This window comes from Eublepharis macularius, chromosome 7 (genome assembly GCF_028583425.1).
Source record: "Eublepharis macularius isolate TG4126 chromosome 7, MPM_Emac_v1.0, whole genome shotgun sequence".
NCBI classification, from domain to species: Eukaryota; Metazoa; Chordata; class Lepidosauria; order Squamata; family Eublepharidae; genus Eublepharis; species Eublepharis macularius.
In genome coordinates this window covers 105,678,685-105,967,042 of record NC_072796.1, presented here as the reverse complement: position 1 = coordinate 105,967,042, position 288,358 = coordinate 105,678,685, and the positions used below count along the sequence as shown (strand labels likewise).

The 288,358-nt window shown below is 41.2% G+C and overlaps 1 protein-coding gene across 1 annotated transcript; it reads left to right on the top strand.

Annotated features, from left to right (window-relative positions):
- The first annotated feature begins 58,013 nt into the window (after positions 1 to 58,013).
- MMP16 (matrix metallopeptidase 16) lies at positions 58,014 to 276,872 on the top strand. The gene is made up of 10 exons (XM_054984945.1): positions 58,014 to 58,180; positions 147,680 to 147,828; positions 168,091 to 168,213; positions 178,252 to 178,556; positions 197,344 to 197,505; positions 202,301 to 202,518; positions 235,782 to 235,920; positions 247,090 to 247,240; positions 258,544 to 258,659; positions 273,475 to 276,872. The coding sequence occupies exons 1-10, from the start codon at positions 58,049 to 58,051 to the stop codon at positions 273,807 to 273,809; spliced, it is 1,830 nt and encodes a 609-aa protein (XP_054840920.1). The 5' UTR covers positions 58,014 to 58,048; the 3' UTR covers positions 273,810 to 276,872.
- Positions 276,873 to 288,358: the final 11,486 nt, after the last annotated feature.

Here is a 288,358-nt window from a genome sequence, read left to right as displayed (position 1 = left end):
CTGCGAAGCCACTGGGCTTCCGTTTTATTGTGTTAACCACAGCTTCACAAAAAAGATCCTTGCACAATGGTGATTGTGCATGGGGGTTTTGTTGCTGCACAGAGACTTCCCCCTGGGCTGAGCAGTAGTCTAGTGACTGTTGCTGCTTGTACGAAGAGAAAGAGGTTTGCTCCCTTTGCTGGTGTAAAGAGACAGGGGAGAGGGTCCCTTCTTCTAGGCCCCTTCCTGGGAACCCAGGAGATAGATCAAGATGGGTAGCCATGTTAGTCACTCTGTAGCAATAAAAAAGAGCAAGAGTCCAGTAGCACCTATAAAATTAACAAAATTGGCGGTAAGGTATGAGCTTTCATGAGCCACAGCTCACTTCTTCAGATACCAGGACTTCACTGTTCACTCTGGGAACCCAGGACTTCACTCTGCACAGCTTGTGCTGTAAAGCTTTGAACTCCTATACTAATTGGTAGATCTCAACAGACTATGGGTAGGATCCAGACAGATTTTTTCACCCAATCTCACCTCATTCCCCCATTACTCCCACTACCATTGTACATGCCTTTTGTCCATACAACTCTCATGCATTCCAGCATAGACTTTTGATGGACTTCTTCCTTTCATTTCCACCAGCAGAAAGTCTGATTGGATGCAACCACATGAAATGGTCCTCTGTGCTAAGTATAGTACATGGCACACATCAACACCCCCCCAATCTTTGTATAACTTAAATTGCATAAACCTCATAATAAACCCCAATCTGCATAAATTAACCTATGTAAATTTCATTCGTTTGAGCTGCCAGGACTTTTAACTACCTCGCATCGTCAGAGCTGATTAATGAGGCCAGCCTATGCAGCGAAAGCCAAGGCTGTGTGTTGTCTTTCATAAATAATATAGAAATTATTGCTGTCTGCAATGAAGAAACATGCTGTCAGTGAAGAATTAGGAAAGTTCCTAACAGATGAGACGCTAATTGATCCCTAAATTATTCATCCCATTTCTCTCGGTACTCATTCTCCCGTGGTGTTTTTTTTCACCCTCTGAGTATAAACGCCTTTATCATGAAAATAATTTCTGGAGAAACGGCTGGGGTTTTTTGCATGTCTTATGAAAAAAAATGACTATGTTCATTAACATATAGATTTAATTTTTTGGTATATAAAAGATGCTTTGCATATGACTTATACAATGACGTAAAATAAACAAGCCTTCCCATGTAATTGTGATTTCGTAGCAATTGCCTGGGCTTTATCAAGAAAGGATGGATAAACCTAGCTTCATAATTATCTCTCTTGGTTAGCTTGTATTTCTGCTGCCCTCACTCCTTTAAAAAAATCCATGTAAGCTCTTTAAAACTCTATCTCATTACTCAAATCACCGCAGAATGCAGCAGAACTTTTGGGTCGCTGCCTGACAGTTGTAGTCAAATGGCTGAAAGCTAACATAATAAATTGAAATTAAACTCAGACAAGACAGAAGTGATCCTGGTTGGGAAAGCAGAGATCTTGAGGGACATAACAGTACAATCCTAAGAAGAGTTACTCTAGTCTATATCCATTGAAGTCAGTGGGCTTAGACTGGAGCAACTCTGCTTAAGATTGCAATGATAGTACTCTCAACTAGACATGGGCATGATCTGAATTACGATTTCAACCCCCCCCCCCCCGATTTTGGCGTTTGCACCATTGTGACTCAGCTAATCGGTTCCGTCCATGGCAACCGATCCAGCAGACGGGGGGGTTTACTTGTTCGGGACTTGATCAGATATATTGGTTTCTGTTCGGAATTGCAGACACTCTGGCGCCACTAATTTATTCCCGGGGCAATGGAGCCAGGGGAATGAGCTGTGTTTGTCCTCCTTCTGTTGCCCTCAAAACACGAATGGAAGCCCAGCTTTCCTTGATTAGCAGGCTTCCTTCCAACCACGGAGCAGCAACCCAGGGGAGGGAAGGGAAAGGGGGTGTTCTGAAGCCATGGGCACAAAGGAAAGGCAAAAGGCAGCGCGGGAGGCTGGGAGGCCGCCCGCGCCGTTCGTCTTTCCCCAGGACAAGGGGCACGTGGGCAAGCTGGCCACCCCTTGTCCTGGGGAAAGGCAAAAGGCAGCGCAGGAGGCTGGGAGGCTGCCCGCGCCGTTCATCTTTCCCCAGGACAAGGGGCGCACAGGCAAGCCAGCTGCCCCTTGTCCTGGGGAAAGGCAAAAGGCAGCGTGGGAGGCTGGGAGGCCACCTGCGCCGTTTGCCTTTCCCCAGGACAAGGGGCACACGGGCAAGCCAGCCACCCCTTGCCTTGCGGGGCAGGTGAATGGCACGGGCAGCAGCCGAGCCACTCGCGCTGCCACCAGCTCTGCAGCACACCGGGACAGCCGGCTTGCTGCATGGGCGGGGGGGGGGACCCAGGAGTGCATGCGCACGTGCAAGAGCCTGACTACGGTTGCCCTGGGTGTTGGCAACCGTAGATCCAGCCCTGGGAATGTCCCCTCCCTGAGGGGAGACGGCTCGTTGCCGGGTTAAAAACTCCCCCCCTACTCTAAGTGTGTGTGTGTGAATGTCCCCTCCCTCCCTGAACGGAGGGGATGCCTCCCCCTGCCCACTGGGCCTGGTGGCCGCTGCCACCAACCACCATTCCTATATCGCTGGAAACAGCGGGGCGCCCTCCTGCTTTGGCCTTCCTGATTCCGGATCCACGAGCAGCCCGGATCCACAAATGGCTTAATCAGTATTTTTTTTTTTGGATCGTGCCCATCTCTACTCTCAACATTCAATGGAGTTGCTCTGACCCTTACAGACTTAGTTAAGAGCCTATGGGTTATACTGGGTCCAGAGCTACTGCTAAGCAAGTTAAGACAGTCAGAAAAAATGCTTTCTACAACCTCAATCTAGCATACAAGATGGCCCCTACCTTGACACAGCTGATCTGGCCACCTGGATCTGGCCCCACCACAGCAGAACCACAAGTGACAAAAGGCACAGATTGGACACTTGTCTGCTTCCCTCAAGTTTTGATGGGAAATGTAGGCATCCTGGTCTCGCAGCTTCGCTCTCTGACTGCTGTCCAATGGACTTTTCAACTGTCATTTGTCCAACATTCCGCCAAGCTGCCTACATTTCCCATCAAAACTTGAGGGAAGCAGACAAGTGTCCAATCTGTGCCTTTTGTCACTTGTGGTTCTGCTGTAGACTTGACTACTGTAATGCATTCTATGCAGGCATCCCCTGTAAGTTAATTCGGAGACTCCAGTTGGTACAGAACACTGGATTTCTACTAGTTTTAACTCTTTGCAAATTTGTATATATATATACCCTATTACATTGTTTATTGAAATGTCTTTGAAATTGACTGTATTTACTCACACTGTCATAGATCCAGAGGAGTTAGCCGTGTTAGTCTGTAGGACATTCCACCAAAGACTTAAAGGTCACTTAAAGGTTTCAACAGAAACCTTTCAAAAACAAAATCCAACGGGAGGCTGCTGAATTGGAATTCATATGCAAATTTGACTCTGTCAAGATGGGACTGAATAGAAATTATGAATGGTTATCACATTATCACAGGTAACAGATTTCCTTTACAGAGGTGTGGTCTGGGGGAGCCCATTGTCGCCTGGTGTGGGCTTTCGGGGACCACAGTTCTCTTTGTCAGATGCATCTGGCAGGGAGAGCTGTGGTTATCGAAGGCTTATACTACATAGGAATTGGATACTTTCCAAACAAACACGGCAAACTGACTCCACACCAAAAGGAGATGTTTACATTTACTAGCAAAGGAATGTTTGGGTTGCCTCCACGCTAATTGCATCCTGTCCCCTTGTGATATATGTCCCCTTCTTTCCCTCTCTCCCCTCCTCTTCTGTATGTGGCCAGTTTGGATCAGGCATCTGACGAAGAGAACTTGATTCTCGAAAGCTTATGCTACAATAAAATTGGTTAGTCTTAAAGGTGCTACTGGACTCTTTTTTATTTTACTCACACTGTGTAATCTGCCTTGAATTTCAATGAGAAAGGCAGACTATAAACAATGTAAATAAATAAAATGAAAATACAACAAGTTATCTGATTCATTACCTTTGTTCATTTCAATTTATAGGAATTTTGCATGAATTTTCCCAACCTCAAATATTTATATTATATATTTGGGTGAAATTTTGTCTTTCATGACTTTCTATTTGCTGCATCCTGGAGTCAATAATGTTAGTAATATGTGTCAAACCTGTCACAGGAAATGTAGTATTTTCTACAGTAATTGGTCGAAGGTCCATTTGATCCAATTGTCTGGACTAAAGTAGTTTTCCATCTTCATCACTAAGATGTTACTTAACTGCAACTAGCTAGATTAGGTCGGTAGCCATGTCGGCCTGCTGTAAAACAGCAGAATTTGAGTCCAGTGGCACCTTAGAGACCAGCAAGGTTTCCAGGTTATGAGATTTCAAGTGTTAGAGCTCCCTACTTCAGATACAGGAAGGAGTGGAGATCCCTGTGCCTTTATATCCCAGCCAAATGTGGTTGGGGTGTTACAGTGGAGGCCATTAGGATGTAAAGATACAATGCAGGTTGATTAAATGCTACACTCCTCCCATCTAATCAAGCTGCATTGTAATACCCCACCCACCTTTGGCTGGGATATATAGGCTCAGGGATCTCCATTCCACTCGTGTCTGAAGAAGGGAGCTCTGACTCTCAAAAGCCTACACTCTGAAAATCTTGGTGGTCTCTAAGGTGCTTCTGATCTCAAAAACTTAGCAGCTAGACTACTATGTGCCAACTTGCTGAACATGTCATTATTGCAAAGTATGAATAGTCTGTGAACATATTAACAGAAGAAATCAGACCCAGATTTCTGGCATAATGTTTCAAGCATAACAGATAGCACGATCACAGAGACCTTGTCCTCTGGAGAAAGGACGATGTTGTAAAACAAAAGAAATTTCGTTGCAATGTCATTCATTTTAAAAAAGGATTTTGAACAACCCTCAATAGACATTTACAACATCTTGCAAATGAAATCCTTCATTAATTCAGCAATCCTTAGATTGCTGAGAAAGACCCAAAATGTCTCTTAGGAATATTCTGGGCCTGTTAGAAGAAGAAAATGCCACCAAGTCACAATCAACTCATGGTGATGACTCATTTCAGGCAAGAAAGGAGCAGAGGTGTCTTGCCATTACTTTCCTCCATGAAAACATCCGCAGTCTTCCTTGGTGGCCTTCCAACCATGTGCTGACTGTGCTAACCCTGCTTAGCACCCAAATTCTGAAGAGCTCAGGAAAAGCTGGGCTATTCGGGTTGCTCCAGGCCTGTTAATCACTAATGAATTTCTCCAAACAACCATACTGTCAGACTCTGGATGATAGACTATAGCAGACAGATCCCTGGTTCATTGTAGCCAGACACTTGTTCTTGGTTAAATGACTTTTATTCAGGAATCAGTTATTTCCATAATCAAATCCAAAGGTCTACTTAGGAGTAAGGAAAGACCTAAGCAGCTCTAGCAAGAAGTTGACCAGAATGGTTACCTAGGAAAATTACAAGCCTCTTCTACCCTTGCTCTATTCCCCCTCCCTTATTCCAAATAACTTGGTGCCGTTTGATACGTGTGAGAACAGCCTACATTATTGTGTTATCAGTTACAGAGAGAGAGAAGACATAACACCAGCCAGAACCCTCTAACTGGTAAAAACCCAGCCTCCTGGGAACGAGTAAGAACTCATAGGAATGTTAGTGACAAGATTATAGCTAGGCCTCCAAATGGAGTCACCACTGACAGCATAAAATATACAGTTGACCACCAACAATATTGGCATGTATGAATAGGGTACAGTTAGACATGACACATACACACACAGCACATGGGTTTGTAACAATATGTATGGTGAACTGGCAGCTCTTTAGGTGATTGTGCTAGTTTGGCAAAGCACAAGCCCAATCACAGAAATGGTTGCTGGCCTTACTGCATATACTATCCTGTTCACACTAATCTTTCTCAACATGGTGACATAGTTGCCTGCACAACTGTGAATAAATTTAATAATGTGAATGAGTCTTCATGGAAAGGTTTAATATATTTGGAGTGAACTAACGCCATATTTTAGGACAGAACACACTTTCTTTTCAGATATTCCAGATTATGCATCTGTGGATATCTCATTTTAATCCTCACCACAACCTTGTAAGGGAAATCAGGAAGAAAGAGACCATATAAGTTACAAGGCTGTGTAGAATTTTGAGCTGATTCTCAATGTAGTTTTCCTGAGACAAACAGAAAGCAAACCTACAGTGACTAGCGTATCATTTTTGTAAGGAAGGTAGCACTTTTAAAAAATCTTCACTAATTACATTTTCTCATTTTAAAAGTATAAAAGCTGTCTAGTATCAGTCGTGTATCATACACAGTTGTGAACAAGCTAACAGCTTGTGTTCCAAATTCCACAATGTAAAACTATCACATATTAAATTTTATGGGGATTTCTGCCAGTCTCCTCTGCCATCTCTTCTCTTTCTGACCCTTCTTGCCCACCTCCACAGCTGCCATTCCAGACCCTTATGACAGTCTGTGCTCTGCTGGCTCCTTAAAAAAAAGAAAGAAATCCAACACCTATAGTCTCCTAAATATAAAACAACTCTCTCTGTTGCTTCTTTATGTTAATATAAAGAAGCAAAGCTCATAATGTCCCTGATGCATACATTTGGTGCAATCCACCAAACTCAGCAAAAGTGCACTCCCCCTGAAATGAATGCGGATTGCACTCAAACAGTGTTGGTAAAAATCTGCATGCAGCTAAAGGTCCTCAGGGGCAGACGGATGGTACTGAATGAAGTGAACTCACCACTTTGCATTCTCAACTAGAATTTAATCTTGAATTCAACATAGGGATTCAACCCATCTATGTAGCCTTCCTTAGGGTTTGTTTCAATTGTTTGCCAGCAAATGGACAAGTTGACATAGCCTGAATAACGTGGCAGAGGACTTAACCACTGTCAGATAATAAGGCTTGACAACTGGTATTAACATTGAGCTATAATGATGAGGTATGTAGAATGCCAAGCATCTGTTTCTGTAAGCTACACAAACCAAACATTTCATCTGAATAATAAATTCATTTTAAATCCAACATACAATGCTTTGAGAAGCCGTTATCCTGGAATGTTACCTTGAATTTTCATTTAGGAACAAGTTCTGTTTTAACATTGCTACTGACTCAAGACATTCATTTGATTTAGATTCCACTTTCTTTGCATCTCTCTTTAGGCTTCAAGTCACTTTATTATTTCTCCTTCATGTTTGTACATTGAAATATAGAGTGTTGGTGATCTTGAGGGAGGAAACAGTAGTCACTGTTCTCTCTATATTTAACTCTGGCACTATGTAAATTTCCATTAACAATTCATTGGGAATGAAAGGCTCATAGGCAATTGCATAGCATCATGTCATCATTAAAATGCCACTTTTGATTGGAAGTTCTTACCATGCATTTGGGTGAGCAATATACATTCTCTACCCTGAGAACTGGTTGCCTGTTCGTTTCTAGGCACAATTCACTGGCACGTCCTTACAAGAATCATAGAATCATAGGGTTGGAAGTGATGTCCAGGGTCATCTAGTCCAACCCCCCTGCACAATGCAGGAAATTCACAACTACCCCCCCCCCACACACACACATACACACTCAGCAGTGATCCCCTGCTCCCTGCCCAGAAGATGGAAAAAACACCATCAGGATCCATAGCCAAACTGGCCTGGAAAGAATTGCTTCTGTTCCTACCCTAAGTGGCAATCAGCATTACCCTGGGCATGTAAGAAGGGGCCACAAGAACTAAGCCCTGGTGCAACCCTTCCTTCCCTTCCTTTCATGATCTGCCTAGGTTCACAGAATCAGCTTTGCTGTCAGATGGCCATCTAGCCTCTCCAAAGGAGAGATTGGCTGAGATCCAGGTCCCTCCTTCAATGCAGTTACCAGGTTGGAGCCAACCACGGTTTTTTTTTTGCAGTTGAAAACAGGAGAAAGCCTATATTGGGGATCATGGAATCTGCATGGACAAAAGGCATGTGTGATAGGGGCTTCCAGAGTAATGGGAATTAGGTGAGATTGAGTGGACCAACCATCCCTTCTGGCAAGACATTCAGGCTCTGATTTGGTCATATCTGAGCAATTACAACTGAATGTATCTCAGAGCAAATATCAAAGGTGTGTTTTTGTTATGTTCTGTCGAATTTTTCTTGAACCCCTCAAAGATGCATAAAGGTAGGTGACAAAGTAGATTTCTCCCCACTCCATCAATTAATTTGTCTGCAGAGCTCTAGAATTTATTGACATAGGACTCAAGTTTCTGGTTTTGTGTTTCCCTCCTTCTAATCTCCTGCTTATTTACTCAGTGTTTTTGTAATCTGCAAAATTGTCTGCCCTTTATATCCTATGCCATGCTTATCTCCTTGGTTATTACCCAACTTTTATCCTTTCTAAATCAAAGCTATTGAATATCTTCCTAACTAACTCTTGGCAATAAGTGTGGACTTCATCTTTGAAATGAGAGAGAAACAGAACGGGGTGGAGAACTATATGACTTCAGCTTTTTAGTCTGAACAGTTTTGCCTACCTGCCTCTCAAAACCAACTGCATGCATCTAGTGCTCCAAATTGGATTTCAAATACTTTGCACATTTTTCTACTGCTGGCTGGGAAATAGGATTGACTCCACTAAATTCAGAGTATGCACATAAGCAAAGCTGCCAAATGCACAAATGTGCAGACACAGAGCACACACTGATTTTAAATGATTAATGGCCTGCCCATGGAGCATATTTAATTCAAGCAAGCCAGTAAATTGTGAGCATATGTTAAGAGTGGCTACCTAGAGAGCCACCAGGCTGAATGCCCCAAAGCCATCTGAAATTCAGTTTGAAACGTTGCTTGTTTTATACTGTGAACAAATCATCGGTGTAAACAATGGGGTGCTCAATCTAAGGGAAAACGAGCATTTTTAGCAAGTTCCATTTTGGAATGTCTTATTTGTAAAAAAACAAATTATCACTTGTCCTGCTGCTTTTATACCTGCTGCAAGCAGGGGAGATATAATAGTCTTGTCCAGGTGCAGATGTCAAACAACTTCAGCAATAAGGGACAAACTACAAGTGACAACAACCGCAGGTCCATCCTGTGGCTGCTGCCGCCATTTTTAATGTCTTTGTAGTTCTTTTGAAAATGCCCCGAGGCCCTGATCTGGAGCATGCAAATGCAATGGCCCCAGGAGCTCTTCTTCCCCCCCTCTTTTTCAGACACCAAAACTGCAATGGGGTGCTGTTTTGGCACCTGAAAAGGCATGGAATATGAGCTCCCGAGGCTGTCGCACTATGCACACACTCTGGATCGGGATCTCACAGAAATTTTAAAAGAACTACAAATGCTTCTAAAATGGCACCCAAGGCCACATGATGGACCTATGGCTGCTGTCACTTGTTGTTTGGCCCTGAGTGTCAGTCAGCACTGGGAGCGAAAGGATTTCTTCTCATTTGAAATTAGTGCAATATCTCTTCTCCTCATTACGAAATTGAAATGGGGAGAGGCAGACGGATCATGGTATGGTTAAGGGAAAGCCACGGTACCGTACACAATTGTTCTAGAAAACAAAGCTGGATGAGTGCTTATAAAGTAGGATTTGTGCAGCCTGTATCCCAAATTAAAAATTGCAAAAAGCTACCTGGTCAGTGGGGAAGTATAATGTAGTGGTTAGAGCATCAGATTACAACCAAGGAGATCTGGGTTCAAATTTCCATTTCCAAAGTTCACTGGGTGAGCTTAGGCCAATAACCTTCTCTCAGCCTAAACTACTACTGAGATTTTATGAGGATAAAAAGGGGGAGGGGCCATGTATGCTGTGTTTTGCTCTTTGGAGGATGAGTGAGGTATAAATAAAAATAAATGAAACATGAGAAGAGATTTCCATCCACCTCCATCCCTCTTGGGAAGAAGGTGTCAGGGTTCACAGGCGTGGATGAGGCATTAGAAGCAGACAGAAGGATTGGTGTGGAATCAACATGCATATATAGATCAACCCTCCCTAGACTGCACCATCTGGGGGAAAATAGCTTATATGTGCATATGTATTATTCTAAAAGATAATAAATCAAGCCAATATTTTTGAAAGTGTGTACAATTTTTATCTTTCTTCCCTAGCTCATGTTATATTTGCCTACTGGATGCAAGAGAGTTGCCAACTGGGTTTCACTGGGGTATAATATCATAAAATCTGCCTGCCAAAGCAGCCATTTTATCCAGGGGAACTGATCTCTGTAGTCTGGACAGCAGCTATAATTCTAGAAGCTCTCCGAACCAGGACCCACTTGGAAGTCAGCATGCCAGATTTTATCCCAAGCTCCTTTTCAATTAGGCCTAGTCTACATATGCAGCAAAATGTGGTGATCGAATTTTGATGTGATAGAATGGGCTACATAGGGTTGCAGGCTCCAAGTTAGGAAGTTCCTGTAGGTTTGGGGAGTGGAGCTTGGAGAGGGCAAGGTTTGGGGAAGGGAGGCACTGCAGTGGGGTGTAATGTCACAGAGTCTACCATTCACCAGCCATTTTCTCCAAGAGAACTGAGCCCTGTAACCTGGAGATCAATTGTAATTCCAGGAGATCACCAGCCACCACCTAAAGGCTGGCAATCCCAGAGCTACACCACTTCACAATATGGGGGAGAAGGCCCATATTCTTAAATGCTCTACCAGGTAACAATTCCCCACAAATATAAATAAAAAGACTTCAGGGAGAAAGTGTCCATTGTAAACTTTTGCAAGCTCTGTATGGAATTATTAATTTGGAGGAATTTTAACAAATGTAACCCACCTCCTGTAGTCTTTGTGCTACATGTGTAGGCCAGGCCTTGGCTTTTGGAGACTTAGAACTTACCTTTTTCAATGTTGCTGAAAATAGATTATCATAACCTGATAGACAACATTTATTACCATTCTGACTGTTGTAGTAAGTGGTCTGAACAATCATGATGATCAACACAATATTCAACCATTTAGGGCCCATGTTTCCCTCACGATATCAGTGTTCCTGTACAGTTCAAATGCAAGGTGGAAGTAACTGAATCTTCTCTAGTTACCAGAAATCCTGCTTTCATTCTTGCTGATTTCACAGCATTCAAAACATCTGCAAATTTTGTAGATGGATCAAACAGTACTACCATCTGGTGGGATACTCAGATTACAACCCATGTTTTAGCTGACAGGTGTTTGTGTAACAAAATGTATTATTCTAATTAGCAACCGTTTGGTGAGGAGATTGATACTATTATAGTCAAGGAGATTAAATTACCCTTGTACCTTTTGCACACTGTAGGCTGGGGGCCCATGGGCAGAATGGTAAAGGGAAATACACAGTTTGCTATATCATGGAGTTTTTCCAATGCATGTGGAATTCAGAATCTTATGCTTCTGTTCTGTACATTCACTTCTATCAATTGTTTGATTTCATGTCATGAAGCATCCTATCCTGAAGTTCCTCATAGAGTTTCCGATATCTATTTCAAAATAGTGTAACCCCTCTCTCGCAGGGGCAGGGAACAGAGCTAGAGCAGGCATATCATAGCAAAACTGGACAGAATCCTGAAAGGACCTGGTATATTAGGACAAAGAGTCAAAATAGAATGTGGTAGAGGCAGGGCAGAATGTTTGGTGGGTTGTCAACAGTACCCGAAAAACCCTAGGCGGAACCTAAGAGGCGGCCCTAGTTCTGGTTACCAAACAGTGCTTCATTTCACTGCTCAAATCAGTAAAAGTGACCAATCGGCAATCATACTCCCAAATTCCCAATAACAGAGAATATTCTGGAGAAAATAATTTTATGACTGATTCCTTTAAAAACAGCTCAAACAATTAATTTTCATCCATAGCTGTCTCTGAGTGTAGCAGTTAATCCATGATGAATAGTCTGCGTACTTGGAAAGCCCACTGATGAGAGGCAAGCCATGAGCCTCTGTTACATATGGGTATAGGCCAAAAACAGGTAGAGGAAAAAGAGTACACTTTACTAGCATCCAAGGGGCCTGGGGCTGTGAGGTTAATACTATAATACAGTATTTTAAAGATCTTTCAGAAGTACAGTAGAACTTGTCCTTTCCTGAGATTGTCCCATGTTTGTTCTGGAATCAAGATGGGGGGGTGGGGCTGCGTTGCAAGTTTGTACTGAGCCCAGAGAAATGGTGCTTGAGCCCCATGTGGAAAATATCCGTTCCTAAAACTCCAAACACTAGAAAAGACAGAATCTTGTGGATCCTATGAACTATTGCTGCTACAAGAGTCTTTGATACTGTGATGATCATGGCTTGATACTGTTAGAGTAGTACAAACTGACAAATGTATATGAGTCCATGTAGGATGGATTGTTTACTTCTAATTTGTATAATATGCTTATTTACTCTTGTATCTCCACAGAACTCAGAATGGCTTATATGCGATTCCTGGACCACACCAATCCTGCTTCATTTCACTATTAGAACTGTGCTTTGAGATCACCCTCCGGACCTTCCACAGTATAGATTCCATCTGTTCTTCATGTAGAAGACCTGATCATATGCACCAATGGATGACTGATTTTAAAAGATTTTTTTAAACAATAGCGGGATAAAATTTTAATAAACCAAAAAAAGGGTTAACATTGGAAGGGTATTTTACTTCAACATTTTCAGGAATTAACTCTGAGAAGAATTTTTGGGGAAAATGTGGTTCAGTATTAGTTTAAATCAATCTGTTATTTTTTTTAAAAAAAAATCTGATATTTCATTTGGAGGAATTATTACAGCTGAGTGGAGGAGAGGGGGAGAGGAGGAGGAGGGAGAGAGGGACAGAATGTGGAAAATAGATGAGGAATAACAACAGGCAGTCACACCCATCTGCTTCCCATCTGCCATCATTCTAGTACAGCCATGGTCAGTAAAACTGTGGTTCTGAATCTATTGTTTGAGTCTGACTTCTGCACATTTTTGATAAAGGAGATCACATTTTTCATATTCTCAGAATTGCTCGTCCTATATAATAATTTTTGAAATCCACATTAACATTTACTTTGTCATACCATAAGTAGGCATGCCAACCAAATCTCAAGTCATGTCCTTCTAGTGTCAAGAAGAGTCATTTTTCAGAGTCGTCCATTCCTTCATTCACATGACAGGAGGCTGCAAAGTACAGCTTTAAATCCGGTAGTTCTAAGACACCCCTTTCCTTTGCATCTTGTAATATTTTGTAGTTGACTCTTGGTTTTTTCCCTTGCCAAATACATTTAGAAAAGTCTCTTTGCCACTATTTAAATGGTACATCTGATGTTAGGATTGGTATTGTCTGAAACAAGAACAACATTCTAGGAAGAACATTCATCTTAATAACCGATATCCTCCCCAAAAGAGACAATGGTAAGCTATCACATCTCAGCATATCCTTTTTAATTTCTTTCCAAACTTTCTCATAGTTATTTTGAAATAGTATAGAGTTCTTCCCCATCAGTGTAATACTTAACCCTTTTTTTCCACTTTAAACCCTGTTTTCTTCGATAGCTCTTCCTCTCCTTCTCCGATAGCTCTTCAAATGTTTTGTTAACATCTTTGTTTTTTGTTCATTAAATTTGAAACCTGTCAGATCACCAAATTCTTTCCGTTTTTGCATCAGTGTCTCAATTCCTTTTAAGGGATCTTCCAGAGTTATGACTAAGTCATCTGCAAAGGCTCTCAGTTTATATGTCTTTCTTAATTTTTATCTCTGAAATCCTTTCATCTTGTCTGATATCTCTATTCAAAATCTCCAAAACCAAAATGAATAAAAGTGGCGATAGTGGACACCCCTGACATGTTCCTTTTCGAATCTCACAGGATTTAGTTAGTTGACCATTGACCATAATTCTAGCTGTTTTTGAGGTATAAATTGATTCACCCTCTTCATGAAATTTTCTCCAAAATTCATCTCTTCCAAAACTCTGAACAAGAAAGTCCAATTGTAAAAATGCTTACGAAGAACTATTATGAAGCTGAATCCTTAGAAGAGAGAAGTCAGTATTACGAAAGACTGTTTTACCAAGAACTGTGTGTAGTAATTTATATTTAAATAAAAAGCTTTCATTGTACATTGGATGGTAAGACTGAGACATTTTTCAATTCAGATTTTTAAAAAAATGATTAATTTAATGTGAACAAGTTGTTCCTTTTTCATACGTAACCAACTCTTTGCAACGCTTTCAAAAATGAAAACCTTTTTATATTTTGGATTTTAATTTGTATATTTTCTGAGACATACACACACACAGTAGTTTAGACAGCGTAATGTAAGACCAGCACTATATGTAAGTTGGAGAGAGAGGAATTTAGTTTGTTTTCATTAATTCATACAGGAGCAGGTCTTGTCTGCTATGCTCAAGGCATCCCCAGTTCGTTCTAAATCACACAGAAGAAATACATTCCTTCATTATTGCTACAGTTGCTTTGCATTAAAGTACAATGTTATGTAACACAAAGCATCTTTTCTTGCACTTAAAGTTCCATGAACATACTGATATATTCTGTAAATATAATACATTTTATCTAGAAATCAGTAGGAGAGAAACTGCCTCAAGGCTAAAAGCTCTGATGTCTTTCTGAATTGATATTAATAAAGCCAAAGCAAAATGAAATTGAAAGTATGAAAACCTCTTTCAGATGTTATTTGTGCATGTGTGTTTAACAGGCTTCTTTTTGTATAAAAAGCACATTTTTTAAAAAGTACAATCTGAGGCCATAGCACATGGGATGCAGCTAGAAAAGATGCAGGCATCTCAATAGCTTTGTTTTTACTTAAAGTGGCAGTAATGAGGCCCCCAATTTGGATTTGGCCCATTGTGAATTTTAGAAGTTTTTTCCCAATACTGTTTCCAGATAGAACTAAACTTCTGTGGCAAATGGTGCTAATAACAGCTCAAAGAGGCATTTGCGATCAGGAATAAGGTTGCAAGTGACGAGGAGAAAAACACCCTGTCCCTTTAATATGTGGAAACAAGCAGTTTGAAGTTTCTCATGGCACGGAGCCAGCTAACCTCACCTGGTAATTTCTGCAGATCAAACTGATCATGCTGAGACAGCTAGAGGGACCAGTTGGCAACACTAATCACTGCTAGGGGCATCCGTGAGCAAAAATTATAACAAAAATAGTTGCTTGAAATTGGCTTGGAGACACCAGAAATGATGCAAAATTCTCTTGAAATTTCAAGAGTGAAGAAAACCAATTCCCTGGAATTGTGGGGATGTTGTGGGGTTTGGGGAAGGGACAGGAGTGGAGATGGAAAGAGAGATAACTGGACAACTAACAACTGACAGGTCAGGTAGACCTTGCCCCTCCCAGTCGGAATGAAGAGGCAGACACAAGTGTTGGGAATTAAAGGGCCGCTTTATTAATTTATAACAACATATTTGTCAACACAGCAAGGGCCTAACTAGTGGTACAGGTCAGGCCCTGGGGTCACTCTTCGACCTCTGCCCTGACCTGTTTGGGTGATCCACCGACTGCCCCGGGGGCAAGCCATCCATCATAAGGCTGTGACCCAGCCAGCCTAGTTAAGTGGTTCACCCCCTTAAAGCTCCCCCCTGGCTGTAAAGCCCCAGCGGGGACCGGCTTGTCCAGGGGTATCCCCACAAAGGCATCAGACCTCGCAACTGTGCCGTACAGCCACCAGCCGCTCCTGACAGACCCCAATTCCCCACCAATGGGAATATGCCAAGGGTGGTCACCAGCCTGATCATTTTCCCCAACTCCTAACCTGCCAAACGATAATAAACTCAACCCACCAAAGCCAATTACTCACTTTTCTAACAGTGCAAGGTAGGTGAAAAACTCCCCATCCAGTTGCCAATTAGGGTGAAAAGAAAAAATTCCTACCTGGTCCCAGAAATGGCAACCGGCTAATCCTGCACTGAAATAGGGTTAGGTGGGTGGGCCAAGCACGAGGTGCACTGAAGCGCCAAGGGTGGAGCATCCGAATAAGATCAGCTTGGCTCAGCTCCGCCCTCTGTGCGCATCCCTAAATTACAGGGGAGAATGCCGAGGCTGCCTCCTCAGCCTCTGGAAGGGGGAAAGCATGGCCCCCGGCCATTGCAGCTGTTGCCGCTGGCCGGGAGTGCCATGTTGTCTTCATTCATGGTCCTTTAAATTTTAAAAGAAAAGGGACCATACTGGCCCTAGACTTACAATGTCAGCATTGCCCCTACTGGAGGATTTTCCCCACTGCTGGCATCATAGGCAGCAGAGCCTGCCCCCTCTGTTGGAAAAAGGCAAATGGGCTGGTGAGCTCCTGGACTTTTGCAAGGCTTGGCTGTCGCAGCAGCTGTCTCCATGCCCCAGTGCTTTTTTTAAAAAAAATCAGCAATTGTATAATGCTGTATCTGTATAATATTAGAACAATAGTAGAACAATATGTGTGTACCAGTTCCTCTGAATTCCCAGATTTCATTTTTTAAAAAAATGCAAGTCTCTAACTCCTTCTGTTGTGCCTTTTCCTTTATACTTCTGCTACAGAAGGAGCTAGAGACTATCTTTTATTTTTAATGAAAGCTGGGAATTCAGAGAACTATGAAGATATTATATCAATTTAACACTATTAGATTGCTGATTAAAAAAATTAAAAGCCCCTGGTGGTGGGGACGAACAGGGCTGGATCTAGGGTTGCCGGCATCCAGGGCAACCCTAGTCCAACCTTGCGTGCGCACACAGCGTGCATGCTCCCAGCGTGGCGTGATGATGTCATTTTGGTGACGTCATCATGCAGGGCAGCAGAAGCAGCGTGTGGGGCTGGGAAGCCACCTGTGCCATTCACCTCCCCGTAGGCGAATGGCGTGGGTGGCCTCAAGCCCCCCATGCTGCCTTTTGCCTGCCCCGCAAGACAGGGGGTGGCAGGCTTGCCGTGCACACCCTGTCCTGCAGGGCAGGCAAAAGGCAGCGCGGGGGGCTGCGAGGCCACCCACGCAATGTGCCTGCCCCACAAGACAGGGGGCAGCCAGCTGCCCCCTCTCCTGCGGGGCAGGTGAATGGCATGGGTGGCCATACTGCCCTTTACCTGCCCTGCAGGACAGGGGGTGCGCAGCAAGCCGGCCGCCCCCTGTCCCACAGGGCAGGTGAAAGGCAGCACGGGGGGGGGGCTGTGAGGCTGCCCGTGCTGCTGCCCACGTGCTCTGGCAGCTGGCAGCTGCTCCCGGCACCCCCTCCCTGGCGCTGCCAGGGGCAAACTACCCCCCTGCCCCTCTTGATCTGGCCCTGGGGACAAAACAGCCATTGGGAAAGCCAAGTGTCCCAAAAGTTCAGGAGCCCATCAGCCTGTCCATCATTTTATGGCTGATGTCTCTGATGCTGGCAGCAAGGGATGGTCTCCCAATGACTATGCCTCCCTCTTTACCTCCCCTGTGTCTGGAAGGGGAGGGATTTTCTACAACACCCTGTTTCCTCCTGCCTCCTGGCTGAATGATGTTTTTGTCTCTGTCAACAGCCAGATCCTTCATCCTCAGCTCAAGGCTGCTGTGGTTTAGTTACATTCTGCCTGCTGCCTTTCTTCCAATCTCATGAGATGACCAAGTTGGCAAGAGCGACATCTATGGAGGCAAAATCCACAATGTTTGCAGAAGGTAAGCTTACTGAATCATTGCCATGACCCCCAGCTGGTCTTTTGGGTCAGGTAGGTGGTGCACATCTGTCTCTGCCAACTCGGACCTTCACCCTCCTTGTTGTCTAGGCAACTGGTTTGACCCCCACCCCACCCCTGGACACCAATTCAGTCAATAAAGCACCACAGTGTATGGTCACTGCAGAGGTTGCTGTGTTTTGTACTAATTAAAATTTCTAAACCACTTCACTGGAGTTAATGAAAACAGACAATTTTGTTTAGTGGATAAACAAATCTAGGAGACAGCTGATGTATTGTATGCCCATGCTTTTACTAAAACAGTTCTCCTTTATTTAAAAGTACATCTTTTAAAAGAGCACCATGAAAAAAGGGTGCAAATGTGAGCTATAGTTGCCGAGAGAATGCAGGTAATAGCAGGAATGATAAGGGGCTTTAAAAGTAGGCACTCGGCCACTGCATACACAAAATTAGCTGCCAGAGAAACATCTATTGGAAAATAACATTGCAGGCACCAAACCAGAAAGATCCACTTTGAGATGGTATATTAGGATGAAGTCCACCTTTACGATTTATAGAATATAAATGGATTTTCAGCTTGGTTGATTTTCAGCCCAGCTACCTCTTGCTAAGAGACTTAAAAGAGAAAATAGCCACCATACATTTTTAAAAAAATTATTCCATAGTTGGTTCACATGCACTCCATCGTCATTCAGTGTTGACTTGCAAATGTGAATTAAGGGGAGAGGCCATGGCTCAGTGGTAGAGCTTTTGCTTTCATGCAGAAGGTCCCAGGTTCAATCTTGGCATCTCCAATGAAAATGGCCAGGTAGAAGGTAATGTGCAAGAACTTTGCCTGAGATTATGGAGAGCTGCTACCAGTTAGAGTAGACAATATTGAACTTGATATACAAACTGTGCAATCCTAAACTCATTGAAATCAATGGGCTTAGAGTGGAGTAACTTTGCTTAGGATTGCACTGCAAGTGCTGAGGCAGCTTCATGTGTACATATGTTTAATTGTCTATCCAGAGTGTTTTTAAGATTAAGTGGTTTAGAAAGAATTATAGTGCAACCCTATGCAGAGTTATTCTAGTTCAGTCCCCATTGATTTCAATGGACTTAGACACAAGTAAGTCTGCATAGGATTGTACACATAATATATATTTAAGCCCTGAAATTGACATTATTTAAATGTGTTTAACTGTGGCTGGATCATATCTGCCATTTGTGTGCAGTTTGTACTTAGGAAATGGTTGCTAAGAATGAGAGCAACCTTATGGAATGGTGACTCTTCTCATCCATCTCTGAAGTCTATGATGCAAGAAATTTAGAAAGGTATGCCTACAGAGAGAGGCCAGTGGATGTCATGTCTATGCATCTTAAATCTTCTCATGTCTAATTCATAGGAAAGCCATTCACACTGTCAAGACCTGTGACTTGGGATTTCTAAGGATGAAATACAGTGCATTGAGTCTTGTCGCCGCTCATTATTGTCTCCGTTAATCAAGACACATCGAATTTGGTGACATAAAGTAAATGTCCTCAAGTGTGATATGTGGGAAATTCAGGTTTTTTCACTGTTCCCTGAATAATATAAATCATAAGATGGCATCATTTAGCCTATCATATAAATAGACAAACAAAATAGTCTTCAGATTCAGAAACTGGGAAAAAAATAAGCTAAAAATGTAAAATTAGTGGATGTTACTTCAGGCATTGTCCTATGATAAAGATAACTTGAGTTATACAGATAATTCTGTCATAAACATAGATGGTCACTAATAGTCATTGTTTTTAACTGAAGAAAACAAAAACTTCTAATTTTTGTTGAAACAAAATTGACTGTTGTTGCTCAAAAAACATGTTTCTGAACTCTGAATTCACTTTTCCATTATGTGTTGTGGGGATAATAATGACATACGTTTTAAACCGCTCTGAGCGGGCATTAAGTTGTCCTGAAGGGCAGTATATAAATCGAATGATATTATTATATTATTATAGTCCTCTCTCCAGATTGTTTTTGAATTTCATTACAATTAGGAATTATATTATCCAGCAAAGTCTTACTGAATTCTTTGTGTCTGTCTTCACTTATGAACATATTTGAGATATATCCATGCATAAACTGCTCTGTTTTCTGGGATGGTGAATGAAGAACTAACAGTTCAATCCTAAGAATGCTTTTCTGGGAATAAGCCCCATTTAATAGATGTGACTGCTTAGGATTTCTGTCCAAGTCAAATTGTGGCAATAGAGAAATGACATCCCAGAGCAAAAAATCAATAGATCTCAATATCCTACTTCTAAGACTTCTTAGACAATCAGTATTGAGGCAATTACTGATTCATCAGCCTTCTGTTCTAAGAAAATATGTGTAAAGTAGAGATGACCACGAACCAAAATACGAACCAAAATTCATGACGAGCGAGGCCGGTTCATGGTTTGTGAAACAGTGGTTTGTCAGATCCCATTTCTGACAAACCGCCATGAACTTTAGGCTGGTTCTTTTGGTTCATTTTTCAGTTCATCACTGCAGACAGTCTGGCACCAATCAATCAATTTCTTAGACAACAGGGGATGGACTTCCTGCAGACCTCTTGCTGACCTGGAAGTGACCTTCTGCTGATCTGGAAGTGACCATCTGCTGACCGGAAGTGGTGATTTGCTGGTCCAGAAGTGACATTTTCACAAACCAAAATGAACCAATTCGTGAACCAGGGCAGGTTCGTGAAAGTTCATGGTTCGTGAAACATGAGGAACCATGAACCGCATGGTTCATTTTTTTTCTGGTTCATGCCCATCTCTAATGTAAAGCATGGTAGAAAATAATATAGAAAATACTAATGGCAAAATATAGAATTGGGGCATAGTGATGGTTTTAAAAAGGTGAATTCCATGCTACAGGTTATTAGGAAAGAGACTGAAATTAGACTACCAGTATTGTAGTACCTTTGTATCACTCTACTGCATATCCACATTTGGAATATTGTGCACAGTTCTGTTGCTCCCCACATAGTACTTCTTTGCTCACTTTATGGAATTCATTGGTTTTGCAAGTGAAGTACACAGCTTTATTGAGGACAGATACTTCAGTTGCTATTGAATATAATAGTTAAGTGGAGCCTCTAGGCATAGAGGCATTAATTGCTAGGGCAAAAGTGATGTATGTGGAGAAAGGAAGCTAATGCCTTCATACCTTGTTTACAGGCTCCTTGTGGCAGTTTGCTACTATTGGAACCAGGATATTGAACTATATAGATCCTTGCTCTGGTTTTCATGTCTTTATATTTATCTATATACAAATCACAGATTTCTTCTGAAAGAAACATTTTTAATACTCTAATGGTTGTTGCTTGCTCTCTAAAAACTCAGAAACTTTTCCTTACAATGATCATAGGTTTTGGAGCATCAATTCTACCCACTAACCCAGTGGACTTGTAGTTGGTAATATTGTGCAATAGAAATATTGCAGTATATAGATTTAACACATTGAAGAGTAATGCTGCATAGTACTACCACCTTATGGGGCTGAGGGGGGGTGGAGAATACATAGCAAAACCTTTATTTTGTAACAGTAAATTTTCTTTGATCTTCAACTGATGAACAGCTCATTAGTAAATCCATCCAAATGCTCAGAGTGGTACATTTTGGTTCCCTCTTCATATGTTATACTGATAACAATTGGCCCAAGGCTCGGTCACCTACAGAGATCCATGACTGAGCAAGGATTTGAACCCAGGCCTCACCAACATTGACTCCTACAGTACATATACTCTCACTGTCATTCACAGAGTTTAAACTGTAAATAATAAATGTTCCTTTAGCAATAAGATTTAGACTCTATCACAATCACTCAGAATCCTCCTAGGGCAAAAGGTATCTATCAAACTCACAAAAGTAGTCCAGTCTAATGGCATGCTTGATATAATCCTACAAAATGGGATCGTATCATGTATAAGAAGTTCACACACCTCTGGGAGTATGTGTGGAGAGGCCCTTATTAATATAATACTACTTAGCATTTTTCAAGTATGTTTGGTTTTCAAAATGTTTACCCATATTATCTCACTGCATTTTTTTTAAAAAAAAGTTCCTTGTAACATAGCCAGTATGATTAACCCCGTATTACAGATGGAGATTCACGCTGAGAGAGAGTGGTTTACCTAAAGCCACTTAGGGAATATGTGAATGAAGCATAATTTGAACTGAGGATCTCTCATATTACATTGTCTTAGCCTTTATGTTTACCCTAGTCTTATGATACAATCGTAAGCAAAGTTATGCTCTTCTACATATTGGAATCCATGGGCTTAGAAAAGTATAATTCTGTTTAGGATTGCTCTGCTAGCTATTTTAAAAAATTGGGGTATTAAGCCAACAATTAATGTTGCTTTTTAAAAAAAGATTGGCAGATAATACTGCATCAGATACAATACAAATTCCCTCTTACAGCTCTAAGAGGAGCTAAACCATGAAATTTAGAAAATGAGACCCAAAATTACCCTGGTCGAAATGAAAAATGATTCTCCAAAGTCACACATGGATAGAGATAATCATGTCTGTTGGAGTGAATATTAATGCCTGAGTCATGGCAGCCCACATATCTTTCATAAAGCTTCTTAAGCCATAAGAAATAGAAGGAAACAAGACAACAGAAGAATGTGGCAGAAATATTTTCAAGTCACCAGGTTAAGAACAGCCTCCAGAAGAGCAGGCAGATAGTCAATAAAAAGATTATCATTACAGTGGTGGAGTTAAGAGATAATTTATTTTCAGCAGTCACAGATATATATTTCACAGACAGACAGACAGACGCTCTCATGAATGGCCTTTTTCTCAAGTTTCTCATGAAGAAGCTTGAGAAAAAGGATTTACCAGGACCAGGGCTTTTTTTCTGGGAAAAGAGGTGGTAGAACTCAGTGGTGGAACTCAGGACTGCACAATGACATCACTTTGGGTCAGCTGGAATGCAGTGGAATGGAGTTCTGGCACCTCTTGAAAATGGTCACATGGCTGGTCACATGGCACCCTGATCTCCAGTCAGAGATGAGTTTAGATTGCCCTCCATGCCGCTGGAGCGGCGCAGAGGGCAATCTAAACTCCCCTCTGTCTAGAGATCAGGGGGTGGGGCCACCGGCCATGTGACCATTTTCAAGAGGAGCTGGAACTCCATTCCACCACGTTCCAGCTGAAAAAAAGCCCTGACCAGGACCATCTTTGCCATAAATATCTAAATAGAAAAAATCATGGAAGGTTTCTGGCAATCTCTTACAAAATTTCCATCATTATTATTTCAAAACCCCTTTTCAAGGTACAACGTGCTTTTCAGTTCTCATTCTATTTACTATTATACTCATGCAGTAAGGATGGGTAAATTGAGACTTAACCCAAGACCATTGCAGCGAGTTTCATTTCTGACCAACACTGTGATGTATATATATTTCATTTATTTTTATCCTACTACTCAAGGGAGCTCAGTACTCAAATTTATCACCACAACAATCCTGTGAGGTAGGTTATGCTGAGAGAAAACTTGGGTCACCCCAGGCCTAGCCCAGCACTGAAAGAAATGGTGTCCAATATATAGCAATTTATTAACAGAAGGTGGCATAAAAATATTTATTTACCAACAAGCAAGCAGAATCAAACATAATTTTGACATGCTACTAAAAATCTACAAAATAGGTGCAAAAATGTATTTGAGGAGGTCATTTCATTAGTGGGGCACCGCAACCAAGAAGGTCCTGTCCCCACTCATGACAATATCAGTTTGACCCATTTTCACACGCTAAATTAATATTATGAGCCAATCCAGATCAAAAAAATTGGGAAGAAATCTTTTTTAGGGAAGACTCGGACAAATAAAAAGAGTTTTTGTCATTCTCTCAGCTGAGATCTATGTAAGACTTGACAACTTCAGATGAACAGTATTATTTACAACTCCAACTGCAGTATCTGTTGGTATCTAAACAGGGCTCTGTAGCATTATGTGACACAGAGTCCTCCTCACACCCAGAAACTCTCATTGAATCAATGCAGAAAATTGCAAAATTTGAGTTCACTAGCATTTTAAAGATCAACAAGATTTTCAGAGCATAAGCTTCCAAGAGTCAAAGCTTCCTTCATCAGATACAAGTAGGAAAGGAGATCTCTGAACCTTTATATCCCAGGAAGAAGGTAGGAGAGCTGTTGTAAGGAAGGGCATCAGCATTTAAAGGTACAACACAGCTTGATTAGGTAGGAGGAGTGTTGCAAAGAAGAGTATCAGAATGCTAAGGTACAATGTTACAGTGTGACCTGATTACAGCAGAAATTAGCATCCACAGTGAAATATGAATGCTATGTTTCTATTCAGCCCCAGGTGCTCCAAACAGGAGACTGCCAAACAGAGAAGCTTAAAGGGAAGATTGAGACATGAGACTTCTAAACCTGAGTTCATTCATAAACTCAGGACAATGGAGCCGCTCAGGCTGAATAGAGATATAGGATTCTTATCTCTCTACAGAGCTAATTTCTGCTTTGATCAAGCTGCATTATAACACTGTACCTTTACATCTTGACATTCTTCTTTGCTAGACCCCTCCCACCTAATCAAGTTGCATTGTACCTTTGCATTGTGACAATCTTCCTTATGGCACCCCTCCCACCTTCTGTCTGGGATATAAAGATTCAGGGATCTCCATTCCTACTTGTATCTTAGGGAGCTTTGAGTCTCAAAAGCTTATACCCTGAAAATCTTGTTGGTCTTAAGGTACTACTGGACTCTTGCTGTTCTGCTGCAGACCATCACGGCTACCACATGAAACAACGCATAAAATGAAACATTGAGCATTTGTTTAAAAATATTTGATATTCATTAATAAATATGATATGCAAGAGTATCGTGAATGAATGGAATAAGGAGCTAGATGGTCCAATTTTGCCAAATCAGCAGGATATAACCTTAAACTTTATACCTATTGATTCATTGGATCTTAAGGTGCAACTTATTCAACAAAAAATGTATTTAGGATATATTGGCCACCACCCCACATTGTTAGTAAAAGCTTAAATTAAGTTTCTAATTGAAGGCATTGTAATGTAACTTTATTGAAACACAACATTTTGATGATTTGCAAATAATCTAATTTTCTATTTAAACAATTACCTGCTGATTGGCACAGTTATGCAACAAAGATGGGGCAGGATATAGAACTAAACTGGGCTGTGAGAGAACCAGCATGCACAAAAAGCCTATTGTGCTGTACTGCATGGTTTAGTAAGGTATACAATGAAACAACCTGCGAAGCACCCATGAACAGATCAACTATTGAACTGATCATCAAAAAATCAGGTCTCTGTTTGCCACTGGTGAACAGGATGCAAAACCAGAGACTTTTTGAGCACTAGATTCTTTTGAGAAGAAAATGGAAGATAATTTTACAAAATTCAAAACAGACTTAATTGAGCAAATTAAAAATATTGAAGGTGTTGTCAAGAAAACCTCTGAGGAGGTAAAAGAGCTGAATAACCAGGTCAGACTTTGGACTGTAAAACAGCAGTGCTGGATAAAGAGATTGAGAAGCACCAAGACAACGTAGCTTTACTGGAATTAAAGGAGCGAGAATATGTGCTCCACTTGAGAGGTGTGGAGGAGACATGAGATGAAGATGTTCTATACAGGGTGGTAGAAGCCTTGGCAGAATTTATGCAGTGGGACATCCCAAAAGTAGAGATGGAACTAGATGAAGTATATGGAATTCCCACCAGATATGTGACACAGAATAAACTCCCAAAGGACATCATGGTGCATTTTGTCAGAAAGTCGATAAAAGACCAAACTTTACAACAACACTACAGGAAGAAACTGCCCATACAGGAAGTTCCAGTCATTGTGTTAAAGGATATACCAATCAGAATTCTGAGGAAACGCAAGGACTGAAAAGCTGAAACAGAAGAAAATCCAACTTAGATGGGACAAGTTAGAAGGAGTGATTTTTACCTTTAAACAACACAAATTTAGGCTGAATTTGATTCCAAGTTATTCAGGTGCAAAATCAGCCAGGGAGTTTCATGGAAATCAGGAATTTGAACCTGGTTCTTCCAGGCCTAACATTCTAAAAACAGTATGGTATTGTCTGCTGTTTAATATATTAACGGTAATTCTTAGCCACTTTTTAAAAACTGACAGAAATAGCTAGAAATATCCCAGAAAGGAAAATATTACAGCATTCAGTGTGTGCATTCCACCAAAAACTATCGCATGGGTTCCCATTTGAATACCTAGATGCTGTGAAGCAGCAGTGATAGTTCCCTAGATCTGAAATTCTTTTGTACTTCCATTCTCACTAGGCGGAATCCAAACAAATCCACTCAGCAAGACCAGGGATTCCCAGCTTGGTGCCCATGGACACCACGATGTCTGACAATGGCTTTCTTCGCACCAGTTTCCTGCGTTAACCAACTATTTCTTCCCCAAAGCAAAGAAGTAATGGCTTTTCTCTACCTCACTAGAGTAGGAAGTAGGGTTGCCAGGCCACCTCAATCTCCTGGTGGGGGGTTGGGGCCTGATGCTTACTAGTGGGGGTGGGAGGTGTGCACGCACCGCTCCCACATCACGTGGCCCCTGGGAGCGCCAAAATGGCCCTGATCCATGCCAAAACGGGCTCAAAATGAGCCCAATCTGTGCCAACATGAGTGCATTTTGGGCCACGGTGCAGGGCAGGAGTGCTCCTGTGCTCCACAGCAGCCCCACCCCTGGCGGAGGTCTGGCATCCCTAGTAGGAAAAGGTATCACCTTTGCATTTGTAGAGAGCAACAATTCAGAAATAGTTGTCTCTAGTGTAGGAGGATGCTTGTTTGCAACCTCACAACACTTTGATTGGCCCCATAGCCCCATGATAGCTATTTTATGGAGGCTGCCAAGGCCCATGACCCATACGTTCTGCTAAGCCCACTGCTCCTGACTCCATCATCACACATCTCTTCTGATGCCTACACTCACACCCTTCTACTGCCTTTGTGAGTGCTTCGTTGCCTCTGCTCCCAGCTGTGTATGCTGCCATGCACTGCTAGAGAAGAGCATGTGGGTGGTGCACAAGCATCAACACTCCTGGTGACCATGACAGTGGCACTCCTAGCTGCACCCACCACCTAGCACCATCAGGGAAAGGACATGCAGGCAGGGTGGGCAGCTGTGACTGTAGATTGTGGGAATGCTGTAAAGTGGGCAAAGGAAGCATGCACAGGCAGGTGGGGGCAGGGGCAGACCACCTTGTTGAGACTGGAAAGAGGTCAGAAGTAGATTGTGTGATTCTATTTTTGTCCTGTATTTTTAATGCATTCTGATAAGGTGATCACCAATTCCAATCAGACTGTGAGGGGAAAAGATTTCAAGCCCTCCCACCTGTGCCATTTTCCCATTCTAAAAAGGCCCTGAAGAGCTGCTGTTTGCCCCATTGGGTGATTATGCAGGTACGCATATATTTACCCAATGGAGCAATTAGCAGTTCCCCAGGGCTATTTTAGTTTGGAAACAGCATACACCAAGAGGCTGAAACTAGGGGAGCCTAATTGTAAGTAGAGATAGGCACGAACTGCATTACGAACTTAAAAAACCCACGAAATTGGCGATCGCGATCCAGCGGTTTGTGATTGTCCACGGCCAACGAACCAGCGTCCGGGAAAGGCCTGGTTTGGTGCGTTCGGCTGCAGTTCAGGAAGCCAGACACTCAGGCGCCAGCAACCAATTCCCCTGGCAACAGAGCTGGGGGAATGCCTGAACTCTGTCTGTGCTCCTTCTGTCACCCTGGAAATCCGAATGGAAGCCCAGCTTACCTTGATCGGCAGGTCTTCCTTCCAACCACGGAGCTGCAAAGCAGTCACCAGTTGGGAGAAGACACCCAGGGGAGAGAGGGGGAAGGGGGTGTTCTGTAGCCATGGGCACTCCAATCTCATCCCTGTAAACCCTGATAGGCAGCTCTGACGGCCAAACACAGACCTCCTGAGTTGCTCAATGGGACCTGTGCTTATAAATAGCCGTGGGCTCCCAGGCTGGGTTTCACTTTCAGCGAGCAGTGGAGTGGGACAGAGCTCTTGCTTGCCACTTGCTAGCCTTTGGGGAGACAGACTGAGAGTATAATTGAGCTTGGATTTTTGTGGGAGTTTCCTGTGGGCCTTGGATTGGAGAGGGTATATTTCCAAGATCCCTTTTGCAATCTTGTCCAAACTTGGGTGATGGCTGTAGGAGAGCTTGCAAAACACTCCCCAGGAATATGGGCTCTCTAAGTGCCATAGGGGCCGTTCTGCGCCCCACGAACCACGAACCATGAACCATTCTCTGCCCAGGGCCCTCAAAATCTGGAACTGGCCCTGTTGGCTGTTATTCCTCATTCTCAACATTCCAAAAGGGCCCTCAGAACTCACCAAGACTGGGGACTCCTGGATTAGACTGTGAGGTTCATAAAATGCAAGAAGACATGAAATGCTTAAGGTAACACCTGCCCTAACAATATGAATTACTAGAATCTGAGAAAATTTTGAATGCAAGTATGTATCTTTACAAACAAAAACTAGCACACGGGTCAGCCATCATAGATTCCTTTGTGTCTAGTTCCCTACAGAAACTAGCCTTTTTCTCCTTAACTCCTGCATCCTTGCTCCCAGGCATAAATCTACCTTCAGCCTGCATTGTGGAAGTCTTTCATTTCTAAGTACAGATGGTACAAAGCTCACTTTAATCAATCTCGTGCTGCGTTCCTGGAACTATCACTGGCCTGGCTCTAGTTTTGTAAGCCTATTATGTCAATGCTTAGGCTGTAGACAACATCACTTGCACAGAGCGCTAATCTGTTTATTTTTGTACAATGGGATGTAGACAATTTTCTCAATGTGGCTTTCAAAAAAGGGAAGTGTTTATTTATCGACCACTAATTCTTTGCTATTTCAAGAGCTACTAGACAGCCTTGTTGAGGGATTCTGGCATGTTTAGACTATTTCCTGTTTCCTAACAAATGAGCAGATGATGTGGGACACTGCGATTATCTTTCCTAAGCTTTACCAGCGCAATGTTATCTTTTATGCTTGCTGAGCAGGAATATGATAGCCTAAATCATTCTATCCTAATGAAACCAGTACATATAGCAACTAAGAGAATTTATGCTTGTATGAAGACACCATTGCATTAGCACAGAGGTGGACAAATTATAGTCTGTAAACCACATGAATCCTGTGGGACCTTTACATCTAGTCCTTGATGTGCTTAATTTGGGGGGGACAGTATTGACCCATCAACAGATTGCAACATTGGCCATAGTGGATTCCAGTGGGCTGATATTCCCCTAATATCTATTAAGCAGATGAGAGCTGAGTGTCATTAAGAGCCATTAAGAATGCCAGAGGGGAGGAGAGGCCTGCATCTGGGTCTCCACCTTCAGCAAGCAGCAGCCTGAGTTGGTAGGATCCCAGCACCAATGGCTCACCCAAATGTAAAAAGGGTGAACTGGAAGTCTGGCAACCAGCAGAAGCATAGAGGGGCAGGACATTGGGGGCATGTGATGTTAGCAATGTTGCTAATGTCTCTATGACACTTCCAGGTACAACCTAGAAGGGACAATGAGTAGCTCTAGGAATCACCATAGTGTTTCTGACAGTTCCTAAAGCAACCCATCGTGCCAGCGAATGAGCAGTGGATGAACCAGGAACTAGGCTGGAGCCTTTTCTCTCTCCCCCCACCTACCACTGATCAAAGTGGCAGCAGGCAACAAGAACTACCATGAGTTTGCTTGCTGTAAGCAGGTGGCTAGCTGGATGTTATGCAGGCTGCCAGTGCCAGAACATGTAGAATACAGTTTGGACCCTTAAAAGTTGGTGATGATCTAGATGTGATCCTCAGGCCAAAATAATTACTTTGTCCTGATGCAGAATACTGCCAGTACAATGAGTTGTGGGAGGAGTAGACAGAGCTGTGGCATGGACAGGAAGGATAGCTTAGGAGGACTATATGGTCCCTGTCCCCATAATATTGTATCATTATGAAAACAAAAGAAGTGGCTTAAGTTAAAACACTCCTTCTGAGTTCAATAGTTATCCTAGACTACTGGCCCTTCAAAGAATTTCCATCTTCACTCTCAATCATCACAATGGAGAAATGAGGAACACTGGAGGACAACACTCCTCTTAGTAAGATTTTCACACCCTTTAAACAACACCTAATTACAAGAAATATCCATTGGCTTTTTGAGGTAGGAAGCAGTAATTTAGTTATCTTAGAACAATCCACTCTTTGCAAGATCCATTTTGGTTTTGTTTCATTGCCTGCTGAAAAGAGTCCAGTGGCTTTCGCTTGGAGACCAATGAGTAATATATCAACAGAGCAGGAAAAACTCAATGGAACTTCATGTTCGATTCTGCTGCTCATTAGGTTTTGAAGTATATCTGGGACAAATTTATCTTGCCATGTGTTTGCCTCATGGCAATAAATGTCTGCATTTCATTTACTTCCTTTTATGCTTTAAGTTGTAGATTTACAGGTTGAATTTGGTAAGAAGTAGCAAGAAGCAGACAAAATCAAACTCGAAATGGAAGACAGCTCAGTTTTTTCAAAGAGACGCAATACTTACTTGTACTTTACAGCATGTGTTTGTAGGGCAATTACCAAGTATAAAATGAAAAAAAATGTCCTTTTTCTTTTAAAAAATGTAGTTTTACACATCATACCAATGAAGATAAAATCAAGATAGGCCCTTTTGATGCTAATATATTTCTTAGCTTCTCAAACAACAGTTAAAAGGTCCTGCTTTGCTAAGCCTATAATGTTTCCATATTAAAAAGTTAAAACATATATTAATATTGTAGTACTAGAAAAATTATAGAGGCTTACTATATATTTAGCTATCTACCATCTCCCAAGGCTGTTCTGTTGAGCAAAATGGTTTGTGGCTCTCCCTTCCAAACTTGTTAATTCCTTTCAGGGTTTTGGAAGGGCAGTAAAGATTTATTTTGCAGGGCATGTTTGGCATTTATCTGACAGCTTTTAATGTTGCTATTTTGACCTACTCTGCTGTTTTTGTTGGAGTGGATCATAGTATTTTTTTGCTACAGAAAACACTTTGGCCAGCAGATCTTCACAGATTTCCTTTACAGTTCAAATCCCCACTGCTCCCCACACTGTTCCAGAGAATCCACCAACCCGAGGGATACAGTTTTAGGAGGCGAAGTAGATGGCAGTGGAGTGGCGGTGAAGTGGGTGATTTGTGAGCACAGTTCTATTTGTGCTAAATAAGACCTATCCTGTTGTTTTTCTTGCCTTTATTAAATATACTTGAACTGTTCCTGACTAGACAGAAGAGTCCCTATTTTCTGGTCCCCATGTTTGATAAAATTACCTTTCTCTTTTGCCTTTTGAGGACATGATGAGAATACTTATTTTAAGTTTTTTAAAAAAAATATTTAAAAAGATAAGATGTTAAAATAGGAAGAGCATAATAAAAGATTATAGAAACACTACGTTGGATGAGTTGAGACATACAATCTTATATAAAAAGTACATTTGGAATTAATTTGAGACTTATACAAGCAAAATTAAAATTACATTGAACTAATAAAGGAATACATTCAAAATTTGCCATACCTAAACATAATTGTGTAATAGTTCTTCCTCCCCTTAGTTACTTTTACTAGTTATATGAACTATAATATCAGCTTTTTTCTTTTAATTCTTATCTCTATATTAAGTTACCTTAATGTTAATTTCCACCTAAGTAGTCAAAAAAACCCTTCCATTTGCCTCAAAATTTGTCTATTGGTCTATTATGTAGATAACTAGTTTAGCCATTGATGCATATTCATAAATTTTATCTCTCCACTCGGACACATCAGGACATATATCTGTTTTCCATTTTGCTGCATATAATACTCTTGCTGCTGTCACTGTGTAATGGAAAAAATCTCCCTGTTCTTTTCTAACATTAGTTGGTAGGATGTTTAGGAGCATATTTTTCTAATTTAATTCAAATCTAAATTTGAGAATCTTCTTCATTCCTGTAAATTTTATGTCCTTAGTCCATAAATATTCCCATGAGTTCATCTAAATAGTTTCTCCGAAGTTTTCCATCCATTTTATCATACAAGTTTTTACTTGTTCCATTTCTGTGTGATATTACAGTAAGATTTTATAGATCTTCCCCAAGAGATGCTTCAAATCTCCAGATATTAATAGTTCAAATTATGTTTTTCTCTCAACCTACCGTCTTCTTCTTCTTTTTATTTAACAAAAAGGGATACAGAAAAAAAAGGTAAGAAGGGGAGGAAAATCAAGACAAATATATGACTATGTGCTGCAAAAATTACTAAAATACAAAGTTCAAAAGCCAAAACCTTTACCAATATTAAAATAGAGATTAATGTAATTATTAATTAATTATTAAGCTTAACTAATATACATTTTCCATCTGTACTACACAAGCACAATTTAAGCCTATTCCTGTTTATTATTTAATATTAATAATAATTAAAAAGACCTCGTAATTTCATTATTCATGCTATCTTTTTCCTTTTTACCAATAACAATTATTGGCAGTATCACTACTTGTTTCTTGATGCGACTGATGAACATGACCTTTAATATAAATATAAGTTACTATAAGAGATTTTAACCTATTTCTATTACTTATCTTGTACAAAAAAATTCTTATATCCCTTCTGCATCTCTACCTTGTGCTTATATTTTACTTTCCAATAAACATGTTGACTTTATACCAATATTTCCAAATTGGACAATCTGTTTTACCAATTATTTACCTAAACTACCATTTATCTTTATATAATTGACAGTCTTAAAATCAAATTCTAAAATGTATCAATATACAATTTCTTTCCGATTTCCAGAGTTAAGACCACATAAGATTTTATCCACTATAAGCAAAATGCCAAACTAAACTGTAGTTGCCAAATTAAACTGTAAATAATTTTTTTTGTTACTTCTTGCAATCCAGTTGAGACAGTCTTTAAATTTTGTGTATCCTTCCTGATTTCAGAAAATGTTTCTTGTGATTTTTCATCTGTTTTCTGGTGCTGTGTTGATAGTTCCCAAACCTCTTTCTGGATCTCTCCAACTACATCTTTAGTGTTTTGTACCAGCTCCATCGTTAGGGCCTGAAGTTGCTGTGAAAGAGAGGATAAGACCTTTTCTGCTATTAATTATATTTCATCTTCAGAAGAGTTCAAGTTTGCCTTTCCTCGTACCTTTAGCCATTCTTTTGACTTCGGCCAACCTCTTTCATCTCCTGACAGCTACTAACAAACTTTCCATACAACAGTAACAATATACAATCCCACCAGCCCTCAATCCATCAGTTAAGCAGTAAAATACTCAACCCTTCAATATTTAATTAAGTCCCCAATTAATATCTTCTTATAAGCCGGTCTTATGTAATAAAGATACTAAATACATATAAAAGATCAGGATAAATAATAGAAAGAGCAAAAGACCCTATGTGAACAGATTAAATAATTAGTAGACACAGCCCAAAAGATATAAGATGACAGTGGAAGTTTCTATCTGGAAGGAAGGGAGCTGATTTAGAAATCAATTTAAAAGTTCTTCAACTGACTAGCAGATGGCAGCGCCTGACCAACAAATAGCAGTCAGAGTTTTTTTTTACTGTCTGATTGTTTACTTTACATCGGCCATGTTGTCTACGCAATTTCTATATTTCCCAAGAAGTATATTTCAAATTTCAGAAAGCAATTGTAAACTTTTTAAAGTTACCTTAAATCCATTCTCAGTATTAAATAATGCCAATTTTATAATCCAATATCTTCAGTAATCCAATATCCCAAGTAATCAGACAATGGTTATAATCCACTAACAAATTGCGGCACAAGGTAAGAAAGGAGGTTCTTTTTAATCCATCAGAGGTAAAAACACAGGTCCACCGACAAAGCCAAACAAAGATCCAGGGAAAACAAAAGAAATAGGAAACTTCCTCTTAACATACAAGGTGAATTGGCATGTTTTTAAACTGTCAGTAGTTAGCTATAATCCCAGACATTCCTCAGATTGTTCACTGAATAGGATGGTGTTTCTTTAATATCGATGTTTCTTCCAGTTAAGGCAAATTAATAATAAAACAAGTCTACAGTCACATAAGAAGTGCTCAAAGCTATATATGTAAGCAATTCTGTCCTCGGAGAAAATAATCTCTTTCTTCAAACAACCAAATGAAGCTGTGCTTATTACTTTCTGACTATTCCATTATTTTAAGTCTCTTGTACAAAGATGAAAGGTGAAGAAAACAAAGGTATCTAGCATATTCTACAAAAGTCTATTAGAAAAACATCTAAGTGATTTGGCAGTCTTAATTGCTTTCAGTGCTGCTCGATTCCCCTCTGCTGAGGTGTCATCGTGACTCTGGAATTCTGGGGGAGAAATTCGACCATCTTGATAAAAACAGCCAAATACCCAGGGCTTTTTTTCTGGGAAAAGAGGTGGTGGAACTCAGTGGTGGAACTCAGGACCACACAATGACGTCACTTTGGGTCAGCTGGAACAAGGGGGGAGTTTTTTAAAGTTTAAATTGCCCTTGTGAAAATGGTCATATGGCCGATGGCCCTGCCCCCTGATCTCCAGACAGAGGGGAGTTTAGATTGCCCTCCGTGCCACTCCAGCGGCGCAAAGGGCAATCTAAACTCCCCTCTGTCTGGAGATCAGGGGGCGGGGCCATTGGCCATGTGATCATTTTCAGGAGGTGCCGGAACTCCGTTCCACCGCATTCCCACTGAAAAAAAAGCCCTGCAAATACCACCCCCCAAGACTACACCGATGCACCAGTGTGAGTGCTTCTTATCAGTAAGAGGCAGGTAGGGGTTGTTTTTTCGCAATCATACCTGGCTAGAAGTCTGGAGGCAGAGTTGGCTGAAGAGCTCTTCAAAGAAGCTCCTATTCAAGTGCCATGTTGGATCCTTCCCTTGCTTCTTTTAAGTTTTGTTAGCATGCACATACATGCATTCGAGTCCTTCAGGTTTCTGCCACCTTCCTTGGCTCTCTAGAGCAGGGGTCCCCAACATTTCAACCCTGCATGAAGCTTTAGAATGCTCATACAGGGTGGTGGTTGCAATCACAAAATGGCTGCAACTAGAGGTGGAGCCAATCATGACATGTCAGGAGGTGAGGTAATGCATAAATATAATAGTAACTCTTCAACATTTCAGGCAGAAGCTCTGTTTAACAGGATGACTTTTAAAATGAATATATCATTTAAAAACATTTTCTTGCAAACACACAGTATATTTTCCTTGTACTGTGGTGGCATCTGCTGCTGAAGCGACTTTTTAAGAATCTGCACAGTCAATCAGATCTCCAATGGCCAGTCAGAATACCTGCAGGGCAAAATATCCACTTAGCCCTATTAACCTTCTAAAAACACTTGGTTTTTAGAAACCAGGGAAGGTGTCAGTAGGCACTGTGCTGTCTGGTTGGAGAAAAGAGTATGAGAAACTGACAAATATCCAACAGGCTAAAAATGGCTGCAGATGCCTTGAAAAGCATGTTTAGTACTATTGCAAACAATCTAGCACGCTCATATGGAGTTCAATGAAATACATCACCAGGGCTGCAATATTCAAATATTATGTCTTTTCATGGCAGGAAGCACAGTTCATGCTGTTTTGAGTAAAAAATACTGATAGACTATGAAATATGCACGGCCACAGTCACCCTTTACTGTAACCTCTTTTCAAGACTGTCAAGAAGGTTAAAAATGATATTGCCCTTCTAAATCCATGCTGTCTATTTCCCATTTAGTTTCTGCTTCTCTGTTTATCCTATTGAAGTTCTTCCTGGGAGCGAGAAGGTGGAGATAAGAGCAAAAGCCAGCTTAAATCCTCACCATATAAATTAAATTTAAAGTGAAACCTCCTAGCACTGCTGCTGAGTATGTTTTTCCACTATTATTGGGAAGTCAGAAATAGTACAGATCTCCTTGATGATCAAATTCCGGGCTGGGCTGGTCCTCGTCATGGATATTAGAGGCTTGATGGTCAGATTTTTGTTCATGGAAGACAGTCACTAGCTCTGATTTGCGGTCTATGCAGGTATCTGCAAGAAAATTAAAAGGTCAGGTTGGACTGTGCTGAGCAGTCGTCTTTGGAAAAGAAGATTAGGATCTGGATTTTCATTATCCCCAATGGTTAAAGCAGTGCTGTCAAAACAGAATGTGAAGGTCAGTTCAAATGCTGCAATTTTTTTAGGTATTTGCAAAGACATATTAAGTTAGCAGCTAAAAATGTAAAGTGTGAATAGGACAAATGGGTTTGCAAATCAGTGAATACTTCAGGCATACTCATAAGGAGGGATGATTGATTGCACCTTGCTGTTGAGATTACACTTGGAGTAATAGATCAAGAGTTAGCCGTGTTAGTTGCAAAATAGTAAAAAAATCCAGTAGCACCTTTAGGACTAACCAACTTTATTGAGGCATAAGCTTTCGAGAGCCACAGCTCTTTTCATCAGATGCATCTGATGAAGAGAGCTGTGGTTCTTGAAAGCTTATGCCTCGATAAAATTGGTTAGTCTTAAAGGTGCTACTGGACTTTTTACTACCTGGAGGAATAAACTTGGAAATAAAAAATCTGATTTGGAAAATGGAGTGATCAATAAAACTGGACATAAACTTTTAAAACTACAGCAGATGCTAAAGGGTGAATCAGAACAAATTAACCTACGTATAATTAAATGAGTACAAACATTAAATACTCCCTGTTCACTTTGTGATGTGGGACTTTTTGTGCTCTCAAAGTTATTTTTTGTTGTTGCTGTGTAAGAGGAAATGGCTATAAACCAATAATGCAGCAGTACATGGAACCTTAAAAATTAAACATAATTAACAACAATTATAGGCAGATGCATTGAAAATGCCATTCGCAAGTGGGTTCATTTATTCGTCCATGTCCATAAGAACAACAGTGCTGGAGAGCTATTTCAGTTCTAATGAGTAAAATACCAGAATATAAAATTTTGTTACCCCTGATCTTGTTTCTATTGAGCTATGCACGAAATATTGTTGCACTGCAGAGAATGAGTGGGGACAAAGCATCAGCTGTTAAGAAATGGCTATGTAACACATGGGATGATACAATAACGTCAAGAACAATTAATTATGTTTGCATAAAAGGAAGACAAAAATAGATGCCTATTTTTTATACATACATTGTGTTTATTGAATTTTGAGAAAGAGAATTAACATATTGATATTCACTTATTTGTCCCAAAGTACATTTTTTATAAAGGGACAAGGGCTGTAGTTTATGGCACAATTTCTTGTATCTTGTTTTCTGCCTTTTTTTATAATTACTGTACTCCAGTTTTTGCATTATGTCATGTTTTATACTGCTTTTTACTAACTTGGTGTTCTATGTGCCTTATATTGTTCCTAAAGTATTGCTACATTTTGTAATCTGCCTTGATTCTCAATGATAATACATTAAAATATTTTTTCTGAATTCTTACATTACTGTTATGTATGAACCACCACCCCTTCCCAAGTTGTGGAAAAGTGTATAATTGGGGAAAATATTGGGCTTGCCTTGTGCAGTATATGAAATGACCATGTTTCATCTTGAAACTTTTGAAATGACATAACAGATCTTTGCACATCCATATGTGTTAGCTGAGAAATGTTTTATTCTCCAGCCAACTTAACTCCAAATGATTTTTGTGTTTCAAGAACCACCTTATGCATGCCACTAAATGTATAATTTGTATCTAAGTGCTGCACCAATCCACGTGGTTTCTCTGATTTTTTTCCTTTTAAGTGTTGCCCCTCTTAGATATTTCCTCAATCTAGGATGTCATGAATATGCAAAATGTGGCTGGAGGTCAAATACACTTGTATATTCAGCATTCAGACAAAGAATCAAAGCCAGGAGAAGAACTACAGTCAGCAAGACAGAACAATTCAGTTCACTGCCATTCATTTGTTAACTTGATTTAGGCAATTTTAATCTCCAGAGAAGCAAATGATAGAGTGGAAAAGTGAATTCGGATGCTGATCATCATAAGATTTATAACTGAAAAAACAAAACTGAAACATTTTTCTTTGTTCAAAATACTATGTCTGAGTAGCTGTATGAAAGAAATATGGAAGTAAGGACTCATTACCTATATCTTTAAAGATAGGGGACATTGTGAAGAAATACACATTTCAAATAAGCTTGATGATTCACTGAGGGTTTGACAAATTGATGATTCAAATGTTGATTTTGCTTGGTTGGCTTATAATGTTACATGCATGATATGGCAACCAAGAACTGCCCATTCATCAATAATATTTAAAAGTGATCCCAAATTTTTGAACTTCATGAGACTTTCAGTTTCATTCTTTTCAGCCTGTGACAAAAGAAGCCTCTATGCTTATAAGTGGTATACCACTCAATGATGATTGCTGGGGCAGCGGAGCAGCAATGGTGTGGGGAGGCTTGGCTTCTGCGCCTCTGCTTTGGGCCCTCCAAGGCACCTGGTTTCTCACTCTGAGAAACAGGATGCTGGACAAAATGCATTATTAGTCCAACAGAGACCTTCTTATGTTCTCAAGAGACCTTCTTACCATGGATGAAAAAGCCTCAAGGCTTGCATAGACACTTCAACCAGCGGCAGATCTACTATGAAAACTAATGAAGCTTACGTTTCAAGGCCCCTAATCCTGGAGGGGCCCTGAAGCAACTTTTTTTTTAAGGAGTGATTTTTTCAACAAAATTGATGGAGTCTCTTAAAGTGTTCATTATTAAAATAAGGCTCTTTTAGTGACAGAATCATAAGCCAATGGGTTGAAGTACTTAATATTGACCTTAGAATATGCTCTAATATCCATTTCATATGCCCCCAAAACGTCCCTGGAATTGGTCAAATTTCAAAATGATCTTAGGGGCTTGCAGCACCTGAACCCACAGCTGTTGACCTATTGTTGCTGGTTCAGAAAGCGCCCCCGTAACAGTTCAAGCTTCCAGGTCCCAAAAATGTAGGTCCACCACTGACTTCAACAGGGTTTTGGACCAGTTCCAGTTCATTGTAATGAAGCTTCCTGGTGGAGAATTTCCTTTTCCTAGAACAAGAATCAATGTTTTTAGGACTGAAGTGAAACTTTAAAAGAAGAGATGATTAAAGCTAGCCTTGTATATCTGTGTTATTTATCTGCAGAATCTACAACTGTGCTGCTGTGTTTGCACTCTTGCCATAAACATTTATTAGTGCTTGTCTAAGCGACATATTGGCAGTTTGAATACACAATTACTGAAACATTAAAGGGTCTTGTTTTCACTTTAACGGCACTCTAATTGAAAGCACAGGACTCGAGTATCTGAAGCACTCGGCATAATGATTAAAATTGCACCTCGGGAGTTTGTAATGGGATCCAGAACCTTTAGACCCAAGGTCACTTCTCCTATGTGTCTCAAGTTTTAAGTGGCTTGTAGTATTACCCTTACCTTTGAATCCTAGGTCGGTGTGAAATGACTCACTAGGCTTGGCGCATACTTGACCTGACCGAACCCAGTTGTAAGTTGAGAGTTCAGCTAAAGTGGGGCAAGTTTACCATAACTTCAGAAACAAAAAATATGAATCAGGACTCAATATTGCACAATTCCAGCATGCTTACATTTTTTAAAGCAGCCCTATCATGCAGTATTGTTATTTCAGGATGGGAGGAAAGGGGGGCAGGTGGTTTATAATGCTACAATGTATGTATAAGCTTAACATTCTTAAAGACAATGCCAGCAGTCAAATGAATGGACTTTTCCCAGTTGCTGTTGACAAAGTTTAAAAAAAGACTTAGGGGAAAAGATATGAAAAACAGCCCCCCGTACCCATGTATTTCTGAATACCAGATGCTGGGGATGAATAATAAGGTAAGTATTTTCATACTCTTCCTTGTTAGCAGGATATGGCTGGCTGCCATGGGAAACAGAATGCTGGATAAAATGGGCCTTAGTCTTATCCAGGAAGGCAATCCTTGGATCAGCTATAGCTCATCCTCTCCTCTTTCACTAATAATCATGGTGCTTGATGGGTAGTTTTAGATGTAGATAAACTCAGCTTCAAATTCCTGCTTATAGATTAAGCTTGCAGCTGGGTAAGTTATAAACTCTCTGTCTAACCAACCTCAGAGGTCTTTTTGAGAACAGAATGAATAAACCCCATAAATGTTGTCTCAAGTTTCTTTGAAGTGGGCTACAGGAAAATAATGCTGAACTTCATATGATCTGTGGTACCCTTTCTCCAAACTTTATGTAATATAGCATGCATTTCTGGGAAGGAAGTAAAGGATAAGCATAAATCTTTGACATGGCTTATACAGTTAATAACTATGAACCATGAAGGGTTTTCACATTCAGAAGTTACAAACCCAGTGTGGCCCAAGAGTCCTCTGGGCTTCCTAAGGTACTTGCAAAACAACAACAACATTCGATTTATATACCACCCTTCAGGACAACTTAATGCCCACTCAGAGCGGTTTACAAAGTATGTTATTATTATCCCCACAACAAACACCCTGTGAGAAGAAAGCATTCTCATCATTGGCATGACTACAGAAATGTCAGTTAAAAGATCTACAGACCCTTGAGTTGGATCCAGCCAGCTTTTTTGCAGGAGAGAGAAGAGGGAGTTCTCATGTGACCGTAAAAAAAAAAGGTTATGCAGGGTATCATTAGGCCTGTGTAAACAAAATCCATTGGGGGCCATTAGTATAAGAAGAAGGGCAATTGTAGCAAGAAAGTTTAAACTGCAACACCTCTAAAAAAAATCAACAAACTCAATATTTTTATTCTACAGTTAGGGAAAATTTTGAAAATTAATTTTAAATATATGCTGATGGGGTCTGGACTGACAGATTGAAAGAGATCATGTGGTTGTAGTGGAAAACTTGATGAAAATGTTAACCCAGCAGTGTATGGCAGTGGTAAAAAAGACAAACTCCATGATAGGGATTATTTGGAAAGGGGCTGAAAATATAATAGCTAATGCTCTTGTATAATGCTACAGAGCAGCCTCATTAGGAATACTATGTGCAGTTCTGGTTGCTATATCTCAAAAGGACATTGCAGAATTGGAAAAAGTACAAAGGAAGGGCAACCAAGATTACTTTTTTCCAGTCTAGTAAAAAGACAACTATAGGGAGACCTGAGAGAGATCTATAAAATCATGCATGGGGTAGTAAAGGGGATAAAGGAAGCTTTTTGTCCCTTTCCCATAATGCTAGAGTTCAGGAACACTCAACGAAATGGTAGGGAAATAAGTTCAGGATAGAGTCCTTTACTTAATGAATAATTAAACTGTGGAATTCATTGCCAGGGAGGTAGTGATGGCATGGGCACAGAAGTGTGGAAGGAGTGGTGGGTTAGTCAGATTTCTAGAAGAGAAGTCCATCAATAACTACTAGCCACGGTGACTGAAGGGACTCTCCATCTACAGAGGAGGCAAACCTGTAAGAGTCTCTCTTCATGAGACACTGGGGTGCATGTCCATCAAGTGTTGAGAGATGCAATGTTTGCCAGAAAGCGTTGTTTTGAAGGACAGAGCCAGCGGAGATCGCACTGGAGGGGACACTCACAGACCTCTGCCTCCTCTGGTGTGCCAGGCTGTCTCCCTTTCTGGAGCTTTTACTTTGCCACTATCGCGGCTTAAAACTTTGAATTAACTGAGCCTTGGCTCCGGAAGAGGAGACGCCAGAGGTGGCGGAGAGTTGTGAGAGAATCCATCCCCTCTGGAGCGAACTCTGCCAGCTCTGTCATTTAAAACTACATTTCCTAGCTAACATTGTGTCTCTTGACATGTGAAGAACATCTCTCAAAAGTATTGTGTAGAGAGACTCTAAGATTCAAGCTACAAGAGACGAATTACATGAAGAGGAGAACGTGAAGGGGGAATGTTAGCTGGGAAGCTGAGTTTTAAAAGAGATCGGAAGGCTTTGTCAATTACCCGTCTCTACAGAGGCAGGGAGATTGCTGCTCAGAGGGTTTGTTAATTTCCTCTTTGCCTCCCCAAGGCTGTCAGTTTCACCTCTCCTTCTAAGAGGCAAAGAGGAAATAAATAAACCTTCTGAGCTGGGATCTCCCTGGCTCTGTAGAGTGGGGAAATGACAAAGCCTTCTGATCTCTTTTAAAACTCAATGTTCCTGGCTAACATTGTGACTCCCTTCACGTGCTCCTCCTCGTGTAATTTGTCTCTTGTAGCTTGGCTCTAAATATCAATGTTGAGAGGCAGCATCAGGGGAAAACCTTGACTTCTTTGCCCTGTTTGGCCATCAAGGGCAACTGTTTGGCTACTCTGTGAAACGGGCTGCTGGACTAGATGAACCACTGGTTTGATCCAGTGGAAAAGAGCAAGAGTCCAGTAGCACCTATAAGACTAACAACATTAGTGGTAGGGTATGAGTTTTCATGAGCCACAGCTCACTTCTTCAGATGCAAACTGGTTTGATCCAGTAGAACTTTTCTTAAATTCTTACATTAAAAATACTTCTCAAAAAGTGGGCACGGACTTTCATTGAAATTCTGAGCAGAGTTACTCCAGTCTAAGTCCACTGAAATCAAAGTACTTAGACTGGAGTAACTCTGCTTAGGAGTTCACTGTTTGGGACTTAGAATGTTTAAAAAGCTAGGTTGCCAACTCAAACAATACTAATCATGTTAAAGAGAACAAAATAAGCGAATACTGCAAAAACTGCAAAGAACCTTTATACGTATTCTATGTTTAATGCTCCTGATCAAACTTTTTAAACAAATGACAGTGTTAAAAATACTCCAGGGGTTCAGAGAAATAGAAATATTGAGCAAAACAGCTGACTCTTATGTCTATAGATTTAAAACTGTGTCTCAACAAACCAGTTGGTCAAAGCAAGACTCACCAATATTTTAGCCACATCACTTTTTTTACTTTCATTTACAAAAGGGGGGAGATCCGATGAAGTGGGCTGTTCTCCATGAAAGCTTATGCTCCATTAAATCTGTTAATCTTTGAGGTACCACAAGATACAAGGCCTTATAAAAGCTCCTGGTGGCATGTGGATTAATTTTTAAATATATTTATATTTAACAAACCCAGATTGACTATTGGATAAACAGTCCAGACCTCCAGGTATGTTTCCTGTATAAGTGATGCTGAAACGAATAACAGCTTTGTGTTATAAATGATCAACAAACGGTTCTTTTCAGGTGAATGGGAACATCATAAATAACTGGTGCTATTTTTTGAAATTTGATTTACTACAAATCTAGCACAAATTGTTTCCTAATTCATTGAAATGTTAACGTTTCCTTGATTGCAATGAGCTTTTGAACAGGCCCATTTATACGAGAATCTTCATTCCTAAGCTAATTGCTTTCCCCCCAGTGATTTCACAAATTATGGCTTGAACATTCTTTTAGATATCCATTTCAACTGTCTCATTCCTAGCACTCTGGTAAACTGATGGTGTTAGCAATGTAGTCTCTTCCTGTCCAGCTGTTCTGTTTGTTATGATACGTTGTTCATGATATGATTTGGGCACCATCCAAATTAGGACATCGTTTAACTTATCATCTTTCCAGCTCCTGAAGCCAGTTCTTGGGCCTGATGATGATAAATGTGACATCACCCTGATGCGGATTGCCCTACTTGTTTAAATCATGGAGAGAGATAATCCAGTCCCAACACAGTTTAGCATTGTGGTCAAAGTAAAGCCAGATGTAGAGAGTATAATTGCTTCAAGTTTGGAAAGATTTACTGTAAAGAAAATACAGTGTTTATAGATTATTTGGTAGAAAGCTGAGAATGTTATTTGCTTTTTTGCTTCAGGATACTGAGGGAATGAAATCCCCAAAAGGGGGAAGGGGATTTGGATATCAGATTCATGTAGTCCACCCCATTTTGGATCTGTCACAGTCTCTACTTTTCCAACATCTGGCCAATGTGGAATATATCTATTTCAGCCCATAAAAATCTGGAGCTTCTGGCACCAGGTTCTCTGGAGATTTCCCTCCTCCTCTTCCTCACTTTACAAACATCCGGAGGTTCATGACAGCATCCAAAGATTCTAGGAACCATGAAATCATTGTGACAGAATCCAAGGCCAGAAGCCTGAAGCTCCCAGTAGCCCTCCCTGCCATTTCACCTGTAGCGAGTTGGGGAAGGGACCACAGAGGTGGTCTTTGACTGGACGCTGGCTTCAAGAAGGCTTCTGGGCTGTGCTAAGCTGATGATGATACCACTGGGATGCAATGGGTCTTGGAGGCCTTGCTGCCTTGGAGATATTTGGTGAGCACATTCCAGTTCCAAGTTCCAGCCAGCTTTTCTGCAGCTGAAAAGGAGAGAAGAGGGTCCTTGGCAAACAAAAAAGCGATGATGAAGAGACCTGCATGGAGTAAAGCCATATAGTGACTGTATTAAGGAGGGGTGAGAATGAATGGAAAAGCTGGCGGCAACCAACCTAATTTAATTTAATATATCCATTATGAATCAGACAGATTGGGGCGGGAGGAGGGGCCGAGGACACCTGCACTTAAGGGCAATAAATGTTTACTGCCACAGGCTGTTCCCTACAAACTTAAAGGCTTGTAAGAAGTTAGTACAGCCAAGTAGCTCAAGCCCTGCCTATTTTTGTCAAGCCCTGTCTATTGTTTGATGTAGGTTCAAATGGCAGTTTTGCCATGCATTTATCAAAACTGATCCAAACCACTATTTGTAGCCATCGGGTTTATTATACTAAAGATAGAGTGGCTAGTTCCAATTTTGATGAAAACAACCAGGCATACTGACTGCCAGACCATTGTGTTTGGTGGCTATGGGAGCGTTGCCAGGCAAGCTGCAGAAGTGGCCATTAGTATTGCTATGTTTGCTTTTCTTTATATAGCTATTCTTGAGTTGCTGATGATTCTGCTGTATAGAATTGGGATCATATTAGGCTAGCATTAGCCATTATATAGCAGCCCCCCAATGTAATCAGACCATAAAATTGAGCAGCTCCAAAACTCTTTGTGTTAGAACTATCTCATAAAAGTGTATTTATAAACTGGGTACTTATTTTATCTACCTTGTAAGGATGGAAGGCTGAGTCAACTTTGAGCCAGCTACCTGAACCCAGCTTCCACCAGGATTGAACTTGGGTCATGTGAGCAGAGCTTAGGCTGCAGTACTGCAGCTTACCACTCTGTGCCACGGAGCTCAGATAGCTCAAGGCTCAAGGTTGACTCAGCCTTCCATCCTTCCGAGGTTGGTAAAATGAGTACCCAGTTTCCTGGGGGCAAAGTGTAGATGACTGGGGAAGGCAATGGCAAACCACCCCATAACAAAAGTCTGCCAAGAAAACGTTGTGATGTGACTCCCCCCCCCCCCCCGCTCCCATGGGTCAGTAATGACTCGGTGCTTGCACCTTTACCTTTTTTCTTCCAAAAATCTACAGTAAATGTCCATCATTTCCCCTTCCTCAATTTTATTTATTTATTTATTTATTCTTTTATTGATTTCATTTATATCCCCATTTCTCCTCAATAGGGACCCAAAAAGCTTACAAATGGCATTCTCCATTTTATCCTCCATTTTAACCTGTGAGGTAGGTTGGCTGAGAGAAAGTGACTGAACCAAGGTCGCCCAGTCAGCTTAATGGCAGAATGGAGATTTAAACCTGTGTCTCCCAAAGTCAACTCAAACACCCCTACCACTATACATCACTAGTTCTTGCTTCCTGGAAAGAATTAAAAACTTTGGTTCTTACTTTTAAAACCCCAAATTACTTGAGATAAAGGTATTTGTAGGACTGCCTTCTCCCATAGCATCCTGCCTGTTAGGTAAGATCTTTCCTGCAAGCCCTGCTTTGCCCCTAGAAGAGAGGTGGACAGCAACCAGAAGCAGCTTTTATGGGTAAGTCACCAGCCCCAAACTTACCAGGGCTGGAGTTTGCGGGTTGCAAGTGTGGGTGGGGGCCGGCTGGCTTCTAATTTCCCAGCCAGCTTCTTCACCATGGCTCCTACTGCTGTGGGGGGTGGGGGTGAGGTGGGGTTTGAAAACCCAGCCAATCAGAGTTACCTCTCAGGACTGCCTCTCCTCTATTTAAGGAATAGCCGGCCGGGACATGCAACAGTTGGGCTCCAAACAGTGATCCCTCCCACCCATCACTTCTTTTATAGTTTAGCTGCAGGTCTTGTTCATAAAGTTTTACATTTGGTATTAAACATTTTCACAAAAGGTTTGGGCTTGTGATAATTTTGTATTTATTATCACAACTGTGGGGTGATAGTGAATTTTCAACTTGTTAAGAACACAGGGTTTATATGTTAGGTTGAGTCTTTACTGTAATGTTAACTTTGGCTGGCAGTTTTGGCGTTGGGCACAGATCCCCTTTGGGGGAAAACAGGGCCTGTGTGCACAGTTTCCCCAGAGATGGGGATCCCCATAAGGGATCTTGGACTAGGCATGGGCAGTGGCAAGCCCAGCTTGGGGGATGCCAGAACATGCCTGCTTCCAGGTGACGGGGGAACTACGTAGAGCCTGCCCCCCATTGTTGATCCCACTAACTGTCATCCTGTAGTCCCCCTTTTCACCAAGTGGGCTGAAGGGGTGAGGGGTCATCAGCTGGCAGGCGAGTCAGCCAATGCTGGGATCCGTGCCCTATGCTGAGCCAATGCTCCTGTCACTGTAACCAATAATGTTGTGGCCTCCTTTTCTCCACGCAATGTCTCATGCATGTTTGGTGCATGACCAAGCATCCTTAGCCTTTGAGCTGGTCCCCAGATGCCTACACTTTTGGTTTATATGTGACAAAATCAAGATATTTTTATTGGCCCAGACTTTGATTGAGTTTTCAGTGTTTTATTCTTTGGCTGCTGTATCCAACCATCTATTTTATGGCTGTATTTTTGGATTTTTAAAAATTTCCCCTAGTGTTCTGCTCTTTGTTATGATCTCGGTTTGTTGTGTTCTTTGCAGCTGTGGTGTCTTTCATTGCTTATTATTTAATGCTGATCTGGATTGCATTATGATTTTTATTGGGTTTTAGATCAACTGCAGATTGCTTTGATGACCTTGTTCTGTTGGATATTATGCACTGCCTTCAGTAGCTTTGTCCTGGAGAGGTGGCAAAGAAATATATAAAACAAACAAGCACATAATAAAAACCACTGAGTGCACCCCTTGTGAAATATATACTGTATAATGTGTGAAATGATCTTTGGAGTCACCAATAACTATTTATTAAATTAGCACTGGCATAATAGCAATCAGCAGTTTAGCACTTTCTTTTGCACATTCAAAACAGTCAAAGAAGTGCAAACCTGTGATTGTCTCCAAACTTATTTATATTGCAAGTCCAGCTCACAGTTTCTTATATTTAAGTGACACTGACTTCCATTAGTGTTGTGCTGAATTTTCATGAGTTTTGATTTTCAGTACAAAAGCTGCCGTTGGAAGGGGCAGAAACAATATTCTACCTACTGTTATTCTGCACATTTTTTCATGCCTATGTGTCATTTCTTGTCCCAATCTGCTGTTCGTTGGACACCATTTTTAAAAAATGCTTTTTTACTATATAATTTGAGCCAGTCTTCAATAATGAAGACATTATTGGGAACAAAGGATGCCTTCCCATTGATTTTAGTCTGAATGGAGGGAAAAAGGTGAATAGATTCCAGTTTATTTATTTCATGTCACCTTTATATGGAATTTGGGCCCTCAAGGCAGTTAACAGTTAAGAAACATTAAAAACCAACTTTAAAACAATATATAAATATGCAAAACAACAATTAAAACATTAGCAGGAAGAAGGGTCAATAAAGGAATTCAGATGAAACAAAATGGTCTTCGCTCAATGGCAGAATATAACAATAGAAGGGGAACCAACAAATCTCCAGTGGGAGGGAATTTCACAACTTTAGTGCCAAAACCAAGAAGGCCACATATCTTACCTCAGATGACGGGGACACCTGAAACCCTCAAAAATGTCCATAATGAGAAGCTAGGTCTACTGTGAGACAGTGTTTGTATCCCCCTCACACATGTACTATCATGTTCTAGTTGAGTTAGACATTATTAGTTGAAGAATTACCATGCCAATCATCTCTCAGCACTAACTTGCATCGTACTAGGTTGTACTTTGTTATACTGGATCAAAATATAGATATTTCCAAATGGGCTATATTCAGTATAGTTTAACTGTGCACTCTAAGAGCCCAGAACGCTAGAAAACTTGGCATTTTCTTAGATGCCGTTCCTAAACTTCTTGTGAGAATTTATATGAAAGCCATGTTTTAATGTCATTGTAGCTTATATTAACATTAAGCTAGCTGGCTTTTACACTGTAAACCTCTTTGGATGCATGGGGGTGACTCACAATATTTAAAAACAAAAAAACAACCCTGCATTTTGCAATTGAAAGAGAAGCACATTTTACAGAGAATTTCACAGAGAAATAGTGATACAAAAGTGTCCATTAGATTAGCAATGTTATTGCCCTCTAGTGGGTTCACTGTTCTACTGAACCACAGGAGTTGGTTCACATAATCCATTACGTTTGGCTAAAAATTATAAAATGGAATGTATCCTTCTTTTTGACATTTCATTGTTTTCTCCCTTAATGGATCGTATTTGTGATCATAATATTGTGCAGAAATACCTTTTCTACAATATCAGACAATGATTGAGATCTGCAGTGTACAGGGGTCTAGAATCAACCCTATGGAGACACAGCAGCCAAGCAAACCTAATGAGATTTCCTAAGTATCAAACCATGCAATTAAACGGAGTTTGTGATTGTCACTTGAATGCTGCTATGTGTGGATTAATCAAACTCAATCATCCCCAGCCGTTATTCAAGTTTTACAGAGTCTTAAATGCTTGGTTAAGTTTTACAAATTAGTTAGCATGTCAAAGTTGCCGGGATTGTTTGGGGGATAGGAAATGAATGTTGCCTTTAAAACATAGCAGTTAGAAAGTAAAGAAATGTAATGTGAAAGGTGATACGTGAAATAAATAAGAGCCCCTAATCTGCAGTGCCCTTTTCTATGCATGATGGGGATATTACAGGGGCAGAACAGCTGTTCCACATGCTCAGTTGGCTACGGAATCCCAAAGTGCATTAAAAAACCAAGCTCCATTGCTATGCCTTCTAAACACAGAATGTCACATTCTGTGCACATGGGATCCTACTGCATGCAGGTTATGAAGAAATACTGTGTAGATCTGTGTAGCCTTTCCTGCATGCACAATGAGTTGAATGTGCAGAAACAATAAGCAGGACAACAGAACAAAGATAGCCACCCTTTCAAAACTGACTAATCATGGTAGACTGAATGTGCTTCAGTTGTTTCACCATACAATGCAACCGCAGATTTGCATTGGAGAACCACACATGCTACTCGAACATCACTATGTCCCATTACATGTAGAAGTTGAGTCCAGTGGCACCATAGAGACCAACAAGATTTTCAGGGTGTAAGCCTTTGAGAGTCAAAGTTCCCTTCTTCAGATACTTCTAGTTTCCTTTGCTTCTGGTATCTGAAAAAGGGAATTTTGACTCTTGAAAGTTTATCTTGTTGGTCTCAGCTCCTGCTACTGGACTCAGATCCTGCTGCTTTGCTGCAGACCAACATGGCTACCTACCTGAAACTATTACATGGAGGCATTTCTAGAGCAAGATGGAGATCAAATCCTTTAGAAAGTCTGCTGCTGATTCATTGTTTGCACATTTGGGTCCACCTGCATTAGGCACACCCAACAAATCATTCAGGTCTTCCTGAATGATTCCTCATCCCTAGATCCTTTCCAGTCTGGCTTCCGTCTGGGACATGGGACGGGGACATTGCTGGTCGCCCTGATGGACGATCTCCATAGACAGCTGGATCAAGGCAGGTTGGCGCTGCTGATATTGTTAGATCTATCAGCAGCATTCGATACGGTCAATCATGACCTGTTGGTCCACCACCTTGCTGAAGTGGGGATTCGAGGGACAGCTCTGCAGTGGTTTCTCCCTTTTCTCCACAGTCAGGGACAGAGGGTGGCACTCTAGGAGAAGTTGTCATCCTGCCACCCGTTGGTGTGCGGTGTCCCTCAAGGGGCAATACTCTCCCCCCTGGTATTTAACTTATATATGTGCCCCCTTGCCCTGCTGGTATGGAGTTTCGGACTTGGGTGCCATCAATATGCAGATGACACCCAATTGTATCTGATGATGGATGGCCAGCCTGGCTCTGCCCCAGATGTCCTGGAACATGCCTTCGGAGCTGTGACTGGATGGTTGAAGCAGAGTTGGCTGAGACAGAATCCCTTGAAGACGGAGGTCCTGCATGTGGGTCTAGGGTCCATGGGTACGGGACTCCGGCTCCCTGCTCTTGATGGAGCACCACTTACGCCGGTGTCGAGAGTGAGAAGCCTGGGGGTGGTCCTGGATGCTTCCTTGTCTATGGAGGCACAGGTCGCAGTGGTAGTTCGATCCTCTTTCTTCTATCTAAGACAGGCTCGACAACTTGTCCCCTACCTATATAGAGAGAGAATAGAAAAATAAGTTATAGAATAAGATATGGGTTGGAAAACTGTTGGAAGTCACCAGAAAAGGGGGGAGGGAAAGGGTGGGGGGAAAGTGATATTTAGGTTTAATAATTAAAATAATGTTTGTAAATTTGTACTCACCTAATAAAAATTTTTATTAAAAAATAACTTGTCCCCTACCTACCGACCCATGACCTTACGACAGTGATCCAGGCAACAGTCACCTCCAGATTAGACTACTGCAACTCACTCTATGCAGGGCTTCCCTTGGGCTTGATCCGGAAACTGCAGCTGGTTCAGAATGCAGCTGCATGGGTGGTTGCCAGAGCACCAATCATGGCTCATATAACACCTATCTTCTGTCAGCTGCACTGGTTACCGGTTGAGTACCGGGTCCGGTTCAAGGTTTTGATGTTCACCTATAAAGCCCTATGTGGACTGGGCCCAGCATACCTTCGGGACCGCCTCTCCCCATATGTTCCCCGGAGGTCGCTTTGGTCAGCCACTAAGAACTTGGTGATGGCCCCTGGCCCCAGGGAGGTCCACCTGGCCTCTACCAGAGCCAGGGCCTTTTCGGTTCTGGCTCCAACCTGGTGGAACTCTCTGTCTGAGGAAACTAGGGCCTGGCAGGATTTATCATCTTTCCGCCGGGCCTGCAAGACGGAGATGTTCCACCAGGCATTTGGTGGGGGCTAGGCTGTCCTCTCGCCGGCCATACCACTGAAGTCCTTCCACCACCCATGCAGGAAAATGCTGTATTTTAATATTTTATACCCGCCAATTTTAATTGTTTTGATATAATGTTTTAATGTTTTTATAATGTTTTTACTGTTTAAAACTGTTGTTAAACCGCCCTGAGCCCATCTGACAGGGAGGACGGTCTAGAAATGTGATTAAATAAATAAATACATACATACATACATACATACATACATACATACATACATACATACATACATACATAAGGAAAAGAAACAACATATTGCAAACCCAAAATGCAGAGAGCATGACTGATGGCATCATTCCTGTCACTTGCTCTTCCTGACTCACAGCTTTGAATTTATATCAACATTTTTCCTGGAAAACTCTCGTTGAATAATGTGACATTTCTCCAAATACATCTCATGACTCGTTTCATCCTGAAACGGCATCAGTCTGCCTGCCTTTCTTACCTCATCCCAGTTTCCTCAGAATAGCATCACCTTTTCTCTGTCCTCATAGAGTTTCTCTTCTGTCACCAGACATATGCAATCAGTGTTACTGTTTCCATATCAACAAGGCTACATGACCTTGCCTCTGACTCACCAGTCCATTTACATGTTTCTCCTGTGCAGTAAAAATCTCACCTTAAGGCCCCAGTAGCAACTTTGAATAGACTTATTCTTGACTGATTGTGGTAGAGAAAAGAAACTAATAGCCATGTGTGCTTCTGAGAGTTCGCAGCCCTGGCTCCATTCCTCAACTTCAAAATTCCATTCTTGTGCCTTATTCTTTTGCTTTTCTGGCTCTGTGCCTGTCTTGCCACATGGCAAATGCAAGCAACACATGCTCAATAGTCTGCATTAGAGATAGGCATGAACTGAAATACGAATCAAAATTCGGCATGAACTGGGCTGGTTCGTGTTTCGTGAACCAGCAGTTTGTCAGAGCCCATTTCTGACGAACCACCACAAAATTTAGGATGGTTCATTTGGTTCATTTTTTGGTTTGTCACTGCAGACAGCCTGGCACCGATCAATCAGTTTCCTAGGCAACAGGGGATGGACTTCCTGCAGACCTTCTGCTGACCTGGAAGTGGCCTTTTGCTGGCCCAGAAGTGACCTTCTGCTGACCCAAAAGTGATGATTTGCTGACCTGGATGTGACATTTTCACAAACCAAAATGAACCAGTTCATGAACTGGGGCTGGTTTGTGAAAATTCATGGTTCATGATTCATGAAATGCAACGAACTATGAACCGCATGGTTTGTTTTTTTCCTGGTTCATGTCCATCTCAAATCTGCATGGCGAAAGCAGTGCCAGATCATATCTTGCTTTTTTCTTACTTTTCAAGAAGATGCAGTTGGCTTCCTGAAAAGTCTTGTGCTATACAAATGCACCTGGGAGCATGTACAACATTCTACTTCATGGCTCCATTCTAGCTTCTGTTACATGCCATGAGAAGTCACCCCCTGTGGGAAATTAAAAATGTCACCTAAAAGCAGGGCAGGAAATCCATTCTTCCAACTCAAGCTTTGTCACAATGGCAGCAGAAGGTTCCATACTGGTCACTCCCTCTGTCTCTTTCCTCCTTTCCAAAATTACATGACCTTCTGTTATCCTGCATATTGTCCTCAATATTGTCTTCCTTCTCATTCTGTAGTTGCATTCCCACTAGAAGTAATCACCCTTGACATGATTTCCTAGACTATTTAACGTTGGTAAGGTCATAAACCATATGCAGTCAAGTTTTGGCTTTTCTGGTTGTTGATTTCAAACTGCACTGCTGCAAACAATTCTGCCAAAGTAGGCAATCTGCTTAGTGCTGACAAGCAAAGTTTTCAAGCTGGTGCATTTTGGACCATTTTATGAAAGAAAGTCTTGCGTTCCAACAGCGAAGAGCAAAACTGTACTTCATGTTGGGCATCCATGATCTGTCCCCCAATGTGAAGTTCAGTCTGATTGCGAAGTAACCACTAGGTGTGTACAGCAGAGACCATGACCCTGCAGCTAGGAAAAGAGGTTTTATATTTTCTTTCCTGAGTTGTTTCCCCAATTGAACATTACTTTTAGCCAAGGAAAGTAGACAGGTAATGGTATATTCCTGTCCTTTTGGCTGCTGGGACTAAAAGCTGTCAAGAAGGGATTTTTTTACTGGGAAAGCAGCCATGGGAAGAGGACTAAAACCACTCTTTGGCAGGGCCAGGAGCCTCATCTGTATCATTCCACTCCATAACTGTGGCTGGTGTTTGCTGCTAACAGTGACTTCATAAGTCAATTGAAGTCTAGGATGTAACTCTACATACGCTGTAGAATCTGGGAATCTGATGGTGGGCCTCAAAGTTGAGAGTGGTTTGACCCAACGATGTAATGTATTTGTTGTAAGCAAGTGAGGTGAAGGGAAAACTCAGTTTTCTCATTTTTGACTATGGTTGCAAGGGACCTGGAGTCCCTCGACAGGGGATCCCCAGGTCCCAGTAGTCTCCCAGCGGGGGATTGGGAGCCGGTACTTACCCCGGCTTCCTTTCTCCGCATGCAAGCATGCTCCCAGCTCACATGATGACATCACTTCCGTGAGTGACATCAACATGTGGGGTCAAAGGGCATCCCCAGGTCAAAGGGGCCCCTTGTTGCCACCGCCACCACCAGCTCTTGCTGCAAGTGCAGCTGCCACTGTCACCACTGCCACTTGCTCACTCTCATTTGGCGCACAGGGGCCATGGTGGCGAGAAGCAGTGGCAGCGGCGGTGAAATCGAGCAGCTGTGCTCGCAGCAAGAGCCTGCTCTTGCTGCTGCCACTGCTGCCTGCTCTCGTGGCGCAGGAGTGTGCCTCCTGCCTGGGAAGCATGTTGTGCCACGCTGCACCGTGCTGCCCATGAAGGGGGCTCCCCAGGGAGCGAACCCCCCTGCCAGCCACATAAGTGGGCATGGGGGGGAAAGAGTGGGATCTGGGGATCCTCCACCCCTGGCGGGAGAATGGCAACCCTAGTTTTGACTACATGGAAAAATCAACTACTTGATATGAAAAATCAACTACTTGATATGAATCCCAATCTAACTAGCCTTTTCTCCCCAAAGTGAAAGCAACAATCTAAACTTAGCTATAATTTGTAGTGAATAAACACAATTCTAAAACAAAAGAATGAAAATATAACCAAGGTATATCTCCCTCTAGTGTGGAAGAACCTAACAATCCTATAGCTTTATATATGTCTAATATTTTTTCCTTGAGTTGATGATGCCACTAAAGTCCTGGTTTGTTAAAACAAGAAATGAAAAATGTGCAAATGTGCAAATGTGATTAAAAATCTTTTTTGTATTTCCCTTTTCCTGTGGGATCTCCAGATCACCAACCTCCATTTTATCACCTTTGAAATAATAGGCACGACTGACTAGTGTGTGAACTGAGTGTAACAGAATTTTTTTTTTATTGCCATAGCAACAAAATATCTTGGTGGGGAAGAGTGCACTTGGCTAAACACATGTAAAGCAAAATGGTTACACACACTTTGGGCCTCAAGCATCAGAAAAAGTGATTCTTTTCTAAGATAGGTCAATAAAAGAGAAATACTTGGGCTTCTGACATATTGCTCTGTTGTTCATTGCCATGGGCATAGATAGTGTCAAGTCAAGTGGATGACTTACTACCAGGAAAACTGGAGTGTTGTGCTGTACTTTTTTTTGTTAAAAACTAGCACTTCTGATTTTAAAAAGTAGCACAATTTCCTTGGCAATTTCATGTATGTGTTGGCAAGCTGGACCACCTGTGCCCTTTTCCATTGAGACTGAAAATATTTATATGAAGCCAAGGAAATATATAATTTGTATAGGAAAAAAGTACACAAATTACCTTTATCCTTAAAAAGTTTTGTAAAATGCCCCATCAAATATATATGTAGAAGTATCCTGGGATAAGTGTGCAATCTTAAACAGAGTTTCACTCTTCTAAATCCATTGGGTCAATGGGTTTAGAAGGGTTTGATTAAGCAGAGTTGCAACCTCCAAGATCCATGGCAGTCTTTTGATTTATAAATGTATCGCCCTGTTTAGGATTACAGTTTCAGTATACCAGATTCCTGAAAAGTATTCTGCAAGATGAGCTGTTGCTCTGTGGTTCCTGGATGTAAATGAAACCAAAGTTTATTTCTCTGAATTATTACTGCCTTGGCCTTACCACTTCATTTTACCAAGTCATGTAGAATTCACCAAGAACAAAACTAGAGCTGGAATCTTACTGATCTCTTCAATGAGCAGGAGCATTTTGATACATGGAATGGGACATAATATTCCTGCCAATCATTTCTGAGACAAGCTTTGCCACATTTTGTGCTCATAAAATAACTGCTAGTGGAATACAATTCTCTAGAATGAATTATTCAACAAGATGATTGACAATTTACCTGGAAACAGAAGTTGGTCTTGAAACACTTTATGAACAATATATCAGAAACTAGGAAAATACTGAGATTTGGGTGGTTATTAGAAACTCCTCAACTATTCCACGTTATCCTGCAGTAAAGTTCGAAGCAGAATGACATCCATAAAAATAGATGGGTTTAGATGTGCCTGTCTTTGTTTAGGATTGCATTGCTGGTGCCCCTGGACCTTGCCTCTTTAAAAAATGAAATAATCCCCATTGTAAGGTTAACCACTCAGTGGACAGGGTCTCTTATTGACTATACTATCAAATGGATGTGTATGGTTGTATGTTTCAGTGCTCTTCCTTGTAAAAATCTCCTTCTAAATTCAAAGCTCAAAGTGAAGGCTAGATTAGAAGGTTTTTCCTTAACATGTGAACTTTGCTGTCTGCATAAATGTAGAAGAAACACATTCTTCTGTCAAAAACAATGAAAACTAGCATTCCAAGCAGAAGTCTAGATGAGAACCTTTATCCCAGATACTAGTTTTCTCTGCTGAGGGTTTGGTGGGGGGCGCAATGGTTGCTAGGCCTGGGGACATGAGGGGAGAGGTCCCATATATGCAAAGTGCCACCCTGAGCCCCTTTGAGGAAGGACAGAATAAAAATGTATGGATAGAGATCTGGGTTCAAATCCCTGTTCGGCCATGAAGCTCACTGGGTGATCATTGGACCAGTCGCTCTCCCCAAGCCTAACCTTGTTATTGGATTGTCCAATATGTAATCAATAAATACCTAGATGTGGAGAGGCTCATCCCAGAAACATTGTTTATTCCCCAATTATCTCTTTGCAAGAATTATGTCTTAGAATATTTGCAGGTTAAATAGTCCAGTCCAGATGTCATAGAGAATGCATCCGTGGAGGAGGAGGGGGAGAGAAAGGGCTTTGCAGGTGGGCATTGCCTGTCTCCAGCCTTCATACATTCATCTGAACCTTTGCCTTGAGCCTACACACATTCAGAAGCTCTATTTGTGGGAGGTTTAAGGTACACGTGGTGCAGCTTGCTGGGACATGACTGTCCAGCCTTTCCTGGCAAAGATCCAGGGGACAACATGCCTCAGCATCCAAAACACTTTCATTGTTACATAGGGACATTTTTGCCTAAAGTTTAACCAGTTGCTATTCTTTCTGTCTTCAGTGGGCAGTGTGAACCACTGTTCTTTTTTGTCCATAATACTCTCTTTAAACATCTTGGTATTTGGGTATTTTAGACTGTAAAGGCTCTTGGAGCAGACTGTTGTATTCTGTACAGTTACCATACACCTTGATTATTCTCTCTCTATATATATGAGAAAGATCACTGATAATTCAACCCAGTTTCTTCCCACTTGTTCTCAAGTTTGATTTTAGGCAGGAATCCTAAGTGAGGTTTATCTTTATATAAATGTGTATAAGGGTGGTGACTCAGGGCCAAGCTACAAGTGACGAATGACACTTGAACGGCAAGTGTATTCCTCCCTGTTCACTTGCCCTCCACTCAATCCACTTGTCATTCAAGTGTCATTCGTCACTTGTAGCTTGGCCCTCAGTTGCTTGCCAAAACTAAATCTAGTCCTAGGCATGTCTCCTACTGACTACAGGAGCAATCCTAAGCAGGTCAACTCAGAAGTAAGTTCCATCTTATTCAATGGGGCTTACTCCCAGGAAAGCAACCTTAGGATTGCACCCTACATTCAATAGGGTTTACTCGCAAATAAGCTGAGCATAGGGCTGAATTCTTAATCTTTTTCTTGTAGCATTTGCTGTCCTCCAGCCCAAGGGTGATCCATCCAGGTCTCACTTGTGTGGCAAAGGTCTAAGGGACAAGTGCAGCTGATTTGGTGCAGGGAAACAGAATAGTAATCACTTTTATTTTTCTAATTTCAGGAGGGTAGAAGTCTTGGCTTGCAGTAAAAGAGGAAGAGTCGGGTCCAGTAGCAACTAGATATCCAGGGTTTGTATTTTGAAAAGTCAAGGCTCCCTTGTTCAGGTCCCTTATCTTCTGTGTGGATTTGGTGGGGCTGTAAGTTATCAGGAGTCAGAAGTGGGCTCTTCAGCTTTAAGGTAATACTTGACCCGAGTCCCGATTCTTGCTCATTTATGTTTGCAATGGCTGGTGGGGACCGGTCATTCGCTTCACCTCCTCTGCCCTTGCATTTGGGGAAGGGGGCTTCCCAGGAGGTGGGCAGCCATCGGCTCCCCCCCCCGCCCTTAGTTTTGCCCGGCGACCCCGTCCGTCCCCCGCCAGCGATTGGCCCTCTTCCTCCTGCTGCCCGCCCCCTGGCGGGAGCGGGAGCAGACCAGGGCCGGGCAGGCGAGGCGCCCCCTCCCTCCGCGCCCGGTTTCCTTTAAGATGCAACGCGGAGGCTGAGGCGGGGGAGGAGTTATGTAGATCGCGGCTGAACCTTCTCGAGCGGAGGGGCCAGCGCGGAGAGCAGAAGCGCAGCCGGGGGAGCGGAAAGCAGAGCAGAGCGGCGGGGCGGCCGAGGCCTGGGCACGAGCGGGAGGACGGGCGGGCTGCGTGGACCAGGCGCCCTCGCCGGAGCGGCCGCGGGGCTCGGGCGCCACCTCTCTCCCGCCGGGACCAGGGATGAGGAGGAGGAAGAGCTGACCCGCCCGGTGCCGCCGCCGCCGCTGGGCGCTCGGGAGTGAAGGAGGCTCTCTTCCCCCTCCTCTCGCTCTCGCTGGAGGTGAACCTGCCTCCCGGCGCTTCCTGGCCAGCGCTAGGGACGGCCGTGCGGGCGGGAGATTTTTTTGCCGAAGGAGGGGGCGGAGAGGGGGGAGGGAATTAAAAGGACGGAGCGGCCGGAGGACGAGAGCTCTCCCTTCTCCCTTGGAAGCACAGTTCACTATGGTCGGACTCGCCTTCAGCTCTGCAAGCCGGGGGGAGTTCGTGCATCATTCCAGGGTCCTTTTCTTGCAAGCCTTGCTTTGGATTTTATGCGCGGCTGGCTGCAGAGCGGAGCAGTATTTCAATGTAGAGGTAAGACCCAGGCGCGGGAAAGGTCCGAACGCGCTTCCCTAAACTCGGTCGCTCCGGCCGGCAGCCCGGACGCTTGCCTTCCTGCAGCAGCCCCACATCCTCTCCGAGTTTCCCGTCTCCCCGGCCGGCGAGATCGCCTCCGAGCCCGGGCATCCCCTTCTCCCGGCGCCGCGGAAAGCCACGCTGCTGCCCGCCGGAGCTCCCCATTGTGTCCCGACGCTGCCCTTCGCCTCGGATTGGGTGGGAAGGGGAGAGCCCGGCGGGCGCAGCTTCCCAAGGGGAGCGGTGGGCATCGGGCTGGGCGCTTCGGCTGCAGTTGGACCCCCTCCTCCCGTCGGTGTGTAGGGCAGGGGCGTGAGAGGGGGGAAGAGGCGAGCGTCTGAGCGGAGCCCGGCTGCTTTTGTCATTCACACGTGCCTGAGGATGTTGCTGCTGCGGCCACGGCAGAAGGCATAAGCGGATGTCCCCTCCAGCAACTCCAAACGGGAAAGTTCGAGGTGGAGAGCAACTTCCTGCAGTTAGCTAAAATGCCCGAAGGTGAACGGCACCCGAGAGCATCTGCTCCTGCTGCGCTGTCACAGGCCGGTTACTAGACCCTCCTTTTGATCGGCATTTTCTGGTCTCAGCCCAGTTTTTCGGGAAGTGTTGGATGCTTTCCTGTTAGATCAGGATTTTAAGCTGCGGTCGGAGGTGCACATGCTTGGAAGTGGCTTCCTTTGCGGTCAGTGGCACTTCTTTGGAGGGAAGGTGCACAGGTGTGAGCTCTTAATCTCATGGCAGGCTTCACTCTGCTGTCAGTATATTGTTTTCCTTTCTGTTGTTTCAGGTAGGTAGCTGAACAGTAGAACAGCAAGATTAGAGTCTGTTGGTGGCACCTTAGAGATCAACAAGACTTTCCAGTTTAAGCTTCCCAGAGTCAGAGCTCCCTTAAGTTTATACCCTAAAAATCTTGTTGGTCTCTAAGGTACCACTAGACTCAAATCCTGCTGCTCCCTTCTGTTGTGCATTTGTGTTTAGGATGCAGTTCCCTCCTTTCCTCTCTGTCCTTTTCTGTTTGCAGTTGCATCTGAGTGTAATTTTCTCTCTCTCTCTCTGGTTCCTCTAGTTGGTTCTCTACTCTCCAAGACAGTTACCTTTCTTCTCCCTTGCCTGCCACTCTTTGAACTTCTGTACCAGGAGACCACACATAGATAACTCTCATTCCTGCATGAAACTCCACTTGTTTTTTCTTTAGTTCAGTACAGTATGTCTAGTTTAGTTTTTTTTCTGGCACCAACACACTTTCTGACCTTTTTTTTCCTTATGCACGTCTGTTCTTTTATTTCACATTGACTCCTGTTCTTTTAGCTTTCTGAATCTGGTTTGCGTCCCTCCTTTTTAGTAACAAGACCCTCTCCTTGGCTTCACCATACATGACCACCACATGAGCTTTGTTAAAAAAAGACACCTTTCATTACCAAATCATCTCCTCCTGTTATTTATTTATTGTCCGGCATTTATGGGCCACTCTTCTCAAGAAAACCCCAGTATGTATGTCTCTTGGGCTTTTCTTCATAAAATCTGTCTCATGCAACATACACACCCTCACACAGGAACCTTTCCTCTGTCTCCTTGAAGTGAGAACTCAGTTCTCTTTTTACATTGGTTCCTTTGCCATATGTCTATTATCTTAGCTTCTTCATACACTGAGTATCCATTTTCCCAGTGCACTTATCCACAGTTTGAAGCTAGAGCTCTTTGTAGTTGGAACAATAGAGTTTGTACAGGGCCTGGTGCATCTTGGCTCAACTCAGATTATGGTCCTTGGAGACCACAGAAATATGAATGGTCAGTCAGCCAGGATTATTTTTCTTGTCTCATCTCCTTTCCCCATTATTTTCAATAGGATGTAGAGCAACACTGAGAAAAGGCCAGTCTGCCGCTTCTTGCCTAGGTAGCGCTGCATGTAAAGAACAAGACATTCAGGCTCCTGGAGGCACTTCTTCCTACCATTGCCAACAGCCTGCTCTGCAGAAAACAGGCCAGCAGCAGATGGTGCTAGGACATGAGGAGTGAAAGGAGGGTCTGTTGGGACTCTAGGAAGAGGCCAGTGACAGCAAAAGAGAAAAGAGCATGTTACGTTGGACAAAGCACTGCAGCAGCAGGCCAGTCAATGGGGTAAAGCTAGAACTGGGGACCAGTGTTTCTTCCTTCTTATTTACTTATTCTATTTATTTACATAATTTATAGTCCGTCTTTCTCATGGAGACTTTTCCGTAATCTGTCTTTTTTAATGCCCGAGAAAGTCATGGGGTGATAGCAGAGCTTATTGTCAGGAGTGCAGGTGCTTTTGGTTAGTAAGTCCACGTGCTCCAGCATTGCTCTGTCATAGATACGGGCTTTGGCAAAGCCTAAGGGAGAATAATCCAGGCCTAGAAAACAATTTCAGATTCCTAGATGCCAGTGTTAAATGTAGAGTTGCCCAGGGACCAGTTGCCTGGGCTTTTTCCAGTCCTGGAATAACCTTCCCGTTGCTGTGTTAGACCACACAGTGGTGTGCCATCTTATCTTGCGCTGCCTTCTTGAAATCAGCATGGTCCCTGCTACTAGTCTGAAGGAAAATTAATTTCCATTTATCTTTGAACAAGGCTGAGAGCTTTTCAAGTGCCATTTGTTGTAAAAATGGAACAGCCATGGCCACAGTGCAGAGAGAACGTGAAGCTGAGGACTTGGCAGCAGGATGGTGACACTGTGCCATGCATTTCTCTGTGTCAGCATCAGACCCATAAAACACTTACACAAGACAATAAATCACTAAAACCCCATCCATCCTCGAGCACAGCAAATTCTGTTCCAAGAGCAATTTAAATAAACACAGAAATGAGAGGGCAGTTATATGCCAGAGTCTGTGGAGCTGGATTTATGACTGCCTGAACACACATCGGTGGTAGTTTTGAAAGCAGAATCTAATCTAGCTGTGGTCACTCTTTGATGTGAACATGAAAGATAACTCTTGCTCCTGACCATTTTTGCTGTGTTCTGAAAGCCCTAAAATAGTATACTTGTGATACCTATTGCATACTATGTAGACATGCTTTCTGGTGAGTAGCTGCTGCTGTAAACTTACATTCTTTTTACCAACGACTTATGGCGCCTCTGTCTGGAAATGTGCTGGTGTTGTGGTTTCTATTTCATACGTCTAATTTTGTAAGCCAGAAATGTATGCAGAAAATATTAGAGGTATGGCTTTCAAATATGCAAGGAGCTCAAATTTGCATTTTATATACACATTTCTGTATGCGTCACATTGACTCTTCATAAATCTTGCTGTAGTTTAGATGCAAATTTACCTTGGCACATGCATTTAAATGTCAGAATTAGCACTGTGTAAATGTTGAAACCAGGTAAGGGGGCTCTTTTCAGCAATGTGGTTTCAACCATATCTACTGATTGCTCATTGGTGTACTGATAACCTTATAAGAAGACTGTAGAGGGACCAGTGTGAAATCTGTTCAGTAGGGAAACCATGTGGAAATTTAGGACTGGAGAATCTTAGCCATAGTCTTGTGATCTCTCTTATGATGTAGACTACTGATTTGGATGGGAGCTCATCTGCTCGCAAATCCTACTGTAGATGTGAGGTCTCTGTTGAAACAACTACATGTGTAATTTGTTTATATATGCAAATACTTCTGAAATTAATGGGTCATCTGTAACAGTTCAACATATGGGGATCACAGGGCATGCAGTTTTTAAAGGGATATCTGTGTTGTGATCTGGTTGGATGAATGGTTGGCTAACCCATTCATAGGGGCCACGTCATCTTTGGATGTCTGTGTACTTGGATCTATTTTCCATTGGGTTTGAATCTAGTTGAGATGGACATGGCATATTTCACTGAGTCAAGTTTCTGTTGTTGTAGCTTTACTGTAGCAATAAAGAGTTGCTAGTTAATTTTTGTAGTGCATAGTTTTCATAAGCCAAGAGCTTACCTTGACAGATTGGAGTGAACGCTGAAGAAGTAGGGTTAAGATGGCCAAGCCAACTATGTTTAGAGGGGCTGGTTCTACCTCAGTCAGACTCTTAGGGAGTCTTATCAGTAACATTTCCAGGCTCAGAATTATAAGGAGGATATCACAAGGGCAGAACTGTTGCATGTTTGACTTACAGTCAGTTGTATTTTTTATTTTACTTCGTTTGTACCCTACCAAAGTGGCTTACATCATTCTCCTCTCCTCCCTCTCCTCCATTTTCCCTCACAAAGTTCCTCTGAGGTAGGTTAGGCTGACAGTATGTGATTGGCTCAAGGCCATTCAGCGAGCTTCCATGGCAGAGCAGGGAATTGACCCTGGGTTGGTCAGATCCTACTCGGTCACTTTAGCCACTACACCACGCTGGCCCTCTTTAGTGAGGATGGACCACGCCCATATAGTCAGCGCCATCTCTTTGTCACCTTTAGATCATTTTCTTCCTTCGAGGAGCTCATGGTAGCACATATCCCATTTTTTGTTCACAGCCCTGTGAGGTAAGTTAAGCTGAGAGAGAGAAACTGGCCATGGGTCAAACAGTGAGCTTCATGGCCCAAGTGGGAATTTAAATCTAGGTTTTCATCCAGCACTCCAACCATTACGCCACATATGTTTCTTCTATTGTCTTTTATCTGTTTTTATGCACTTTTAGTGTAGAGTACAATGTGAGGGTAAAAGAACAGGCCAAAGCATTTCCTCACTGAGGGAGAGAGAGAGAACTAAGATGATTCTCTTTCCATACCCTCTCTTAGAATCTGAGCCTGGTAGGGGAGTTGTGGTAGGAAAATTTAATCCTGTCGCAGGTCTGATGCTGTCTCTGAGCTGGCAGGTAGCCATCTCTACTGCAGACAACAGTTTTGGTAGTCCTTTTAGGAATATGAGTCTTCTTCCTAAGTTGCATGGAATAGTCTTGATAATGAATTACGATTGTTATAAATGTCCATGTTAACTTGAACGGTGTCATCATAGATCACCGTTCCTGATACTATGCAGCTTTTTAGATGCTGTGATCCCAAATACACTGCCTTGTAAGTCTTGTTCATGAATAAATGAGTTTAGAATCATTTGTTACGTTAAAAAGGGAGTGGTGGTTTTATTTCATAATTCTACAGATAAATTCACAAAATGTACTAGTTTGCCTGCCCACACTGCTTATTACTTACTGAGTGATCCAAATGTCATGATATTGATTGTACTGACTCACCCTATGTATTCCACCTTGAGTCTCAATGAGAAAGGCGGACTATAAATGATGTAAATAAATAAATAAAAATAATAACTGACATCTGTGCAAGGCAGGACTAACTTTTCACAGGTGGCCAGACAATAGTTATTTTCAAACCTGTTATTTGGTCAGCCAGAGGTTTTGAGTTCATTGGCTGCCCGCCATCAATACGAGATCCTGGTACTGTGCAAGTCAATGAGAATTCTGCTATTGAGCTTCATTAATCCATGCTATCGTTATCATCATCAGTCATACTGACACTGAATCCTTTTTTTAAACGAAAGAGCTATGAACCATAAATTGTTTCTTCAATCAGTTTTTGTACTTTACAGCTGGAATTCTAGAAACTCAAAAACACATTGTTCCTGTGAGTATCTTGTAGACACCAGGATATGTTTCTACCTTCGTACAACATTCCTTTTTCTAAGTGGATATCTTATAATCATCAGTTACTGAAAAAGCTACTTGGAGTATACCAGAGATGTAAAATGCAAATGATTAGATACTGCCCAGCAGCTGCTTAACAACAACAACAAAAGAGTAAGGTGCCAATCAGTGTGACCCATTTCTGTACTGATTAAACATGTGAAGCGTGCTCCTGCCAATTCACCCTGCTGTTCCATCAAATTCAGTATTGTCTTCTCTAGCCGCTGGTGGCTCTCCAGGGGCAGAAAGGTCCTTCCTAATGCTTACCATTTCCACCTTTAACATGGATTGAGCATGCGACTTTCTGCATGCAAGTTATGTGCTCTTCTACTGTGCTGCAGCCCTCAACCTGGTTAGGCTTGGACTATTTGTTTACCTTTCCTTTTCCAGTGCAGCTTCTGTATTGTTCTGCCTTGTCTATATATCCTTGATAAGGATAAATACTTGCTTGAGACCCATCCAGGGGGATTTGTTTTAGCATGTCCTATTGTAAGTGAGTTTAAGCTTCCCCTTTTTAATAAGTATGATGGCTAAATTGCTTATTATGGAACAAACAACAGCAGTCTCAAAACCTGGGAGAAATAAGTGTCAAATATGTAGAATTTTCTTCCCCATGGCAACCAGCAGCGGAAAACCTCTTTGTTTCTTAACTGCTAACAGACTTCACAATTAGTGGTCTGCCATTGCTGGATTGTTACACATGACCTTTCCATCTCTTGTGTGTTTATGTTCACATCCTGATCCTTAAGGACATTTACTTGGAAGTAAGTCTCTGTTTATTTTAAATGGAAGTTTCATATAAGCAAAGTGTGTTTAAGCATACAAATGGAAGTAAGCCTTACTGCAAAGAGATGTGTGTGTCTATTTCAACTGGTAGTAGGTTTGGGGATATGGGGTGGTATGGCTCCTCCCCCTCTATTGGATTTTCATTTAAATGTGCATTTTAATTGGAAGTTGTCTGCTGCAATGACCTAAAATAGCCTTGTGTTCTTTTTAAACTGTATCAGAGGTGTGGGATATACATTTGTGTGCATTTTAGAGCACACTGAGAAAGCTACATTTATTACTCATCACATATCCCACCTCGATACAGTGGTCATGCAAGCCGTGTTAATGTAATGAACAATGACTGTGATGGTCATGTACTCTTGAATATGATAGCTGATTGTGCTTGGTTTGCTGGCTTTTTTATCTTTAGTGGTGTCTTTGTAGATGGTAGCAGACTCAAATCTCACCATCCCCGATCCAGTGAGTACATTCTCATTGTCTTCCAATCTTTTGGCAACATGCAGGCATTCATACATTACTTGGACTTGCTTTAAAAACTGACCACAAGCTCTATCTAGTAAAATCCCAAACCCTACTATTTAAAGAGCCAGTTTGGTATAGTGGTTAAGAGCGTGGGACTCTAATCTGGAGAGCTGGGTTTGATTCCCCACTCCTCCACTCAAAGCCAGCTGGGTGACCTTGGGCTAGTCACAGTTCTCTGGAGCTCTGTTATCCCCACCCACCTCACAGGGTGTTTTGTTGTGGGGATAATAATAACATACTTTGTAAACCGCTCTCAGTGGGCATTAAGTTGGCCTGAAGGGCGGTATATAAATCAAATGTTGTTGTTGTTGTTAAAGAACTTGGTGGCAGTTGGTATGAAATACACAATAAGAGATTCTTTTGCAGTAGAATGCTGTGGATAATGTTGGTGCTTTCTAAAACTTGTACTTGTTTTCAATTTAACATACTAATGAATTACATCCTAAACAGCAGATAATCCCTCTGGAGTCCCTGTCATGAAGGGATTTATAATGATCATGTGGTAGGTTATGATGGATGGCCCTTAGATATGGAGGGCCACGTGATAGAATGTTCTTCTGGTCTTTTGTATTGTGATGCTAGTGGATTTTATTTCCCCCCGTGTAAGACTGTAAATGGGAGGGAAGGTGACATAGTATAGCCGAATCTTGTCAGATCTTGGAAGCTGAGTGGGGTCTGTCCTTGGATGGGTGACCACCAAGGAAGACTGCAGAGGAAGGCACTTGCAAACCACCCCTACTTTTTACTGGCCTTGACAGACTCTTGCTGGGGAGTTACCATAAGATGATTATGACTTGATGGCACACATGTGCACATGATTGTAAATATCATTGTAATGCTGCATGGGTTATGGCAGAAGGAGAAATGGTGAGTCTATGAGAAGGTTTTTTTCAAAGGCTCACTACCCTTCTGATCTCTATGCCTTCCTCATAGAATGTAGGCTGGAGAGCTCCTAGTGAAACCATACTTCACTCTTGATGTGCATTGTCAAAACAGTGTCAATCTCCTTGTGTCATGCTTTGATGGTTGAGGAGGGTATTGCTTGATACTGTGCTGTCACTGTTGATCTCAGTTGAGGTATGTAGTTCTCCATCAGCACTGAACTTGGGGATGGTGGAAGAGTTGCCACCATCTTCTTAAGAGTAGTTTCACAATTAACACTATTACTGTCACATAACCTGATCTTGTTAGATCTCAGAAGCTAAGCAAGATTGGCTCTGGTCAGTATTTAGATGGGAGACCACCAACAAAGGCCAGGGTTCCTCCATAGAGGCAGGCAATGGCAAACCACCTCTGAACATCTGTTTCCTTGAAAACCTTATGGGGCCACCATAAGTCAGCTATCACTTGATGGCACACACAAGAAAGGGTTTGCTAGTAGGTGTCCTGGTAGAGGTGGCTTTGGGGAACTTTATTATCCATGCAGAGGTCTTCTTGGCTGGTCAGGCTCTGGACTTTATGGCCTCTGTGATGTGTCTTTGGTTATGTTGGTGGCAAGGTAGATAGGCTTGGGATCCAGCTTGTGCCATAGTCAGAGAGCTTTCTATTGAAGATGTGCTTGAGCATGTATAGCAGACCACTTAGGGTGGTCTGCCCCAGAGGCTGATGAGAGTATGAGATGTCTTGGGGAACTGTAGAGTCTGAGCAGTGCTCCTTGTCATTGTTGGAGCTGAAATATTGGACTACAGAAGGCTATTAATAGAGCTGCTTCCCAGTATACTTTCTCCTCTTCTAGGAAGAGCCCCGTTTCAAGATTTTTACCAGATCTGAAGGAACTGAAGAGGGTGTGGGTCTGTACTGTTGTTAACAGACATCTGAGGCCGAAACTGATAGAACTTTCTATGAAAATCATTTGAAAGCCTATGAGGTGACTTTGATAATGATGAGGAATGCTTATTTCTGCTATTACTGCACTGGCTGATTTTCATCCAGCTGAATTGTTTAGGATGGTCGCTCAACTGAGGACTCCAAAAGAACAGTCACAAAAATGTTTTTGCATACTTATTTGTTGATAAAGTCTTTCATACTATGCTCTAATCTTTATGCTGATATGTTGTCATGTGAACGATATTGATGGGCTTATGAGTGTTCTGAAAGCCTTTCTCTGCAGTCCAAATCCTTGTTCTTGGTTATTAAATTCTTGCAAGGAGTTGTATATTTCACTATAGAGGATTGTTGTGTTCCTAGCTGGATCCAGGGAGGTCTCTCCTAAACCATTGAAGGAGGCAGTGATTGTCCTTTAAAAAAAACCAAAACCTTATTTGGAGAAGCTAGTATAGGCTAACTATAGGCTTGTCTAATTTACCATTTTTAGGCAAAACCAATGAGATGCTTGTGGGAAAGCAACTCCAGTGACACCTAGATGACATATCTCCACTTCTTATTGTGAACCCAGGCTTGTGAAAAAGATGGCTTGGAAGCTCTGGTGAATGATCTCTGTATTCCAGTGGATGAGGGAAATACATCCTTGTTAGTTTTTCTTGATTTCTGTGCTCTCTTTGATACAGTTGATCAATCACTGCTCCTAAGTCATTTAGAGTGTGATGGTATTGGAGTTTTAACCTTGAGGGGAGAAGGTGATTATAGGGGGATGAAGAATTGGCAGTTATGCTATTTGTTATGCCATAGGGCCTGGCGCTGTCTTCTGTGCTCGGTTATTATCAGGAGCTAAGCAGAGCATGAATATTACTCCCATTCTGCAATCTCTCCATAGGCTGCCCACCAATTACTGGACTCATTTCAAGGTACTGACTGTAGAAAGCCCTTCAAGGCCTTCGCCCCTCATATCTGCAGGACCACCTCTCTTCCCGTGCCCTGCCGTGACAGCTTCACTCATCTGAGCAGGCCCTTCTGCAGTTGCCACCCTGCAAATGGGCAGAATTAACAAAGGCCAATACGTGCATTTCTCTGTTGTGGACCCCGTCTTATGGAATGGCCTGCCTGATTAAGTTAGAAAGGATCCAACTCACCTGGTTTTCCACAAAATAAGCAAAACTAAAGTATTTAGGAGGGTTTTACACAGGTATTAGGACTGTACAATAAGGAAATGGTTCAGAAAGATGCTTCGGTAAAGAGATGTGGACTGTAGACCGTACTATCGTGTACTGTAAGCATTGTTGCTGTAAGTATTCTCCTATTAGGCAATTTATGCATCATTTAATATGTCATGTTTAAATGTTCTACTTTGTTTCAGCATTGTCTTAGCTCTGTATCAGATTTTGGTGTGTTTTCAAATTTCTGCAATCCAAACACTATTGCATTATTTATTGGATGTCGCAACCATTGATTGTATTGACTTTTGCTGTGTAATCTGCCTTGAGTCTCAGAGAGAATTCATAAATACATAAAATTTAATTCCTATATATGAATCCTCATGGAGATTGTCCATAGATTTGGAACTGGATGTCATTAATATATTGACAGTTTCACTGTTCACTAAATAAGCCTATGGATGTCCCTTAGTTGCTGTTGTGGTCAAGAGGCTGAAACACAGTAAGCTAAAATTGAGTTCTCTCTGTATTTGGGGATGGCTGTTTTGGCCATTCTGATCCCTACTGTAGTAGGGCTCAGCTTTTGTAACGTGATGTATATGGGACTGCCTCTGACAACTACTTGGAAACTTCATGGCTACAGCCTGTTTGATGTCTGGCATTAGCTTCTGGGAATATATTGCTCCCAGTATGCTGTCTCTTCATTGGTTGCCAGTTTGTTTCCAGGTCCAGTTCAAGGGGCTGGTTTTTGCCATTACAACCCTTCATTGTATAAGATCTAAAAACTGAAGGACCAGCTTGCCTGGTATGAGCCTGTGCAGTTACTCCACTTGATGCAGCAGTGCCTTTTGTCTAACCACCACACACCCACTTATGTATTATCAATTGCTGCCTGTTTATGGGATTTTAGGTAACTGCCCCTGCTTTGTGGAATCGCCTTCTGTTGGAGGTTGGAAAAGCACCTGTCAGTGATATTTTGAAGGGCTGAAAAACAAGAGTTCTTCGGGATGGAATTGGGGGTTGGTCAAAATAGGATATGAGAATGGAGGGCTCACAAGAATTTGAATCCTTGACCAAATATTGTTAGGGGGGTGCTGTTTGTATTTTTGTCTTGGTTGGCTAGCATGTTGGAATTGTGCTTTAGAAGTTAAGGTAGTTCTGTATTACTATTTTTTTGTGGTGATAGTTTAATTTTGTTACCCACCTCGGGTCCCATTTTTTTGAGAGAAAGGCGCATTTATAAATACATGAATAGTTTCTGGGAAGATCTTGAGAAACATTTTTTAAAAAGAAGAAGAAAACATTTTCCTCTCAGATTCTACAACAGGAGGTTGAATTTAATATCTTGTCAATTATTGCCTCTTCTTAGTGCAGCACTGCTATTTTCTTTTACCTAGTTTAAGATTTATGCTTCCCTTTGTCAGTTTGCCCTGACCTGGATAGCTCAGGCAAGCCTGATCTCGTAAGCTAAGCAGAGTTGCCCTTGGTTAGTAATTGGTTCGGAGAGCTCTAGTGAAGGGTCGCAGAGACAGGTACTGGCAAATCTGTTAGTCTCTTGCCATGAAAACCCCACCAGGGGTTGCCATAAGTCAGCTATGACTTGACGGCACTCTCCACCACCACTGCCAGTTTTATTTGATGCTTTCTGAAAGGTTGGTGCTTGTGCTGCGCAGGACACCTTGCCGGATGCTCTGTTTGGGATCCTGTTCAAGTTGATAAAGTTACAACAGGATGGCATATAGATTGATGCAGACTTCTGAAATAGGCTAAAGTTTAAAAGACAAGATCCTTTGATTTTGTTGTTAATTTAAGGACATGTGCATGAAGAATGTGGTAGCTGCCTTTATGAGGCATTCATGCACTCAGGGTTTTCAAAATGTAGTTGTTCACATTAAAACTCAGCACTGTTTCTTTTGATGTCCTGGTTCTGAGGGCATACAGTTTAGCTTGTGTATACAGTTGTCTTGATTTACTTTTCTGGATTGTGTTGTACTCTACAACATTAGCCTTCTTTGTAGGCAGAAGAATGGGGAGGTTGGGGGGGGGAGTTGGAATTCATTGGCCCCCCTCCCAGTCTCCAAGAACTGATGGTTGCTTTTATGAAGAAGAGGGGTACTCCATATGTATGTTGTATGGAAAATGTGCTACACTGCTTGTTATAAGGAATCTAATTGCAGAGAGACAGCCTATATATAGAGTTACCAACCTCCAAGTAAGACCTGGAGATCTCCTGTAATTGTAGTTCATCTCCAAACTACAAAGATTAGTTCCCTTGGAGAAAATGGCAGCTTTGGAGGGCAGGCTGTATGACATCACATCTCTGCTAAGCTCCCTCCCCTTCCCAAAATGCTGCCTTCCCTAGGTACCGCCACAAATCTCCAGGAATTTGCTAAGACAGAGTTGGCAACCCTACCTACATGTGTACAGCTAACTCCTATGTCATACAGTCCTGTTCACAAAAGAACAGTGCAACTGTGGAGCGTGGGAGTGGGTGAAGTTATGTTTGCCTTTTTGTATATTGATTGCATGCACAATTTGAATGTCTGAAAAGGGTTTTGTTTGTAGGTCAGGTGTGCACATTACACCAAGGGCAGGGAGAAGGGTGAGAGATTTGTCATTAACTTTGTGTCCCATTTATATTTTGCTATTAGCCATGCATTTACAGGCATGTGAACCTAAACTGCAGAACGAGATGCAATTTTATTTAGAGCTGAAATAGATTTTAAAATATAATTGTGCTTAGAACTTTATCTGTATAAAATAGGGAGATCATGTGCTATTTTGAAGCCTTTTACTTTACTCAGTTGCTTAGCAACCATTCACACCACCCTACTTGCCATTTCTTCCAAATATCTTTTAATGTGTGAGTAGGGGCATTTAAGGTCTCACAATTCCTGTCTCTGAAGAATTCCGATTAATATTAAATACTAGTAATAACATTTAGAGGTGTAGTAATTTCACTTGTTCTATGGTGCATATTTCCACTTATGCCAAAGTAGAGCTCCATTTCTTTACACTGGTGATTAGTTTGGGAACCAGTCTGCCGAGAAGTTATCCTGTATCAGTTTCACTGAACAGGATGGAAGCTGTGCAGTTCATTTTAGTGATGCTTGAACACAACTGCTGCCCAGCAGATGGCATTTTTGGTTATTTAGTGAGAAACAAATCCTTCTGCAAGACTTCTCTGTTTTTAGCCCAAGTCCTCCTATTGTTTGTCTCATCAGTGATTGTCATGTGATCATAACAAGCTGGAATTTAGAGAGCACGAGCTCAACACTTGTAGTGCTGAATCTTTCCCCAGAAGCTCCTTGGGAGATGGTCCCTCCCTCTTGCATGACGAGGCAGCTTGTTCCTTTGAGTTTCCTATCATAGTTCATTATATATATATATTTGTTACAGTTTTATCCCATCTTTCCTCCAAGGAGTTCAAGGCAGCATATGTCTTTTTCCCTATCCTCCATTTTATTGCCACAACAATCGTGTGAGGTAGACTAAACTGAGAGAATGACTGGTCCAAGGTAATCCAACAAGTATCATTGCTGAGTGGAGATTTGAATTGCCTGCTTGTCCTTCCTCTCTACAGCCCTGTATTTCAGTCCCCACACTCTGCTTTAGCTTTTTAGAGGTTACAGGGGGTTGCCAGGGGAAGGCAGAGAAGCTCTTTATCCACAAGCATCTCAAGTGTGCGGTTTGTAGGATCCAACCTAGAGCTTTTCAGTACTCCAGTGGAGTACCCCACAGTGTTCAGGCTACTGCAGGGATAGGATGGGGACATTTCAAGCACATGTTCCTATCTTTAGCCAATGTTTGTATTACCCACAGTGGATTTTGGAAAGTGGGAGAGTTGGCATGGGACTCCCTCTCTCTCTCAGCAAAACAATGATATACTTTAACGATCAACAGTTTTAATACAGATGCTAATTGCAAAAAGATATTAGTTCGCAGCTGTTGTGAAATGGTAATTTTTAAATCATTGTAATCCATTATGAATAACTTGCAACAATGTTAGATATCCTTTCTATAACTGTAAGTGGCTTTTTTAATTCCTGAAAATATAAATAATACATAGAAGCAGGTATGGGGAAACAAACCACTTTTTAAGGGCTGATGTGCTAAGTAGGCTGCAGGCCAATTTCTGTTCGAGATTTCGGCACTTATAGGCTAGGGAAAGATGCTTTGCTGTTCTTTTAGGCTTGCCTCTGTCCTTGTTAACAAATAATATATTAATAAAGGTCAGCAGCTGTCTACATAGTGGCATGCTTGGTTTCAAGGCCTTTTGGCGATATTTGTCAAGTGACAATATCTGATTGATCAGTTGACTAGCATGCTGTGCTGTACATTTGGGAACTTAAACTGGGATACGGTAACAATTTAGGATTCGCTCGAAACACTGTCAATGCTGCCATCATAAGTGGAGTTGTACCTACTGAAGACAGTGTAACTCTGTACAGAATGGCACTGACTATGCCAGATTTCAGCATTATACCCAAAGAAGGTACCAATGTGGTGAAATTTTCAATCTTACTCTCTAGAATTTCATTCAGCTGCAGATGTTTAAATAGAAGAAATGTAAATAATAAATTAAGGTTCGTAATCCTATTGCAGCACTTTCTCATTCCTGGCTTCTTCACAAGAGCTTAGTCTCTGCTCCAGTCTATTCTCCTCCTCAAATATATTTTGCTCTGTTCTCTCATGTACTTTTCCTGCTGCTATTAAAAGTTGCTGCTCCGGAAAGGTCAAAGGGTTTCCTTTGAGTGTTATCACATGCTGTTTTTCAAAAGGCTGACTTTTAAGGACTGCAATTATATCATTTGCAAGATTTCTTGAAAGTGTATGCCATCCTGCTGCCATGCAAGCTCATGCTCACCATCACTGTGCGAGGAATGCAGGCTTGACTCTAAAGACGAGTCTAACCCATAGCTCGCGTGGGCTGGAAGAGGTGGGATGAGGCAGTTCGTTGCTCTCACTAGGAAGACTGGTAGAATTAATGATGGTTTTGGTGCTCTTCATAATTTCTTTAGGAGGAGTATCTGAGATCTCCTCTCACAATCCAGCAGCACACATTATTATGGTCTGGAAGCAGAACTGGCATTCTCACTCCCCGGGAAGACTTGTCTGTTTTCTTCTATCCTTGTCATCAACCAGTGGTTGAAGACTTTTCTGTTTTGTCATTACTAGAGATGGGAACGAACAGAAAAAAAACCCTGAACATGATGTTCGTTGTTCATTGCCATCCATGAACAGGGACTCATGAACAACCATGAACATGGCCCTGTTCACGAACATGTTCGTGGCAGCAGGTTCGTGGGGGCCAGTGGGGGGAACTTCAGCCATCATCCAAGTTTGGTCAAGATTCCTACTGCACCACTCCCTGAAACCTGCAGGCACCAGGAAAGGTACCAATAATAAATAATAGCTTGGCCTAGAGCCTGACAGTAGCCCTGGAACTTGAAGGGGTAAATCGCTATCCCACCACACACAAAGAAAATTCAAGCTCCAATGCACTCTCTATCAAAATGCCAACAGCAGCTGTCTCTCCGCTGTCTGAAAAGGAAAAAGGAGGAACACTCCGGGAGGCATCCTTTTGTTGTTTGTCTCTCTGCTGTCTGCAAAGTCAGAGCTGGGAGCCCCCCCCCCCAACCTGGTCTTTGCTCCCTTGTTGTAACAAATTTGGAGCTCCACACTTGAAAGGAAGACCTGCCTTTCAGGCTAAATTGGGCTTAGATAGGGGTTTCCAGGGCAACAGCAGGAGTTCAGACAGAGTTCAGACAATCCCTGCCTAAGTTGCCAAGGGAATTGATTGCAGGTGCCAGACTGTCTGGCTTGACAAACAGCAACGAACAGCAACAAATGAGGCTTGCAGTGGCCACCTGTTCGTTTAGAATGGGACCTCACAAACATCTTGTTCGCAAACAGCAGATTGGGCTGTTCGTGGCTTTTTTTTGGTTCGTATTGCTGTTCGTGCCCATATCTAGTCATTACCTCACAGATGCCTCTCCCACTGTCACTCCTTCCCATTTGTGTGTTTTGTTTAATTTTTTTAATGTTTTTGATTGTTTCCAGCCTGGGGATTCTAATGTGAATGGAAAGATGGCATAAAACCTTCTAAATAAAGAAATTATTAAATCTTAACTGGGATAATTTATACTGGAGAAGGGTAATCTTCTCTCCACCATTCCCCTCCCCCGCTTTCTATTGAAGGCATTAAGAAGGCTTTCTCAGAGAGTTCTAAACAAAAGGCAACAAAGTAGAAGTCTTTCCAAGTATTCCTCCTAACAAAGTTGAGTAAAGTCAAATGCAACAAAGATCACAACAACCCTTAGGGCCTCCTTCAAAGGAGACTTATAGTCGCAAAGAGGTGTGGGATATGCCTCAGGGAAGGTTAGCTGGTCATGCTCCATGAATTTGGAGCAAATACTATTAAGAGATCAGTGCACATTAAAAATCTGCTTACGTTAGAAGTTTCTGAACTGGTACAAGTTTCTAAAATGAAATCCCACGTTTGTCTTGTGGGGCTATGTTGGCTTCTGGTTTCTTGGACATACTCTAGGAAATTCTTGATAGCTTCCTTTAATTCTACCTGTAGTGCTGTTTAGCTTTCCACTGTGTGTAGTTCCTATGGCAATTAAGCTGATATGGGGAGTTCTGAACACTGTGCATGTGCCAGGAAGCTTTAATTTTAATAGTTTCCAAATAATTTTTTTACAGTTGTTATATAAAATGTGTTATTTACATTTAAACAGTAGCATAAAGAGAGCAAGGCTTAGTTCAAACGTGATTTATTTTAACTATTGCAAAACCAGTGTTCAACTCAGATATTCTAGTTTTGACACACATATTTGCTCAAATGTGCTTTTATTGCCTTTGCTGTGGCCAAGTTGCTCTGTAGCTAGCCAAATGCTAGGGAACAGACTAGAATTAGGCCAGGATAGTCATACAACACACATCTATAACTGAGAATAACAGTGGTTAATAAACCAACTTCAAACCATGTTTTCAGATCCTGGTTTAATACTCCATAGCTAACCATAACTGGTATAGTGGCTGGCATGTAGACATCCCACTTACCACAGCTTCACTGACAACATTGTTGTACATTTTGTAAATATAAAGTGAGTTGATCAGAACCTGAACTAATAATGATTTGAAACTTCATATTGGGTACATACTCTTTCTACTAAATCAGAATTTCCTTTAGTAGCTAGATGTATTCATACATTTTGCCAAGCATTGGATGCTGTTTCGGTTGTAAAATGAAACGGTAAAATATAAACGTAGAATGTAAAAGTAAGTCCATGGAATTGTAAGTCCATGGAAAATAATTAGACTAATTTCTTACGAACTAGTCCCACGTGCAATCTATATTGATAGTGACAGTAGTCATATGCTGAAAAGGGATGTTTCTAGAAGCAAAGAGTGAATTCAGAAAGTCTTCCTGACATTGGGTAATATACTCTGAGATAATAGAAATGAGAAATCTTGTTTGGTTGGAAGCCAGTAATGTGCACAGGGCTATAGAGCAAGCATTCGTTTTAGCCTGTCTACAAAGCAATTTGTTGAAATAAAACTGAACAAAAATTAGCCGTAGCATAGAAGAGGCTAAAATCTTAAAATGTCATGGGAAACTGGTTCGAGTGGTATGATAGAATGAATAAGAAGTCTGCTGCATTTTTCGGAGGGAAAATATTTGACCGTGGATTGCCACCAGCTCTCTTTGTCACAGAACTGTTGGTGTTCTTCTTTTTAGAATGTTGGACATTCAGCAGATAGTTGACTTGCGAAACCTCTCAAAACCATTTAGATCAGTCATTTTTAAAGAGCCTGGAATTCCCTGATAAGTTTCCAAAGGTTCTTCAGTGACAAAATCAGTAAAATCCACTCTGAGCCTGGTTCTCAGGGTGAGCGGAATACAAACGTAATTAAAACAATAAAATAACAAAACCAAAATATTTCCTGAAAGCATTATCTCCCACAAATACTGATATTCCCCTCCATTGTAAACATATAGATATGTCTTGGGTGTGTATGAAGACACATGAAGATCTTGCCAAAGAGGAGTCCATGTAATCCAAGACATCATTTCACATAAACTGAAGGCATGTCCCTATACTACAGCCTCACTGTTGTGGGGTGTGTCCACGTGCTAAGGTTAGGAAGTTAGAAGCACTGGCCATAATAATGGCCATTAGTATACCAGTGGTGGTTTGTTCTGTCAGGCAAGTGGAAATAACCAGTTCTGGTGTGTTCTCAGACAGTTTAGTAAACTCATTCGTGGTCTATCAACACCTCTATAAACATGCGCCACTTCTCACTATAATGAAAGCTCATACCCTACCGCAAATTTTGTGAGTCTTATAGGTGCTACAGGACTCTTGCTGTATTCTATAAACATATGTCTCTGTGTGGAATGTAAAGGTAGATGCTTACTGTCCTGTCCATCAAGCAGGGAATCCCTCTTTTGGAAGGTGAAGTAATTGTATATGTGGCAACAAACCTTCCAGCCTCTAACGTCTGCTCAACACTGTTACAGTGTGATCAAAACTAGTGAATGGTGCTCAGTAAGGATATAGCTTAGTTAGCATTTTATTTTCTTGTAGAGAGCAGTTGGCTGTGCTCACAGACTGTTTTTCTTCAAGGACAGCATTGTTACTTAAGAGTTGTCTGAAAAACAATGTCATGTAAAAGATGCTTGAGGAGGAAAAGACTGCAGCATAAGAAGTTAAGTTTATGTTTAGTTTGCCATGCATACTTCAGAAGAGGCATTTCTAGCAATGATTGAAGAAGGTGGTATCCACTGCCAGTCTCTGGAGAAATAAAGGGTGAACAGGCACGTCTCAAAATAATTGCTGCTGTAGCTTCCTTTATCAGTGGTATAACATACCCCAAAAGTAAGCCTCAGGTTTAAAAAGAAGTCTTGTACAAGTTGCTTTGATGTAGGATGTATGTGGAGGGTTTTAAATGGTGTTAACAGTTAGCACTTTTTGGTCTTATGAGTAGACATGGGCACGAACAGAAAAAACACTGAACATGGTGTTTGTTGTTCGTTGCCATCCAGGAACAACGAACATTGACGAACATGACCTGATCACGAACAGGTTCCATTCCACTGAAGGAGAATTTAGTCTATCCAACCATTAGCTGTGCAAGCTCTGTGCCTTCAGTCTAGTTTGCAGCTAAAATTAACCAGGATTTGCTCTGGGGAATGACCCTACCTTCTCTTCTTTTTCATATGTAAACCCCATCTCACCCTCTTTGCAATTTCAGCACACTGTGTGATAGTCATGAATATGGGTTAAAATGAAATTCCATTTAATTAAGGCTGAACATTTGAATCTGAGTCAGACCAGTGGTCCAACTAGGTCAGTGTTTTCTACTTTGACTAGGATTACATCTTTGACAATATCTCCTATCCGAGATCCTTTAAAAGGAGATGCCAGAGATTGAACCTTGGACTTTCTCCACGCAAAGCAAACCCTCTGCCACAGAGCCAGAGTGAATATAAGAGCACATCCTTTATTTCAAGCACACTCTAATTGTACAGGAGAGACAGGTCAAATGCTTACAAGAAGAAGGAGAAAAGTTCTTCCGCTATGTTCCTATACAGTCTTTTTCTTTACCCCCAGACTTCAGCATTTGTGTGGAATGACCATTTGCTTCATCTTTAGGTATTTGAATCCTTTTTTAAAAAAAAAATTGAATGAAACTTATTTAATAAAAACCGTGCTTAGTTTGCATCTTTTAAAAAAATCATCCAGCTAAAAGTAAGCCATGCTTGGTTATTGGTAATTTAAACATCCAAAGTTTCTTAAGGGAGATGAAAACCTCTTTGCAGATAATATAACTTTTTCATTAAATTCCCAGGTATTAGCCATACATTTGGTCATGAAGATGGGGACCAAACTTGAATACTCGTCTTCACTAGAGCATCTAGACATAAGTATTGAGAACAAGATTCTGCATGTTATTTAACGTTCTGCGCAGCATGCTCTAACAAATGTCATGCTTATGAATCTGCAGTCTTTTCCTGGCTCCACTCCTATGTGGAATAGTTATTATGGCTGGTCCATTTATTTGCTATTCCTGTTCTGAAGAACTGGACCCAAAATTTTCCTCAGTGTGCCTTTAAGACTTTCTGCAAAGATGTTTCAGTTGTCAGTACAGATGTAGGTATTTAACTTGCTATATCTTGGTGGATATGACTTTCTTTGAAGGGGGGGGATGCAGTGGAGACTCTGATGTGAACACCTCCTGCCATACCCCAGCTAGTAACATGGACATGGCCTGTTCACTTGCATAGTACGGGCCTCATGTTAACAGGGCAGGAGGAGGAGGCTGCTGAGGCTTGCATGTCTCCATGGCAACGTTGGTGTTGGCCCGATGCCTACAATCTGGCCTATTCACAAAGCACCATACCCTGATGAATTATTTAGCTTTGTTGGAGAAAAATATAGCAACAGGCTCCCACTGTGACTGAGGGAGAGCAGTACGGTGACATCAGCTGCTTAGAGTGAACCACCTTGGAGTTTGCAACAGCGAGCCGGCAGATCACTTTGCTTTTGTTAGGCCTGCGCTGTTCGTTATCAGCATAGGAGTGTCTTGCATTTGCCTAGAAGGAAGAGCTGAAGGCAACCTGATTCTCATTCAGTGACTTGTCTGTCATGTTGCCTTCAGATCCCTATAATTATCTGGAAACGGTGTCAGTGATTTTTTTGTTTTTGTTTGCCGTCTTTTTATGTATTTCCTCAGGCAGTGATTATACTAAGTAATGGTGACAAGAATTGTTGTGGGTAGTATGACAACGGCTGGACGCCAGCAGTAGGCTGGTTATCACTGCATGCTGCAAGTATTATATTATGTGTTGAGCTCAACAGTTTTGCCAGAGACATGGATTGTATTCTTAGGTTCCTAAGGACTGGTTCATATGTTGGGTGAGCAATGGAGCAACTGCTTTAACAAAAGGAAGTGTGTGGGTGTCATTCCATGGGAGGAGTTGCTAGCTACCCATGAAGTTTAATGTGTGCACACTGGCAGAATGACTAGATTTACATATTTAAAATATAGTGCCATATTAAGCAGTTACACCACTCCATTGTCTTCATTGGACCTAGAATGGAGTAATACTGCTTAGAATGGAGCTGTAAATCAGCTGAACGGTCTCACACACTCAGCCGCCCATGGCTTACATAGCTCCCATGAATCTTCATATACATTTGACCTACAATGTAGAGTAGCTGTTCATGTGTCATACTAGCACCTGAGAGTTCAAATTCCTACCCACTGAGTGATCTCTTACATTCTCTCAGCTTAACCCACCTCACAGGGTTGTTGTGAGGATGTGAGGATCTCCAGTGTGTGATGCCTGAATTTTGACTGCAGTCTTAATACTAAGTTAAATGATTATGCTAGAAAACTGACTAAATATTAATTACGTTTACTGTGTTGTGTATACCATGTTTACATGCAATCCCGTAGCAGATTTCCAGTCATATCCTGATATCTCTCAGTCCCTAAACTCAAGATGATGAAGCTATGTTGGCTTTTTTCTAGTCAGCACAGGAGATTGTACCCATTCACAATCCAGAATGGACTATACAGGGGTGGGGGTGGTATAGGCAGAGCTGGCAAAATATTTTAAGTATTTAGGTAGTGTTCCCAAAGCTTTGGAGCCATCTTGGAGGCAGTCCTACCCATAACCAGTTTATAAAAACTCAGGCTTCTGGGATTTTTCCAGTTTGATCTCCTTCTAGGAGATGTGGTTGTGTGACAGAAGGGTGGAAGCAACTCCCCAATCATCATGAAGATCTGTTCTAGTATTCCTTCTGTGAACTTTTTAGTTCACAGGCTCCAACTCAGAATTTTAGACAGTTCATTGCATTGTTCTAAGTATGTTCTATACAGTGAACAGTGTGTTGTTCTTAACTTTGCAATCCAGTTTCATTGCACTGTTTGGATTATAGTGTTCTCATTTCATTGTTTTTAATTGTGTAATTGACCTTGAATCTCAGAGAGAAAGGCGGACTATAATGAAAGCACATGAATGCAACATGGGATGCGGCATGAGATGATACTCTAACCGTAATTCATACTATGATAATTCTGCTTATGCCCTTTATGTCTCATATTAAGATTATAGAAAAAATAGACTATTCAAGCTAAACTGCAAAATGAAATAAATTTGCCTGCAAATATCCCTTTCGGCCCTTTGAAAAGGCCATTTTTTGAATAAGTATAGTGAGAGGAAACGCTCTAGTCTTGTTATTGTTCATTTGCATATTGTAATTTATGTAAATATGTGGCGTTTTCAGAGGTGGCCAGAAGGCACCTTTGCTTCTGAAATGTTCATATATAATCCTTGTCTCCCTCTCCTACTGTGCATATAAGTATAAATTTAGAGTTGTAAATGATGACCTTGCAACTGAATTCTGTGAGATAACCATTTACCCTTTTTAGCTGTAAACTCCATGCTATACAGTTGTCTGTGATTCTGAAGAAAAAGCGGTGCCAATTATGCTACAGAGGAGAAGGGATCATCAGGTTCTCCCCACCAATTCTCTTCATCCTTCTCTCAACTGAGGAGACCTTGGCAATTTTGCTTATCACCCCCTGAGCCTAAAAGTGCTGCTGCTGAATGCCATGTTGGTTCAAAACAAAGTGTCCCTCATCTGGAATTTCATACCGACAGAATGGGGTGGGGTGGGGGGAGTGACATTCTCCTAGCTTTTGCCCCCCAGGCTTCCTGGTACAGCATCAGCTTAGGCTTGGTGAATGGGAAGGAAATGTGTTTCTGATCTGTAGGGCCAGGTGCTTTATTATTACTCAGAGTACCAATTTTGAATGTAAGTATGCTGGTGACTTGAGGTAGAATAGAGATTCTATTGGTGTACCATGGTGTTCCTGCCTGAGCTCACAGAGGTGGTTTCAGACCTGGCATTGAGAACCCTAAGGTTTGTTGTCCTTGGGTACTTCAGTGTTCATGCCAAGGCTGCCCTGATGGGAATTTCTCAGGACTTCTAGGCTGTCGTGACAAGCATAGGACTGTCCCAGGACATTGTGGTCCCTAGGCCTACAGCAGTCATGTGCCTGAACTGTTTTTTCCTGGGGACAAAGTACATAACTTGGTAATGACAGGATTTTTTACTCTGCACCTGCTATGGACTGACCATTACCTTGGTGAGGATGAGGTGGATTGGGAAGGCTTGAACCTGGGAAAAGGCCATGTCACCAACACAGGAAGGAGTGGCTGGTGGTGAGGGCGGTGGCTTCCACACAAGAGGTGACATACTTTTCATCTTGTTTGGGTCTGCTACCAGTGTGGCAGCCCCAGCAGAGGAGAGTACCTTTGCTAGGAAAGTGACAGGGGGTAGTGTTGATTCTCCTGAGCCTCTCAGTAGCTTTTGATTCCATCAACCATGTTATCTTTCTGAAGAGGCTGGCTGTGTTGCAAGAGGGGGGATTGTGATTTGGTCCTGTAGTGTCCAACTAAGCTGTTAAGATCTGCCTCCCAAACCCTGCTCACTGTGAGGGTAACTACATGAGATGCCCAGGTGCATGTCAGGCCCCACAAGGTTCCCTGGGTAGTGTAGTCTTACAAAGAACAGCTGCTCAATGTGATTCTCTGCTGGGGGAAAAGCAATGGGAGGGATTCTCTCTCTTGCAAAAAGCCTCAGCTTGGGTTTTCCTCCGGGAGCTCAGTGGTGGGATGTAACAGGAGGCAGGAAATCCAGGGTGGAGAGACAGAGAATCCCCCTCTGCCACTGTTCTTCCTGGTGGAGAATTGAATAGCAGATTCTCTCTCTCTCTCTTGCAAAAAGCTGCCCTGGATTTCCTGCCTCCTGTTACACCCCTGCCCTTGTCCCTGAGCTCCCAGAGCAAAACCCAAGCCAAGGCTTTTTTGGAAGAGGAAGAATCTCTCCTCATCGCTCTTCCCCCTGCAGAGAATGACATCAAGAAGCTGTTCTTTGTAAGACTACACTACCCAGGACCTGACACATGAAAAACATGTGTCTGGTGTCTCATGTAGCTTGACCCTGTGTTGAATCCAACCCCCATATCATCCTACTCCAGAAGTCAAACCACTGTGCATACTGGCTCTTACAGGTTTATATTTGTAGTATACCCCAGCTTTCTCCCCATTGGTGGCCCAAAGCAACTTACAGTAGTCTCATCTCCTCCATTTTATCCTCACAACAACCCTGTGAGGTAGGTTAGGCTGAAATTTTGTGATTGCCCGAGGTCATTCAGCGAGCTTCCATGGCAGAGTAGGGATTCAAACCTTTATCTCTCAAATCCTAATCCAACACTCTGACTCTACTACAGTGAGCCAAATGATCTGAGAATTATCAGTTCCCTTCCACGAAACCAAAGAAACATTCATGGGTTAGAAGAAGACTCTCCTGTAGTGGAACAGATCAGGATCCACTATATGCAAAGCATTTCCAATTCTCTGAAGTGCCCTGTAATAGTTATTATCATATTGAATACTATATTTAAATATTTTTAAATGCATCTCTCCCTATTGGAAAAAAAAAGAAAATCCTATTACTCTAGGCTTGCCACAGCCCTCAAAAGTAGCTGAGCTCCTTTGCATGTCTCATTATGAATCGCCGAGGCAAAGCACCATTTCTCCTTGCGCACACACAGCTGTGTCACAATAGTCGAAGCTTTTTTCTTCCTGCTGTCTTTGGCAGCCAGGCAACCTCTACAGAGTAAGTAAACCAAATTATAAAGATGCCACAGAATGTTTTATTCAGGTGCTTCAGAGCAGGAATAACACCACACACTCCCTGTACATGATGCAAGAAGAGATCAATAAGCTCATGCCATATATATTATATAAATATGATTGCTTTTCCTTTTATCTTAAAAGAAATAAGCATATTAGTCTAACAAGACAGTAGGTCAACCCATGTACTGAGCTTATACCCTTGGAGATTTTCAAGGAGGATGTCGTTTCTTGCTTAGGGCAGAGGTGGGTCAAACAGCCGAAAGAATGGTAAGTTGTGACTTGTTTATTCTAGGTAGAAATATTACAATCTGCTATCACATGTCCCATGAAAGAGTTGCCTCTGGAAAGAAGTATCTGGCCCATTATGGAGATAAGCTCTGTAAGGCCAGCCAGTTGAAAACCTCCGGAAGGAATTCTATACAACTCTGCTCACTAATGGTGTTTAGAGAAAGGGTTAAACCCATTCTGTTTCAGGAAACTTGGGGATTCTGCTATTAGTTCGTGAGCTATAAAATGGTACTAGTATTCTGTTGTTTTATTTTTAATGTTGTATTTAGTTCAAAGTGAACCTGGGGAGCAACAAGGCACATTGATATATTTTAATAAATATAAAATAAAATCTACATATTGCAGAGGCTGAGACAGTGACTCTGTTTAGGTTTAACTCAAAACCAGTGTTTCATGAATCTGTGATTAGTGTGATCATCTGAACCTTGGCCATTCTGCTAACTGTGGTTAGCCAAACCATGGTCTGAAGTTGGTTTATTAACCAAAATTAATCTTAGCTGTGGTTTGGTACAGCATATCAATGCAGTCCTCCTGGTTTCTCTCCCCCTCCCCCCATTTCATGTTCACATACGCCCTATCTTCAGAAACAACTGGTCAGAATAAAGGTGATGGAACCAGCATTTGTTGAACCAAACCAGGGTCGGAGTGATCATCTATAAGTTGATTTCTGGTTTTGCAAACTAACTATCATTAAAATAAAACACGGTCTTGGGTTGTGTCTGAAATGAGTCAGTGGGCACTCTAAGCTCTTTATGTTCGCTTTTTAAAAACCAGAGGTATACAAACATTTGTCATAGATCCAGAGGAGTTAGCTGTGTTTGTAGTGGCAAAACAGAAAAGAGTCCGGTAGCACCTTTAAGACTAACCAACTTTATTGTAGCATAAGCTTTCGAGAGCTACAGCTGTCTCCATCAGATACATCTGACAAAGAGAGCTGTGGCTCTCAAAAGCTTATACTACAATAAAGTTGGTTACCCTTAAAGGTGCTACTGGACTCTTTACTATTTTACAAACATTTGTGGTAAGTTAGACTGAGAGAGAATAACTGGGCCACAGTTACACGGGGCCAAATTAGATACTACATTTTTAAAAGAGTTCTGTCTGAGTTCCCTGGACCCAGTTTACACTCTCCGTTGGCACACAGCAGCTGTGGAGAATGCCTTTTTAAAAACGAGGGAGGCTTTGATTCAGCTGGAAAGTGCAGCAAGGGGAAAGAAAGGACTGCAGTCACCCCCAAACCATTTTACAGAGCCAAAATGGCACTGCAGGGAGTTGCTTCCCCCTTGTTGCAACGGCATACTGCACATGCAGCTGCAAAAAGGGAGAAATCCCTCTGCATCACTGTATCCGCTTGGGAAAATGGGGAGCCTCCTGATGATACAGTCCTCAGTTGAATTGGGTTCTCCTTCCATTTAAAAGCGACATTTCCTGCAGCTGCCATGTGGCTGCTGGGAGGGTGAGCTGGATTTGGGTTCCTTGGGTTCCTCTTGGGTTCTTCTTTCAAAAATGAAATGTTTTGTTTGGCCCATATACAGGGAGGCACCTGCAGGAGACCCTGTTCAGATGAACAAAGCTGCCATGGAGGAACGTAGAGAGAGAGGCAGTCCCATAGGTATGCTGGACCAAGGCTGTGAAGAGTTTTGTTTGAATTGAGCCTGGTAACTGATAGGTTGCCAATGGAGTGACTGCAGAATGGGAGTAATATTCATCCTCCTGCTTGCTCCTGTAAACAACTGAGCTGCAGTGTTCTGCACCAGCTGTTTTAAATATGATCCTACTGGGTAGTTCTATGTAGTTTAATGACAGTCTTAGAATTGCTTGTGCTGTGTTTCAGCATTCCTGTATTGGATTTTTACTGATGTTATATCTTTGTAAATTTGGCATTGTTTATTGAAATGTCCTTGATATTGTCTGTACAAATCTCATACTATATAATCTACTTTGAGTCTCAGTGAGAAAGACAGATAGTAAATGGCATAAATAAAAAAATAAAATACATAAAACCTGGCAACCACTTTTGTTACAGGAATCCCTTTTGGGAAAGAAGAATCTGAAGTGGAGAAATGGCAGGGGTGTGTTTAATATCACCCTCTACAGTCAGACTGATACTGTGGAAACTTTCGACTGTAGTTCCTCCCCCCTCCATATTTTTTCCCATGGTTTTTCAGGTATGCGTTCTCCCTTGCAATACACCTCTCTGGGATTTCATAAGCAAAGCAGTGTTGGGGAGAGGATTGCAGCTAGTAAGAAATGATTAAGCACTCCTTTCCCCACTGCTTTCTAAAATCACTTTCTCCAAAAAGTGTCACAAAAACAGTGACCAGGTTGTGTTAATTTTTCCCTGAAATTGTACATTTGCCAAATCTGCGTTTGCTTGATTTGCTAAAGTACTAATTATTTTCAGCCCACTTTTTTTGGAGTGTATGGGGGAAAAAATCTATGGAAGGAGAAAAACTCATGATTTATGACTCATGGAGCCTGAGAGCAGAAGGCCTTATTGCATCAGATAAGTGTTGCTATGCACAGCAGACGCTCTGCTGCTACAGGATACAGAATCTATGGGGACTGTCCTCCATATGGTCTTGTGGTAAGAGGAACCCTTGACGGATGCTCCTGAGTTGTATCATCTCCATTTTCCCAAACAGAGCATGTAGCTGTGGGCTACTAAAGCCTAATTAATCATTTATTACAGATTTACCATTTATTAGTCTGCAGTGGCTGTCCTCATTATTGGTTTTGATGTTTTTTTCCATTTAGCTGTTCTGAAATTGCTTTCTTAGGCATCTGTAAAGATCTTAAACATGTGTACTAGTCTTAGGAAAGAACACTCTTTGTTTCTAAATGGTATCTGTATATTTATACATTAATGGAATGTGCATGTGCTCCGGCTGCCACAGTGTGTTTGGGTTTTCTGTATCTGGCTTCTTAACCACTATTGTGATAGTGAAAGGCTGCAGAATTTCCTTAAGCCTCTTAGGTCACCTGGGGGGGGGGGTCAAATACAAATTCTTCATTTTTAAATGCACAATATATGAGTACGAGTCACAGTTACACCCTACTACAAATCTGGCATGAAAATTAAGGAGACCAGGCAAGTCTGCCTGAAAATATTCCTTGCATTTCTTGGGGTTTTTTTGCATTTTTCTTTCCTTCTAAGTTTTGTGTATATATTGTGATGAGTTGGTGTTGAGAACCCAGTTGCAAAAGGTTTAAAGAATTTTGTCATTGTATACATTGCTTCTTGTGGATAAAAAATGCAATTTTGTCTTGTTAGCCAACTTGGCCACCGCCATTAATACTCAGTCTTGGCATACTTAGTGAAGTTGGTTGCTAGACATATTCCCTTTTAATGGCTTGTATCCTGCCACTTTGCTTAGCCAAGTTTGAACATTTCCTCTGGCACAAGGAAACATCTTCTAACTGAAGTGGCTCTTCCGCTGGTGAAAGAGCCGCTGGAGGAAAGTTCCTTGGGTTGGTGGGTGGCTGGGGAGAGCAGAGTAGCGCAATGCAAGCCGTTAACTGGGAAGCTGAATCTGGGAGTTACTGACTTGCTGAAGCCTACTTAATGAGTTCATAGTGGAAGTGGGATTGAACTCTGTTTCTGCTAGACCTCACTGGACTCTATTTGAGGAGAAGGCCTGCTGAGTAAAATGTATCCCACACTCCCAAGTTTTTGCGAGTAGTTCTAACATTATTGTGTATGGTCAGTTTTGGAGATGAAGAAAGACTGTTTCCTCCTTACCCATCCCCTCCCCCAGGTGGTGCTTCCTCCTCCCCTGCCCTCTTTTCTGCTCTCATCTAGAATTTTCTGTATTTTTTGGTGTCTGTGGTCAGTCCAGCTTTATCAGCAGGAGACACTTTGTCTCCTACACAGTCTGGACCAAATCACAACTGGTCCCCAAGAACTTGGATCAGTAATAATTAGGGATGATTGTGGAATCCAATTTAGATCACATTTCACAATCAGAACAAGGATCCTGTTCCCTGGAACTGCTCATTCAATTGAGTCCCAATCCAAGAGGCTGCCGAATGTGATAAGCAATCTGACTAAGTTCAAGTCTGAAACTTGATCGTGGCACTTAGAGATGGTTTTCTAAGTGCCTGGATCACTTCTGAAAGCCCAGAGGTGCATACTGCCGAGTTCTCAGAGATGAACAAGGCACTTAAAGGAGCATGTCTAAGTGCCTTGGTTGCAGTCCCCACCCCCACTCCATGTCTGCAGTTTCAGTAAATACTATGTGAAACAATGGGAGGCAAGGGGTGGGTTGTTCCTTCTCTCTCTCTCTCTTTTTTTTTTCTATTGACGTTCATGGCAGAAGATCTTTAACCTGAATCTCCAAGAGTGGAGAGGAATTGTTCTGTGAAGTTCTGACAGAACTTCCGGAATCCTTTCATCCCTAGTAATAATTAAGGAAAATGATGTGCTTTAATTCTATAAATGTTCTGTCTTTACAGAACAGAGATAGGCACTGCTCCTTGATTGCATGGCGGGCAGTGAGTGTGTTTCCTGAATAAGGAATAAGTCAAGTTCATATTAACTTACAAACTCTTAAAAGCCAACAAAGGTGTGTGTATGAATAAAAATAAATTCCTCAAATTAATAGAGAGTACATAGAAGGGAGATCTGGGAGAATAAATACTTTTCACCTGGAACCAAAAACATAAAGTACTCTATACCATGTAGGTGGATGTAGTCTGGGCTTTCTAAAGTAAGCTTGCCATAACTGAGAAGGCCCTGTCTCATCTCTAATAATGATGAGATATGAACCAGGATCTCCAAAGAAAATCATCAGTTCCCAGGCCAGTTCGTGAGAATACACAGACCATTATGTAAACTGATCCCAGTTCATTTAGATAATTAAAAGTAATGACCAGCACATTGACCTTGGCATGGAAACACTCTTTTTAAAGTGAAATATGACCTCTACAAACACTCCTTAATAACATAGGAGAGACTTCAGGGGGATGAGGGATGGATTCAAAGCTGTCTTCAAAAATGTTTCTGGCATATTTGCTTATAGGCTGGGGAGAAGAGAGGGATAGTAGATGAGATAATTGAGAGAGAGGATGGGAGGAGAATGGATAGACTTGGTTTAGTCTAATATTTATTCTGTTTCTATGAACTTTGTCTCTGTGGGCCTTCTGTCTTGTATGGAAGGTGCAGCACAAGAGGCTGTTCAGTGGGCCTAGTGATGTCCTAGTTCAAGATGCAGAAGGTTAATGGTCATGAGTGTTTGCTACTCTAGGACATTCCTCACAGTCACAGTAAACTTGTGTCTCAGCTGTACCACTCACACTAAAAGTGCTGTTACATGATGAATATTCTGCTGTCTAGAAAATTCTTCCACATAGGAACTAGATTTCATGAAGTAATCTTGTCCAGCCTTTTCCATGGTAATCTAATGGAGTGGGATTTTGGAACTATTGGTCAGCTCTTCACAGAACTGGATTCTGCTCCTTTCCTTTAATTCTTCTTACAAAATGTTTATTTTGCAAGACTGTTGCAGAATTTAGATTTGGAAAAGACAGTATTAGTTTATGGCTACACAGTTATCCTTGCAATCAGAAGATTGGAACTGTTTTTTACACACACACGCACACATGAACACAGGCATGCACCAGCCAGTATTTGGCTCAGGTTTCAGCTTGACTCTCCGGTTTGGAGTGGATAATGAACTTTCTCTTTGAAGCACCACAGCTGGGGCCTAGAAGACTGTGAGAGTGAGGTAACATTAGAGACTCTGTAACTTCAAATGTGCCAGTTGGTGCTGTCATTTAATGATAGGTCTTGCTAGGACTACTTATGGCCATTTTATTGAGCATTCCTAACTCACCCTGTCAGTAAAGGTGATGGACTAATTTGCAGTGCCATCCTATGCAGAGTTGTTAGGGTAGTCAGGTCTAGCATGCAAATCCCTGGAGCTTTGGGGGGTAGAGCCTGGGAAGGGGAAGCCTCATGGATGTTGTGACATCATTTCCAGGTGATCACCCAGAAGTGATATCACAGCTCCCCATGATGGTCTAGGATTTTCCCCAGTCTCCAGGGCAAATGGTGGATGGGGGCTGTGACATTGTTTCTCCCACCAGTTTTTCTCCTGCTGCTTACTTGAGTGTGGGCAACTGTGGAAGGGGACAGAGAACTTTGCATAGGATGGTGGTATTATATTCTAGTTTCTTGATCTTTGTCTGTTCTGTATTGTGCCGGAAAGGGTAGAAAGTAGTGGGGAGGGGTAAGCTCAAAAACAATTTACAAAATTGGATTGTTTAGTTTAATTTTGTTCATCATTTATTTTAAAAAGAATGGCAGAAATTCAGGACCAACCCTTGTATATTCATGATGGGAAAGTGCCATTTTTTTTAGCTTCCTTATTATTTACAACACTTTAAAAAAATCTGTTTATACAGTGTCATGCTTTGCAGACAGTATGGGTGTGATTCAAAGCTCCACAGGATGCCAATGCAGACATTGTCTGAGTCCTGCTCTTCAATGCCAGGAAATGCTCCATGCAGAAAATGAAACCAAACATGCTGATCATTTTTTCACTACTAAAAGAACGGGGAAATACTCAGGAACATGAAAGCCTCAGATGCAGGATAGGTGGGTGGGGAGGAGAAACATATTTATTATTTATGAGAGCCAGTTTGGTATAGTAGTTAAGAGTGAGGGACTCTAATATGGAGAACCGAGTTAGATTCCCCACTCCTGCACTTGAAGCCAGCTGGGTGACTTTGGGTCAGTCACAGCTTCTGGGAGCTCTCTCAGCCCCACCCACCTCACAGGGTGTTTGTTGTGGGGATAATAACAACATACTTTGTAAACTGCTCTGAGTGGGTGTTAAGTCATCCTGAAGGGTGGTATATAAATTGAATGTTGTTGTTGTTGTTGTTGTTGTTGTTGTTGTTACTTAATCTTAGGAGAGCAAATGGTCATTTATTTTGTTTGTTAAGAATTTATAAAATATTTCCTTTCCTCTTGGCTCATTAGAGAGCCACTGAAGTGGAAAGACTAAAGTTCAAATCTTCATTTAGCACTGAGGTCCACTGGGTGATTTTGGGTTAGTCAGTCTATTCTTGGCCTAACCTACCTTGCAGAAATTTTGTGGACATAACATGGAGGAGGGAAGAATGGTGTGCAACACCTTGAGGTACTTGGAGACATGGGGATAAAAATATAATGGGTTGGATCCTGCTGATGTTACCAGAACTGCTATTTGAAGGAGAGAATTAGCTTGCAGTCTGGATTTAAGTTAGTGCGGGATCTTGACCAGCTATACCAGAGTCCTTCTTTCAGAACACTTGTGCAATAAAGAGGTGAGACTAATAAAGATAAAACGTGTTTTTACTAATAATGTTGCGTATGCCTAAACTAGCACACACAAACAAGGTACACACAAGAGATTAAGAAATAAAGAGTAAGAAAAACAGAGCCGGTTGCATTTGCAGGAGAGACCACTTAAGATCGATGGAACTGGGTATACTCACCTGGTCACGGCGTGGAAGAAAGATGCAGCAGCGAAGCATGGTGGTATCTAATGCCTGCACTAGACCTGTAGAGAGAGGCAGCAGAGGTTCGGGATAGGAATGGCACGCGTGCCTCATGGCCGGGGAGGCCGGCTTAAGTACCCCAAAATGTACCCCAGGGCAGGTGCCTTTCCCTGTGGTTCTCAAAAGGGGAACAAAGGCTTGAATGGCTCTACAACTATCCTTGATGGGCCACTTTAGTGTCTGATTATAAGACTGTGACACCTCAGGAAGAGGGGACAAAGGAAGGGAAGGGAGTGCCAGACAGGTTGATTGGATCGGCCAGGAAGCTGTTGTTGTCTTGACGGCATCAGCTCTGGAATGCAGTGGCTGCATTGAGATGCGTCCATTAGCTGTTCTGGACAGTCGGCACTTAGCTTCCATTCCGGGGTGGCTTCCAAGGTATGCAGAGCGGGGCGAGGTCAGCCACTGTGGACGTGACCGGCTCGCTTTCATGAAATGGCAGCTGAGGTTCACTGTCCAAGCTGGTACTTTACTGCTTTGGATCATGGCTTCTTCCTTGGCATGGCTTGGGCTTGCTAGCAGGCTGCCTAGTGGTGAGGGCAGACTCAGTGACCGGCCTGCAAAGGGCTCTCCGCGGGAACTGACCAGGGGGTGCCTGGCCAGGCTCGTGGAGACTCCCTCCGGCTGGCACTGTGCTGCTGGCAGCGTGGCTCTGGGCCCAGGTGAAATAGGTGCCCAAGGAGGCAGGAGACAGACATGGATGGCACAGTCCATTGCAGCAAGGAGAACAGGAAATAAGCACGGGCAATGCTGCCCTAAAACAGAATCTTTAGTAGATCTTTAAACGGCAACACAGGAAACTGACACAGTTCATGGCAGGCCTCATAACAGGAGGAGGAGGGGGTCCTTGGCAACAATTCATACTTCTACCAGCAGAAGGGATGATTTCGACCATTTTCCCTTTGCTGCTGCTGATCTCAGACTCTCCCGTCATGCTGTTCCTTCACAGGAACAGGACTGCAGGAAGCCTTTTAGACTGCAGTGAGAGGGAGGAATCTAGAAAGTTACGCTCAGCTGTTAGAAATCATTTTGTCAGTGATAGATTTGGCAGGACTCAAGCCATTGGATGATTTGTAATTATTAGTATTACGGCTTATCCCCATCATTTTTCATTTGGGGCAAAATAGGCAATGTTTCTTAATTTAAAACAAAAACAAATACAGGAGTGCACCGAGTTATTTTATAATGTGCTTTCCCTGGCAAATCTTCAAGAGTATACTAATGTTTCTCATAGGTAGAATTTTAAATGCTGGGTAGATACAATTCTGGTCATCCATCATAAGTTGTGCTGTTCCTCCTGTGCTCTTATTTTAGAGTGAATAGTGCTAAAATGGGTTCCCCTTAGTAGTTGTGCTTGCCAGGGAGGTGAGAAGGCATGTGCCTTTAATTTATAACATCTAGAGCCCTAGAAAGGGATCTTCCTCCTTTTCCTTGTATAGGATATAAATAGAATATTTAATGGACATAGCCATTATTCTGTGAACATCCAGGCACTGCAGACTTTTAACTATTTCAAGATACAGCATACTGCTTCTGAGTAGCTTTTTATGGCATCTGATGTTGTCTGGCCATTACATCTCACACCACAATAAACCAGTTCATCTTTCTGTCCTTTTGTCTTTTTTTGTTTCTTTTTAACATCCACCTACCCCTCCTTACTGCCCCCTGTTCCTTGTGAGCAAATATTTAGAAATTTTTACTGCAATTCTGGGCATGCTTTTGAGAGAGAAAATCCCACTGAACTCATGGTGCTTACTTCAGAGTAGAGAACTCATGGAGTACTTCAGAGTAAAGAACTCATGGAGTGCTTACTTCAGAGTAAAAGCCCTTCTTTCGGAAATCATAACAATCTTGCAAGGTAAGATAGTAGTATTACTTTCATGTCGTGTGGAAATTTGAGGCTTGGAAAGAGCAGCTGACAGAGCGATAGCATCTTAACCATGGACAGCTCACATTCTTTGTCCATGTGCTGTATCAACTCTGGAAGGATCAGAGTTTCGTTTCACTGTGCAGAGCTAGAGTGTTTCTGCAAATTGTAAAGACTCCATGGGAAGTTCATTCTGAATTCTTAGGAACTGCCCCCCGCACACACACACACACACACACACACCAAACCACAAGGTAATAGCTGTAGTTTTAGAACAGCCTATCTTAGAGGTAGGTTGTGACTTTGTTATTTAATTAAAATTCAAGATAGGCAGGCTTCCACATGGAATGTGACTGTGTATATAGAAAGAATATATATAGGTGTAATGTATATATTACTGTATATAGAACAAGGTATAATAAAAATAAGATTTCCTGTACATTTTCAGGCTGATACTGGCAATACAGAAGAGCTTTTGCTTATTCCAGAACTCATAAACCGAAGTCTTCTGTACTTAAATCTCCAACCTCAATTTAACTTGACTGAGCTGAACTGGAGCTGATGAGCTACTGAAGAATCTTAATCCTGCTGTACTTGGTTGCTAGAGCTATTATAGTAAGATTTGCCATTTGGGGAGAAAAGAGGGTTCCCCCCCCCTCTGTCTGTGACTTACAGCCAAGTGGAATACAGCCAGTTTTGAGATGGCTGAGATTCTGTAAATTCCCTTAACTGCTTCCCCAGAGGAATGAAATAGACCTGGGTCATCCATAGTTTTCAGATAGCAGATAAATAAATTGAAGAGGCAGTATGCCACTTCCTTGAATGTTCTATAATTCTTCATCTGCAAACTCTACACAGGGAAAACAGAAGGTGGATTCATGTGACTCTTCTTGCTGCTTTCCCACTTGAACTCAGTGCAAGATGACACATGTTTTCAGGGGATTGTCAGGTACTCAGTTTGTATTTGTGACATTGTGATTGAGCTGTTATTTCAGATTGTTGAGTCTATATGATTAAGCTCAGCTAAATCAAAGAAACCAAATAGCATGGACCTCTACAAGGGAAATTCCAATGATCACTTAGGGAAGTGTATGACCTTTTCTTTCAGTGTTCCTACAATACAGTTGTATGTATTGTTATATGTTATCAATTTCCTCTTTGCCTCCCAAAGACTCTGTCAGTTTCACCTCCCCTTCTAAGAGGTGAAGAGGTAATAAACCTCCCCAGCCTTGATCTCCCTGACTCTGTAGAGAGGGGAAATTGACAAAGCCTTCCGATCTCTTTTAAAATCGAAAAGAGTCCAGTAGCACCTTTAAGACTAAACAACTTTACTGTAGCATAAGCTTTTTGAGAATCACAGTTCTCTTCATCAGATGACAAAGAGAACTGTGATTCTTGAAAGCTTATGCTACAGTAAAGTTGTTTAGTCTTAAAGGTGCCACTGGACTCTTTTCGATTTTGCTACTACAGACTAACATGGCTAACTCCTCTGGATCTCTTTTAAAACTTCGCTTCCCAGCTAACATTGCGACTCTCTTCACAGACTCCTCCTCATGTAATTCGGCTATTGTAGCTTAGCTCTTAGATTGAAACTAAAATAAATAATCATCATATAGAGACAAAATATGGAAGAGATGACTAATAAAAATTACTGATATTAAATTTAGGTTATAAGCAACCAAGGAGAGGGGAAGAGAACTGTTATCTAATCTAGTTGTTACTTATTTTGAATATACTTTTCTGTTGTAGCTCAAATGTAACTCATATAGTGCTTTGTATTTTATGTAAGTTTCTATGCACTTTCTACTGTCATTTCTATCTTTTCTTTTTAAATAAAACTTTTATTATTTAAAAAAGGGAAAAAAGACATTTAGGAAGGTGTGCAAGACAGTTCTGTTTGTGAGGGTTTTTGGGGAGGGCAAACTGACTCACACGTTCAGCTGTGTATTTTTACATCTGTGCATTATTGTTTATCTGTTAAAAAATGTTTGTTTTGTGTCCTACAGTATAGTTCTGCTGTTAGACTACTCAAGTCCAAAGAAATAAGGTGTGATATAAATATTGAAAATAAATAATAACAAACAGAAGCTTTCCTTCCCAAGAAGGTAACCAGTCTAGTCAGGGGGTCCTGAGCAGGGCAGTCTGATAAGGGATAGCATCCGTCTGTACTGTTCATGATCTACAAGTAGAGAGAACCAGCATTACGTAAAATCTAATTACTGCACTCTCATGTTGATAATTGTATCATTTGGATAGATAAATATTGATAGAAATTCCAGTGCAATCAGGGTAATTATTTAACCCTCAGCACTTTATTATCAAACTCACACCTATTTGTGAACTATCCCTGTCCCTGAAGTAAGAAATAATTTGTCTATCTATTGATGCTTATACTTCACAATATTTGACATTGAGAAGAGCCATCAGAGTTATAAATGTATTTATTGTCAGGGGGGACAAAAGTCTTACCTTGCCTCTTACCTGCTAAAGAATGCTTAAAAGTATTTGATATTTCTAAGCTTCTGCTGATGTCAGGCCGTAAATGTTGAACGCAGATACTCTTCTGCATCAAGCAGCTATTTATGTTGAAGTTTGTTTGCATTAAACAAACAGAGGAATGTAAATTTTCAGATCTATTCCAGGCACTGGAAGAAAAATCAATGTATGAAAGGAAACAAAATATGAAAAGAAAATGTTCCGTTTTCTAACGTTGTAGTGCTGACAGCATGTGGGCCGTATAAAAATGTATTGATTATATCCTTGGCTATCGGGAGGAAACAAAATGAGAAATGCTGCTTAGATAGAAGTGTTTGCCTTGGCAGCCACACAGATTCAGCATTCTGGTAGCATCTGACCACATACATTTCTTCCTTCTTTGAGAGATAAATACCTACTTGGTTCCTAGACTAAACTATATTACTGTAATCTTAAAGCAGGACTAGACATTATCTGGGCACATGAATGTTCCTGATGCTGCATTTAGCTACAATAACAAGAATGCTGGACTTTGGGGAACTTATAGGGGAAGAAAAAGTGTTTACCACCACCAGTGCATGCCAAATCTTCCTTGGAAATTTGTCCCAGGGCTGTATTACCCCCCCCCCCCCAATCCATCTTCCTTCCAGTGATAAAACCTGAGTGATTCGTTTAAGGAACCAATTTGAAGGACATTGGCAGGAAAGAATCAGCAGGCAAAGGAAAGGTTAATTGGTTTCTTGCACCCACTTACTCTTGCATACAAATATCTCTACCCCCTGTGTTGAAGTAAGTAGTTTGGAAATCCAGTGCTTTTTGATATATCTAGCATATTCCCTAGGTGTCTACCACTCTCAGAAGTTTGTAGATGGGTCACTAAGAACACTTATGCCAGACTCCCTTATAACTTTCTGGTTTTGCCCCACCAAGTCATTTTTTTTTCATGAGCAGTGAAGTGGATCCTATCCTTGTGCTTCCACTCCACTGAGCAAAGTTTATTTATTAATTAACATACTTAAACCTCACCGTCCCTTTTGGCTCAAATTTGAAGCCTTCCTCCAATCTAAGGAGTTTTCATCCAAATGTAAGTGGCTCTTCCATTGACGTCTTAGGCTACAGGAAAGCTACTTGGAGGATGGTTGAATCCACACTAGTATTTATATACAAAACTAGTCAGTCAGTATTTAGGGTTCTTATTCACTTTCTTGTTCATCTTGTTTCTTGATGTCTTCACTGTCTTGATATACACTCTGAAAAATACCTCTAATTGTTTCCAGACCTCAGTATTGTACTCATTCTAGTACTACTGCTCTTACTTTGAATTTACAAAATGCCTAACCAATCCATACATCTAATTCTCAACACGGCCAAATATGTGAATACTTAAATCCAGACATTGAATCCTTGAACAGACAAGATAGATCTTTATTCAGACCTGAAAATGTCCCAGGTTTGCAGAAAAATAAGAAATGTTAAAAAAAAATTAGGGAGCTTAAACTCTCCCCAAATGATAGAAACAGTACCTGTAGGTGCCCTCGGTAGCTGTTGCTAAGCAACCATACAGAATTGCCAGCTACAAGCCTTGGTTTCTGTCAATCAAAGGCAGAGAGAGGGTGCAGGGCACTTTCTAGAGGTGTGTTGGCCTTTGTTTTGTTCTATGAGTGTTTTGGCCCGGCCCAGCAGCAACCACTGGATAACTAGCTGCCACACAACTTTTACATGGCTCACTGAGGCCTGTGCTCATTATTGTGGTTACCCAGTGTGATGTAGTGGTTAGAGTTTCAAACTGGAAGCTGGAAAGACCCAGGATCAAATTGACAGCCTGCCATGGAAGCGCCAGTTATACATTGTCAGCATAATTTTATTAATTAATTAATTTATTTATGTACTTGATTTTTATTTTTATTCCACTTTCCTCTCACAGTGTTGTTGTGAGTATAAAATGGAGGAGAGTGCGATATAAGCTGGTTTAGATCCCCATTGTGAAGAAAAGTAGGTTATAAATGAAATCATAAATGTAACTGAAGATGGGAGCAGATAAAGGTTTGTTGGCTGGTTGGGGGAGGGATAAAACAAAACATGGTGCAGATAAGTGGGTTGATAGGAGGAGGGAAAGAAGAAATAGTATAGGGAAAGTAATTCAGAGGAACATAATTGTTTGAAGTTAAATTGAAAGAAGAAAACCAGAACAACTGGTTTATACTGTCTGTATCTTTAGGAGAATTACCCCTGAGATCCTAGGAAAGGAAAAGATTGGAGCATTTCTACAGATACTGATGCCCATATGCTTGCTTGGAAGCAATAGAGGTGTATGGCTATGTTAAAAAGATCTCAGGCCTGTGGCTGCCCTGAATTTGCTCCCAAACTTGAGGTTTTGGCATGCATTGCTTTTTTTTACAACTAGTAATAAGTTTTCAGAGTGTATTTTGATTGACCTCCTTTTTCTCGTATTTCTCACACAAGATGACTATATTTTCCAGAGCAGTAGCTTACTTGAGGAAGGAGAGACAATTTTGTAAAAACAAAACAAAATACTGTTATGAAAGATAACCTTTCATTATAGATCTTTCTTTATCACAGTTGGCTAACTGAGCCGCAAAGCAAAGGATGTGTTTGAAAAACCTTCATAGATATAATTGGGACTTAGAGCACAGTTTGTGGTTTCTAGCGACAATGGAATCAGGAAAATCTGAACTTTACTTTGTGAGGAGCAAGTACTTAGTCACAAGGAGGGAAAGGTCACAGCCCGGAGGCAGAGCATCTGTTTGAATGCAGAAGACCACAGGGTCAGTCATTAGTTAAAGGATCTGCTATTGGGCAGGGTTGCCATATAGTTTCTACAAAAATACTAGACCTACTTGATAAAAAATTGTCGACCATGCAGGAAGGGCCTTATGGTTTGGCAAGGAGCTGGAGGCAGAGAAAGATGTTTTCCCCGCAGTGTCACTGCTCCTGTATGTTCTAAATGTCACACTAACTCTAGCAGGCAGTTCCCCTGCTAGACAGGGGTGGATTTGTAATTATGGGGCCCTAGGCAAAAGTCAAGGATGCCCTCCCTCCACCTTCCTTTATTACCGCCCAACTCACTTATTTTAACCTACCTCATAAGTTTTTATGAGGATAAAATGGATTAGGGGAAAATGTCTTGTTTTTACCATTTCTCCCCTTGGCTTTCTTCCTCCCTTGGCAATCATCATTATCAGCTTCTCCCCTGAACCCCCCTTCCCCACCACCTCTGCCACACTGACTTCAAAAGTGATGAGGGTGGGATGGAGGCATGGGGTGCTTTGACATTTGTATGTTAATGGTGTAAATATTTATTTACTACATTCACCACCACCACCCGTTTTCTCCCTAATATGACCAAAGTGGCTTACAACATTCTCAGGGGCAAAAATGCCCACTGAAGTGATTTTGGGGAGTGCTGCTCTGATTTTAGAGCAGTGAAAATTCTTCCACCTCTCCTCTGCCCCCCCCCCCCCCAGCGTCTGGTCAACCAGGAATGTCACTATCGTTAGCCTGACTTATTGGACATGATGAGAATTTAAGTTTTTCATCATGTCTTTTCCCAGCATTTGCTTGGACTGTGTCCCCCCATTCTTTGCAGCTGCCTTCCAGCAGAGAGAGAAAGAAAGAAGTTGTTTGCTTTCCTCCAGATGGGAACTAAAAGAGACAGCCAGCTTGGAGAGTGTGGGTGAGGATAGGCAGGCAAAGCAGCTCCCCAAGTGAGAAGTGGAAAGAAAAAAAAAATACATCACGAATGAGCAAAAGTAACCTCACCTTACAGCACAGGGGAGAGCCTCGACACATGGACAATAAAACTGTGCCTGACCCTTTTAGGGAGGGGAGAAGCCACTTATTGCTTGAGGAGGAGGAACTTCATCTATTCCTACTTTCCGATAGAGAATGATAGAAAAGTTAGCAGCAGCTACAGTTTGCCTTCCACCAGCTGAACCTTCTTCAGCCAAGCCCTAGGGTTTGGTTTCTTTTTTCTCTCCTTTATTTTCTCACCCTTTCTATTTTAATCCTTGAACCCCGCCCCCACTCCACTCTCTCCCTTTGGAACTGGCTGTTTCTTGGAAATGTTAATCAGACAATACTGAGTGTTCCTATGTCTTTTCCTCCTCAGTTTATTTCCTGGGCAGCCTAGCTCAAAGACTGGATTGTCCAGGTCAGAACTGGACATGTGGCAACTCACTACCAGTCAGAGTAGACAGTACTGACTTTGATAGGCCATTAGTATTTTTTACTTTATTTAAACTATTTATATGTTGCCTTGCCACCCAAATAGGGCTCCCAAGGTGGCGAACATCAGACATTAAAATATTTTAAACATTTTAATTTGAGTATATAAGTGCATAGGGGTGCCTAGACAAGCCTGGCAACCAGCAGGGAGTTGGGAGGTGGGGATATGAGGGGAATGTGTGACGTTGGCAGTGTTGCCACAGTCATTGTGTCACTTCCAGGTACAACCTGGAAATGACAATGGGAGCTCTGGGAGTCATCAGAACTCTATGGTAAAACTCTTTGGTTTTACCATAGTGTTTCCGATGATTCCTAGAGCTACCATTGTCACTTCCAGGTTGTACCCAGAAGTGCCATGACAGCTACTAGACCAAAACCATTATTCCCTCAATTTGTCTCCCACTGCCAGTCAAAGCAGCAATGGGCAATGGATCAAATCCCTGGGAGATTGCCTGCCATAAACCTGTAAATACAATAAGAATATATAGACATATAAACAAAAACTGACTCAGTATAAGATTTATAAATTTACTGACTCAGTCGAAGATAGCTTCATGTGTTCGCATCCTTTCAAAGAGGAAAAGCTCTTTAAACCATGTTGGTAAAAATGAGAGGTAATTGGCTAACTAATCTGCAGAATGAACTGAATAGAGGACATTTGCTTTGCAACAGATCTGTCCAGCCAAACCAGCCATATATGGTGGCCTCTTGGGGGTATGATGGCTTCTCTGCTCCTCCCTTCCTGTTCACAGGCAGGCAGCAGAGAGATTTATTGAGTCCCTGGACACCCAAAATACATTGCTGATGGTCTGGTGAGTCACAGGTTATACAGACCTCTTCTGTACCTTTGATCATATTTATGGTTGCTCGTGAAGAAATTTTTACAGAGGACTAGCAGAAAAGCATTCATATATTGGAAATCAAACTGCAAAAACCTCAAACACTTTTAGCATAAATAAGTCATGCATGCAAAGAATCTGTTTGTCTTTTATTTAGTCTAGATTTCAAGATGGGAGCAGTTCTCTGTAATCAAACAGTGAAGAAATGTTTGCTTTTGTGCAGATGTTTGAAGTAGAAATTTAATCAATGGCTGCATTTCTTTAAAATGAATCTTCACCTAAAATACTGCTCCGTCTGCTCTCTGGGTTTAGTTATTAATGGAGTTATATCATGAGATTTCAACAGAAATATTTACCAGTATGCAGAGTTAAGAGTCATAGCATTGCTGACCCCCAAGGAACCAGAAGTTCATCTAGTATGCACTTTGTGTTTTCAACTAGAAATTTTTGTCTATCTAATCCAGATTATGGTGTGTCACAAACACATAATTTCTTGCATCGTAGAATGTGTATGTTTCCAAAAAGTTTCGTGTGTGTTGGTGCTATATAAATGTTTTAAAATAGTAAAAATAGAAAAGAGTCCAGTAGCACCGTTAAGACTATCCAACTTTACTGTAGCATAAGTTTTTGAGAATGACAGTTCTCTTCTTCAGATGCATCTGAAGAAGAGAACTGTCATTCTCGAAAGTTTATGCTACAGTAAAGTTGGTTAGTCTTAAAGGTGCTACTGGACTCTTTTCTATTTTTGCTACTACAGACTAACACGGTTAACTCCTCTGGATCTTTTAAAATAGTGACGTTGAGGAGTGGCATGGGTGCTTGTAGAGTGAAGTTTAGCCAAATATCAGCAGCACTCTAAGGAGCAGTTGCCTGCCCAGTCCGAGCTGGGTACAAACTCTTTCCATTATGCCAAGCATTTATGCCTTGATTATGAAAGTGAGATCCATTCATTGGTTTTCCCCTTGTAAAAAAGTTTTGAAGGAACCTTATCTACCATGCACATCACAGAGGATTCTTCCTAGGTTACATTATCTGTTCCCTTAGGGTAATGGTGAGTCGTAGGAAACTCATAGGCCCTTTCTTATGAACGACTGATCTCTGTGTGTGTATGTTTGTGAGGTCCTTGTGAAATAGTCGTAAGAATGTCATACTAGGATCTGGGACAGCCAGGTTCAAATCCCTTTTCTGCCAAAGATAACAGGCAACATTATCTTGGGCCTGTCATTATCTCAGTTTAACCTACCTCAAAAAATGTTGTGAGGGTAAAATGGAGGAGGGGAGGATGATGTGATGAACCATTAGAGGAAAAAAAAAGGGGATATAAAATTTTAAAAAGAAACATAGACATCTAGAGCTGGAAAAGATCCCAAAGATCATCTAGAACAACCTCCTGCAGGAAATTTGCAGCTAACCCTTCCTCTGCTCCCCAGTGATCCCTGCTCAATACCCAGAGGAAGGCAGAAAACTTCCAGACCCTAAAGTGATGATCAGCATTACCCTAGACCCATAAGAAGGGGCCACGAGAACTGAACATTGGCTCATCCCTTCCTCTCATTTGAGGCTTCCTTCTACCATTTGTTTGTTTATTTCAGTGTCATTTCATATGAATCTTGGTTTTCGTAGATCTTAGAAGGAACGTTCTCAACGCCTTTCTTCTGAGAGCGGGACCACAAGTGACGCCTGACACAGGTTGGACACTTGCCAGCTTCCCTCAAGTTTTGATGGGAAATGTAGGCAGCTTGGCAGAATGTTGGAGAAGTGACAGTTGAAAAGTCCATTGGACAGCAGTCAGTCAAGCTGCAAGACCAGGATGCCTACATTTCCCATCAAAACTTGAGGGAAGCTGACTAGTGCCCAACCTGTGTCAGGCGTCACTTGTAGTCTCGCTCTGAGGCTCTGCTAGGACTTGATCCTGGAACCTTCTGCATGCAAAACTTGTGCTCTGTCACGGAGCCGCAGCTTCTCCCCACGCAACCTGTTTTTCTGGAAAGTTCCACTTTTGACTTTGTAATTGAGGACCTCATTATATACTTCTGAGAAATGCCAGGGTTTTCCAGAACACAGAACACCACTGAAATACTGTATTTCACACTCTGCAGAGAAATGTTCCCTTGCAAGATATATTGTAGGTTGAAAAAGCAAGGCAGTGTTAAGTACTGCACTTAACTGAACAGAACAGCAGTCACACAAGCAGACAAAGCTTAATCATCACATTAGCCTGCTTGCTAATGAAAATTTCAGAAAAGTTTTGACAGCTCCAAATCCAACTTTCTTTTTAACCTTGTCATCCTCTTGATCTGTGTGCAAAACCGTCTCCTGGCAAATAGAAGGTTTTTATGAGTGCCAGATAAGTCTTATTATGCAAATGATTGATTTTTTTCCTCCACAGTATTTGACCCTGAATATTGCAGCCCCGAGGTGAACTTTCATTATGCAGCCAGGGACCACAAAACAGTTCATTAGATAATCTAGAGCTTAACCAATGCTTGCATGAAGTACTGTGAAAGATAGAAATGTGGGGTTTTCTTGTACTAATGGCTAAGTAAAGTTAGTTTTATGGTGTCAACCAGAGCTTTTTTTCAGCAGGAACGCAGGGAACGGAGTTCCGGCACCTCTTGAAAATGGTCACATGGCCGGTGGCTCCGCCTCCTGATATGGAGGGCAATCTAAACTCCCCTCTGTCTGGAGATCAGGGGGCGGGGCCACCGGCCATGAGACCATTTTCGCCAAGGGCAATTTAAACTTTTAAAAACTCCCCCCTTGTTCTAGCTGACCCAAAGTGACGTCATTGTGCAGTCCTGAGTTCCACCACCTCTTTTCCCAGAAAAAAAGCCCTGGTGGCAACCATGGTTAACAACATGTTCTAGGTAATATGTAGAATTCCAAATGAATCACAAATGTTGCTGACCTGTCTTCCTTTAAAATAAATTACAAAACAATTACATTACAATTAAATTAAATATGTGAAAATAACAAAAACAAAAATCTTTTTCTACACATAGGTGACATTACAGTAGATGTCTGAAACTCTTGAGGTGTAGTGGTTAGAGTGTTAGACGAGAATCTGGGAGACCCAGGTTGAGATGCTTATTCTGCCGTGGAAACTCACTAGGTAACCTTGAGCTGGTCATATACTCTCAGGCTAACCTACCTCACAGGTATCAGTAATGACTTGGTGCTTGCACAGGGGGCTACCTTTACCTTTTTTTTATCTGAAGAGGTGAGCTGTGGCTCACAAAAGCTCATACCCTACTACAAATATTGTTAGTCTTACAGGTGCTACTGGACGCTTGCTCTTTTCTTCTGCTACAGGCAAACATGGCTACTTAGCTTGATCTACCTCACAGGGCTGTTGTGCAGATAAAATAGAGGAGAGGAGAATGATGTAAGCCACTTTGGGTCCCCATTGGGGAGAAAAGCAGGGTATAAGTGAAGTAAAATAAAAATAGAGAAAAATTTACATTAATAATAATAATAAACGTTATTTATAGTCCACCTTTCTCATTGAGACTCAAGTAGGATTACACTGTCGAAATCAATGGCTGGGATGTTCAACAAACAATACAATAGAGTATGGATTGCAGAAATTTGAAAATAAGCGGAAATCTGATATAGAGATGATCTAATGCTAAAACAAAACCTAAGCAATTTGCCATGACATATTAAATGATGTGGAAACTACTTAGTAGGAACATAATTTAGCAATAGATAGTATATGGTAGTATAGTCTACAACCCCTATCCCTTTATTACAGCATCTCTCTGAACCTTATTCCTTATTATCTGTGCACAGCTTATTATCTGTGTAAAAAGCCTTCCTGAATAATTTGGTTTTGCACAGTTTGAGGCAAACAGGGAGAGTGAGAGCCACCACAGAGAATATGTGTGTATTATGCCCATTTGCAGGGTGGCGCCTGCAGAAGGCCCTGTTCAAATGAGCAAAGCTGCCATAGCAAAGCATAGGGAGAGAGATGCTCCTATAGATATGAACAGCCATGAAGGGCTTTGTATGTGATAGCCAATACCTTGAATAGAAACCAGTAACTGATGGGTAGCCAGTGGAGTGTCTGCAAAATGGGAGACTTATGCTCTGCCTACCTCCTGATAATAATTGAACTGTGATGGTCTGTACCAACTCAGTGTTGAGTCTGAGGGAAGACTACTGTAGCACGCATTACAGGAATCAAGTGGTCAAGTGACCATGCTTTGGATCCAGGTGGTCAAGTCAGACGTATCAAGGTAGGAGGTCATCTTTCAGGCTAGACTGAGTGTGTAGAAGACATTTGTTACACCTGAATTAACTTGCTTGTTGGGTTCAGTATAACTCCTAAGCTCTTAACCAAGTCAGTGAAGGTCAGTTGAACCCCGTTGAAAGTAGGAAGCTCAGTTTCTTTCAAGAACTCTGCCTGCCGGACCAGCATCGCTTCCATCCTGTCTGGGTTCAGTTTCAATTTGTTAACTCTTTGCTGTTGACCACAGCTGTGAGGTATTGACTTGGGACTTCTAGTGCATCGCCAGGGAATTTGGATAGAGAGATATGGAACTAGGTGCCATTCACATATTGATAGCATCCAATTCCATAGGTTCAAATTATTTCTCCTAATTTCTTTCCATAGAAGTTGAATGACATAGAGGGTAAGATTGCACCCTGTGGAATCCCACAAGACAATTCCCACACTGAAAATAGCTGGTCTCCAAGAGCAACCCTTTGAGTCTGTTCCATGAAGAATGACTTAAACCAGTCCAAGGCACATCCCTGATACTTACTTCTGCCTCCAAACACTTTGACTGGATGGCACAATCTACTGTGTCAAAAACTGCAGATAGATCTAGAAGGAGCAACAAAGAAGCATTGCCTTCAGATGGAGGTCATCCATTAAAGTCATCAGAGCTATTTCCATCCCATAGTCTACCCTGAAACCATACTGAACAGGGTCTGTGTCCACAGCACTGGAGTTATCCAAGAAGAGCCATGAGTTGGTCTGCTTTTATTATTTCAATCCCTTTGCCTTGAAAGGGCAGATGAGAGACGGGGCGATAATTGGCCAAATCATTTTTGTCTCGGGATGATTTTTTAGTGGTGAGTGGATAACAACTTCTTTGGGTGGCTGAGGGAAGGTGCCTTGAATTAGTAACTAATTTAAGACAGACATGAAGGCTCATTTATGTAATCCGTACATTATTTTAGCAGCTAAGATGGGCAAGGATCCGGTGCACAAGTAGTGGCCTTTACAGATGCCAGGATCTTATCAATAGCCATCACTGTAAGTAGTTCAAAATGATCCATCAGTGGATCAGACTGGATGAAACATTTCTCCTGTCTCACCTATATTACAGCCAGCATCCAGATCAGAGCGTATTCATGCTTCTTTTTCAGCAAAAAAGATCTTTGCAAAGGTGTCACACAGCTACTTGTCAGTTTTTGAGCCATTAAAGGTTCAGATTTAGGAGTCAGATGTTGAGATACCTTATACTCTACCTTTCTTTCTAATTGGCATCCAAAGCAGACTCCTCTCCTCCATTTTATCCTTACCGCATCCCTGTGAGATAGGGTTGCCAGCCTCCAAATGGGAAAGGAAACTGCAGAGGAGGAAGTATGCGAAAAGCTGCACAAAGGAAAACATACAATCAAGTGAAATTGTATCTTTAAAGGGCAATATACCAAATAAATTATTCTATAGATAGTAAGCCTATTAACATATTTTTAAGAAGTAGCTGCCAAAAATAAAGCATTACAATTTATGTATGTAATAGGGGTTACCCCAACTAAATTTTAATAAAAGCACAGTTACGAGCTACCTGCATGGATAGACAGAGTCTATTGGCTTCGGCTCCGAGGGAGAAGGAGCATGGAAAGTTAGCTCTGTCTCTCCCCACCCTAAAGCCTCAAAATAAAATGCCATAACAGAACTTAAAAGCGAAAAAAGAAAGAAATATGAGCAAACAAAATGCTGAGAAAAAAACAAAAACAAAGGCAAATGCTTCAAAAAAAGCTTCAGGAATTCTTCCCAGCCTTGCAGCAAGCAGCGGGAAAGAAAAGTGCGACATCAAAAATGGTGGCTGAAAATAGCGAGGGTAAGAATAAACTGCCCAACTTATCTAGCTCAGCAGACCTGATGCTAGCCAGAATGCTTGCTCTATTGGAGCAAAAAATTATGAATAAAGTCTCAATTATTCTTCAACCCTTTGAGGAACAACTTGCTGAAATTAAATAGGCTGTAGACAAAGTAGCACAAAAGGCTACCTGTGCCCTTATATTAAGCAATTCACTGCGATCTGAAATAGCCATTTTACAATGAGAAAATAAACAACTACAAGAAAGATTTTTCCAATTGGAAATCCAGACAAAAGAATCTAACCTTTAAATTCAGAAATTTTGATGAGAAGATATCTGACAATGCAGATCTATCCTCCTTTTTAGAATCGTGGTTGTCACAGCATATACAACTTGAAAAGGGAGCAACCCCTATAATCACCAAGGCTTTTTGTCTGTGGTCACAAACTAATCCAAAGTATAATAAACCAGGAAATATATTAGCCACAATCCCAGACTGGAAGACAAGGAGTAAAAGTATTTGGCTTGTTGATGATAGGTGTTGAAGCGCCCCCGAGGAGGTGGTCCCTCTGGATGAAACATTAGGTCACCTACCGGCTCTGAATGTCGGGTGGATGGGTGATATCTTTCGGTGACCCGTTTATATTTTACACCACCTGCAAAGAAAACAGCAAACCTTAAGGACATTTTAACTAAGAACTCTCTTTATACAAGTTTCTATGACAATTGGATACTTACTTGAAGGACATTAACTTTCCATCCAATTTTGATCTACATTGTACCTGTTGAATGATTGGCGTGCAAGTTGCACAGGAGACTTTTGTTTTGATCCTTGGGCATTGGACATTGACTACTTATTGAATGTTCAGCGTACATAAATTGTACTGCTTTATTGTTGGCAGCTATTTCTTAAAAATATGTTAATAGGCTTACTATCTATAGAATAATTGATTTGGTGTATTGCCCTTTAAAGATACAATTTCACTTGATTAAATATTTTCCTTTGTGTAACTTTTCACATACTTCCTCCTGCAGTTTCCGCTCTATTGTTTTGGCATATTCGAGGAGGATAGCCTCTCCTTTTCTTTTTTGAGCATCCAAATGGGGCTTGGAGATCTCCTGCAATTATAACTGATCTGCAGATAACAGAGATCAGTTCCCTTGGAGAAAATGGCAGCTTTAGAATGTGGACTCTTTTACATTACATCCCTGCCGAGCTACTTCCCCTTTCTAAACCTGCCCTCCCCAGGCTCCAGCCACAAATCTCCAGGAATTTCCCAACCTGGAAATGGCAACCTTACTGTGAGATATTCCTGCATCCTAGCTCTCTAAACATAGCACTTCCACATGTTGACTGAACTCATGCAGAGGGATATTGTACATTAGTGTGCTGATGTCCACGTGCCTTGCATGATCTACAGGTCATCTGCAGAGGGCACTCACAGAGAGAGGAGACTGTCAGTTGCAATGCTGCTTCCAAAAGGCCTTGCCACCCCAACTGATGCTGGTAGGGGCAGTGGCAAAGTTACAACCTCATTGGCTTCATGGTAGGTAGGTGTGATAAAGGCTTTTTGGTAGCAGTGTTGTAACTCCAGTGCTTTGTTAAGGGTTTTATAATATTCTTATTGTATTAACATATGGTTTCTTGGTTGAATATATTTTCTCATATGCTAGTCTCAGGACTGCTAATCTTTGTTCTGGGGAAAAAAGCCCCCTGAATATGATTAGTTCAATAACTACAATTCTGTATCTTTACATACTTGAGAAAATTGGAAGTATGGGACCCACTAAATCTTGTTAATCTAACTTGGTATTGCAATATCTTTTATCCAGCCAAAATCATTCTTTTATGTGACTTCAGAGGGATAAGATCGCATTGAGTCATATTATTCAACCTGTTTGGTATAAAACATGCCTTATATTGCCCAGCCAAGGCAACAAAGCTACCTCAGATGTTTCATGCATATGTAGCTGACAGTGTTTTGGGAATCTGACTAAGCTTTGATTTATAACTATCAGTTTTTTCCTTATTTGCAACAGAAGTGAGATATTAATCATGCAAAATTCTGCGCTACCGGATTTCTGAAACACAGATCTGGAAGAGTACCCAAATTATTAGTGATGACATGTCTTCTAGAACCCTGTATAGAAATGCAGGTTCCCCCAATACTTTGGCTTCTGGCATTAGTAAGTTCTCTTCCATTGATTTACAGATATATCAGAACCTTTCTTTATTAATAACTGTGCAACATGCCTGTTCATTTCACCTCTTTAAAACATAACTAAAGAGCTATATGAATATATGTTATATGACTTTTTCTGCTATATCCCTGTTCACAAAATGCTCACAAACATTTCATTTAGCACCGTTAATTCCTAGATTATTCTTAACAAAAGTGTTAGTATTTAACCCTCTAGGCGTCTGTACAGAACAATCTTGGAAAGAGACTATTTAAAGTATTGGGGGTGTGCAATTCCTCATTATCTCTATAATATTTCAGCTACTTTAGATACAACCTGAATCCAATGTGTGCCATTTTTTTTTTTTAAGATTCTTGATAACTCTCCAGAACTGTTCAACATTCTCTCGGGGGTTTTATGCTTCTTTGCTCTCGGGTGCCTTGCTTCACCAACATTTTTGATATGCAGCATTTGTGTGTGAGATAAAAATTCATTTTCAGGGGTTAGTTGCTAATTGTGCCAGTTTGCCTCAACTGTACAGTAATGAGAAAGAAACAAATGTTTTGAAACGAGGTTAATACCATTGCAAACTGCAAAGGTTGTTTTAGCACAATATAGACTAGGATGGGTATTAATTTATAAATAGTTTCATTATAATTTTTTTAGGGCACCTAAGTTACATTTTTCTCCTCGTGACAGAAAGTAGTGTTTGATCCTGGAAGATCTTAAGATATCAACTTGAACAGCTTTCAATATTGGTGGAAGGGGAGAATCAACAAGGCCTACTTTAGTGCTCTTTGTTTTATTTTATTTTTTATTTTGTGTGTCAGGTAGGGCAACATCTCTTAGTGATGATTCACACATACATGTACATGAGTCAGCATCTCACTGCTTGATTATTTAGTACTGGATTCAGTTCTTGTCAGATTCAACAAGCAAACTGTCTCTGTTAGCAGACAAGAAAGAACAGTTAATAGACTGTAATAGATTTCTGCCTTTTTCTTGTGGTTTTAATTTTTGGGGTGAGATAAATCATTAAAATGTAAAGAAGGTTTTTAGAATGCCAAAGGGGGGAGGGGGCTGGGATTTAACAAAATCAAGTCTCTTGTGAATCTTTTTAGCTTTTGTCATCTCAGAGCCAGTGTGGGCAGAGTAGTTAAGGCTGTTGGTCTGAGGTCTGGGAAACCAGATTCGAATCAGTATTCTCCAACATAAGCACTCAGTGACCTTGGGCCAGTCCCTCTCAGTCCAGCCTATCTCACAGGGTTGTTGTTGTGCGGGAAAAATAGAGAGGGAGAACCATGTTGTAAGCTGCTTTAGGGAAGGAAAAAAACCAGGGTACAAATATCTAACCAAAGGTCTGATGCTGTTTCTGAGCTGGCAGGTAGCCATTTCTACTGCAGAAAACGGTTTTGGTAGTCCTTTCAGGAATATGAGTCTTCTTCCCAAATTGCATGGAATAGTCTTGATAATGAATTACGGTTGTTATAAATGTCCACGTTAATTTGAATGATGTCATCATAGATCATGTTCTTGATATTATGCAGCTTTTTATATGCTATGATCCCAAATACACTGCCTTAAAAGTCTTGTTCATGAATAAATGAATAAAAATCATTTGCTGAGTTAAAAGGGGGATGGGTGTTTTATTTTACAACTCAACAAGTTCACAAAATGTACTAGTCTGCCTGTTCACACTGCTTATTACTTATTGAGTGATCCAAATGTTGTGATATTAATTGTATCTGACTCGCACCATGTAATCCACCTTGAGTCTCAATGAGAAAGGCAGACTATAAATGACATAAATAAATAAATAAATAAAAATGCAGCAAAACCTGGCAAAGTCAATTTTGAAAACCATTTACCACCATTCCTTGTATGGGCTAAAATCAGAGAATTTGTCTCTGGGTGCCGCCAGGTGCCATGTGGGGCTATTTCCTCTAATAGCAAAGTTCATAGTCAAGTGCTTGGGAAAAGGCAGCAAAACAGTAAAACAGGATATGATGCTTATATTCCTTTCATAGTCCCATATGCAGTAGTTCTAAGGTTGCCAATCCCATGCCCTCAAATCCCAGGAGCCTTGGGCGGGGGAGGGAGGTGTTGTGGTGGTCACCTAGAAGTGATATCAGTCCCTATAACACTCTAGGAATTCCCCCAATCTCAGTGGTAAAGGCCACATAGATTAGATTCTTAGAGCACTGCAGATGCTGTAACATCACAGAACATCTGCAATGTCATTCCCCTTCCTATTTCCCCCCATTGCTCAAATGATTGACTATGGGTGATTAAAGACAGGGGTGGGAGGACTGGAGATTGGTGGGGGCACATGGTAACCCCGCACAAAGTGTTCAGAAATATATCCCTCCTTGTGTTGCACCACTAGGGCTCAGGGCTAGCAGCTTCTGGCTCACATCGCTCTGAAAATCAGCAGTCAGTGCTATAGGGCAGTTGCAATATAGTGCAAGACTCCTGAGTTACAGGGCTAGATCAAATGGAAGCTATTCAGTTGTCTAGGAATTCAACAGTACTGTACTATGGGAAGGGGAAGTTTCTAATGGTTTATCTACCAACATCTCCCTGACCTGGATAACCTAGGCAAGCCTGATCTCATCTAAACAGCTAAAAAGGGGCAGCCTTGGTTAGTAATTGGATGAGAGAGGGTCCAATGAAGGCCAAGGTTGCAAAGGCAAGCAATGGCAAACCACCTTTGTTAGTCTCTTGCCAGGGTTTACCATAAATCAGCTATGGCTTGATGCCATCTCTATCATCTACCAACATCAGATTTTTTAAAAGCCTGCTGCTATTACTAGGATCGCCAACTGCCTGGAGAAAAAGTGCCATGTCTGTTTAGTAGAGACTTAATGGAATGCATTCACCAGGTGGTGTTGCTTACCTCCATGCCATGAAAAGCGTTGCTTTCCCATTTTCACACGTGAAGCTGCTATTAAAGGGACATGACATCTGTTCTCCAGGTTGTTGGCAATCCTTTTTTTTTGAAAAAATTTTATTAGGTGAGAATATTAATACATACAACTTTCAAATAACATCTCAATATCATTTTCCCCCACCCTTTCCCTCCCCCCTTTTTCAGGACTTCCAACAGCTTTCCAACCCTATATCTTAATCTATTCCTAATCTATCCCCTTTTTCTATAACTCATTATATCGTGTTTACATTAAGCTAAGCTCTATCTGTTAGCTTCAGATCTATTATTATTAATTTAAAATCTGTTATCTATTACTATCTGTTAACTTCAGATATATTTAAATTTAAGCTAACAATTAAATAAAATATCTACTTTATTAATTTTACCAATATCTATCAACTCCAAATCCACTTAAATTTAAGCTAACAATTAGCTAATACTTCACTCCATATGGTAAAGATTCCATCTCTTCCAATAAAAAGAAACCCATTCTAATAATTTCCGAATTGCCATAGTTCCCCTTTCACGTCCCACTTCTTTTAGGTTGTTGGCAATCCTAATGACTACTTCTGCTCCTCCTCTAACAGAGTGTGATGAGTGAGAGGAAAGTATAGCAAGGGTTGAACATGAACTTGTTATTTAGATATAACACCATCGCTGAGCTAAATATAAGTCATGCATCATATCAGGATCCACTAGGCTGCACCTGCACCCCAGCACTCTCTGGTGGCCCAGGCAGTTGTGTAGGGCTGCCTAGTGGGCAGGTTGCCCCTGGCTGCTGGCATGATACAAGGGTAGTCTTTAGTGAGTATAAGGAAGAAGCAGCACCTGGAAATTTTTATGGGATTCAGAATGTATCACTAGACATATTGTTGATTAGAAGAGTTCCTTGCTTGGGTGGCTCATCTTCCTACATTTTTCTTTAACCAGAGCTGGATATTGGTCTCAGGGCTAAATCTCTTTTTGACATTCTTGATGTTCCATTGGGGGCTTTGTTCTTTCCTGACAGTCATCATCTGCTTGCTTGTCTTGTGGAGAAAAAGGGCTCTGTTCCAAACCAAAACTAAATGAGTAAAGAAGAACCATGTACGCTATTCTGTATACCCCAGAGGAACAGTGGGATAAAAACGTACTAGTTATTATCTGTCTATCTAATGGAATTGTGCTGGCATCCAGAGGAAGGGTAATTACTGTTGGTATAACTGAACAATTTGTCTACAGTTTCTTTTCCTAGGCATTACTACAAACATATGTTTTGAGTACAGGTTTTAAGAAAGACACATACTGTGAAACTATAGCACCAATCTTGAGAAGAAAACATTTGACTTCCTTAACCAATCATTTCAACTCTTAACAGCTCCTGGTTTGTGGAGTTGAAAGTAGACATGCCAACATAAATATTTAGGAGTAGGGTATAAGTATTTGTACAAGTTGAAATAATCATGTTAAGATTTACTGTTGACCTTCCGCTATATTTACTGTAGCTTTGATTTTATTTTTAGATAAATGTAATCAGAGACATTTGAACAAATGGATGAGAGGGAGACGCATCTATATTTTAAATGATAAACTAATAAACTGATGATTCCTTTGAGATAGATAAAATTTGGTGAGACTCTTATAACCTAAACTCCCAACCTTAACTGACTTGTTTTTTCTACATGGAAATCCCAAAATTTATCTTTTTCTGTAGGAAGGGTGTTAAGACTAGACATGGGCATGAATGGAAAAAAAACCCTGAACAAGCTGTTCGTTGTTCATTGCCATCCACGAACAACGAACAATGAACAGCAATGAACATGACCCTGTTCACAAACATGTCCGTTGCTCGTTGTTTGTGGCCCTTTAAAGATACCTTTAAACTATCAGCTGGCAGGCAGCAGGGGGGAATCCCTTTAAAGGGTTCTTCCTGCCATATGCAAGGGGCAGGGCCTTTTAAACACCCCACAAACTAACCTTCCCAATGGCTGTTGTGGGTTTTCCGGGCTGTATTGCCGTGGTCTTGCCAAGACCACGGCAATACAGCCCGGAAAACCCACAACAGCCATCGTTCTCCGGCCGTGAAAGCCTTCGACAATACATTGACCTTCCCAATGTCCAATGCCCACCAAATGACAGCCTTTGCTGTCATTTTCTCTTCACAGTGGCAAAAACAGGACTCTCTGCTGGAAGGCAGCTGCTTTGAGGGGTTACAAATTGACCTTCCCAATGTCCAATACCCACCAAATTTGCACGGGACATAGTCCTCACTGTCCTCTGAAGACCCCCAAGCTTCAGAGAGGTTTCACCCCTGGAAAGGCATGATGCATGGGTCTCCCCCTTTGTTGTCATTTTCTCTTCACAGTGGCAAAAACGGGACTGTCTGCTGGAAGTACTTTGAAGGGTTAAAGCCAGTAGGAGTTCAGTCATAGTTCAGTCCCTGCTGTTGCCAGAGGAATTGATTGAAAGGCCCCTGACTGTCTGGCTTGACGAACGGCTGATGAAGGCAATGAACAAGGCTTGCAACAACCACTTTTTCATTTAGAATGGAGCCTCATGAACGGCTTGTTCGCAAACAGACGAATGGGTTGTTCGTGGTTTTTTTCCATTCATAATGCTGTTCATGCCCATGTCTAGTTAAGACTCTATTAATTTTGGTTGCCCATCTCTGTATCTTTTCTTGCTGTAAACTTCCATCTTGACATGGGGTAATCAGAATTGTATGTAGTATTCTGTATATAGCCATACAGTGTTTATATAAAGGTTTATGATGCTGGCAGTTTTATTTGTAGTTCCTTCCCTCAAAATCTCTGCCATGGCTGTACAGCTGCTTTACACTGAATTGGGTGTCTGCTATGGCATCTTTTCCGATAAGTCACTGTTGATTCTAGAGCTGCCGTCTCTAGTTGGAAGATTCCTGCAAATGTGATGATAGTGCTTGGGGTTGGGTACCATTTGGGGAGTGGACGAAGCTCATTGAGGATGTATTTCTATAGACTCTTTTGTCCAAGGAAATTGATCTCTGTAGTCTGGGGTAGAGGTGTGCACTTAAAAAAAACACAGGATTGTTTCAGATTCTGATTTTCCAGTAGGGCATGTATTTTATTATCTCAAATGAACAAGGACACCCTTACCGGTTCAGGTGTCCCATTTGAATTTGTTTTCAGGGCCCAATTTTTTCAGGTACTAAAATAGGTGTTTGGTGGTACCTGATGCCTTTAAATTTTAAGGTGAGTAGCCATGTTAGTCTGCAGCCGAAGAGCAAAATTCAAGTCCAGTAGCACCTTCAACCAACAAGATTTTTAAGACTCCTGACCTGGATAGCCCAGGCTAGCTCATTCTAGTTAGATCTCAGAAGCTAAGTAAGATTGGCCTTGGTTAGCAGTTGGATGGGATACCACCAAGGAAGACCAAGGTTGCTATGCAGAGGCAGACAATGGCAAACCACCAGTTAGCCTCTTGCCTTGAAAATCCCAGCAGAGGTTTCCAATAAGTTGGCTATGACTTGATGGCATTTTCCACTGCTAAGCTTTCGAAAGTCAAGTTCCCTTTGTTGTACTCTTCTAACCTAACCCCCACCTTAATTGTCTTGTTTTTCTACATTGAAATCAGCCCCAAATGTATATTTTTTCTGTAGACCTGCCCAGATCTTACTGTCATATCCTTTAAAATTTAAAGATACCAGGTACCAACAAACATCTGTGTGCTGGCAAGCATTATCTTTTTTCCCTCCCTGCCCTGAAACTTGAAGCACTGAAATTTTGGGAAATTAATTAACCAAAATGCATCCTTAGTTTGTAGATCTGTTGTAATTCCAGGAGATCACCTGGTGATTGTAACCTTAGCTAATTCAGATCCTATCAGTGTATAAATGAAGCTGTTGTTGTTGTTGTTATTTTGCCCCAATATGTCTGATAAGTTGATTAGAATGTTGAACTAGGCTTGAGGAGACTGCAGTTCAAATCCCTTTTTGCCATAAAACTTTTTAGTTGGGTGACAGGTATTCTTTCTCAGCCTGATCTTCCTCATAGACTTTTTGTGAGGCTGAAATGAAAGTGGTGAGAATAGTATACTTTGCCTTGGAGGAAAGATAGGGTAAAAAAGTAAAATAGATCACATTTGCTATTCCATTACCCATTCATCCAGTCTGGGGATACTCTGTTGGTAAGCAGGATTTGAATCCAATGGTACCTTAGACCCCAACAAGATTTGCAGAGTGTAAACTTTCTAGAGTCTGAGAAAGCTTGCACTCTGAAAATCTTGTTTGTCTCTAAGGTGCCACTGGACTCAAATCTTGCAGACCAACATGGCTACCCACCTAACTATTCTGTTAGATGGATTCCCAGTTATTTAGGCAAGTTATATGTAGTCTAATTGGAAAATAAGTATTCCACTTATTTTCATGCTGAAAGTGCTGTAGGAAAATAATACCTGACATAAGTAACTGTTATAATGGGCTTTCCCTTTCAAATAGGATCCTCATTGTTTGTTCAATGTGTTTACCTCTGCTTGGCCTAATATCTTGTATTGCAAGTCCAAACCTTTCTTACAAGACTGTTTTACAAAGTATCATGTTAAATAAGAATTTAAATCAAATGCAGCAAAAGTGCGAGATTACAAAATATGACTTTGAAAAACATTTTTCAAGTTCACTTTAGAATAGTTGATACAAATGGGGGTGGGGGAAGAGGTGGTGGGGATCTAGAAGCGCAGTACAAAATCGTTAGTGTGTGAAATTAGTATAATTAACTGCTAGATGTTCGTTAGTAAATATTGATATATTGGATGGAGGTAGTTCCTGTTTATTGGACTCAGAGGATTTAATAATTTAGCCTTAACTCTGAATTGTTCTTGTCATTTTACTTAACTTTTCCAAAGGCATAGAGCCTTTGTGTGTGTGTGTGTGTGTGTGTGTGTGTGTAAAATATATAGAAAAAGTGTTTTTACTTCATATATGGGACAAGAGATATTTGTTTCATCTCTTGACTTCTGAAGGCCTCCTTCTGCTCTGACAACTTGAGAGAAAAGGCCAAATTAAATTGCTAAAAATAATTCCATGGTCCTGACAGAAATACAAGGTGCAAACTAGTTGGAGAATTAATCCAATATAAACCTCAGGGACTTGAGGCAAGCAAGGAAATAATTGAAGTTTGGGAGTGATAGGCATGCACATCCTCTTCATTAAAGCTCAGCCTTAAACCCTGTTAATTTTTGAGAAGATAATGAGCTAAATCCTGCTATTAATAGGGCTAGAGAGAGAAAAAAAGATTTTGTATCCTAAAGTTCCCCTGGTGATATGGAAGTCCTAGGCTGCATGCCAGATCACATTTATCTTTCATTGCAACACTGCTGTCTGTTCAATTGCCTTCCTTCCCTGTAATCTCTGAAAACTTTAGACTTTCTGTATTTGGGGTGGGAGGAGACTTATTAGGGTTGCCAGACCGAGCCTGATAACCAGTGGGAAGATTGGGGAGCAGGGACATTTGGATGGTTTGCCATTGGCATTGAAAGCACCATGTCATTTCTGGGTACAACACTCAGAAGTGACAATGTGTAGCTCTAGGAATCACTGGAAACTCTATGGTTGTACCCAGAAGTGACGTGCCAGTATGGAGGATGCAGACATTTTTTGTTTTAATTTTCTCCTGCTGCTACTTGGAACTCTAGTCCGTCCTAGTCCGTTAATACCATCTTTTCATGAGCCGTAGGAGAGTGTGTCTTGAGCATGTAACGCACCTGTGTCCGGTCCGAACTGTTCTATGCCCAGGATGAAGTGAGTTCTTACTCACGAAACGGGTTAATGAAAAATTGCCTGCATACTCCCGTCGGTGATTTTTGATATATTAATTCAAGCTGTTGGACTGTGAAAGAAAAAACATCTTGCACTACTCCTTACCTACTGGCTTTTCTATTACTGTTGGCATCTTGCACTTTAAATATGTTGAAAAAGCTTTACAGACTTTGAATATTTATTCTGGATTTTATGTGATATACATGGATGGACTCTGTAATTTTGTATTGTGTAATTGTATTGTAACTACTGTTGTATTTGTCCACATTGGCACTTTTGCACTTTTGCACTTCAAAAATTGATTAACAACATCTATATATAGTTATGGTTCCCTGGTCTTGTTGTTCTCCTCTGATTCCATATCAGGGTTGCCCGTTGTTCTCCTCCGCTACTTGGAACTCTGGCAGGCCATTGAGGTAATTGGTGGGGGGCTCTGGCAGGCAATTTAGGTAATTGGTGGGGGGCATAGCAGGAGGCCTGGGAACCCTAGGACTAATTACCAATCTGGAATCCTTGTACCTATGCCTCAATGTTCTCAGGCCTGTCTTCTCTTGTATAAACTGGAAGCAGGAGGGAAAACTCTAATCTAGACAAGCACAATGCATCATTTTCATACATGTAGAAAGACCCAGCAGATTCCTTTTGGTTGGTTAAACAATTACACTAAGCCTAAGAAGGGCTTTCCTTTTCTCCACCCATTCTGCACATTCTCCTATGTGTCCTTCTTCAGAAGTCGTAACAAGCTGACACCAACATTAGTACAGCACTGGCCGCCATGGGCCAAGTGCTGAAGGGCGGGGGCCAGCTTCCCAGGCCTGGGGCTGCACCAGATGAACCTGGGCATGACCCCTGGCCCCTGGCCTTTCCCCGCTCCCCCACAACATGGCGGCCACCATGCCATCTCCTCACTCGCCTCCCCCGCAACGCCCACAATCCAGTCCCCCAGGTGAGTCTGGGAGCCGTCGCTAACAAAAATGAACAAACAAATGACATCTATCCATTTGTTAAAAGTCGAGTGGGAACGGAAGATGCTCTCTCCTGTACCCTCATTGATGTAAGGATTTTCTGTCAGTCCCGCGTTAATACCGAAAGTGAACTGGGCTTGGAGAAAATGGCTGGAAACTCCAGAGCACAACAGGAACAGAGGTTATGCTATCCTGTCAACATGCTGTGCTTTTGTTTAAAGACTGATGCCCCCAACCCCTGCTTTAGATTTGAACAGGTAGTTTTGTGGTAAATACTCAAAGATCCTCCCATTGAGAAGGGTATATTATTTGATCCTGATAGCTGCTTTCATGAATTGCCAGTTTTAATTATTTATAAATATAGTTGCCATCTCTGGCTTGGGAAGTTCCTGGAGATTTGGGATAAATGCCTGGGGATGGCAGAGTTTGAAGAGGGGAAGGAGCTCAGCTGTGGTGTGGTACCTTGGAGTCTGCCTTCCAAAGCTGCCATTTCTTCCAGGGAAGCTAATTTCAGTTCAGTTCTAATTCTGCCTCCTAAAGCTCAAACAAGAGGCTATAATAGGCAAACTGCCATAAAAAAAACAGCCCAGAGTATCTATCTTATACTCCTTACCCCTTGCTGGTACCATCTTGGAATACAAAACACACCAGTATGGCATAATTAGGTAGCAAGTTTGTCTGGTCCTGCAGGCAGCAGCTAACATAGTGGAAGTGGAATAGGAAAGAGTGGTGGTAGAAAGTTTCAAGTCATAGCTTATTTACACCAGCCCCTTCCGGCGTTATCAGGCAAGAGAATAACAGAAGTGGTTTGCCACTGATTGCCTCTCCAACCCTGGTCATCTTTAGAGGTCTCCCATTGAATTACTAACCAAGGCTGACCCTGCTTAGCTTCTGAGATCTGACAAGATCGGACTTGCCTGGGCTATCTAGGTCAGAGCAGAATGAGAAATACCTCTGTACAATGATGTCATGGGAGAGAGAAAGAACAGGACCGCTGTTTTCAGCAGCAGCCATGTGCCTTCCATAACATTTCACTGTGGTCCTTACGCAATATCCCCTGAACTAAATTTACAACTAAGAAGATGTTTTAAACACTTCTTTACATCATTAAGGCATACCAGTGACTGATGCTTTAAGTATTTATGCTACAGCTAAATGTCTAAACTGCTGTCTGTTGTTCAACTAACGACATTTTAAAAAGCAACTCATGAAAATTCAACTGATTTATTTAATTCTCCTCATTTGGACGGATGTTTATAGGTGGCTGTTTTAAACAGTAAGGGAGTGTGCAGGGATTAGCAAAATGTTCAGAGACTCTTTACCTCTTCAGCAGAAAGAATGCATCTAATAAAATGATTATATATAAATCAAGACATTTGATATAATGGAAATGCTGTCACTGTAAAACTGAATAGTGACAGACTGAAGTATTATAACAAATGTCCCTGAATTGCCTTAGCACTTAAAAAGAACCAGGAAACTGTTGTCCCGATGTTGGAATTGCTTATTTCTAAATTGTGATGTTTTCTAAAGGGACATGATGTCATTTCCTGATTATAAACAGGCAAATTATCCATTGAGAGTTTTGATCCAAGAAGACCAAGCGGATCCTGTGTTCTTCCATAATAATCCCTCAGAAGGATCCACAGTGAGATATTGCTTAATTACTGATTTTGCCCATGTGTCAACTATGTAATTATTGATTGAGAAATACTGTCCGGTCAGTGAGTTGGATCTAAAAAAAACCATGAACAGAAAGAAAATAGCTGCTAGCTCTGTCACACAAACACTTTTGCAGGATTGCATGAAGTGCCAAAATAAGGTAGCCCTCCTGCTTTTTCTTGCAGAAAGGATTGTGCAAGGAGAGTATCTTTTTGGTTTAAGTGTACTTTTTCAGTATTGTACTATAATGCGGAATGTGAAACAGCTGTTCTGTGAGTGGGAGACTCTTTTCATATGAGAAACAGTGCCTTTGGATACAATCCAAAGATAATCTAGCTATTGACTTGCATTGAGCATAATCCTGGAGAAGAAAATGGAGATGGAGAAAAAGATCAACCTAAGGAATGTTCTTACCAGAGATGCCAGTCCCCCGCCAGTGGCAGGAGAGGTCCCTCCCACTCTCCACCCCCTGCCCCAGCTTACCTGGCTGGGGGGGGGGGATGACGTGCCTCTCAGGAGGTGCCTTGGGTGGCACATTGTGCTGCCATGTGCTGCAGCGGCCTGACGCGACCTGAATTGGGCTGCTGCGGGGCTCCCATGCTCCACAGCAGCCAGATTCGGGCCCGATTTGCCCCCAAATTGGCCCAGATTTGGGCCTGAATTGGGCCAAATTGGACTACTGCATAGTGTGGGAGCACTGCAGTGCTCTGCGGCAGCCTGATTTGGCCCCCTGGGGAGTGTGGGAGCACTCCCAGGGCAGACTGTGACCCGTGTGATGACATCACTTCCTAGAAGTGATGCTATCCGGCAAGCAGCATTCACACGAAAAGGAAAAGCAGAAGGTAGGAGCCGGGCCCACCAGGGAAAGTGGTCAGAAGACCTGGCTACCCTTGTTCTTACTGATCCAGATAATCAGTGAAGATGACAAAATTTTATGTGAGACTTTGTGCAGCAGTCCTCCATGTTTCCATGCAGAGGCAGTAGTACAAATTAAAAACCAGTAAGTCTCTGGATCCAGGTGGTATACAGTTGAGGGTTCTTAAGGAACTTTAATGTGAAGTTGTTGGTTTTCTAACCACTACACATAACCTATTGCTATAATTGCCTCTGTACCAGTAGATTGGAGAACAGCAAATGTTACACCAATTTTTAAAAGGAATCAGAAAATTATGGGATGGTAAATCAAACATCTGTTTTGAGTAAATTACAGATGGATGAGCTGTCAAGTTGTAACTGACTTATAGCAACACCCAGCAAGGGACTTGCAAAGCAAGTGAGAGGCAGAGGTGGTTTGCCATTGTCTTCCTCTGCAGAGTCTTCCTTGGTGATTCCTCATCCAATTACTGACTGTGCTTAGCTTCCAAGATCTGTCAAGAACGGGCTATACCGTGCAACCTTTCCTTCCTTCTGAGTCAATTGGTAGACTATTATTAAAGATAAAATTATTGAGTATGTAGCAGAACAATACCTGGGGAGGAAAATCAGCCTGGCTTCTGCAAAGAGAAGTCCTACCTCACCAATCATTTGGAGTTCTTTGAGAAGTTTAACAAGCATGTGGATAAGGCTGATTCAGTAATTAATGATATACTTGGACTATCATAATGCTTTTGACAAGGTGTCTCACCAGTGACTCCTGAGTAAACTTAGCAATTATTGGTTAAGAGGGAGTAATAATTAGCTCAACAACAGGAAGCAGGATGTAGGAATAAATGGGCAGTTCTTGCAGTGGAGGAAAGTAAGCAGTGAGGACCCACAAGATTTGGTATTGTGAGACCAGTGTTATTTAATGTGTTCATAACAGAACATAATTGGGATAGTTATAGTCTTCAGATTATTCAGGATGGAAAAAAACTAGCAATTTTTAAGATCTCCAGAAGGATCTTAAAAGGGTAATAGACAGATTCATGGAAGGTAGGTCTATCCATTGCTACCAGCCATGAAGAATAAAAGGAACTTCTTCATATCAGAGACTGAAAATCTCTGAATACCTATGTTAAGAGGCAACTTCAGATGAAGGCCTTGGCTTCTATGCCTTGTTGTTGGCTGTCCATGGCAATTGGTTGGCCACTGTGTAAAACAGGTTGCTGGACTACTGGTCTGCTCTAGCAGTGCTCTTCTTGCATATTCCTTGCATGAAAATGTGTGTTTTGTAGTTCAGTTTCTTAAATCTGAACTTTAAAAGCTTGCAGCAATTAATGATTACACATTGCTCTGTATTGTTAAATTTCTGAAGCTTATAAATAGTTCAGTTAATAGTATTCTTGCAAAAATTTTAACGATGCAGTGTGATAATTATCTTTATCTCTTTCAAAGAAGAAAAATTATAAAAAGCTTAAGATCAGGTTTTCCAGAATTAAAGAAAAGTTCTGTTTATTCTGATTATTTTCTTGCTGCTCCTTTATCTTTAATTGAATCTGAACTATCTAGATAGACCAGAGGAGGCTCATTTTAAAGCTGTTCTTTGTGTCAGCATGCTTGTTTGGTTCTAAACTAAAAATACTGTTTAATACATAATAAGATCTGACATTCTTGTTAGGGCATTCTTAAAATAGTAATTGGATACAATAGACAAAAGAAAGAAAAGGAATGAAAACCTCAGTGCTCCTGTTATTCAGACCTCAAATACTAATCTTACATCATGCAGTAATAATGAACTCGATTCTTTATAATTTCTTCTGAATTAGTGCAGTTGTAGGATAATTCACCTGCAGCAGCTGTGACGGAATGGGCTTTTAAATGAAAGATTTACTAAGTGCAGCACGTAGAGAGTGGAAGAGAAAGGGTTTAAAATACTGCCTGAAGGGAGAATGATTGACAGGCTGCTCTCTCCCCCCCCCCCCCCCGAATTGTTGGAGGAGTAGAGGTTTGGAGTCTGAGTAGAAGGGTCAGTCTAGTAATCTTCTGTGTGAGGAAAAAGGGAAAGTTTGCCCTAACTGTGACAACTTTAGGTTTCTGGAAAACTTCTAGTTAAGGAACTAAAGTGTGAAAGCCAGCACTAATTTATACAGACAAGTTAGAACTGGGGGTGTATTGTTGGCAGAGGAAGTGGGTAGTAAAAGGAGACTCCCCTTCAGCCAAGTGATCAGGGTTGTCTTTTGGTGAAGAATAATTCCTGCCCAGTGTCTAAAAGGGGGGGGGGGTTGGCTTTGAGGAGGACCCTAGGTCTGGTGTAAAGGGAAAAGAGTGCTATATCGAAGTCAGAACACCTAAACTGTAAAGTGAAATCTATGAAGGAATCTTAAAGTAACCTAACTCTGAAACTACCAACCTCTCACTTTTAAGATCTGTAACTGTAGCATGTAAGATTAGGAGTACACACTAGCTGAATTCAGACACCATGAAAACCCTGTCGAGGGTGGGCATGAACATAGCTTATTAGCATGTTCATACTCTCCCTCCCCATGAATGGAACCCAAATGACATTCTGGTTGAAGAAGTCTTCACTCAAGCTCCACTTTGCCGTGCTTTTCGATTTTTTTCCACCAAGTGGGATTCTAAGCTATAGTTGATCATAGTGGTCATGATGAGAGCTAGTGTACTGTAGTGGTTACAGTGTTAGACTATGATCTGGGAGACTCAGGATTGAATCCCTGATCTTCCATGGAAGCTTGCTGGGTGACCTTTGGCCATTCAAACCCTCTTAAACAGGTGGAAATCGGGTTGGTGAGGAGTGCAGGAGCAATCCAGGGCTTGTTATGCTGCCTGTTTGAGGCCGAATCGGGCTGATGCAGAGTGCAGGAATGCTGTCGAGGTAGTGCGATGGGCCCTGGAGTGCTCCTGCGCTCCGCACCAGCCCAGTTTCTGCCCATTTGGGGCAAAATCGGGCTTATACGGAACTTAGGAATGCTGCTGGGGTGTTGCAATGGGCCCTAGAGTGTTCCTGCGCTGCACACCAACCTGATTTTGGCCCATTTGAGGTCAAAATTAGCCCACTGTGGAGTGCAGGAATGTTACTGGGATGGCACATGCCCTCACAAGGCCCCGCTAGAGCCAGTTGTATTGTTAAACACAATGGGCTTTGTTGCTAGTAATATACATATTTTCAAACATATCTTCATTCAAACAATTTTTAAACGTCTATACTTTAAATAACTCTATGCAGATCTGACCTCACAGGCCCTTTCTTGACTTGGTACACTGTTGTGACAGAGTATGTAGTTCAAAGGGCAAATTACTTGTGTGTTCCTTTTAAACCATGTGAAACTACGGATGCTGTGGATGAGTGTTAATATGCGTGCCGATGGCCGTAGGTTCAGTCTCTGGTATCTTCACATACATGAATTCAAGTAGTGGGACTTGTGTGACACTTTTTCTGCCTCAGGTCCTAGAGATTTGTTGTCATACAAAATAGATAATAAGCGAGATGGACCTCTGTGTATAAGGCAGCTTCATATGTGCAATCCTTCTTGGTTTGTCAAAGGGAAGAGTAGGCAATCCCTACCTCGTGTGATGTGTGTGGTACACCAGACTGTGTGTTCTCCATCCAAGCGATTAAGGTGAACCTGAAGAAGGTAGTGGGCATGGCTAATTCCTATCATTGCCTCCCAAACCCATGCAACTGCCAGCTGAGTCCAAGGCAATCCCTGAGACGCTGGTAGTGTTGGTGGTATTTGACTTGCTTTCAGTGAGTCTGGCCAAGCACGGCCTTTATCTTTCCCCCCTTCTCACATGTTTTCTAGCATACCAGCATCTTCACAGGTTGGTTAATGTTGCATTATTTTACATTCTGGCCAATACTGTTAGCTATCCCTGGCAGTAAGAAAAGAGGAAGACATAACATGAGTTGGTTTGATCCAGTAAAGAAAGCCATACCCCTCAGTTTGCAAGACCTGAACTAGGCTGTCAATTGTTGGAAGTTTAGGAGGGCATTCATTCATGAGGTCGCCGTAAGTCAGCAGTGGTTTGATGGCACATAACACATACACACCCCTGGTCTAATAGATTTTTGAAGCTCAGGGTGAAAATAAGCTGGTACAGGCTAGTGTGAGGTGCCAGTAAAAAGTGGATGAAGTTTTCTGCTTTGATCCCCAAGAAAGAAGTGGTACTGGTAATTAATTTAAATTACTTTCACGCTTGTTAAAAAAAATGTACAAAGCATACACCAGAATAATTATCACTGCTCATCCTGTTGAATTTTAAACCAATTAAACCTGGGTGTGATTTTGAAGGAAAGCATGTTCATAATAACTACATTGAAGCTTAACTATATGTTGAGACTTTGCTGGCTGAGTCCGGAATTCCTATTCTAACAGAAGCATTGTTAGCAATTATTATCCTATTATAGACTCGTCTTGCCAAAATATCTATTCCAGTTTTTTAAAGTCAACAAAATGTTTTGTTCAAAACAAAAATTTGAAACTTACTCTGCTTGGTTGGTGCCTCTTCATTCAATCAGGTTTCTTGAAATCAAAACATCTGTGAGACTCCTTTAATTTTAATAATACCCATTTTAGATACGTTTCTGACTTTCATGAGTGTGATTTGCAAGTCGGCAGGAATTTTTAACACACATCTGGGCCTGACTTTAATTCCAAGCTGAGTATGAGGGGAAAAAATAAAACATCGCTGAAAGGTTTTGTACAACCCAGATGTGTGGCCAGTTCATTTTGTTAATTGAAGCAGTTTCTCCGCTGAAGCATAGATCTTTCCTGTCATATTAATATCTTTGCTTTGATATTTGGTCATGCAAAGCACCAAGTTTTAAGTGTTTGCAGACACAGTAGTGAAATAAAATAAGGGCATGGCAGTGAAATGAAAAACCAGAGGCTTTGTTACTGAGATCAGTTACAGTAAAATGATAGTGTTTACAGTGTCAAATGAAGCTACAGGGCTTAGCATACTGATAAGGCAAGAACAATGTCTGGTAAAGATTGTGCTTTTGGAGAAAAAAGACCCCACAGTTTTATGACACTTAAAACTAACACATTTATTGGGGCTTTCATTTTCATAGAGAAGCATCTACTTCGTCAGCTGTGTGAAATGTGTACAAAATCAGACTTACACATAGACACGTTGGCATGCTGAGGATCTAAAGCGACTGGGCAAGGATTTTTTTTTTAAAGTTGTGATACGCTTTGTATTCTTTTGCTTTGCAAACATGATTTATAGAGATGTGTGTGGGGAGCTAGTTGTGAGTGAATAACTTTCATGAACTTATTTGCAAAGTTGATATGTACATGTGGAGGTAAGGTTGAGCGCTGTTTTTCAATTTGATATTGAAATCTGAGGTGCTGTAATTGAATCAAGGCAGTTGTCTGGTTTAAGCAAATTCTACCATGAGTACAATATCAGGCACACCTGAATATTTGCGGTGAGCTGGGGTCCCATATTATTGCATGGAAAAAGCAGCAAATAGTGTAAAATATTTCACTTCCAGCATTAAATTTTAGAGCATAATTCAAATGAGACTGTCAGTGCAATCCTAAAAAGAGTTAGTCCAAGACCATTGTTAGTGCACTGAAATTGACCTATTAGTTTGTGAGGTATGTAAAGATGAAAATTGTAGTGTGGTGGCTATTTTGATGATGTCATCAAAGCTGATCTAATCATTTCTGAGATGGTCTCCAGATTGATTTTCAAAGCAAAAGTGGTATCTGTCTCGGCCCTTAAATTGCAGTGGTGCAGTTTAAAAGAGATCCTAAGTGGGAACTTCCTCTTTAAAATGGCATCATGTCCCTGGAGGGAACATGAGGATGCCCATCTTGTCCAGTTTGCCTAACTTACTGGGTATATTTTGACTTGATACGGAGAGCAGTGCCAGCTGAACCAAAAGCAAAGACTTGCCTGTTACTGTCAAACTGATCATAATAGAGGATTGTGGGTTATACTCCTGCTTTTCGTACAACAGCCTTCTCTGGTCTTTTTATTGCCAATCTGAGCGAAAGCTGCTAGTCCCTTCTATCTCCTACACTGGAAATAAGACTGAAGAAAGGGATTTTTTACCTGTTTGAAATGCTTGCAACATAGAGAGACTTTTTTAAAAAGCTGTTTGTTCCACACAGTCAAAAATTCCATCAGAATTTCGGTTCTCCGCTCTTATTTAAACAAATGTTTGAATGTTTACTTTTGAAACCTTTATCCTACTTCTTACTAGGTAGCAAATTTCTTGAGTGTAGACCTGGCATGCTGTGATTTGACACAAGCATAATAATTGAGCAAACTTAGTCTCTCCATTACATGCAAGATAAGCTCCTGATGGGATCACCGCAATAGTCCCCAGTGCAGTTCTTCTTGAGCATAGTAACATGCTGAGCAGTTGGTGCCGAAGAAATAAATAATCTCAATGACTGGAGAGTGTGCATTTATCCCCCAGGGTCATGGTATGATTGGTAAATTTACTGACTCATTTAAAGCATGGAATTGCTTGTTGTTCATCCCATCTTTACACCTGCACTGTCAGGTGCATCTTTTAATTGAGCAACCTCAGCTAGATTGCATCACCTGGTTTATGTGCTGTGCAGGCGGCAGCAGCGTCTATTTGAGAAATGATTGCAGAAACTGATTGCAAGATTAGCTATGTTTGTGGGCAAATGCTTAAGGTACAGGAACATCTGAGTAGTAAGTCTCAGCTGAAAGATCTCAAAACGTTTCTGTTTTTATGTGCCATTTTAAATGGGTAGTGGTAGAGGAGAGGCTCCTGCAAGAAAACTGTTTAATCATGGGGGAAAATAGGGTAATGGTGCCAATCCAATGCATCTGAATTTGCCATCTGAGTAGTTTAGTGAATTATTCACTCCCTTCCTGAGCTAAACCAAGCAGGTTTTTGAGTATAGTGAGTATGGAGTTCAACAACAGCTTTTAAACCAGCCATCTGAGGGTCACACTTTCTTGAATGGAATCTCTGCTTGCCCGTGATAATCTCACAGTCCAGCTGCCTTTTGAGTAAATTGCATATACCTCCAATGGTTAGCTGCAAATGCCATATGGCAGGCCCTGGTTTGCAAATAAGGAACTTCCCCAAGTGATGTGCTGTCTTCTCTTAGGTCCATTCTCAGAAACTTTCGTATTAACTCTAATTTTTTTCAATGCATGTGCAAAATTGAGCCCTGCTCAAACGTTAATTTCAATGCATGTAGAAGGGGAATAGGAAGGAGCAAGATGGCCTCTTCCAAGTTGCTGGTGTGTATGTGTGTGAGAGAGAGCGAGAGAGCAATCCGCCTCTGTGATTGAGATGGGCCCTTTGCACGTAGCATTAATATGCACGTAAACACTGTGCTCATGTTCTGACGGTCACGCATAGGTGGAGCCAGCATGCTCATTCCTTTTCCCTTCAGTCCCCTTTGAAATTAACATGCACATGTCATTTGAACAGGGCCCTGGCTTCTTTTATAACCAGTAATTGAACCCAGAGTTTGCAATAAGTATGCAAACTGTGCTTCATGTTGATCAAAGCATGTGACCTGCACATGGTTAACCCTAGGGAGTGCATTCCAAAAGAGGACAACCTATTTGCAAACTTTTGTGTTGAGCTTAGGGTTGCCAGCTCCAAGTTGGGAAATTCCTGGATATCTTGGGAGAGAAACCTGGAGAAAGTGGGGTTTGGGGAGGGAAAGGACCTTGGCATGGAATAATTCCATAGAGTCCATCCCCAAAAGTAGCCATTTTCTCCAGGTGAACTGATCTCTGTGGTCTGGAGACCAGTTGTAATTCCAGGAGATCTCCAGCTACTACCTGGAGGCTGGCAACCCTAGTTGGGCTGTGAGAGGAGCTCTGTACTCAAACAAATACTTGGGAAAGTAGGGAAATGAATATGAGTGAGTTTGTTTTGATGAATCAGCCTTCAGTGTTTTTTTTTTTTTAATTTGGCTTGTCCCTGATCACTTCCCCGGTGACGTGGGCTACATTGTTCATCAGAAAGACAGGTCTGCCATTACTTGTTCACTGTGATAGGAACATTGTGCAGAGTTATTCATCTTGCCCACCAGTATTCCCAAACATACCAGAATTTGTGGTTTATGATTTTTGTATTTCCCACCAGAATTGTAGCAGATATATGCCATCTCAGACATTCCTGAATATTCATCATCTGTTACCTTGTCCTTTTGAGTTACAGAATTTCTTGGAGCCAGACATGATGTTGAACAGCTTCAAACCAATGCATAACTAAGCATATTCAAATCCCCTGGATTTTAATGGTTATAGATTTGGCATTGGGATTTCCCCTATAATGTGTATTACTCAGCTGTGTTGCCAGATTTTTCCAACCTAAATAAGATGAAACATTTGGATCTAAGTAGGGTTATTTTTTGCTATTAAGGCACAGTAGACTTATTAGCAACCCCACTGGGCTTACAAGACAAGAGATGTTCAGAGGGAGTTTGCCATTGCATGCCTCTGCAGAGCAAACCTGGACTTCCTTGCTGGTCTCCCATCCAATTACTAACCAGAGCTGACCCTGCTTTGTTTCTGAGATCTGATGAGATCAGGCTAGCCTGGGCTATCCAAGTGAGAAGTAGGTTTAGAGCTGCTGAAATAAATGAAACGGAGCCTTGAACCTTTATGATGACACATCTAATAGCGGCTCAGGCTTTGCAACACAGGCTTATGCTTTTGCTCTTCTGCAGCATTTTCTACAGAGATCAGTTCCCCTAGAGGAAATTCTGCTTTGGACAGTGGATTCTATGGCATCACATCCCCACTGAGTTCCTTCCCCTTCCTAAATTTCTCTCTCCCCAGGCTCCATCCCAAGATCTCCAGGAATGTCCCAACCCTGGGTTGGCAACCTAGATATTTCTTGTCTGCATGTACCAAGACGCCGAAACTTGCTAAATGTACATTTACATGTTCTTAGACAAATAAAGCTGATTCACACCTTATGATTTTGAAGATGTACTTTTAAGATTGTTGAAGTATAATGTAAAGGTATAATTTGTGAATGGGACAAATGTATTTGTATTTTACAGTTGTGCTCCTCAGAGATCCAAAATTAATTTCCACACCCTGTTAATTGTGCATTCAAAAGTGAACCACAGTTTCCTGCCATCAACATCTGGAGTGGCCTATAAGGGCCCTTCAGACGTTAAGGCACTGTCAGTCCTAAGTGGCAATACATCTTTTGCTGTAATGTCTGAAGTGGCACTGAGATCTCTGTGAAAGTTTCACAATCAAATCCAGTTTTTACAAAAAGGTCAATCACAGAGGCTTTTCAAGTACTTAAATGATACTGTAAGTTCTTAGCGCTGAGAAGATAAAAGAGAAAGGGACACACATTGGAATGAGGAAAGAAAAATATCGTTTTTTCTATTATAGTGCAAACAAGCACTATATGCTGTATCTTCCCAACTTTCATCTGAAATGTTGGAAAATGGAACAATGATTTGGATATTTGGAGCACACTAATTAAACGTAGCACTGACATTTTGGTTATTGCTCAAAATGCCATGGAAAGAGAAACTAACATGGGCCTCATTGGGCCTTATATGAACAAGATTTCTTTTTTAAAAAAAAATCTGTTTTAGTTATAGTTTATTGAGTAAATACTTAGCATGTCTAATTGTAGCTCAAGCTTAACAACACATCCTTACGCTTTTTTCCTGTAGCATTTTCTACAGAGATCAGTTCCCCTGGAAGAAATAGCAGCTTTGGATGGTGGACTCTATAGCATCACATCCTGCTGAGCTCCTTCCCCTTCCCAAATTTCTTCCCAGGCTCCACCCCCAAATCTTCAATAATTTCCCAACGCCGAGTTGGCACTGCATGTCTGACAGCATACATCTAGATGCCACTATTTGCTAAATTTACAATTACATGTTTTTAGCCTGATTTGTGATTGCTCTGCACATGGCCACGAATTTGCTTGATATCAACTGCACTTTTATTAGTTGGTGTGTCCATACGTTTTCATGAAATTATTAACATTTAAAAGTTTTAACTAGATGTTAAGTAGGAAAATTGATGCGTTTTTAGCCTTAAAAAGCAGCTGAGAAAAGAGAAATTTGGATCAGGGTTGGAGGGAGAGTTAAACCTCCACCTCTACGATTTTCCTGATAGAAATCAGCAGCACCCCCAGTAGAGAACTGCTGTAGCATAGTGATTAAGTGGTTGGGCTGTGAATCAGTAAGTCCTCTGCTGGTTTGAATCCCGCTACTGCCATGAGCTCAGCAGTGGCCTTGGGTAAGCCACTCTTATCAGCCCCAGCTCCCCAGCGGTATTGTGGGGATAATAACACTGACTTTGTTCACTGCTCTGAGTGCAGCACTAATCTGTCTAGAAAAGCAGTGTACAAGTGCATTATTTATTTATTTATTTATTTGGAACGGCCGCTTCAATGTGGACTTGTCACAGAAGACCTGTATAAGGTGGGTTCAAGACAGTCCTAGCATATATAATTACAAACAAGATTCCAGCTTCAGACATGCTTCCCAATTAATCTCAGTAGGACAAATTCTGAGTAAACATACTTAGGAGTGGGCTACCCTCATCCTCAAAGTTTCAGGCTAGTCAGTCCTCCTTTCATAAAACCCCTGTTCCCATCTCTAGTTCTCTACTTGTTCTCTACTGTGCTGTTCTCTCATGAAGGCTAAATGGTGAAATGCCACTCTCCCAACAAATACTTAGCCAAGTGAAAAATAATTATAAACACGTTTTATATCCCTACAGTCCTCAGAAATGTATTGGATGTTGCTTTCTGGCAGCTGCCCACAAAGTAGACTAGTTTTTACCAATTGTCTGAGCTGGCAGGGATTAACTGTCTGTGCAGGCCAAACTGAATGGTTGGTTGAATGCAATAAAAGCCAGTTTCCATGTGTGCCCAGTCTCACCTATTCACTTAGGCCTTATAGTGTTGGAGACAAAATGATATCAACTTGTCACCTTAAATTTAGAGTGCTGCCTTAACACAGTTTTTTTTTTGTTTATCTGTGTGGTGTGTTCACTCATCATGATGGTGAAATATCTAGAGCCTTGGGGGAAGTGGATGGATGTGACTTTATTAGTAGTGGCAGGTAAAATTTAATGTTGACAAGGTAATGAATGCTGGAAGGAATAATTTGAACTTCTCATGCACCATTGTTGGCTTCTAAATGAGCTGTAACCATTCAAAGAAATGCACGTCATTTCGGACAATTCTGTAAAAAACACTTATTCAAAGTGTAGCGTAGGGTTTTTTGTTTGTTTGTTTGCGCATTTTAAAAAACAGATTAAGAAAAATGTTAAGAAATACCAAGTCTGAATAACAAATTAGGAACAGCAACATCTGTTTTATCACTGTATTGTATCCTATCCTCTAATTGTGGTGCATTTTGTTGTTATGATGAAGTGCTGGTAGTGTGAGATGCATCACGCTGACTCAAGAGGTTCTTTTACTGGGGGGCTGTGTCTTGCACCAATGGAACAAGCCTTTCCCCAGTGAAATATGCCACCCACAGCTGAGCAGTTTAGAAGGATACAGTACATTGTATTCAAGTGTCGCCGCCACTGCTTCTAGGATTGCCAGGGGCCCTAGGAGCTAAAGTGGGGGTGGAAGGGGTGGGGGGGAGCAGTGGGCTACTCACTTCTAGAGATGGGCATGAACAGCAATATGAACCAAAAAAAGCCACAAACAGCCCAATCTGCTGTTCGCGAACAAGCTGTTTGTGAGGCCCCATTCTAAATGAACGGGTGGTTGTTGCAAGCCTTGTTCGTTGTTGTTCATTGCTGTTTGTCAAGCCAGACAGTCTGGCACCTGCAATCAATTCCCTTGCCAACTCAGGCAGGGATTGTCTGAACTCTGTCTGAACTCCTGCTGTTGCCCTGGAAACCCCAATCTAAGCCCAATTTAGCTTAATAGGCAGGTCTTCCTTTCAAGTGTGGAGCTCCAAATTTGTTACAAGGGAACAAAGAGCAGGGGGGAGGGGGGCTCCCAGCTCTGGCTTAGTTTGCAGACAGTAGAGAGGGAGAGAGTTGCTGTTGGCATTTTGATAGAAAGAGTGCATTGGAGCTTGAATTTTCTTTGTGTGTGGTGGGATAGGGATCTACTCCTTCAAGTTCCAGAGCTGCTGCCATGCTCTGGGCCAAGCTATTATTTATTATTGGTACCTTTCCTGCTGCCTGCTCAGGTCAGGTATCTGGGAGTGGTGCAGTAGGGACCTTGACTTGGATGATGGCTGGAGGAGAGCCTGCTGGCCCCTATGAACAGCCAACCACTAACATGTTCATGGTTGTTCGTGAGTCCCTGTTTGTCGATGGCAACAAACAACGAACACCATGTTCGTTTTTTTTTCTGTTCATGCTCATCTCTACTCACTTCCCATTCTCATCGATCACACTGGAAAATGACGTCGCTTTCCAGCATGACAGAGGAGCTGCAGGGCATATGGAAGCCCAGTTCAGTAAAAATTACCTCCAATTGTGGAAGGTAGGAGTAGGGGTTCTCTTCTCTTAATGGACTATTTATTTTAGAACCTCTAAATCTTAATATGTTTACTTCTTCCACAACTGAAAAAATGATTAAACGCCAAAAACATGTCCATTTAGGAGCCAAGGAGGTTTTGGCTTGTCTTTCTCTGGAGGCTTTCAAATGGAAACTATTATGTAGCTTTTATAAGCAACCCTGCTCATTCTAGTAGCTCGTTCTTTTGGTTATCACCGGTGCTCTAGAAACGCCTGTTGGATAGAGTTGCCAGTCTTCAAGTGGTGGCTAAAGATCTCCAGGAATTTCAGGAATTGATCTCCAGGCAACAGATATCAGTTTCCTTGAAGAAGATAGCTGCTTTAGAGGGTGGACTCTATGGCATTATATTCTGCTGAGACTCCACCCCTCCACAAACCCCTCCCAAATCTCCAGGAATTTCCCAACCTGGAGCTGGCAACCCTACTGTTGGAGGATATCCATAAGGTGCCCCCGTTGATGGTTTATCAGGGTTTTTTAAACAGTTGAGTTTTTTCGTTACTTTTGTTTTAGTAAATGTATATATTGCGTTTTAATACTGTTTCATAAGGTACCTTGAAAAAGCAGGATAAATATTTTAAAATAAATGTAAATGCATAAATATCTGAATCTCTAAAAGCAAACTGAATTATGGAAGTCACAATAATATAAACCTAGAGTATTTACTACTAATAATATAATCTTGGAGTATTTAAAATCCATATAATTGTTGGAAATGATGTCTATTGGGGGTCTCTTGTCAAGATGGTGAGTAGCTATTTCAGTTTTTGATTTTGCCTATATATAACTCTCTCCTTCCCTGCCTCAATCCCTGTTGAATAATCATTTTGAGGATTAAATGTAGGTCACTTAAAATGCATTGGAGGAACCTGCAGGTTAACACATGAAGTGTTCAGTCATCCATTCTACTAGACTTGTATTCAGAGAGATATTTACTAGGCACCAGTCTGGCCTTGTCAGTTTGCATTTTCACACCATTGAGCCAATACAACTGGATAAAGAATGCTGGAATGGCTCTTCAGAAGTATCTAGGTATCAAAGACAAAACCTGTTCAACTAGAAAAGTGAAATGAGGTGATGCTGCTAACTGTTTCTTAGAATTCAGAAATATATGGAGATTTTAAAAAATGGATCCACAGGCTAATTCCAAGAAAAAAGAAAAGAAAAAGAAAAAAAACATACTGATTTCCTCGAACAAATTTATCCTGTATGACTCACTGTCATATCATGGCCACAGGAGCTGCATTCTTTCAGCCTAAGTTTGGCTAAAGGTGTTGGCATAATTATGCACTGGGCTGCTGGATGACTGAGCAGATCCGACATTTATTTAGTGTAGTTTAGATTCAAATAACTTTTATTAGATTGAATGCAAGTTGGCATTGAATAAAAGGCATTTTGGAGTTTCTATACATGGTAGTCTTATAGTTGGCACGCTAATGGCATTACTGCAGGAATACAGAGCCCGATATGTTATGGAATGCCATTCCACAAATGTTAGATTGCATTGTTCTTCATATTAATTGTATGGAAGATGGTACCTTATAGCAAAACCAAAACCCCAAAAGCCCAGACCAACCTTTCTGGCTTAGAGGGCTCCCCCTCCCCACTCTTCAGTTTTCTTGACTGAAAGAAATGCAGCTCTGCTGAGAGAAAAAGAAAACTAAGTACATATTTGGAAAAGTATCAAGACACTTTAATCAAGATGATGGGGAAGGAAAGGTTACAATTTCCTCATGGTTAATGAGCAATACTTTTTGATTCTATAGGCTGCCTGATCTCGTGGGTGTAAGGACTATAGAATGTGATTTGGCAGGTGCTGAAGCACTTTTAGCATCCATAAAATCTTGATCAGGCAGAATGGGGCATTCGGATGGCTCTGGAGTAAACAGAGTGACAGTTTGACAGGCTGGCAACAGAGGCAAAGCAGTGCCCAAGATGTTCATGGTGGCTTCAGCAATGGGAACAGGAGCCAGAGAGAAAGGTGAGAGGGCAGTCAAGAGTCTGGATAAATAGAACCTAGGCAACATGGAACTGCCCCGGTTGATGTACAAGCTGGTTTTAGTGTACTGGATTTACAGAGAGTTAGACATTAACTGAGAGCTGAACTAGACAAGACAAATTACATGAGGGTATGCGAGTGTCTAGAATCATGTCTGTTCCTACCTGCCTGTGTCCATTTTACCCCGAGTGACCATGTGTCCTGTAGCCCTAGTCCGTGCATGTGTTGTTTAACTGCTGTAGTCGCGGTTGTAAGTGTCCATGGTCATAATTAGAGAGTCGCATTGCAGAGCGTTGATTTTGGGCAGCTTCCACTTTCCTCTCCCCTCTTTTTGCCCTTAGATCCAGCTTACACCCAAACTTTTTGCATCTGGCATGTTTTAAATTCTCCTGTTTTCTAGTTGATGCCACCACCTCCCTACTTCTTCCCGCACCCTCCTCCCCCCTAACTTCCTCCTCCTCCTCCTCCTCTCCATGCAACGTCTTTGGTCGATATGAGGAGGTGGGAAGAAAGATCGTGGTTACACGATTAAGCATCTGAGCAAAAGTTCAGAAACATGCCTGATGCATGAACCTGAAAAGGACAAGGTGGGGGGTACTCATTCTCCAGTTCGGCTCGGCAATACAGAGCAAATTGTGTAAACTGTGACAATTGTTTCCAATGGGAAATGCAATTTGGGACTTTCCAGGGGTCTGGGGGGCATTTTAGAACTGAATTTTACCAAATTTGCTGGAGACATACTACTACCTGTTCTTTAAAGACTCCCTGAGTTTCATGAGGATTGGACTTTAGGGGGGCATTTTATAGGCTCCCAAATAAGGTGTCCCCAGCCATCTCCAGTCTCCATTATTCCCTATGGGGAAAACTAGTGGAGCTATCTGGTGGGCTGGATTGGCATTTTGCAAGCAAATTCCACAGAATTTGCATTGGACCTACTCCTAATTGTCCTCTAAAGACTCCCCAAGTTTCAGGGAGATTGGATCCTGGGGAAAGCATGATCTATGTGTTTCTCCAGTTGCTGTCAGTTTTTTCCCTGCAACAGGAAGAAATGGGGTGGCTGAGGGTACCTTCTGGGGGGGGGGGGGGTCATATAATGTCTCCCCAAGCTCCAAAATCCATCAAATTTGCAGGGGATCTACTCCTAACTGTCCTCTAAAGACCTCCCAAGTTCCAGGGAGATTGCCTCCTGGGGAAGGCATGATTTATGTTTTTCTCCAGTTGCTGTCATTCCCCCCCCCCACAATAGGAAGAACTGGGGTGGCTTAGGGCACCTTCTTGGGGTGTGTGTGTCATAAAATGGCTCCCCAAGGTCCAATCTCCCTGAATCTTGGGGGGACTTTAAAGGACAGTTGGCTGTAGGTGCCCTGAAAATCTTGTAGATTTATTTTGCAAAATGCCACCCTCATCCCCCTGGATAGCTCCCATAGTTTTCCCCCATAGGGAATAATGGAGATCATAGGTGGCTAGGGACGAACAGGCAGGAAAGAGTTGATTCTAGCTGACAGCAAGAAACACTGCCATGGCTCCTAAAGTAGGGTTTACCCACTTCCCTTTGCATAGATACCCTCCCTTCCTGACAGGCCGAGCTGCAAGGTCTCAGCAGAGGTGTGGAACCTCCATTTTTTAGCCCCCCCCCCCCCCGGAAACCTGATAATTTTTTCCCCCTGATATATCCAATTGAGTAAACAAGTCTCCCTCTCAGAAAAGGTACAGAGGAATGTTTTAGCATGCGCAAAGAGAAGGTGCATCGTGGAATACCATCTGTTGTCTGGGAGGTACGGGGAAGAAATGTGCCAGTCTGAGCATAGGATCGAGTGCAGATCAAGTGCAATGTGACTGCAGTGTGCGAGTGAACAGGAAACCAATGGGGAAATACGTGTAAGTGCATTCACGTGTTGTACGCATGTAATTTGTCTCGTGTAGTTTGTTTCTGAGTTTTATAGGGAACTGACAACTCCACCCTTCCTGTTGCCAGAGAAGGAACACACATCCTGCCGAGATTTATGGAGTTCAGTTCACTCCTCTCAAATAAGAGTTGAAGGATACCTTGAGCAGTTCCTGGGAACACTTGGACATATAGTCGTAATGTACTAAGAACAGTGAGATAAAATAAGCCACCCAACCCTGGAACACCTCTTTTGTTAGTCAGACAAGTTTTTCAAAAAAACTTTTTGATGGAGGGAGGAAGAGATTTTATCTCGGTTTTTAATTTGGAAAATTTTAAATCATTTTGTAAGCCACCTTGACTATGTGGAAAGACAGGGTATAAAAGTTTTAATAAATAATATAAATTGTCAGATGTAGGGGGAATAGAAAAAAGCTATAATTCCCTTGAAGCTGTGCAAGAACGTGCATTCATGAAATTATCTAGTCCACCAATTTATCCAGAATGGGACAGTTTCTTACCTTCGTCATTAATCACCCTGTTGGGCAGCAATAAAAGACACAGGGAAACACTTCATAGCCATGGTGAGAGATTGATTGTGAAAGGTGAATATTCTGTATACATAACAAATATAGCCAAAAAAAAAAAAAAACAGATGGAGAGGCAGCAGTATGGAGAGGTAGATAATGAGTAAGCTATGGAAAGCATTATGTGATTATTTATTTAAAACATTTGTATGCTGCCTTTCCTAGAGGACCTTAGGATCCTCTAGGTGGTGAACAATCACTACATTTAAAGAGGATTTAAAATACAGGTATACATGAAATATTTAGAATAATTAAATATAAAGCCAAAGACATGGAGGAGGGCCAATGAAAGTTAGTGAAGGAACACCAGAGAAAACAGAGAAGTCTTCACCCACTGGCTAAAGACAGTGGTAGATGCAGACAGAAGAATCTCCCTGGGGAGGAAGTTCCAGAATTTAGTGCCACGACAAACCTTATTTGGGTTGCCTCCAGGCTACCCTCAGATGGCGGGGGCACCTGAAGCAGGGCTTCTGGATATGACTGGGGTGTTCAGGTAGGTTCACATGGGAGTAAGCAGAGTAGTGGCACATGTGCAGTCAGCTTTTTTTGGACAAGTAAATGTATGTGAACTCTATGGATCCAGGTGTAGAGTTTGTTGAAGATTTGATTGAGCTGATTGCAGCTAGAGAATAGACAGTGAGCCAGACTGATGAGTGATCAAGCATACTTCATCCTGTCTAGGATGTTTTCCTACCAGACAGCATTATGAAGTGCTGAACCACAATTCATTCAGCACCCAAGACAGTAGGATTAGTAGGTTATAACTAGTAGCTTCATCAGTCAAGCAAATCAAAAGGGAAGACTGAGATACAGAGTTCTAAAATATAATTGTGATCATATAATCAGATTGCTTGAAGAACACTGCATTAAAAATAGCCTTGTATTAACGCACCGTTCAAAGGGCTCTTATTATATTGATTATAGGAGTGGGCATTATTACATCACACAACATTGGATATATAATTGCAAATATTCTGGACTATTAATATGTTTGCAAATGTGTGAACGGTTTGCATTTTTCAACTGAGTGAACAAGACCCTTCCTTCATTAGCTCTGTTTACCCAAATGGATAGATCACAACTTAGCTTGCTCACAGTAGACTTCTGTGTTGGGGGGAGTGGTGGTATGATCATTTTTTGAAAAGGTGTGAAAAGGAAGGGAGAGGCAATACTCTTCCGTTGCATAAAGGATACCTCTGTTTCATTCACTTACTTTGGCACTCACTCCTGTTTTCATTGAAGGCGACGGGCACTGAGCCACTGGCACCAGTGAAACCATCTGCAGTGTGAAGAGAGAAATAAAACTGTACACAATTTCAGAAATGGAGTCTGTATATATTTTAATTTTTGAAATTACATTTCCTAAAGATGATTTCATATGAAACATTGGGCTCCTTGGAATCATCTCTGCTGCTTAATACATGCAGTTGTGGTTTCAGACTTCTCTCAGTGTCATTAATACACATGCTTACTTGGGAATACGTATCACAGGATTTGGTGGGACTTATTCTGAAACTGAAATCCATAGGATTGTGCTGTTAGAGAACAAATGAAATGGCATGCAGTTTAAAGGCCAAAAAAGGATTTTTTCTTGACCAAGTTAGTATTAGAAGTTTGATGGACAGGGTCTCCAATTTGCTGATGCAGATTTGGAAACAATAAACTTGGAGCTATTTTATGAGAAAGACTGTGATACCAAAGGTCATATTCAGTTTAAATAGCCGGTTCCTCCAAATGGAATTTTGCATTTTGACCTTTTTGATTTGATTTCAATGGCCTATCCTGCCATGAGGCTGGATACCACCTCCTGTTATTGTATTTTGTATTTATTATGTAAATGTATTCATGTACGCAAGTTGTCTATTTCAGACTCAAGTATTAATATTTTCACTTTTACTGGAAATCATTCGTATGCTTCTTCTCCCTATGCAAAAAAGTAAGAAATTTGTTTTCAGATTAACAGCTAATTCTGTACTTTTGGATATTTATTATTCCAAGAGATGGTCCCTTGCATTTTTTGAATGGATTCTTGAGGATGGAGTGTAGATATAGTGCAGTACTACCCAGCAACAATCTATTTGTAAGGCCAAGAAGTCCACACTTTTGAATTCAGTGGAACTCATTTTCTTTACAAAGGAAATCCTGTTAAGGGAAAGGGAAGTGACCTTGCAAGGTCATTTCCTTTGTGTAAGCAATTTAAAATATATTAAGCAATAAAGAAAAAGCTACTCTTAAATTATTGTACTACTGATTTTTTTTCAGGCTATTACTTCCTGATAATGTCGCTACCCTGAAGCCCCAGGCCTAGCACATACTTAGGGTTGCCAACTTCCAGATGGTGGCTTGAGTTCTCCTGGAATTACAGCTGATCGCCATACTGCTGAGATCAGTTCTGGAGAAAATGGCAACTTTGGAGGGAGAACTCTGGCATTATACCCTGCTGAAGAACCCCTGCAAACCTACTCTCTTCAGGTTCCACCCCCAGACCACCAGGAATTTCCCAGCCCAGAGTTGGAAGCCCTACACACACCGGTGTAGCAGGTCTTTGGAAAAAAGAAAGATTTGCTATAACAGGGCATTTATTTTAAGATAAGAAATATCTGTATCTGTGGCTCTGGACCATGACCAACCAAAATGCTGGTATTGCAGGGATGTTATATTGCATATTTCCACAGATACGCTTCTTCAAGATTTAAAATTAGAGTGTAGGGGCTTCAGAAAGGATGGGGATATTCCAATCAGGTGGTATCAGTGCTGAGTATTGATAGGAATGTACATTTCACTTTTGTACAGAATTTGCAGTCCTTTTACTGTGTCGAAGAGGTGTACACTGACATTTCAAGTGGAATATGACAGGGATCTCTCTCTCTAATTATGAAGGTCACGCTGATTAACATAGCATCATCTCATGTGACATGGCAGCCTGCAGTCATCCAGAATGGTGTTCAAATGGCAACCCCCAAAGATCCGAGACTTTGACATAGTGTTACGATGCCTTTTTCAGTAGATAGATAGTTTCCCCATATGGTTTGTGAGTGAATGCTTTTCTCTGTCGATAGATGACTTACACTAGATGATTAGGTCAGGTTGCCTATCTACTCACATTTGAGTCAAAGGTTAGCACATGCAAAGTGTATGTGTGTGTGTATTTATTTCATGTAGACAGTTGTCTCCTGATTAGAGATGGGCATGAACAGCAATACGAATTCAAAAAACCCATGAACAGCACAAGCTGTTCGTGAGACCCATTCTAAATGAACAGGTGGTCGTTGCAAGCCTCGTTCGTTGCTGTTTGTTGCTGTTCGTCAAGCCAGACAGTCTGGCACCTGCAATCAATTCCCTTGGCAACATAGGCAGGGATTGTCTGAACTCTGTCTGAACTCCTGCTGTTGCCCTGGAAACCCCAATCTAAGCCCAATTTAGCTTGAAAGGCAGGTCTTCCTTCCGAGTGTGGACTGGAGCTCCAAATTTGTTACAAGAGGAAAAGACCAGGGGGGAGGGGGCTCCCAGCTCTGGCTTTCAGGGAGAGACAGCTGCTGATAGAGAAACAGGGAGAGTGCAGTGGAGCTTGAATTTTCTTTGTGTGTGGTGGGATAGGGATCTACTCCTTCAGGTTCCAGGGCTGCTGCCAGGTTCTGGGGCCAAGCTATTATTTATTATTGGTACCTTTCCTGCTGCCTGCTCAGGTAGGGTTTCTGGGAGTGGTGTGGTAGGGATCTACCCCTTCAAGTTCCAGGGCTGCTGCCAGGCTCTGGGGCCAAGCTATTATTTATTATTGGTACATTTTCTGGTGCCTGCTCAGGTACGATTTCTGGGAGTGGTGCAGTGGGGATCTTGATGGCTGGAGGAGAGCCTGCTGGCCCCCACGAACAATGAACAACGAACATGTTCATGAACAGGATCATGTTCGTCAATGTTCATTGTTTGTTGTTCGTGGATCAAATCCAAGAGGGGGTGGTCCCAAACAAAACAGAACTAAGACGAAGAACAGTACCACGTACAAAAGAGTTTAATTTTCTTGCTATCAAAACTCAAATATAAGGCATGACGAAAAGCCAAGATCAATTTTCTTGCTTCCAGAACTCAATTGTAAGGCACATAATAAGCCAATATCAACCAAGGAGTTGTGAAGAATTCCCAAACTCCCGGCTGGAGGTGGCAATGGGTTTGCCGGCTTGGAAATTAGGCCCCATTTCGCACAATGTGCTTTGTCATAAGCCACATGTAAATCAATTAAAGTCTGCTATTACTACTTTTCTCTTTTACATAGAAGCCACATGTAAATCAATTATAGTCTGCTACTGCTACTTTTCTCTTAGAAGCTTCTGTTCCCGAATGATTTTACTTCATGGGGTGAAATTGTGCCTCCATTACACAACTGCCCTGCCATATTGCAGTAAAACTGTCCTGCAGTATTGTGTTATCTCAAACTACTAGGGGCAGCCTGATTTCTTTGGCACAGAGGTTTTTCACATACTTGAGTAGAAGACATTTGCCTTGATTTAACCCAGCCTTACAAATCATCAAGGGATGGGAGATGAGAAACGGGACGGTTAGTTATCATTCATGTTATGCGGCATTTCCACAGCTCAGTGCTAAGAGTAGCAGCTTTTCTTCATCCTGGAGACCAAGTTTAGTGACACAAAGGACCTCAGCTTATAGGCAGCTCACATTCTCCTTTTCTGTTCTCTTGCTAGTAGGTTATGCCCTGTGTTGACCATCCAGGGCAAGTAGTTGGCCATTGTGTGAAACAAGATGCTGGAATAGATGGACCACTGATCTAATGTATCCAGGGTCTTCTTATGTTCTTAATCAATTAGTTTGCACCATCTACCCTTTGGAACCCAATGGGGAGAAGAAAGCAAAGAGTGACTCTGAAGAATTCATCTCCCTAGCTAAACAGAGGAAAATTGGTTCCTACTTTCTTGTCACCTTTTGCCTTTGCTAGGGAAAGAAAGATAGTATGAGCATGACTCTGGTTGATACATGCAGGAAAATGTGGTAAAAACGATTTTGTGGAAAGCTGAGGTGATATAGTGAACTGTGCCACTGCAGACTGCAAGTGGTGGATTCTGGATTTGAGCATTTCTTTGCTACTATTTTGCATAGAAAACAAGAGCAACAAGGGAAAAAATCTCTCTCCTTGTACTACTAGGGGTATAAATATCTTTAAAAGCACCAGAACAGGACAAGAAGTAGACTAGAACCTTTCTTCTTTTCCTTTTAAAAGGTTTTTATACATAGAAACCAATTTAATAGCGGTACCCCCCCACATCTTCAGTCTGAAATGACATACTCCGTCAGCCATGCTGGGATTCTATCACCTCTTTCTGCTGTATGTATAGACCATAGATTGTACGATAATCCAGGATAAGATGAAAAAGAAATCAAGAACTAATTATTTTCAAGACATTTTTAATTGAATGCCCCCTTTTCCTTTGCTATATTTGGCATTCTTTTCTGTTATTTTTTTGTTAGTTTTGTTGTATGATTTTGTTCTGGTATTCAAAGCCTTTTTCATAAATGCTACTATTTTGAAATATCTTATTCAATTATTATTCCTGGCAGATATTACAATTATTATGTGGGGAACATTTGAGTTGCTACTGAAATCTGCTGAGTTTCTAACAATTATCACTTAATATTGATTTAGCATCAACAGTATATTTTGCCAAGAGTACAGTGGAGGCTTTGGTAATGGCTAGTAGCCATGATGCCCACTGAAGAAGTGATCCATTGAAACTTTTAGAAGTAGGGCCACTTCCAGAGACACTTTTCCGAGACACGTCTTTCTTTGACGTATATGTATACTGCTTCTTCCTCTTCCTTCTTCACACTAACAGCATTCCTCTTTGACTTTCCTTTCCCCCCAGCAGTGTGTTGGTATATGCTGACATAGCTCATTTCCTAATAGTGTTTAACAATGCAATCCTTTAATGGACTTAGAAGGATGTAACTTTTCTTAGGATTGCACTTAATTCTACTAAGAAATGAGAGATCTAAGAAAAATCTGTAAATTGGAGCTCTTCCCAATGAACACAGATGTGCAGATAAGTGTTTTTGGCCCTTTGACTCTTAACCCCCATGACTTGTCTGTTCTGCCCTTAAACAAGCCAGATGTATAAGCATCACCAGCCTGAGATGCTGCTACATACTGTACATGTGTAGGTTTGATTGTTTAAACAATATTTTTGCATTTATTTTGTAAGCTGTTTTGAGCTCAGATACAGGAGAAAAGCTGAGTATACCTGCCTAAATAAATAAATAAAACCTGTACAATAGTCTGTCAGGCTTTTTCTTTCCTCTTGACTGAGAGGCTAGGTTGTCAGCTGGGCTGTTGACTCCAGTGGGAGCAAAAATGAGAGGGCTGAGTGACATTGCAACGTCACTTCTGGTTGTACCTGGAAGTGATGTTGTGATCGTCTAGGAATTCTGAGAGTGCTGTGATGCCACTTTTGGGTACTGTTGTCATTTTTAGGTGAGGTCTGGAGATTTCCTGGCATTGCAGCTGACCTCTAGACTACAGAGAACAGTTTGCCTGGAGGAAATGACTTTGGAACGTGGGGATCTATAGTATTATACCCCACCGAGTTCCCTCCCCTGTGCCAAACCCTGCTCCCCCCCCCCCCGGCTCTATCTCCAAATATCCAGGAATTTTCCAACCCAGTCAGCAATCCTACTTATGGGCACATTCAGAAGTGACATCATGATGATGTCACTTAACATTGCTTCTCAACCCCCATTCTTCCTCTTGGTGGAATTAAGAGCTGCAAGTGGGCCTGGAGCCAGAAGCAGGAGATTACCAGATTGCCAGCCATAGAAGGCAAGGCTAGCTTAGTGTCACAGTGCAATGTCTCCTACCAAGGGATAGAGGAAAACTTTGGAAGTCACTTGGGGAGTTAAATGACTTGTTAAAAATAATAAATCTTTGTACTGCTAGGTATGTTGACTTAGAGGCCAATTATCTGGTATTCAGTTATGAGTGCCCTGCACACTCCACTACTGGGCCTTTGTTGTTTATAAACTTGTGACTGATAAAAATGAGATGATACATGATGGTTACTTTCACTTTACTGTACAGATGGAGCCTTTAGACTCATGTAAATGTCTTCCACTCGGACAGGATTTTGTAGGTTCCCTGTTGTTCAGGCAGCTGCAGATAAAGCACAGCAGCAACAGGGTCTCTACATGGCAGGTGTCCCTGCAGTTTCTTGCTCCAGTCCTCTGGGAGTGGCCAGCCCTCCTGATACTGTTATATCGATAATACCTTTGTAACAGTAGGCATAGGAGAGTCTCTGAATTCCCATTTCAATGTAAAATTCATATATTCACATTATATTTAATATTAAAGGTTTGTGGTATCTTCACTTGCACAGTCTGAATCTAATCTAAAAGCTTGCACAAAAGACCAATCAAAAAGGTTGTATAGGATGTTCAAAATTGAATTTGTCGGGCAAGGTCTTAGTGTCTATATCATCAAAGTATTTTAGCCGTTTGCTAAAGAGAATTGTTCTAGCTGTCCTTGCAGAGGCAATTGTTTTGAAGAAACTAAAATCCTTTCTTGGGGTCATGAACTTAACAAAAAGTGTATTTGTGGAAGGACAATGTGAAACTGGACTAGTCCCATTAAGCTGTTCTCTCTGACAGTTAAAGGGCACATGGGAAGGATCCTGCTAAAGGATGAGTGAATTGAAGACTAGATGAGAATATCTAGGACAGGAGCATGTTTGGCACTTGCTAAAATTTGTATTCTGTTTCAAATTGTTCAGTGTCACCTACTTTTGGATCAGTTTATATAGTGGCCTTGTCCCATCTCTAAGAAATATATAGGGCATGTAATGTGAAAGCTGGATCACCAACACCAAATCAAAAGATGCTGCTACAAACACATGGGAAATTTTTCATTTGCTTTCCTATGCAGTGAATTTCTTTGATTAAAGTCAATCTAGCTTTATCTGAACTCTCCATAGAAAGTGCCCTTACTTCTCTATCAAGAATAATGAGCTCCAGCCCTTCTTATATACTTAGAGCTGGGGAAAACAGCAGAAGATGATCTTCACAGTCATCCTGCGCTTTAGTCGCTCAGAAACAGCATAACTGTGGCAATGATCCTTTGTCTTCTCCATAAGTTCTAAGATTGGTAAGAAGGCTGGAGTTTGTCCATGGCCGAATCCACACTCACTCACCATCCGCTTATCTTGCGCAGTCGTGGCAATCGGGTTCATTCTGCTATTATGCTGTGCATCATCACATTCACCCTTCCAGTGCATCTTCATGGCGCAATCATTTCTCCACACGCCACTGAGTAAAGTGTTACAGTGGGCGGTTCCATCCTCCGCCGTCAGAATTGACGGCACACGTCACTCCCCCCCCCTTTTTTTTAAAAAAAAGGTCAATTTTCCGGTATACCGATATTCTGACTTTTAAGAAATGGCAATGTACGCTCCCCTTCATCTTTGATTGGCTCATTTTTTGCTCGTCACAGACCACTTTCTAACAATTGGCTGGTTGGTATGGCGGGCAAATTTGAAATTAGATTGTCACATTAAAGGCATTGTCTGCTGCTCAGAGTGGTTTTCTGCTTTTAGTAGTTGACAACATGGATGCTCAGAGTGTGATATTTGTGATGATGGCTCAGATTGTGGTTGGCATGCTTCGCAGCACAGCCATGCGACACCACAAGAGGATGCATTCTGTCTTTCGCACATGGTAAAATCTCCCACCTGCGTCCTAAGCTTTCAGGAATATATTTGTTTTCTGTACCTGCTGTTTACTGGAGATGATCATTGTGGGAAATACAGGATTGCTCGGCTTGGCTCCTCGCTCTCTTAAAAATGGTGGGACACAGTAGGGAAACGGTCCCCGTGTGACATGCGCATGCTCCGGTGACTGTTTCTTTTCCTGTGCAAACCGCTGCTCACTACAGTTGGTTTACCAGTATACCGACCTTTCTGCACTGTGCAAAAAAAAAAAAAAAGTTGGGGAGAAAACGGATTTCTGCCACTATCATGTGGCTTGGAAGGAAGGCGCAATTGTGGCATGGTGATAGCGGGGAACACGTGGAATGGGAAAGCGTGTGAGTATCTGCATGAACAGCGCGCCGCTTGCGAAAAAGGCGCGGAAACAAAAAGGAAGTGTGGATTCGGCCATAGTTACACTATGCTTCAGGGCTGCTGTTAGTTCCTCAGAAGCCTAGTATGATGTAGATGAATAGCTCCTTCTTTTGAGCCAGTAGCTGGAGATATGGGAGGATAGGAGTTATGTCTGAACTTGCAGTGCTCTTTGAAGATGTTCTTTCTGCCTTTGAACTAAATACTCCATTACCCTCTTTCACCAGCCAAAAATTGGGTAGAGATCCCATGGCTACATATTTTGATTGACTACCCCCTTTAAAAATCCATAGACCTTGACAATGACTCACCTTTCCAACACTAGCAGTAGAAAAATAACCCTTCAGCTGGTTTTCCATGTTATTCTTAAGGTTCAGGTATTACTGGAATTGTATGGGATGAAATCAAAGGTGTCCGATCATGCCATCTTTAATGTAATAACTATTTTGGTGTCAACCCCTACACGCTAGAATACATTAAGATGCCCATTTTGGAAAGACTGATTTTTTTAAAAAAATTAAGAAGTGTGATGGGAATTGAAATTCGTTATTCTTGTAGTTAACATCTTATTTTTCAGTCATATTTAACCTATTTTGAAATACCTGCGGACACTCTTGAATTAATCATGAAGGAGTCATTTCACTGTAGCAAGAGTGTTGGATATCTGTATGGGTTATAAAGCAACACATACACATATGTGTACACACACATACACTTTTAAATGGGTACTGAAAAACATAGTCGTCGGTTACCAAATGATGCTTCTGTGCAGCCTTTATTCGTATCTGAAAGTTTGCATAAGAACATATCTAGGTCTGCAAGTGTAATCCAGTAAATCAAAGTACATTTTTTCATATGCCTTCCACTGAAATAAATGATTTTTAAGCACTTATTTGCATCTTTAATTCCTGATTTCAGGAGACTTTAAACATACTAAACATATTTCAGTATGCTTCTCTTTCATTTGAATTAAAAGCTTCATTATGTAACTATTAGGAGACTGAAGATTACAAATCTTCACTAATACAGATTCTGCTTGTTGCTGTAGGTGTGGTTACAAAAGTACGGCTATCTTCCACCAACTGACCCCAGAATGTCGGTGTTGCGCACTGCGGAGACAATGAAATCTGCAATAGCTGCTATGCAGCAGTTCTATGGCATTAACATGACAGGAAAAGTGGACAAGAACACAATTGAGTAAGTAAATGTTACTAAGCAATGTTTTGACTGTTTAGGAGTATAAAGAAGAAGAGCAGGCAACAACATGGAGCTGAGCTAGAAAAAAACTTATCTCAGGAATAAAATCTGTACTGAATACAAAGAAATCTTGAAAAGAGAGCTCATTTCATAAGAACAGAGAGAAGGAAGGTCCTGAAATAGATTTGCCAAGTTGAGGTTAAAATAATTTTGGTCTTGTATGCAGTATCAGAAGACAAAAAGGTAACTAGAGGTAGAAATATTTATTATGAGAAAAGTCCATCTGGCATTCAGAACAACAGATATTTAAGATACGTAAGATGGATTTGAAAGGCTATTAATTAGGATGATGGTGGAGTAGTATGCAAGCAATGTACTGTACACAAAATGATTGTAAAGGTGACCCCTGAGACAAATAACCAGGAATTATTTGGGTAGCTATGAGCAGGGCCAGAGCGCCCATTGAGGCCAGGTAGGCAGTTGCCTCAGGGTGCGGGGCACCAGAGGAGGTGCTGGGGGCGGGAGCACACACCACGGAGCTGCAGCCTCCCAGTCCTCCCACCCCGTGCTGCCACCGCCACCAGCACACCCCCCCAGCTGGGCACAGCAGCTGCGGGCAGGCATCTGCGGCGGTGCAGGGCAATGGAGTGGGAGAGCTGGGAGGCCACTTGCGCGCCATCCCAGCTGCCTGCCACAGCAATCGGGCCGGCTCATGCGCATGCCCGTGATGATGTCACATGTGACATCATCATGCAGGCTGATGTGTGTGTGCGTGCGCATGCCCGGCTGGCTGGCCGGCCAAGGGTGCTGGAAACCCTGGCACCTCTCCTGGCTATGAGCGTCACCTTTCCCCAAGTCTCTTGGCACACGTAGAGGGTGTGGAGGAGGTGTTGGATCTGTCATTCACTGTATGCCAGCATACGGAGATATTCAGAAACAAGTTATTGCTACTTCTGAGGATTTCCAAATTTCACTGCAAACTGAAACCAATTGGTTCCATTTTGGCCCTTCATGGGCCAAAATGGAAAATACAGTATATTTTTATCATCTATGGGTAGTAAGACTCTCCCTTCAGTATTCTGCAACAAACAGAGAACTTGTCAGGAAGGAGTCTTTCACTGGTTTGTTGGCATCCAGGCAGTTGCCCCGGGATTCACAAATATGGAACTTTTTGCCAAGCTATACAAATTGGATAATTCTTCAGCAGATATATAATTTGAGTGTTGGATATGCATTACCTTTCTGGTGTAGGACAGACTTTGCTAGATTTACCATCTGCAAGAACAGAAGATGTGATAAGGAACTGAAAATCAATATATTATCAAGGCCAGGAGGATTTATTTCATTTTTTTAAGCATTCTTTCAAAATTTTGTAAATTTTCATTGAATATTTGCAAACAGAATCCTTGCATTTTGCAAAGAAGCAAAAATGATTGCCTTTTTTTTAATGGTTAAGAACTTTGTAAGTTTCATATCTGTATTAAACATTAATTATATAAACATACGTTTTTGAGAAATAAACAGCATCATATCTGTTCTTAGGTTGGGAAATGAACAAATAATTGGAAAAATTACATCTTGTTTTGGTACTGGAAACCTTCCTAATCCTGTGCTAGGGTAGCAGTAGTGAGTGTGACTAGGGTAAAAAGTAGTGCAGAGTATAGCACAAATGCCATTTTCTGTTGTTATACAGATGCTGGGACGATATGAAACGCTCAGTCACCATTGACCTATGGCTCATGCAGACTTGCATTTTTTCCCACTCCTCTAATCTCTTCCTGTTTGCTTCTCAGTTTCTTTTCCATTCCTCTGTTGTCCACCACCACACTATCAATCAAATTTTGATGTCCATGTGTTCCTTGTGCATAGACTTTTGTATATTACAGAAGTTCACAGCATATTGATGACTCTTTACAAATGCTGTATTTACATAGAAGGAAGACTAGGGTTTTTTTCCAGGTGTGCCATCACGAAAAAGAAGTAGTCATCTTCCAGTCAAATACAAATCTGTACAGCAGTAAAAAATGGTAATCGCCCTTTCAAATAAATATCGTATTCAGCTAAATAACTATAACTGGGCAGAGGTTATGCTCATTTTTTCAGGAGGATTTAAGTATATGCGTGGGATCTCAGATTTGGGTCTAAGGCTGCCAAACTGTAAATGAATTCTTTGGAGGAAGTTCCATTTAGGTTATTAAACATAATGCTCCAAGCCACAGCAACTGAACTTAAGCTGTCATTAACATCCGTAGGGTTTGACCCATGGATGTTAATGACAACTTAAATCAACAAATAGTTACCAAACCTGTATTACCTATTTGTACAGGTTGCAAAATCCTTGTTACTGAGAAAAGGGCAAACTGTAGAGAGTTGGACCAGTGAATCTTCTGTTCTGCAGCCATTTGTACTTACTGTTTTCCAAACTGTTCATGCTTATGGGTCGGATCCCATGATTGATCAGCAGGAGGCACTGGCAGTTATGGAAATTCCTGGTGCACCATTTTCCTCCGCTGTCCTTTCCAACTGTGTGAACTTTTATTCCTAGGTTTAACATGGGATCTACACAGAGTACCATAATAGCCATGGAGTTTGGGAAGCTGCAATGGTGAGGAGGAAGACAGCCATTGCATTCTTTTCTACCTCCCCACTGCAGCCTCCCAGCTCACATGGTTATTACTGCACACAAGCCCCATGGCCACAAGAATAAACTTTTCAGGGGACAGAAAGATCTACTGGCGGGAGAGAGAGTAGCGTTGTCAGACCATACCTGGCAACCAGTGGGAGATTTGGGGGCAGGGACATGGAGGGACCATGATGTCATGTACACCACATAGGGTAGCTTTAGGAATTGCGGTAGAATTTAAACCACAGAGTTCCCCATGATTCTTAGAGCTATTCTGTGTCACTTCTGGGTTCTTCCCAAAAGCGATGTAGCAGAGCACATGATGCTGATGTTTTGTTTTATTTCCTTCGCCACCAGTTGGAGCAGCAGCAGGCAAAGATGGCTGCTAGCAAAAGGCCTGGCACCCCTAGGGGAAAGCTGAGAAGATCTGCAGTCACTGCATTATCGTTGCATGACCCTTGGACTAGATCCAGCCCTAAGTTTACCAAAAAGCCTCTCAAGTTTATTAAGAATTATTATACAGATTATTATTAAATAACAACCCCCCAAAACGTTACTGAATATACACTTGATATTGCAGCATTCATTTTCTCTTTTCTTTTCAATCATGTAACTAGCAAATGATCCCAATATGCATGTACATGTGTTCTGTCAATTCGCGACTGACTTACGGCAATCCCAGCAAGCAGGTTTCAAGGCAAGAGAGGCACAGAGGGGATTTTCCATTGCCTTCCTCTGCAGAGCAACGCCAGTCTTTCTTGGTGTTTCCCTTCCAAGAACTGGCCAGGGATGTCCCAACTGAGCTTCTTAGATCTGATGAGATTTGGTTATAGCATGCCACCTTCCCTCCCAATCCTAGTATGTTAGAATAAGATTTCAACGTGTCTGTAATGTGGAATTCCTTCTTCCTGGTATGAAACAGTAGCAAATGGCCACTAGTATTCCTATCAGTCAAAATGTCCTTTATGGTTAACTTGCAGTGGGTAGTTATCCTTTGGGCTTTGTTCTGAACTTCCACTAATGTGGCACTTAAAAGCTTCCATCAGTTGAAGCTGCAATCTCCCATCAAAAGCATATTCATGTTAGTTTAACAGAACACCTCGTTTCTAAATTCTGCCTTGTTTACTAAATCTTTAAATATGTTACTAAACCTAGACTTTGCAGAAAAGGGGTCAGCATTCTTAGACTAAGGTGATGCCTGATTATGTTTGTATTCACTGAATTCCTAAAGTTCAAGGATGTCTGACCCATTCACTTTCCCTTAGGGCTCCCATGAAGCCCTGCTTGACTTTATTGCTTTTCAGTGCAATAATGCATGAGTGAGTGGAATGAAATGATTTTTCCAATCCCGGATTGGCATCAGCAGTTTTGGTAGTATGTTTTCTGAACTGTTAAGTTCAGAAAACATCCCTCCCCTCCCCCCAAATTATATAAAAAGATTATTATTAATCTTAATTAAAGATTATTATTAAATTATTTAAAAATTATTACAAAGATCACATTTTGGAAATAGGGCATTAACTGTCCTTACTTCTCAAGTCTTTTTGGAGAGTTTTGGAGGAAGATATACAGCTATTTTCACTTAACCAATTTATTCTTCCTACATTTCCATTTTCCTTTTTTCTCTTTTCAGTTATGAGTAAGTTCTGGTAATATATTTACTCTCCAAATTCTTCTTATCCAAATCTTGTAAACAGACTAGTAGACAGTCTAATAATGTTCATTAATGTTTGTGTGTGGGTAAGCATCTGGATTCTGGAGTTCTACATCGCCTGATCTTGCTTCCAAAATGGAACTGATGGAATAGAACATGTTTTTGAGTTTTGTACAGAGTATAATGTTTGCACAAATTGCTGTAGCTTTCCATTCTTTTAGTGGGTTCATTCCCCACTTCAGCATTACTCATGCTAACTGGTTCATTGATAAACATTGCAACCTCAGGTCTGGCACAAAACTGAAAATGTCATTGCGCTGATCACTCTGGGTTCCACCTAAAACTCTATGGTTAAACCATAGCGTTTGGGGTGAATCCTAGAGCATCATACTGATATGATGATGTCACTGCAAGTTTTGTGGTGGATGAATGCTATCGAATCACCCCATCCCCACTTTCCCAGCTGTCTTATTGAGCCCAGGCTGGGAGGTCTCCTGTTATAACAGAACTGAGGAGTTTAACATGGTCCAGAGAAGGAACATATAAAATAATAAAGTAATGGAATCAGAGTAAATCTTTAATTCTTTGTTGTGCATTTCACTGATATTTTAATGTTTTAAAAATGTTAAATCGAAGCAGGAATTTTCTTCAGATTTGGTCACTCATGTTTGGGTGTAACTATATAGCTAATGTTAGCATTTTTATTGACTGATAATTTAGTTTTTGAATGTTTATCTCTTACAGCGCTCATTAAAACAAAAAAAAACAAGCCATAGACATTACAGAAGAAATTTGATGCCTGTATAGTATGTTCTCATCTTCACACTGAGGGATTTCCTGTACACAGAAAAGAGATTCCATGCTGCTTAGTAACAATTAGTAATAAACAATACTAATGACTTTCCTGGTTGCTTGGGTGAGTCTGACTCTAGGCTCATGAGCGGAAGAACGGCACTTAAGAATGTAAGAGCCTACTGGTTCAGACGAGTGGTTCAGATAGCCCAGTATCGTGTCTAGCACAGCAACCAGCCTGTTGCCCCGGCGGGCCAAACGTGCAGGGAGTAGAGGCCACGGACATTCCCTGCTGCTGCCTCTGCATACCAGTATGGGCTCCCTTCAGTCATCATGGCTAGTAGCCATTGGTGGCCCTCTCTTCTGTGAATCTGCCTTAAGCCCCTTTTAAGGCTATATATGTTCATGGCTGTCACTACCTCTCCCCTTGCTGTGAATTTCACAGGTCAATTACTTGTTGAGTAAAAAAATATTTCCTTTTGTCTGTTCTTCTGACCCTATTTTCCAGCCATTTTGTTGGGTGCTCCTGAGTTCTAGTATTATGGAAGAGGGAGAAATACTCCCTTTATTGACTTTATCCACTCTATGCATAATTTTATAAACCTATATCATCTCTCCCCTTAGCAGTCTTTTTTCCAGATTGGAAAGTCCCAGACTCTCCAGTCTTTCCTCATATGAAAGGTGCTCCAACCCCCTAATCATTTTTTGTTGTCCTCCTTTGTACTTTTTATACTTCTCCAATGTCCTTTCGAGTTACAGCAACCAGAACTGCACACAGCATTCCAAATGAGGCTGAACCATAGCTTTATACAAAGGTGTTACAGTATTAGCTGTTTTATTTTCAATCTCTTTCCTAATAAGTCCTAGCATGGAGTTTGCCTTTTTCACTGCTGCCATACACTGGGTTGACATTTTCATTCAACTCTCCATAACAACCCCAAGATCTCTTTCAACTTCAGTTTCAGCCAGTTCAGACCCCATCAACATATATTTAAAATTAGGATTTTTTATTCCTGTATGCATCACCTTACACTTATCCATGTTGAGTTTCATTTGCCCTGTGGTTGCCACTCAGCTACTTTAGAGGACTCCTTCTCTAGCTCTTCACACTCCACCTTCTGTAGCAGAACTGTGCCATTGAATGTTGCCAAGCTGGAATTTTTTGTGCCACCGGGACTCCCATGTTCACTGCAGTGGAAGAGAAGACTCCATTAATTCAAAGGAACTGAGTGCAAAACTGCTTGCTTTTACTGAAGCGCATGGAGAAGCTCTTATCTGTAAGGTTGGTGTACTGTAATTGTTTTAATGATACACCATCCACTTGAAGTTCCTCTAAATATGCAAGAGCATTCATATGTCATAAAATTAGTAAAGAGTTTCTCGGGCCAGTTATTTTATGTATAACTGAACTGTTTGCTTTTAGCCTACCTTTCCCTCCTGAAAGAGATCCCCAAAGTGAATTACAATATATCTAAGAACTGTATAAATAAATGATAATATGAAAAAGACAGCCAGCAAGAGTGCAGCATCACATTTCCACAAATCCACCCACACCTATAAAAGCATTATAAGACTCCCAACAGGTTATTAGTTTAATGAAAACACTGGGGTTTTTATTTAAGAAATTGCACACCAAAAGCCCTTTTAAAGACAAACATCTACAGTAGTCTACAGAATATCAATAACAATGGGGCCAGATAGATTCCTTTGGGAGGGCATTCCAGAGTTAACCACCTTGCTCTCAAGAAGTCATTCCCTCTTTTGACTAACCACTGCATTTCAAACCAGGCACCCAGAAGGCAGCCTCCATAATGACCAGAGTGAAGGCATGTGCAGGTTTGTTTTGGAGAAAGTGATCCTGGAGATAACTGGCCCCAGGTCATTTATTGTGGTTAAAAGTCATAACCAGTTATTTGAACTAACTAACAATCATTATAGAGCCACACAACATCCCCTGCACTTTCCCCTGTCACCAATCATCCAGCTGTATCTTGGACAGGTTGGAACACTTTTTAAAGGCGCACCCACACTCATATGTCAATAAAGCATTAAGTCGAGCTGCACTTGAAGACTGTCTGGAAGCAGCAGTTATTACAGAGTGCTGCAACTAGAGTATTGGCTGGAGTGAGTCATAGGGACCATACATTCCAGTCTTGGTCCGTTTATGCTGGCTCCCAATTTGCTTCTGGGTCCAATTCAGGGTAGTGGCATTGATATTTAAAGCTCTATATTGATTCAGGCCAGAATACCTTAGAGAGTGCCTTCTCCCTTATGAACCTACCCATTCACTCTTGTCATCTTCAGAGGCCCTGCTTTGGGTACCCCCACCGTCTAAGGCTAGGTGGGTGGCAGGTTTTGTAGGGAGAAGACATGGATAAATGGTCCTCCTTATTGCATGGAATTTTGATGTGTGCCTGCCCCCTGTAGGGTAGGAGGGTACACTGCACCAGAAGACTGGCACCACAGAGTAAATATTGAACTGGAGTTGGTACTTTTGAGGGCTGTTCTTGCTAGCTGAACCTTTGTGCATACCACTGAGGTGTCTGACTGCATATACCTAGAATTACTATTCTGCTTACTGTGTACTCTATTTAAATCAAGGGAAAAGTTCATTCTTGTTAATGAAAAATTGAATAGATCGGGGTGGTGGTGGTGGGGAGACGAACAACAGTGGCACCTGTACAGAAACAAGATCTTATTTTAGTAACCTGGCATTTTTCTGTGCTAATCTTAATCTTTGTCTCTTTACCTTTTTTATATGCCAATTTCTTCAACCTTTTAAAAATGGCTTTTGCAAAGCTTCCTTTTTGTTTCTTATGCAAGAATACTAAATCTGATATACAATGGTACCTTTTCAATGAGTTTTATCAGAATGTATAAGGAAGATTACTTCAAATTAAGATTCAGTCCTAAACAGTTCTACCTCTATATGTGCAAACAGCACCAATACCATATCCTAGTTTGTGGTATTTGAATAGTATAGCATTTGCTATGTCCTAAATTGGGGTTTGTTTGTTCTTGCTAGTGTGTGTGTGTGTGTGTGTGTGTGTGTGTGTGTGTGTGTGTGTGTGTGTGTGTGTGTGTGTGTGAGAGAGAGAGAGAGAGAGAGAGAGAGAGAGACATTAACGGTGCAATCCTAAGAAGAGTTACACCAGTCTAAGCCTATTGATTTCAATGGGCTTAGACCGGTATAACTCTGCTTAGGATGGCTCTGTAAAGAAACCTGTTCTTCACTGGTTAGGGTTAATGAACATAAAGGCATTAGTATTGTGCAGACCATGGTTTTGGATGGGCAAGGCAGGAGATCAAATGATCAAATCCAACCATCTTTTCTACAGGTGGAAAAAAGAGACAGGGCTCCCCTTTGACTACCAAAATGACTATGCTGAGGATCACTGAGCCTGTATGGACAAAAAACCGTGTAACGGGATGGAGTAAGGAGGGGAGTTAGGGGAATGTGTCTGGTGTTTTGCATAGAGAATTAGGCAGTTCCACACAGGTTGACAGGAAGTTTCTGTCTAAGAAACTGAGTGAATCTTGCTTGTTGTTGGATGCCTCATATGTGATGAACATTGCATGTATTGTATGTTTGATTCACAGTTTCCTGCATGAAACTGTTTGCTGTATAGGAAATTTTGTCTTTAGTGAAGCATTCTTGATTGAGTTGAGCATTATTATCCAGTATTGACTCCCTATTAAAAAGGAATAGGTAACCTGGGAAATAACAACATTTATATTAACTTCATAAATCAAGTACTCTATACAAGCATGCATAAGAAGTTTGTGCAAATGCAGAAATGTTAAAAAGAAGCAAGACAAGAATAGGTATTAAATCATAACGAAACACTGAGAAAAACATATATTAAGAATGGTTAAGTGGAAATTTGGTACCATGAATGAATTTGTATTCTAAGAGGAGAACTGCAGTATCAGGATTAACAATAGTAATGTGCGCAAAAGTTTCAAGTTTTAATAGTCAATGGATTTCTTTGCAACAGCTTTGACATACATCATGCTGGGACTCTGAGTCATATCTATTGTTTAAAACTAAGGCTAGTGAAGTGTGTTGTGCAATTATTCGATAATACTTCGACCACCGCAATCTAAAAGCAAGCAAATGTATAGGACGGTTAGGAGACTGTCATTTTTATTCTCAAGGATAATTTCTGTTGGTTTAAAAAGTTCTTTCGATTATAAATACATCTGGTGAGATGAAAGGATATTGAATGAAACGTGAATATTGATTGGCTACCTGTGGATTTATCTTCTATGCTAAATCCTTCTCTTGAGCACAAAGCACTTTACAACATGAACAATATTCTTTACAAAAATATCAAAAGCTCAATGAAGCTGGGAAGCTCTTCTCAACTAAGGCTTTGAAGCTAGGGGCCAAAAAGGGGATATTTGGATCATTACAGCCTTTGTCTGTTTCCGTATTATCTAAGGCAGCAAATGTTGTTGTTAAACACAGATTGTCACTGATTTAGTTCATAGGACTTGTCCAGATAGCTGTTTTCTATTATTTGGATTTTGTTCTACAGCATACAATTGAGAAGATGGGAACTAGAATGAGAATGAGAATGAGAACCAGTGTGGGGTACAGTGATTGTGTGTTGGATGAGGATCTGGCAGGCCCAGGTGCAAATCCTCACTCTGCCATAAAGCTTTCTAAGTCACTTTAGCCTATCAGTCTCTCTTATAGGATCATAAAATCATAAAGCTAGAAAGGACACCGAGGGTCATGTAGTTCAACCCCCTGCACAGTGCAAGAAAACCTATAATGCAGCTTAACTTACCTCACAGAATTGTTGTGAGAATAAAATGGAGGAGAGGCAGATGATGGGCTACAGGATCATGAGCCTTCCCCCTGCTTCCTTGAGTCAGTTATAGTGGGCATGTCTTTAGCAGCTGTTGAGAATAACCAGAGTTCATTTAACCATCATTGGCACCTGGGATGCCAGCCCCCCACTGGAGGTGGAGAATCCCCCATCCTCAATTGCCCACCCTCACCTGGCCAGTTGGGGCATGGGGAGGCATGGGGAGATTGGCTGGAGCACACAGCGAAACAGCATGCTCCCAATGGTATCACTTCTCGTTTAAGCCAGAAGAGATGGAGTCTCAGAGGGACTGATTCTTTTAAGAATCCACCCCAAACATAGTGAAAGCATAATGTGCTGGGCTGATTCCAAAAGAATTGGCCTCTCTGATACCCTGTTGCTTCCAGTTTAAACTGGAATATCATTTGGGAGTGTGCAGAGCATACACACACGTGAAAGAAGAGAAACAGAGCCTACCCCCTCAAGGAGCACCCCCCCCCCCCAGTTTCAAGGTACAGGGACCTGGCAACCCAAGTTGGCAGCTTGCTTCAAATCCCAGTTCCAGTACCTTAGTTAGCCTTCATCATAATTACAGTTGTTGCCAGTGCCCTAATATGTAACTGCAGTTAAGGCAGGAAGAGAGACACTGGAGACGGGATAAGGTGGAAGAGGTAGCTGCAGTCTATGTCTTTCTACCATCCTCTTGACCGTGCTTGGAAAAAAACCCTCTTTGCTTTGTCTGCACTATGTATTAAAACTGGCTGGGTGAATTCCAGTTCTAATAACTGAAGGTCATTACTTTTAATAAAGCCCCCAGAATTGGAACTGAAATCATATGGTGCTCCAATGACAGATTTTCTATGTGTACTTGTGTGATGTTTGTGCATAGAATATTTCTAACACAATATAATAGTTCTGTTTTTGTTTTATCCCTTGCCTCTTTCGTTTGATGTAGTGATATCACCTTGAGGTGAGAGCATCTGTCTTTTTGTTGTTTGCTTATTGCAATATGTTTGAGTGCTTGTCCTTGGTGCATTGCCTTGTGCGGTTTAAATGCATGGAAATTGCATGTGAACCTAATGTTTGCTCAGGCAAAAATATCAACTCCCAGCAGATCATGAAGATATATGTTCTTTATGTAATTTTAAAGACAAAATGTACTGGCTGCATAGCAGAGAAATAGCTGTACAAGTGGATGGGAAAAACGTAATATTTGACAGAGTCTGCAAAAAGATACCAAATGCTATATCACCTGATTTGTATGTTTTTTCATCATCACAAACTCCTGGCTTCAGTGGAAATAGATCTATACTTAACATTTTTGAAAAAAATTATTCTGTAATAAAAGTTCATACACATTTCAACATTTAAAATTATATTCAGCTAGAATCAGACATCTAGTATCTCTGTGTGTGTGTGTGTGTAGTCTGAAAAAGGTCCATTAAAATCAGGTTATTAATCATATTCAGAGCTTTAGGTGCTGCAAGGATGTCTGCCAGGTTTTGACAGTTGCGCTTATACAGCACTGTGAAGATAAAATTAAGCTAGGTGTTTTAAATGATCAGGCCTTACCATGCTGCAGTTAGAGCTGGAACTAGACATGGTTGCTCAGTTGACTAACACTGCAGTCATAACCAGAGTTACAACTTTTAAAGCCCATTAACCACTTTACTTTTCAAAACTGCTTACAGCACCAATCTCCCCTTCTCCTTTTTATCCTCATAACAACCCTGTGAGGTAGGTTAAGCTGACACGGCTGGCCCAAAATCAGCCAGCGAGCTTCCATGACAGAATGGGGATTCAAACCTCTGAGATCCCAGTCTGACATTCTAGCCAGTGTGTCATGCTGGAAGGGTGTAACTCTGTTTGGGATTACACTGTGCCTTAAGGCTCTGACTTCTTTTACATACCCTAATTGTTCATATATAGCACATAAAAAAATGTTAGTATAATTCAGTTCTTCCCATGGCAGCTGTTATTTTGATGCAAGTTGAAGCTTCTAATTCAGGAGATGAAGAGCCTCAGCTCCATTGCATGTTGTCATGCGATGGGGGGCAGATTGCTGAAACTCTACTTACCCTACGATTTAAATAGCCACTTTATCATTTAACTGCTCCAGCATTATTGGTGAGACTTGATTCTGGAAATGGGAAGTCACAAAGAAGTTGTTTTAGACTATTAGTTCCTTCTATCCCAGTTCTATCTGGGTCAGTGCTTCTAGAGGGTCACAGGCGGAAGACTTCCCCAGCTCTTCTATCAGAGATCCTGTTTTAAATTGGAGCTGTCAGAACTGAACCTTTGACCTTGTGCCCTCAAAGCATGCATCCTGCCATGGAGCTAAGGTCTCTTCCTGCACCAGGCTGTGCAATTCCTTAGAAGTGAATTGCACGTTTGTGTGAATGAAGGACTTCTGGTTGGTTGATTTTGAAAGTAGCCAATTTACTTTGTAATTTACAAGAAGACTGTTGTATTTTTTGTACACTGTTCAAGCATATGGGATATTACACATACAAGAAGATAAAAGCATATTATTGTGAGAAGTGTTGGGAAGCCATTTCCACGGCTCATTTAACCTACTCTGTACCATTTCCCTTTGGCAGAAGAGTAACAGTTAGAATGCACACCTAATGTCTTCTGCATATGATTGAACCCTTGCATGGTTATTACTGTAAATCTGCTAACTATTGTTTGTTAAAGAAAAGATTTGTTTACTTTAGCACATGAATGGCTTCTTTAGAACACTTGTTTTAAATTGGAATCCTGCTCTTATCTCAGGAAACATACATTGGTTTCTTTTATGGCAGCCCTCAAAGCCTTTTCTTCCATCTCTTTTCACTAGTATTGAAAGGTTCTGGTGAACAAGAGAAAAGACCGTTGCTTCTGTATTTTGGGTACCGATTCAGAACTCCTAGTATTAAGTTGATGGTGTGATGGCCATATGGGCTCACTCAGGTATGCGGAAGAACCCATCAACACTTAAGGGCCTGGAAATGTAAGGCAACATTAGGACATTTTATATTATTTTCTGAAAATAATTAGTTTAGCAGCAAAAGGGGGTTTGTGTTTGTAAGCCAGTGAAACACCTTCTTACTAGTTATAGGCATCATGAATACTGTGATCCCTCCCCAATAGCATAGGGATGAATACTGTGATCATGAATACTGTGATCCCATAGGGATGAATACTGTGATCCCTCCCCAATAGCATAGGGATGAAATAAGGTATTGTTAGCTGCTTGTCACTTAAAAGAACTGGAAGGACATCTTTTTACCTAGTCCTAGTATGGGCTAAGGTTGCCATTGCCAACTCTGGGTTTGGAAAATCCTAGAGATTTAAGGTTAGAGCCTGGGTAGGGTGGGGTTTGGGGATGGGAGGAACTTCAGTGGAGTATAATGCTGTAGATTCCACCCTCCAAAACTGCCATTTTCTCCAGGGGAACAGGTCTCTGTGGCCTGGAGATCAGTTGGAATTCCGGGAAATATTCAGCTACCACCTGGAGGTTGGCAAGCCTAATATGGATGATCTACATTATTCAGAATGCTTTATCCCACAAATTGGAAATAAATCATAGAATCATAAGGTTGGAAGATACCTCCAGAGTCATCTAGTCCACCCCCCGCATAATGCAGGAAATTCACATCTACCCCCCCAACTGCCCCAGTGACCCCTGCTCCATGCCCAGAAGATGGCAAAACACCTCCAGGATCCTTAGCCAAACTGGCCTGTGGAAAATTGCTATTTGACCCCAAGGTGGCGATCAGCATTACCCTGGGCATGTAAGAAGGGCCACGAGAACTAAGCACTGATGTAACACATTCTTCCCTCCTCCTCATGATCTGCCCAGGTTCACAGAATCAGCATTGCTGTCAGATGTCCATCTAGCCTCTGCTTAAAAACCTCCAAAGAAGGAAAGCCCACCATCTCCCGAGGAAGCCTGTTCCACTGAGGGACTGCTCTGTCAGGAAGTTCTTCCTGATGTTTAGCTGAAAACTCTTTTGATTTAATTTCAAGCCATTGGTTCTGGTCCGACCTTCTGAGGCAGCGGAAAACAACTCCGCGCCATCCTCCATATGACAGCCCTTCAAGTACTTGAAGATGGTTCTCATATGACCTCTCAGTCATCTCCTCTCCAGGCTAAATCTTCCAAGCTCCTTCAACCTTTCCTCATAGGACTTGGTCTCCAGACCCCTCACCATCTTCGTTGCCTTCCTCTGGACACATTCAAGCCTAAATTGTGATGCCCCAAACTGAACACAATACTGTAGGTGAGCTCTAACCACCAAGTTTCAGTAATGCCTATTATGTCACAGTCCCCTTCCTGTATTAGGACTTCAAGTTCCTCCTGCTTGTTTCCCATACTATGTGCATTAGTGTAGAGACATCAGAACCCATGAGTTGTATGTCCTGAGGTTTTTGTTTCTGTGCTTACCTGCAAGTTAATGTTTCCTAACGTATGTTCCACTCCCTGCAGGTCTTCAGTGTTCCCTTCTCCAGGTATAGGCTTTGATTTTTTTTCTCTCTCCCCCATAGGATTTAGTTTAAAGTCCTCCTTATCAGGTTTGCAAGGCTCTTACCAAATGCATTTTTCCTACCCTTGAGAGGTGCAAACCATTTCTCGATAGAAGAGCTTCATCTCAAAAGTGTAAACCATGGTCCAAAAAACCAAACCACTCCTGATGATACCATCTATGTAGCCAGTCGTTTATTTTCAGCATTCTTCTTTCCCTTCCTAACCCACAACTTATGACAGGAAGAACTGATGAAAACACAACCTGTGCTCCCAGGTCCTTAACTTTTTTACCCAGAGCCACATAGTCACTTTTAATGTGTTCTGGACTGTATCGGGCAATATCATTTGTTCCCACATATATCAGAAAGAAGGGATAATAATCTGTTGGGTTTGATAAGTCTTCCTACCCTTTCTGCCACATCCTGGATGTGTGCCCCTGGTGGAAAGCATACCTCTCAAGATGACAAGTCTTGTTGACACACTTTACCCTCTACCCCTCTCAGTAGGGAGTCCCCAATTACCAGCACTTGCCTAATCCTATATTGAGGAATGGAAGTTCAAGTCTTCTTATCCACAGGGCCCTGATAAATTTCTTTCAAGGTTCAAGGAGTCTGGGAGCATATCAGAGGCTCAGAATGTCTCCTGATTATCCTGCTCCTACGGGTTACTTTCTTCCATGTGCACTCTTGTATTGAGTGCTCTTCCAAATCCTGAAATACGTTTCCCTCGTCCTCATGTTACCCTCTGAAAAATGCTTCAAGCATTCTGTCCATTTACTCTTCACCTTCCCTTATTAAATTGAGTGTGTACAAGTGTGCTTCAGGTCCCTGTATCTTGTCCTCCAGTAGAATTATCAACTTACACTTGCTGTTACTGTTACCCTCAGGTAAGACTACAAACATTCCACAACCTGCATGTGTCACTGCCTCAGCTCTCTCACTAGCCATGCTACTGCAGTCCATTTCAGAGGTAGTTCAGGTTTTATGGTACTTCCCTGATAATTCCCCTGCCAAACTGCCTCAGAAGACAACTTGTGAAAGTTTGGCAGAATGGGGGGGAGCCTAAAACCTATAAGATATAAGAGATACACGATACTCATGGGCAAGTGTTGGATCCTGAAATGATCCCTGGGAATTTTAGTTTAAAAACCATCTACTCAATGTGATTCTGAGCTGGGGAGGGACGAAGGAGTCTCTCTCTCTCTCTCTCTCTCTCTCTCTCTCTCTCTCTCTCTCTCTCTCTCTCTCTCTCTCTCTCTCTCTCTCTCTCTCTCTCTCTCAAAAATCCTCTGAGAACTTGGGATGGGGATGGGGTGGAGGACAACATACCAAGATACAGGAAAAAAACGAGGAGAGAAATCTGCCCCTCCCATTCTTCTTCTCCTGGCAGGAACTCACAGCTTGGATATCTCCCACCCCACCCCGTCTCTGAGCTGAAGCAAAACCAACTGATTGGGTTTTTGAAAGAGAATCACTCTCTCTTTGAGAGAATCTCTTTGAAAGACAATCTCTTCTATTGAGCGGCAGTTCTTTGCAAGAAAATCCACTTCACTCGGCCGGTGTTAGACTACCATTCCCAGCAGAGATTGTGGGAGCAATCAGGTGCTCTTCACATGAAGTTTGTCTCGTGTGTTCGTACCCTCAGCTTCCAACAGGGCCCACAGGCCAGACCCACCAGCTAAGAGCCAAAGGGAAGAGCAAGGAGGAGCCTAATTTCATTCAAAGCTCATCCGGCAGAGGGTGGAGCCAGCAGTCAGCCCCAGGCAAAACAGACTCTCTCCAATTAGCAACAATCACCCTCCTCAATTAGTTCCAATCCAGGCAAAAGAGAAAAACAGAAAAAACACTCCGACTGGCACAACTTGGCAGCAGGCTATATGCACTCACCCCCCACCCCAAACACTGTCTTCCCACTCAGTAACCTCAGTTAATTCCCCCCAGTTAAAGAAGGCAATAGAAAAAGACTCGCCACTCCAGCAGCTTTGTTTATCAAATCAATAGTTTCTTCAGAAAAAGGATTTTTTTTAAAAAAAAGTGTTTGGCCCCTTTCTAGGCGCATGCTTCCCTAAGAATTTAGAGGTGGATCAAGGGAGTGAAGCCTGCCATAAACTGATCTCAAGATCACCTGTAATAGCGACTTTCAGAGAATAAATTTGCCAGACATGTGAGGAGAACACATTCAGTTTCACAGACTCTTTTCTTAGCTCTCTAGAACTAACCCTCTCCAACTATTTATTCTACTTGCAATCAGTGCGGAGATTACCCTCCCCCCGCCCCGCAAAATATATTCATCTATGCATATGTGTCCCTACCCCCACCCCTCATGGCATGGTGCCCCTTTACCACCATGCAGTCTAATGCTGCAGGTGTGCATATTTGATCTAGTAAATAGAGATGGTCAAATGATTCCCCTTCCCCAGCACAGAACCTGCACCAAATTTATTTAAAATAAATAACTGGGAGGCCACAGAGGTAATTGCTGTGCTCTTGTTCCATAGCGTGTTAATTAGGGCTGTTGCTTTGCAAAATGGAGCTAATGAGGAGCTTAGTTATGTCAGAGCTTTGGACAAAACAAGCCCTCTGTGTTATTTGGACTTTGGAGGAAATGAAATGGGGCTTGTTAAGACCAGCTTGCTGGAATGAGGCACCTGAATTCAAAGGCCGCAGTCCTCCAACCTTGACTTGGGATTGCTTAAACCCATTGGGGTCAATTCTGGGTTGGATGGTGCCTGAAGCAAAGATTAAAGTTACTGGATCTGATGGTGATTTGTTTGCATGGAGATGATGCTGCCATCAGGAATTCTACTAAGGGATGTTATTGAATGTAGACACATTTTCCTAGTATTAGGGTTGCCACAGTTTATTCAAGCAAACAACATATAGCCCAGTCATTAATTGTGTCACTGTGGCAAAATGAGTCTGGTATTAGGGAACTGATCAAGAATAATATTGGTAGGTTTTTTAAAAAAAAGAAATTGAAAAACAGGCCCCCTAGTGCTTAAGGGTTATTGCAGTTGCTTCTTAATCTATATAGCAAGGTACAGTTTTCAGTATCAAATTGGCAGTGAACTAATTATGCTTATGAAACTCTTCCCATTAGAATTCTTCCTTGTTCTTTGGGATTCTGAGTGACGATCTTGTTTGCAGAACGCCACAGGTGCATTAGTAATATGCCATTCCTTCTGTTTTTCTTTTCTTTTGCTTATATCATTTTGTCATAGATTTCAGTTCCTGCAGGTTTCTTTCTGCTTTGTATTTTTTGATGTGCACAGATGTACATGATGCATTTTAATCAATGTGCACAAAAAGGAATCTTGATATGATTGTGAGATCATATGCACTGTGGTTTAATCACCAAGTACAGTGTTTTGATCAATGATCATGTGCATTGGTGCACACTGGCAGCTTCGAGGAAAAAAACATGCCAAATTGAAAAGCTGTGGCAAGCTTCACATATGTCAAAATGACTGTTAAAATCTGGAAGTGAACCAAAAAAGCAGGTAGAGCAGATTATGGTCCAGAGTGAATCTGTGAAATGATAATGAAAAGGAAGAGAGAAAACAACTTATCTTTACAGTACACATAGGGTTGGATCCTCTGTGCTGCCTGTAGGAGATGCTGATGAAACTAGATTTTTCCTTCCTTTCCCAACAACTCTCCATGCTCCCTGAAAAGGTTATTCTTGAGGCTGGGGAATGCAGATAGACAGAACTCCATACAACACAGTTACAGGAGTGTGGGGGAGTTGGCAAAATCACCCTTCCTGCCTCTTCTGCCATCATTGTTTCCTTTGGCACAAGAGAATTTCCTGGCATAAGAGACTGAGAATGACATTGCACCCATTTTGGGTGCAATATCATTCTCATTTTTGATATTGCAGCTGCCTGTGTTGTCATGCCAGTCTCCAACTCTCAGAGCCAAGCTACAAGAGACGAATTACACGAGGAGGAGCACGTGAAGGAAGTCGCAATGTTAGCTAGGAAGCTGAGTTTTAGAAGAGACCAGAACGTTTTGTCAATTTCCCCTCTCTACAGAGCCAGCAAAGATAGCTCTTTAGAGGATGTGTTAATTTCCTCTTCCCACCAAAAGGCTCTGTCAATTTCACCTCTCCTTCTAAGAAGGGAAGAGGAAATAAACCCTCTGAGCAGCAATCTCCCTGGTCTGTAGAGAAGGGAAATTGACCAAGCCTTCAGATCTCTTTAAAACTCAGCTTCCCAGTCAACATTGCGACTCCCTTCACGAGCTCCTCCTCGTGTAATTCATCTCTTGTAGCTTAGCTCTCAGTGTTGCCTTTTCAGGACTCACTGATGGCTTGTGGGAAAAGTGAAGACAGGAAAGATCCACCTCCACTTCTATAAGTTGAGTGTAGGATCTAGTCTATTACTTTTTCACAAAATTATTTACATTTATTGAGGATTGCCCCCCCCCCGCTACTGCTTTCTCCCAACGCCTTACTGTTCATCTAATGTACTGTTCTGGATGACTCTAGTCAGACCTGATTCAAATAACAGGCATGCACTTAAGGATCCCTAGGTGTCCTATATCAAATAATTTAATACCTAGGAAGAGGAATATCTTAACATCATCTTTGTTTCTTTATGGGTATAGTACACAAGTAATACTATTAGAGAATCTTTCTGTTCTATCCCTTTATTACAGCATTACTATTTAAATCTTTAACATTAACTCAAAAGAAAAGTATACTATCCATTACTGCTACATACAGAGCATTAAAGGCGAGCAATTACAGTAGTCCATAAAAATGCTTACCCAAAGATAAGCAAGCCGTAAACCAGGAGCCCCTTCTAAGAAGAAGCTCCCAATCAATTCAGCCTTCTACGTGTATTTTATTGGTTTTTAAAATCATCTCCTAACAAAAGCTAGCTGTCCCACTTAGTAGGGGTCGCATTCTTGGCTAATTAATTACTTTATCTCTTCAAATATCATCAAAGTTGCCTGTACTTGAATAGCTTCTTAAAATACATAAAAATATTCCTGCTACTTTTTATTATATTTAAAAAGACACAGTTCTCATACATACAAATATCTGTTGGCCCATTCCCAATAACACTCTGTCTTTGAACTTTATCTTCACTTCTGTGAAGTTAGACATTCTTGCCGTTGTCAGTCACTTCTTGTCCTTGGGCCTCAACATATAATATCTCTTGATATGGGTTAGACTGTTTCTAATATACAAAAGGCTATGTTATGCATTATTCCTTTGTTTTTAACCCTCTCTAAGGCGATACTATTCTGGTTCTCTCGCTATTTGGCATAATTTGCTGGATGTCTAAGCCCTCTCAGTTTCTGATGTGCAGAAATATTCTCCATGATCTTTTTGGTCAAGACTAGCAACTGTTCCCCTGTATTCTTGGCCATATCTGTGACAATAGTGTTGTGTTTGTTTGTTTGTTTGTTTGTTTGTTTGTTTGTTTGTTTGTTTGTTTGTTTGTTTGTTTGTTTGTTTGTTTGTTTGTTTGTTTGTTTGTTTGTTTGTTTGTTTTAAAAGGAGGCTAATATAACTTCAGATTTATGCCAATTTTTTTCTTTGCCAAACACTCAGACATATTCTCTCCCTATTTTGTTTGCACAAAGTTCCCAAAAACAATCAGAGGAGTTATGAACTGGAGGCAACTCTGCCTACACTTCTACTTTTCTTCCCCTTCATGTCTCCTGATCTGGGTATCTGTGGCTTGCAATTTATAATTGCTAATATAAAACTATGAAAAAGTGGGGAAAGCTATATCCTTTACAGGGAAAAACAAAAGCAATGATTATTTGTTTTTAATTTAGTGGGGTAGAATTGGTCAACAGGGTTAAAATATTGCTCTTGTGAACTGCTAATTTCTTCCTTTATTTATTTCAAGCTGGATGAAGAAACCTCGTTGTGGTGTGCCCGACCAGACAAGAGGCAACTCTAGATTTAATATTCGTCGAAAACGATATGCGTTAACGGGACAGAAGTGGCAACATAAACATATCACTTACAGGTAATGAAAGCAAAGCTGTGACCCCTTTCATTTATAAACATTTCACTTTTTTTACAAAATGTGCTGGTGCTGATATATGATCCGGTAAAGACAAGAGGTTTGTATGTAAGATGAAAAATACGGTTTTCCAATGTTGGAGGTGGGGGGGATGCTTCTCTGCTGTAGAAGCATGGAATGATTTTTTGAATGCATATGATCTATATTAGTATAAAGTGTTCTTTGAAGCTTCCAGTATAATATTGGTTCTCTATAAACCCTTGGGCAACATTTATGGGGGAAACTGTTCACAAAATAGTGAAGTACTAATGATACAGAGGCTTCTGTAATTTAAATAAACAAATTGTATAATTGACAGAATGTGCTTTCTATACCTTGAGATGCTTTCAGGTCTATGCCAATACAGAATTTAAATTTTATTAAGGAGAGGTGAGTGCCTGACAAAATATTTTCAGATTGCCCCTGCACATGAATGGGCAAGTCTAAGCATAAGTGAAATTATATTAGCTTTTCAAATGTAATGAACAGTGGCAATTATGATGCCAAATAATCGGGACTTGAAGAATGAATCTCTTTAAGAATGAGAGAAAACAGGTGGATGAAATCCAGTTTGACATATCAAGAGTGGGAGGGAAATTGCACATCAAAATACGCTAGCATGAAAGCATCAAAGCATCAATATGTAGATAACAATGCATTATTTTCTTTTAAAGCCTGGCATTTGTACATAATTAGATGCTTCAGTGGGAAGTTGGAGAAATACTTTGCATCAGATATAACCATATTTTTCTTCAATACAACATCAATACGTATCTGGAAATGCTGTATTGTGAACTAAAGCTTTTTTGAAGAAATCACTTTCATTTGATGATCTTCAAGGATTTACTAATGTGTTGCTTCTGTTTCGTAACGTATGACTGTGTGATAGATGCTTCTGATCTGAATTCTCAGGAGGTTTCAAGAGATCATTTTTGTCTCTTCTTGGAAGCTATTGGGTTGGTGAGCATAGGAGTTCATTGATAGGCTGTTGACATACGGTCATTAAATGATGTTAGTAAGACTGGTAGCATTTCAGAAAGCACCTTGAAGATGTTGAGGAAGTGAGGTAAACAAAAAACTCCCCAATAAATGTTTTAAAAAATCTAAACCAGTCAAACCATTTCCAACAATACTTTTCAATGTACATAAGATGTGCCAGCATAAATAGGTTCTCTAATTTCAATGAGAAGAACAGTATTCTATATAATTATTTCTACGGCCAAAGCTGTTTCCTCCATTGAAGTGTATAGTAACAGTCCGTTTTTCCTAACTACAGGTCTGATCCTGTATCTCACTTACACAAAGTTTGATCCTATGTCTCCCTTTCATCAAGTCTTCCACCAACAAAGACTTTTTTTCTTTTCAGAGGAAGCCTTAGAAAAAAGTCATTCTCTGTACTGAAGAGGGGAAAGAGGGAAAGGGGTGAAATAACTCATCTTTTGTCAGTGCAGCTTTGCTGAAGAATGGCAGCTCCTGACCTGCGTGACCATTAGTCCGTGTGGGGCCCCCAACCCCAGGGATTAACTTGTGGTCAGAAAAAATTGTGTGCACTTGAGTGGGGTTTGTGGAAACAAGGGAAAGATGTGCATCTGTCAGCAACTTCTGACAGGTCACTGGATCATATTCTAAGTAATTCACATAGAATTGGTTGCATGGTCCTTTGGTGTAAGGAGCAGTCACCTTCAACCAGTGGAGCCTTCAGAGGAAGGCTTCTTGCACTCAAGGAACTGCTGTCAGTGGCTGAGCAGAGTGGTAGAATGCAACCATTGTTCTCAGTAATCCTTAAAATAGCATTATAAGATCAGTTAGCAATTGTGGATCAGTACAATTTATTACCTTTTGTGGTGATTTTAATAATGTGGTTTACTCACCCCAAGTTTTGAAGATTGGGCAGGCTATATATTCTTAAATGTTATTCCCTCTCCTCCTTAGCAGTCTATTTTTTCAACCGCCTTCTGTTTCAGTGGCTTATCCATAATGATTCTAATGATTTATAATCCCCTGAGTGATTTAGAACTGAGTTAGGATTTGTTCCCAGTGTGCACTTATCAACATTAGATTCCATCTTCCCTTTTATTGCTCAGTCGCCTCATTTCAAGATAAAGTGCTACTGTTCTTGCTGTATGCTTTGGATGTGTGCCTTTGGAATTATTTTGTATCATCAGCGAATTTGGAAAATTCACTCCCTGTCCACACCAGAAAATGAATTAATAAGATGAATGGCATGGGTTCCAGACGTGCCTTTTGGTGCCGCTCACACTATTGTCAAAGATGTGTATTATTTCTTCCCTATTTTTTTAATTTGAATCAGTGAAAATTTCCTGCATCAGGAGTTTACCCTGTACAAAATGGATTTCTTAATGGATATGATCAATAAATACATAGAACTATGCTGAGACTTTGATAGTCCTTGTATCACAGCAGTTCTTCTATGTATGAAGCAGGCTTCTGTTTTGAGTGTGGGAAGTTAACATAGAAGAGTCCTGCTGGATCAATCTGATGGTCTATCTTCTTTCCATCAATGGCTGGAAAGATGTTTCCAGGGATCCCAGAAGCATGACAAAAGGGCAGCTGCCTAACTCTTTTATAAGTCTGCAGTATCTGGTATACTGGAACTGAAGGTCCACTTTCCTAGGTTGTTGTGGATTTTCCGGGCTTACCTAGGGTTTCTTGTTATGTGTTTATCTCTTCTTTTCTCCAAAGAACTCAGGTTCCCCAGCTTCACAGAAACATTTCCTCATTCTTACATGCCCTTATTGTAATGTTTTTTCTATCCACACTCTGGGGCTGGGTTCAGAATGTATTAAAATATTTATTACCCATTCTAGCAGTGAACAGCCTTCTAGCATCTTACCTGTTGTGTGTACAAATCGCATAACAATGGAATGTATTTGCCATGAAGGAATACCATAGACACAGCTGTATAATGTTCAAGCAGTTACAAGACTGAAAATAGTGCTTTCTTGTCACAAACAGCCATTTCTGACAGATTAGATAGATGACTATGGGTGTCCAGGAACAACTGCATTTCAGACGGAAAGGCAGAATTGACATAAAGTGACTACTTAACAATTTACCTGTTTATTGAAAAAGGCACAAAACTATGTATGACTCCAATTCAGCCTTCCCTACATCTGTCATCAACAAGGCAGGCTCATCTATCACATGGAATTGTATATATGCTTAAAATTGTGCTCTTGTGTTATTACTATTAGAGTTCATGTATCAAAATGTCACTTTTTTCTGTTTGCAGTTTGAAAATGTCCTCTGCTCAAGGACAGCATTCTTAGTCCTAAAACAGAGAGTCACACACTAGAAAAAGGGTCACCACATCTAAGTGTTTGCGGAACTTTGCTCTTGGAAGAGAAATCTTTGTTATTACTGCTGTCCTATCAACCTGATGATATTTAAGTAGCATAAGTGCCTCCAAGCTAGCAGACCTGTAATTTACTGTTACCTCTTGTTTGTAAACAGTACATGAGACCACAACCATATTTATAGTTAAATGGGCTTTGCAGGAGTCTAGTAGAATTGAGATTTTATCTGCTGAATCTGATTAGGCCAGTAAATATTTGTCTTATTTAGTATGGCCTGCATGCATTTTCCTGTGTGTAGTGAATGAGTATTCAAAAGTTTTCTACGCTTAACTTTTTGTAATCTTTTGGATACAGATTACCTTTTGCACTCTTATTTAAACATTTAAGTAAATGTTAAAAAACCCCAAACCTTATATACCATTTCTGGATGACTAGCTGCCTATGTCATTCTTGGTGGCAAGGTGACAATAATGAAGCATCCTTGATTGAGGCTAGTCATAATTTTTGACAGGTGTGTGGGCAATGAGCCGTAAGAAACGAGTGTGTCTTCTGCAAGTAGAAAGGTCTACCATGAACAGAAAGGAAACTTAGTATCCAGGTCTAAAGTCTAAGCAATAAAGTACCATCTGAAATAATTGAATTTTTTTGTTCAGCTGGCATATCTGCTGCTGAGAAACAAGAGGGGGGGTCAAAATGGACACTGCTGTGCTGACTGTGACTTCTACTTTGTATAAGTCTGTTTGGAGACCTGGATTGAAAAGGCTGGATATGAATGAATCTAATATAAAATTAAAACATACGTTGTAACAAGACTGAGGAGGGAGGGACGACTGGAGGGAAGAAGATAGCATGGATGTTTTAGCTTCTAGGACTGCAGTGCCGCTTGTGATGATACTGGCACCATGTACCTTGTGTCCTTGCTACTGTTAGTGAGAGCCAGTGACAGCCACTGCTTCCATAAGCAGAAGCCAGGTTTGGAGGTCATCCAACACTTTTAGTTTAGATTAACCGACATCTAGCTTATTATTTGGTGGATTACAGAGGAGTTCTATATTATCACTCACTGCCATACTCAACACTTCCCAGTTTGATTCTGTTTCTGAATACTGCGCTGAACATAGCCAACTGTTACATATCCATCTCAAGGGGATCACCTCCCCATTTGTTATGATATATAGCAGAATATTCTAATAAAGTGGTTTAATTAATCCCTGATCTTGCAATGAGATCATTGGTAAGTTGAAGCGCCCCAAGGCAGAGCTGCTATGGCAGGCACTGTGAACAGCTTGGTAAGAGAAGGCAGTTTTTATATAATATAAATGTAAAAACTTCATATGAATTTTTAGAAAGATGCCAAGCCCTATAATCAAATACACTTTTAGAACGTCACACAGATGAATCATCCCAAGTTTTTATTCATGAAAATTTTCCGCTCCACCAAAACATTACATTCTGAAGAAATTTATATAACTGTTATATAATGAGATGCACTCTGGAATTATTCCTTTTGAAACCTTTTTGGGATATTCCTTTTGAAGCATTTGGGTTGGTTATTTCTAAAAGCTGTAGCTTGTTGCTTTATGTAAGATTATCATCAAGATTATGTGCAAATACTTAAGTAAATAAAGGCAATGCTCAGTTTTTGAGTATTTATAAAGGCAGTGAAGGTAATAAATGCAGTGGTGAGAGAAGGACCAGTTTCTTCACCATTTAAAGTGGCTGTGTTGCTGAGCACATCTGAAAAAAAAAACTTTCTTGGCAACCTCTGGCCTAATTAACTATTGACCAGGCTTCAGTGGGCCATTCTTTTGCAAGATGATCTAATATGTGGTTGTTTCACACCTTCAGGGCATCTTAGACAAAAAAGTTTGTGTGTTCTGCTTTAGCTATGTCACTGTTGTTGGATGACCAAGGTAGTAGCTGAGGTCTGAGTGCATTTGCCCACTCAACTTTTAAACCAACTTTAATTGTTCTTGGAGAAGACTGAAACTGGACATAGCTGCATATGCATTGATGATTTCCAGGTTAGGCTATTGCAATGTGGGATTAGTTTTGTGAAGTTCTCAATCATACAGTTGATCCAGAATGTTGCTGACTTCCAGTACACAGTTGGAACAAGTTCAGTGCTGGTTTTCACCTTCAAAGCCCAGATAAAGCTAGCCAGTGAAATCCCTCATTGAATAATCTAATATTTGAAACCATCATTTTAATTGCCACCCTTGAACTGTGTTCTTTGGAGGCAAGCCACTGAACTGTGTTTCCCTTCTTCCTGTTTAGCTGGCCTTGTTGCTTCTGAGATCTTTCCTGTACACCTGTCGAACTTCAGTATTGCTTTTTCTTGCCTTACTCCTCTGAGACCTTTGGCTGCTCTTCCTCATTTTCTTCCACCAATTAGTCTGTAAAATTGTATTTGATGTTAAATCAGTTAAATATCATAATGTTAATTTGATGTTAAATCTCATGAGTTTAATAATCAGTACAGAAATTAAGATGTTTGCTTTCAAGATCTTATACTTGTATGTATCTCTTTCATTTGAAACATTTAAATGCCACCTTTCCACCTAAGTAGCCCCCCCAAGGTAGTGAACAGCAGATTATAAAACATTTATAACATTAAAATGACATTAAAATGTATATATAAATACAATAAACATATAAACAAATACATACACACACAAACAGAGAGGAGAGCCTGTAAGAGTTTATTGGAGCTATGCCAAATGAAACAAAAAAAGTCTTCACTTGCTGGTGGAAGACAAAGGGAGATGGGTGAATTTCCCAAGGGAAGAAGTTCTAATGCTTCAGCATTATAACCGAGGAGACCCTTTTTCAAGTTGCCTCCCATCTAGCATGAGGTTGCTGGAGACACCTGAAGCAAGGCTTCTGAAGATGACTAGAGTGGATGGGCAAGTTCATATAGGAGAAGGTGATCCTTAAGATATGCTGGTAAGTTTATTATTATGGCATTGTGCCAATATAACATATATCTAAAAGTTGACGACAATAATATTAATAAAATAGACAGATAAAAATAGATAAAAATTATATAGTGAACTATATACAGATGAAAGGGGAGGTATGTACATGTAGATGTATTAAAATATCCAGAGGAGACTTGCTGATTCCAAGCTGTATAGGCTTTAAAGGTCAATAACAACACTTTGAACTGGGCCAGGAAGCAAACTGAGGGCCAAGCTACACATGACGAATGACACTTGAACAGCAAGTGTATTTCTCCCTGTTCACTTGCCCTCCAATCAATCCACTTGCCATTCAAGTGTCATTCGTCATGTGTAGCTTGGCCCTGAGAATCTGCATAGATGGAACAAGACTGGAGTGATATGGTCCCTATGACTCACTCCACTCAACATTCTGGCTTCCAGACAGTCTTCAAGGGCAGCCCCACATAGAGGGCATTGAAGTAATATAATCTCTATGTTACTAGGGCATGCATCAAAGTGGCAACATCTTTCTTGTCTAGGAAGGGATGTGATTGGCTCACCAGCCAGAGCTAGTGAAAGGCACCCTGGCCACCACTGCTGCCTGTTTATCCAACTGGAGGCCTGGGTCCAGCAGCACCCACAAAGTATGAACCTGCTCCTTTAGGGTGAGTGGAACCCCATCCAGAACAGGAGATATCCCATTTCCTGAGTCCTTCCTTCCACCAATAGCACCTCCATTTTGTCAGGATTAAGTTTCATTTTGTTAGCCCTAATCCATGGCCATTTCCAGATGGCTTACCTGAAGCCGCTCCATGCCGCAATGTTGTGGATCGTGCCGGGGAAAACACGAAATACCGCGTTTTCTCACGCGAGAAAACGCGATATTTCGCGTTTTCCCTGGCACAATCCACAACATTGCGGCATGGAGCGGCTTCAGGTAAGCCATCTGGAAACAGTACGTGTCAAAACTGCCTCCAGGCAATTGTTCATGGTTTCCATATTCTCCCTGAGATCTGTTAGAAGTGCAAGATAGAACTGCATGTTATCTACGTATTGGTGACAACTCAACCCAGATCTCTGATTGACCTCTCCCAGCTGCTTTACATAGATGTTATAAAGTATGGAGGATAAGATAGAACCTTGTGGAACCCCTGAGGCCAAGGGACAGAGCAGCAGTCTCCCAGCACTACATTCTGAAACCTATCTTCAAAGTAGAACCAAAACCACTGCAAAACAGTGCCTCCCAGTCCCAACTATGAAAGGCAATCCAGAAGGATACCATGATCAATGGTACCAAAAGCCACTGAAAGGTCCAGGAAAATTAACAGGGTTGCACTTCCCCCTGTCCATCTCCCAGCACAGGTCATTCACCAAGGTGGCCAAGGCTGTTTCAGTTCCATGACCACTCCTGAAACCAGATTGGAACAGATCCAAACAATTCAGTTTATTCAGGAATCCCTAAAGTTGGCCAGCCACCACTTGTTCAATCACCTTGTTCAATAATGATACATTTGAGACTGGACTGTAGTTATTTGACTCTCCTGGTTGAGATTAGGTTTCTTTAGGAGTGGGCTCACCACTGCCCACTTCAAGGCAGCCACCCCCTCTTTTCAGGGAGGTGTTTACTGTCTCCCAGACACAGTCTTCCAGCCCTCTTCAAAGCAGATTTAAGCAGTCAAGAAGGAGCAAGGGTCATACAAGTGGCACCCCTCTTTAAAGGAGAGGGGTGGAGAGGTGGAGTATTGGTGATTATTTCTAGGATCTTAAACATTATCTTTTCAGTTGCAGTGATGTGGGATTGTAAGATTATTTTGATATCTTAAGATACCTCCCACTGTCTTTCTCCAGACCAGGTGGTTATATGTCCTTGTTTATTGATGGTACTTCTGTCAGAACAGTTAGCTGATTGATGTTGGGCTCAGGAACACAGTTGGACTGTGGACCCTGAATGGATTCCGTCCTCACACTGCAAAAGTGGATTCCCTGCCCATCAGTGTAGATAGTTGACTGATAAGACTGAGACTCTTTTCCATGTGACCCTATCTTCTGAGCATGAGCACTTAGCAGAGGCAGAGAACCTTCTCTGTGGTGGTTTCTGATCTGTGAAGTGCCTGATCTTCTAAGTTTCAGACACTGGGTTACATCATAATTGTTTACTCAAACATCTGAAGGGTTCTGGTGAATGGTTGTAATTTTTCCCCGTTATTGTACAATAGGTTTACAGTTTAGAGCCCAGAAAAGTATGTCATAAATAAACATTGTTAAATAATTTGTGTCATAAACATTCACGTTAAAAAGATTATTTAAAATCACAACAGAAAGATCTTAACAGTGTTTTTGAAAACAAAATACCAGTATGATTCTGTCAGATGCAACCACTCAAAAGGCCCTGCATGTCACAGTCATAATTTTGAATGCCTGATAGGACTGAGCTCCTAATGAAGACTGCCGAGTCATTTTTAATGCGAGATGTGTTTTAGTTGATTGGCTTTCTTGCTAGTTTTTAATTTGTTGTTGATTTTGTTGTGTGGCCGGATTCTGTATTTATTTATTTGTTAGCCACAAATCTGATTGTTGAGGGGCAGCAAAGAAATACCTTCTGCCAATGACACAAATAATTTATTGATATAAATACATATACACCTGCTTTTGTTTATATTCAGGAAACATGGCAGAGTTGCCAGGTGTCCTCAGCAACTGATGGAGGGGGAGCAGGAGATGACTGTGGAGGCAGGGGGGGAGACTTACCACCACCTGTGCATGTTCCCCGGTGATACAATGATATCACTTCTGAAAGTGATATCATCATGTAATTGGCCCACCTGATCTGCTCTGGTTTTGGGGGGGGGGGACTCTGTGTTTTTTGCCCAAACCATGACTTCACTGCAACGTGCTGATGTCACTTCTAGGTCTAAAGGAAATGATGTCAGTGCGGTGCAATGACATTGCCAGCAAGAGTGCTCACAGGCCAGTGAGTGGCCCTGTTTCACCCCCACACCAGCCAAGTGAGTCGTGTGAGGTAGTAGTGGCTGGGGGGGGTGGAGGCTTCCCTGCCCCAGTGGGGGAATGGCTACCCTATATAATTCAATGGGTTCCTGTAAGAATTTAAGTGGCTCATACTCCCCCTCCCCCAATGAATGGCTCTTTTATTCCAGATGGTTGTATTTTATTAGACAATTTTGTATTCTTAGTAAGTTAACAAAAAAAAAAACCCTAACCTTAAAATGAACTGGATAGCTCCATGGTCATTACAAGTTACTTGTTTAGGCTATTTTCCATGCTTTGTTTTGTACTTCTTGGGTGGGTTCATCATTTGATTTTACTCTGTTTTTAATTGTAACCAGTAAGATATTGAAGTTTCATTTAAAGAGAAAACATTCACATCTGTTTGATCACAATGAACTGCAGTCATTTAGCTGAATTAATTGTAATTTCAGCTGAAGATGAAAACAGCTAGTAGCTGATTTATTCCAGTTTTCCTGCTGTTTAGTATGTTTTTATATGACCTCTTTACACTGATCTGAGAAAAATGTTCTTGGGCTGCTGTTGATCAAATAAATAATTCAAAAATGACATCTAGCATAGAATATTGCTTAGATGTAGCAATTGTTAACATGTTTATTTAAAGTTGGGTCTCCCTTGTTTTAAGAATATTAGTTCTGACTATATCAAAAAGGACAGTTTCAGCATAAAGAATAATTCCGCTAATCAGGATGTCGTCTTTTGTGTGTGTTTGTTTACAGCATAAAGAACGTCACTCCAAAAGTAGGAGATGCCGAAACTCGTAAAGCCATTCGCCGTGCCTTTGATGTGTGGCAGAATGTAACCCCTCTGACGTTTGAGGAAGTTCCTTACATTGAACTAGAGAACGGCAAGAGGGATGTGGATATTACAATTATTTTTGCATCAGGTTTTCATGGAGATAGCTCTCCCTTTGATGGGGAGGGAGGATTTTTGGCCCATGCTTACTTCCCCGGGCCAGGAATTGGGGGAGACACACATTTTGACTCAGATGAGCCATGGACCTTGGGAAACCCTAATCATGATGGTAAGAACAAATTGCTATTTAAACACCCAATTTGTATCCTGTATTAATGGGACTGTAGATTGATTGTGTGCTTTTGTATGTCATGTGAAAGTAGTTATAACTACTATATCTTTCAAAGGAAGCATCACTTAATGTATAAGTAAAAAGTGGTAAATAGTAGAATGATTAGGAACTTTCTGACCTGAGTTCTTTTTCTGATAGAATCAATGATTTGTTTTGCACTTGGCATTAAACAACGGCAAACCACTTTTGAAAATACATTATTATTTTGTTACCATGGCGAGTCTGTGTATTTTTTTAAAAAAAATCATAATTACAAATGCAGCTGATAAACAGTGTTGTTGACAAGGTATTTGGGAATAAATATGACATTATTTACTGAACATGGTAATAATGGCATTTGTATGCATTTCTGAGGTTTATCTCTTCTCCCTTTCTTTTCTTTTGCATATTTGATAGTAACTGTAAAATTGGAAATGTATGACTACATTAATAATAATAACTGCGCTTATATACTATTCTTCTAGACAGATTAGTGCCACACTCAGAGTGGTAAACAAAGTCAGTGTATTATCATCTCCACAATACATCTGGGGAGCTGGGGCTGAGAGGAGTAACTTAACCAAGACCACCTTCTGAGCTCATGGCATTAGTGGGGTTTGAGCCAGGAGAGTGCTGATTTGCAGCCCAACCATTTAACTACTGTGCTACAGCAGCTCCACTTGTGATGAAGGGGCCATGGTAGATAATTGCCTAACCAATGGGACCATTGCTAAGAGCTAACATTATTTTGAGCTATGTTTAGGGTTGCCAACCTGGGGTCTGGAGATCTCCCAGAATTACAAATGATCTCCAGATAACAGAGATCAGTTCTCCTGGAGAAAATGGCTGTTTTGGAAGGGTAGACCCTATGGCATTGTAACCCACTGAGGTCCTTCCGTTCCCCAAACCTTGCCATCCCCAGGCTGCATCTCCAAATCTTCAGGATTTTCCCAGCCTGGACCTGGCAATCCAAGATGCACCTGGAGGCCAACAAACTGTTAGCACCCTTCAATGTAATCTTAAAATGTTATTCTAGTCTAAGCCCAACGAAATCAGTTGGTTTAGACTGGAGTAACTCTGTTTAGTATTGCACTATTCATGTACGTACTCCAGTGACATTGTGTGTTTGTTTCAGCCTAGGGCTCCCAATTAAGTGGACTTATCTGAAAGCTACAATGGAAGGTCCAAGGTGTGTTAATGTGTCTTAAACACATTTCTCTCTGCAAAGCACCATTTGGCGTGCTTCTAAAGGGATATTGTCTGTTCAGCTACTGCTCAATTATGGACCCCCACAGAGAGAAGTGATGGAGGAATATATATTTATTTGTAGAATTTATGAGTCATGTTTCTTTCTGAAGAGACTCAGTGTGATGTGCAGCTATACATATAAAAAGATTTTAAGAGTACAAATATAAAATAACCCAATAATAACAGAAAGAAACAAATAGAATTTAAAACACAGCTACTGTTATTGTCAAAGCAGGCTGAAGTTTAAATGCCTTGACAACACTCAAAAACTTAACGCTGTGATCCTAAAAAGAGTTACTCCAGTCTGCCCATTGAAATCAATGAGGTTAGATTGGAGTAACTCTGTTTAGGATTGTACTGTAAATAGAGAGTGTTCTCATGGGCCTCCGTAGGTTTGCTATTCCACTGCTGCAGTGTTTCCAAAAAGCAAGCTCTGCTTGGATCATACTAACTTATTTAGAGGAAGGTACCTGAAGAAAGAGCCCCTCTGAAGACTGTAGAAGTTAGGGGGACTTCATGCTGGGGTGACACAGCCTCCAATATGTTAAGCTCAAGTTGTTTAGAGGCTGCCTTGATGCTAAGGGATTACCTTAATATTCCATTTTACCAGTCAGTCTCCAAAATCCACTGAGGCAGAATTAATTGACAACCCTAGTTGGTATGCCAGTAGTGATTATATCTCCTGTCAGAAACGTTAACATAGCCAAGCTCCACTGTAATTATTCATTTTGATAATGATTATGGTGCATAGGGAGAGCATTACTACACACATCACCACATTCTAAGCATGGTAGAGTAGCTGCATCCAATTTCATAGCTATTGGGAATTACCCACCCACTGGCATTTGTTCTCCCATTGTATTAACCCCTGGTCTTCCAAATCAGTACACAAGCAATAAGTCTTTAACATATGCTGCTCTTTTACCTCACATATTTGATCACATAAAGATATAATAAGAAAAGAATCTTAATTAGTTCTCAAATATCAGATTTGTTCCGAGAAAATTGAGGCCTGTGTTTCATGATATTTCAGTTTGAAAAGATAAGGGTAAGTTCATAGTGTTTTCAGAGCAAACATGAACTGGGTTAATTAGTTAAATCTTAAGTTCTAAAATATTTTATCTCCAAGTATTTTTAAATACAGTTACAACAGTCAGAGCCCATGACCAGGAGAGCTAGAATCTTATTAGTATGCAAGATGGTGTCTGTAACTTGCATTTTCAGAGGAGCAGAGATAGAGATTAGGTATTTTAAAGATATTCTAGAAAAGATATTGTAGACTATTAATGTCTGCCTGATTAGTTAAGATAATTAATTAAATTAAACTTCGTAGATCCTCAGATGCTTAACAGTGTGATCCTAAAAATACTTTTTTTTAGAGTAAACCACACTGAAAAAAAGTTCTGAGTAGACCTGTTAAGGCTTGTTCCCTCAATTAATTGGATTTGCTTGTGCCATTAAATTTGGATTCATAACCGGTGCTAGGGGTTTTTTTGGGGGGGGGGTGTACCCGTTAGTTCTAGTGTTTTCTTAGGGTTTACTATATGCTTGCAAGGTACATCCTTACATATAAGTGTCACGTCTATCTGCTTAGCCACACTGCTGCTGTTGGATGTGTATATCATCAATTAGCTTCACCATTGCTGCTGCTGCTGTTTCCTTTTCGAATGCATGATTGTTCTCTTCCCTTTCCTGACCACGTCCTGGTGACTAGCCCAGGCCTCCTTCCCAAAGCTGAGCAAGGAGAGAAAGGGATGAGGAGGCAGAGAGATAGCTGAGTGGGAAGGATGGATGAGCCATGGGATGCTTCCCCAAGAATGTTTCTTAGCATGGTAAGAGAGAATGAGAAGAAGGTGGTGATGGTGGTAGAGAAGGAGGTATTCTCAGCTAAGGTGACACTGGCAGTGGAGCTTTGCTGTTGGCAAATTTAGCCTCTACTACTACCATTCTCCTTATCAACCCCCAACACCACCCATGCTATGAGCCAGCCTTATGGGAGAAGCAGCCAAGATACTGTCTGTCCTTCCCGTCTTCTCTGCTCTCTTTTCTTCTTGACCCAGCCTGACAAATCCTGACACAGAGAGATCTAGGCTGTTCACTGTGGGGTGAGAAGGAGGGAAATGATAATCTGTTTAGAAAAGAACGCTATCTGATGCTCTACGTGCATTGAACATGGCTAGGTTTAATCAAATGGAGTGTTCACTTGGAGTATGTCAAGTTTGTTTAGACCTTTAGCTGAATAATTATCAGATATAGTTGCTATCTTTTAACTAGTGGTGGGCATGGTCCACAAAATGGACCTAAATTTGACACGGTCCAGCGCAGTTTGTGCTTCGCGAACACGTTACATGGGACTCACGTTTTTCACAAACTTTGGTCCTTTTGGGCCGGTCCGTTGGTCCGTGGTCTATGAGTCCTGACATCCAGGCGCTGATCTATCAGTTCCATAGGCAATGGATTGGTGTTTTCTGCAGCCCTTGGAACACACCAATCCTAGCCCTCAAAACCTTGATAGGCAGCTCTGGATGCCAACCAGAGAGCTCTCATTCTTCTCTATGTGAGCAAGGAGCAAGAATTAATTCCCTAAGCAATGGAGGCAGCCCCGTGAACACACCAATCCTAGCCCTTAAAAACTTGATAGGCATCTCTGGCTGCCAACCAGAGAGCTCCCATTCTTCTCTATGTGAGCAAGGAGTAAGAATTAATTTTGTAGGCAACCAAGGCAGCCCTGGGGTCACAACAATCCTAGCCCTTAAAAATCTGATATGCAGCTCTGGCTGCCAACCAGAGAGCTCCCATTCTTCCCTATTGGACCTAAACCTGCTATTCTACTTCACACCAACACAGCTATCTACATGAAGCATTTAGTGTGTCAGTACTAATGTAGTTTTCTGTTTAGTGAACCAAAATTCTTTATCTTCAAAAAGAGAGGCTAGCCACCTGAACCTAGAAGATAGTTATAAACAGCAACCCACTGACAGAAGTTAATCTCCCCTTGCATGTATCTTTTCTCGTATATGCATTTTCCTTCTCTGTCTCTGTCTCTGTCTCTCTCTCATTTAAAAGGAGATGCCGTCAGATGCATCTCGCTCTTCTTAATGGGTTTCTAAGTATGCCCTGATCAAGGTTACAAGCATGTTTCCAGTCCCATTTTGTCTGTTCCTTAAGAAGGGCTTCACAACAGAAACTCAATTTCATCATATTTTATTAATAAGTAATAAATATGTCAATTAGCTGTGTCTCTTTTTGTTCATTGAGGGATTTGATTAGTTAGCTTGGAGGTTAACTTATGTAAGGCTATAAGGATCAATCAAATACCTTCAACTCAAGAATGCACATACAATAAACATATTCCCCACAAACATATGTTTTAACTCCTAAGACTAATATTCCTTTAAATGATTCCATCTAGCCCTTATGTTTTACCTTCCTCTTATTTCACCTTCCAACCTAAGTTTTTCTACCCAAAACCACTTTCATTTTTAAAAATGCTGGCAGCACAGGTTACTCCTAGTGATAGCAGCCAACTGGATGGAAATGGTTTAAAAGGCTGTTTGAGGTGAGAAAGAGGGCTCTCCCTGATTTCTTATGCTACGCTGTAATTCAGTCCTTTCACTAAACCACTTTATAGAGAGATACTCATGGGCCTGTCAGTGCTGCATTGAGTTTGGTCTTGATTCCACATGTATTTGTTCCTTCAAATTCCACATCTTCCTTAATATTTCATGAATTTCTATCCTACATTTGCTCAAAGTTTTAATAATAATAATAATAACATTATATATACCGCCCTTCAGGACAACTTAACGCCTGCTCTTAGTGGTTTACAAAGTAAGTTATTATTATCCCCACAACAAACACTCTATGAGGTGGGTGGGGCTGAAAGCGCTCCCAGGAGCTGTGACTAGCCCAAGGTCACCCAGCTGCTTCAAGTGGAGGAGTGGGGAATCAAACCTGGTTTGATTAACAAAAATAAATGAATTGATCCACTGAAAAGTACAATATTAATTCATCTTACAAGCTACATCAAATAGAAACCAGTAGAGCAGCAGCACAGCAGGATTACCAACCATAATGCTGTGGCTCCCCATACACCCACCCCTGTTTATAAATGGGGAACCTAACAAACCTCCCTATAATTGTAGTGCCATGACCAAGGAAGCCCTGTTCCTGGATGCCACCAGTCTCATTTCAGTTAGTGGGGGAAACAGTGAAGGCTTCTGAGGAAAATGTTTAAGGAATTCACAGGTTCATAGAGGAGCAGACAGTTCTTAAGATATCCTTGCCCAAGTATCTTTGGGGATGTATTATTGTAATGGACAAGTCCAACACTTTGAATTTTGCCAAGAAGCAACTGCAAGACACTATCATTCTTGTACGACAGCAGTAATACATTCACTTTGATGAACTTCAGCATTTTGGATCAGTTGAATTTTCAGTGAGTTACTCAAGGACAGCTTCATACAGATTGCACTGGGGTAACCCAGTTTCCCAGTCTTCACCCCTTACTGAATTGGAGCCAAAGTATGTGTGACTGTGTGTGTGCTTGCTCATTTCCCAGACATTTGCTAGTCTTTTTCTTCTCTTCAAATGTCTTCCTCCTGTGTCAATAGAGGTTCTGAAATTCAAAGTCCACAGGTTTTGTGAGGATTCTTACCAAAAGACACAGTGAAGGAAAATGTGTAACTTGGTTAAAGCCATGAGTCATTCTGAAGAGTCAGACTTCATTTTTTTTCTTTTAAAGTTCATTGTGGTTTCTGTGTGATGAAGTACAGTCATTGTATAGTCTACTATCATTTGAAATATCTGATAAAATAGTGGAGAACTTTAGTGACAGATTGTTTAGGAGCTAAATTGAACTCCGGAGTGTCAAGAGGATTAGCTGGCTGAATTATTGTTCTTCTCTTGCTCCTCTGGCTTGCAGGAGGCTGGGAAGAGGCAACAGCTTGGCTATTTAGCAAAAATGCAAATCACTAACCCCCTTGAAAAGTACGAGACTCATTTTCCACAGTATATTGCTCTGCTAATGAAGGCAATTTGAATTCTGTGTTTCTCAAAAGAGATGAACAACTTCTTGGAGTGCTCAGTAAAGCCTTATTATATGTGGGTTTTTTTCCCACAAATCTTCTCGAAGTTACTCATGCTATTAAAGCATTTGAATTAGTTCCCAAACAACCAAGGGAATAAAGTTTTGTTAGGAGACGCAAACCTAATCTGGAAGAAATGCCATGAAACTTGTTTGAGATAGACACTATTCTTATTTTGTTTTTGGATATGCCCCATTTTAAGAGGTCAGGATCTGCAACATTTTAACATGCAAACTATTAAACTATCCCAAGATATCCAAAGTTCATGGCCACCAAGAATCATTCCAGATAAAAATCCTGACAAATGTCTGAGTACTGTTAGCTGTTGGAGACTCCAACCAGAGTCCTTCTGGGAGCTTCAGTGAAGCTTTGTTTCCAGGGTCACCACTTCTCTCTTGAGAAATCTGGTCTCAACCAGTTTTGCCAACACTGTGTATTGACTTGATACTTTCCCTACATGATTGTTCACTAAGGAGATGGTAATTTTACTGTCAGATAAGCATCCTCTTCTTGCTTTCAAAGTCTAAGCCCTGACATGTGACCCCCTTTACCACACATTTTACCTCATATCTGTGCTAGCAGCATGGTAAAATTCTCATTGTCACTTTCCTGGATGCTACGGATGATACCATACCATCGCAGGGGGAAGAAAAAGTACCTCAGGATGTTTTGTTTGTCTTTATGGGCTCTCTGTGCACTTGCCCTGTGAACAGACATTTTCTTCTTATTTGTTCTCTAGCTTTGTAAACTGTTCTTCCTCCCTACTATCCTTGTATCTGTACTTTACCACCCCATTCTGTCTGCTTGGACTACCTTTTTGGAACTGAATTCTTTCTTGGTATTTTTGACATCAACCTGGCAGCAGAGGATGCAACCAACTTGATTAAAATACTTCCCAGCACCTGCTGTTCAGAGGACCTTTTTATGTGTCCACAATAAACTTGTTCCAGATGGTGGGAGAAGCAGGGGAAAGAGATCGCTGTACCTCCATAATTTTCAGGAACATAAATATGAAAGCAAAGGGAACTAAAATAATCATGACTGTATTCTTTCTATATATTTTTTTTGCATGTTATATTCTGACCACATTTTGCACCAAAAAATTAAAATCACAGCAGTCAAATCAAACAAAAATCAGCTAATAAACATTTCTACTCCTATCACACAAAAAGCATGTGCAAGGTGAGTGCTCGTTGCACAACTCCCCCCTGCGCTCCCCATCTCCAAGCAACCCTAGTCTCTGCCCCCTAATGGTTCCTGGGGGTTGCTGGTTGCAGCCTGGCAACCCTACATGGAAGCCTTGGGCCAGACATGTTTTTTAAAAAAATTACCTTTATATATATCCTGCCTTCCTCCCCACTGGGGAACCAAAGCAGCTCACATCATTCTCCACTCTTCTGTTTTGCCCTCACAACAACCCTATGAGGGGTCGGTAAGGCTGAAAATATGTGACTGACCCAAGGTCACCCAGTGAGCTTCCATGGCAGAGTGGGGATTTGAATCGGGATCCCCCAGATCCTAGCCCGGTACTCTAAACCCTAAGCCACACTGGCTCATACTGGCACCCCCACTCTCCAGGAATTTCCCTACTTGCAGTTGGCAACCATAGGCTGCTCCCAAAAATTATCTGGAACAATTCTGTCTTACAGCCTCCCCAGAAAGCCTGAGGGTTGGCGTCCCCCCGCACCTTTTCTGGAAAGCTGTTCCTCAGTAATGGGCAGTCACTGAGAAAGTCAGAGCAGATCATATCTTGTAATTTAATGCTTTCTATTATTGTTGCCATGATATATCCCTGTTTTAAATTGAATTGCTTCCATCAGAGTTACAGAGTTCCATCTGTTCATTTCAGATATTACCTTTCCTTGACTCTGTCATTTTTATCTCAATATTGCGAGTGTCCCTCCTAGACTCTTAAAGAGATGTACTTCATCTAGTTTAACCCATTTGAGCTGCAGATCACCAAATCCAGCTAATCTGATTTAGTCAAGGATTAAATTAGATTGAATGAATCAACATTAGGGATGTGAAGACAGCAATGAAGGTTATAATGCTGTACATTTGATCAGAGCCAAATCCATGTAAACATCCTGGGGAAGGGCAATTGGTGTGCATTGTCAAAATGGCTTTATAAAAAGCAGGGCTTAAAAGCTTATCACCCCTCTCCTCTAGCGTTCCTGCATATTTGTACTTGAGGGACAAATGGTTTCTTGCAAGGAAAACCTCTTCCAAACAACAATGACTATCTTCCAAGCCTTCGGTCCATTTTCTAATATGCTACATCTACCAGAAATAAAATAGGATAAAATATAATTACCTGAGTTGGAGGGGAAAGTATGCCTTTGTGCTGTTTCATGGCCAAGGCATATTTTAAATCATACAAAGAACGTGAAGATCCTCTGCCAGAATTCCTTCTGAATGAAAAAGTAAAGCAAATGTTTTTTGCAGACAACCTGCGTTGAGCCAGAATATTTAGATACACATAAAAATTGAGAATATTTGTCCTTCAAGCAGCCCTCTGCAATGCTAATCATGACCTGAAAATTTACACACAGTGTAATCCTAAGAACATTTTCCTGGGTGCAAGGACCATTATAGAGACCTAGGCAGGGTGGTGAATAGACTTGTTTAAGATTGCTTTCTGAGGATTCTTTCCTGATCGGCATATGAACTGCGCTGCTCACTGGTTTCTGAGAGTGATGGATACTCAAGAGTTCAGATTAGGCATGCTTGAAATCTACTTGGTACATAGCTCAGTCATTTTTCTCTTGTGTATACTGTGCTGGCAGCTAAGAGACATTTATGAAACACCCCAACCTCCGCTGGACTGCAGGCATCAGTTTCTAGTAAATTTCACATTGCTGCCAGTTCGTTTGACACAAGGGACCAAAACTGTGCTGCAGGAACCTGAACCAGTGGAATCTCAGAAATGAATCTCCCAAGGGAACCAAATGTCCCAACAGCGGATAAATCAGGTAGTATATTGAGACCTAATGAAAGAGAGAACTGCAGGCTTCAAAGTACAGTGTTCACGTTCTTGGTATTTGATAAAGCAGTGATGTAAAGTTCCCGATGAGTTTAGATAGTCAAACATCGCTCCTATACAAATCCTTGATAATTTCAGTAGTACTATACAGGATCCATATTTGATTTACTCCTAAAATCTATTTGTATATTAATAGCTTTTAAAGCCTTTTTTTCCTGACTGGTGTTTGAAAAGTTTGAACAGGATTATGGGTAGGGATTTTTATCCCATGGACCTTTGGGAGCCAATTCATACATTTGCTGCAGATTTAAGTCTCTTGACAGCTCACTTAAGTGCCTTCTCTGCATGAGTGGTGCAACATACACACTCATGTAATAGAACCAATCAATATCTGGGGCAGAGAAGGATATTTCCTGAAAATGCCAGTTTCCTCACTCGCAGAAATTGATTTGTGGCATTATGTGAGTTCACAGAAAGTCTCTAATGGTGACCAACAGCATCTCTAGAACAGAATTGGTAATTTCACGCCTTGCCCTGCCCCCCTCCACATTGTACCATTTCATTGCTACCTGTTCATATGTTTCACTATTAGGCATAGAGCACAGTGAGTATATATGCATTAGTGGTTGAATAAGTGCTCTCAACAAGTGGTACCAGGATCTAGAGTCTTCTCAGTTGCATGACCCGATATTGGAACTATTGCTTCATCTTTTGTAGAGTAGAAAGAAGAGTGTGTTTCTTGAGAGCATTTTCAAAGATAGTCTGATCTGATCTTGTTTTTGTGGATTACAATTATTATTTGGGTTTTAGACATTCAGAACAAAATAAAGGGAAAAGGGAAAGTATACACTGAAGAACTAATCAGAAGATATGGAAGGATGATAGGTTCCTCCAAAGAAGAATATTTTGATGAAGAACCAGAAATCGTAGAACGTGACGTGAAAGCTGCACTCAAAACAAATTGGGAGAAACAAAACACTAGGACTAGATGGTATACCAAGAGAGCTATTTCAATCTACAGAAACTGCGTCCATCAAAATTTTAACAAGAATCTGTCAACAAATATGGAAAACAAAACTATGACTCATGGCTACAGGACCATGCAGGTGCATCTCTGCAGAGTAGCTAATAGAATCTAGAGCCGTTAGTGGTGTCATCAGCCCATGCTGGGTTCTGCTGGCCACCTTGCTGCTGCCAGTTAGGACACCATGTGAGAAGTATATAAGCAAGAATAGCCAAAATGTGTAAGAGACAAAGTGGACCCAATTCATATAAAGCAAGCAACTGTATTGTGGCCACTTGAACCATGTGATGTAAGTGTCATAACTTCACTGTAGCTATTGCTCTGCAGATGGACTTTGTCATGTCACCACTGTTAAAATGCTTTGCCGTTGCATTGTGATACAAATAAATCTGCATGCTAAAGCAACATATCTGGCATACTTTGGGATGCAGGCTCTTGTCAGTGAGATTGCAAAGATGTGTAAGTCAGGGCCTAGAATTGAAACAGCATAACTGGTCTGAAGTAATTTGACTGCTGAAGATTCCATAACTCTCATGCAATATAAAGCATGCTATTCACAATATGAAAACAGGAGACTGGTCTAAAAGGATGTTCCAAAGATTAGTTTAGTTATTGGAACACTGCTGAAAGTTGTTGAGCCATTTTATTGGAACTAGTGCATCTTTTGTGCAAGCTGTTTTTTGATTCAGTAATATGTGAAAAGTCAGTGATTATAGATTATCATATCTTCTTTAAATCTGCAATGATTTAATACTATGATAGAGATCAACAAAGGTAGGCTAAGATAATGGCCTGTAAGTGGCATTATGAAATTCCTGAACTGAAAATAACACAAAACCCACAGTTTTGGGTCACTATTGTGATTTTCATGAATCTGATATTCTTAGGAATTATGAAACCCCCCCAAATCCAAGGCTTTTTTTGTGCCCAGGTACTTATAAAAAATGTAGCAGGTGCTCTTCTTTGATTCTCCAAATTTCTCAGGCACTGGCTTGGGGAAGGCAGCTTCTGCTGGTGTAAGCTGGCAGAGCTTGGTTTCTAGCTCTCTCTCTCTCCCCCCTTCTATGTGAGAGTGGAACCAAGAGGCGCTTACTTTGGGAGTCTGCAAAATTGAACCCCTTTGCTCAATCTGCTTGAAACTTAGTGTATCTTTAGATTAGAAGGACTGTGTCCTGTGCAAATTTGGTGCCATTATCTTTATAAAAATCTGCCTCAAGACCTCAAATACATTCCCCATTGAAAATAATTGTCCCAATAACACCAGAACCTGAAAAACCACATGTATTTGAATCCCAAACAAGTAATGTTCTATACAGAAATCAATAATCATGGTAAAAATCCACCATCACATCCGAATCCCAGATCCAAAGTTATAATTTGATTTATAATATGTTTTATTGGAAAATACCCTTAATGGCCTGTATCCAACTACCCATTCTGAAAAATTAAGGGCATGTAAGAGTGAGTGGTGATTTTCATTAATCCCTCCATCCCACTTGAGACCCCTACTTTGTTCCTATGCTGTTCCTGAGTTCTACCTGCAAAATTGTGTGTATATTAGTGGGCTGCAAGGGAAGGGCAGAAATTGCTCCCCCCCCCTTAAGAAAACTTAAATCTTTGGAACGGGTTGACATTTTCTACAGGATCAATGTTGTAACTTAACTAAGTTGTTTAGTTACACAGAGCTTTGCAGGTAGTCATAATAACCACAGTGAAGTTGAATTAAGTTTGCTTGTGTATCAGCCTATAGTTTGAATTTATTTAGATAGGGTAACAGCTCTGAGACAATGTTCCAGGAGGAAACAAACTCCAAGCAAGGATATGTCAATTCAGTTTCCATTGAAATTCCCCTTGACTGACTTTCTCATCATTGTGAACACTCCATCAATTTAGTCTGTACCCATATTCTCTAAGATACAACTCAAAAGAGTGACCTTGACCTCTGTTGGATAAAAGACTCTTTGAGAGAATGTTTCATAGACAGACCTGATTTGGATAACAAAAACAATGTTCAGCAATTTAGGATGTGGAAAGCATAGTTTTAAAAACCTGTGGGTAAATGCAGCCATTTAAACTGCACAGTGAGAAGATGAGGACTTTTCTCTCATCTCTGATTAACTGGCATGAAGTCTGACTTGTGGATGCAGTGAAACTTGACAAGTTGAGCCTTGTGTTCACTATTGCAATTTTGAGAAAAGATACTGTAACATCTAGATTAGATTATTGGAAAGCTGCTGTAGCATGGTGGTTAAGTGAGCTGTGAATGAGCACTCTGCTATTTTGACCCCGACTACTGCCAGGAACTCTGCAGGTGGCCTTGGGTAAGTCACTCCTTTCAGCCCCACTCCTTTGTGGGAATAATAACACTGACTTTGTTCACCACTCTGGGTGGGGCACTAATCTATTCAGAAAAGCAGTATATAAGTGCGCTGTTATTATTATTAACTCTAAGTGAGGCTGCCCTTGAAGAGTGTGTGGAAGCTACAATTGGTACAGAATGTGGCAGCCAGAACTCTGACTTGAGTGGGTTGTAGGGACCATATCACACCATTCTTCCATATTCAGTGGCTCCCAGTTTTTGTCTGGGGCTAGTTAACTGAGAGCCAGTTTGGTGTAGTGGTTAAGAGCGGTGGGACTCTAATCTGGAGAGCTGGGTTTGATTCCCCACTCCTCCACTTGAAGCCAGCTGGATGACCTTGGGCTAGTCACAGTTCTCTGGAGCTCTCTCAGCCCCACCCACATCACAGGGTGTTTTGTTGTGGGGATAAAAATGGCATACTTTGTAAATCGCTCTGAGTGGGCATTAAGCCACCCTGAAGGGCGGTATATAAATTGAATGTTGTTGTTGTTGTTAAGTGATGGTACTGACTTTTAAAGCCCTATATGGCTTGGGACTAGGATCTATTAAAGACCACCTACTCCCATATGTACCTACCTGATTGCTACAGTCATCTTTAGGGACACTGTTTAAAGTGCTTCCATATCTGAGGCAATACAGGTGGAAATCCAAGAAAGGGTTTTCTCTGTTTTGGCACCAAAACTATAGACTTCCCTACCCAGGGAGTTTCATCATTTAGTCTCAGGTGAAGACTAAATAAATAGCTTTATATCAATGTTTTTTTAAAACCTGGTCTTAAAGTTTTGGTTGTTTGCCACATTGGGGGCCTTAGGTTAGATGGATAGGTGGCATAAATAAATTTTAAATAAAAAATTGCCACAAAATGGCTGTAGCGGGGTTATTACAAAATGCTGCAAAGTTCCAAGTCAAGCATCCTCCTGTGGTGAAGGTAGCTATTTTCAATAGAGCACTCCCTACAAACCCAAAGATGATGTCTTTTGGGATCTTCCGAATCACTCCTCCAGTAAGAAAGCCAGAGTTGTCCCTTTGCTTTGGAGAAGAGCTGTTTTGGGGAATGAACAAGTCGGTGATAGAAACTGCATTGGTTCCTGTTAGGGATCTTTGCATTAGAGATTAGCAGATGGAGAGCTTGTCTTTTGTTATGTTACATTTCCCTCTTTAAAATGGCTGAAAGCAAACTAGGAGAATTTCAGAACATTTTGTCAAACCTTATTGAAGTAGGCGCAGATTGTGGCGATTTGAATTAAAGCAGCAAGGAATAATCCAAAAGGATTTTCAAAATATCATAGATCATGACTTTTATTGTGACTAAGACATGTTTAGAATACTCTGGTGCCTTTTCATTCCAAGCCAACAGAAGAAAAGATATGATCAAACAACTAGTGATGGCCATTTATACTTAACATTGGACCAGATGACGGCATCAGATGTGATGCAACATATATAGATTACTTATTCATTCTCTTCTTGCATTTTTGCTTTGCAACCAAAGTATGGAAATAAGTACTCTCTCCATGCTTCTGTTCAACATCACACCTAAAGCCACCTCCGGTGTACTTACTTAAGTTGCTCTTAAAGACCTACCAGGGGGAAGGGTCTAAATTATAATAATAGCAACCAACCAAATGTGTTTATAAAATGTGACTGTTATTTATGACATCTTCATTGGTGTTCCCTGCATTTGAAAATTCATTGTCCATTCAGACACAAAAATTTTTGTTAAAAGACTGTATAATGATGTAAAAGATAAATGGATTCTAATTTTTGCAAAATTGAGCTAAACCAATTGTTTTTCTGAAATGTCAAGCCTATTTTAAAGAGTACCTATCTGTATCCAGACAATAGGGGAGAGCAGGACAGGGTAGAGATACGCATGCATATACTATTCTTGATAATGGCTTGGACAGTGCAACTTGTATAGGCTTTTTGTGTGCTCGGTAGGGATGAAAAATGGATAATTGGACCCTATGAAAACACTAAGCTAACTTCTTGTATGTGATTGCTATAGGGTTGCCAGTCTCCTGACACGTGTATGTGGGGGACAGATCCCTGCCCCTGCCTCTTGTTTCCCATCACTGCTCAGAGCAGCATTGGGAGGAAAATTTAAAAAAATGCTGTTGGGCTGACGGCATGATGTCACTTTCAGGAAAAAACTGAAAGTTACGTTACACCTCTCTAGAAATTTCCAGAGAGGTCCAAACAGCAAGGATCTAGGCTAGAATCAGAAAATACAGAAGTCATGTGACTACCAAAGGAAATACCAGCCTTGCATCACTTCCTCTTGTAATGTCTAGTAATACAAAAAAATGTGATGTCATCATACCACAAGTTTCTCTAGCACTGTGCATAGGATCCCCTGCCCCCCACCTCTACTCATCTGGCCAGTGGGGGGTAAAGGCACCTAGCAGGGAGGCACACACATGCTTCCTCAACATACTGGAAAATTATGTCATTTTCAAGTGCAATATGGAAGCTATGAGTCATGCCAGGGGGACAATGTACTAAAAATTGCTCCCCAACACTAAGTTGGGGACATCATTTTCCGGTGTGACAGGTGGGCGCTTTGTCTGTGCAAGAGATAAGTATCCCCCTGCCCCCTGCCCCCCTCCCTGGTTTGGCCACTGAGGATCCTGGCACCATTACTTACGTCATAGTGGATAAAAATCAGTATTGTTGATTTTGTAAACAAAATTAGATTACTAAAGCAATAGGATATTTTTGATTTAACCTTGATATATTAATGTTTTCGACTACAATAAGTTTCTTTTTGGAAAATGACCTGGTATAAAATGAAATCTGAACTTATTTCAAATATATGGGGCTAGATCCAAAGTTCTGTCCCAGAAAACATGGAACCTTGTACTAAAAAACGTACTTGTTCTGCCAGAGCAAGGCTCTTAGAAAATTTTGTACATCAGCTAAAGTTTCTACTGTTAATGGAACAGAACCTTTGAATTTAACCCATAATCTCTTCAAACAGAACCAATGACTGATCCTATTATAAACTTTGAAAATCTTATTTTTGTGTAAAGAAAGAACTCAGTCATCATCTAACATAATAGTTTATGTATAGACATTATGGCTTGATACTGGAGACCAGGGACTGGAAGTCACCATAGGTGGTTGCCCACTGATCCATATGGGTGAACTCAATATCTACCAAGTCTATAAGTCCTTGCTTCTTGAGATTATTAACTTTTACCTAGGAGGGTAAAGTAGGGCAGTTCAATTATGAGCCTTTGGAGCAGGTATAGACTAAAGCAGAAGCCAAAACTGGAATGAGAGCTTTCTGGGATAGTTCCAACTGGTACCTGTCTACAAGAGCTTGTCATGGCAACAAGATGTGAAAGAGAGCCTGCATGGGATCATGAGCATTATCAGTTCCATCCTAAGCAGCTCTACTCAGAATCCTGTTCATGGCTATTCAGTTGAGTTTACTCCCAGGAAAGTGTTTTTAGAACTGTATGTTAGTTACTTAAAATAAGCAATGCATTTGGATCATATGCCCATTGCTGTTGGCAATGCTCAGCAATAAACACGTTTTGGAGCAATGTACTACAGCAGATTGAACAGATAACAGGTTACAAAATTCCTTTGAAACCTCAAATAATTTTTTTAGACTTTTGGCAAAATCTTAAAATCCCTGTAATAAGACACGATCTCATAACTAGCTTTTTAGTAGTGGCAAAGACAATTGCACTGGCATAAACATCTCCTTCAGTAAGCCAATGGTATTCCAGAGTATGGAATCAATTTATTATTGAAAAAATTACAGATAATCTTTACAATTCTACTACTTTAAACACTTCAACACAGTTCTATGACAAATGGATGCCTTTTTTTGATTACTTTAGCAAGAATGATCTTCAAACTCCAAACCAATTTTTCCAACAGATTCTTTATTTATAACATAATATAAATAAGCAAATAATAGTATGACAAGATATAGCATGATACTTGACCTCAATTAGATCAATAAATGCAACGTATATAGTTAATCTAATAAACTTTATCCTAAATACTGTATTCTGTACTTTGTTCTTTTAAAACTATTTTTGACTCTTAATGTATTTTGAATATGTATGTTCAACCCAATACATTTTTTAAAAAAATAATTAAAAATAACACACTAACTTCAAAAAAATAAGCAATGCATTGTATATTATTTTATAAAATTGTAAAAAAAATGTAAATGCCTGTATGTTTTACATCAATGTGTATGTGTGGGGGTGGGGGGAGAAACAGCTTTATTGAAATCCTGTTTTGAATGTATTTGTGTTAGCAGCAGTGTGTTTTGCAACAATTGAAGCCCTTCCCCAAGCTCTGTTCTCCCTAAATTCCACCCCGAAATCTCTTGTAATTCTTCAAGCCAGAGGTGGCATCCCTATAAGGTCGTAAAAAAGCAGTGGCAATTAGTGGAGTCAAAAAGTCATTAAAAGTAGGAAGAACAAGATGGAATACAATTAGGTAACTTTGAAATGCATTGAATAAAAATACAAAGACTATTCTCAATTGCTGTAATTGGTGATATTGCAATTTCCCTAGTTTAGCAGAGCTATTTAACACCTGTACCCATTAAAAAATCTCAGCTACACTCAACAGGTAACTGATGAGGGAACCTATGTTATTTGTTACACTTATTCATAAATATATAGTTGTAGTATTCATCCTTTTATTTTTAGGACAACTTAGATATACATCTGAAGAATCTGTGTGAAATGGCCTTATATTTCTTCATGTTAACTGCAGTATTTTCTGCAACAATTGGCTTCTGTAGGTTATTATCCTAAGGTTACCTTTAAAAGCTGTTGAGTACTTGGAGAATGATAAATGCTTTGGCCAGAAGTTTTTTTATATGTGATGACAGGGAAGGGCAAAGGATAAGGAAAAAATAATGCATTTTTGATGTGATGCAGTCCAATCATTCTGTTTTGAATGATCAGAGTGGAACTGGATTCTCATGAGCGGTGTGGGGGGCGTTTTTTGGACTTAGATGCTCCATGGAACTTTGTCCCTTCTGTTGGAATGGAGTCGTTTGGGATCAGGGACATCATGGCTACTGATTCTGAATATGGCTCTAGGCAGGGGAAAGAAATTGAAAATAGTAACAACAAGTGAGAATAATAAACTATGAGTAATAAAGGAGGCACATATGGTTTGTAAATAAGCTTGTAAACATAATATTGGATCATGTTATTTACAGCCATAATTCTTTAGCAGCTAGTTCAAAAACAAAATGGTGGCTTAGCCATTCTGCTCCACTCTCTCTTTCAAATAAAATTATGCATTCCTACAATAGTCCTAAAAAGAAAAGTAACATGAAAATTTACATAAGCCCTTAGAATAAATCAGAATGTCCCAGTTTCAATCCCCGGCATCTCCAGTGAAATTGATCAGGTAGTAGGTGATGTGAAAGATTGCAACCAGAGATCCTGGAGAGCCTCTGCCAATCTGAGTAGACAATAGTTACTTTGATGGATCAATGGTCTAATTCAGTATCAAGCAGCTTCATGTGTTCACTGAAAGGGGCATGTGCATCTTCATCTATGGCTTGGATCCTATGAAGGAGTTCTTTACCTGTTGATTTCTGCCACCTTCTTTCTCCACTAAAATTTCCGTTTGTACAAGATCACTGGTTTGCAATGGATCTTTGTGCAAACAGAAGTTTTAGCTGAAGAGGAAACACACTGCATGGCAGAGGCTATGCATGGAACTCCTTCAGAGGATCCAAGCTTATGTAGCTTTGGAAATCATATCAGCTATGGAACATTGGAAAACAATTTGAGCTTCATTTTATAGGGATGTCCTAGTCTAGCATATTATTTGCAGCCGTGACATATTTTAAAAAGTGTATTGCTGGGTTCATTGAGAGCCTCTGGCTCATATGTAGAAGCTATGGAAGAAGGTAGTGCATTGGCTGCATGTGAAATATTGCCTACCCCTGACAAAGTCACTTAAATGGTGCTTTGCGTTAAATACAGTGGATATGATGAACTGATAATGTACTTATGACGCATTTCTCCCTCACCCCACTTTTCTTCCAGGCAATGATTTGTTTCTAGTTGCAGTTCATGAATTGGGACATGCCCTAGGCTTGGAGCATTCAAATGACCCTACTGCCATCATGGCTCCATTTTACCAGTACATGGAAACTGACAACTTCAAACTTCCTAATGATGATTTACAGGGAATCCAAAAGATATATGGTATGTAGCCTTTCCAAAAAAGGATTACACATGGGACAGGGTAGTTGCTTTCAGCCTTAAACTCTGGTCCAATATATATTGTGCTGGGTGTCACACATTGCATCTCACCAAAGACATCAAATCTGCATATGTATTGTGTGTCCAGATTTGTGCCTCTTTTTTGGAAATGAATGGGGCAGGCAACCTACATGTTGGGCCTACATGTTGGACGCACATACATAAAAGTCCATGTGCACAGAGGAATTGCATGGGACTGTGTTTTGAGGATAACTAAACAATGAACACCCATTCCTATAATGACCATTCATTCAAAATAACTATAGTTGAATCAAAGGGGGATTTGATTTCATGCTGTGATGAAGCCAATGGCTTTGTCCAAGAGAAAGATGTAGTCAGATACTGTATGCAAGCTGAGCTGAAATCCATATGTAGTGGGATTTGATCTTTAATGAAATAGTAAAAACATATTTTCAAGGATATCCTAAACTCCTGTTAAAACATTAAGAAATCTCAGTGTGAGTTGTGAAGACAACATTGACAATATGATGTTCTGAATCAACCAGTGTCATCGACAAAGAATGCATTCATCCTCAGTTTGATAGTTAATGCACTGAAGTTTGATCCCTATTGAAATAAATACAACAGACAAGTTCCAAAGCTGCTTTTCAGCGGTGGCCTCCCTATGGTGAAGCCTCTGGTTTGAATGGCTGGTTGCAGCACAGTTTTAAGAGACAGGGTATTGTCAGCCCTGAGGAATGCCAGGATCAGCTGTGGCATGTGCTCTGGGTAAGGGAGAAAGCAAGGGAAGGCATCCTAGTTGCCTGGCTAGAAACCTACCCTGTTGGGCTCTGTTGCTCTGTAGAATTTAGTACCTGTAGCAGGTACCTCCAAATAGTATTTAGTATTTTAGGCACCTTTCCATGTCAGTTTTTGACTTTACTTCAGTGTAGGATATCCCACCTCACCCGGGCTGGGCTTCTTCTGTTCTTTCTGCTTAACCCTTGCCTTCTTTCTTATTTTTCTCCTTTATTCTTCTCTTTTATTTGCTTCCCTTCATTTCCTCCTCTATCTCACACTTTCAAGTGGAGCAGTTATAATATGCATTTTGTACTTCAAACTCCAAAACATCTAAGGTCAGTAGCACTCTGCTTGCTTGACCTCCGAGATTTTATTATTTTGCTAGACATTTAATTTCAGCATGAATAACTTCTGTCATTTAAACTGTGTTTAATTGATCATCTTTTGCAGAAGTCTACCCTTATTTGCATACTAGTTTCTTCCCATTGCCCATTCTATCTCTTACAAAGTATCTATAACACGTTTGGTTGCTTTGTACATTGATAAAGGACAGTGTTGGGAAAAGGAAAAGCTCAGAAGAGTGTCTTCCATTGGAGGAAGGCCCCTTGAACTGGATGAAGGCTTCAGACTTGGCCAAGCAGAGTGGCAGAATATAATTGCAGAATATAAGAACTGGCATCAACATACCCTGAACTGGGGCACCTGCCAGAGCCCAGAGCTTCTAGTATGGCCCACTGCCACTGCCACCCCTACCTGCACACCTCCTCAACCACCTACCTGTATGCTCTTCCCTCATCTGCTTGCTTTCAAGTGCTTGACCTTCTGTGCTCATCACTGCCCAGCAGCACCAGGGAAGAGCATACAGGTGGTATAAGTGGTGCTCTTGGCAGCGCACCAGCCATACACACTTCCCAGTGCCACTGAAGAAAGGCCATGCATGTGGCTGTGAGCGTTGATGATGGGATGAGCCGTGGGTAGGCTGGAGAAGAATGCCCGAGCAAGTTGGGGTGATGCAGGTAGAGAAAGGAATGGAGTGGGAGTACTGGTGGTAGGCAGAGAAGGGGAGGGGTCCTCTGAGTACTTCCCTCAAAACCTGGAAGTGACCCTGATTAAATGAATTAGAATCTATTAATTCTGCTAATGGTAGTATCTTCTAGATATGCATTTATTTCATTATTAATTACAATAATGGAGTGTGCCATAATTGTAGTAATTAATATGAAAACTAAACAAATTCCTTACCTAAACAGTCTGTAATGAAAGAAACCCATTTTGTTTAGCAGCTTTTGTTATTGCAGGAGGGAATTTCTCTCTCTCTTTGCTGTCTTTTCCTAATAAGCTGTGTTCCTGGAGTAGTGGAGAAGCTCTCGGTTTTCTTGACTGATTGCAAAACATAGCCACCAAAATTACATATATGTGTGAAGTCGTCCAGTCCTGAAGCATATGGGATGGGACTTGAAATCAGATAAGAGTTGGTTTCACATACTGCAGCTTCCCTGTTTTTAGGAAAGAAGGAAGCAAGGAAAGGGAGTGGAATTGTTTGCAAGTTTTCTTGTGCCGAAATACAGTGTACTATTTTGTACTATATTATTCCTTCCTTACTTTCTTAGGTTTCTTCTTGAATATAGTTTCTGTTTTTCTGCATTATTATTTGATTTGTGGATTGTCTTCTGGTTTCCTTATGCCACTCCTAGTGCTTTGGAGGCCAATTTTCTGTTTAACCCTCCCCCATCTTCATCATTAATTTTTTATTTCGGTATGTGACTTGCTGTGATTGTACATTGCCCCAGTGTGCTTCTCCTACCATACCATTTTGATTTCTAACTGTGCCCTAGGCTTGCCAGCCCGCTGCCCAGGTTGGGAGAGTCCATACCCCCACTTGCTGCCCCTGGCCCCACTCATCTGTCCAGCGGGCGGGGGGTGGGGGAAGCACCAGGGGGAGGGAAGAGGCATGCACGTGGGTGAGCTCCTGCGCTCTGCTGTCACGCCAGAAAATTATGTAATTTTACAGCAGGTCGGAGGAGCTGTGTATCATGCTTAAGCCTCATTTATTAAACATGGCCTCCAATTAGGCAATTTTTAATTAATCTGGCTTCGGCACAACCTGCGGCTCTCCTGTCATGCCAGAAAATGATGGGAGGTAAGTACCCCGCTGCCCCTCATCCCCAGCCCCCCTCCCTTTTGGTCTCTGAGGGACCTGGCAACCCTGCCCCTGAAGCTGCTGTGGTTCTTTGGGAATTGCTATTAATTTGGCATTTGTCTGTCTTCTATAACTCAGGGCCAAGCTACACATGACGAATGACACTTGAACGGCAAGTGGATTGAGTGGAGGGCAAGTGAACAGGGAGAAATACACTTGCTGTTCAAGTGTCATTCGTCATGTGTAGCTTGGCCCTCAGTCTGTGTGGTATGTCTAGTGTCCCAAGCACAGTAATTTAATTCAATTTAATTTATTACACACAGTCCAGTAATAAAATTACATACATTTCATACATTATAGTATCTTATGTGACATCTGTCCATAAACACAGCACATCATAACAAACATGATGGTTCTGTTCTGTTCAGAAGAATGTGCAGCATGGTGGTGGCAGATGTGACAGGAGAGGGAAAGAGGTGATTTTGAAAAAGCAGCAGCAGCCAACAGTAGTAGAAGTCTACCTGGCACTGGAAGTCCCCCCACCGCCCCACAGGCTCAAGCTACTGTTCTTCAGGCTAAGTGGCTGCAGTGCCAATTCCTCAAGCTGCTTTATGTGTTACTGTTTCTGATTCTTATCAGTTCTCCCGCAGACTTTGTAATGGTAAACATGGGCACCTTTCGTTGCCTGAAAATTCTGTCTGTCTGATATTTGGCAGTGTAGATGTCCGAGTGCAGGACTGCAATCCTGCTAAGCTTTGTCCAGTTCAGATATGAAACCAGGAAGGTTCAGACCCAAGAAGGGGAAGGGAGTTACTTCCAATGAAACCAATGTGAAATAATAATGAAAGAAACAATAACAAAACAAAACCATATGAAACAAAGCAATAACTAAACAGTCCTTTGGGGAATTAATAATAAAAATGAAACAAACAAAACAAACTCCCATGCAGAAGTTTAGTATCTTCCTCCATTGCAAGAAGCCTCTTTCCGGTGGAAGATGTATTTTCGCTGAGCAAGCCTTCTTGAGCTGGAGGAAGGTTCTGTCAACAGTGGAACAGCTTCATAGCATTCAGCTCAATACAGTAACAGTCAAATGCATTTGTGCAGAATACTGTGGGTACTATCATAAATAGATTGTTTAACAAAGGAAATTAACTAGTTGAGTTTCTCTTGTCAAAAAGAAGGTATTTGCCATGACCTCATGAGTTGGTAGTCTAGACAGTAGGTCCAGACAGTGTTATTTTGCCTTTACTAAATACTGGTTTCTGGCAGCTGTAAGCTAGGCTTTGAAGACTTTTATTTCATTTGGGAAGTTAGGCATGACATCACCAGCAAATTTTATGTAAAATCTTTAGTTAGGTTTGATGTTTTCAACCAAATCAATTGCTGTGAGTATCCTCTCCCCGGAGTGACAGAAAAGTGGGCTTTGGTTTAACATCTAGATTAAATATTAGATAAAGAAAAATGGTTGGGTTCCTTCATTAATTATAAGTTCATAAATTATAAGTTCACAAGTCACATTTCTTTCAGGGTCTTATTAGAGACGTGCTTATTTTTGTTTAAGTATTTAATGAATAAATATTATTATTAATTTGTCGGGCACAAACTTTAATATGATCTAGAAATTGAAAATAATTTAACTAAAATTGTAACTTTTTCTTTGTGAATGCCTTGTTCATATAACTCAAGCAACATTTATTTATTGCATTCTTGGGGATATGGGTCCATATTCTATAATGGGTTAGTATGCAATAGAAAGAAGATTGTAGAAATGTGTTCAAATTTGTATTGCTGCAATATACCTTATCCCATGCTGTCCGCCTTGTCCTATGCATTAACCTGTTGGTATTTTTAAAGGTCCTCCTGACAAGATCCCACCACCAACAAAACCTCTGCCAACAGTGCCCCCACATCGTTCTGTCCCTCCAGCAGACCCACGGAAAAATGACAGGCAGCCTAAACCTCCCCGGCCACCCACAGGAGACAAGCCTTCTTACCCAGGAGCCAAACCCAACATCTGTGATGGAAATTTTAACACTCTAGCAATTCTTCGCCGGGAAATGTTTGTTTTCAAGGTAGGATGCTGCTTTTTATTGTTAGATCAAGTAACTACATCTCTTCTTTTTCAAAAACCAGTCCTCATTCATCTGGCTTCTGTTGCTGAGTTTTCTTACTGTTGTAAATATCAAGAAAGAATCTGGTACGTAAACATCTGAATGGGTTAAATATTTGACAGAGACAAGGCTAGAACCTTCTATTTTTGGGAATAAATTAATGTCAGCAGAAAGTTGCAATACTTCAAAATATAACGGTAAGTAAATGCTGAATGTTACGCGGAGATAAAAGACATAATTCAAGGCATGAATAGGAACTAATAGGGATGATTTTGTTGGGAATTTAGCCACTTCCAAGCTCATTGCTGTTATTGTGTTTTCTTACAAGGACCCTGTAATTTAACTTTATAATTAGATCAGTTCCTTGTAAAGGATGTTTGTCATTGAGCAATGGTTGCCTTGATACATTTTGGAGAGGAGGCCTTTGCAGGTGCTGATGGGTTTTTTGTCAGTTGTTTGTTTCAATTGTCACTTTATTTGGAGATGCGTGCAATATGGCACACATCCTATACTCTAGAAAGCCTGTCTTTGATGGAGACATTTCACTAAGGGTTTAAAGACAACAGAGCCCAGCCAAGCCATATGTTTGAATGGAACAGAGATCTGGCAAGATATCTTGTAGGATTTCCAAAATGCATTTGGAAATAGCAGGACCATTATTTAAATGAACATTTGAAAGATTGCTGGTTCAAATTATCAATATTAATCAACGATATTCAGGCCATGACCTAGATGGTCCAGGCTAGCCTGATCTTGTTAAATCTCAAAAGATAAGCAGGTTAGGCCCTAGGTAGTATTTAGATGGCGAACACCAAGAAAATCCAGAGTCACTAAGCAAAAGTGGATAACGGTAAACCACCTCTGAAGTCTCTTGCTTTGAAAATGTTACAGGGTTGCTATAAGTTGTCTGTGACTTGACAGCACTTTACACACACTTAGTTAACTAGGCATGATTTTTAAAATTATACAGATGATCCACAGCTCCTGACAGCTGTCCTCAAGGAATTAGTTTAAAAGATGCTCCACAAACGTCTTTATATTTAATTGCAGCTGTTTGGTTCCATTTATGTTTATTTGGAGCCTGTCCCTTTTGTAGAGTTTGCTTATTCTGAAATGTTCCCCAATGCCTAACAAATCTTTCCAACATCACCATCTTAGCCATGCTTAGTTTCAAGTGGGTAGCTGTGTTGGCTTGCAGTAGAACTGTTCCTTGTTGTACTATGTTGTAAGGTTGTGTGCTCTGTCCCTGTCCATTTGGAGGGCTTGCTCAGTGGCCTCCTGTAGGAAGTTAGGAGGTTGCCCATCTTGTTAGTTTTTACAGAAACCTGCAAAGTGATTCTGTTTAGAGGGGCTTTTGGAAATTAAACCTAGTATCTTTTATGTCTTGACATGGATTGTTCTGTTGAATATACTTTCAGTGCTTTTTCTTTGTTATGAATTGTTACTGTTAATTAACGTTTGTCAGTTTTTAGTACTGACTTTGCTGGTCTAATGTTGTGTCATATTTTTTGATGCCACATGTTAGTGTTAATTGCTGAATCACCCACTGCCATGTTTCACTCTCCCTAAACAAAAAGTTAGCAGTCTGTCATCTGAAGAATAGGTCCCTTCTAAGGGGTCACTTACCTCCTCTTCAGCAGAATGCCTTTTATCCTCATTGCCCATTACAACAGAGGAGCTGCAAGCATGAGAGTGGGTTAAATCAAATGGGTCCTTGAAACTCTTGTCCATGTATCTTTTTGCCTCTCTCACATTCCCTTGGCTTCACAGGAACCAGCTGCCCTAGAGTTAAAGTGCATGAGGGTTTGTTAACCTGGAATAATCTAATGCTTCTACTGAATAGAATGTTTGGCATAATTTTCCATAGCCAGTCTTTCCTACAAAATAAATAACTTATAAGCAGGAGATTCTAGGTTAATTCATTCTATTCCTTAAATAATATCACAACAAAGCACATTTCTATTCAAGGAGGCACGATTTTTATGAGTCCCTTTTCAGAGTGAAATCCCAGCTATTTGAATCCTCAAATACATTTTAGCGTTCCTTTCTTGGTATGGCTGTGTGGCCATCTATCTTTGTGAACAAAGCCGAAAGGTTAGGGAAGAATCTCATTTTCTAAGCTGACATTAAGCAGGATATTAAAATACCCACCTCTTTGTTGCACCATCCATCTTATGAACAACGGAACATGCTCTAATTTGTTTTACACTGCGCTAAATTATTCAGTGCATCACTAAGACTGATATTATTCCCAGCCTAAGCCTGTGATCTTAAACTAAGAGATCAATTGTGATTTCTAACCAGGATCCACCTTTTGATTATAATATAAAAGATGTAGGCTAGTCATATTTGACAGACTGAAATGGCTAATTTATTAAACAATGCATTAAATGAGATATATATTGGGTGAAGGGGAATCTTGTTTTTATGGTTCTACCAGCCTTAGCAAGGCAAAGATAAAAGTCTCAAAGTGAATCCCAGCAAACAATAGATTTCCTTTCCTAATTTTGGGTCCACTTTTCAAGACAAATTTTGCTTTATGTTTCATATGCACAGATAATTTTTACTTTGCAGATAGCCAGAGTGAGAACTCAGTTTGTGTGGAATGTTGGATTTATGCTGGAAACGTTGACTGTTTTCTTTCCTAATGACAAAGAAAAATACTTGTAATATCCCTATATGCTAGTTAAGAGTATACTCATGCGGTTTGAGGTCCTGGAGAGGTACTCCTGAAGTCTTTAGTTCAAAGTAGACATAAATAACCGGGTTCACATAGCTATGAAACAAAACTTTAAGTAACATCACTGTGTCTAATAGTAATCTAATAATAAAGCGGTTGTCCCCCCTCCAAATATAAAATGTAGGCCACCTGCAGACAGAGTAGGGTGTTTTTGAGTCTCTACATGAGATATCTGATATGTGAAGAACACATGTTGGGAGATACAATGGTAGCTGGGAAGGGAAGTTTAAAAAGATGGAGCTGGTGGCAGGGCAAACCCATTGCTATACACTGAAGCTGTATGAAGGGACTGTGAAATGCCTGAAGGGAAACTTCAGCTCATTATAACCTCTCCAGGTCCAAGCCTGGCTCTGGAAGGTAACTCCAGCCCATTTTCATTCCTTGCTGTCCTCTGGTTGCGATCCCACACAATTTTAGACTGGAGAGGTGAAATTGACAGAGCCTTGGGGGACGTGAAGATGAAATTAACAAACCTCTGAGGAGCAATCTCCACTCGCTCTGTCTTTTTAAACTACACTTCCAGGCTAACATTGGGTCTCCCTACTAGAGATGGGCACGAACAGCAATATGAACTAAAAAAAACCCCATGAACAGCCTAATCTGCTGTTTGTGAACAGGTGGTCGTTGCAAGCCTCATTCGTTGCTGTTCATTGCTGTTCATCAAGCCAGACAGTCTGGCACTTGCAATCAATTCCCTTGGCAGCTCAGGCAGGGATTGTCTGAACTCTGTCTGAACTCCTGCTGTTACCCTGGAAATCCCAATCTAAGCCCAATTTAGCTTGATAGGCAGGTCTTCCTTCCAAGTGTGGACTGGAGCTCCAAATTTGTTACAAGAGGAAAAGACCAGGGGGGAGGGGGCCTCCCAGCGCTGGCTTTCAGAGAGAGGCAGCTGCTGTTAGAGAGACAGGGTGAGTTCATTGGAGCTTGAATTTTATTTGTGTGTGGTGGGATAGGGATCTACTCCTTCAGGTTCCAGGCCTGCTGCCAGGCTCTGGAGGAGAGCCTGCTGGCCCCCACGAACAAGTTTGTGACAGGATCATGTTCGTCAGTGTTCGTTGTTCGTGGGTGGCAATGAACAATAAACACCATGTTCGTGGTTTTTTCTGTTCGTGCCCATATCTACTCCCTACACTTGACGAACACGCGCTGAGGCGTCTCATGTAGAGAGCTCTCTATATAGCTGGGAATTTGCAAATTATCTCTCCTACCCGTTCCTCAGAGAGCCTCCTGCTTGTACAAACTATTTGTAACAGGTTTGTTCTTGGCTTTGTGTCTAACTTACAGCTCAGTGTTCAGAACACAGTATCTTAGATCCTGTGACCATATTCCACACACACCACTCCAGCTGCAGTGTAGTTGGGATTACCATCCACAAAGTGGGGCCTGGAGTTCTCCTGGAATTACAGCTGATTTCCAAACAGCAGATTTCAGTTCCTTGGAGAAAATGGCAGTTTGGGAGGGTGAACTCTGTGGTATCATATTCCCACTGAGCTCCCTTCCCTCCCTAAACTCCACCATCCCCAAGGCCCAGGCACAGCCCCAAATCTCCAGGAATTTCCCAAGCTAGAGTTGATAACATAAGCACAGCTTGCTTCCTCTGCTGCTAGAGCCTCTATTTGTGCAAGATCAATGTTTTTCAATTAGTTTTGTGCAAGCAGAAGTTCTAGTAGCAGAGTAAGCAAGCTGCCCTGTAGATGGAGTGAAACATATGAGCAATGTGGTTGTAGCATCCAGGCCCGTATACAGAGCACCATTTAGCACAGTGATCTTAACCAGATTATAGTATCATTCTGCTAAATGGAGGGAAAGTATGTGATACAAAGGATTATATATGTAGCTATAGGTTTATTATTATTATTTTCAATAAAAATTATTTTTCATTTTGATACTAAATCATTCCAGAATGAGTTAAACCATATTGAAAATTACAGTTTAGCTCCTTTCCAATAGCATGAAGAATTATATATATATGAATATTGTCAGTGCATCTGTTGAGAAACAGTGCAGTGTCTCTCCCCCCACCCCCCGCCAGTATAAAACATTCCAGATTTTACTTTATTTTAGGGAAATAATAGTTGTCATTGCTGTTCTGCAGTAGTTTAAATTGCCGCATTTTGATCAGATATAATTCTCTTTGTGTAGTTAAAATTCTATTTTAGATCTGAATATTTGCAGAAACAGCAGAATAGAGATCAGTTGTTCCTACAAATGAGTGGAGTAATCCGACATGAACAAATTTTTAATGCATATGAAGGTGTTCATTAGCAGGCCATTTGTTTGGTGTGGAGATAAGAAACCCAAGACAGCAAAAGGAGGGTCCAGTGGCATGAAGAGCATGCAGTAACAGTAATACTATTATTGTTATTTTGATTGAACTATTCATTCATTCATTCATTCATTCATTCATTCATTCATAGCTCTTTAGGGTACTTAGTATAGCGGTCATGTAGTCACATGGCATCATAAATGTGTGACCTGTCAGCAATGGCTTCGGAAATACTAGCAGGAAAGGAGGACATTTCTGTCACTGCACTCCGTGTAAAGCAGGGCAGGAGCTCAGCATTTGCTGAGAAGGCACACAGGGTGATCTTTTTCAATTGCACAATGGAAGGAATATTTATTTTGTTGTAACAAAGAGGAAGGAGTTCAAGTTACAATATGCTGGACCTTCAGCATTCAGCCATCAAACAGAAACCTCTAAATTAAGTATCGTAGTGCTGAATAACAAACGCTGCATCCAGTCCTGGTAACTGGTTCCTCAAAATGAAAACAACAGTGCAGGAGAATGCAATGACAACTGAAATGATTTTAGTTAGGTGGGTAGCCATGTTGGTCTGCAGTAGAAGAGCAGGATTTTTGTCCAGTAGGACCATAGAAACCAACAAGATTTTCAGGGTCTAAGCTTTCAAGAGTCGGAGCTCCATTCTTCAGATAGTGTCTGAAATGATTTTGATTATGAAAAGATGCTTAAGAAATTTGAGGTTTTTAGCATAGAAAAAAGGTGACTGACAGGAAGTGAGCAAGGATTTTTGATATATGATTCTTACAAAATTAGAACTTTAAACTAGATTTGTAGTTATGAGATACTGGAGGTGGCCATTGGCAGAGATGGTTTATTTAAAAAGTGGATGGAAGGTAGGTCTGTTTTCGTTATTATCTTCAGTCCAGAGGCAGTAATGCTACTAATGATCAAAACCTGGAAAAAGCCATTTCCTGATTCTTTTCATGTTTTATAATAAATCAAAGAATGAAAGATCTTCTAGAAGGAGGAAGAGGCAACCAGGGAGCAACCCTGTATAATGCTACAAATAATTTGACATTCCAAGCCATCACATGAGCTTCATTCATGAGATTCTCAAAATTCTGTACAGCATTCTGGAAATCACCTGAATTCATTAGTCTTCAGTAGTGTACCATATTAACTATTCCATCACCTATATGAAGAGAGGGAGGCAAAGCCACCTGTACCTTTAGTAGGTAATGATCCTAACCAAACCACCAGAAAACTACTCAATATTGAGAAGTAAATCCAGAGTATGAACTTTCTCACGTGCTGGGTGCATTACAGCCTGGAATAATCCCATAGTTACAATAATAGTAGTAGTAGTTTAATTGTATATGGCCAAAGGCTGTCACAATACAAAGTTAAGAACAGTAAAAATAGAAATCTATTTTACAAGCATAAAATACAGTTATTAAAATAATACAAATAAAATACAATTAAAACGGGACCTTAATAAATACCGGATAATTATGAAAAAAGTTAGGTTTCTGGGGAAACAATCTTGGTCCTAATCTTTTTTGCAGCTAAGGCAAATAGGGATACTCTGCTAGTGACAAATGAATCAGTATCAGATAACAAAAAAACTAATTTGTCAATATCAGAGGTAAAGTTACGCCCCACTAACAAGTTGGCAAGAAATTTAGCTCTAACCTCTGCATACATGTGACAAAACAATAAATAGTTACAATAGCAGATGAGTCTTTAGCATGGCCTCACAAACTGGTTTCTGTATGTGCCACAGTGATAGTTCTAAGATACCAATATACAAACAGAGACCACAACACCACTTCAGCCAGTTCAGCCAAGGTACACATTCAGTAGCTCCACAACTGATGACCCATCAAGAGCCCTAACATATTACTGGTACTTACATAATGTACATACAGTCAAAACTGGGCAAACCCTGTCCTGAATATGTGTAGAATGGAAAAGGTTTCAATAGAAAGGCCACCCAAACCTGTCTCCCAGTTAGAGATTGATGAAAGATCATATACTGAGCGGGTGCCAATATTATATACTAATAGCCAAGTGGTCCTCGTCTGAGGATACTTAAATCCAGAGACTGGAGCCAAGAATGGATAAGACAGATCTTACACCTGAAAAGTGCCCCAGATTTGCAGAAAAATAGAAAATCTAAAAAAAAAAAATGCATGTGACTGTGGAAAAAACTCAAAATGATAAAAGGAGTGCCTGTAGCATTAATCAGATACATTCGGTGGCTGTTGCTAGGCAACCATAACAGATAAACCAGTATTACAGGCTTGGTTTCTGTCAGTAAAGATAGGGGTAGGGGGGCAGAGCCCTTCCACGGCTGTTTCGGCCTTTAAGGGAAGTCTCATTGGGGTGAGGCCCAGAAGCAACCATCAAGCAGATTGATACCACAAGACTTGTGTGACTCACCTACGCCTGTCTGCTTGCCAGCACATCCTTCCCAACAAAAGCCAGTGTAGTGTAACAATTTGAGCTTCAGAATAGAATCTGGGAGACTCAGGTTCACATCACTACTCTGCTGTAGAAAGCTGACCGGGCAACTTTGAGTCAGTCACATACTCTCAGCGTACCCTACCTCTCAGGGTTGTTGTGAAGATAATATGGAGGAAGGGAGAATGATGTAAGCTGTTTTGGGTCTCTATTGTGGAGAAAGGCAGTGTATAAAAGAAGTAAATAATATCGGTGATGGCGGGGTGCAAAAAGGTAAGTTGTTTAGTAGGTTTGAAGGAAAGAAGGATGAAGGGAAAGGTGCCAGGAGGCTTCCAGGAGGAGGAAAAGAGGAAGTAGCATGTGGAAGGAGATACAGTGAAAATTGAAGTACCCTACATAAGTCTGTGCAGGTTCCCCACCCCGCAAGTCATAAAATGATTAAATGTGGGGGAATTTGGAAGAAGCTGGGAAGGAGGGGGGGGAATGTTTAATTCTGCAGCCCGGATGTTATGATGCATCATCTTTAAGCAAAGGAAGTATTTATACATGAACAAATTTTAACATATTTGTGTCTATTAGAGATCAAAGGTTTTAGCTGACTATTATTCTCATTTTTTTCTGTATCCCAAAGGCTTGTGTAATTAATTAACCAAAATCATTTATATACAGATTAAATGTAGATCTCTCTCTCTCACACACACACACACTTTCTATATTCTTTGGAATCAGCTCACTTTAGGAGCCTAGGGGAAAGGTTGCTATCAAATACGTTCCCTGCATGAATTGATTAAAAATATTTTGTTGGCAAGAGAACAAAAAATGGTGCATCATTAACAAAAAAATAATTACAAAATTTCACAGCAAGGAATAATCTAAAATTACATTGAGACATCTCTTTGGTTTTGTACCACAAACAAGCGTTATCTTGTAGTATTAACAATACATTCTAATGAAACCAAAGGGAATAATTGCAGGAACATTTCAAGCATGAGCCTTAATTAAAAATTTTCCTTGTTATAAAATCATAGCTTTTCACCCAATTTAGGTAGACATTTTGGGAAGCAACCAGAATTGCTTCTAATGTAAGCTTTACCATCAAACAGCACTATTACTAAATGTAAATAATAACATCTAAAATGTTTGCTCTTTGCTGCTTTTGCTATTTCATGTGTTACATCCTAATCTTGAAAATGTTGAATTTATGGGAAGGCAATTTTTAGTAGGGATGAGCTGACAATAACAGTTTGCATTTCTTTTTTGAGTTTGTTAGTTATCATTGCGTCAGGTATGGGTCACATCATTTTTGTTGTTGCAGTTGATTTTTTTTCATTTCTTGTATGCTGTTGTTACATGTTTCCCCACCATTGATACATACATAGCTGCTAGATGCTATTTACATGTGCACCAGTTATTTATTCATTTAGATGTTTGGTCTCTACTTTTCTCCCTGAAGGGACCCAAAGTAGCTTGCAGTAAGAAAGAATACAACATAGAAAATCCAGCTAACAAACAAGACAACACTCTTGAACCAATCCTAGATTAAGTGGCTGGCTCATCCAAAAATGTTCAGTTCAAGAGCCTTTGGCTGAGGACAAAGGCTTGGGCTCTGCTCACACCCAACATTTATACCCGCAACTGGAAGAGAAAAAACAAATGTTCAGCAAGTTGTTAAAGCTGGCAAAGATACTCCATCCACTTTTTCCCTTCCTGTAATTTATATATAGTTTACACAAAAAATAATGGTAAAAATCTGTTAATTTTAACCAGCAAAATTCAACACAATGAAATCACAATTCCTTCTGCCAAGGTGAATCAAAATTGTAAAGTGTATATTTAAACTGAACAAACCAGAATTAGTCTTATCTCTAATTTGTAGCTGGCAGGTCAGTTCAAAAGTTACATGTTAAGTTACAAGTTGATGTACGTTGTTGTTCTAGTATAGGAATTGATTCATTTCTGCTGCATCTGGCTGTTGTCCCTTTATTGCTACTTTATGGCCAAATGAAACTAATGCAAGTTAGACCTGCACATAGGCATGTGTGATCCAGGTTTGTGATCTGGCTAAGTAGCTGAATTTATGCTGATCTGGCATAATCTGGCTATGCTGGAGCACATTGGAGAATCCCGGATCGGATAGGGGATCTGGACTCTGATGGGCTGGATTATTTGGCTACAGAGGCAACTGCAGCAGAGGCGGAGCAGCAGCAGTGAGCAAGAGGGCAGCAGACAGTATGAAGTGGAGAAAAGCTCAGTGCTATGGCAGGAGAGTAGCTCAAGGCTGGCAGGCAGGAGGGCAGTACTAGGCTGGTGCTGGACAGGAGGCAACAGGCATAGTGAATTTCTGTCCTATCCCACCCCTCCAGCCCTGCTCAAGCTCCAAAACAGCCCTTCAAGCCACTACTGGCTGCCTTTTGATGGCTCCAGCGAGCCTCTTCTTCAGTTTCGGAGGATTTGCTGGTTTGACATTGGGGTTTTCTGGTTTGAGATTGGGATTCTCTGGTTTGACATTGGTCCCTTTGCTTCACTTTGGTTCTGTTGGGCTTTGTTAGTTCAGCTTGCATTGGGAGTGGGACTTGCATTTGTGACTGGCTTTTGGCCAAGGATTGCCTTCATTTAAGGTTTCCCTTTGCCTGGAAAGCCTTGGAAATGTTACCCCCATAGGAAACAATAGAGAATGGCTCAGAGCAGCTTGTTGAGGGGCCCATAGAATTGGACCGCTCGGTCCAGTTTTCTGAAACTTGGGGGATGTTTAGCTGGCAGGAAGGAGGAGGTTCCCTGCAAATTTTGTGGTTTGCTTGAAAAATGATCCCCCCAAGATTCCCAGATAGTTTCCCCTTTTATTCCCCCATAAGGAACGATGGCCAGATAAATTTGGGATTCTGTAACAAGATTAGAGAATCTCGCAAGAATTTCAGAGAGAGTGGTTTTGGGGTTTTTTGGTTTTTTTTGGTATCCCTGAAACCCAGATCCAGATCACCTGCATTTTTTTTTTTGGTTTGGTGCACAGCCAAAACCAAAACACCCTACCTACGCATTGTTGGATTCTGCATTACTGTGATAATTAATCTCTGCTATTTTTCCTGGAAATAAAGAAACTCAGTAGGTGAATGATTTCAAAAGCACAATATCAAAAATCAAAATTAACTGTCCTGCTTAGTAGACTTTTGCCTTTGCTCACAGCTATCTAACAGTCTGGGCTATCATATTTTTATCCTGCCCATCCTCCTACGAGCTCATGGCATCATAAATTCTTCTCCCTTCCTCCATTTTTTATCCCTACAACAACCTTGTGATACAGGTTTGTCTTACAGTGAGCAACTGACTCAAAGTCACCAAGTTAACTTCATTTAGCACAGTCTTTGAACTACAGGTTGGATCCCATGGCTCCATTCAGCTGTCAGAGGTGCTACTCTCTGATGGAAGCAGAATTTTCCCCATGCAAAAAACTTGGAAGAGCCTTTTGTGTTAAGGAAAGACTTCATCCTCCAGAGAAAAGCACTTCCACTAGTGGATCAGATCCACAGAATTGCCATGACTGATGGCCAACATTAACCACTGTACCACCCTGTCTTTCTCTGTTGTTAGTGTGCCTGTGCAGCAGTCAGGACATTGAACTGACTAAGAGTAACAAAGTCTTTATTAATTGATCTAACAAACTGGCTAGGAAAAAGAAAAATACATCTAGCTGCCTTGCCGAGAGATTTCTAGAATAGTTCTCAGAAGGAGGCAGTTTCCCTGAGAGAGCAGCATTCATCAGACAGACAAGGAGAACCCTGTATTAGAAAGAAGGTACTCCCACTACAGCATTGTCTGACTAGAACTGGCTGTCCCCTGAAGGATCTTCTTTTCTTCTTTGTACACAAGACATTGCTATACTCTAACAGTCTCCACTTCATTTAATGTTATTTTCTGTGAGATGTGTGGTGCCAAAATCTTTTTGTGGGGCAGAGTGTAAGGGAATTGCTTCAACCACTTTTTCTGTTGATTTAGAGGTGGTTTTTTGTGCTTATTGGTGTCTTGTTGCATTTGGAAATATTACACAGCTTCAGACTACCTTTCACAGCAGTGTCTTTAAATGGGTCTGTTTTCATTCCCTTGAGAACACTTCTCTACTTTCATTTGCATTTACATCTGAATAATACATGCACACTGGCACATATTTCTGGAAAAAATAAGAGTATAAAGTTGCAGTCTTCTCAACAGCAGAAGCCCTGTCAATACCTGGGTAAATTAATAATACTCATTCTAAAATGTGTCATGCCTGGATAGAAAATAAGTTTCTTAGAGTACCTCTTACGTAATTTTAAAGAAATGTTCTGATAACTGGATTTTTTAACAACCTTGTAGCGATTTTATAAAATAAAAGCTTAATTAATTCCAAAATACAGGTGAGAACCAAAGTCCATTACATTCAACTGAAAGTGCCCATAGGGTTGCATAGAAATATGTACAGTTTGCCCTGTTAGGTGTCATCATTATCAGATTAGCTTCACACTTCACTGTGCTGCCTCAGAGACTGATTCCACACACGTTGGATAAGGCACTTTATCGATCATTTGAGGTGGATTTTTTGTTCCGCACACAAAAAAATCAGTTCCAAATGATCTATAAAGAGGATTGGAAGTGCATTATCCAACGTGTGCAGAATCACTCAGAGTGAGTACAGTGTTTTAAGGATTCACAGACTGCCTACAAAAAGATGGAGAGTTATTCAAAAGATTACCACATAGAAAAGGGCAAAGATTTGTCCTCTCACTCTCAAGGAAAGACTAGATCTTATGTTTTTGACCTATGGGAGGGTCGATTTCAGTTGAACATTAAGCAAAACATCCTAATGGTAAGAGAAGTTCAACAAAAACAGTGGATCAATTACAATCACAAGTGAATCAATCTTTTATGTGGCCCCGCCGGCCACATAAAAGATCTGCCCACCACCCTATACATGGGCCAGGTTGAAGCGCAGCATTTTATCGTCATTTTATAGTCGCCATCTGAGGAGAATGTTTTATTGTATAATGTCTTTTGATGTTTTATTTATATAATGTTAAGTGTTTAAATTGTATGGTATGTAAATAGAAATGTTGTATTCTGCCCTGAGCCCGACTGGCGGGGAGAGCGGACTAAAAATCTAATAAACAAATTAATTAATTAATACAGTGAAGCTTCCTGCCATTAGCATTCCACACCCTGGGAAACTCTTACAGGATGACTCAGCTCAACCCCACCCCTCCTGAGTAGATATAAATGACCTGCCAACATCTTTTCCACACTGTGACACTGAGAGATCTCTGTCTTTTGGTGCTCCACCTCTGAAGATGCCAGCCACAGCGGCTGGCGAAACGTCAGGAACTACAATGCCAAGACCACGGCAATACAGCCCGGAAAACCCACAACAACCATCGTTCTCCGGCCGTGAAAGCCTTCGACAATACAAATTAATTAATTAATTAATTAGTTAATTAATTAATTAGTCTCTCCTTCACTGGAGATCTTCAAGCCATCCATCAGATCTTCAAGCCATCTATCAGAGAAATGCTAAATCTTGGGTGCTTTCCAATTGGATGAATCTTTTATTTATGATTCTAATGTTCAGGACAAGAGGCATGAAATGGGCAAGAGGACAGGGAATTATGAGCACAGCATCTTCAACAATATACTGAACGCATGGAAAGAATGCCACTGTAGAAGGTTCTTCCACTTGCTCTGATTTTTTTTTAAACGTCATGAAAACCATGCAGCTGTGCCTTGCTTGTAGGCATCTACACAGCTAACCTTTGATCATATTAGCAAGACTCTGTTTTGTTATCTTTATTTCTATAAATGGTGGATTCAGTCAAAACATTATTTTAATCAAGTAGTTCATTTAAATCAAGCATCCCATTTTGAAATGCATGTATTCTCAGAGCAAGCATGAATACTACCAGCAGTCATTATAACAATAAGATCATATTAGCCTTGGGGTAATCAGGATAACTGATCAGGCCCTTACAAGGAGACAGACTGTTTGTTCCAGCTGTACTTTGAGCAACATGAGAAATCAGAATGGTGGACACCACCACGTTATAAACAGTGTTCATAATCTGGAATGACTTTAATAGCCCTGATTAGGTCATAATGTTTTAATAATTAGACATGTTCATTCATATTTTTGACAAATCCTTGTGGTTTTTTTATGTCCTCCCAATATTTATCAATGTTCAATACATCAGCAAATGTTAAGTGGGAAAGAGAAGAGGTGGAGATGCATGACTCCAGCCTTTTGCCACATGTTGGTTCCTGCAGAGCCATTCTATTGGTGCTCCAGCAGATCCTATCACAGAATGGCTTGTCCATCTGCAGAGGAGGAGAGGGGCAGTTTTTGCTCATTTCCCCCCTCCTCCTGCTGACTCATAATCTGCTGCCCACACTGTTCCTTCAGGTCATCAACCCAAAGGAGCTCAGGTGCGGGGGGGGGGGGCAAAGAAAGCTGCATTTGCAGGTGTGTGTGTGTGAGAGAGAATTGCCTTCTTTTTGTACAATTCTGCTTCTGTTTAGCATCCAAGCCTCTGTTTCCTTGAATATGGGGGGATCAAGATTGTTGAAATAATGCATCTGATCCTAAATGTAAACATCTTAAATGGCAGCTAATGTGGGATAGGTCTTCAGGTTGGTTCCTGTTGTTGGATACTAGTCTAGCAAACTAAAAAGCAGTGTTCCATGACTACCTCCTGCAGGTTGCAAAGGGAAACCTGCAGTTTTCAAATGAGCAGCACAATGTGTGAATGCCTCTTTTCCGTCTGCTTCTGAAATCACTAGCTCCCACAGGGATCCTATTTACTTTAACAGAGCTTGGACCAGTTTGGCACTTTGATGATCAGATTGCCTTTGTGCAGTAGCGGTCATGGAACTAATGTACCTTATTCAAGATTCTATAAAAATCAAGCAATAGCCATTTCAAATGTCTACTAGAGTTGTTACTGAATACATAAAGAGAGTCCTTGACATAATCCTTGATATTATTCCCTTCTGTTTTACAACCTTTCTATTTTATAATGAAATCCTAGGGTCTGATGCAAGGGTGTTTGTCATGCCACCAGTGCATGCTGCTTGCAATCAGGACAGCAGCAGCGACTATTTATATCACCTTATAAGAATCTTAGGTTGTAGACCCAGAGCGCTCCGAATGCATGCTTCAGGTGTGCGTCGTGCCGGCCTTCAGCCTGAACTGTCAGATATTCTAATGATTTTACTGAAGCCTGTGAGTCTACCATTCTCTGTCATGCTTTTTGCTGCTGCCACCTCCTCCTAAGAAAGTGCCCCCATAGCCGTGCCCATGACTTTTTTGCAACTGAAGGGAGAAGAAGTACTAATCAGTAAGAGGGACAGGCAGAGAATACTGAGAGGCATAACTGAGGAGCTTCTGCCAACAGGATTTTCATTGTCTGGGGATTTCTAGGTGGTCTTCATTGTGTTGTTCATTGCACAGTACTGGCTGTTTTCACACGTCTTACCGATGGCGCAAAATTGCACAAAACTCCCAGAACGATGGCGCAATTTCCCATCATGACTCTGGTTTGTGGCGCAATCACAAATCAGAGTCATGACGGGAAATTGTGCCAGGAAGATGCCGTCGTTCCAGGAGTTTTGCACAATTTTGCATGGCCAGTAAGACATGTGAAAATGGGCACTGTTCTTGTGCATTGTTCTCTGGTTTTGTAATTGCAGTTTCATGTATTCTTACTCTGTTTTTTAGTGTATTGTCTGATTTTGTAATCCATTTTTTAAATTGTGTTGTTTGTATGTATTTCTGTTGCATTGTTTCTAATTGTGTTATCTGCCTTGAGTCTCAGCAAGAGACAGACTATAAATGAAGTAAATAAATAACCTATTCATTGGCTATTCAGACTAAAGGCAGACTATGACTTGGTTCAGAGTTAACAGTTTATTTGAATTATATTCAACTATAATCAGTGCTAAAAAAGATTCTGGTAGAGTTGCACTGATTTCTACTATTTCTCTTTCAGAACATGAGAGAGCTCCCCAAAAATGTGCCAGTACTGAGTATGGATGAGTACTACCACCAAAAAAGCCCTGGCTGAAGTTAAGACTTGTTAACAAAGTTAAAGCCAAGGTTTTAGATTCTGGTTTGACAGATTCTAACCAATCACAGTTAGCAGAGTGGCCACCATTTGGATGATCATACTACCCATTGCTTGTGCAATTACACCATGGTTTTGTGTTATGTCTGAACCTCAGCCTTTGAGTGCTTCTGAAGAATATGCTGAGTTGCCTTTTTCATCCTTTTTCATTCTTTGCAACCAGCCTTAAAAGAACTAGAATCAAAGCAATGATACAATTTTGCAAATGACCTCCCTGAAAACAAATGCTGAGTGTTCATGATGATGCTGACAGGAAAGAGAGCATCTCTGGCTCACCTACCAAAGGGCATTTTAGCTATTGCATAAGCCGCTATTGTTACATTGTTTTGAACCCAGAAGACATAAAATCAGGTTACTTGGTGTAATATAATGTGAGTAAGATTGGTAAATAATACCACAAATGTTGTAAATGGTGAATATAGTTCTACACAGGCTGTTTGAAAGGTAAAGAGGTTGACTGGGAAGGGGGAAAGTGTCTGAGAAAGAAGTGGAGGGACTTTGAGTCACAGATTGAGAGAGACAGAGAGAGAGAGCTGGGAGTGAAGTGCTCTGATTAGACAAGAGGATGTGATTGAAAGGGAATATATATTGGAGAGGCTGAGGAGAAAAAGTGAGTTTTATGAAAAGACTAAAAACAAAACCCGTTGTGGGGAAAAAATACAACGGGCTCTAGAAAGGGGAGAGCAGGCAGGACAGCATTCCATCCTCCTCCGTCACTGATCCCGGCCGGTGAAGGAGGGGGGTGGGCATTTCTACCTGTTACGCTCCTAATATCTGCTGTGTTAAGGCGGGGGGTGGGCATTTCCACCTGCTCCACTCCTAATACCAGCTGGGTTAAGATAGGAGTGGGCATTGGCACCTGCTTCGCTCCTATTACCAGCTGTATTAAGGCAGGAGATGGGCATTGCCACCTGCTCCGCTCCGAATACTGGGTGGGTTAAGGCGGAGAGTGGGCATAGCCACCTGCTGTGCTCCTGATCCCAGCTGGGTTAAGGCAGAGAGTGGGCATTGCCATCTGCTCCACTCCTGATCCTAGCTGGCCGAAGGGGGGCGGGTATTGCCACCTGCTCCGCTACTAATAGCTGGCTTAATGCGGGGGGGGGGGCAGGCATTGCCACCTGCTCTGCTACTAATACCAGCTGGGTTAAGGTGGTGGTGGGTGTTGCCACCTGTTCCACTCTTAATATCAGCTGGGTTGTGGGGGGGGGGGTGGGCATTGCCACCTGTCCACACCTAATATCAGCCGGGTTAAGGTGTGGGGAGGGCATTGCCACTTGCTCTGTTCCTGTTTCCAGCCTGGGCTTCCCACCATGGCATGTTTTCTGGAGTGATATGGTGAGTTACCTGGGCTTTGCTCTGTGGCATCGCCCTCTGGTGGTGCACCAGGGTACAAAGTGAGTTGTCTGAGAGCGGGACCACAAGTGACGCCTGACACAGGTTGGACACTAGTCAGCTTCCCTCAAGTTTTGATGGGAAATGTAGACATCCTGGTCTTGCAGCTTGACTCTCTGACTGCTGTCCAATGGACTTTTCAACTGTCACTTGTCCAACATTCCACCAAGCTGCCTACGTTTCCCATCAAAACTTGAGGGAAGCTGGCAAGTGTCCAACCTGTGTCAGGTGTCACTTGTGGTCCCGCTCTGAAACACGTTTACTCAATTATATAGTAAGAAGATCATCCTCAGAAGGGCTAGGCTAGGTAGGGATTTGTAAAGTGAGGTAGTTAGGAAAGGAAGATATTACTGATAAAATATGGAAGGATTAGGTTTATTGTTGTGTCATTTGTAAATTTTCCTTTGACTTATTTATATTTTTCTAGTATTCAGCTGGAGGTTGAGAGACTGAATATTCTGGTCTATTTGATTCTTTTTTTAAAAAAATGGTTTTGATTCAGATTATTTTAGTGATATTGTGTCCTCACCAGTTCTTTACCGAAGATTAATGTCTTCATGGGTAACGCTCATGCTAGCTAGACTTTGTTTAAATGAGTGAGGGTTAGGGATGCCATAAACAAGCTTGCCAGTAGAGCTTACTGTATTCCATGGGAAGTGACAATGGTGAGCTGATCCCAGGAACAGTTTGTTGGTGGGACAAGCGAACTTCTTTCAAACAGCGTGGTGGCTGCACAGTAGCTTTTTTGCTACTAACCATACTATTTGATTGTTCTTCATGCATAGTTAAAAGACAGAGCAGTTATCCTGATGAACCAAGTCATTTGGGGTCTGGGATGGAGCGTGTGTGGAGTGGAGATCTGGAGGAGGGTGTGTCATCGACTGTCATGTGTTTTTGTTTGCTTCTCAACAATACCTTGCATTCCATGTTTTTGTATAGCGCAGTGGGAAGGGTAGCCCTTTTCCTGGAAAAGGGAGATATTGGGCAGTGTTGAAAATGTTTCTGATCAGCACAGACAAAGAAGAGGGAACCCAAAATTAAGGGGGAAGTTCATAAACCAGGCACTTGTTGAGGTGATATTTCCACTGCAGAAACAAATTCTCTATAAAGGAACCAAATCTGTATTATAAAGTGATGCATGAGTGTGTGTGTATGTGTGTCACATGCTAAAATGGAATCCCAAATTAAGAAGAAATCTATAAACCAGGCAATTGGGGAGATCTTTCTTCTGCAGAAATGGATCCCTCAAAGGCAAAGAAAATCCTCAGTGTTAAAGCATCCATGGTGAAAATACAGACCCCATGCTCTTTTGTTGTGCCATGCATATGTGAAAGCTTATTGTGTGTGCATGCTATTTGTGCTAGTCATACAACCTCCCAGCAAACACTGTGGAATGACTCAATGATCACTTGATCTGATAATCTCTCAGTCTGGGAGATATTCACAACTGCCGATTATGATACAAGAGTTTGAGCATCCCTAATTAGGATCCAGAGCTGGCAACCAGCAGGAGAGGGAGGGTGACAGGGATTAGGACTTCACTTCCAGCAAATTCCTAGAATGGTGTGTCGTTATTTCGAGTTAATGCCCAGAATTAATATAACGTTGCTGATGTGACTTCAATGTGATGCTCTAGGATTTGGGCAAAGCTCTATAGTTTTACTATAGAGTTTTACCTGAATCCTAGAGCATCACATCAATGATGTGATATCACTTCCAAGTATTTGCTGGAAGTGACATCATACCATAATTGCGACATATTTTTCCAACATTTTCCCCCTGCTACCAAGCCAAGAGGCAGCAGACAACAGAGAGGGGGATCTGGGAGATCTGGCCTCACTAATTCAGAATGATCCTGGTGGCATCATTGTTTGTTGATATTAAGGAGGCAGAAAAAGGATTACAGATCAGAAATGATATAAAGCCGTGGGACATGAAAATAAGAGAAAATGATGGAAGGGCCACATTAAGGGCAAATCCACACTTACTGGCATAGTGCTAAACAGTCGGAATGATAGTGTCTTCCTGGTGCATTTTATGACATCATCGCACCACGATGCCGTTCTCATGGTGCAATAACTTCAGAAAAAGCACCAGGAAGACGCTATAATTCCGACTGTAGCACTATATTGGTAAGTGTGGATTCAGCCTAAGACACACTCAGTTATTAGAGAGAATGAACTAACTAGTATGTAGCACATTTTATTTCTCTGAAAACCATAGATGACTGATTACAAAAAGTAGGCAAGATTTTGGGGTGGGAGATTTGTATTTCAGATTCTTCTAACTTTTGAGTATTTGTTGGGAAGGTGCTATAGATAAATAGCAAAGTACGTATTTGGCATGCAAAAGATCTCAGACATCTTTTATTGAAATGATATCTGGAAGTAAGACTGGAAAAGACCTCTGGTTCAGGAGTTGTTATCAACCAGCCAAAGTAGGCAGTACTGGGTAGGATGTACCAATGGTCTGACTCAGTATAAGCTGTCCATATTTTGTCTCTTAGTTTGGAAATCAGATCGCTACATGGTTATTTCTCTTAAGCTCTTAACATGGCACATGATTAGGTTTGTGATGAGAATTGTGTGGTTTAACTGCTAGGATAGAAAACACTGCAAATGAAGCAGGATTCTGTGTAATACACATTAAGCTGCAGCATTCTTTCTGGCCCTGGGGATGTCATTTCATTTCACTTCAGTCAAGCTCGGCCCCAAAAGCAGTTTTTTAAAAGAAGCCTGTATTGCCCTTGAGCATAGCTTTCCCAGATGAAGTTATTTTTAAACGATAGTTCTATCCCCACCAGAACTTTATATGTCATATAACCACTTCGGTTGCTGCTGGTATCCTGTTAACTGGACTAATGCAGAGAATTATGACTGTACTTGTACTTGAGAGCCAGTGTGGTGTAGTGGCTAGAGCGACGAATTATGATTTGAGTGGCCATAGAAGCTTGCAGGGTGATCTTGGGCCAATCATACATTCTCAGCCTGATCTACCTCACAGGGTTGTTGTGAGGAAAAATGAAGGAGAGGAGAATGATGTAAGGCATGTTAGGTCCCCATTGGGGTATAAACGAAGTAAAATAAAATAAAATACACATAAGGGGTCCAGTTCTGGCCCAGCAAAATTCTGAATTTGTAATCTGCATGTTCATGAAATTAAATACAATTAAAAGGGTTCCTCAAGAGGCTGGTGGGAATGAAGCTTGGCTTGATTTTATGGATATTTTATTTTAGCAATCGCCTAAAGCATGTTACATGATAGATCAGCAGGTGCTCATTGTACTGGTTCTGTCTGATCACATGCTGGGCTGCTCCAGGGGTTAGTTGCACATAATCTGGGGGGGTGGGGGAACTCAACCTGTATCAGCATCAATCTCTGTAACTTTCCACATTTTCTTGAAGGGAAAAAAGGTTTACGAATGGAATGGTGGAAAGTTTTGACAGATTTAGGCAGAGGACATTATTTTGCTTTTAAGAGAAAGTCCTCAAATTGGAAAAGACTAAAATTGGAAGGTCCTGGAAGAAATGCTTGTACTCCCTGGGCCATTTCCAAGCTGAATTACTCCTAATTCAGAAGCCTGATGAAGAAGGAGATGGCTGTCAGTCAGCTGGATGTGACTACTACAAATTGGTTTGGAAGTCTCATATAAGGTAGAAATGAAGTGAGAAAATGCTGAGGAAGAAAAAGTTTGTTGACAAGTAATTATAAAATATAGGCACTTCAACAAAGGCAGCAGAAGAGTAACATTGCAGTTGAAGATATGAGCTACTTTTGTCAGTGTTTAAGCAGCCTACTTAGTATGAGAAGCAGAAAATACTGTCTTGGATTAATTGTAATTTGGGGCTTGCCCTGAAGCTCTTCTTTATCAGTTCCCTAGTGCTGATTGTTTGACTGTTTCAAAGCTTCAAGGGTAATTGCTATGGTCCTGGATAATGCACTGCCAGGAACATGGTGGGATAAAGAAAGAATGTAAGAATGAGAGGTAGAGGTGGGTGCCATGCATTATTTCATAATGAATTAACACTGGGGTTTTTCATGTGAATGTACTCCCCTTTCTGTTTTAGCTATGACTACTGCCATTTTATGAGGATCTCACTACCAATATTCCATTACTGTAGCTTAGGCCTGCCAGGCTTTCTGCAATGGCAAGAGGCCTCCTGCTGGCAGCCCTAGTCCCAATAGCAGCAACCAACAAGTTGCTATTACCATAGAGTTTCCAGCAATTCTTAGAGTTACTCTACCGCACTTCCAGGTTTTTTTGGAACTGACATAGAGACTCAACCAACATAACACACACACACACACACAATAATGTCCCCACCTAAACCTTCCTGCTGGTTGCTAGCTACAGCATGTCCCCCGGATGGATGTCGATCACTTTGATGAGAACCAGTGGTGTGTATTTTCCAGAAAATATGAAGTAGAACATTTTTGGATACCCTAAATACAGCATAATCTTATTTAGTATGTTTATGTTTACCTCTGCTTAGTAAATAAAATGTAACAAGTATCCCACTATTAGGTGACTATTGGGGGTAGATGACTAGGGACAGCAACCCAGAGCATGAAAGATGAATGCTGTGATGGTAGCAGCTCTTCTATGGAAATATATAAAAATGACATATGATTCATGTGAACCATCTTTAAGATAAAATGTCTTTCAAGTAAATGTGAAAGTCCATTCACTTACTGCTTTTATTAGTTGTTCTACATTTCAATGTTGTCCTTTCATTTTATTTTTAAACTGAGGATCTTTACTTATATCACATTTTAGTAAGGATGCCTGCTGATAGTCTCTTGACAATTCTCTTGACAATTCTCTTTCTCTGCCTCCCGATCACCAGCTAATCAGCAAGAGGAGGCAGGCTGGTGCCCTGGCAACCATACAGTTTACTCAACTTTAAGTTCTAATTAGTCTAGAACCAAAGGCCGAGGATGTATGAAATTCATTAACTGTTCTATATCCTACACACAGCAAGCACTTTGCTTAGCAGTCCCTTAGTAGAAAGATGCTTCTTTTTCTGTGGAATCTGATCTTTCATGGCACTGCCAGTTCTGCTCTGAAATCCTGTTCTAATGAGATGCAACTTTAGTAAGTATATTTATAGGCTGTTCTGGCAAGCCTGAGAGTCAGGCTATAAATTGCTGAAATGATTAACCCATCTAAAATTATTGAGACCTATGTACTACACATGGGAGTAGAAGGTGAAGACCTGTATTGTATAAAAATTATCTCCTGAGGAAGTGACAAGATTTTTTTTTATTAGAGACAGTTCAATTTCTTGTGTCCTTTGCTATTGTTTTAATTATATTAATTGTTTGTGAATATAGTTCATTCCAGCATACAGTAAGCAATGTCCTTCTTCTTGAGCAGTGTAGCTTTGGTACTTTGTTTGTATGGTACCATTGGCATCTGCAAAGCTTGCCAGTGAAATGTAGTATTTTATTTTATACATATAGTTTATTTCATTGTTGGTGTTTAGAGATTTGTTTCATGAGGGAGACCATAGTCTGTTGCTGGGCAGACTAGACCCCTCTGTACTTGAAAGCGGAGTTAGGGAGGGGAAAGTAGAGTAGGGGCTGCAAAAAAGGCAGAAGAATCCCAGACCCACCTCAAACTCTCACTTTAAATGTAATGTAGTGGCAATGCTAATTTTTTAATCTTAGTGTGTCTCCCTTGCAAACAATAGTAACTGGTCTCCCCCCTCGTCCAGAACATCTTTAAAATGTATCCCTTATTTCAAAGGAAATAAACCACTCTTTAAAGGATGAACTAATCATATATATGCTTCTGGCAATATCATACCCTCATTGTAAGAAGTAGTGCTAGCTTGTTTGTGTTGGAGAACAAGAGGTTTATACATTATTTTTTGCCTGTACAACAGAAGTATAAAATCCAGTGCTTTCAAACCAGTGTTTGTTAAGATCTATAAAGAGTTTTCTTTGCGCAGTGTTTTATGCTTTTGTCTATCTTGTGGCTACCCATGGGAACTGTGATATACAGCCCTCAAAATACACAAGACAACTTTGGTTGAAGGTTTGGGGCTACAAGAACTAACGTTACATTCTCTAGAAGCATCCCTCAAACGTGCTACCTGCTGCTCCCAAGCAGTTTTGAAAGGAACAAATGGCCTTGGATTTCACATTTTGTGGCAAATATATTCGTATTAAATGAGCATTCAATTAGCAGCAAACCAATGGAGCAGAAAGCCTTTGTTCCAGGCAGGGAATAGAGAACATTGTTATTGATTTGCAGCAGTCTGAGGGAGTTCATAGACAGAATAGCATTCCCTTATACTGGAATGTAGCCATGACACTATAGTGAAACCAGAAATTGTCAGGAGGCCTTTCAGTGTTTACAAGTAGTCAACACTACGGTTTTGCATAAATTATTGGGTAGTTATGTAGAATATTTATAGACCTGCTACTGCATAGCTTTTTCCCAAATGAAGTAGATGACATTAAAGTCTGGTGTACACTAGAGATTAAGGCTTTATTGTTAAGGTTTCTATGCTTTCTCTCAGTTTGTTCAATTTTAACACAGACCACAATAGTCTCAGATCAGATGAAATACCCATGACATTATTTCATTCATAAATGGCCAACAAGTTGCAGTGGATACAGTCAAGCGCTTGACATGTGTTCTCAGTTGTGCAAAAAAAAAATCCTTATTGCACATGTGCATTCTTATACTGCTTTCCCATCACGTTCTTGAAGCTCCTGCCCCCACTCTGCTTTTCACACCTTCCCTTCCTGTGTGCTGTTTAGGCATGGGTATGAATCGAAATATGACTCAAATTTCACGATGAACTGGGCTTCGCAAAAACATGATTTGTTTTTTTTTATATATTTTTTTTTTATTTTTAATTACTAACCTCAAAAACTACAAAAAAGGGAAAAAGGGAACAGGGGGAAAGGGGAAAAAACAACATATAAAACACACACACTACATCTACAAGTATTGCATTCCCTTCATAATACAATTATTTAAAGTTAAACTTTCTAATATGCTATTAGATTGGTAGATCTTATAAAATACGAACTACAGTCAGGATCAGGTCTTCTTCCCCCCCCCCCCGCGTCCCGGTCACAGCTCTCTCTGAACAGCTACAGTAGCTGCGCTCACTCCCTCCTCCCCATTCCCCCCTTCAGATTCTAAATCTTCTCCTTGCTGGAACTCTTGATGATTAAACACAAAGTCCCTCAGCTGTACTTCTGATGTTATCTTGTAGGCTTGGTCTTTATAACTGAACCAGATGCCTTCCAGAAATAACCATTTGTATTTTATTTCACGCTTCCTCAGAAGAGCTGCAAACCTTTTGTATTTGAATCTTCTTTTCCGAGCTAAATATGGAATGTCCTTCAATATCTTAACCTTGTTACCCAGAAAGTCCAAGTCCACATTGTACGAATTATATAAGATGGTGTCCCGAGTCTTCTTAGATGAAAAATCGATAATAATCTCGCGGGGCAACTGACGCTTCGTTGCATATTTTGAAGATGTACGGCGGACTTCCAGAATATCGCTTTTTAACTCTTCTTTAGTTGCCTTTGCGGATGACGCCAAAAGTTCCGACACCAAATCCTTTAAGTTTTCACTTTCCTCCTCCTTCACATTCTGAAGACGCAATACCGTCTGAGCACGATCCACTTGTAACCCTATCAATTGATTCTCCAAAAGCTTTACTTCTTTGTTTGTTGCTTTCATGAGTACTGCATTTTCCCGAGCAGACTGCTCTGCCCCAGACGCTACGTCTTTAATGGTTTTCACTTCATTCTCAACTGAGCCAACCCTTTGACCAATTTCATTTAGCTTATCAACAAAGGGCTTCATAGCTTCAACGACCGACCGTTTAACCACCTCTTCAAGAGACTCTCCTTTCCCCTGCAAAGCAGCCGAAATAGATTTTCCCACAGCAGGGCTCTGCTTTTTCGTCGCCATCTTAGGGGGGGGGGGGAGTCCACCAACTAAGTTCCAAAACTCAATGAAGAGGAAGATATCCGAACCTTCTTAGCTTCAACTCCCACCAATCCTTCGCATACGCTTAGAATGACAGAAGGAATTCGCTTACTTACAGGTTTTCACCTTAAATTTGCTTGTTGCTGTTCTCCATGGTCCAGCAGCATGCGATGTGCTGTGCAAGTCTGCCGGCCTCCGTAGGAGCAGATGGGCAATTTACCCCCTGCATCGACTTCAGGGGGCTCTTCCCACAGCGCTCCGGACCCTGATCCCCTCACTGAGAGTCCTGGGGGTTAACCCTCGCAGGTCAACCACCTGGTCAGGCTGCTCGGGCGCTTCCTCCCGGACCTGCGGAGAGGAGCGTCCGACATGGCCGGGAAAACGAAACCGAATCCGCAAAAACATGATTAGTGGGGCTGTGTTTTTCATGAAATCCACGACATTTTGGGCCGATTTGTAAGCTTCGTGGTTGATTTGTAACACCAGACAGGCTGGCACCAATCTATTGATTCCCTAGGCAACAGAGGCCAGGAAAGTCTGCAGACCTTTCGTTGCCCTGGAAACCCCAACCTTAGCCCTCAAAACCCTGATAGGCAGCTCTCCCTGCCAACTGGAGATCTCCCAGTTTGCCCAATACAGCAAGGTGCAGGGGATTAGGCCACTGAGGAAATGGGCTTCTGTAGCCATGGGAACACCAATCTCTTCCCCCAAAACCCTTATGGCCAGGTCTGTCTACTAACCACCAGAGAGGTCCTGTTCTGCTCTATGTGAGCATTTCTTATTTAAGGCACAGCTCTCTCTGCCTCATGGTTCAGTTCCAGTAGATAGAGGGAGAGGGAGGAATTGTTGCTGGAATTGGGAGAGTAGATTTGGGAGCTTTTGGGAAGAGAGAGTGGAGTGGAGAGTTTGGGGAAAGCATTTGACTTTTGGGGAAGAGAGGGAGAGTGGATCTGGGAGCTTGCTCGAAAGGTCTTTTGGGTGAGGGTGCCTTTTTTCCTCCAAGTTCCAACCCAACCCCCCCTATCCTCAGGCCTGTGCCTGGCTCTGGGGCCTAGCTTGATATATTTATTCTTTGCTTGTCTTTCTCTAGCATCTCTGGGTGAAGGGATCCGTTGAAATGCCCCTGGTTCTGATGAATCATGAAACTAACGAATCATTTTGTGAAACGGGTCAATTTTGTGAAAATTCATGGTTCGTGATGCATGAAACATGATGAAATACGAACCTTTCATTTCAGTTATTTTCCATTTCATGCCCGTGTCTAGTGCTGTAGATTGTGTTCTTCAAGTACACAAAACATTTACATAACACCATGAGTGATTTGTAGATGTGTAATGTCTCCAGCTATCCCTTATGGCTGCCTAACCCAGTATTCATTAATAGGAAAGGTAGGGAAAGTGTCCAGTATGGGAATAATTGGGGCATTCATGCTTCATGATTCTTTGCCAGGGCTACTCCCAAATCCATGTTCTGCCTAAAGAAAAAAAAATCAACATACAAAACAGGTTGTCTCTCCATTCATGATTTATCCATAGCCAAGAGTTCTTTGTCTTTTTTTTTAGTTTCCTTGGTTAATTTCATCTTCAGTGAAAGGAGTGAGCACTATTAGTATGATATTTTGGAGAAGTGCAGCTCCAAGTTTAGGACTAAGGATTTAGGACTGACTAAGGCTTTCTTATATAGAGGTGCACACCTTCAGGCTATACAAGAAAAAAAAAGATGCAATGGAAAAAGAGGAGAGGCAGCAATGATTTCAACTTCAAATGCACAAAAGCAGCACATACAATTTAGCTGTTTTTAAAAGAGGCATCCCATAATGATCCAGGACATAATAATCAAGCATGTTCGATCTGCAGCTACCCAGCCACCAAGCTGAATGCTGCAACTATCCAGATGCAAAACTTCTTGCAAAACTTCTTACAAGTTAATATTTGTAGTGATCAAATCAGTAGGGTTATGGAGATCTGGAATTAAAGTTCACTTTCAGACTACAGAGATCAGTTCCCCTGGAGAAAATGACGGCTTTGCAGGGTGGACTCTATGGCATTATATTCTGTCACCCCCAAATGTGCAGGAATTTCCCAGCCTGGAGTTGGCAACCCTATATAATATAGGCTTGCCTTGGTAAATATGAGCATTTGAAACAAAATTTGAACATCAATCATGATTTTTACAAAGTTTTCAACATCCATAATTTTATACAACATGTTAACAAGTTAACTGGAAAGTTACGAAATCTGTCCTCAGCCATTTTGTGTGTGTGAATGTGGTGCCCAGTCTTAAGAATGTAGAACAGTGGCAACGATCAGGATTCACCGAAGGAAGAGCCAGCAGGATCATCTGGGACTCTATAGTCCCATATTAAAATTCTCATTTTTTTCAATAGGGTCAGTAGCAAAATCTATCCAGGAATACCTGCCCATGTCTTCAGACATTTAAAAAATGTTCAATCTTAAATGTTTTCAAAAGTAAACCATCAAACCTTAGAATCTGTGCATTGTTGCAAATATAGCATCACAGAAGTGGCAGCAAAGTCATAATCCGTTCCCTTCTACAAGCACAGCTGTGTGTATGGAAGGGTTGGCCTGGGAATCAACAGCTCTTTCGTCCCTTCCTTTCCAGCTGGCACTTGAACATATGTCTCCATTGCAATCTGCCAGCTATTACTTCAACAGAAAGGCAGTACATGCCTCCCATGACAGTCAGTTTAGTGTAGCGGTTAAGAGCAGCAGGACTCTAATCTGGAGTACCAGGCTTGATTCCCCAATCCTCCTCTTGAAGCCAGCTGGGTGACCTTGGGTCAGTTACAGCTCTGTCAGAGCTCTCTCAGCCCCACCCACTTCACAGGGTGATTGTCATGAGGATAATAATAACACACTTTGTAAACCGCTCTGAGTGGGTGTTAAGTTGTCCTGAAGGGAGGTATATAAATCATATGTTGTTGTCATATACTATCCATTTCTTTCCTCCCCAGGGTCCTGATTTACAATTTAGTCATTGAGAGCTGCTGTAGCACAGTGGTTAAGTGGTTTGGCTACGAATCAGCGCTCTACTGGTTCGAATCCCACTACTGCCATGAGCTCAGTAGGTGGCCCTAGGGAAGCCACTCCTCTCAGCCCCAGTTCCCCAGCTGTATTATGGGGATAATAATAACACTAACGTGTTCACCGGTCTGGGTGAGGCACTAATCTATCTAGAAGAGCAGTATATACGAGCAGTTGTTGTTATTATTTAGTCATCTTCAGCATGAAGGATGATCTGAAATGATGTCTAGTTGGATCCTTACCAAATGCTCTAGCCCATTGACACTTCTCTCTCTGCTGCCTCTCTCATCCTCTAACAGATAATTGGTGTTACCCATCCATGTTTTGTCTGGGACTATTCACATGCACTGGATGGGTTCAGGCCCTTCACTCACAGTACCAGTTTGTTTTTGTTTGTTTGTTTGTAATCCACCTTTCTCACTGGAACCCAAGAATCATTAACAACAACAACAACATTCGATTTATATACCTCCCTTCAGGACAACTTAATGCCCACTCAGAGCAGTTTACAAAGTATATCATTATTATCCCCACAACATACCCCCTGTGAGGTAGGTGGGCTGAGAGAGCTCCTAGAAGCTGTGACTGACCCAAGGTCACCCAGCTGCCTTCAAGCGGAGGAGTGGGGAATCAAACCTGGCTTTCCAGATTAGAGTCGCACCCCTCTTAACCACTACACCAAACTGGCTCATTACACAGTGCAAGTCAATAAAAATAACTACTAGAGCATTCAGTGAACAAATATAATATGACCAATACCTAGAACATTCCATGAACAAATACAATCGGATATGGGTTGCAGAAATTTGAAACTCGCATACATCAGGAACACAGAGATGAAACATTGCTGAAACCAAGCGTAAGGAATTAAATGTGGCATCTTTAACAATGCCGAAACTACCCAGTAGGAGCATATTTACATCAACAGACGGTACCCAGTAGAACAGTCTACATTCCCCATCCCTCTACTACCAAGGCATCTCTCTGAGCCAATTCTATCAGCAGAGCCCTATTACCTGAGTAAAAAAGCTAGAGCCACAAACACAGAGGCCCCTAGATGGATGGAGGCATATGCCTATGACATGAGAAAGCTATTGCCCGGGAGTTATTTCTGATGGTCTCCACATTGCTAGTGTAACGTACAGGCCTACTCTTAGTTTGTAAATGAGGACATGGGGGGGGGGCTGTTTTTAAACATTATATGGTTTAATACTTTGGCACGGCTTTGCTGTTTAAGGTCAGGGAGCTCACATTAAGCATAACTACTTCTTTTGCCATTCTTCAAAGTACATATTGTCACAATAAAATAAGTGCTTTATATACACATCAAGACAGAACTGCTGTGCTAAATTGCCCTCTGTTTTTATTCTCAAAAATGTAAGAGCGACCTGGCCCACAAAGCATAATATTAGCATGAAGTCTGTTCCACGGGTCTTTAGTTCACACCCAGGCATTGATGCATATGCAGTGCCTTGAATGGAAAATTAGAGGCTTTCAGTGTCATGCTGCCAGAGTCTTTCAGTGACTCTTTTTGTCACTGGTGATTAAAAAAGAAATACCTGGCACGATAAAATTGGATTCCGGTTCTTTGTGTTTAGTGGAACATACCAGCTCTATGATTTTCTCCTGCGCTGAGGATTATATTCAGAAAAGGCAGTTGTCAGGAAGATGAATTAGATAGCTTCGCGACAGGTAAGGTGTAGTTTGATAGATTTTACAAAACACTAGAGCCGTCAGCATGTCTGCTGGAACCTTCAATAACTTCAGATTTTTGAACAGGGAAATGCCATTCTTGACAGCTCATCTTCTAGTTTTTCCCTTGGGTACGTTTTTATATAAGTTTATTTGGATCCCTCAGAAGAAGCTAAAGTGGTGCTTGAGGCTCTGATAAGGAAATCTGCAGATAAACATTTCATCTATATAGGACAGTTGGTATGGAAGCATAGGTGTTTTTAAATAAGCTATTCTGAAAAAAAAATTAAGGCTTGTTGTTTTGATTTATATAAAATGTCCTTCTTACCAGGTTTCATCCATTTGTTGTGACCCCTCTTGAGATCTGAATCAAAAAGTCAAGGCATAAAAGTTTGAATAAATAAATGTAAATTTTTTATGCTGAGTCTGCCTATTGGTTTTATGTAGCCCAGTATTGTCTACACTAAACTAGTGATTTTCTCCCAGAGTCTCAAACGAAATCTTTTTTCCAGCCTTGCTCCACAGCATCGAACCGCTGAACTATTCCCCCTCCTTCAAGTCTCCTAGAGAAGCTTCAGGCAGAATGTGTTAGTCTTGCCCACTCTAGATGCTAGGAAGGCATTACTGACAGTTGATAAATCCTGATCAGGTAGAATGGACAGAACAAGATGAAGCTCCCAATGCTTCTAGCTCTGACTCTGCGTTTGAAATGGCGACCTACAAATCAAACTGAGTGCAAGTGATGTTCTACTAAGTGTGTTGCAGTATCATCACAGCTAACATTAGATGTCTCAGTCAGTCTAGACAGAGACAGCTCAGTTTGCCCCAATCATTCACCACCCATGCTACCTCCTCTTGACAATAGTATACTGATACAGTGACAGCTGAGAAGTGATGCATCACTGTTGTTGTCACTGCCATGAGATAATCATTTTTAAAACACTCTGTGCCTCAGCTGCCTTGCTTCAGCATTTAAGAGCATACTTTACTCCTCCATAGGTTTACCGGCCTCAATGTAAGGCTTGGAGTTTCCCCCAAATCACAGCCGATCTGCAGATTACAGAGATTAGCTCTCCTAGAGGACATTGCATCCCCACTGAGCTCTTCCCTACCTATATTCCACCCTCCCCAGACACTGTTCCCAAATCTCTAGGAATTTACCAAGGCAGTGCTGGCAATTCTACTCTGCTGTACCATACATGGCACTCCTGTGCAACTTTAGCTCTGTCAGCCTAAGTACACTATACAGTATGAGGGCACATCAGGGTCTTGATAAATATCCACAGAGCCTGACTGGGAGGAAGCTGCAGATCTACTGAGTCTCTGGTGGGCTTTGCATGTTACCTACAATCTCTTATCATTTCAATATAATTACTTGTATTTTAAAAATAGTTCTTTCCGAAGATAGGCCCAAACATGGGTGGCAGAGTGATTTTATAATGACGTCAGATCGTACCGGTTTATACATGCTAACTATATGTCTTTTGAAGAGTGGTAGAACAGAAAACCCAGGTGTGTCTTGTGGAATCTTTTGCTTCAAGTTAACCTTCAGAAGATTATGGAGAGAGATAATATTCCAATGGAGGTAGAAATAGATAATAGTCAAATCACAGTTTCAATAGCAAGTTGTTCCTGGAAGTTTTTGTGATGATAGCATTTTTAATTGTTTTGGGGGGTGAAGAATAAAATCTTTGGGGGATGACAAAAAGGCATTTATCCTATGAGACTTCTTTTATCTGAAGAAGGTAGCTCTGACTCTTGGAAGCTTACTCCCTGAAAGTCTTTTTGGTCTCTAAGGTGCCACTGGACTCAAATCCTACTATGAGGCTTATAGTTACATCATTTTCTCCCAGAATAGCATCCCATCATCTCTGATGGATGATCCCTCAGCAGCCCAGTCTGCAAAACTGTTCCAAGCATTTATTACTGTCTGAGTGAAAACGTGCTTCCCAATGCCAGTTTTGAAGAAGTCTTCACCTTCCTTTTCTGTGGGCTCCCTTGCCTCATCTTCTGTTCTTAAATAAAATTTTAAGAGGCTGACATATGTGCTGACTTTAAGAAATCCACTTCTGTTAGATCTTTCTAGATTCTTTCTAAGAGAGAATTTAATTTTGCCTTTTGCCTTTTCTCATCTTGGAAGTTGGACAATTAATCCTAAAAATTGCTTTACTGTCCTTCCTTAAGCGCTGCAGTATATCTTGCAACCTGGCACGGCTGAAGTGTAAAACAGCAGCCCAACATGCCACAGAACTTTTGTATGTGAGAGATGCCCTAAGAAATTAGTAAAAAGCTAATGCAACTATGTTCAAGTTTTCATGACTTGTTTAAAAAATATTAAGGTGAAAACTAGCCACAGCATTTTGACCCCATGAGACACACGTCAGGGTTTTTCTTGTTCAAAGGATGGGAGACACTGTAATAACATAGCTTCATAGTAACATAGTATATAAAGTTGCCTTAGGTCAAGTCAGACTCCTGGTCCATGCAGCTCAGTTTTGTTTGTTACTCTTGAGAAGCAATGGCCCTCTGACAGAGGAAGGGCATTCTAATCCTGCTGTCAGAGATCTAAAACCAGAGATGGAGTTGACTGAATCTGAGACCTTCTGCATGTAAAGTATGTGATGTACCATAAAGCTATAGTCCTCCTCCTCCTAGCTTTTGACCCCTTAACTCTATCCAGTCTGTAAGAGTGTAACTATATATTATGAGGAACTGCTTCTACAAGTATCATCCCTCTGTCAAAGACTTGCTCTCCTTCTGAAGCTCTACCAAAATATAAAACCATATATTGTTTCAAAACATCTCCTCACGCTCCCAACATCCCTATTTACAATCGAAAAGTAGGCCTATGCCTTATGCTAGCAGTGTGGAGACCATCAAGTTACAGCATTCCTTTTTTAGATTGTGCTTTAAATGCATAGGAGGGTGTAATTGTACTGGTATTCTACTATATATTTGAATCCACTTTTATTGTTAAAAACAAAACGGAATTATTTTTTTCTGACAATGATTTGTTATGTTCTGATTACCTGGAATCTGGAAACAATTTAACCTTCTCAATCTCCTAACAATGTTCACAAGATGAAGAGAGTACGATAAACTCTCAGGCCACCCCTCTTCTTTCTTCCATATACATTCTCTTTTCTTTTGGTGACTTACTTAATAAAGTATTACAGCTGCTTTTACACCAACCAAAGTCACTGGTGGCCAGAAGTGGGCTTACAAGCTCTAATTACTGGAGAATCAGGCTGTGGTTAGTGTTGATACAAATGGTGTAATGGAGGTGAGGCAATTTTTGTGAGTAAGAGATAAGTTATACATAAGCTTGCAGTACTTCCAAGATCCTTACTACTATTACAAGTTCAGAAGAGTTATGTCTCAACTGAGCCTTTTGTAAATCTCAGGCCTCGAATAGAACCAGCACTAATATTAAAAATAGCAAAACAGAGACATACAAAAGATTATAGCCCAAAAGTGATGTTAAATAATGTTTTAGACATAAGTCTGAATGCCAGCAAATGTAACAAGAGGTGCATTTGTTTGTTTCCAGGATCAGTGGTTTTGGCGAGTCAGAAATAACCGGGTGATGGATGGATATCCAATGCAGATTACCTACTTCTGGAGAGGACTGCCTCCAAGTATCGATGCAGTTTATGAAAACAGTGATGGAAATTTTGTTTTCTTTAAAGGTAAGAAGTGAAAATAAAGGAAAACTTGGGTATACCTTTGTTAAGAAACTTAGGAAAACATTGCATATTGCAGCAATTTTGGACAGCAATTAAGTGGATATTACTTTTGTCCTACTCATGCATATTGCTTGGTTAAGTAAAGAGATAGGGCTGCCATTCCCAAGAGAAGGCATTTCCCCATTGCCTGCCCTGCCTCCAGCAAATGGCAGCAGGGTGGGGGGAGATGGAGGGGTGGTGGTGGTTAATTCAGCATTGTCCAAATGCAGCAATGTCACTTCCAGCACAAACCAGCTTTATGAAGATAGTCTAAATCCAGATGCATCTGACATATGGAGAGAGGAGTGGGATTGAAGAGCAGGCCCACAACCTCTATGTGTCAGTCAGCCCTTTCATACAGAGCCTACACATGTACACCAAAACTCTTGTCCATGTGATTTTGGACCTTCCATTTTCCAGGGCCTCTATGCATGTTTGAAGTATGCATGGGCTGTTTGTATAAAGTCCAGTTTCCTCTTGGAGGTCATGGTTAGGCCAGAAACACAGTACAGATGCACCCTCCGTTTATTAATCATACCTAGATTTGGACTGTCCAAACAGATATCTTGTTAAGAAATTTTACAAGATACAGTGCCTGGAGAAGACGCTTTTCCAGGAGATCAGGCAATACAATATTATCCTTGTGACTAAGAGTAGTTCCACTGAAATGATTTAAAGGTGACTTGAAGTGACTCTTTGCAGCAGTAAATTTAACAGCAGAAGTTCAAAGTTGTTAAATAAAATATTAAGTTCGTATCGTAACATAAATTGTCAAGTTACTGAGTGGCTGTATGATAACCTATCTGTAGGGTTTTTTTTCTCCCTATAGCACTTTTAACACTGAATCAGAGGAATGAGCTCTTATGTTTAAAGGGTTGTGTATCAAATGGCAGAATGCTTGGTTTTATTTTCATGGATTTTGATAATCATTTCATGGTAAATTAATTTGCAGAATTTGTGCAAATTAAATAATGGTAAATTAAACTGATGAATTTGTGCAAATTAAAGAATTTGTCTTTAAGAGCTCATGCTTCACAATTAAATATGTTAACTAAATTCCAGAAAAAGAAGAAGGAATTCCATACTTTTGAGAGCTCCAAGTAGCTTTGGCCACAATCTGTTGGCACTATCAACAAAAAAAGCACTATACTTCCATATGATGCAGGGGGATGTCCACACTGACTGCGCAATGTTGTACAGAATTACTCCAATCTATATGTATACTGGATTCATTAACAAACTGCAGGTGCTTATGTCTATGTCACGCTTAGGCTGCACTTGAATAAAATTGGGCTTACTCCAAGGAAAGTGTTCTTGGGATTGCAACCCAAGTGTAGCATAGACACATAAAATAGAACTTATTCTGAGTAGACCTTCTTAGGATTGCTCCCTTAGAGCATCGAATTTTGGCTACTATATTTAAAATAACTTCATGGACATCAGGAAAATATAATGAAGATATGCAATGGTACTGAGGAAAAAAGCCCTTTGTCAGATATATAGTATTTGTGCAACAAAGAGCTTGTGATGCAGAAAGGTACAATCCTCTTATTTCAATTTCTTTCCTTTTTTAGCTAATCAGAGCTGATTATTTTAAACATCAGTTGTTTATCCTTCTTATCATGTCATTTGTGTCATACAAAAATTTATGTCTTCCTGTTATAGTGACATTACAGATTTCAGGTGGGAAATGAATTATTAATAAAGATCCTGTTTTCATGCAAATATCCATCATAATTAAAAAACTGCATAAATCCTGGAAAATATGCCACGTGGAATTGATTTTTTTAAAGGAGCGTTTCCCCCCATCCTGATTTTTGCACCAGTCATCAGCTGTTACTTAAAATTAAAGGTCTTAAATATGCATCTAATTTGAGCTTAATGTGAAAATTACAATTTATGTTGAATAAATACTAGTTTATCATTGCAACCTGTTCATTGGGAGTGAAAACCCATGTGGGGTATGATTATTTATGAAACTAGGATTGTTAAATAAGGAATATTCACATTGATGAGAATAAGGGGCCGCTGTGTTCTGTTCACTGTGTCCCTGTACAGGTTGTGAGGAGGGCTGATTGTAGCTGGGAGGATTTCAGATAATTCAGGCAACTAATAGGGTCCCTAATCCCCAATGCCCCCTGTGGCAATATATCCTGAACTCCTGCCTACCCTTCACGGTTCTGAACCAATCTTGGTGATTTAAGACTTATACAAATCTCAGAGATTGCCAGCCAATCAGAGCCCCTTGAACGCCACTAGATGGGAGGGATGAGCCTGCCTCAGTTTAAGGAGGGAAAAAGAGATACTTTTCCCTTAAGACAGGGCTTTTGATAGCTGTGGAGAACAGCATAAGCTTAGTTAGGCTTTTTATTTAGGCTTTTAGTTAGGACAAGAGGAGACCTGCAAAGACTTGCTGGGGTCATCTCATTTCCCTCTCCCCCACCATGTCCTCTTTCCCTTCCCTGGCCCCTCCATTGCTTCTCCCCTCTTTTCCTACTCTGTCTTCACCTCCTCCTTCTCCCAGCAGCTTCTCCCCTATGGCCCGGTTGTATGGTGCTTGCTGAGCTGGGACTGGTTGCATAGTGGAGAAGCTGCAAGGACTTGTGGGGGGGGGCACTTCACTTTTTCCTGTATCTGCTTCCCCACACTATTTCCTCTTTCTCATGTCCTGACAGCTTCCATATGCTCATCTTTCTTTGTCCTCCTCCCCTTCAAACATACTAAACAACTTACCTTTTAACTGCCCCTCATCTTCATCTATATTTATTAGTGTACTGTATTTATATACTGTTTTTACCTCTATATTATCCTCATAATAACTCTGAGTGTGTGTGATTGGATCAAAGTTACCCAGTGAGCTTCCACAGCAGAGTGGTGACTCGAACGAGACGGGTATTCTTCAGATAAAGAATAATTTTTATTTAAAGGGGAAAACACACACATACAAGAAGTAACTCACAAGCATACAAAATTTCTAGTAAAAGCAGTGGTGAAAATGGAATAGATTTGAGAGATTTTCAGGTAATAATTACCTATCCAGGAAGCAGGGGTGGTCCATGGAGGAACAGGGCTTCAAATGTCCTGTGTCTTCAACCAGAGAGGAAGGCTCAGAGAGATAGAGAGACTCTCAGGGCACACTTGTGTCCCAATAAGCATGTATGATTTGAATGGAGCAAAGCTCAGGATCTTAAAGGGCAAATCATGTCCTGAGGCTGGGGAGCCCCCTCAGCCATTAGGACAAAGAGCTTAAAGGTCACCTCTTGGGAAAGACAAAGGTTGGAGTGCCTTTGATTGGTGCTACCAGGATGTGAAAAAGAAATCAGAGTGGGTGCTTCTGGTGTTTCATAAAGAAACGGTTGCTAATTAATGGCTCTGGAGTTTGGCTAATGAATTTAGATCTTTGATTAGATGTTCCCAGAAAGGAGTAATAAACTTATCAGAGCTGATTGATGGCCCTCGATCATAGGATAGGATTCAAATCATGGAAAAGAGGGGAGAGTGGAATTATTGTCCAGAGTACACATTCCACAGCTTGGTGGGGCAGGATTCAATCACACCCAGTCCTCAGCATATGCATTCACATTCCATGCCTGACTCATTCTCCTGAGTGGGTCTTGGCAATGCTTTGCTCAGCTGGCTGGGACTCCAAGGCGAATTAAGGCACATCAGATTCAAGGGGCTTGTGTTTTTTATATCACAAGCTGCTATAAAATGGTAGAGGCTGGGGTTGACTGCTCACAGAGAGTGTTGCACTTATGACTATTCTCCCTCAATATGTATCAATTTCAACATGTAGGACAATGACCTTAACTGGCAGGTTGGATGATATGGAAGAAGGTGACCAGGGGCTTTATACCTATAGTTCAAAAGTAGTTCAGTGAACTTGAGGTTTCATTCTATTCCAGTGCTTGGATGGCTGCTTGATTTCAAGACGATAATATTTTTATGTTCCTTACATTTTTATATTCATATTTCAGTGACAGAACCAATAAAGTCAGTGACGCACTTAAGTATTTAAGCATAAAAAAACCTTTGTGTGTGTGTGCATACACACACACATTCCTCAGTTGCCTTTATGTACAAAAATTATATAATCCAAATATATGCTTAAAAGATACAAACCTTTGTTCTCTTAATTCCATGGTGATTTTCTTGTTCTGTGGAATTTTCTTGTGACCCTCTAAGTCTATTTTTAAAACTGTGGTAGAGATGCACATTGTGAAATTCTTCCTCAAGTAGCAAGGAATTTTAGCATAGCTAAAAACTGTCAAAGGCATCTACAGTATTAAACTCGATCCCAAGCCAAATGCAGCAGTAGGAAAGTTGTTGCAAAATTCACACTGCTGCTGCCATAACTTTCAACACTGCTCATCCAACTGTTTGACAGTTTCATTTTGAAAGCTAAAATTTACTGGCAGTGAAAGATGAAGATATGGGTGAGAGGGAAGTCACATTGCCCACGTAGAAAAAACTGGAGAAAAGTTAAGGGGGGGGGGAGAAAGCATAGAGCAAGAAGAATGAAGACTGAAAACAAAATGCATCCATAATACAGATAAGATGGGCATGAGGAGCAAGGGCTGCCTCACTGATAAATACCCAGATGTAGCAGGCCAGCTGTTCACCTGTTTTCTGTGTGCCAGAGGGCAGCTGAGTGGGAAGTTTTATGAGCTATTTTGGCACAAGATACTGTGTCATGCATATATTCACACACTTTATTGGCAAGACTATTCAGAAGTTATTAAGGTGATGGATTGATTTTATGGGGGGAGGGGTTCTACTGTATACTCAAATTACAAATGTAGGATTCTTTAAAAATACACCATGAATTTCACTGGGGATTACGGTAAAAATTAACAAATCATTGCTTACTTAATGGTAGTCACCACATAAGCCTTCTTCAGTCATCTTAAGTGAGTAGAATGAACTTATGAGGTGAGAGGGGAGGATCGCAACAACAGACTAGTCACAGGAATTAAATGCATTCACTGGGATATGCATAGAGTTGAAGGGTGTACAACTCTCCATGTTTATTCAGGGTTCCTGATTGCATGGATTGACTCCTACATTGATTTGTGTATATAAGGGATACAAACTCCAGTTTGCCCAGGCTGTTACCATTCACACATCACAGCAAATTTGCGCAAACTTGAAAGCCTTCAATTGTGCTACATATGCAAGCAGTACACGGTACACAGAGGCATGGAACACCGTTGTATAGGCATGAGCCTAGGCATGAGCCTATCAATGGTAGATGTGTGACTTTTATTATTTTATTTATAATTACTTTATTTGATTTTTAATCTGCTCTCCCTGCAAACAGGCTCAGAGCAGATGTCAGTAAAAACAGTAATAGAATCATAGAATCATAGAGTTGGAAGGGGCCATGCAGACCATCTGGTCCAACCCCCTGCCCAGTGCAGGATCAGCCTAAAGCATCTCTGACAAGTATTCATCCAGCCTCTTCTTGAAAACTGCCAGTGAGGGGGAGCTCATATGTAATTTCATATAAATATTATAAGAATATTTTAGGACAGTGCACAATGCATCCTGCATCTTAGCTTTCAGATATCTTCAGGGTCCACAGGGCCAGAATGGCCAAAAGCTCAGTATTACAGGGTTGGGTTACATCCCGCCCCCCCTTACTGGCAGGTGGCTGGTTGGGATGATCCGCCAGCATCAACCACCATAAACCTGGCAGAACATCTCCATTTTACAGGCCCAGAAGAACAATAGCAAGTTCTGCTCAGACCAGGCCTCTATGAATAGAAAGTTTCACCAGGTAGGTGCCATGCCCAAAAAAGCCCTGACCCTGGTTGAAGCAAGGCAAACCTCCTAGGGGCCAGGCACCACCAGTATCTGTTTATCTGCCAACTGGATCAACCTCTAGGGAATATAGGGTGAGAGACAGTCCCGCAGGTATGTCAATCCCAGTCTGCTAAGAGCATTAAGGGTTAGAACCAAAACCTTGAACCTGATCCAGAACTTCACTGGAAGCCAGTGCAGCTGGCGCAAGATATGTGTAATGTGCGACTGGAATAGAGTTCTGGTCAAAACATGCTCAGCCACATTCTGGACCAATTGTAATTTCTGGAGCAAGCCCAAGGGTAGCCCAGCATAGAGCGAGTTACAGTAATCCAGTCTGGAGGTGACCTTTGCATGGATCACTGCTGCTAGGTCACAGGCTGACAGGTAGGGGGCACGTTGCTGGGCCTGTCAACATCATTACTTAGAAACATATAAAAACATACAGCCCAAAGGGAACCAAAGGGTCATCTAGTTCAATCCCTGCAGGAAATTCACAACTATCACGCCCACACACACACACTCCCCCAGTGACCACTGCTCTAGGCCCAGAGGAAGGCAAAAAAACTCCAAGATCCCTGGCCAATCTGGCCTGGAGGAAAATTCCTTCCTGACCCCAAAGTAGCAATCAGCATTACCTAGGGCATATAACAAAGAGCCACAAGAGCCTAGCACCAACTCATCCCTTCCTGCCCTCCTTCTCCCAATTTACCTAAATTTACACTTAGTCACAGAGTCAACATGGTTGTCTGATAACCCTCTAGACCCTTCTTAAAAAAACCTCCAAAGAAGGAAAACCCACCACTTCCCAAGAAGCCTGTTCTCCTGAGGCTCTGTCAGGAAGTTCTTCCTAATGTTTAGCCAAACACTCTTTTGATTTAATTTTAATTGGTTATTTCTGGTTCGACCCTCTGGGGCAATAGAAAACAACTCTGTTCCATCCTCTGTCTGACAGCCCTTCAAATACTTGAAGAGGGGGTATCATATCACCTCTCAATCACCAGGCTAAACATGCCCAACTCTTTCAACTATTCCTCATAGGACTTGGTCTCCAGACACCATCTTTGCCGCCCTCCTTTGAACACATTCCAGCTTATTGCCGTCGTTTTAAAATTGTGATACCCAAAGCTGAACACAGTGCCCCAAGTGAGGTCTAACCAGAGCAGATCACTTTGTGTGATCTGGACACTATAATTCTGTTGTAGAACCCAAAACCACATTTACCTTTTTAGCTTCCACAGCACACTACTGACTCATGTTCAGTGTATGACCTACTAAGACTCCTAGATGCTTTTCACATGTATTTCTGGAAAGCCAACTCTGCCGTCTTTTATAATTACACTCTTGATTTTCTCCTACCTAAATGCAGAATAAACCTAGGATCCAGTGCATGCTAGATCTCTCTCATCCTGTGGCCAGTAGAAATCTTGTCTGCAATACTGTCACCACTGTTTAACAGATATATTTTCTGTTATGTTCTAGAGTTCAAATTAGCTTAGGCCTTAAAATAAAAGGGAAGCAAATCTTGAAAGTAGGCTTTTCTAACTCAATTTAACTCCAATTCCCTCTTTCAATGTTACTTTTTCGTATCTGTGTTTCTTCACTGAGGGGAAAAGTCACTTCATGGAGCACTACAGAAATTATCATCAGTCCATGGACAGCGCTAGTTAACAGGGCAGAACAGAAATAAATGCATAAGAATTCATTCAGAGAGCAACTTCATAGTTCCCATTTTACAACATGAATTCTCTGCTCAGCACACGTGTTGGCATAACCACCTGGGAAGATCCATTGTACAAGCCATATTTGATTACAACAGAAGCAACGCCAGCCTCCAGTGCGATTATTGTTCCATTCTGTTCTGTGCTAATTCTATGCCAGGGATTATTAGGAAAGATATTACATCAGAGTAATCTTGTATAGCATAGCCACGTTTGGAATGCTGTTTACAGTTCCAGTCAAGTTAAGTTTCATAAAGGATATTTGCAGAGCTGGAAAGGGCAACTGAAATGAACAAGGTATGGGAGCACCTTCTTGCTGAAGAAAAACTGAAGAGTATGAGGCTTTTCGGTTTATAAAAAATGACTGAAGGCTGAGGCATGATAAAGGTTTATAACGTTATGCATGCTGTGGAGAAAATGAATAACTCACCATAATACTAGAATTTGGGGAGATCCACTGAAGCTGATGGATAGCAGATTCACGACTGACAAAAATACTCCTTCACAAACTTTTTCACTTTTTCCTAATTCTTCTCCTTTCTCCAGACTCAAACAATCAGTCAATCAGTGGCCATTACCCATTCCAATACCAGTCTATTTGTAGATTAAATTGAATTTCAGATTTTGGAGATCTGTAGTGGGAGGGGGAATAGCAAAAACTGTCCTCCTTCTTCCACTAACAGACATATCCTTCCATTAATGGAAAATGAGGCTTGGATTCAACCAACCCTGTGAGTTTTTGTGCCTGGGGTGGGGGTGTTGGTTGGTTGGTTGTTAAGGTGCTTCTTAAGTTATTTTAAATCTATTTATATTGGCCATGAAACATCCAAAGTAAAGTACCATTGATTTCAATGGGAGAGTTAAGCATTTGCCTAACTCCTACTGAACTTAATGAGACTTGAAAGTACTTAACTTTGGAAGAATTACACCGATAATATTTAATAAAGTTTCAAAAAACTCTGTGCACGCTAAATTGAAGCAACATTTTTGAAACCTTTTTGGGAAGGGAGCATAAAGTTTGTCAGGCACGTTCCTAGGCTGGCTCTTTGAGCCTGTTCTTTCTCCCTAAGAACTGCAGCAAAATAAAGTTGTATTCTGATGTGAGATTCTGCCGAACATCCTGTATCTTTTTGGGTTGTCTTCCTAAACAAAGTTAAATCCTCTGCTTTCATTTTCCTCTATCACTTAAATGCTTCCTACCCAAACACCCAGTCACGTAGTGAGTTTGAAAGAGTAAAGGTCTTCAAGATGGAGTTCTCAGGGTGGGAATCCTGGCCAGAACCTCAACTGTGAAATGCAAACAGTGTGGGAAGGGATGCTGGACTATCTTCTGCATCACATCACAGTCCTGGTCCAGAGTAGGAACAGTGCATGTGGGAGTAATGCATGACCGTGGCAGAGTCCACAGGCTGCGTCTGAGGTCTCTTGTGTCTCATGCCTTCTGAATTCCTTCTCATGGATGACCACCCATATTATCCCCTAGTATATTCTTTTGGGAACAGAGGTTATAAACACCAGGTGAAATAACACTGCATAGTTGGAGCAATGTAATGTTTCCTTTTGTTAGAAGAGTGTCTGTGATATGTAGCAAAAAAGAGCTGATGCTCAAAAGCAGAGAGCAGGCAGAAGCTGATGAAAGCTGGACTCTGCAAACTCAGCATGGGAAGAATTCGAAATAGATCCCGTTTCCTAATTAAAATGTGATAAATGGAGATACTGTAAATCACAGAAGTACAGGCAAAGAAACATTCCTTCCTTTCTTCCTCCACCCCTTTTTTTTTGTTCCTTAAAACCTCCCTTATTTAATACTACCAAGGGATATCTATAAAACAAACTGTGAAACAACTTTCTGGTTTTTCCATCACAGGGACTCTAGCACAAACTTGATCCTCAGTCTTTAGGGTGAAGTAAAGTTTCCTTTTAAAATGGTTACAGAAAAACAGTGCCTAAGGGCTGATACGTGTTCATGAAGCCAACCAGCCCAGGTACTTTGTTCAATAAACAGAAGAATATACACTCCTATTTTTTATACTTTTTAGCTGCTAGAATGTTAGGTATAGAGAAAAGGTATTCGAGAATGTGCACTTTCTCATTAGCTTCAGTTCCTAAGGATGCCTTTAGGTATGTCTGCACTACAAATTGACAGCCTGATCCTAGTACTCACAGCACTATAAATTGAGGTTTTCCATTGTGTAGTCAAGGGCACTCACAGAAAAAAACCTTCCATTCCCTATCAACTAACAGCATGCTGTAGAATTTGAAATAGAGCAAGTTTCTAAGACAGTAACCATAATTTAGCTCAATAGCCATGCACTACAGTCTGCCATGAGGGTGATGGCCCCTCTACCCATTTTTTTTTCCTATTTGTGCCATACCAAGCAATGTAAAACCTACTTGCCCTTAGAGATGGACATGAACTGGAAAAAAACTGAACCATGTGGTTCATGGTTCGTCAAATTTCACAAACCATGAACCACGAACTTTCAGGAACCTGCCCCAGGTTCGTGAACCGGTTTGTTTGGTTCGTAAAAACGTCACATCCAGGTCAGAAAATCATCACTTCTGGGTCAGCAGAAGGTCACTTCTGGGCCAGCAGAAGTTCACTTCCAGGTCAGCAGAAGGTCTGCAGGAAGTCCATCCCCTGTTGCCTAGGAAACTGATTGATTGGCACCAGGCTTTCTGCAGTGACAAACCAAAAAACAAACCAGCTTACAGTTTGTGGCGGTTCATCAGAAATGGGATCTGACGAACCACTGGTTCATGAACCACGAACCAGCCTGGTTCATGCTTAATTTTGGTTCGTATTTCGGTTCGTGCCCATCTCTACTTGCCCTATATCATGGCTAGGATTATCAGCCCCTTACCTCAAAACAGGGGAATGGGAGATCACTGGCGGTCACAGAGGCCCAACCCACATTCCTTGTGCATGTGGGCTCTAGAGGTTCCAATGGCATCACTTCCAGTTGGAAAAAAAACAGAAACAACTGGGGAAAAATCAGCAGGGGCAAAATCAGCCCCAAGCAAATGTTTCTGCTATGTTTGGAGCTGATTTGGCTCCACTGAGACCCTGCATTGTTGTGGCTCGCATGTACCATTTTCTGCATACTCCAGTGGCTTCTAGCCTGCCTCCCCACTCCTTTCCTCTGCCAGCCAGGTGAGCAAGGCTGGGGGCAAAAGGTGGGGAGAGAGGATACTCCCCCCAACCAGGGAGTTGGTATCCCTAATCATGGCCTGCAAAATGCCTGACAAGAATGCCTTTCCTGCCGGTTTTTGCAGCTTCAATCAGGCAAAATAACTGAAACTTTATTAATTTTCTGACTATCAATCCATAATGGTTGTTGGACAAGGTTCAACGTGTGTATTTCTGCTTGGAAGTCTGCAGCATAAATCATTGGTGTCTATTAGCTGTATATCTTCCCATCTCCTGTTGAACCATGCGTTAAAATGTATGTATCAAAATAAAAATTTTAAATAGCTCTTCTGCAGAGTTTAGGGGAAAGTTAAATATGCGTAAAACCTAGTGAAATTTGGGTTGTGGATCTTGGATGTATCAAATCAGTAGATGGTAATTAGGAAGCTAATGCACATTTCTCTCTCTCTCTCTGCTCAGGTAACAAATTCTGGGTCTTCAAGGATACCACTCTCCAACCAGGCTATCCTCATGATTTGGTAACATTGGGCAGTGGGATTCCACCCCATGGTATTGATTCAGCAATCTGGTGGGAAGATGTTGGGAAAACTTACTTCTTCAAAGGAGACAGGTTGGTATAGACATCCAAGAAGGAACACTCTGCCTGTCATAATTTTCAATGCATCTTATTTTCATGCATCCCAAAGGAAAATTATACATAAGGAATGATCAGCCTTTGTTTTGTATTAACTCTGCATCTTTGTAGCTTGCTAAAAACTGTTGTACCTTATGCAACCCATTGCAAGTTTCGTTTATGCCTAGGTATGCCAGGCCACCACCTATTACTATGTTATTACTGTAGCTACTGTGTTATTAAAATAGAGTTTCCAGAATGTTGTCTGATGTGCTGACATCAACGTTTCTGTTTTCACCCATCAAACAACATCATTTCTGCCTCCCACTCTGTCTCCCACTGGTCCAAACAAAAAGATGGTTGGGAGGGTTAGACCCCCCCCCCAAATGGGTCACTCACCTGAAGCAGGCAGATGGCATGCTTGTTACACTGTCTCTTTTCTTTTTGACCTACTTCTATAAAGTTTCTCATATGGACTGCTGCGGGTGATTTTATGCAGTATTTATTTACAGTTTAATTTCCTTTGACACCAAGAAATTGTTCTTATATACAGGCTGTGCATTTTACAACAAATGTCTTTAGAGATCAGGATACTGAAAAAATTCATTTTATTTATCTATTTTCATTCTTCTGTTTTGTGCCTTCTTCCTGCTCCATGTACATCACTTTAAAAATCTTAGCACAAAAATATGTGGTGCCTGAAGGTACCTTATGCTCCATTTCCAATCAAATGTTGGAGAGCGAAGACAGAAATGAAACTGAAGACCTACAATATGTTCTGTACTATCAGAACAAATAAACTTTATAGTGTGGCCTTGAGACTCTCTTTTTCTATTATGTGAAATAGCAGTATTCATCGGCAATTAGAGTTGTAGAAGAAGACTTAGGTTATTTGAGCAGTTGGTCATTTTTTACTTAGATGAATCCAACTGTTGAGCAGTAATTACTTTAAAATGAACTGTGACATTTACTATGTATTGTTTAAACTTCAGAACCTTTGGAAATTAAACTTGTCACCTGGTGAGCAAGCCCTGATAAAGGGATACTGAGGTCTACTTCAACCCTTCTGCAGTCACTCTACTTTTTCTCATGCTCTTATTGTAGCTTTATTTTGGAGGCAGAGGATGCAGTGTGGAAAGATGAGCACACAAATGATTTTCAACCAGGAGCGCTTATAAACTAACATGGGGGGGCGGGATTCCAAAAATCACTGTTGGAGTAGTGGCATGATGTCAGTTCTGAGGTGAACATAGAAGTGATGTCATTATGTCGAAGCGATATTTGTGCTTGAGGAAAAACTCAGTGGATCAACGTTTTAGACTAGGAGGAGGACTAATAGCTGATGCCGTTTTGGGTTAAGTGCAAAAACAGCTGTCCCAGAGCCTTGTTTCCCCACCCCACCCCCTTGAAAAAAAACAGTGTGCATTTGTGCATGTGCAACCAATGCACAGGCAATGGACCAAAACTCATGAAAATGAAAAAACCAAACAGATCAGTTTTGAGCTGGGACTGGCTGACTTGGAACAAACTAATAATGAAATTGAGTTATTCTGGAACCCCGCAGAACCAAAGCTGAAATGGAAACTTTCTTGGTGTAAACCCCTAGTGCATACATTTTAGTGCAATCCTAAACAGAGTTACACCAGTCTAATCCCATTGAAATCAGTGGGCTTAGACTGGAGTATCTCTGCTTAGGATTGCATTGTTTGTCTATTTTTTCAGTCCAGGTCCAGAGCCTCATGCGTGTAAACAGGTTCCTAGGGTCTGCTATGGCACAAGCAAGTTTGCATTCAAACAGCCTTGTTTGTTTGTCACCTCTGGTAATGAGTCTTCTGAATGTGTGGGTCTGTTGCTCACATCTCCCAATTATTCTGTTTGCATAGGCTCTGATGCTTGCACTTCTTCCAAATCATGTTTTCATTTTTGGGCCAGAACTTGTGTGATTATATGATAAAGAGGGAGTGTCTCGAACCAATTTTACAAATGAAGGCTTTGCACCATTCATCAGGAAAGGAAGCAAGCAGCATCTTGACAGCTGAAACTTATATCTCTCTTCAAGCATCTTGCAAAAAATCAGCTTCCACTGTGAACAAAACCTGTCCTATAATTTGCCTCCCATGGATGAGAAGATTTGTTATTTTAAGTTTACTCTTCAGTTATAGTTCTCAACCTGCATGTTCTTGGGGGACAATTTTGGCAGCAGGCATCTTTTTTATGTATCTTTGTGACTTCTGCTTTTGATACACTTGTTGTGGACAAGATTTCTTTCCATAGGCAGCTTCATCAAGTTAAAGTCTTTCTAAAAATATTGTTAGCTGTAACACAAAAGAGAGGACTACCAAAGGAAACTTCTGTTGATGGAGAACTTGCTACTTAGAGCCATAACAAGCATAATGAGACTCAGCAAGACATAAATGCAATGCAGTATGGAAGAAGAAGATCGAAGAGTGCAAGTCTTGCCGAGATAATTGAGCTATTATAGGATATTGACCACCAGTGGGAATAAGCCCATATCTCACTAAGCATCTCAGTACATATTGTTTATATCACATTTTTTCCTCCTAACGTAATGTTAGAGTTGAATTTCTCCTGCTGGTTTTAATTGCATGATAAGCCTATTACATTTTTCCCCCTGAATTGGGAACAACCCACTGTTGCTTCTTTAGTAACTATGAGGTTGGCAGTCATGAAAGAGAGAGAGATGAGAGGTTATGCCAAAGTCAAAGGAGGAAAATGTAAGAAAATGTGGAAGAACGCTGTATTCCTGCTTTGCTATAGTGAGTTAGACATAAATGATGAAAGTAGTAGTATAAAGTGGAAGAATTTGCTCATCTTGCATAAATCTCTTGACTTTTAAACTATATAGTATACATGGTTGTTGGGGGTTTTCCGGGCTGTATTGCCGTGGTCTTGGCATTGTAGTTCCTGACGTTTCGCCAGCAGCTGTGGCTGGCATCTTCAGAGGTGTAGCACCAAAAGACAGAGATCTCTCAGTGTCACAGTGTGGAAAAGATGTAGGTAATTTGTATCTACTCAGGAGGGGTGGGGTTGAGCTGAGTCATTCTGTAAGAGTTTCCCAGGGTGTGGAATGCTAATGGCGGGAGGCTTCACTGTAACCTGAGGAGGTTCTTTTGCATATGGATTGGTGCTTGATGTGCTAATCTTCTCTGCAGGGCTATTGTCGGGTGTGGAGTGTTTTGTTGGCCTGGTGTTTTTCAGAACTGGAGCCTATGCTCTGTTCATTCTTAAGGTTTCTTCTTTCCTGTTGAAGTTTTGCTTATGCTTGTGAATTTCAATGGCTTCCCTGTGCAGTCTGACAAAGTAGTTGGAAGTGTTGTCCAGTATTTTGGTGTCCTGGAATAAGATACTGTGCCCTGTTTGAGTTAGGCTATGTTCAGCCACTGCTGATTTTTCAGGCTGTCCAAGTCTGCAGTGTCTTTCATGTTCTTTTATTCTTGTCTGGATGCTACGCTTTGTGGTCCCGATGTAAACTTGTCCACAGCTGCAGGGTATACGGTATACTCCTGCAGAGGTGAGGGGGTCTCTGCTGTCTTTTGCTGATCGTAGCATCTGTTGTATTTTTCGGGTGGGTCTGAATACTGCTTGAAGGTTATGCTTTTCCATAAGCTTTCCCATCTGATCAGTAATTCCTTTGATATATGGCAAAAACACTTTTCCTGTAGGTGGCTGTTTTTCCTTGGTTGTTTGATTCATCCTGGGTTTGATTGCTCTTCGGATTTCATTTCTGGAGTAGCCATTTGCCTGAAGTGCGTGGTTTAGATGATTAATTTCCTCATTGAGAAAGAGCAATCAAACCCAGGATGAATCAAACAACCAAGGAAAAACAGCCACCTACAGGAAAAGTGTTTTTGCCATATATCAAAGGAATTACTGATCAGATGGGAAAGCTTATGGAAAAGCATAACCTTCAAGCAGTATTCAGACCCACCCGAAAAATACAACAGATGCTACGATCAGCAAAAGACAGCAGAGACCCCCTCACCTCTGCAGGAGTATACCGTATACCCTGCAGCTGTGGACAAGTTTACATCGGGACCACAAAGCGTAGCATCCAGACAAGAATAAAAGAACATGAAAGACACTGCAGACTTGGACAGCCTGAAAAATCAGCAGTGGCTGAACATAGCCTAACTCAAACAGGGCACAGTATCTTATTCCAGGACACCAAAATACTGGACAACACTTCCAACTACTTTGTCAGACTGCACAGGGAAGCCATTGAAATTCACAAGCATAAGCAAAACTTCAACAGGAAAGAAGAAACCTTAAGAATGAACAGAGCATGGGCTCCAGTTCTGAAAAACACCAGGCCAACAAAACACTCCACACCCGACAATAGCCCTGCAGAGAAGATTAGCACATCAAGCACCAATCCATATGCAAAAGAACCTCCTCAGGTTACAGTGAAGCCTCCCGCCATTAGCATTCCACACCCTGGGAAACTCTTACAGAATGACTCAGCTCAACCCCACCCCTCCTGAGTAGATACAAATGACCTACATCTTTTCCACACTGTGACACTGAGAGATCTCTGTCTTTTGGTGCTACACCTCTGAAGATGCCAGCCACAGCTGCTGGCGAAACGTCAGGAACTACAATGCCAAGACCACGGCAATACAGCCCGGAAAACCCCCAACAACCATCGTTCTCCAGCCGTGAAAGCCTTCGACAATATATAGTATACAATCCATATAATATATTTCTGAATGAATATGAGTATGGGATTTACGCAATAAACCAACTTCCTGGAGGTATACAAGAAACAGCCCTAGGCAAAGGTGTCTCCTAATCTCCTATCCTAATCTTCTTCAAACTTTACTTAATTTACAGTCCTAAATTGAGTTGCACACTTCTAAGTCGATTGCTTCAGTGGACTTAGGAGGGTGTAAAATCTGCTTAGGATGGCATTGTTTGTTTTAATTTTGTTTAGTGCCTCATTTATACCCCGCCTTTCTCGGTAATGGGGATCCAAAGTGGCTTACGTATTCTCTATGCTCGCAACAACAGTAAGAGGTAGGCTAGGGTGAGAGTGTGTGACTGACCCAAGGTCACTCACCAGGCTTCCATGGGAGAGTAGGAAGTCGAACTTGGGTCTTCCAGATCCTAGTCTGATAATCTAACCATTACATCATTATAATTACTCACATAGAGTAATTTTTGACACAGGTCTTCAATAACAATAAAAACTCTTCTCATCCACATAGACATAGATTCAGTCAGACTTTTCCACAGCTTGCCTGACCTAGATAGATAAATCTGTCTCTCAGATATACACAAACAGCTGAATTCTGAGGCCCGCTGGGCCACCAGCATCTGTACTGGCATAAGTGCGGCACCACTTATCAGCTCCTTAGCAACTTCAGTGGGAGAGAGATGCCAGCAGACACTCCCAGCAAGGCGCAGCAAGGCTGCCACTGAGTTTGCCCACACTGCTGTTCCCCTAACAACCCCACCAGCACTCGACAATGGCTGTACCAATTCCTTGACAGTCATGCGAGGGGCAAGGAACAGTGCAGCCAGTGGACAGGCTGTGATGATCATTACATGCCGACACCGCCCTCCACCCCCCTGCCACCGCCAGGGAGCAGGCTACCAGGGCCCACCCATGGCTGCAGTACCTACATGGGAGTACCCGGCTTGGGGAGGACACCTGGTTGAGTGGTAGGTGGGGCACCCCTGGGGGACAGGATGTGGGCTGTGGCCTACAAGGGCAGGGATGTCAAGGCGTGGCCAGGAGAGAATGCTCCCCAGTTGCCCTGACAATGCTGGCAGAATCTGCCAGTTGGAGGGTGGCTGCAGTTGACAGCACCATGAGTGGCAGGGGAAGGTGTAGCCCACTGCCCACTCCCTGCCCCACAGATAGTGGGGGCACAGGGCAGACAGAGCCCAATTATTGGACTAGCTGAACCCCAACAGAGATGCTTGCCTCAAGAGAAGCCCTGCCCCAGGAGGGGGGGGGGCAACAGTAAAGGTGTAGACAGAGCACTCGCCAACCTGCTCGCCCAACCCCCATTTTCAAACAGGACTACGCTGGCAGCTGAAGCACCGCTTTCTTGCAAACTCCCCTCTCCAAGAAATATGATCCTCCTCCTTGAAGGAGGAGACCAGAAAGGTGGCGGGGCCTGGCGAGGGTTGCACCTACACTCAGGATCAGCCCCGCCAAGGTCTTGGAGAGGCAGCTCCTTAGAGATGAGTGGGAGGTGGGTTCTGTAGTGACTTGACAGGAATGCCCATTGAAAACTGCAGGAGCAGCTGGAAGGCCCATTGCATGTGATGGGAGCAACAAATGCCCATCAACTTGCAGTGACTCCACTGAAACATACCACTGAATTGAAAAGGTGCAAGAACGTGGAGTGGACCTCACTAGCCATGCCCCTGGTCCTGGGATGATGGTCCCAGAGTAGAATGACAGCCTGTGGGACCAGAGAAACTGCTTCAGGGGGGCATCATCCCATTCCCAGCGCAAGATTCCCAAAGTCCATCCCTGCCTTTGCAAATAGCAAAAGGTAGAGACATCTGGCCTTGCATGGGAGAAGCCCCAGAGATCCCAGAACATCACTCCATATCCACCCCCCCCCCCAGCATCAACCTCAGTCCCCAAATGCAGAGGCCTTCTACCTGGCTTATCAGACACCAGCAGCACTGTCAGAGATTGAGAGCCTCTCCCCCTGTCAGTCACACACGAGGCAACACTCTAAGACCACTTCACTGCCTGCGGTGAATCTGAGGCCACGTCCTGGGCAGGTGTCAATGACTAGGGACAGTAGTGGCAGCTCCATCTTCCTGGGTGCTGCTGGAAGCCAGATAAGGGAAGCCCCTCTGGCCGGTAAGTACTTCTCTTCTGCATCTGGCTGTTCTGCTCCCGTGGCTACTTGGAGTTCTGATCTTGGAAGGGAGACAGACATGGGGTTGTGTGACCACCCTTGCAGGGGAGTTACAAAAGCAAGCACCTACTCACCCCAGCCTGCAGCCATGGTCTCACCTCTACCAAAGGGGGCAGCCCAGCTGAGAGAGTCTTGAGTGGAGCCCTGGCATGGGCTGATGGAAGACACCCCCAAAAACAGCCATGTTGAGCATGGCTCCCTGGGCAACTGCCTCCATGACAGGCATGGGCCACACCATCTCATGGGAAGGGCCACGCTCCCCCAGCAATCCTTTACTGCAGAGGCTGGAATTTGGCGGGGGGGGGGGGCGTGCAGGTGAGGGGAGGATGGTGTGAATGAATGAGCCAGAGCAGTTATCTCCCCAGCTCCTCTTTACCTGTCAGTGTGCACTCAGCTCTCCCCATGCTGGGACTTGGTAGTTGGATAACCTGCAAGGGAATTTGAGTGATAGTTGTTAGTCAGATATGCTGGACTCAGCTCTCCTCCCCTAAGTGAGTTCACAGAACTACCCAGATTTCACCAAGTCTCCCTCTTCCACTTCATGCTCTGAGTCCCCATGGCAGGGAGCTCTTGAACAGGGCCTCCAGCCGCACCCCTACTTACCTGGGGCCATGGCTGCCTCCACCAGACGTTATGTGGGCTGTACAGGGGAATGATTGGCTGCCAAGGTAGGGGCTCGGCCACCACGGGGGCATGAGTTGATTGGTTCCCTGGTAGTTGGCATCCTGTGCTCCACCAAGCCACTTGGGCAGGGCCAGGCATGGGGTCTCCACACAGTATAACTGATCCAACTCAAATAACTTTTCTCTGAGATACACAAATGCTGACAGAAAACCTTTCCCTCAGCACTGACTAAAAACTGCAGTTCACTCCGTCCCCCCGGGCACCATCCAATCAGAGCAGTCCCCATTAACCCATCCAGCCTCCCTCTTTCTTTTCTCAGAGGCCTTCATTTAAGCTTACTGTAACAATTTTTTTTAAAACCCCACATTAGTAAGCAGAAATTAAATTAAATTAAATATATTACATGCAAAACATTGCAACCATGCTGCTTTTCCTCTTCCAGAAGGATCCTCAAGGTGGCTCTCATAAAGTAATACAGAATGATTAAATTCAGGCTGCTTCTGTCCTTGCTGTTAAGCGGCAATCCTCTGTACCCCTGGTCTTAGACCGCTGTTTTATTTTCTGTCCCCTTTCACCACATCTCACTTCCTCTCTAGCGGCAGTTGATGTCAGGTGATATCTGGCTGTGTGATCCTGTTTCCTCCTACATGATCTGCAGGTCTTTTTTACTGATGCAAGTCAGACAAAGAGATGCAAAGCGCATCAGCTGGATATTAGAAAGCTAATGTCAGTCTGCTGCTTATTGCTGCTATTGTTTCTGGCTAAATTCTTCTGAAGAAACAGATCCCCCCCCCCCCTCCACACACACACTAATAATGAAGTAATATGGTTTCTGTTTCTTTCCCTGATTTGATCCCTGAACTACTTAGGAAATTTTTTAAAGAGCTGTGATTAATAAATACATTGAATAAGATGTTATAAAATGTCTACAGATTAATATTTGTAGGTCAGCATGACAGAAGTAAAACTCCAGTCCAGTCGATTTATCAGATTTATGGGAAATTAATAATGCAGTCTTAAAGAGAGTTACTCCCTTATAAGCCCAATGACTTCACTAGATTTAGCAGGGTATAACTTTGCTTAGGATTGCACTGTAAGGTGATCTTTATGATTTACAACAATGCTTTTGTTAAACCAATTCAGATTTTGTTACAAATTTTCTCTTGTACTAAGAGAAGAGTAACACAGTTATCTCAATACTATGCATGATATTGTACTCGTTATTTCACTAATTAGGATTTTAAATTAGAATTGCAAAATACTAATAAACAGTGAAAGATTTTAGAAATACAGGCATTGGACCTACATAATAAAAATCACATCTTGAAAAAACCATTAAACCCAACCAAAATATATCGTTAAAACAATTAAAACCAGTGCTAAATACATACAAAACATAGAAACAACAATTAAAATATTGGGCAGAAAGGAGGGATCACTGAGGGAATGCCAAGTGAAATAAAGAAGTTTTCACCCACTGTTGGAGATGGCAACAGAAGGGGATAATGAGAGGGCAATCTCCCAGATTGCTACCTGCTTAATTTCAGAGGACAGGGCACCTGAAACAGGGCCTCTGAAGATGACTGCAGTGGTGGGGTAGGTTCATAAGAGAGTAGGCAGTCCTTCTGGTATGCTGACCCCAAACCATATATGGCTTTAAAGGTCAGCACCAGCACTTTGAATTGTTTCAGAAACAAACTGAGAGCCAGTGTAGATGGGCTAAGACTTAAGTGATATGGTTCCTACAACCCACTCCAGTCAACATCTTGATTCATGAATCCCTAGTTGCTTTAAGCATATTGCTTCCAGCTCAGTTCAATTCTAGTATCAGAATGAAAGTGGGAGAAAAATACTTCAAGGAGCAGAAATCAGTCAGACAAAGTGCATTCTGTTGTTTAAAATTACCCTTCACAACAGCTATACATGTGAATGGGGCATTCCATGAATAAATAAACATGGTTCCCTTATTGCATCTAATTTGAATTTCAGTCTCAGGCAAGTAAGCATTAGGATTATCGATGACCAGAATAAAGGCATGATGGGATCATGAAATTGGTATCATATGCACAATGGAACTCTTTGACCATCACCCCCTATCAAGCACCATAGCAAACTGTTTTTGAAACTTAAAAATACCTTGCAATATTTATTTTATATTTTTAACTCTCCTTCTTCCATGGAATCCAAGGCAGAAAACACAAGGCCATCACTCAGGAGGTCTTCCAGTTTGGTGTAGTGTTTAAGAACGGCAGGACTCTAATCTAGAGAACCAAGTTCAATTCCCCACTCCTCTGCTTGCAGCCAGCTGGGTGACCTTGGATCAGTCACAGCTTCTCAGAGCTCTCTCAGCCCCACCTACCTCACAGGTTTATGAGGATAATAATAACAACATACTTTGTCAACTGCTTTGAGTGGGTGTTAATTTTTGCTGAAGGGCAGTATATAAATGCGTTGTTGTTGTTGTTATACAGGCTCTGATCAAGCCAAGACTTACTTAGCTTTGGGATGGTTGCTGCATCTTTTTTTAAATTAAATTTATTTAAGCAATAAACTGTAAACATAAAAGATAAGAAAAAAGACGATCTTCTAAGAACCAAACCAAACTAACAATGCATATAAACAAAAAGAGAAAACAGGAAAGGAAACTAATAAGAAAAAGAAGAGGATGTAAAGAAAAATAAAAGAAAGACTAAACTACAAACTAGGTTCTGATTTTTCCATGACAAATATATATCATTTTCAAATTCTCACTTATTCTGTTATGAATAAATGCCCTCTTTTATGTAGTTCATATTCCTTATTCCATAAATCCACATACCATCAAATCGATTTAATGGTAAGATGGGATGATTGCTGTATCGTGTCATCCAACTATACCATTGAAAGGGAAAACAAAAACACTGTTACTTCAGTGTTCGAATCCTTGTTGCTCAAGTCTTTGGATGACCTAAGTTGGTCTTTGGGTCTTTGCCTAGGGCTAAAATTGAAGCACAATTCAAAAATAAGTAATATCCATAGATGACAATATAAAAGTCCTAAATTTACCTGAGGATTCTTCGCTTTTCAGACATCTCACAGTTTCCCCCCAGTTTTTCCACTTGATCATCCACGGTGAAGGTCAGCCATACTTAGTATATTCACAGTGCCATCCTTAACCAAGTTACACCTTTCTAAGTACATTGAAGTCAATGGGCGTAAAAGGGCGTAACTTTGCTACGGGTGTCACTGTTGGTTACTTTGATTTTTGTGTGCTTGATTTGTGTTCACTGAAATATTTCTTTGTAACTGGAGCCTTATGTACGATATGCACCATCTTGAATTATTTAATGACATTGCATGGTTGTGTAACAAAAGACTTCTGTAATGCATACATAAGAGAAAAATTAAGACTGGTTCAGGAACCTTAACTCAGAATTCACCAGCTTGTATGTGATTAAAATCTTGACTGAAATAATACTGTAGATTTTGGCACATGATGTACCTTGTGCTGCTTTGCAGAAGCCTTAGGCATAAGAATTGTTCTGATTATACATAAGCCAGTTGTTGATTCAGTTCTCAAGCTATACAAATCTCTTATCTTTTGGTGCTTACTGGAAACAGCTGTCCAATCAACAAGCAGATAAATTGTCTGTTACCTGGATGTATATCTAAGCAGGGCAGATCTGGTTGCCCTAATTTCATCTGTTTATCTAGTGCCTCATTCTTTTCACAATCTGTACTTTTCACGATAGATATTGATAAATGCAGGTTTTTTACTTCTTTTTGTATTAGGTACTGGAGATATAGTGAAGATATGAGAACTATGGATCCTGGTTATCCAAAGCCAATCACAATCTGGAAAGGTATCCCAGAATCTCCTCAGGGAGCCTTTGTCCACAAAGAAAATGGTATGTTATTTCTTTGTGAATGTTCTCTAATAAACTAAATAAATTCTGATTCCCATCAGCCTGTATCCAACCGTGCAGTTCTAAAGACTAAATGGTACTTGGTTTTTTTTTTTATAAAAGGGGACAGCAGTTTCTGTCACTTTGTCCTTCTATGGCAGCCTATTGAGCCTTTCCAAATTTTATTTCTGGGGTTCAGTTGCCCCTCTGAAACAGCATCAGGGCAGAGTTGAAGGTCTGCAGAGGACAGAATCAGTGGAAGTCACTCCCCTCTTTTAAGAAAATTCGGGCATGTAGTTGGATACAAGCTGCCATTTTTAATTTCTCCTTTGTACAAACTCGCCGGTTATCTTAACTCGCGCTACATTGTAGCGACCTGTCTGTATCCATAAAGAGAATCTTCCTTTATTCTGATTTCTAATCACTGGAATGTTCAGCAATCCCTAACATGGCACCCATAAGTGCCTTGTCGTCTGGCAGTGTATTTTCTGGGGTCTGTGTGTTTCCCTGCTGTCCTGCTTCCTGACTTTTTATACACACCTCCTTTATCCCTTTTCAAATTGCCATCTTCTATATCCTTTTTTGATCTGTTTAGTAGGATTCCTCTTTTTTCCCGTTTCCGTTATTTTCCATTCATGCTGTACCCTTGCCTTTTCTCTGTCCCTTTCTCTCATGAGAGTCTCAGTCTTTTACCCTTTCCCCACACTATGCTCTAGACATCTCCCAGCAACAGCTGCAGCTTAAAGGATAACAGACACCTGAGCTCATAGCTTGGTTTTTTTTTCTTCATTTGGGGCATATGTTTGCTTGAAGCTACTTTGCCACAACAACAGCTCAAGCTCATACCAGTCTGGTGAGTTTTCTATGTGGATTGGGCTACCTGAACCATCCAGATAGTATCCCTTACCTTAAAATTCCAAAAGAGTGTGCGGGATTGGCAACTATGGATCCATTCCTGATTAATGGTGCCATATCATTCCTCTTTAACATAAGGTAGTTATTAACTAATATGTCTTCCTGACCTTCTCATTTAGTAAAGAGTGAAGCTTTTGCAGTGCCTTTTTCTTAGAGTCTAGCTTGTAGTCACTTAACTAGGCATTTGCCTTTCTTCTGTGATGAATCACAGTGCTTCTTAAAACCAAAAGCAGGTGATTCTTGTGCCCCTTGAAATTGTGCCCTTGAGGGTTGGTGCAAGAAATATGGTGGCAAGTGAGAACATAGGTGTGAACTTGAAGTGGGAATCTGTATCAGGAGGGGCAATTGGGAAAAATCGCCTATTTTCACTGGTGGGAATGTCTTCCACTTGCATAGAATATGGTTATGATCCATTCTGTATTGTGTTATAGTCTTGCCATCAGCCAGTAAGGGACAGTGCCAGTTCCACTCAAGAACTACTTACTTAAGGGTAAACTGTTTTTTCCAATAGTCCTTGCTCTAAAACAGGCCTTGGATTGCAATTCTACAGCTGCCTTATGCTGGGTGCAGATCATTAACTTCTCTACCTCAAAGATTTCTGTGGCATTTCTGATTGGCAGAATTGCAGTGAAAAGCATGAAAGCCTACTGCATTATGAAAAATATATCCCCACAGACTTACAGTAAAATCCTAAACAGAGTTACTCCAGTCAATGAATTTAGAGTTGAAATCAATGAGTTTAGACTGGAATAACTCTGCTTAGGATTTCACTGTTAGAGATGCACATTTTGCTTGCATCTGTAGCATTGATTTTACTATAAATAAATAAATAAATGACCACCACTTACTGTAGCTTTTTAGTTTTTGAAACTGTTTTAGGGTTCATATTTGAAAATGTGTCTAGGTGGAAGTTCAAAGGTCCAGCTTTCTCCATAAAGTGTCTTAAAAGAATGTAACTGTTTAAGGTGCTTTTAGGAGAATGATATGAAGAACAGGGGACCTCTTGGGTTCACTTTGCAGCACTCTAGCCCACAATCTAGAATAGAGAGCAGGAAAGCTGCTACTTCTAGATTCATTTTAATTCAGCTAAGATTACAATATGCTTATGGTGAACAGAGTATGCCTTATCATAGGACCTTGCTATAATGCATCCTATTACATCCTTGGTCATTGATGGAATCTGTACACAGCCTGTTGGCACAATCCCATTGGTATCTCAGCCAAAGGGGAGGAGCCTAGCACACTGATAGTTCAGTAGCCCTGGGGAATAGATTTAAGATGACATCAAAGCTGATTGAAATATTGACAAATATGACATCAAAGCTGATTTAAAGACTGGCAAATGTGTGGCTATAGTTTCAATGTATTTTATATATCTTTTAATACCTTCTCTCTTGAACTAAGATGACATACCACGGTTCATACGTTTTGGCCTCTATATACTGTGGTGTATATGCTGGCTGCTGCCGGTCTTCATTGTATGCATGTTAATGCTTGCCCTAGGGCTGCTGGCAATTCAATGGTGTAGCCTTTAATTGCATGACTTTTTGATGCCTTTGAGGAAGAAAGAAGGAGATGTAATTGTAACCAGTTTCAATTACTGTGTGCCTCCAGGACTGCACATGTGATTGATTTATCAGAGATTGATTTTTTTTGTTTCTCTTTCCCCCTTCTTTTACCAATCTCTAATGCTATCTTATTTTCATTTTCCTGTAAAAGATATAAAGCACCCCCCACCCCTTGTTAAGAGTATTTATTCCTTCCTTTGGATCAAATAACTAATTGCCACAGAAAACTTTTTTTTAAAGAATATGGTTAATCGCTTCCTTGCTTTGAATCTGCTTCATCCATCAATAGAATTTCTTTTCCTGAACCATGGAGTTTGGCTGGAGAATTTTTTATTTCCTTTTCACAGCAGGAAAAGAGTGCAGGCAGATGACAGTCTTACAAATTTCAGCATAAAAAAATAGATATAGTGCATGATTCAAATTATACTGGCACACAGTTCCACATGTACAGGGCCCATACCATTCTGTTTTGTTGTATATACATATACAGTTGTATGTGTGTTCTTCTTAAACACACTGCCATTTAGTAATTACCTTGGAAGTCATAATTAAAGCACTGGTACAAATATCACAGTAGCTTTAATGCCAGTATATCTCACTGATATAGAGTGCTTGTGTAGTACAGTGCCATTGAGCCGAGAATGTCAACAGAGTTTCTTGTCTATCCAGGTGGAGGCCTAGGAAATTGATTTAGGGATACTTTAATGTTATAACAAAATACAGGCTGCTGAATTTTTTGCCACATCTTTCTTAGAATGTTGGAAGAACATACTTATATGCAAAAACAGACACTAATGAAGCTCTTGGAAGCATTGTTCCTTTTGAGGGGATTTTAATGAACTTTGGGGGCTCAAAACATGGACAGAGAGTTGGAGGGTACAAAAAGTTTAATGAAAAATCCATTCCTTCTGCCTTTCTTTTTCATTGTCATCCCCACCTGTTTTGATGCATTTGTCTTTACCCACAAGATATTAGAGTAAAGGCAAGAAATCATAGTTCCTCTCCTGGCTGTGACTTGGCTTCAGATGGTCACATGGCCAACTTGTACTGGCTAAAAGGCACAATTACTGGCCCCATCAGAGAGAGAGTGTTGCTTTCTGCCTCTCTGAGATCTTATGGGGTGGGGGGGTGGATTGCCACCTATAATAGGAAAAAACAATTGCCATCACCAGTAACCAGAACTAAGTGTGTTTGTTCGCAACAAATCATCAATTTTGCATCCTGCAAACATGGAGGCAAATTTGGGAGGGTTCTTTTGGTTCAGCCAAGGCTTTTTTGTTATTAGTAGAGATGAGCACGAACAGAAAAACAAACAAACATGATGTTGGTTGTTTGTTGCCATCCACGAACATGGCCCTATTCATGAACATGAGTGTGGTTGGCTGTTCATGGGGGCCAGCAGGCTCTCCTCCAGCCATCATCCAAGTCAAGATCCCTACTGCACCATTCCCAGAAACCTGAACTGAGCAGGCACCAGGAAAGGTACCAATAATAAATAATAGCTTGGCCCCAGAGCCTGGCAGCAGCCCTGGAACTTGAAGAGGTAGATCCTTATCCCACCACACAAAGAAAATTCAAGCTTCAATGCACTCTCTCTATCAAAGTGCCAACAGCAGCTGTCTCTCCACTGTCTGCAAAGCCAGAGCTAGGAGCCCCCCTCCCCCCTGGCCTTTGCTCCCTTGTTGTAACAAATTTGGAGCTCCACACTTGAAAGGAAGACCTGCCTATCAAGCTAAATTGGGCTTAGATTGGGGTTTCCAAGGCAACAGCAGGAGTTCAGACAGAGTTCAGACAATCCCTGCCTAAGTTGCCAAGGGAATTGATTGCAGGTGCCAGACTGTCTGGCTTGATGAACAGCAATGAACGAGGCTTCCAATGACCACTTGTTTGTTTAGAATGGGGCCTCACGAACAGCTTGTTTGCGAACAGCAGATTGGGCTGTTCATGGCTTTTTTTTGTTCGTATTGCTGATCGTGCCCATCTCTAGTTATTAGTACTTTCTGGTTCTGAGTACTGGCGCCTTTTTCAGGGCTCTCTGAAGTCCTGATCCCTGTGTCCCACACAGCCAGAGAAAGAGAGAAGGGACCCTCAAGAACAGCCAAGTGGGGATCTGCAGAGAAGTGGGAAATTGATGGAAATTGGTGCTACTTTATATATGCATACTGGCCCTTTTGTTTACAAAAAGGGCCCTGGGTTGAGCACTACCAGGAAAGCTCAGCCAATAGCACCACTCACTGGCATCAGTTCTTTAAATGTTTAGATACAAGTAAATGCCCTTTAAAATGTTTTAGGTAGCATCACATTACAGTGGAAGCATGGGGCTTTGTTCTTTCTCTGTAATGTGTGAAACAGTCTTTAGGTCATACTGAACTCCACAGGTTTCAGTTACTAAAAGACTGGCAAAGCAACATGAGATCTTGACAGACAATGATACTAAGGAGAAAACAGCTTTTCTGTTTTTTGTTTTTTTTTCCCCTCAGAGCCAAATGTAAGAAATCCTTAGGGCTTTTGGAGAGAAGAAAATAAGTATTGAAAGTTGCCTGGTGAAGCCTGCAGGAACAGTGCTGTGAATTGTTCCCCAGGTTCCCTGCATGGCTCAATTGGCGATTTCATCAGGAGACAAAGGAACAAACAAGGATACAAATGAGAAATGCAAATCCTGCTTTTGGAGAACTCTGATTAAATTTTGCCTGAAACCATTTCCCTTCTACTTCTCAGATAACGATTTGACTTGAAATTGCCCCAGACTGCTTGAGGGGAGAAATTTCAGAGGAACTGCTTCCAATTAACCAAAATCTTGCATTATTATAGCACTAATACTTTTACAATGAAATCCTAAGCAGAGTTACTCCAGTCTAACTGGAGTAACTCCAGTCTAACTGGAGTAACTCTGCTTAGGATTTCACTGTTAGCTTCCTAGTTTTGTTTTGGGAAGGGTAAAAATGTTTGTGGATGAATCCAAAGCAACAGAAGCAGGAAACTGTGAAATTAAGTTCCTGTATCTTGTGTCCACATAATAGAGAAACAAAATGGGGAAACTTTTTTTTTTTACAGAACAGGCTTCAATTGCTGAAGAAATATGTACAAGCTTTTGAAACACAGAATACTAACACTTTCAGCTTTTATTTGGCATAAAGCCTTAATAGATTTCAGCAGTACTTTTATTATTTTATTCAGAGCCAGCAAGACAGCTAACAGTTAAACAAAACATTATACAAACATATCACAAAAACTATAAAAACAAATAAAACCAAAGCTAAAAAATACATTAAAAGCAGATGAAATAGTAATAGGGTATGAAGGAGGGATCACTGAGAGAATACCAGATGAAACAAAAAAAAAGTCTTCACCAGCTGGAAGAAGGCATTGATAGAAGGAGACAGATGGATATCCCTTGAGGAAGAGCAAAGGCCGAGAAGCTCTCTCTCAGGTTGCCTCCCACCAAATCTCAGATGGCAGGAGCACCTGAAGCACAGCCTCAGATGATGACCTTGATGACTGAGTAGGTGGTCCTTTAGATGAAAGTATACATTCAAGGGACCTGAATTTCATTCTGCCTGTGTTGTGTAATCATCACAGTGTAGATCTCCCCTACCATTCATGTTGATGTTTCCAAAATAATGTTCATATGATTGCATTCTTAGACAAAATGTGGGAGCCCCAATGCAGGAAAAGCAGGCAGAGTTTTAGGCTTGCACCACAGAGACCTGCTTTACAGCCCCATTAATCTTGCTTGGATCAGTGTTAGGTCATGTGGTTTGCATGTTGAAGGCTCAACCCCTAGTATCTTCAGTTAAACGATCAGGTGGCAGATTATATGAAAGACATCTATCTGCACAGTGGACCTAATCACCTTGAGTCCTTCAGTAGGATATAGATATAAACCATTTGAGAAAAGGTCTGTGTAACTCAGGAAAAATGCATCCTGTTTCATGGAGAATAGCCCAATAAGTCAGCTTATCTAGTAAATATACATCTCTCATTCTTTGTGAGAAATATGGCCCCAGCTGTCTCAACCAAACATCCACAATACTAGATGTGGACCTAGTTACTCCGCAGTTTCAGCAAAGAGATCTGTGTCCTGTTATAGAATTAGAATCTGACTTCAGGTTCTAGGATGGTAGACAAATACCCATGTGGAATATTGGTTTCTATCCAACTCTGTCCAAATTGAAATACAAACACAAAATTTGCCAGAATCCAGGTTCAAAATAAGATGTCCCAAATATTTATGGATATCTTTATTTTATTGTTACTTCATTTATACCCCACCTTTTACCCAGTACAGACCCAAAGCAGCTTAGATCATTCTTGTCTCCTCCATTTTTATAGCTGCATGTCTGCAAATATATCTGAAAACTAGGGATGCCAGCTCCAGGTTGAGAAATTCCTGGATATTTGGGGGTGGAGCTTGGAGAGGGCAGGGTTTGGGAAGGAGAGGGACCTCAGCAGGGTATAATGCTATAATGTTCACCCTTCAAAACTGCCATTTTCTCCAGGGGAACTGATCTCTATCATCTAGAGATTGGTTGTAATTCTGGGAAATTTCCAGCTGCCACCTGGAGGTAGGTAACCCTACTGAAATCCCACCGTCCCAGTAAGCTGAAGCTGAAGATAGGAACACTTCTTTATCTATGAGCTGGAGGGCCAGCTCTTAGCTATTCTGATGAGATTCAGTAAGCCCAGAACCCAGAGAGAAACACCAAAAACCTGAATATAAATTGTCAAATATGCATACATTAAGATGAAATAATATTCATTTATTTTTTTTAAGAGAAAGGCCCACCTCACCTCTGGTATTTGTCAGTTGCCCCCATTCCTTTATCTTCATGGAGGCTTGAACAACTGAAATTGGTAGTGGCATTCCCCCTTAATTAACTTATTTTTTCACTGTACATTAAAAGACTAAAAGCTACCATTAAAAAAAAAGTTGAATATTCAGAGAACCTGAAACATCCTCAAAAGGGCCAGCCCTCCAATCCCCCTAGTACCTATATGCCCTAGATTCAAATATAATCTGTACATTTTAAAAAATATACTAAATTTCTAGCTGCTTGCACAGGAGGGAGAAGGAAACTGTGTGTGGCTATTGTGGAATATGTGCAGCACTGAAGGAGATGAGATGCTGGCCAGGCAGAGGAAATTCCACAGTAGAGAGGTCAGAGACGGAAGTTCTTAGTTAAGACCAGGGCTTTTTTTTAGCAGGAATGCAGTGGAATGGAGTTCTGGAACCTCTTGAAAATGGTCACATGGCTGGTGGCCCCGCCCCCTGATCTCCAGACAGAGGGGAGCTGAGATTGCTCTCCACGCCCCTCGGTGGCATGGAGGGCAATCTCAGCTCCCCTCTGTCTGGAGATCAGGGGGTGGGGGCACCAGCCATGTGACCATTTTCTCCGAGGGCAACCCACTGAGTTCCACCACCTCTTTTCCCGGAAAAAACGCCCTGGTGAAGACAATATCAAGAGAGTGCCCACGGCAGGGGTTGGTGGTTGAGGTCAACAGAACAAATCTGGAGCAGAAGAAAGGAGGCCGTTATGTCAGAGATCTTGTAAATATGAACATGGATGTCTCTGAGGAACAAGGGTGTTTTCCACAGAGGCTCATGTGGTTCCCCCATTGCTGGTGCAGCAGCCAGTATAACACAGCAGCAATAGGTCTTCCACACTGCAGGTTTCTCTTCATTTTCTCTGCCCCAGTCCCCCAGCAGTGACTATCTATTTTCCCCTCTTAAAGTCTGAGAAATGGTTAGAGAAGAGTACCGAGCAGTGGATGTAAATGAGAGAATTTGAAAAGCAAAAGTCCAAATCTTTAACTTTTAGAGGAGAGGGAATGTTCAAAAGGGAAGCAGGTTTTAGTGAAGACAAGTTGATGGAGAGATTGAGAGAAAAAATATTATAGAGGATCACTACATTCTGGTGAGGAACTTTACAGTTTCAGATTGCATAGGAGAAAGGAGAGAAAGGGCTCCATTAGGGCACTGGGAGAGAAAAGGCGGCTAGAGGCTAAGAAAAATACAGGTGTGTTTAGACTGGAAGCTAAGTATGAACTTTTTCATATGTTACAGTGACATGTATCAGGCAGATGCTATCTGTAATCCTCTTCATACACATGATCACCATGTACTAAAAAGGACAATGCACTTATTTGTGATGTGTATTCAGCTTTGGTATGTGTGAAGTGATCACTGGAGTTTTCAAAATTCATGTTTATGTGCCAAGAATGTTCACACACATGAAATATGTGGGTTGCCCTGTTCACACATTACGGTGCCTGTGAGTCCGAGGAGAACTGAAGGTGGCATACACTTCATTTACTTGCAGTTAGTAAGCTCAATGCCTCAAAAGGATTCAAGTGAGTGAATTTGACAAGAAAAAAGGAGTAAAAAATAATATACAGTCTTACTGAACTTTATTGTAATTAACCACAGGAGAAGCCTGTCTCTGGTAGTTGTTCAAGAGGGCCACTTTAGCTAATTGACCAGTGGAGTGTTACCACTGCGGAACTACCCCCACCCCTTAATGCAGGTCCTGGGATGCAGTTGGGGGTGGAGTCACATGCTGAGGAGAGGTGTTTTGAGTAATAAAGGAGTATGCAGAAAAAGGCACTCTTACTGTGGGCCAAGCTACACATGACGAATGACACTTGAACGGCAAGTGGATTGAGTGGAGGGCAAGTGAACAGGGAGAAATACACTTGCCGTTCAAGTGTCATTCGTCATGTGTAGCTTGGCCCTCTGAAGAGATTTGGAGTCCCTTGTTTAACTGGCCCATATTGATGTAGTAGAGCTTCTGGGAGAGTGTTTTGATTCTATGAGTGTATTTGACATCAGTGAAAACTACATATCTTTTTTTTCTCTTTTTGTCCTATTGAACTATATGTTCTGTCCTGGATAACCCAGGTGAGCCTAATCTTGTCAGATCTCAGAACCTAAGGGTCAGCCTTGGTTAGTAATTGGATGGGAGACCTCCGTTGACCTGTATAATATTTCAGCAGCCAACAGCATTATAGTTGTTTTAAAAGTCACTATTGTGCTAAAGTTTGGTTTTTGAATATAGTACTCAGATTTACTTGGATAATATAAACTACAAGATCCCAAGAGTCTTGTCTAATGTCATGTGCCTAAACTTTCAGAAAGAGTTTTATATAACATAACAATGCAAGGATTTTTTAAAAAGTTGTTCCATCATAAAAGTGAGAGCCAAGCTACAAGTGATGCCTGACACAGGTTGGACATTTGTCAGCTTCCCTCAAGTTTTGATGGGAAATGTAGGTGTCTTGGTCTTGCAGCTTGGCTCTCCATTTAATTGAAGTTTACAGAGCAGCAGTCTATGGGAAGGAGAACATGCAGTCGGGAGGGGAGTGCAGGTGTTGGGCTCTCGCCGGGCGCCCCTCTTCCCCTTCACTGGGTGTGTGTGTGTGGGGGGGGGGGTGTTCTGGAAACTTCAGTTAAATGGAGAGCCAAGCTGCAAGACCAAGACACCTACATTTCCCATCAAAACTTGAGGGAAGCCGACAAGTGTCCAACCTGTGTCAGGTGTCACTTGTAGCTTGGCTCTGAAAGAGCCATGAGCTTTTAAGTACATTTTAGAACAGTCAAGAAGATAACAAAACCAGAGAAGTCTAATTTTTGTGTCAGCTGTTGAAACAGATATCTAATTCCCTGTCTTCTGCAACCAGCACTTTCTGTGAAGCCCAGCCTTTTTCCTAATTACCTATAAGACTGCAAGAGGTATAGCATGAGATGAAGCAGCTTCCAGCTGTTTGCATGCCATTCATAAACAGTGGGAGGAAATTTGCCCATCAGGAAAGTTTGTTTCATGCTGGACTGATGCCACTGTTCAGCTGGGACAGTGAAATGCTATAGAATTTTTTGGCAGGGAGGCAGCCTTTTGCAATTAGGCCCCATTTGTAATTACCCTGGAATTCTGAATGATCAAACTCCAGCTCCCCGCAGAAAATATGAAGCTGTGTACACCTGTTTTGGGTTGGCAGCATATTGTAGCATTTCCTCTCCAAGTTGTACAAGTACCTTGGAACAGAGTCAGTCCAGGCAGCTTAAGAGAGAAGGGCAGTTCAGATGGTATAACATAGCGTTGTAATTTCCTTGAATTGACCAGTGGTCCTGAGCTGGGCAGGGGCTCTTTGAGCAAGGTGGACTCAGGTTGAGTGTAGTTTGTGCAAATGTCAGGTTTTTTAAAAAAAATAAAAATCAAAGCATTAATTCCTGCCAGTTTTCTAAGTGCAGTTGCCTTTGTCTTGCCCACTGCCCCCACTTTCTGACACCTTTTTTTCATTCTGAGATTTTTTCCCCCTGTTATTCTCCCAGGTTTGTAGAAAAATCCCCCCTATAGTGTACATGATCCAGTTGTGAGGATGTGTTTTTAATCCACATTCAGGTGGATTAAATATGCAGAAACAAACTGAATATAATGTTTATAACAAAATATTAATTATTTAAGGTGAAATTGAGTAATTGTTAAGAAGTGATAGAAAGTGGATTTGTTTTTAAATTACTTGTAATTTTAAATTACTTGTAAAATTACTTGTAGAGTAATTTTAAAAGTATTCACTTTTGTCTGTCCTGGACCTATTCCCCCAAAGCTTTCATTGGTGCCCCTGAATTCTAGTATTTATAGGAAAGTGAGAAAAAGGTTTCTCTACTTACTTTCTCCACTGCACACATACTTTCACAGCATTTTATCATGTTTCTTTTTCGCTGTCTGTTTTTTCCTGAACTGAAAAGGCCCAGACTCTCCAGCCTTTCTTTATAGCAAAGCTGCCTCAACCCCTAATCTTCTTGGTTGCCCTGCTTTGTACTTTTTTCCAGCTCTGGAATATCCTGTCTGATACAGCAAGCAGATCGTTAAATTAGTCCACCATTCCCCTAGATCTCCTGGTTGCTGAGATTTTGGGATCTGAGCAAAAGGCGTTGCTGTTCCCTTGTAGCCTTGTGCTACCTTAAATGGGGAGGCACTGTGGAACTGTGTATGGAGTTGTTATAAGCATATTCTGCTTATATGACAGTGTGTTAGTGATAAAGTCCATCGAGACCACAGCCCATGGAAAGGGTTTTTAGTGGTTGCAACAGTCAAAGGGTTTTTCCCCTTCTGGATTTTCCCGTTGTACACCCTGGACAAGAAGATACATACTGAAAAATGTCTTTTCTCATAGTTGGCCACCAAAACTGCCTTTGTACAAGATGCAAGGTTTTCAAACATCCAAAATGCCCAGGCAGCTCTCAGGCTGGCTGGGATGTATAATTTATCAGTTTTCTACCAGTTACCGTCTTCCTCTTTTTTCAGGTTGGCTTTCGGTACATTTTCCCCGTCCTTTTCCATCTCCGTTTTAACTTTCTCCCCCCATGCAGGGAGGCTAGGTGCCGGGCTTTTTTGCGCAGCTTGGCTGCTGGTAGTCACCGCCCCTCCCAACTGGGCTGGTGAGAACATCGTGTCAATCACCTCCTCCCTTTGGCTTTCATGTTGGGGCATGCATGAGAGCGCATCTGCCAGGAAGTTAGATTTGCTGGGGAGGTGCTTCAGAGTGAAGTTGAACTTGGAAAAGAATTCTGCCCACCTTTACTGTTTGGCGCCTAACGTGCGGGGGGTATGCAAAGCTAGGTTTTTATGATTAGTCCACACTTCAAATAGCACCTTGGCCCCCTCTAACCAGTGCCTCCAAGTCGTAAGCGCGAATTTCTCTGAGGAAGCTTCTTTTTCCCATACAGTCCAGTGGCGCTCAGACTCAGAAAACTTTTTGGACACATATGCACAGGGATGCAATGTTCCCTACTCATCAATTTGTAGGAGTACCCCGCCCCCAATCGCAATGTCGCTCACGTCCACCTGTACGATAAATTTACGGATCTCATCTGGGTACTGCAGGACCAGCTGTGAGGTAAACAGGTTTTTAAAGTGATCAAATGCCTCCTGGCATTCTTTAGTCCAGTTTAATTTAGCACTGGGTTTGGTTCCTTGAGGTCCCTTCCCTTTTGTTTTCAGTAAGTCAGTTAAGGGTAAGGAGATCTGGGCATCGTTTTTTATAAATGGTCTATAGAAATTGGCATAGCCCAGGAAGGATTTAACTGTCTTCTCATTTTGGGGGGGATCCCATCCCAGTACGGCTTGGATTTTAGCTGAATCCATTTTCAGTCCGTGCCCAGATACACAGTAACCCAAGAAGTCTAACTCCTCCTTGTGAAATTCACATTTAGACAGTTTTACTGGCAATTTATGCTTTCTTAAGGCTGTCAGCGCCTTTCTGACCAGCTTTACATGCAAATAATAATCTTACGAATAAATCAACACGTCATCAAGGTAAACAACCACACCTTTGTACAGGTATTCATGCAAAACTTCATTGATTAAATTCATAAAACCCCCAGGGGCCCCTTGTATTCTGAAAGGCATATTCAAATTGCCCCAATGGGGTGTTAAAACAGTTTTCCATTCATCCCCCTCCCTTATTCTCACTCAGAAGTACGTATCTTTTAAATCTAGTTTAGAAAAAATCTTTGCTTCCGCCACCATGCTCAATAAATCTCTGATAAGCAGGAGGGGGTAAGCATTAGACGTTGACACAGCATTTATCCCATGATAGTCTGTGCATAGTCTTAGCCCCCCACCTTTCTTCTTGTGGAACAATACTGGTGCAGCATGGGGGGAGCTGGCTGGGCAGATGAATCCTCGCACCAAATTTTTATCAATGAACTCTTTCAGTTCCTTTCTTTCCCTCGGGCTCATAGAATAGAGTTTCCCTTTAGGTAACTTCCCCCCAGGGATTAGTTCAATGGCACAGTCTGTAGCCCTGTGTGTGTGGGGGGGGGGGAGTTCATCCCCTTCCTTTTCATCAAACACTTGCTTTAAGTCCTGATATTCAAGGAGGATTTGTTCCACCTCTTCACTGGTTAGCAATACAGTATCTAAAGCAGGGGGTGCGTTTCAGCCCCATTCATAGGCCCATACATGGCCTATGCAATTTCTCCCATCAAAATGTAGCTTTCCCGTGTTCCATTTGATGTACGGATCATGGTCCCAAAGCCACTGGTTCTCCAACACCAGTGGATATTTGGCAATTGTGCTAATTACAAAAATTCTGGATTCCCAGTGATTTCCCATGCCCATTGGGACCAATTCAGTTTGATAGTTGGCAGGATCTCCTTTCATGCGATATCCATCCATCTGCTTAAACATGATGGTCTGGTATAGTTTTATTATATCCAGTCCCAGCCCTGTGACTAGAGCTGGGGCTCTTAAGTCCCGAGTGCAACCCGAGTCAATTAATGCTTGCACTCTCACATGAGTCCCCCTTTTAGGGTTAATTAAAGTTACTGGCAGAAAAAGTAGGGCCCCTTTTTCTCTCACCTTCCTTGGTGCGGTTGTCTTTGGGATCTGCTGGCGGGGTTTTTTATGGCAAGTTGTTCTTGCTTCCCGACAGTTGGGTGGGTGGGTCCTCCTCTCCCTCTGAGGGGTCCTCACCCACCTTTTCCGGAGGTTCGGTAGCTTCCAAACCGGCTTCTAGCCAGCTGTGTCTTAGTGGTGCCTTCCTGGTTGAAGGTTTAGGTGGAGTCGTTGTTTTCCTCATGGGCCAGCTCCTCCCAGTGAATTCTCATCTCCCCAGGCACTGGGATGCAGTGTCCAATGCCCCTGCATTGGATGCACAAGCCTCTTCTCCAACGTGTAACTCTTTCTGTCTCTGGGAAGGGTGGTTTGCGCATCATTGGCTCTCTTCCTCTGAGTTCCAAGGGCGGTTTCCTGGCTCCCGTTGTTGCATCCTCACGAGCTTCACTACCTGGTCTTGGTTTTTGACCTCACATGCCAATTGGATCCATCCCAGAAGGGTTCTGGGGTCATCTTGTACTAGCGCTTTAGTGAGTAGATCAGTGTTTAGTCCATTTCGAAAGAACTCGATCTTAATTCCTTCATGATAATCACGCACTTTGGCTGCATACCGTCTGAACTCGGCTGCATATTCACGGACCAGTCTGTGTCCTTGTCTTATGGTTTATGTCTCAGCCAGTTTAGTCCCCATCAACATATATTAGGATGTTTTGTTCTCATGGGTCAAGTAACAGTCATGTATGTCTTTACTGTGGGTTTTGTGAGAAGGGTGAATTTGCAATGGGAAAAGACCTTTTTTTAAAAATGCCTCTACCAGTTCCATGAATGTAGCCAAAATTGGTCTTGTCTTCCTGACTGCAGTACCTAATGACACCCAGTAATGATTTGATTCCATTTTAATGGTTACTATTCACTCTCAATTTCAGTAGTTTATTGCTAACACTTGTGGATTCTAGAAATTAAAATATTAACATAATTGTACTTTTTTCCTCCTTTCAGGCTTCACATATTTCTACAAAGGCAAGGAGTACTGGAAATTCAATAACCAGGTGCTGAGAGTAGAATCTGGCTATCCTAGATCCATCCTCAAGGACTTTATGGGTTGTGATGGACCAGCAGATCGAGACAAAGACCGACATAGCCCTCAAGATGACGTAGACATTGTCATCAAACTGGACAACACAGCCAGCACTGTGAAAGCCATAGCCATTGTCATTCCCTGCATTCTGGCCTTGTGCCTCCTTGTCTTGGTTTACACTGTGTTCCAATTCAAGAGGAAAGGAACACCCCGTCACATACTGTACTGCAAACGTTCTATGCAAGAATGGGTGTGATGTAGGGTTTTTTCTCTCTCCCAGGAGTTTGTGGTAACTTCAGATTCAACACAAGAGCTGTTATGTGGTTTCCTAGCTAGGAGCAGGCATCTGTCCGCCTCGACCAGGGCTGATCTTTAAAACCCGGGGAGGGGGCTGCCTGCCCTGCACATGAGTGAGAATTCACTCCGGTGGGAAGCTTCCGTCATATACAGTATCTGCCGTTTCTCCAGTCCTTTGTCTTTCTTTGTCATTCGGTTCTAGCCTTTCCTCTGCACGCTCAATACCCAATGCAAACTATCAGGATTTTCACTAAAGAAGAGGAAATATCACAACATGAAAACAGGAATCTCCGGTGTCTCTTGTGGGGGGAGGGTATCTCCTTTAAAGCCTGCTCCCCTTTGAAAGAGTTTTATGTGAGGTTTTAAAAAAGAAAAAAATGTAATCAGTTTTTTAAAAAACAAACAAATGCAGCAACGATAACACAACAATCACAATGGAACTTTTCAGGAAGTGTGAAGACCCAAAACAGCTTTGTCTCCAAAGAGGATTGCTTTCTGTCAGCTGTGGATATAATCCTATACTCCTACAGATAATTTTTGTCAAGTGGGAGACAAGGATGACACGCAGGATTTCAGACTGTCTGGACAGCCATTTTCCAACAAACAAGGGGCCAAAATATCTGCAATATAGTAACAGCCTTAATAATACATTCATTTTGTGTTTTATACAGCTGTTCTGAGCTATGTCCTCAATGTTTTAACACATTTATATTCATTACTATATTCAGATAGTATCTTTTTTATTGATTGGTTTATCTTTTTTGTTCGTTTCCTGTCTCATCTTTTTTAGTCTTTTTCCCTCCTGAGTTGTACCAGGCCAACAGCCCCAGGCCTTCCATAGGTCTGTCAGGAACATTTATTTTGAAACCAGAGTAGAAAGCAGCAAGAGTTTGAAGTAGATTGCAGTGAACTAAGGTGACACTTAATGTTACAGTGAAGCATAATGCTGATGTTGGGTATGTAATAGGTGACCCTTTGAGAACTATACAATTTCAACATCTGCTAGCATTGACTGACCAAAATTATAGATCCACGCAGCAATAGTGCAGAAAACCTCAGTTTAAAGAGATCCCAGTTTCCAATACTTATCTCCTATTAGATGGTCCCTAAACCATAACAGATTCATAGAGACCGGTCTCCCTCCTTCTCAGCTTCACTTTCTCTATTGCCCTTCTTTCTGCTGCTTCCACAGGTCTAATGTTGGCTGTCACTTTCCAATATGAAATTGCATGATATAATGAAACATGGCAGCTGGGGTCAATATGTTGGCAGGCAACAGGACTAGCAGGTTTTCATTACAGGACTGATTGTAGCCCTGTTGAGATGTTAGGAAGTGGGCTATCCTGCTGCCACACAATTACAATACTACTAAAATAACCTATAATTTTAATTGCTTGCACTTTTAATGATAATATAACAGAAGCAAACTTGGCCATTAGTTTGTGTGATTTTTTAAACAAATAATTTGTAGAATTCAAAACTTACCTAACTACAATTTTGACCTCTCTGCTCAGGATGTTATTCCACACTAGATACAAGCAATTCCAGATATCCTGCCACACCTCTACTGCTTTCCTTCTCATCTTCCTGTAGCAGTATCTCCAATGAACCAGACCCCAATATTCCCCATGCATTATGTGTATGTTCTCAGTAAAGAACAAAATGGTCTGCACATGTTTCGTAGTACTCCAAAACCAGCTTGATCAGAAACAATGTTAGAACAAAAGAAACTATTGTTTAAATCATAGGAAATACTTCTATTATACCACTTTCATAAAAAATTATTCTTCATCTTCAGACCAAAAGCACCAGGGACGTGAGATTTTTGATGTGATCAGGAAATCTCATCAAGAGGTGGAATTTTCCTGCCCAAGAACTGGACTAGCTATTTAAATTTAATCTTGTTTAACTTACAGTTTATTAAAACCTTACTATACAGGATAATGAAAGATGAACATGCGCAGGTGTAGTGCACAGTCTTACCAAAATCTAGAAAGCAACAGTCCTGTTACATGGTTTTTAAAATGTGATACCGTTTGAGTGTTTGCCTTAGTTCTCAAAGGGTCAACAAGATCTGTGGCATTTATCTGTGCATTAAACTGCTGACAGAGCCAAGGGACCACCAAAGCATTATGTCATCCTGTGTAATTTTGTGCTAACAGCAGTATTGTCATTTTCATGTGACCTGCAGAGCAGGTTGTGTATCAACATTTTTTTCCTAGAGAAAAGTCAGCAACTGACAGACCTCTTTTATTGATTTTAGGAGCTGCTTCTTGCAGTCACAGGCTTTTTACAGTCACCGAGCTGTGAACTTATTAAAGCTTTTCAGAAAGAATGCACCCCACCAGTCAGATTCCTGGCTTCTTATGAAAGCTAGGATTCCAGGTGGGTTAGCTTTTGAAACAATGAACAGCTTGCCTTGAACTTTATTGATATGTTGACTGTCATTACTGAGTTAAACATTGTTTTCTGTGAAAAATCCTTTGCTGTCTGAATTTCCTTACCATGAACTGTTTGATGTCTTTGCTCTTTGACCTTTAACTTGCAAACTGACACAATCTCAAAGGGAAATCTGGTGTTGCTGATCCATTTGGATTGGGACTGGGCTTCTTTCAAAAATAAAAAAGAGAGGCCTGTTATATGTTGTCCAAACATTCACCTGTTTTGTTACTAAGGACAAAGGGTACAATATTCTGGGAAGGGCCATGGGAACGAAGAAGCAACAGTCTTGGCCAGCTTCCTTTTTTTCCATTGGGGAATATAGAGAAGGACTTCCCATGAAATATGCCCAGTATTTGCAGCAGATAGCTAGATGGAACAATTGCTATGTATACATGCACACTCTAAAAATGAACTGCGGTGGAAATGAATTTCTCTTCAGTGCAATTTTCTGCACAAAACCAGTCCTTCCTACAAATAACTCATTATAAATGTTCTGAAACAAACAAACAAAACTAAAATACTTGAAAAAAGCCATAATTGGCTTTTACATAAAAGGTTTTTTTATACTAGACAATTTCTTACTGATTTCTTAATCCACATTACTGAATCATTTTTTAGAGAGTGTAAGTATATATACTATTATTTTTTGGTAATGAATAGCTCGACTGCCTTGAATTTATATTTATATTGAGCATAGCATGAAGATTAGTATGCCTTTTTATTCAATTAAAAATAATTTGGGGTTTTGTTTTATTTGGAATCGAGGGTTTGTTTTATAATTGGGTGAGGCATGCTATACAGCTTTGAATTTTTGTTTCTTTGAATGTAAACAGATGTATGGATGGGTGAAAAAATGAGGAGAAAGGGGTTGCTTTATAGCACATGTGCAATGCAGATGGCATTTTGGAGACTTCTTCAAGGTATTGTATATGGTATGCTAGAAGTTGCACTACTGTGAGACCATTGCATTACCCTGGTATGTCCATTTCAGGTGCTGCTGCAGGCATCCAGCAATCTATTACAGCTGCAGACACAGAGCTATGTGAGCAGTACTTCCATTTCTGTAAACACCAAGGCCAGCAAAACCACAAGGTGGTTATGATTTTGTTTCAGGCAATTATACTCTGCTGTAGGCAAAAAAAGACCAGTCTCTTTGTTCTTGCTTTTGTTTGTTTATTTGGGATAACTAAAGCTATGGCAAAGTTGGTTGATTTCTATTGTTTGGGAGGGGTCCCATGGCCAGTATATTTGTTACCATGCAAGTGTAAACATTAGAGAATGCCAGCATTCACATGTGAATATTGGCAGTCCTGAACAAATGTTAGTGTCCGAAAACTTAGAGGTGGTGGGTCTTGTTCATCCCCTAAATGTGATAGATAATGTTCACTGATGTGTATCTGAAAAGTGGGCAAAATATCTCTTTTTTTGGACACTCCCAAAATTCTTTTGACAGTGTCAGCAGTTACATGTGAATTTCAACTTTTTGGACCTTCACTGCAACATATGCTTTACCTGTCAGTGATTTCATTTTTTACTATTCACTTGAAAATTTCACTTCTCTTTCAAAGTCTGTTTCAAAGCAGCTTACATTTTCAGTATAATTATTTCTTCAAAAACAATGAAAGAGACAATGAGCATGATGCTGGCTGATTTTTTTAAAAAAATAATTAACATAAATACTTATATTTGGAAGATGTAATATGCAGTAATTATGCAGGAAGTAAGATAATATGTAGTGCTTGATATAAGATACATCATGGCTATGTGAATGTGTAATAGTGATCTATTTAAAAGTGGATTATATATTGGGTGAATTGGGGAAAAAATGTTTGCCATGCAGGTCAAACAGTGAAATCCTAAGCAGAGTTATTCTAATCTATGCCCATTGAGTAACACTGCTTAGGATTTCACTGAGAATTGGGTCAGTTTTTCTATTACCTTTTTTTTTCTTTTATGGAAAGATCATCTGATAATTTTGTCACAAGAACTTATTGCCTGTTTATTCAAAGGTAGATAAGGAAACATGCATGTGTGTATCTAAGCACAGGAGTCCAGAAAATACAGGAGTGAATTTAGAAGTTTAGATAATGAATAAAAAGAGTAACAACTCTGAATAAAAAGGAGGGGGTGACAACTAATTAACACTTGGTTTGCAAGCTATAGAACTCATTTATTAAAAAGACTGCTTGTTGCTTTAACCTTCAGTGAAGGCCAAAATAGGAACTTCAATTTTAGAATTTAAAAAAGGGGTGAAAAATGAGTAATGAATAAAAAGAAGATGCTTATATGCAGCAGTATATTTCATGATGTTTTTAATACAAAGAAGGACAAGGCCTGTGGCTTCTGAAAAACTGACAGATTTACTGTCATAGGAACCTGCTTTGTCAGATGCATGAAGGGGAGAGTGAAGGCAATATATCTATAAACCTAGATTCCATTTTTAATACATATATCTGTATTCATATGGTCATAATCCACACTGGGAATTAGTGCAATGCAAAAATACAGATGTTATCTATGTGTTACAATCTATCAAGACAGTTATAGTGTGTTTGTAAATTGATGAATAGCACAATTTTCTTTGCCATAAAGGAAGGGGAAGTCTTTGAGCTAACCATTTATCAGGGAAAAATATAAGAAACTTAAGTAAATACTTTTGAAATTTACTTGTCAGGCTGGAAAGAAAAGAACATGATCTTGCTCCAGAGGAGCTTTTTCAAATCTCCCTGAGTTTAGTATGTGTTTTATAACTTCCTAGTGACATTTTTGTGGTTGCAATGGGATTGTAAGTGGCATTCAGTACAGGGGGGAAGTATATGCAACACATCAGTGCAATGAAACTTAGTGTTGAGAATCCCCATATCTAGCACTGTTCTGGAGGTGATTAGCAAACTGCTGATGTTGCTGTAGTCTCAGTGGAATATACTAGTACACAGAATCTGTGACCCAGTGTAGTGTATATTGCTGCACTCGAGATCCCTCTAGACCCAAAACTCTATCATGCAGTTCAAGCCTCTGCATGTTTCCTTGGGAATAAGTTCCCTGAATTTAATGGGGTTTATGTCCAAGAAAGCATTCATTGGGTTGCAGCTTAGTAATATTGTGTATGCTATTCAGACCATTAGCTCTGTCGCAGTTCTTTTGGTGATTGCTTCAAAGTCTTGTATTTGAGGACTGCAGGTACCACCACAGCTATTATTTTATTTTGGAATTCTCTATTTCAATTTCCTCATGTCTTAATGTTAATAAAATACTAAAACGGGGGATTCTGGTAAGAATACAATACATTCATGTAGACCCTTGATGTCTAACAATCAGCAAGTTTTAGCTAGACACCGGAACTGGCACCAGTAACAGAAGAGTATGCTTGGTATAGTTATTAGCGATAAAAAGGGCTGTATGTTTAGAAGATTGAACATTTGGCTAGTAGAGTTTCTAGCCGTAGATTCTATCATCTTTTGCCCTTTCATAGGGCAAGTGGTGAACCAGTTAAACTATACAAGAGCATAAAAATGTCAGCCATAATAATGGGGGCCATATTTAATTACAAGCAAAATACCATCATCTCTTACCCTGCATAACAAAGACAGTGTTCACTCTCCTGTCTTTTGATTTTTTTTAGTGACCAAATGGTAGGATAGTAATTTTCTTTAGATTTATATAAGGAATGGGATACATCTGGTCAAGAACTAATAGCTGCTGTCTTTGCCTGTTTCAGCACTAACAGCTTACACTTCTTCCATAGTGCATTGAACAGATGTATGACTACCACACCATGGTCAGCAATGATCCATAAAAAGGAACCAGCAATTAGTTATGTGTAGCCCTAAAAGAAAATTTGGACACGTTTCCTGTTCTTGTATAGCCATGAGACAGAGAGGCAAACTAGAAGTTATGGTATCCACAGGTCTATCCCGTGGCCACTGATGCCATTTTAGATCAGAACTTGTCCATTTAAAAATGTTTCAGCACTTGAAAGGAGGGAAACAAGATAAATTGCTGATTGGGGGCTTGCAGTATTTTTAAATGGCAGAGTTCAACTCTAAAGTGGCTCATGTCTTACACAGCAGGAGCAACCCAATGCAAGTCTGCGAAATCTATGTGGCCATCAAGGACAAGTCCACAGATAATTCATTAACACACACATTTTGTGGTCTAGTCAGTATACATTCAAGTAATTGCTACAAAATGATACTGTGTTACTTAGGAAGCCACTATGTTGCCATCATCTGAAAAAAAACCATATTTGTAAGACAGATATGGCAATTCTACCTACTCATGAACATTCACATGTAGCAGTAAAAAACTCCTACATTGCTGAGCTGGCTGTGCCATGGCTGTTGCTCATTTTTCCCACCAGAGAAACTGCTCTAGATCGGTGCTCAAACTGCACCTCCACAAATCATTCTGCATCTGTATAGCAGTAATTTGCTCCATTCTTAAATTGTGCTTTCCTCAGGAATTTTGATATGGCCTGGCTTTCACTCAGGAACCATATAAATCAGATTACCGACAAAACACCCTCTCAGTTAGGAAGGGATGCCAGAAAACAGCTGAAACATCACGACACCAGGAAATGTGTGTAGAGTTCAGCTTCCTGCAGAGGTAAATGAATGAACCAGAGATCATGCAGGAGGGACCTACTAGTGGACTCATACATGTGGGTTTTTTTAAAGTGGCTCTCAGAGGAATAGTGGCATTTAATTCTTCTTAAAGAAGTATCTCTGTTCTCCACCAAAGGTAACTTAATTGTTTCTCATAGGGCCAAGCTACACATGACGAATGACACTTGAACGGCAAGTGGATTGAGTGGAGGGCAAGTGAACAGGGAGAAATACACTTGCCATTCAAGTGTCATTCGTCATGTGTAGCTTGGCCCTTAGTTGAAACCTATGGTTAACTGAGTCAAGTGAGGAAAACCACACCAGGATGAAGCTGGACAGCAATTGCAATGCAACCCCCTCCATCAGAGATATGTTACTGTTTTTTGTCAAACAAATGAATTCCAGGTTAGATTATGAAACTTCTGAAAACATGGCATGTAACTTTATTGATTCAGACCTAAAATCTTGCTAAGTCCCCTTGTAGTAAATTTTAAAAGATTCCAAAGATGTTGGTTTCCCATGAATGTTCCCAAGCTACCATACTGATCTTGTTAATTAATAACAAATACATTTTTAAATATTCAAATAAATTGTTCTTTCATTAGACGAGGAATTGTAGTTGTATGCCTTTTATCTGTTCCTTGTCATTTTTTCCTGTATGAAGAGAAGGGTTACCAAAAGGTTAAAGTGCACAATATAATTTCCAGCATTCTGTGTAGAGTTTGGGAAGGCATCTACAAACCGCATAAACTGGAATACGTTTGTATTCAATGTATTTGTAAGTTGGAGATTTTGCTTTGCTTCTTGCAACCTTTGTGATCATATAATAAGATTAGATAACACCCTCAAAGAAATGGTGTGGGCTTTATGTTGTGTGTGGGCATTTCCATGCCCATATTCCGTTCTTAACGCTGCTAACTTGGACACTGAATATGCAACTGGCAATTTTGTTCCTTTTGTTCATAGCTTTGATTAGTCCACATTTTGTACCTTAAAATCAAGCCACCTGTCTTTCTAAGATAGCGAGACTTGTGATTGACTTTGAATCTGTCAGCCATTGATACAGATGTAAATAAACTAAATTGCTCCACCAGATACCATTTTTTGAGTGAGGAGATTTGGGCATAACATTTTCCCCCTAAGAGAACTGGTAAAAGAAGTATCATTCATATATGTTCCAACCATATTAATATTCTTTTGCATTTCTTTCATCATTCTGTAGTAGAAATCATTAACTGTTGATCCTTTCCTAGTCAGCTTCCCCAGTATTTTCTGCTTTGGAGCCAGTCCCCGTGGTAATGTTTGAGGGCTTCCAAGAACCTCATAACTCGCAGAGCTTTTGTTCCCACCATAGGAATTATGTTGGCATAAAAACACAACTTTGGTTAGGGATTGCTCTGTTTCTTTACCCTGCAGGTAAGAGTCCTCAGATGCTGAGACAATCTCTTTGTGCTCGAGACTCTTTCCTCTTTCTTGTTGTATACAGACCTTGGAGCTAAATAATACCTGTCTATAGCACATACAGTGCTGACATGTTTGCTACATGTCTATAATTGTTAAAGACTGGATGTTCTGAAGAGAAGAGACTGCAGAAAAGGCTGCTGTCCTTCAGTTATTGATGGTTCATTATGGAAAAGGAGATACATGTAGGTGACCAGTTTGTTTCTTTTTGTGGCTGAGACATCTGATGGCAGCTATTTCTTTTGTTTCTGTGACAGAGAGATTTCAGGAGATCCGGGTATGTTTTCCTATATAAAGGCCATTTTTTACACTACCCATTCTCCTCCATGAAATGGTCGTTTAGCTCCAGGATCTCTTTTCACTATATCCAGTAATTTAGTGATTTCTACATAATTAGTTATTGAGTATTAGTTGCAATTTAGGGAAACATTTTTCTTTTTTATTTCATGACTTTCTCCTTACTTTCCCACATTTCTTGTTTCTAGTGTTTGTTGCAGAAACACAGTTCCCTCCCTCATGCCTGGTAGGGTTTCAATATACCTGCTTTCCTCTACCTTTAGGATCTAACCAACCTTAAATATATAAGAAAATCTCAGTGTTTGTTTCTTGGTTAAAATAAATGCTGCCTTAGGAAGCAGCAACTTTAAAAGCAGAGAAGTAGCCAAAGAGAATGCATAACCACTCTGCAGTTCTTCTACATTCCAAATACAATTTCCCTCCAAGCATGTGTGTTTGGGGATTGGCATACCGAAAAGGATTAAGCACCTCCTCTCTTCTCAGCTGCTTTTCCCATTCAGGTGTTTCTCTGTCTATATAGGCATAGTTAGTCCAATAGACACAAGATGCAATCAGAAATTTTGATGCCCAAGTGGAATTTCCTGTTTCTATCTTCAGTGGGATGTGCATTCAATTATATAAAAAGGAATCTTGAGTGGGTGCCAGCGTATTAATTCTCTTAGTGCAATCCAAAGTACTTTGAAGCATGCATGTCTCATTTCATTCAACAGAACACACTTAACTGTGTGTGGTTTTGTGTCCACCGTCAATAAGAGCATGGCCTGTTTGAGCATGCCTTATTATTAAAAGTCAACTAAAAATTAATTTCCCATCTTGTGGCCTTGTTTTGGCTGATGATCTTATATGACCTCCTCATATACCACATCTACATTTTGACTAATCATGTCTGCTTTTGAGCTCTGCATCTTGAACCATGCCATCTGAAGGTATATAGTCCTACAAACAAGCCAGAATGGGATTCTAATGGATTTGGCAGCACATGGCAGATCCCTCAGCATTCTGGTTAGGAACAATATAGGCAGGTGCTGTGATGGGGGCTCAAGAGCATGAGAATTTCCAAACAGGTAAACTCCATACCCTTGTGCCTGTCATCTCTTTCTTTTCTACTCTTTGGACCCATGCACATTTCATGCCAGAGTCTGGTTCACAGTGCCATATATGAGCAGAAAGACAACTGGAGAATTAATGAAAGACCTAGCTTCTTTTACAACTATTTTTTTTCCAATTTATGTTACTATATGGAGTTCCCTGCTTTTTCTCATTATTTTCTAAATGAATTACATGTTATTCTTTCAAGTCGTTTCTATGGACAAACACAAAATTTGTTTGTGTGCAAAAGCAAGGCCGACTAAATGGTGCTAAAGAGTATAATGACTGTCAGATAATATTCAGGCAAAAATTTGTGGTGCTTAGACTGATGTTGTTTCATGTATTTTTTTGATCAATGCATTTAACAGTGTTTTATTATAGATACATTTCATTTTATTAGTAAACCAAGGCCTCGTAGTGCACTGTTAAATAAAAATGGGTTAATTAATCTATGTACCAGCTCACCAAGCTATTATCATTTAACTATTTATAACATTGCATAATTAAAGGTCAAGGGGTCATGATATTAATCTCATTGCGGTAGATCATTTTCATGATGGAACATTTTCAAGCAAGTACTTTTGTTTACAAGTCTATGAATACCCTTTGACTGCGGCGGCAACATTTAACTACAAAATAAAATGCCACATGCTAGAATTGTCTTTTTTTTTTGTTCTTGTCCTGGCAATCAAAGAGTTAAGGGCTGTGCAGTGATTTTGTTTTCTATTTATTTATATTTATTTTCTTGTTTTCTTTCAAGAGGGGGGTTGGGTGGGGGCAGTTCTTGTCTGCTGTAAGTGTCTTAACCAAGGGAAGGGTTAAAATGGCTTTTTATACTATCTTATGTACTTAGCATCATTTCATTGTGTTGTAATTAAAAAAACTGTCAATAAATAAGAGAGCAGAAAAGGCGTTTCATAAAGCCACTGTGGTTTTATTTAGTGTGTGGTACTTAGCTGGACACAACTTTGATCACCTGGCACTTCCTGCACATCACTCCATGCTTATGGTGATGGAGGGATGAGTGGGTTTTGAATACAATTGGGAGGACAGAGTATGCAGAACTTCCCTGGAAACACAGGGGAGGTAGACAAGAATACCTATTTTCCTTTAAATCATGCCCATGATGTGAATAATAAACGAATGAATCTTTGTTGGTATTAAACAAGTGGGGGCCCCATAAGGACTTGCAGGGGGCATTTAATTTGCCCATCCTCCACTATTTCCTCTTCCACTGTAGCACAGTGGTTAAGTGGTTTGGCTGCGAATCAGCACTCTACTTGTTCGAATCCCACTACTGCCATGAGCTCAGCAGGTGGCCTTGGGTAAGCCACTCTTCTCAGCCCCAGCTCCCCAGCTGTATTGTGGGGAAAATAATAACACTAACTTGTTCACCGCTCTGGGTGAGGCACTAATCTGTCTAGAAGAGCAGTATATGTGCAGTTATTATTTTCATAGACTCTCCCCCATTCCTGCTTCATTCTGTACTTCCCACCCACCTATTTTCCCTTCCCATCTGCCACTCTGATTCAGCTTTCATTCCTTTCCTCCCCCTAGCAGCCTCTACCCAGTTGTGCAGTTCCAGGTACCCAGCCCAGTTGTATGGTGAGATGGAATGTATCTTTTTATTATTTATTTACATTCTTTGTAGTCCACATCTCTCAGTGAGACTCAAGGTAGATTACATAGGGTAAATCAATATGAACTACAGCTGGAACATCCCTTAAACAATGAAATAGGTTATGGACTGGCCCAAGGTCACCCAGAGAGCTTCCATGGCAGAGTGGGGATTCAAAGGTCACCCAGTAAACTGGCCCTTTTGAGTCCTTCTCAAATGCAAAAACAGCCCTGTAAAGAGGACCTGCCCCTCCCATTGCCTTTTTATTGACAACTAATACAGTTGTGGCTGTCTAGCAACTCCCACAATGGCTACTAAGAGGACATTTGCTTCTTAAAGCTACAGGTGCTGTGCCCATTGTTTTTGTTGCACAGGGGGGGAGGGGTTAACCTAATGTATTTTTAAAATATTTTAGATTTTTCTACATACCTGGTTTGCAGGGGGTAGAAAGATCTGTCCATCAGCAGGATTTAAGTCCAATGGCACCTTAGAGACCAACAAGATTTTCAGGGTGTCAGCTTTCAAGAGTCAAAGTTCCCTTCTTCAGACATTCTTTTCCTTCTTCTAACTCTTGAAAGCTGACACCCTGAAAATCTTGTTGATCTTTAAGGTGCCACTGGACTCAAATCCTGATGTTCTACTGCAGACCAACATGGCTACTCATCTAAAACTTGTCTGTGCATAGTTCCAATCTCTGGATTTAAGTATCCACAGATTTGGCCCTGATGAGAATCAGATATATTGATTCTGAAACTGTAGCCTAAGAAATCTTGGGGCAATAAACATTGCTTGTCTAGATATAAATTGATAAAAGGTACCTATGGGATGTTTTTTGATTTACTGATTTGGTGTGGACTCACCAAAACTAGGAAAGTTGCATCCCACAGCTTCTTGCTTTTCTTTGACCCTCTCAGAAACAGAAACAGGCATGATTAAGTGCCACAGAATATTTCTCAAACGTTTGGATCCCCCACAGAATTTCTGTGGATGTGGAGGTTGGGGTGGGAGTGGGATTTCACTGATTCCCCCCTCCCGAAAACTATTTCTGGAGTTCCCCATCCCAGAGGTACAGCATCATGGCAGCATTTTGGGCTGCCAAAATGAGGAATATGACAGAGATTTATTAAAATTATGCATAGGGTAGAGAAAGGGGATAGGGCTTTTTCTCCCTCTCCCATAATCCTAGAACTTGGAGATACCCAGTGAAGTTAATGGGCAATATATTCAGAACAGACAAAAGGAAATGCTTCTTTATTCAATGAGTAAATAATTTGTAGAATTCACTGCTAGTGGACATAAAGATGATCATTAGCATAGATGGCTTTAAAAGGAGATTAGACATATTCATGAAGGATAAGTCCATCAATGGCCATGATGATAAAAGGGAACTTCAATATTTAAAGGCAGCAAACTTCTAAAATACCAGTTCTAGGAGGCAACATCAGCAGAAGACCTTTGTTTCTATGCCTTGTTTATCAGCCCTTCAGGGTAACTGGCTGGCCACTGTGTGAAACCTGATGATCAATTAGGTGGACCATTGAGCTGATTCACTTGGGTTTTTATGCCACAGCAGGGAAGAATTGGTGGAAACTGACTTCCTCCTAGCGCTCTGCAAATTCTAGGTGGGTTCCAAGCCATTGTGTAGAACAATTCTATATTTTCCAGACTGGGACGATTTTTCGTGAATATCAAAATGGCCAGTGATTGGATTTGGCTATTTTAGAAGATTTTATGGGAAGATCAGAATTTGCATCTTAGTTTCTGAATATATACTTTTAGCTAGATGTCGTGATGTGCCATGATGTCACCTGTGCTTTGTTAGCAAAACTTGACTTTGGAATGTCATGAATGTCCTCAATTGCCTAGATTATCATAAAGGGCATTTTTAGCTTGCCAGTTCTAGAATTCACTGACTCACATAAGAACTTTTATAGAAAGTGAACATGCAGTTGAACTCACAGTGAAAATGCAGTTGAATTCACAGTATGGCAAAGTTCTATGACAATTATTAGAACCACACACAAAAAAACCCAGCAGTCTGCTCTGTACAAAAACTAACTTACTGATGATACTCATTTGTTATTTGTTTAAAGCTGAGCAAAATGTAGCCACAAAATGCACAATCTCACCTTCTTTCCCAGAACTGGAATTTGAACGCTGGCTTCAAGCTGCTGTTAACACAATTGGCCTGAGACTTGTTTTACTTAATGACTGACACCCATACAATTTTCCAAAAAGAGCCTTTTTGGAGCAAGCATATTCAGCTCACAGTTAAGAATACACTATGCATTATTTGGCACTGATCTCTTACTATTTTTCTTTCTACCATATTTTGCTAATTTTAGGTGCTGATGGATGTTGATCAGAGACTGGAGTGGGCTGTGCTAATGCTGTTATGGTCAGGTCATGATGACATCGTAAAACATCCCAAGTCTCCCAAGCTAATTCTCTGTGCTGGTTTTCAGTTTTGTTTTTTATCAAGCCACAAATGATCTAAGATCAGAGTATCTGAATGCCATCCTCCACTCTCCCATATGATCTTTTCTGGGAACTGAGATCTTCTACTGAGGTCCTTTTCAAAGTGTCTCCCACTTCAGAGGTTAAACATGTGACTGCCAGAGGGTGCCATCTTGAGTTTGGAGTCCTGCTGTCCTCATTGCTGTTATTCAAGTGCCATGTTAAGTCAGTGTAATTCACTCAGGCTTTAAATAGTAATTAAGTTTTATGGTTTTACTTTTGCTGGAGTTTGAATTTGTAGCTTGATTCTGTTCTGTTATTGTTGTGGGTTTTTAAAAAGTTGTGATGTGTTTTTTCATTATTTAAGCCATTTTAAAGACTACAATATTATATGTAAAACAAGCTAATAACATACAGTTACTGGATCACCATGCATTTTATTTCACCTAGAAAGGAAAGCCTCTAAGTTTACAATACCACAGGAGTAATAATTTCAAAAAATGACCAGAACTACAGGAGGACTGAGAGAAAATGGTTCCA

Coding starts and splice junctions, on each gene's coding strand:
- MMP16 (XM_054984945.1), top strand. CDS start 58,049: ATGGTCGGACTCGCCTTCAGCTCTGCAAGCCGGGGGGAGTTCGTGCAT. Junction 58,181..147,679: donor AGCAGTATTTCAATGTAGAG/GTAAGACCCAGG, acceptor TTGTTGCTGTAG/GTGTGGTTACAAAAGTACGG. Junction 178,557..197,343: donor GGGAAACCCTAATCATGATG/GTAAGAACAAAT, acceptor CTTTTCTTCCAG/GCAATGATTTGTTTCTAGTT.